At 43.9% G+C, this 248,036-nt stretch overlaps 2 long non-coding RNA genes across 2 annotated transcripts; both read right to left on the bottom strand.

The window, feature by feature from the left end:
* Positions 1-6,210: 6,210 nt before the first annotated feature.
* LOC137218069 (uncharacterized) lies at positions 6,211-183,276 on the bottom strand. The gene is made up of 7 exons (XR_010940432.1): positions 183,209-183,276; positions 146,332-146,417; positions 92,632-92,709; positions 53,135-53,216; positions 30,477-30,562; positions 9,407-9,488; positions 6,211-6,332 (listed from the first exon to the last, which is right to left on the bottom strand). It is a non-coding gene; the product is annotated as an uncharacterized lncRNA (long non-coding RNA).
* On the bottom strand, positions 132,152-138,531 carry LOC137218071 (uncharacterized). The gene is made up of 3 exons (XR_010940433.1): positions 138,439-138,531; positions 133,704-133,781; positions 132,152-132,207 (listed from the first exon to the last, which is right to left on the bottom strand). It is a non-coding gene; the product is annotated as an uncharacterized lncRNA (long non-coding RNA).
* Positions 183,277-248,036: the final 64,760 nt, after the last annotated feature.

Genomic DNA, 248,036 nt, shown 5'->3' with positions numbered 1-248,036 from the left:
ACGATGATTCTAACTGAAATAAGTCACACAGAAAAAGAAACATCATAAGATATCACTAATACACGGAATGTAAACTTGGCTACACAGGAACTGAATTCCAAAACAGAACAGGGTCTCAAATTTAGAAAACCAACTTATGCTTGCTTAAGGGGAAAGGTGAGTTGGGGTGCTGCATAAAACCAGAGATTGAAATGAGCACAGATAAAGTTCCTTAAGCCAAATATGGAATAGACAAGAGCTACTCCTTGCTCAACAAAATGGACTCAACACCCCATATTAAACACCTAAGAATGTACCTGACTAGTAAGTATCTTAAAACCTATGGATTGCTATGTCTCCGAAAGAGAATCAAGCATGTGTACAGGGGCATAAAGGCAGCAGTGATAGGATTGGAGAGGTTTGGTGAGCAAACGAAGACCCTTTGAAGTCATATTGCATGGTACCCATTCCACGTGTTTCAACTACCCAGGTTTAATGTATTCTTCCTTCAGCTAAAACATGCATGTGGAACCTAGGGTATGATCAACCATGTGATCGGGAGACGTGTTCAAATATGTCTCAGTTTTCGTACCCTGGTACTCGGGTGCAACATTCCAGACGCTTTACTAACACTCTCCCGACTGGGAGAGTCAGTCCCTTTAACCTCCTGTTTGGCCGAGTTTGCAATTTCTGCGGAAGATGAACAGGAATAGCGAGAACCAATGAGAGATTAGCTGGAGGTGTCTGGACGGGCAAATTTAACTCTCATTTCCCACCAGGAAGAGGAATTAACCAAAGGCTCAGCGTGCCGTGCCGGAACCAGATTAGGGCCTGAAGCCATCCTGCGGTGTTGCGGCCAGGTCACAAGAAAGTGAGTTGAAGAAAGGAGCTCAGGGGCACTGTAATTCACAAACCTGCAGAGTTATAAATGACAGCTATCATCCAAAAATATACTGAAGTAAGGCTGCCAAGAGGACTTGAAAGCGGGGCAGAATTGCAGGAAACCGATTTCAGGAGGTAGACTGGAATTGCATTGAAAGCATAGGAAAAGAGGCAGAACGTCCACAATGATGCACTTGGCCAAAAAGGGCGTATGCGTTTTTTCCTGAATATATTCAGGAAAAAACGCATACGCCCTTTTTGGCCAACCAAGCAAGCTTGCAAAGGAAATCTGCACTACAATGTAGTCTCACTTCCCCCCGGTCAAAAGGGCCATCTGAAAAAAGTGTAAAATCCAGAAAGGCAGGACAGGCCATGGAGAACTGGGAGCCTTGTTATGCTGATGGGCGGGATGTAAATTGCCAACAGACACTCGGGAGATGTGTTTGGTGTTTCCTGAAGCATCTAAAAAACAAAGCAACAGAGCCTAGGGCACTTCCACTTATGGTCCTATAGCTTAGGGAAATTAAAATCAAAAAGACACAGCCACCCCAAAGTTTGGGACGCCTCTGTTTACAAGAACCTCGTTTACCGTACAAGTTCAATATCACAGAAAGTGAAAAATGGATAAAGAACTTGTGGTATTGCTTACAAAAGAATATCACTCAGCAATGAAATCTATGTCATCAGGCCCGTAGCAGCACAATGAGTGGATTCAGGTATGATGATTCTAACTGAAATAAGTCACACAGAAAAAGAAACATCATAAGATATCAGTAATACACGGAATGTAAACTTGGCTACACAGGAACTGAATTACAGAACAGAAAAGGGTCTCAAATTTAGAAAACCAACTTATGCTTGCTTAAGGGGAAAGGTGAGTTGGGGTGCTGCATAAAACCAGAGATTGAAATGAGCACAGATAAAGTTCCTTAAGCCAAATATGGAATAGACAAGAGCTACTCCTTGCTCAACGAAATGGACTCAACACCCCATATTAAACGCCTAAGAATGTACCTGACTAGTAAGTATCTTAAAACCTATGGATTGCTATGTCTCCGAAAGCGAATCAAGCATGTGTACAGGGGCATAAACGCAGCAGTGATAGGATTGGAGAGGTTCGGTGAGCAAATGAAGACCCTTTGAAGTCATATTGCATGGTACCCATTCCACGGGTTACAACTACCCAGGTTTAAGGTATTCTTCCTTCAGCTAAAACATGCATGTGGAACCTAGAGTATGATCAACCATGTGATCGGGAGACGTGTTCAAATATGTCTCAGTTTTCATACCCTGGTTCTTGGGTGCAACATTCCAGACGCTTTACTAACACTCTCCCCACTTGGAGAGTCAGCGCCTTTAACCTCCTGTTTGGACCAGTTTGCAATTTCTGCGGAAGATGAACAGGAATAGGGAGAACCAATGAGAGAATAGCTGGAGGTGTCTGGACGGGCAAATTTAACTCTCATTTCCCACCAGGAAGAGGAATTAACCAAAGGCTCAGCGTGCCGTGCCGGAACGAGATTAGGGCCTGAAGCCATCCTGCGGTGTTGCGGCCAGCTCAAAAGAAAGCGAGTTGAAGAAAGGAGCTCAGGGGCACTGTAATTCACAAACCTGCAGAGTTATAAATGACAGCGATCGTCCAAAAATATACTGAAGTAAGGCTGCCAAGAGGACTTGAAAGCGGGGCAGAATTGCAGGAAACCGATTTCAGGAGGTAGACTGGAATTGCATTGAAAGCATAGGAAAAGAGGCAGAACGTCCACAATGATGCACTTGGCCAAAAAGGGCGTATGCGTTTTTTCCTGAATATATTAAGGAAAAAACGCATACGCACTTTTTGGCCAACCAAGCAAGCTTGCAAAGGAAATCTGCACTACAATGAAGTCTCACTTCCCCCCGGTCAAAAGGGCCATCTGAAAAAAGTGTAAAATCCAGAAAGGCAGGACAGGCCATGGAGAACTGGGAGCCTTGTTATGCTGATGGGCGGGATGTAAATTGCCAAGAGACACTCGGGAGAAGTGTATGGTGTTTCCTGAAACATCTAAAAAACAAAGCAACAGAGCCTAGGGCACTTCCACTTATGGTCCTATAGCTTAGGGAAATTAAAATCAAAAAGACACAGCCACCCCAAAGTTTGGGACGCCTCTGTTTACAAGAACCTCGTTTACCGTACAAGTTCAGTATCACAGAAAGTGAAAAATGGATAAAGAACTTGTGGTACTTACGTACAATGCAGTATCACTCAGCAATGAAATCTATGTCATCAGGCCCGTAGCAGCATAATAAGTGGATTCAGGTTCGATGATTCTAACTGAAATAAGTCACACAGAAAAAGGAACATCATAAGATATCACTAATACACGGAATGTAAACTTGGCTACACAGGAACTGAATTCCAAAACAGAACAGGGTCTCAAATTTAGAAAACCAACTTATGCTTGCTTAAGAGGAAAGGTGAGTCGGGGTGCTGCATAAAACCAGAGATTGAAATGAGCACAGATAAAGTTCCTTAAGCCAAATATGGAATAGACAAGAGCTACTCCTTGCTCAACGAAATGGACTCAACACCCCATATTAAACGCCTAAGAATGTACCTGACTAGTAAGTATCTTAAAACCTATGGATTTCTATGTCTCCAAAAGAGAATCAATCGTATGTACAGGGGCATAAACGCAGCAGTGATAGGATTGGAGAGGTTCGGTGAGCAAATGAAGACCCTTTGAAGTCATATTGCATGGTACCCATTCCACGGGTCTCAACTCTCCAGATTTAAGGTATTCTTCCTTGAGCTAAATCATGCATGTAGAACCCAGAGTATGATCAACTGTGTGAAAGGGAGACGTGTTCAAATATGTCTCAGTTTTCCTCCCCTGGTACTCGGGTGCAACATTCCAGACGCTTTACTAACACTCTCCCCACTTGGAGAGTCAGCGCCTTTAACCTCCTGTTTGGCCCAGTTTGCAATTTCTGCGGAAGATGAACAGGAATAGGGAGAACCAATGAGAGACTAGCTGGAGGTGTCTGGACGGGCAAATTTAACTCTCATTTCCCACCAGGAAGAGGAACTAACCAAAGGCTCAGCGTGCCGTGCCGGAACCAGATTAGGGACTGAAGCCATCCTGCGGTGTTGCGTCCAGGTCACAAGAAAGCGAGTTGAAGAAAGTAGCTAAGGGGCACTGTAATTCACAAACCTGCAGAGTTATAAATGACAGCGATCGTCCAAAAATATACTGAAGTAAAGCTGCCAAGAGGACTTGAAAGCGGGGCAGAATTGCAGGAAACCGATTTCAGGAGGTAGACTGGAATTGCATTGAAAGCATAGGAAAAGAGGCAGAACGTCCACAATGATGCACTTGGCCAAAAAGGGCGTATGCGTTTTTTCCTGAATATATTCAGGAAAAAACGCATACGCCCTTTTTGGCCAACCAAGCAAGCTTGCAAAGGAAATCTGCACTACAATGAAGTCTCACTTCCCCCCGGTCAAAAGGGCCATCTGAAAAAAGTGTAAAATCCAGAAAGGCAGGACAGGCCATGGAGAACTGGGAGCCTTGTTATGCTGATGGGCGGGATGTAAATTGCCAACAGACACTCGGGAGATGTGTTTGGTGTTTCCTGAAGCATCTAAAAAACAAAGCAACAGAGCCTAGGGCACTTCCACTTATGGTCCTATAGCTTAGGGAAATTAAAATCAAAAAGACACAGTCACCTCAAAGGTTAGGACGGCTCTGTTTACATGAACCTCATTTACGGTACAAGTTCAATATCGCAGAAAGTGAAAAATGGATAAGGAAGTTGTGGTACTTATGTTTAATGCAATATCACTCAGCAATGAAATCTATGTCATCAGGCCCGTAGGAGCATAATGAGTGGATTCAGGTATGATGATTCTAACTGAAATAAGTCACACAGAAAAAGAAACATCATAAGATATCACTAATACACGGAATGTAAACTTGGCTACACAGGAACTGAATTACAAAACAGAAGAGGGTCTCAAATTTAGAAAACCAACTTATGCTTGCTTAAGGGGAAAGGTGAGTTGGGGTGCTGCATAAAACCAGAGATTGAAATTAGCACAGATAAAGTTCCTTAAGCCAAATATGGAATAGAAAAGAGCTACTCCTTGCTTAATGAAATGGACTCAACACCCCATATTAAACGCCTAAGAATGTACCTGACTAGTAAGTATCTTAACACATATGGATTCCTATCTCTCTGAAAGAGAATCAAGCGTGTGTACAGGGATATAATCGCAGCAGTGATAACATTGGAGAGGTTCGCTGAGCAAATGAAGACGCTTTGAAGTCGTATTGCAGGGTACCCATTCCACGGGTCTCAACTCACCAGGTTTAAGGTATTCTTCCTACAGCTAAAACATGCATGTGGAACTCACAGTATGATCAACCATGTGATCGGGAGACGTGTTCAAATATGTCTCAGTTTTCTTCCCCTGGTACTCGGGTGCAACATTCCAGACGCTTTACTAACACTCTCCCGACTTGGAGAGTCAGTGCCTTTAACCTCCTGTTTGGCCCAGTTTGCCATTTCTGCGGAAGATGAACAGGAATTGGGAGAACCAATTAGAGACTAGCTGGAGGTGTCTGGACGGGCAAATTTAACTCTCATTTCCCACCAGGAAGAGGAATTAACCAAAGGCTCAGCGTGCCGTGCCGGAACCAGATTAGGGCCTGAAGCCATCCTGCGGTGTTTTGGCCAGCTCACAAGAAAGCGAGTTGAAGAAAGGAGCTCAGGGGAACTGTAATTCACAAACCTGCAGAGTTATAAATGACAGCTATTGTCCAAAAATATACTGAAGTAAGGCTGCCAAGAGGACTTGAAAGCGGGGCAGAATTGCAGGAAACCGATTTCAGGAGGTAGACTGGAATTGCATTGAAAGCATAGGAAAAGAGGCAGAACGTAGACAATGATGCACTTGGCCAAAACGGGCGTATGCATTTTTTCCTGAATATATTCAGGAAAAAACGCATACGCCCTTTTTGGACAACTAAGTAAGCTTGCAAAGGAAATCTGCACTACAATGAAGTCTCACTTCCCCCCGGTCAAAAGGGCCATCTGAAAAAAGTGTAAAATCCAGAAAGGCAGGACAGGCCATGGAGAACTGGGTGCCTTGTTATGCTGATGGGTAGGATGAAAATTGCCAACAGCCACTTGGGAGAAGTGTATGGTGTTTCCTGAAACATCTAAAAAACAAAGCAACAGAGCCTAGGGCACTTCCACTTATGGTCCTATAGCTTAGGGAAATTAAAATAAAAAAGACACAGCCACCCCAAAATTTGGGACAGCTCTGTTTACAAGAATCTCGTTTACGGTACAAGTTCAATATCGCAGAAAGTGAAAAATGGATAAAGAAGTTGTGGTACTTACGTACAATGCAATATCACTCAGCAATGAAATCTATGTCATCAGGCCCGTAGCAGCATAATGAGTGGATTCAGGTATGATGATTCTAACTGAAATAAGTCACACAGAAAAAGAAACATCATAAGATATCACTAATACACGGAATGTATACTTGGCTACACAGGAACTGAATTACAAAACAGAACAGGGTCTCAAATTTAGAAAACCAACTTATGCTTGCTTAAGGGGAAAGGTGACTTGGGGTGCTGCATAAAACCAGAGATCGAAATGAGCACAGATAAAGTTCCTTAAGCCAAATATGGAATAGACAAGAGCTACTCCTTGCTCAACGAAATGGACTCAACACCCCATATTAAACGCCTACGAATGTACCTGACTAGTAAGTATCTTAAAACCTATGGATTGCTGTGTCTCCAAAAGAGAATCAAGCGTATGTACAGGGGCATAAACGCAGCAGTGATAGGATTGGAGAGGTTCGGTGAGCAAATGAAGACCCTTTGAAGTCAAAGTGCATAGTACCCATTCCACAGGTCTCAACTCTCCAGGTTTAAGGTATTCTTCCTTCAGCTAAAACATGCATGTGGAACCCAGAGTATGATCAACCGTGTGATCGGGAGAAGTGTTCAAATATGTCACAGTTTTTGTCGCCTGGTACTCGGGTGCAACATTCCAGACGCTTTACTAACACTCTCCCAACTTGGAGAGTCAGTGCCTTTAACCTCCTGTTTGGTCCAGTTTGCAAATTCTGCGGAAGATGAACAGGAATAGGGAGAACCAATGAGAGACTAGCTGGAGGTGTCTGGACGGGCAAATTTAACTCTCATTTCCCACCAGGAAGAGGAATTAACCAAAGGCTCAGCGTGCCGTGCCGGAACCAGATTAGGGCCTGAAGCAATCCTGCGGTGTTGCGTCCAGCTCACAAAAAAGCGAGTTGAAGGAAGGAGCTCAGGGGCACTGTAATTCACAAACCTGCAGAGTTATAAATGAAAGCTATCGTCCAAAAATATACTGAAGTAAGGCTGCCAAGAGGACTTGAAAGCGGGGCAGAATTGCAGGAAACCGATTTCAGGAGGTAGACTGGAATTGCATTTAAAGCATAGGAAAAGAGGCAGAACGTCCACAATGATGCACTTGGCCAAAAAGGGCGTATGCGTTTTTTCCTGAGTATATTCAGGAAAAAACGCATACGCACTTTTTCGCCAACCAAGCAAGCTTGCAAAGGAAATCTGCACTACAATGAAGTCTCACTTCCCCCCGGTCAAAAGGGTCATCTGAAAAAAGTGTAAAATCCAGAAAGGCAGGACAGGCCAGGGAGAACTGGGAGCCTTGTTATGCTGATGGGCGGGATGTAAACTGCCAACAGTCACTAGGGAGAAGTGTATGGTGTTTCCTGAAACATCTAAAAAACAAAGCAACAGAGCCTAGGGCACTTCCACTTATGGTCCTATAGCTTAGGGAAATTAAAATCGAAAAGACACAGCCACCCCAATGTTTGGGACAGCTCTGTTTACAAGAATCTCATTTACGGTACAAGTTCAATATCGCAGAAAGTGATAAATGGATAAAGAAGTTGTGGTACATACGTACAATGCAATATCACTCAGCAATGAAATCTATGTAATCAGGCCCATAGCTTCATAATGAGTGGATTCAGGTATGATGATTCTAACTGAAATAAGTCACACAGAAAAAGAAACATCATAGGATATCACTAATACACGGAATGTAAACTCGGTTACACAGGAACTGAATTACAAAACAGAACAGGGTCTCAAATTTAGAAAACCAACTTATGCTTGCTTAAGGGGAAAGGTGAGTTGGGGTGCTACATAAATCCAGAGATTGAAATGACCACAGATAAAGTTCCTTAAGCCAAATATGGAATAGACAAGAGCTACTCCTTGCTCAACGTAATGGACTCAACACCCCATATTAAACGCCTAAGAATGTACCTGACTAGTAAGTATCTTAAAACCTATGGATGGCTATCTCTCTGAAAGAGAATCAGGCATGTGTACCGGGGCATAAACGCAGCAGTGGTAACATTGGAGAGGTTCGGTGAGCAAATGAAGACCCTTTGAAGTCATATTGCATGGTACCCATTCCACGGGTCTCAACTCTCCAGGTTTAAGGTATTCTTCCTTCAGCTAAAACATGCATGTGGAACCTAGAGTATGATGAACCGTGTGATTGGGAGACGTGTTCAAATATGTCTCAGTTTTCGTCCCCTGGTACTCGGGAGCAACATTCCAGACGCTTTACTAACCCTCTCCCGACTTGGAGAGTCAGTGCCTTTAACCTACTGTTTGGCCCAGTTTGCAATTTCTGTGGAAGATGAACAGGAATAGGGAGAACAAATGAGGGACTATCTGGAGGTGTCTGGATGGGCAATTTAACTCTCATTTCCCACCAGGAACAGGAATTAACCAAAGGCTCAGCATGCCGTGATGGAACCAGATTAGAGCCTGAAGCAATCCTGCGGTGTTGCGGCCAGCTCACAAGAAAGCGAGTTGAAGAAAGGAGCTCAGGGGATCTGTAATTCACAAACCTGCAGAGTTATAAATGACAGCTATCGTCCAAAAATATACTGAAGTAAGGCTGCCAAGAGGACTTGAAAGCGGGGCAGAATTGCAGGAAACCGATTTCAGGAGGTAGACTGGAATTGCATTTAAAGTTAGGAAAATAGGCAGAACGTCCACAATGATGCACTTGGCCAAAAAGTGCGTATGTGTTTTTTCCTGAATATATTCAGGAAAAAACGAATACGCCCTTTTTGTCCAACCAAGCAAGCTTGCAAAGAAACCTGCACAACAATGAAGTCTCACTTCCCCCCGGTCAAAAGGGCCATCTGAAAAAAGTGTAAAATCCAGAAAGGCAGGACAGGCCATGGAGAACTGGGAGCCTTGTTATGCTGATGGGTGGATGTAAATTGCCAACAGCCACTTGGGAGAAGTGTGTGGTGTTTCCTGAAACATCTAAAAAACAAAGCAACAGAGCCTAGGGCACTTCCACTTATGGTCCTATAGCTTAGGGAAATTAAAATCAAAAAGACACAGCCACCCCAAAGTTTGGGATGGCTCTGTTTACAAGAACCTCGTTTACGGTACAAGTTCAATATTGCAGAAAGTGAAAAATGGATAAAGAAGCTGTGGTACTTACGTACAATGCAATATCACTCAGCAATGAAATCTATGTCATCAGGCCCATAGCAGCATAATGAGTGGATTCAGGTATGATGATTCTAACTGAAATAAGTCACACAGAAAATGAAACAGCATGAGATATCACTAATACACGGAATGTAAACTTGGCTACACAGAAACTGAATTACAAAATAGAACAGGGACTCAAATTTAGAAAACCATCTTATGCTTGCTTAAGGGGAAAGGTGAGTTGGGGTGCTGCATAAAAGCAGAGTTTGAAATTAGCACAGATACTGTTCCATAAGCCAAATATGGAATAGACAAGACCTACCCCTTGCTCAACGTAATGGATTCAGCAATGAGGTATCACCTCACACCTGGTAGAATAGGCATCATAGAAAATCTACAAACAAAAAATGCTGGAAAGGGTGTGGAGAAAAGGAACCCTCTTCCACTATTGTTGGGAATATAAATTGATACAGTCATTATGGAGAACAATATGGAATTTCTTAAGAAACTAACAATAGAATTCCCATATGATACAGCAATCCCAGTACTGGACATATACCCAGACAAATCCATAAATCAAAAAGAGACATTCACCGCAATGTTCATTGCATCACTATTTACAATATCGAGGTAATGGAAGCAACCTAAATGCCCACAGACAGACGAATGCATAAAGCCGTGGTACATATATAAAATGGAATATTACTAAGCCATGAAAAGGAATGAAATTGGGTCATTTGTAGAGACGTCGATGGATCCAGAGACTGTCATACAGAGTGAAGTAAGTCAGAAAGAGAAAAACAAATCTTGTATATTCATGCATATATGTGGAACCTAGAAAAACTGTACAGATTAACCATTTTGCAAGGCATAAATAGAGCAACAGATGTAGACAACAAACGTATGGACAACAAGGGGGGAAAGCTGTTGGGGGGGTGGTGGTGGGAGGAGTTGAGAGACTGGGATTGGCATGTATACATTTATATGTATAAAATAGATAACCAATAAGAACCTGCTGTATAAAAATATAAAATAAAATTCAAAATTAAAAAGAAATAAAATTTAAAAAATAAAACAGAAAAAACAATTATTCCCTGCACATACATGTATTTATATGAATAATTTATTTCCATGCTTATATCTGTAAATACAAAAAAGAGGAATAAAATCTACCTTGAACCAAAAACGAAAAAGAGAAAAAAAACACAGAACCCACCAGTTACACAGAGGAAAACCGTATCAGGGCACTTGCTCCAGTTGTAAACAATTCTGAAGTTGGTCAGTGGTGGGGAATCGTCTCCCATTCAGCCAGCAGCCCCCACGCAACAAGCGTCCTCATTGCAAAGCTGGGGCACCGTGCCAGGGCATCTGTGAGTAAACGTGAGCTGAGCCCCAGGCCAGTTGCTGCTGAACTATTCCCACCCGTCCCAGGTAAAACACCTGAATATATACAAGGACTTGAAAGCCTAGAGGAAGGGCCATGGAGCCACACGAGTGACAGCATGCCGGCCGACTTGGTGCCTGCAGGCCAGCCAGGATGGTCCTGGCCCTGGGTGCTCTTCTGGAAGATTTCCATTTCCCTGCCTGAGATACCCGTCCTGTCCCTGCCCCCACTGCTTTTTTCCTTCCTCACCTCTGCCCAGGGAGAAATTCCAGCAGCAGGTATGGGTGACACATCCTCTTCTTTAGCAGGTGGCAGCCTGGCAACTGCTGCAGAAAGTCCAGCAGAGCCCCACTCACACTGGGCCACCCACAAAGCCGTGGCCTCTCCCTCCCTCCCACCAGCCCAGCCCCGAGACTGCTGACAGGGCAGAGAAAATGGCGTCAGGCACGGCTGCAGGGGCTCTTGCTGCCTGGAGTGGTATTTATATTGATCTCAACCCAGGCACACCTGGGGAGGGCTGGCCGGCACGGTAAGTCTGCCCAGGTCAGCCAATCATCACCCCTCAGGGGCTCACAGTTGCAGAAAATGGAACTTGCTGAAGCGGCTAGGTCCAAGGAACAGGTGTGGGCTCCCGAGAGTCAGGATAGACAAGGGGCTGCAGCTTTGGCTTGTTTTCTAATCATTTTATCTGGCCCATGAGTGGGAGACAACTTCAAGAGAACCCTCTCCTAATGAGAGGAACCCAGGAGTCAGGGAGAGGAGGGGTGGGTGGTGGTTGGAGACAGAGGCCTGGTGCCCCGGGTGCAGTGGAAGTCTCTGGAAGACCAGGTGGAGGGAGGCCGCACGGAGTGATGCCCAGGGTCACAGACCTGTCACAGCTGCTGTTTGTTAGTTCAAGTCCTGCTCTGAGGTGCTCTGTGTCAGCTCTGAGCGACAGGTGAGCTGGGGGTGCTCTGCAATGAGGGCTATGTGCACGGTTCCTGTGTGCCCAGCCCTGCCACAGTATCTGCAAGGGTAGCTCTGTATCCTGGGAGGGGCCTGACCACGAGAGCCCCGTGGGCTGGGGTGGGGGTGGGGTACCTGCCCAGGTGAGCTCCATATTCTGGGATTGGTCTGACCACGAGAGTCCCATGGGCTGCTGGGGACCTGGTAAAGGATGTCAGGACAGTCAGTGAAGCCACCGAGGATATACCTCCAGTTGCTCCTAATTCCTACACCCTGCTGGTCATTCTACCAACCACCAGGACATGGTATTCTGTATTAGTCTTCAATGATGCCTTCTTTTGTATTCCATTAGTCCCAGAGTCACAAGAAATTTTGGCTTGTGAGTGGCAGGACTCAACATACAACTAAAACAATACTTCCGGGCCGTTCGGCCCCAAGGGTGCAAAAATTCCCACACCATCTTTGGGGAAAGCTTAGCTAAAGACCTAAAAGTTCTACCTCTGGAAAAGGAAACCCTCCTTCAATATGCAGGCGACATTCTGATCGCTAGCCCTACTAAGGAGGCCTCTGAACTACCAAGCCAATAAAGGATAGAAGTTGTCCAAGAAAAAGCTCAAATATCACAGACTGCAGTGACCTGCCTGGGCTTCATTCTCACAGAAGGTCGGAGAAGCCCATCCCAGGAAAGGGAAGAAACCATTTTCAGCCTTACCCCTTTCTAAAACTAGAAGACAGCTTAGGGGTTCCTGGGGAGGCCAGGGTTTGCTGCTTCTGGATCCCTAACTACAGTCTACTAGCTGGGCCTCTATATGAAACACTGAAAGGAAAAGATGATGATCCTTTTGAATAGAATCCAGAAGTGGCCTTTCAAGAATGGAAAGAGCAGTCAATTCAGACCCTTGCCCTGGAACTCCCTAATTTAGCTAAACCCTTTGACCTTTACATTCCCGGTGAAAGGTGAATCGCCATTGGAGAATTAGTGCAAAAACTGGGACCACTTGAAATGGAACAATGCAAGAATGCCATCCAGGTAGGATAAACTACGGTCACTAAGGGGCTTGGCCCACTGCCACATCTGGCCAAGATACTGGCGGTATCTAAAAACCTGGAAATCAGCAGCCCAAAAGGCCACCTCCCTCCTAAGGGAAAAGGACCCCACGTGGTGATCCTAACCACCAACCATGCCCTGAAGTTGCAGGGTTCGCTCCGTGGGCACACCGACCTCGAGTGAGGAGGCCCTCCAACTCCAACATCCAGAGAGATAACCGGGGGCAACAGGGCACCATGACGACTCGTGTGAACATCACTTGACCTGGAGTTTCTCTCATAAAACAACAAGAGTGTGTCCCAAAAGAGTAGACTACTGCTTGCAGGACTTACTGCACCCAGAGGGGAGCTAATAATCTTGGCGGGGGAACAGTATACCACACTGTCACCATAGAAAAGCCTACAGACACCGTGATGATGGTGGCCAATAAGACCGGCTGGACTCCTGTTTACTTCAAAAGGCTGTTGACTCAGTGGCCATCATGGTCCTTGATCACCACTGACCCTGGACTGTCTGGGAGTTGAGCGGGCAGGGCTCTGACACCTGGTGCTGTTTGTACGTTAATTCAGGGGCCTAATTGAAGAAAGCGCAGACTACTGGTCAGAGCATCTAGGCTGGCAGAAACGGTCAGCCTAAGGTGGCCAAACAAATGTGGGGCGGGGTGAAACCGGCCCCCACAGCGTCTCTGCACATCTCTTTCCTGGACCCTTAAAGGTCATTAGAATCTATAACACTTCCAATGCTGGTGCTCAGGTGGACGAGCAGGGAGGCAGGGGTCCTGGGGACAATCAACGTCACCGGGAGGCTGCTGGGGAGAAGCTCTGACCCTCGCCCCAGGGTATGAGGGCTCCCAACTCAGCACTCAGCAGTTACAGAAGAAGGGTCTGCACCCTCAGCACTCCAAGAATGAGGAACGGGACAAAAAGCAGAGGAGGGGTTTGTCCCCAGCAAAGCCCATTAAAAATCCCTGGGAGATAAAAATAGAATCTGGGCAATAAAGTCAAGTCTAACCTTTTTTATCCTTTGTGCTTTGTCTAATTTCACGTGCTCCTAGGGTCCCGCATGCAGAGGTTCCACACCCGGCACTTCAGACCAGATTTCCTAGTGCAGAATGGCTGGGTCGACACCTCAGCTCCTGGGGCCCAGTGCAGACTCCACGATATAGAGCCTGAGCTACAGCCAACCCGGCCCTCGAGAGCTCCGCCCCCTCCCTCCCTCCCACTGACTCTGACAGGATCTCTACACAGCAGCCCAGCCCACAGCCCACGGGGTAGTGCATGCTCTCACCTCTCCATTCTCTGATCAAAATATAAAGTTTCCTTTGCTTGTGAACCAAACTCAGTCTCGATCTGTTGGCCCCAATGACACTGGGAAGGGGGACACATTTTGGGGTCCACTCTGGAGGATCAGTAACAGAAATTGAGACTATTGTAACCTCAATGAACAGATGTGTGAGCCAAACTGTAGTTAACATAGAACAGTGTATAAGGCTCGGGTAAAATAAGATGTTTTTAACACTTCCATTTGATATTTCCATCACTTTTTATAAGCAAGTTCAGTGAAAAGGTTTGTCTTATTTGTCAGGTCAATATTAGAGAAACGAAGTGATTTCTTTCCAAGGATGTACATCTAATAATCTTGGTTAAACCTTCAATCCTGTTTTAAATGCTTTTCCATTGAAAATGATACCTCTCTTTCAGCTCCCCCATTTCTGAGAAGTATAAAATCTTATAATTTATTATTACCAAAGGGGAAAGGTGGGAGGAGGGATAAATTAACAGTTTGGAATTAACACATACACACTGCTATGTATAAAATAGATCATCAACAAGGAACTACTGTATAGCACAGGGAACTACACTCAACATTTTGCAATAACCTATAAGGGGAAATACTCTGAAAAAGAATAGATATTTTTATTGACATCATCTATCAATGACAGTTAAAGTGTAGCCTAAGGGAAGCTGGTGGTGAGTGCTTCTGACCCTGAAGACTTCAATTATCTAAAGTTTGGACTCTGCCTACTTCCCAAGGCCCTTAATGAACATATGTGTAGCCGTAGCTTAAAAACTTCCCCAGTTTGGGTTTCGGGGAGACACTGATTTTGAAAAAGCCCTGGTGTTCTCCTTACATGAATGGGACTCTTCCTACTGCTAAAACATGTCTGTCACACCCAGAGGATGGTATACCGTCTGATCGGGAAGAGTTTGGAAAAGGCATCTCATCTCCTCATCTCCTGGTGCTCGGGTTCACCCCTCCAGCATCTTTACTAACAGTCTCCCCACTTGGAGATGTCAGCACTGTCAACATCCTGTTGCGTACAGTTTGGAATTTGTCCAGAGGATGAAGCGGAAGGATGAGGAACAATGAGAGACAAGTCCTAGGTGTTCAGACAGGCACATGTCATTCTAATTTCCAATCAGGAAGACGAATTGACCAAAGGCTAGGGTTGCCCATGGAAACAGTATAGGGCTTGAGGAAATCCCGCTGCTTTGTGGCCAGTTCCCATAAACACAAGTTGAACAATGGAACTCAGGGGCAGTAAAATTCACAAAACTGCAGAGTTGAAAATATCCATCACTGAAAAATGTCTTGAGGAAAGTCAAAGAAAAGGACTTGTAAGCAAGGGAGAATGGCAGGAAAGGGATTTGAGGAGGTAGAAAGGACTCGCCATTAAGCACAAGAAAAGGAGCTGAACATTGCAGTTGGCCAAAAAGGGTGTATGCGTTTTTTTCTGTATATATTCAAGAAAAGGGCATACACTTTTTTAGCCAACCAAACAGGTGGGCACTGGAAGTCAATACTACAAAAGATATCACTTCGCATCAGTCAGAAGAGCCATCCTCATAAAGCGTAAACAACAGAAATGCAGGACAGGGCAACGAGAAGAGGGAGCCCTGTGAGACTTATAGTGGAAATGTATATTGCCAACGGCCATTCTGGAGAAGTGTATTGTGTTTACTAAAGCATCTAAAAAATGAGCTACAGAGCATAGGGCACTTGCACTCATGGGCGTATATCTTGGGAAAAACAAAAATCGAGAGGACACAGGCACCCCAATGTTTACCCCCTCTCTGTTTAAAAGATCCTCGACTAGGATATAACTTAAATGTCTCTGGAGGGAAAAAATGGATAGAGATGTGGTACTTAGGTAGAGTGGAATATTATTCAGCCTGGAAATCAATGAAATATGGCCAGTTGTAACAACTCCCGAGGAGTTACGTATGATCATTCTAAGTGACAGAATTCAAAAAGAAAAAGACACATATCATAAGCTATCACTTAAAGGTGGAATCCAAAATGGCTACACATGAAATAAATTACAAAACAAAAACATAGTCAAATATGTAGAAAACACGCATAAGGCTGCTAAACGGGAAAGGTGGGGAGGGGTGAGGCATCATCCAGGAGGTTGAAATTAGCAAAGATACCATTCCAAATACCAAACTGATAATCAACAAGGCCTACACGGTAGCTAAAAGAACTGCACTCAGCACACTCAAGTCACCGGAAAAGAATATATACGACTGGTAAGAATCTGAAAAAGAATTTATTGATGTCTCTCTGTACGTGAATCAAGTGGATGTACAGCAGCAAGAAACAGAGCTTTGAAAATCAGCTGTAACCAATATAGTAATAAATTGAAAAAAATAAACGACAGAGAGACAGAGAAAACCTCTTACAAGTTTTCCTCAGGGACGGTGATGCAACATGGATTGAACACATCTAGACCCACAGCAGGATGAGACATAAGGCTGGAAACTGTTTGCGCTAAGAGAAATGTGAGGTTGGGTGAGGAAATGCACACCCTTTAAAGTAATACTACCTGGTACCCATTCAATGGGTCCCAAATCTGCAGGTTCAAGGGATCTTCCTACAGCTAAAACATGCATGGAAAACCCAGAGGACTGTACACCATGTGATCGGGAGATGTGTCTAAAATGCACCTCATTTATCCTCTCCTGGTGCTCCTGTTCACCATTCCAGCCACGCTACTTAGAATCTCCCCACTTGGAGAATCAGCACATTTAAACTTCTGTTTCACACATTTTGCAAATTGTGAGGAGGATGAACGGGAAGAGGGGGAACCAATGAGAGAATAGTTGTAGGGGTTTGGACGGGCACATATCACTCTAATTTCCCATTAAGAATAAGAATTAAAGAAAGGCTCAGCCTGCCTCGCCGGAGCCAAAATAGGGCCTGAAGCAATCCTGCGGGTTTGAGGCCAGCTCACAAAAGAGCAACTTAAAAAATGGAGCTCAGGGTCACTGCAATTCACAAACCTGCAGAGTTATAAATGAAAACTAACATCCAAAAATATGTTGAGGTAAGGCAAAGAAGAGGATCTGAATGCAAGACAGAATTGCAAGAAACAGATTTCAAGAGATAGATTGGACTCGTCTTTAACGCACATGAAAAGCGGCAGAATTTCGACAATGATGCAGTTGGCCCAAAAGGGCGTATGCGTTTTTTCCTGATTATATCCAGGAAAAAAACGCATACGCACTTTATGGGCAACGAAGCAAGCAAGCAATGCAAATGTGCACAACAAAGAAGTCTCATTTCCCACCAGTCAAAAGGGCCATCCTAAAAAATTGTAAAAACCAGAAATGCAGGACAGGCCATGGAGAACAGGGAGCCTTTATACGCTGATGGGCAGTGTGTGAACTGCCGAGAGCCACTCTGGAGAAGTGTATGGTGGTTCCTAAATCATCTAAAAAACAGAGCTACAGAGCATAGGACACTTCCAATCATGGGAGTATATCTAGGGAAGTCTAAAATCAACAAGACACAAGCACACCACAGTTTAGGGCTACTCTGTTTACAAGAACCTCAACTTCAGTACACCTTAAATATCCCAGGAAAGAGAACAATGGATAAAGAAGATGTGGTACTTATGTACAATGGAATATCTCTTCACCATGAAATCAATGTAATAAGGCTAGTAGAAGGATAAAGAGTGGATTTAGGTCCGATAATACTACTTGAAATAAGTCAAACAGAAAAAGAAACATATCATAAGATATCACTTATAGAGGGAGGGTAAATATGGCTGCACAAGAAATGAATTACAGAACAGAACAGTGTCTCACATTTAGAAAACACACTTATGTCAGCTTAAGGGGAAAGGAGAGGTGGGGTGATGCATAAAACCAGAGTTTGAAATTAGCACAGATACCGTTCAATAAACCAAATAGGTATTAGACAAGATCTACACCTTGCTCAATGAACTGGCCTCAACACACCCTATACACCGCAGAGAAATATATCTGAGTAATAAGAATCTTAAAACCCATGTATTGATGTATCTCCATAAGGGAATCAAGTGTGTGCAGAGCGGCACAAACACAGCAGTGAAAATGAGCTAAACCCCATTATAGAAATAAATTTTAAAAACAAAACGCTGAAACAATGAAAGAGAGAAAAATTCTTACAAAATTCGCTCAGGGGCTGTGATGCAACCTGGATTGACCACATATAAACCCACAGCTGGATAAGACATAAGGCTGGACACTTGGGGCTGAGAGGATTGGTGAGCTTTGGTGAGCAACTGCCGAAAGTTTAATGCAATACTTCATGCTACTCATTCCAAGGGTCCCAACACTCCAGGTTGAAGGGAATCTTCCTACAGCTAAACCATGCTTGGGAAACCCAGCGACTGGTATACCATATGATCGGGAAAGGTTTCTAAAACGCACCTCATTTTTCCTCTCCTGGGGCTCCGGATCGACATTCCAGCCACTTTACTAACAACATCCCCACATGGAGAGTCAATGCCTTTAAGTTCTGGTATTGCACAGTCTGCAGTTAGTGCGGAGGATGAATGGGAATAGGGGGAACCAGTGAGAAACTAGCTGTAGCGGTTTCAATGGGCACATGTCACTCTAATGTCACATCAGTAAGAAGAATTAACCAAAGGCACAGCAAGGTGCCCCAGAAGAAAAATAGGGCTTCAAGGAATCCTGTGGTTATGGGGCAAGACCACAAAAATAAGAGCTGAAAAATGGAGCTAAGGGCCACTGCAATTCAAAAACCTGCAGAGTTATAAAGGCCAACTATTTTCAAAAAATATATTGAGGTAAGGCTATGAAGAGGCATTGAAAGCAAGGCAGAATTGCAGGAAACCGATTTCAGTAGGTAGACTGGAATTGCATTGAAAACATATGAAGAGAGTCAGAACCTCGACAATGATGCACTTGGCCAAAAAGGGCGTATGCGTTTTTTCCTGAATATATTCAGGAAAAAACGCATACGCCCTTTTTGGCCAACCAAGTAAGCTTGCAAAGGAAATCTGCACTACAATGAACTCTCACTTCCACCGGGTCAAAAGGGCCATCTGAAAAAAGTGTAAAATCCATAAAGGCACCACAGGCCATGGAGAACTGGGAGCCTTCTTATGCTGATGGGCGGGATGTAAATTGCCAACAGCCACTCGGGAGAAGTGTATGGTGTTTCCTGAAACATCTAAAAAACAAAGCAACAGAGCCTAGGGCACTTCCACTTATGGTCCTATAGCTTAGGGAAATTAAAATCAAAAAGACACAGCCACCCCAAAGTTTGGGACGGCTCTGTTTACAAGAACCTCGTTTACCGTACAAGTTCAATATCGCAGAAAGTGAAAAATGGATAAAGAACTTGTGGTACTTACGTACAATGCAATAACACTCAGCAATGAAATCTATGTCATCAGGTCCGTAGCACCATAATGAGTAGATTCAGGTATGATGATTCGAACTGAAATAAGTCACACAGAAAAGAAACATCATAAGGTATCACTAAAACACAGAATGTGAACTTGGCTACACATGAACTGAATTACAAAACAGAACAGGGTCTCAAGTTTAGAAAACCAACTTATGCTTGCTTAAGGGGGAAGGTGAGTTGGGGTGCTGCATAAAACTAGAGTTTGAAATGAGCACAGATAAATTTCCTTAAGCCAAATATGGAATAGACAAGAGCTACTCCTTGCTCAACGAAATGGACTCAACACCCCATATTAAACGCCTAAGAATATACCTGACTAGTAAGAATCTTAAAACGTATGGATGGCTATGTCTGAAAGAGAATCAAGCGTGTGTACAGGGGCATAAACACAGCTGTGACAGGATTGGAGAGGTTCAGTGAGCAAATGAAGACCCTTTGAAGTCATATTGCATGGTACCCATTCCACGGGTCTCAACTCTCCAGGTTTAAGGTATTCTTCCTTCAGCTAAAATATGCATGTGGAACCCAGAGTATGATCAACCGTGTGATCGGGAGTCGTGTTCAAATATGTCTCAGTTTTCGTACCCTGGTACTCGGGTGCAACATTCCAGACGCTTTACTAACACTCTCCCGACTTGGAGAGTCAGTCCCTTTAAACTCCTGTTTGGCCCAGTTTACAATTTCTGCGGAAGATGTACAGGAATAGTGAAAACCAATGAGAGACTAGCTGGAGGTGTCTGGACGGGCAAATTTAACTCTCATTTCCCACCAGGAAGCGGAATTAACCAAAGGGTCAGCGTGCCGTGCCGGAACCAGATTAGGGCCTGAAGCCATCCTGCGGTGTTGCGGCCAGGTCACAAGAAAGCGAGTTGAAGAAAGGAACTCAGGGGCACTGTAATTCACAAACTTGCAGAGTTATAAATGACAGCTATCGTCCAAAAATATACTGAAGTAAGGCTACCAAGAGGAGTTGAAAGCGGGGCAGAATTGCAGAAAACCGATTTCAGGAGGTAGACTGGAATTGCATTGAAAGCATAGGAAAAGAGGCAGAGCGTCCACAATGATGCACCTGGACAAAAAGGGCGTATGCGTTTTTTCCTGAATATATTCAGGAAAAAACGCATACGCCCTTTTTGGCCAACCAAGCAAGCTTGCAAAGGAAATCTGCACTACAATGAAGTCTCACTTCCCCCCGGTCAAAAGGGCCATCTGAAAAAAGTGTAAAATCCAGAAAGGCAGGACAGGCCATGGAGAACTTGGAGCCTTGTTATGCTGATGGGAGGGATGTAAATTGCCAACAGACACTCGGGAGAAGTGTATGGTGTTTCCTGAAACATCTAAAAAACAAAGCAACAGAGCCTAGGGCACTTCCACTTATGGTCCTATAGCTTAGGGAAATTAAAATCAAAAAGACACAGCCACCCAAAAGTTTGGGACGCCTCTGTTTACAAGAACCTCGTTTACCATACAAGTTCAGTATCACAGAAAGTGAAAAATGGATAAAGAACTTGTGGTACTTATATACAATTCAGTATCCCTCAGCAATGAAATCTATGTCATCAGGCCCGTAGCAGCATAATGAGTGGATTCAGGTACGATGATTCTAACTGAAATAAGTCACACAGAAAAAGAAACATCATAAGATATCAGTAATACACGGAATGTAAACTTGGCTACACAGGAACTGAATTCCAAAACAGAAGAGGGTCTCAAATTTAGAAAACCAACTTATGCTTGCTTAAGGGGAAAGGTGAGTTGGGGTGCTGCATAAAACCAGAGATTGAAATGAGCACAGATAAAGTTCCTTAAGCCAAATATGGAATAGACAAGAGCTACTCCTTGCTCAACGAAATGGACTCAACACCCCATATTAAACGTCTAAGAATGTACCTGACTAGTAAGTATCTTAAAACCTATGGATTGCTATGTCTCCAAAAGAGAATCAAGCGTGTGTACAGGGGCATAAACTCAGCAGTGATAGGATTGGAGAGGTTCGGTGAGCAAATGAAGACCCTTTGAAGTCATATTGCATGGTACCCATTCCACGTGTTTCAACTACCCAGGTTTAAGGTATTCTTCCTTCAGCTAAAACATGCATGTGGAACCCAGAGTATGATCAACCGTGTGAACGGGAGACGTGTTCAAATATGTCTCAGTTTTCCTCCCCTGGTACTCGGGTGCAACATTCCAGACACTTTACTAACACTCTCCCCACCAGGAGAGTCAGCGCCTTTAACCTCCTGTTTGGCCCAGTTTGCAATTTCTGTGGAAGATGTACAGGAATAGCGAGAACCAATGAGAGACTAGCTGGAGGTGTCTGGACGGGCAAATTTAACTCTCATTTCCCACCAGGAAGAGGAGATAACCAAAGGCTCAGCGTGCCGTGCCGGAACCAGATTAGGGCCTGAAGCCATCCTGCGGTGTTGCGGCCAGCTCACAAGAAAGCGAGTTGAAGAAAGGAGCTCAGGGGCACTGTAATTCACAAACCTGCAGAGTTATAAATGACAGCTATCGTCCAAAAATAAACTGAAGTAAGGCTGCCAAGAGGACTTGAAAGCGGGGCAGAATTGCAGGAAACCGATTTCAGGAGGTAGACTGGAATTGCATTGAAAGCATAGGAAAAGAGGCAGAACGTCCACAATGATGCACTTGGCCAAAAAGGGCGTATGCGTTTTTTCCTGAATATATTCAGGAAAAAACGCATACGCCCTTTTTGGCCAACCAAGCAAGCTTGCAAAGGAAATCTGCACTACAATGAAGTCTCACTTCCCCCCAGTCAAAAGGGCCATCTGAAAAAAGTGTAAAATCCAGAAAGGCAGGACAGGCCATGGAGAACTGGGACCCTTGTTATGCTGATGGGTGGGATGTAAATTGCCAACAGACACTCGGGAGAAGTGTATGGTGTTTCCTGAAACATCTAAAAAACAAAGCAACAGAGCCTAGGGCACTTCCACTTATGGTCCTATAGCTTAGGGAAATTAAAATCAAAAAGACACAGCCACCCCAAAGTTTGGGACGCCTCTGTTTACAAGAACCTCGTTTACCGTACAAGTTCAGTATCACAGAAAGTGAAAAATGGATAAAGAACTTGTGGTACTTACGTACAATGCAGTATCACTCAGCAATGAAATCTATGTCATCAGGCCCGTAGCAGCATAATGAGTGGATTCAGGTTCGATGATTCTAACTGAAATAAGTCACACAGAAAAAGAAACATCATAAGATATCACTAATACACGGAATGTAAACTTGGCTACACAGGAACTGAATTCCAAAACAGAACAGGGTCTCAAATTTAGAAAACCAACTTATGCTTGCTTAAGAGGAAAGGTGAGTCGGGGTGCTGCATAAAACAAGAGATTGAAATGAGCACAGATAAAGTTCCTTAAGCCAAATATGGAATAGACAAGAGCTACTCCTTGCTCAATGAAATGGACTCAACACCCCATATTAAACGCCTAATAATGTACCTGACTAGTAAGTATCTTAAAACCTATGGATTGCTATGTCTCCAAAAGAGAATCAATCGTATGTACAGGGGCATAAACGCAGCAGTGATAGGATTGGAGAGGTTCGGTGAGCAAATGAAGACCCTTTGAAGTCATATTGCATGGTACCCATTCCACGGGTTTCAACTACCCAGGTTTAAGGTATTCTTCCTTCAGCTAAAACATGCATGTGGAACCTAGAGTATGATCAACCATGTGATCGGGAGATGTGTTCAAATATGTCTCAGTTTTCCTCCCCTGGTACTCGGGTGCAACATTCCAGACGCTTTACTAACACTCACCCGAATTGGAGAGTCAGTCCCTTTAACCTCCTGTTTGGCCCAGTTTGCAATTTCTGCGGAAGATTAACAGGAATAGCGAGAACCAATGAGAGACTAGCTGGAGGTGTCTGGACAGGCAAATTTAACTCTCATTTCCCACCAGGAAGAGGAATTAACCAAACGCTCAGCGTGCCGTGCCGGAACCAGATTAGGGCCTGAAGCCATCCTGCGGTGTTGCGGCCAAGTCACAACAAAGCGAGTTCAAGAAAGGAGCTCAGGGGCACTGTAATGCACAAACCTGCAGAGTTATAAATGACAGCTATCGTCCAAAAATATACTGAAGTAAGGCTGCCAAGAGGACTTGAAAGCGGGGCAGAATTGCAGGAAACCGATTTCAGGAGGTAGACTGGAATTGCATTGAAAGCATAGGAAAAGAGGCAGAGCGTCCACAATGATGCACTTGGACAAAAAGGGCGTATGCGTTTTTTCCTGAATATATTCAGGAAAAAACGCATACGCCCTTTTTGGGCAACCAAGCAAACTTGCAAAGGAAATCTGCACTACAATGAAGTCTCACTTCCCCCCGGTCAAAAGGGCCATCTGAACAAAGTGTAAAATCCAGAAAGACAGGACAGGCCATGGAGAACTGGGAGCCTTGTTATGCTGATGGGCGGGATGTAAATTGCCAAGAGACACTCGGGAGAAGTGTATGGTGTTTCCTGAAATATCTAAAAAACAAAGCAACAGAACCTAGGGCACTTCCACTTATGGTCCTATAGCTTAGGGAAATTAAAATCAAAAAGACACAGCCACCCCAAAGTTTGGGACGCCTCTGTTTACAAGAACCTCGTTTACCGTACAACTTCAGTATCACAGAAAGTGAAAAATGGATAAAGAACTTGTGGAACTTACGTACAATGCAGTATCACTCAGCAATGAAATCTATGTCACCAGGCCCGTAGCAGCATAATGAGTGGATTCAGGTACGATGATTCTAACTGAAATAAGTCACACAGAAAAAGAAACATCATAAGATATCACTAATACACGGAATATAAACTTGGCTACACAGGAACTGAATTCCAAAACAGAACAGGGTCTCAAATTTAGAAAACCAACTTATGCTTGCTTAAGGGGAAAGGTGAGTTGGGGTGCTGCATAAAACCAGAGATTGAAATGAGCACAGATAAAGTTCCTTAAGCCAAATATGGAATAGACAAGAGCTACTCCTTGCTCAACGAAATGGACTCAACACCGCATATTAAACGCCTAAGAATGTACCTGACTAGTAAGTATCTTAAAACCTATGGATTGCTATGTCTCCGAAAGAGAATCAAGCATGTGTACAGGGGCATAAACGCAGCAGTGATAGGATTGGAGAGGTTCGGTGAGCAAACGAAGACCCTTTGAAGTCATATTGCATGGTACCCATTCCACGGGTTTCAACTACCCAGGTTTAAGGTATTCTTCCTTCAGCTAAAACATGCATGTGGAACCTAGAGTATGATCAACCATGTGATCGGGAGACGTGTTCAAATATGTCTCAGTTTTCGTACCCTGGTACTCGGGTGCAACATTCCAGACGCTTTACTAACACTCTCCCCACTTGGAGAGTCAGTACCTTTAACCTCCTGTTTGACCCAGTTTGCAATTTCTGCGGAAGATGAACAGGAATAGGGAGAACCAATGAGAGACTAGCTGGAGGTGTCTGGACGGGCAAATTTAACTCTCATTTCCCACCAGGAAGAGGAATTAACCGAAGGCTCAGCGTGCCGTGCCGGAACCAGATTAGGGCCTGAAGCCATCCTGTGGTGTTGCGGCCAGCTCAAAAGAAAGCGAGTTGAAGAAAGGAGCTCAGGGGCACTGTAATTCACAAACCTGCAGAGTTATAAATGACAGCTATCGTCCAAAAATATACTGAAGTAAGGCTGCCAAGAGGACTTGAAAGCGGGGCAGAATTGCAGGAAACCTATTTCAGGAGGTAGACTGGAATTGCATTGAAAGCATAGGAAAAGAGGCAGAACGTCCACAATGATGCACTTGGCCAAAAAGGGCGTATGCGTTTTTTCCTGAATATATTCAGGAAAAAACGCATACGCCCTTTTTGGAAAACCAAGCAAGCTTGCAAACGAAATCTGCACTACAATGAGGTCTCACTTCCCCCCGGTCAAAAGGGCCATCTGAAAAAAGTGTAAAATCCAGAAAGGCAGGACAGGCCATGGAGAACTGGGAGCCTTGTTATGCTGATGGGCGGGATGTAAATTGCCAACAGACATTCGGGAGAAGTGTATGGTGTTTCCTGAAACATCTAAAAAACAAAGCAACAGAGCCTAGGGCACTTCCACTTATGGTCCTATAGCTTAGGGAAATTAAAATCAAAAAGACACAGCCACCCCAAAGTTTGGGACGCCTCTGTTTACAAGAACCTCGTTTACCGTACAAGTTCAATATCACAGAAAGTGAAAAATGGATAAAGAACTTGTGGTACTTACATACAATGCAGTATCACTCAGCAATGAAATCTATGTCATCAGGCCCGTAGCAGCATAATGAGTGGATTCAGGTACGATGATTCTAACTGAAATAAGTCACACAGAAAAAGAAACATCATAAGATATCACTAATACACGGAATGTAAACTTGGCTACACAGGAACTGAATTACAGAACAGAACAGGGTCTCAAATTTAGAAAACCAACTTATGCTTGCTTAAGGGGAAAGGTGAGTTGGGGTGCTGCATAAAACCAGAGATTGAAATGAGCACAGATAAAGTTCCTTAAGCCAAATATGGAATAGACAACAGCTACTCCTTGCTCAATGAAATGGACTCAACACCCCATATTAAACGCCTAAGAATGTACCTGACTAGTAAGTATCTTAAAACCTATGTATTGCTATGTCTCCAAAAGAGAATCAAGCGTGTGTACAGGGGCATAAAAGTAGCAGGGATAGGATTGGAGAAGTTCAGTGAGCAAATGAAGACCCTTTGAAGTTATATTGCATGGTACCCATTCCACGGGTTTCAACTACCCAGGTTTAAGGTATTCTTCCTTCAGCTAAAATATGCATGTGGAACCAAGAGTATGATCAACCGTGTGAACGGGAGACGTGTTCAAATATGTCTCAGTTTTCCTCCCCTGGTACTCGGGTGCCACATTCCAGACGCTTTACTAACACTCTCCCCAATTGGAGAGTCAGCGCCTTTAACCTCCTGTTTGGCCCAGTTTGCAATTTCTGCGGAAGATTAACAGGAATATCGAGAACCAATGAGAGACTAGCTGGAGGTGTCTGGACGCACAAATTTAACTCTGATTTCCCACCAGGAAGAGGAAATAACCAAAGGCTCAGCGTGCCGTGCCGGAACCAGATTAGGGCCTGAAGCCATCCTGCGGTGTTGCGGCCAGGTCACAAGAAAGCGAGTTGAAGAAAGGAGCTCAGGGGCACTGTAATTCACAAACCTGCAGAGTTATAAATGACAGCTATCGTCCAAAAATATACTGAAGTAAGGCAGCCAAGAGGACTTGAATGCGGGGCAGAATTGCAGGAAACCGATTTCAGGAGGTAGACTGGAATTGCATTGAAAGCATAGGAAAAGAGGCAGAACGTCCACAATGACGCACTTGGCCAAAAAGTGCGTATGCGTTTTTTCCTGAATATATTCAGGAAAAAACGCATACGCCCTTTTTGGACAACCAAGCAAGCTTGCAAAGGAAATCTGCACTACAATGAAGTCTCACTTCCCCCCGGTCAAATGGGCCATCTGAAAAAAGTGTAAAATCCAGAAAGGCAGGACAGGCCATGGAGAACTGGGAGCCTTGTTATGCTGATGGGCGGGATGTAAATTGCCAACAGACACTGGGGAGAAGTGTATGGTGTTTCCTGAAACATCTAAAAAACAAAGCAACAGAGCCTAGGGCACTTCCACTTATGGTCCTATAGCTTAGGGAAATTAAAATCAAAAAGACACAGCCACCCCAAAGTTTGGGACGCCTCTGTTTACAAGAACCTCGTTTACCGTACAAGTTCAGTATCACAGAAAGTGAAAAATGGATAAAGAACTTGTGGTACTTACGTACAATGCAGTATCACTCAGCAATGAAATCTATGTCATCAGGCCCGTAGCAGCATAATGAGTGGATTCAGGTACGATGATTCTAACTGAAATAAGTCACACAGAAAAAGAAACATCATAAGATATCACTAATACACGGAATTTAAACTTGGCTACACAGGAACTGAATTCCAAAACAGAACAGGGCCTCAAATTTAGAAAACCAACTTATGCTTGCTTAAGGGGAAAGGTGAGTTGGGGTGCTGCATAAAACCAGAGATTGAAATGAGCACAGATAAAGTTCCTTAAGCCAAATATGGAATAGACAAGAGCTACTCCTTGCTCAACGAAATGGACTCAACACCCCATATTAAACGCCTAAGAATGTATCTGACTAGTAAGTATCTTAAAACCTATGGATTGCTATGTCTCCAAAAGAGAATCAAGCGTGTGTACAGGGGCATAAAAGTAGCAGTGATAGGATTGGAGAAGTTCAGTGAGCAAATGAAGACCCTTTGAAGTCATATTGCATGGTACCCATTACACGGGTCTCAACTCTCCAGGTTTAAGGTATTCTTCCTTCAGCTAAAATATGCATGTGGAACCCAGAGTATGATCAACCGTGTGAACGGGAGACGTGTTCAAATATGTCTCAGTTTTCCTCCCCTGGTACTCGGGTGCAACATTCCAGACGCTTTACTAACACTCTCCCCAATTGGAGAGTCAGCGCCTTTAACCTCCTGTTTGGCCCAGTTTGCAATTTCTGCGGAAGATTAACAGGAATAGCGAGAACCAATGAGAGACTAGCTGGAGGTGTCTGGACGCACAAATTTAACTCTGATTTCCCACCAGAAAGAGGAAATAACCAAAGGCTCAGTGTGCCGTGCCGGAACCAGATTAGGGCCTGAAGCCATCCTGCGGTGTTGCGGCCAGCTCACAAGAAAGCGAGTTGAAGAAAGGAGCTCAGGGGCACTGTAATTCACAAACCTGCAGAGTTATAAATGACAGCTATCGTCCAAAAATATACTGAAGTAAGGCTGCCAAGAGGACTTGAAAGCGGGGCAGAATTGCAGGAAACCGATTTCAGGAGGTAGACTGGAATTGCATTGAAAGCATAGGAAAAGAGGCAGATCGTCCACAATGATGCACTTGGACAAAAAGTGTGTATGCGTTGTTTCCTGAATATATTCAGGAAAAAACGCATACACCCTTTTTGGCCAACCAAGCAAATTTGCAAAGGAAATCTGCAATACAATGAAGTCTCACTTCCCCCAGGTCAAAAGGGCCATCTGAAAAAAGTGTAAAATCCAGAAAGGCAGGAGAGGCCATGGAGAACTGGGAGCCTTGTTATGCTGATGGGCGGGATGTAAATTACCAACAGACACTCGGGAGAAGTGTATGGTGTTTCCTGAAACATCTAAAAAACAAAGCAACAGAGCCTAGGGCACTTCCACTTATGGTCCTATAGATTAGGGAAATTAAAATCAAAAAGACACAGCCACCCCAAAGTTTCGGACGCCTCTGTTTACAAGAACCTCGTTTACCGTACAAGTTCAACATCGCAGAAAGTGAAAAATGGATAAAGAAGTTGTGGTATTTACTTACAAAGCAATATCACTCAGCAATGAAATCTATGTCATCAGGCCCTTAGCAGCACAATGAGTGGATTCAGGTACGATGATTCTAACTGAAATAAGTCACACAGAAAAACAAACATCATAAGATATCAGTAATACACGGAATGTAAACTTGGCTACACAGGAACTGATTTACAGAACAGAACAGGGTCTCAAATTTAGAAAACCAACTTATGCTTGCTTAAGGGGAAAGGTGAGTTGGGGTGCTGCATAAAACCAGAGATTGAAATGAACACAGATAAAGTTCCTTAAGCCAAATATGGAATAGACAAGAGCTACTCCTTGCTCAACGAAATGGACTCAACACCGCATATTAAACGCCTAAGAATGTACCTGACTAGTAAGTATCTTAAAACCTATGGATTGCTATGTCTCCAAAAGAGAATCAAGCATGTGTACAGGGGCATAAACGCAGCAGTGATAGGATTAGAGAGGTTCGGTGAGCAAATGAAAACCCATTGAAGGCATATTGCATGATACCCATTCCACGGTTTTCAACTATCCAGGTTTAAGGTATTCTTCCGTCAGCTAAAACATGCATGTGGAACCCAGAGTATGATCAACCATGTGAACGGGAGACATGTTCAAGTGTCTCAGTTTTCCTCCCCTGGTACTCGGGTGCAACATTCCAGACGCTTTACTAACACTCTTCCCACTTGGAGAGTCAGCGCCTTTAACTTCCTGTTTGGCCCAGTTTGCAATTTCTGCGGAAGATGAACAGGAATAGGGAGAACCAATGAGAGACTAGCTGGAGGTGTCTGGACGGGCAAATTTAACTCTCATTTCCCACCAGGAAGAGGAAATAACCAAATGCTCAGCGTGCCGTGCTGGAACCAGATTAGGGCCTGAAGCCATCCTGCGGTGCTGCGGCCAGCTCAAAAGAAAGCGAGTTGAAGAAAGGAGCTCAGGGGCACTGTAATTCACAAACCTGCAGAGTTATAAATGACAGCTATCGTCCAAAAATATACTGAAGTAAGGCTGCCAAGAGGACTTGAAAGTGGGGCAGAATTGCAGGAAACCGATTTCAGGAGGTAGACTGGAATTGCATTGAAAGCATAGGAAAAGAGGCAGAACGTCCACAATGATGCACTTGGCCAAAAAGGGCGTATGCGTTTTTTCCTGAATATATTCAGGAAAAAACGCATACGCCCTTTTTGGCCAACCAAGCAAGCTTGCAAAGGAAATCTGCACTACAATGAAGTGTCACTTCCCCCCGGTCAAAAGGGCCATCTGAAAAAAGTGTAAAATCCAGAAAGGCAGGACAGGCCATGGAGAACTGGGAGCCTTGTTATGCTGATGGGTAGGATGTAAATTGCCAACAGCCACTTGGGAGAAGTGTGTGGTGTTTCCTGAAACATCTAAAAAACAAAGCAACAGAGCCTAGGGCACTTCCACTTATGGTCCTGTAGCTTAGGGAAATTAAAATCAAAAAGACACAGCCACCCCAAAGTTTGGGACGCCTCTGTTTACAAGAACCTCGTTTACCGTACAAGTTCAATATTGCAGAAAGTGAAAAATGGATAAAGAAGTTGTGGTACTTACGTACAATGCAATATCACTCAGCAATGAAATCTATGTCATCAGGCCCATAGCAGCATAATGAGTGGATTCAGGTATGATGATTCTAACTGAAATAAGTCACACAGAAAATGAAACATCATGAGATATCACTAATACACGGAATGTAAACTTGGCTACACAGAAACTGAATTACATAATAGAACAGGGACTCAAATTTAGAAAACCATCTTATGCTTGCTTAAGGGGAAAGGTGAGTTGGGGTGCTGCATAAAAGCAGAGTTTGAAATTAGCACAGATACTGTTCCATAAGCCAAATATGGAATAGACAAGACCTACCCCTTGCTGAACGTAATGGATTCAGCAATGAGGTATCACCTCACACCTGGTAGAATAGGCATCATAGAAAATCTACAAACAAAAAATGCTGGAAAGGGTGTAGAGAAAAGGAACCCTCTTCCACTATTGTTGGGAATATAAATTGATACAGTCATTATGGAGAACAATATGGAATTTCTTAAGAAACTAACAATAGAATTCCCATATGATACAGCAATCCCAGTACTGGACATATACCCAGACAAATCCATAAATCAAAAAGAGACATTCACCGCAATGTTCATTGCATCACTATTTACAATATCGAGGTAATGGAAGCAACCTAAATGCCCACAGACAGACGAATGCATAAAGCCGTGGTACATATATAAAATGGAATATTACTAAGCCATGAAAAGGAATGAAATTGGGTCATTTGTAGAGACGTCGATGGATCCAGAGACTGTCATACAGAGTGAAGTAAGTCAGAAAGAGAAAAACAAATCTTGTATATTCATGCATATATGTGGAACCTAGAAAAACTGTACAGATTAACCATTTTGCAAGGCATAAATAGAGCAACAGATGTAGACAACAAACGTATGGACAACAAGGGGGGAAAGCTGTTGGGGGGGTGGTGGTGGGAGGAGTTGAGAGACTGGGATTGGCATGTATACATTTATATGTATAAAATAGATAACCAATAAGAACCTGCTGTATAAAAATATAAAATAAAATTCAAAATTAAAAAGAAATAAAATTTAAAAAATAAAACAGAAAAAACAATTATTCCCTGCACATACATGTATTTATATGAATAATTTATTTCCATGCTTATATCTGTAAATACAAAAAAGAGGAATAAAATCTACCTTGAACCAAAAACGAAAAAGAGAAAAAAAACACAGAACCCACCAGTTACACAGAAGAAAACCGTATCAGGGCACTTGCTCCAGTTGTAAACAATTCTGAAGTTGGTCAGTGGTGGGGAATCGTCTCCCATTCAGCCAGCAGCCCCCACGCAACAAGCGTCCTCATTGCAAAGCTGGGGCACCGTGCCAGGGCATCTGTGAGTAAACGTGAGCTGAGCCCCAGGCCAGTTGCTGCTGAACTATTCCCACCTGTCCCAGGTAAAACACCTGAATATATACAAGGACTTGAAAGCCTAGAGGAAGGGCCATGGAGCCACACGAGTGACAGCATGCCGGCCGACTTGGTGCCTGCAGGCCAGCCAGGATGGTCCTGGCCCTGGGTGCTCTTCTGGAAGATTTCCATTTCCCTGCCTGAGATACCCGTCCTGTCCCTGCCCCCACTGCTTTTTTCCTTCCTCACCTCTGCCCAGGGAGAAATTCCAGCAGCAGGTATGGGTGACACATCCTCTTCTTTAGCAGGTGGCAGCCTGGCAACTGCTGCAGAAAGTCCAGCAGAGCCCCACTCACACTGGGCCACCCACAAAGCCGTGGCCTCTCCCTCCCTCCCACCAGCCCAGCCCCGAGACTGCTGACAGGGCAGAGAAAATGGCGTCAGGCACGGCTGCAGGGGCTCTTGCTGCCTGGAGTGGTATTTATATTGATCTCAACCCAGGCACACCTGGGGAGGGCTGGCCGGCACGGTAAGTCTGCCCAGGTCAGCCAATCATCACCCCTCAGGGGCTCACAGTTGCAGAAAATGGAACTTGCTGAAGCGGCTAGGTCCAAGGAACAGGTGTGGGCTCCCGAGAGTCAGGATAGACAAGGGGCTGCAGCTTTGGCTTGTTTTCTAATCATTTTATCTGGCCCATGAGTGGGAGACAACTTCAAGAGAACCCTCTCCTAATGAGAGGAACCCAGGAGTCAGGGAGAGGAGGGGTGGGTGGTGGTTGGAGACAGAGGCCTGGTGCCCCGGGTGCAGTGGAAGTCTCTGGAAGACCAGGTGGAGGGAGGCCGCACGGAGTGATGCCCAGGGTCACAGACCTGTCACAGCTGCTGTTTGTTAGTTCAAGTCCTGCTCTGAGGTGCTCTGTGTCAGCTCTGAGCGACAGGTGAGCTGGGGGTGCTCTGCAATGAGGGCTATGTGCACGGTTCCTGTGTGCCCAGCCCTGCCACAGTATCTGCAAGGGTAGCTCTGTATCCTGGGAGGGGCCTGACCACGAGAGCCCCGTGGGCTGGGGTGGGGGTGGGGTACCTGCCCAGGTGAGCTCCATATTCTGGGATTGGTCTGACCACGAGAGTCCCATGGGCTGCTGGGGACCTGGTAAAGGATGTCAGGACAGTCAGTGAAGCCACCGAGGATATACCTCCAGTTGCTCCTAATTCCTACACCCTGCTGGTCATTCTACCAACCACCAGGACATGGTATTCTGTATTAGTCTTCAATGATGCCTTCTTTTGTATTCCATTAGTCCCAGAGTCACAAGAAATTTTGGCTTGTGAGTGGCAGGACTCAACATACAACTAAAACAATACTTCCGGGCCGTTCGGCCCCAAGGGTGCAAAAATTCCCACACCATCTTTGGGGAAAGCTTAGCTAAAGACCTAAAAGTTCTACCTCTGGAAAAGGAAACCCTCCTTCAATATGCAGGCGACATTCTGATCGCTAGCCCTACTAAGGAGGCCTCTGAACTACCAAGCCAATAAAGGATAGAAGTTGTCCAAGAAAAAGCTCAAATATCACAGACTGCAGTGACCTGCCTGGGCTTCATTCTCACAGAAGGTCGGAGAAGCCCATCCCAGGAAAGGGAAGAAACCATTTTCAGCCTTACCCCTTTCTAAAACTAGAAGACAGCTTAGGGGTTCCTGGGGAGGCCAGGGTTTGCTGCTTCTGGATCCCTAACTACAGTCTACTAGCTGGGCCTCTATATGAAACACTGAAAGGAAAAGATGATGATCCTTTTGAATAGAATCCAGAAGTGGCCTTTCAAGAATGGAAAGAGCAGTCAATTCAGACCCTTGCCCTGGAACTCCCTAATTTAGCTAAACCCTTTGACCTTTACATTCCCGGTGAAAGGTGAATCGCCATTGGAGAATTAGTGCAAAAACTGGGACCACTTGAAATGGAACAATGCAAGAATGCCATCCAGGTAGGATAAACTACGGTCACTAAGGGGCTTGGCCCACTGCCACATCTGGCCAAGATACTGGCGGTATCTAAAAACCTGGAAATCAGCAGCCCAAAAGGCCACCTCCCTCCTAAGGGAAAAGGACCCCACGTGGTGATCCTAACCACCAACCATGCCCTGAAGTTGCAGGGTTCGCTCCGTGGGCACACCGACCTCGAGTGAGGAGGCCCTCCAACTCCAACATCCAGAGAGATAACCGGGGGCAACAGGGCACCATGACGACTCGTGTGAACATCACTTGACCTGGAGTTTCTCTCATAAAACAACAAGAGTGTGTCCCAAAAGAGTAGACTACTGCTTGCAGGACTTACTGCACCCAGAGGGGAGCTAATAATCTTGGCGGGGGAACAGTATACCACACTGTCACCATAGAAAAGCCTACAGACACCATGATGATGGTGGCCAATAAGACCGGCTGGACTCCTGTTTACTTCAAAAGGCTGTTGACTCAGTGGCCATCATGGTCCTTGATCACCACTGACCCTGGATTGTCTGGGAGTTGAGCGGGCAGGGCTCTGACACCTGGTGCTGTTTGTACGTTAATTCAGGGGCCTAATTGAAGAAAGCGCAGACTACTGGTCAGAACATCTAGGCTGGCAGAAACGGTCAGCCTAAGGTGGCCAAACAAATGTGGGGCGGGGTGAAACCGGCCCCCACAGCGTCTCTGCACATCTCTTTCCTGGACCCTTAAAGGTCATTAGAATCTATAACACTTCCAATGCTGGTGCTCAGGTGGACGAACAGGGAGGCAGGGGTCCTGGGGACAATCAACGTCACCGGGAGGCTGCTGGGGAGAAGCTCTGACCCTCGCCCCAGGGTATGAGGGCTCCCAACTCAGCACTCAGCAGTTACAGAAGAAGGGTCTGCACCCTCAGCACTCCAAGAATGAGGAACGGGACAAAAAGCAGAGGAGGGGTTTGTCCCCAGCAAAGCCCATTAAAAATCCCTGGGAGATAAAAATAGAATCTGGGCAATAAAGTCAAGTCTAACCTTTTTTATCCTTTGTGCTTTGTCTAATTTCACGTGCTCCTAGGGTCCCGCATGCAGAGGTTCCACACCCGGCACTTCAGACCAGATTTCCTAGTGCAGAATGGCTGGGTCGACACCTCAGCTCCTGGGGCCCAGTGCAGACTCCACGATATAGAGCCTGAGCTACAGCCAACCCGGCCCTCGAGAGCTCCGCCCCCTCCTTCCCTCCCACTGACTCTGACAGGTCTCTACACAGCAGCCCAGCCCACAGCCCACGGGGTAGTGCATGCTCTCACCTCTCCATTCTCTGATCAAAATATAAAGTTTCCTTTGCTTGTGAACCAAACTCAGTCTCGATCTGTTGGCCCCAATGACACTGGGCAGGGGGACACTTGTTGGGGTCCACTCTGGAGGATCAGTAACAGAAATTGAGACTATTGTAACCTCAATGAACAGATGTGTGAGCCAAACTGTAGTTAACATAGAACAGTGTATAAGGCTCGGGTAAAATAAGATGTTTTTAACACTTCCATTTGATATTTCCATTACTTTTTATAAGCAAGTTCAGTGAAAAGGTTTGTCTTATTTGTCAGGTCAATATTAGAGAAACGAAGTGATTTCTTTCCAAGGATGTACATCTAATAATCTTGGTTAAACCTTCAATCTTGTTTTAAATGCTTTTCCATTGAAAATGATACCTCTCTTTCAGCTCCCCCATTTCTGAGAAGTATAAAATCTTATAATTTATTATTACCAAAGGGGAAAGGTGGGAGGAGGGATAAATTAACAGTTTGGAATTAACACATACACACTGCTATGTATAAAATAGATCATCAACAAGGAACTACTGTATAGCACAGGGAACTACACTCAACATTTTGCAATAACCTATAAGGGGAAATAATCTGAAAAAGAATAGATATTTTTATTGACATCATCTATCAATGACAGTTAAAGTGTAGCCTAAGGGAAGCTGGTGGTGAGTGCTTCTGACCCTGAAGACTTCAATTATCTAAAGTTTGGACTCTGCCTACTTCCCAAGGCCCTTAATGAACATATGTGTAGCCGTAGCTTAAAAACTTCCCCAGTTTGGGTTTCGGGGAGACACTGATTTTGAAAAAGCCCTGGTGTTCTCCTTACATGAATGGGACTCTTCCTACTGCTAAAACATGTCTGTCACACCCAGAGGATGGTATACCGTCTGATCGGGAAGAGTTTGGAAAAGGCATCTCATCTCCTCATCTCCTGGTGCTCGGGTTCACCCCTCCAGCGTCTTTACTAACAGTCTCCCCACTTGGAGATGTCAGCACTGTCAACATCCTGTTGCGTACAGTTTGGAATTTGTCCAGAGGATGAAGCGGAAGGATGAGGAACAATGAGAGACAAGTCCTAGGTGTTCAGACAGGCACATGTCACTCTAATTTCCAATCAGGAAGACGAATTGACCAAAGGCTAGGGTTGCCCATGGAAACAGTATAGGGCTTGAGGAAATCCCGCTGCTTTGTGGCCAGTTCCCATAAACACAAGTTGAACAATGGAACTCAGGGGCAGTAAAATTCACAAAACTGCAGAGTTGAAAATATCCATCACTGAAAAATGTCTTGAGGAAAGTCAAAGAAAAGGACTTGTAAGCAAGGGAGAATGGCAGGAAAGGGATTTGAGGAGGTAGAAAGGACTCGCCATTAAGCACAAGAAAAGGAGCTGAACATTGCAGTTGGCCAAAAAGGGTGTATGCGTTTTTTTCTGTATATATTCAAGAAAAGGGCATACACTTTTTTAGCCAACCAAACAGGTGGGCACTGGAAGTCAATACTACAAAAGATATCACTTCACATCAGTCAGAAGAGCCATCCTCATAAAGCGTAAAAAACAGAAATGCAGGACAGGGCAACGAGAAGAGGGAGCCCTGTGAGACTTATAGTGGAAATGTATATTGCCAACGGCCATTCTGGAGAAGTGTATTGTGTTTACTAAAGCATCTAAAAAATGAGCTACAGAGCATAGGGCACTTGCACTCATGGGCGTATATCTTGGGAAAAACAAAAATCGAGAGGACACAGGCACCCCAATGTTTACCCCCTCTCTGTTTAAAAGATCCTCGACTAGGATATAACTTAAATGTCTCTGGAGGGAAAAAATGGATAGAGATGTGGTACTTAGGTAGAGTGGAATATTATTCAGCCTGGAAATCAATGAAATATGGCCAGTTGTAACAACTCCCGAGGAGTTACGTATGATCATTCTAAGTGACAGAATTCAAAAAGAAAAAGACACATATCATAAGCTATCACTTAAAGGTGGAATCCAAAATGGCTACACATGAAATAAATTACAAAACAAAAACATAGTCAAATATGTAGAAAACACGCATAAGGCTGCTAAACGGGAAAGGTGGGGAGGGGTGAGGCATCATCCAGGAGGTTGAAATTAGCAAAGATACCATTCCAAATACCAAACTGATAATCAACAAGGCCTACACGGTAGCTAAAAGAACTGCACTCAGCACACTCAAGTCACCGGAAAAGAATATATACGACTGGTAAGAATCTGAAAAAGAATTTATTGATGTCTCTCTGTACGTGAATCAAGTGGATGTACAGCAGCAAGAAACAGAGCTTTGAAAATCAGCTGTAACCAATATAGTAATAAATTGAAAAAAATAAACGACAGAGAGACAGAGAAAACCTCTTACAAGTTTTCCTCAGGGACGGTGATGCAACATGGATTGAACACATCTAGACCCACAGCAGGATGAGACATAAGGCTGGAAACTGTTTGCGCTAAGAGAAATGTGAGGTTGGGTGAGGAAATGCACACCCTTTAAAGTAATACTACCTGTTACCCATTCAATGGGTCCCAAATCTGCAGGTTCAAGGGATCTTCCTACAGCTAAAACATGCATGGAAAACCCAGAGGACTGTACACCATGTGATCGGGAGATGTGTCTAAAATGCACCTCATTTATCCTCTCCTGGTGCTCCTGTTCACCATTCCAGCCACGCTACTTAGAATCTCCCCACTTGGAGAATCAGCACATTTAAACTTCTGTTTCACACATTTTGCAAATTGTGAGGAGGATGAACGGGAAGAGGGGGAACCAATGAGAGAATAGTTGTAGGGGTTTGGACGGGCACATATCACTCTAATTTCCCATTAAGAATAAGAATTAAAGAAAGGCTCAGCCTGCCTCGCCGGAGCCAAAATAGGGCCTGAAGCAATCCTGCGGGTTTGAGGCCAGCTCACAAAAGAGCAACTTAAAAAATGGAGCTCAGGGTCACTGCAATTCACAAACCTGCAGAGTTATAAATGAAAACTAACGTCCAAAAATATGTTGAGGTAAGGCAAAGAAGAGGATCTGAATGCAAGACAGAATTGCAAGAAACAGATTTCAAGAGATAGATTGGACTCGTCTTTAACGCACATGAAAAGCGGCAGAATTTCGACAATGATGCAGTTGGCCCAAAAGGGCGTATGCGTTTTTTCCTGATTATATCCAGGAAAAAAACGCATACGCACTTTATGGGCAACGAAGCAAGCAAGCAATGCAAATGTGCACAACAAAGAAGTCTCATTTCCCACCAGTCAAAAGGGCCATCCTAAAAAATTGTAAAAACCAGAAATGCAGGACAGGCCATGGAGAACAGGGAGCCTTTATACGCTGATGGGCAGTGTGTGAACTGCCGAGAGCCACTCTGGAGAAGTGTATGGTGGTTCCTAAATCATCTAAAAAACAGAGCTACAGAGCATAGGACACTTCCAATCATGGGAGTATATCTAGGGAAGTCTAAAATCAACAAGACACAAGCACACCACAGTTTAGGGCTACTCTGTTTACAAGAACCTCAACTTCAGTACACCTTAAATATCCCAGGAAAGAGAACAATGGATAAAGAAGATGTGGTACTTATGTACAATGGAATATCTCTTCACCATGAAATCAATGTAATAAGGCTAGTAGAAGGATAAAGAGTGGATTTAGGTCCGATAATACTACTTGAAATAAGTCAAACAGAAAAAGAAACATATCATAAGATATCACTTATAGAGGGAGGGTAAATATGGCTGCACAAGAAATGAATTACAGAACAGAACAGTGTCTCACATTTAGAAAACACACTTATGTCAGCTTAAGGGGAAAGGAGAGGTGGGGTGATGCATAAAACCAGAGTTTGAAATTAGCACAGATACCGTTCAATAAACCAAATAGGTATTAGACAAGATCTACACCTTGTTCAATGAACTGGCCTCAACACACCCTATACACTGCAGAGAAATATATCTGAGTAATAAGAATCTTAAAACCCATGTATTGATATATCTCCATAAGGGAATCAAGTGTGTGCAGAGCGGCACAAACACAGCAGTGAAAATGAGCTAAACCCCATTATAGAAATAAATTTTAAAAACAAAACGCTGAAACAATGAAAGAGAGAAAAATTCTTACAAAATTCGCTCAGGGGCTGTGATGCAACCTGGATTGACCACATATAAACCCACAGCTGGATAAGACATAAGGCTGGACACTTGGGGCTGAGAGGATTGGTGAGCTTTGGTGAGCAACTGCCGAAAGTTTAATGCAATACTTCATGCTACTCATTCCAAGGGTCCCAACACTCCAGGTTGAAGGGAATCTTCCTACAGCTAAACCATGCTTGGGAAACCCAGCGACTGGTATACCATATGATCGGGAAAGGTTTCTAAAACGCACCTCATTTTTCCTCTCCTGGGGCTCCGGATCGACATTCCAGCCACTTTACTAACAACATCCCCACATGGAGAGTCAATGCCTTTAAGTTCTGGTATTGCACAGTCTGCAGTTAGTGCGGAGGATGAATGGGAATAGGGGGAACCAGTGAGAAACTAGCTGTAGCGGTTTCAATGGGCACATGTCACTCTAATGTCACATCAGTAAGAAGAATTAACCAAAGGCACAGCAAGGTGCCCCAGAAGAAAAATAGGGCTTCAAGGAATCCTGTGGTTATGGGGCAAGACCACAAAAATAAGAGCTGAAAAATGGAGCTAAGGGCCACTGCAATTCAAAAACCTGCAGAGTTATAAAGGCCAACTATTTTCAAAAAATATATTGAGGTAAGGCTATGAAGAGGCATTGAAAGCAAGGCAGAATTGCAGGAAACCGATTTCAGTAGGTAGACTGGAATTGCATTGAAAACATATGAAGAGAGTCAGAACCTCGACAATGATGCACTTGGCCAAAAAGGGCGTATGCGTTTTTTCCTGAATATATTCAGGAAAAAACGCATACGCCCTTTTTGGCCAACCAAGTAAGCTTGCAAAGGAAATCTGCACTACAATGAACTCTCACTTCCACCGGGTCAAAAGGGCCATCTGAAAAAAGTGTAAAATCCATAAAGGCACCACAGGCCATGGAGAACTGGGAGCCTTCTTATGCTGATGGGCGGGATGTAAATTGCCAACAGCCACTCGGGAGAAGTGTATGGTGTTTCCTGAAACATCTAAAATACAAAGCAACAGAGCCTAGGGCACTTCCACTTATGGTCCTATAGCTTAGGGAAATTAAAATCAAAAAGACACAGCCACCCCAAAGTTTGGGATGCCTCTGTTTACAAGAACCTCGTTTACCGTACAAGTTCAATAGCGCAGAAAGTGAAAAATGGATAAAGAAGTTGTGGTACTTACGTACAATGCAATAACACTCAGCAATGAAATCTATGTCATCAGGCCCGTAGCACCATAATGAGTAGATTCAGGTATGATGATTCGAACTGAAATAAGTCACACAGAAAAGAAACATCATAAGGTATCACTAATACACAGAATGTGAACTTGGCTACACATGAACTGAATTACAAAACAGAACAGGGTCTCAAGTTTAGAAAACCAACTTATGCTTGCTTAAGGGGGAAGGTGAGTTGGGGTGCTGCATAAAACTAGAGTTTGAAATGAGCACAGATAAATTTCCTTAAGCCAAATATGGAATAGACAAGAGCTACTCCTTGCTCAACGAAATGGACTCAACACCCCATATTAAACGCCTAAGAATATACCTGACTAGTAAGAATCTTAAAACGTATGGATGGCTATGTCTGAAAGAGAATCAAGCGTGTGTACAGGGGCATAAACACAGCTGTGACAGGATTGGAGAGGTTCAGTGAGCAAATGAAGACTCTTTGAAGTCATATTGCATGGTACCCATTCCACGGGTCTCAACTCTCCAGGTTTAAGGTATTCTTCCTTCAGCTAAAATATGCATGTGGAACCCAGAGAATGATCAACCGTGTGATCGGGAGACGTGTTCAAATATGTCTCAGTTTTCGTCCCCTGGTACTCGGGTGCAACATTCCAGATGCTTTACTAACACTCTCCCGACTTGGAGAGTCAGTGCCTTTAAACTCCTGTTTGGCCCAGTTTGCAATTTCTGCGGAAGATGAATAGGAATAGGGAGAACCAATGACAGACTAGCTGGAGGTGTCTGGACGGGCAAATTTAACTGTCATTTCCCACCAGGAAGAGGAATTAACCAAAGGCTCAGCGTGCCATGCCGGAAACAGATTAGGGCCTGAAGCAATCCTGCGGTGTTGCGGCCAGCTCACAAGAAAGCGAGTTGAAGAAAAAAGCTCAGGGGCACTGTAATTCACAAACCTGCAGAGTTATAAATGACAGCTATCGTCCAAAAATATACTGAAGTAAGGCTGCCAAGAGGACTTGAAAGCGCGGCAGAATTGCAGGAAACCGATTTCAGGAGGTAGACTGGAATTGCATTGAAAGCATAGGAAAAGAGGCAGAACGTCCTCAATGATGCACTTGGCCAAAAAGGGCGTATGCGTTTTTTCCTGAATATATTCAGGAAAAAACGCATACGCCTTTTTTGGCCAACCAAGCAAGCTTGCAAAGGAAATCTGCACTACAATGAAGTCTCACTTCCCCCCGGTCAAAAGGGCCATCTGAAAAAAGTGTAAAATCCAGAAAGGCAGGACAGGCCATGGAGAACTGGGAGCCTTGTTATGCTGATGGGCGGGATGTAAATTGCCAACAGACACTGGGGAGAAGTGTATGGTGTTTCCTGAAACATCTAAAAAACAAAGCAACAGAGCCTAGGGCACTTCCACTTATGGTCCTATAGCTTAGGGAAATTAAAATCAAAAAGACACAGCCACCCCAAAGTTTGGGACGCCTCTGTTTACAAGAACCTCGTTTACCGTACAAGTTCAGTATCACAGAAAGTGAAAAATGGATAAAGAACTTGTGGTACTTATGTACAATGCAGTATCACTCAGCAATGAAATCTATGTCATCAGGCCCGTAGAAGCATAATGAGTGGATTCAGGTACGATGATTCTAACTGAAATAAGTCACACAGAAAAAGAAACATCATAAGATATCACTAATACAGGGAATTTAAACTTGGCTACACAGGAACTGAATTCCAAAACAGAACAGGGTCTCAAATTTAGAAAACCAACTTATGTTTGCTTAAGAGAAAAGGTGAGTTGGGGTGCTGCATAAAACCAGAGATTGAAATGAGCACAGATAACGTTCCTTAAGCCAAATATGCAATAGACAAGAGCTACTCCTTGCTCAACGAAATGGACTCAACACCCCATATTAAACGCCTAATAATGTACCTGACTAGTAAGTATCTTAAAACCTATGGATTGCTATGTCTCCAAAAGAGAATCAAGCGTGTGTACAGAGGCATAAACGCAGCAGTGATAGGATTGGAGAGGTTCGGTGAGCAAATGAAGACCCTTTGAAGTCATATTGCATGGTACCCATTCCACGGGTTTCAACTACCCAGGTTTAAGGTATTCTTCCTTCAGCTAAAACATGCATGTGGAACCCAGAGTATGATCAACCGTGTGAACGGGAGACGTGTTCAAATATGTCTCAGTTTTCGTACCCTGGTACACGGGTGCAACATTCCAGACGCTTTACTAACACTGTCCTAACTTGGAGAGTCAGTCCCTTTAACCTCCTGTTTGGCCCAGTTTGCAATTTCTGCGGAAGATGAACAGGAATAGGGAGAACCAATGAGAGACTAGCTGGAGGTGTCTGGACGGGCAAATTTCACTCTCATTTCCCACCAGGAAGAGGAAATAACCAAAGGCTCAGTGTGCCGTGCCGGAACCAGATTAGGGCCTGAAGCCATCCTGCGGTGTTGCGGACAGCTCACAAGAAAGCGAGTTGAAGAAAGGAGCTCAGGGGCACTGTAATTCACAAACCTGCAGAGTTATAAATGACAGCTATCGTCCAAAAATATACTGAAGTAAGGCTGCCAAGAGGACTTGAAAGCGGGGCAGAATTGCAGGAAACCGATTTCAGGAGGTAGACTGGAATTGCATTGAAAGCATAGGAAAAGAGGTAGAACGTCCAAAATGATGCACTTGGCCAAAAAGGGCGTATGCGTTTTTTCCTGAATATATTCGGGAAAAAACGCATACGCCCTTTTTGGTCAACCAAGCAAGCTTGCAAAGGAAATCTGCACTACAATGAAGTCTCACTTCCCCCCGGTCAAAAGGGCCATCTGAAAAAAGTGTAAAATCCAGAAAGGCAGGACAGGCCATGGAGAACTGGTAGCCTTGTTATGCTGATGGGCGGGATGTAAATTGCCAACAGACACTCGGGAGAAGTGTTTGGTGTTTCCTGAAACATCTAAAAAACACAGCAACAGAGCCTAGGGCACTTCCACTTATGGTCCTATAGCTTAGGGAAATTAAAATCAAAAAGACACAGCCACCCCAAAGTTTGGGACGGCTCTGTTTACAAGAACCTCGTTTATAGTACAAGTTCAACATCGCAGAAAGTGAAAAATGGATAAAGAAGTTGTGGTATTTACTTACAAAGCAATATCACTCAGCAATGAAATCTATGTCATCAGGCCCTTAGCAGCACAATGAGTGGATTCAGGTATGATGATTCTAACTGAAATAAGTCACACAGAAAAAGAAACATCATAAGATATCAGTAATACACGGAATGTAAACTTGGCTACACAGGAACTGAATTACAGAACAGAACAGGGTCTCAAATTTAGAAAACCAACTTATGCTTGCTTAACGGGAAACGTGAGTTGGGGTGCTGCATAAAACCAGAGATTGAAATGAGCACAGATAAAGTTCCTTAAGCCAAATATGGAATAGACAAGAGCTACTCCTTGCTCAACGAAATGGACTCAACACCCCATATTAAACGCCTAAGAATGTACCTGACTAGTAAGTATCTTAAAACCTATGGATTGCTATGTCTCGGAAAGCGAATCAAGCATGTGTACAGGGGCATAAATGCAGCAGTGATAGGATTGGAGAGGTTCGGTGAGCAAACGAAGACCCTTTGAAGTCATATTGCATGGTACCCATTCCACGGGTTTCAACTACCCAGGTTTAAGGTATTCTTCCTTCAGCTAAAACATGCATGTGGAACCTAGAGTATGATCAACCATGTGATCGGGAGACGTGTTCAAATATGTCTCAGTTTTCGTACCCTGGTACTCGGGTGCAACATTCCAGACGCTTTACTAACACTCTCCCCACTTGGAGAGTCAGTCCCTTTAACCTCCTGTTTGGCCCAGTTTGTAATTTCTGCGGAAGATGAACAAGAATAGCGAGAACCAATGAGAGACTAGCTGGAGGTGTCTGGACGGGCAAATTTAACTCTCATTTCCCACCAGGAAGAGGAATTAACCAAAGGCTCAGCGTACCGTGCCGGAACCAGATTAGGGCCTGAAGCCATCCTGCGGTGTTGTGGCCAGCTCACAAGAAAGCGAGTTGAAGAAAGGAGCTCAGGGGCACTGTAATTCACAAACCTGCAGAGTTATAAATGACAGCTATCGTCCAATAATATACCGAAGTAAGGCTGCCAAGAGGACTTGAAAGCGGGGCAGAATTGCAGGAAACCGATTTCAGGAGGTAGACTGGAATTGCATTGAAAGCATAGGAAAAGAGGCAGAACGTCCACAATGATGCACTTGGCCAAAAAGGGCGTATGCGTTTTTTCCTGAATATATTCAGGAAAAAACGCATACGCCCTTTTTGGCCAACCAAGCAAGCTTGCAAAGGAAATCTGCACTACAATGAAGTCTCACTTCCCCCCGGTCAAAAGGGCCATCTGAAAAAAGTGTAAAATCCAGAAAGGCAGGACAGGCCATGGAGAACAGGGAGCCTTGTTATGCTGATGGGCGGGATGTAAATTGCCAACAGACACTGGGGAGAAGTGTATGGTGTTTCCTGAAACATCTAAAAAACAAAGCAACAGAGCCTAGGGCACTTCCACTTATGGTCCTATAGCTTAGGGAAATTAAAATCAAAAAGACACAGCCACCCCAAAGTTTGGGACGCCTCTGTTTACAAGAACCTCGATTACCGTACAAGTTCAACATCACAGAAAGTGAAAAATGGATAAAGAACTTGTGGAACTTACGTACAATGCAGTATCACTCAGCAATGAAATCTATGTCACCAGGCCCGTAGCAGCATAATGAGTGGATTCAGGTACGATGATTCTAACTGAAATAAGTCACACAGAAAAAGAAACATCATAAGATATCACTAATACACGGAATGTAAACTTGGCTACACAGGAACTGAATTCCAAAACAGAACAGGGTCTCAAATTTAGAAAACCAACTTATGCTTGCTTAAGGGGAAAGGTGAGTTGGGGTGCTGCATAAAACCAGAGATTGAAATGAGCACAGATAAAGTTCCTTAAGCCAAATATGGAATAGACAAGAGCTACTCCTTGCTCAACAAAATGGACTCAACACCCCATATTAAACACCTAAGAATGTACCTGACTAGTAAGTATCTTAAAACCTATGGATTGCTATGTCTCCGAAAGAGAATCAAGCATGTGTACAGGGGCATAAAGGCAGCAGTGATAGGATTGGAGAGGTTTGGTGAGCAAACGAAGACCCTTTGAAGTCATATTGCATGGTACCCATTCCACGTGTTTCAACTACCCAGGTTTAATGTATTCTTCCTTCAGCTAAAACATGCATGTGGAACCTAGGGTATGATCAACCATGTGATCGGGAGACGTGTTCAAATATGTCTCAGTTTTCGTACCCTGGTACTCGGGTGCAACATTCCAGACGCTTTACTAACACTCTCCCGACTGGGAGAGTCAGTCCCTTTAACCTCTTGTTTGGCCGAGTTTGCAATTTCTGCGGAAGATGAACAGGAATAGCGAGAACCAATGAGAGATTAGCTGGAGGTGTCTGGACGGGCAAATTTAACTCTCATTTCCCACCAGGAAGAGGAATTAACCAAAGGCTCAGCGTGCCGTGCCGGAACCAGATTAGGGCCTGAAGCCATCCTGCGGTGTTGCGGCCAGGTCACAAGAAAGTGAGTTGAAGAAAGGAGCTCAGGGGCACTGTAATTCACAAACCTGCAGAGTTATAAATGACAGCTATCATCCAAAAATATACTGAAGTAAGGCTGCCAAGAGGACTTGAAAGCGGGGCAGAATTGCAGGAAACCGATTTCAGGAGGTAGACTGGAATTGCATTGAAAGCATAGGAAAAGAGGCAGAACGTCCACAATGATGCACTTGGCCAAAAAGGGCGTATGCGTTTTTTCCTGAATATATTCAGGAAAAAACGCATACGCCCTTTTTGGCCAACCAAGCAAGCTTGCAAAGGAAATCTGCACTACAATGAAGTCTCACTTCCCCCCGGTCAAAAGGGCCATCTGAAAAAAGTGTAAAATCCAGAAAGGCAGGACAGGCCATGGAGAACAGGGAGCCTTGTTATGCTGATGGGCGGGATGTAAATTGCCAACAGACACTCGGGAGAAGTGTATGGTGTTTCCTGAAACATCTAAAAAACAAAGCAACAGAGCCTAGGGCACTTCCACTTATGGTCCTATAGCTTAGGGAAATTAAAATCAAAAAGACACAGCCACCCCAAAGTTTGGGACGCCTCTGTTTACAAGAACCTCGATTACCATACAAGTTCAACATCACAGAAAGTGAAAAATGGATAAAGAACTTGTGGAACTTACGTACAATGCAGTATCACTCAGCAATGAAATCTATGTCACCAGGCCCGTAGCAGCATAATGAGTGGATTCAGGTACGATGATTCTAACTGAAATAAGTCACACAGAAAAAGAAACATCATAAGATATCACTAATACACGGAATGTAAACTTGGCTACACAGGAACTGAATTCCAAAACAGAACAGGGTCTCAAATTTAGAAAACCAACTTATGCTTGCTTAAGGGGAAAGGTGAGTTGGGGTGCTGCATAAAACCAGAGATTGAAATGAGCACAGATAAAGTTCCTTAAGCCAAATATGGAATAGACAAGAGCTACTCCTTGCTCAACAAAATGGACTCAACACCCCATATTAAACACCTAAGAATGTACCTGACTAGTAAGTATCTTAAAACCTATGGATTGCTATGTCTCCGAAAGAGAATCAAGCATGTGTACAGGGGCATAAAGGCAGCAGTGATAGGATTGGAGAGGTTTGGTGAGCAAACGAAGACCCTTTGAAGTCATATTGCATGGTACCCATTCCACGTGTTTCAACTACCCAGGTTTAATGTATTCTTCCTTCAGCTAAAACATGCATGTGGAACCTAGGGTATGATCAACCATGTGATCGGGAGACGTGTTCAAATATGTCTCAGTTTTCGTACCCTGGTACTCGGGTGCAACATTCCAGACGCTTTACTAACACTCTCCCGACTGGGAGAGTCAGTCCCTTTAACCTCCTGTTTGGCCGAGTTTGCAATTTCTGCGGAAGATGAACAGGAATAGCGAGAACCAATGAGAGATTAGCTGGAGGTGTCTGGACGGGCAAATTTAACTCTCATTTCCCACCAGGAAGAGGAATTAACCAAAGGCTCAGCGTGCCGTGCCGGAACCAGATTAGGGCCTGAAGCCATCCTGCGGTGTTGCGGCCAGGTCACAAGAAAGTGAGTTGAAGAAAGGAGCTCAGGGGCACTGTAATTCACAAACCTGCAGAGTTATAAATGACAGCTATCATCCAAAAATATACTGAAGTAAGGCTGCCAAGAGGACTTGAAAGCGGGGCAGAATTGCAGGAAACCGATTTCAGGAGGTAGACTGGAATTGCATTGAAAGCATAGGAAAAGAGGCAGAACGTCCACAATGATGCACTTGGCCAAAAAGGGCGTATGCGTTTTTTCCTGAATATATTCAGGAAAAAACGCATACGCCCTTTTTGGCCAACCAAGCAAGCTTGCAAAGGAAATCTACACTACAATGTAGTCTCACTTCCCCCCGGTCAAAAGGGCCATCTGAAAAAAGTGTAAAATCCAGAAAGGCAGGACAGGCCATGGAGAACTGGGAGCCTTGTTATGCTGATGGGCGGGATGTAAATTGCCAACAGACACTCGGGAGATGTGTTTGGTGTTTCCTGAAGCATCTAAAAAACAAAGCAACAGAGCCTAGGGCACTTCCACTTATGGTCCTATAGCTTAGGGAAATTAAAATCAAAAAGACACAGCCACCCCAAAGTTTGGGACGCCTCTGTTTACAAGAACCTCGTTTACCGTACAAGTTCAATATCACAGAAAGTGAAAAATGGATAAAGAACTTGTGGTATTGCTTACAAAAGAATATCACTCAGCAATGAAATCTATGTCATCAGGCCCGTAGCAGCACAATGAGTGGATTCAGGTATGATGATTCTAACTGAAATAAGTCACACAGAAAAAGAAACATCATAAGATATCAGTAATACACGGAATGTAAACTTGGCTACACAGGAACTGAATTACAGAACAGAAAAGGGTCTCAAATTTAGAAAACCAACTTATGCTTGCTTAAGGGGAAAGGTGAGTTGGGGTGCTGCATAAAACCAGAGATTGAAATGAGCACAGATAAAGTTCCTTAAGCCAAATATGGAATAGACAAGAGCTACTCCTTGCTCAACGAAATGGACTCAACACCCCATATTAAACGCCTAAGAATGTACCTGACTAGTAAGTATCTTAAAACCTATGGATTGCTATGTCTCCGAAAGCGAATCAAGCATGTGTACAGGGGCATAAACGCAGCAGTGATAGGATTGGAGAGGTTCGGTGAGCAAATGAAGACCCTTTGAAGTCATATTGCATGGTACCCATTCCACGGGTTTCAACTACCCAGGTTTAAGGTATTCTTCCTTCAGCTAAAACATGCATGTGGAACCTAGAGTATGATCAACCATGTGATCGGGAGACGTGTTCAAATATGTCTCAGTTTTCATACCCTGGTTCTTGGGTGCAACATTCCATACGCTTTACTAACACTCTCCCCACTTGGAGAGTCAGCGCCTTTAACCTCCTGTTTGGACCAGTTTGCAATTTCTGCGGAAGATGAACAGGAATAGGGAGAACCAATGAGAGAATAGCTGGAGGTGTCTGGACGGGCAAATTTAACTCTCATTTCCCACCAGGAAGAGGAATTAACCAAAGGCTCAGCGTGCCGTGCCGGAACGAGATTAGGGCCTGAAGCCATCCTGCGGTGTTGCGGCCAGCTCAAAAGAAAGCGAGTTGAAGAAAGGAGCTCAGGGGCACTGTAATTCACAAACCTGCAGAGTTATAAATGACAGCGATCGTCCAAAAATATACTGAAGTAAGGCTGCCAAGAGGACTTGAAAGCGGGGCAGAATTGCAGGAAACCGATTTCAGCAGGTAGACTGGAATTGCATTGAAAGCATAGGAAAAGAGGCAGAACGTCCACAATGATGCACTTGGCCAAAAAGGGCGTATGCGTTTTTTCCTGAATATATTCAGGAAAAAACGCATACGCACTTTTTGGCCAACCAAGCAAGCTTGCAAAGGAAATCTGCACTACAATGAAGTCTCACTTCCCCCCGGTCAAAAGGGCCATCTGAAAAAAGTGTAAAATCCAGAAAGGCAGGACAGGCCATGGAGAACTGGGAGCCTTGTTATGCTGATGGGCGGGATGTAAATTGCCAAGAGACACTCGGGAGAAGTGTATGGTGTTTCCTGAAACATCTAAAAAACAAAGCAACAGAGCCTAGGGCACTTCCACTTATGGTCCTATAGCTTAGGGAAATTAAAATCAAAAAGACACAGCCACCCCAAAGTTTGGGACGCCTCTGTTTACAAGAACCTCGTTTACCGTACAAGTTCAGTATCACAGAAAGTGAAAAATGGATAAAGAACTTGTGGTACTTACGTACAATGCAGTATCACTCAGCAATGAAATCTATGTCATCAGGCCCGTAGCAGCATAATAAGTGGATTCAGGTTCGATGATTCTAACTGAAATAAGTCACACAGAAAAAGGAACATCATAAGATATCACTAATACACGGAATGTAAACTTGGCTACACAGGAACTGAATTCCAAAACAGAACAGGGTCTCAAATTTAGAAAACCAACTTATGCTTGCTTAAGAGGAAAGGTGAGTCGGGGTGCTGCATAAAACCAGAGATTGAAATGAGCACAGATAAAGTTCCTTAAGCCAAATATGGAATAGACAAGAGCTACTCCTTGCTCAACGAAATGGACTCAACACCCCATATTAAACGCCTAAGAATGTACCTGACTAGTAAGTATCTTAAAACCTATGGATTTCTATGTCTCCAAAAGAGAATCAATCGTATGTACAGGGGCATAAACGCAGCAGTGATAGGATTGGAGAGGTTCGGTGAGCAAATGAAGACCCTTTGAAGTCATATTGCATGGTACCCATTCCACGGGTTTCAACTCTCCAGATTTAAGGTATTCTTCCTTGAGCTAAATCATGCATGTAGAACCCAGAGTATGATCAACTGTGTGAAAGGGAGACGTGTTCAAATATGTCTCAGTTTTCCTCCCCTGGTACTCGGGTGCAACATTCCAGACGCTTTACTAACACTCTCCCCACTTGGAGAGTCAGCGCCTTTAACCTCCTGTTTGGCCCAGTTTGCAATTTCTGCGGAAGATGAACAGGAATAGGGAGAACCAATGAGAGACTAGCTGGAGGTGTCTGGACGGGCAAATTTAACTCTCATTTCCCACCAGGAAGAGGAACTAACCAAAGGCTCAGCGTGCCGTGCCGGAACCAGATTAGGGACTGAAGCCATCCTGCGGTGTTGCGTCCAGGTCACAAGAAAGCGAGTTGAAGAAAGTAGCTAAGGGGCACTGTAATTCACAAACCTGCAGAGTTATAAATGACAGCGATCGTCCAAAAATATACTGAAGTAAAGCTGCCAAGAGGACTTGAAAGCGGGGCAGAATTGCAGGAAACCGATTTCAGGAGGTAGACTGGAATTGCATTGAAAGCATAGGAAAAGAGGCAGAACGTCCACAATGATGCACTTGGCCAAAAAGGGCGTATGCGTTTTTTCCTGAATATATTCAGGAAAAAACGCATACGCCCTTTTTGGCCAACCAAGCAAGCTTGCAAAGGAAATCTGCACTACAATGAAGTCTCACTTCCCCCCGGTCAAAAGGGCCATCTGAAAAAAGTGTAAAATCCAGAAAGGCAGGACAGGCCATGGAGAACTGGGAGCCTTGTTATGCTGATGGGCGGGATGTAAATTGCCAACAGACACTCGGGAGATGTGTTTGGTGTTTCCTGAAGCATCTAAAAAACAAAGCAACAGAGCCTAGGGCACTTCCACTTATGGTCCTATAGCTTAGGGAAATTAAAATCAAAAAGACACAGTCACCTCAAAGGTTAGGACGGCTCTGTTTACATGAACCTCATTTACGGTACAAGTTCAATATCGCAGAAAGTGAAAAATGGATAAGGAAGTTGTGGTACTTATGTTTAATGCAATATCACTCAGCAATGAAATCTATGTCATCAGGCCCGTAGGAGCATAATGAGTGGATTCAGGTATGATGATTCTAACTGAAATAAGTCACACAGAAAAAGAAACATCATAAGATATCACTAATACACGGAATGTAAACTTGGCTACACAGGAACTGAATTACAAAACAGAAGAGGGTCTCAAATTTAGAAAACCAACTTATGCTTGCTTAAGGGGAAAGGTGAGTTGGGGTGCTGCATAAAACCAGAGATTGAAATTAGCACAGATAAAGTTCCTTAAGCCAAATATGGAATAGAAAAGAGCTACTCCTTGCTCAATGAAATGGACTCAACACCCCATATTAAACGCCTAAGAATGTACCTGACTAGTAAGTATCTTAACACATATGGATTCCTATCTCTCTGAAAGAGAATCAAGCGTGTGTACAGGGATATAATCGCAGCAGTGATAACATTGGAGAGGTTCGCTGAGCAAATGAAGACGCTTTGAAGTCGTATTGCAGGGTACCCATTCCACGGGTCTCAACTCACCAGGTTTAAGGTATTCTTCCTACAGCTAAAACATGCATGTGGAACTCACAGTATGATCAACCATGTGATCGGGAGACGTGTTCAAATATGTCTCAGTTTTCTTCCCCTGGTACTCGGGTGCAACATTCCAGACGCTTTACTAACACTCTCCCGACTTGGAGAGTCAGTGCCTTTAACCTCCTGTTTGGCCCAGTTTGCCATTTCTGCGGAAGATGAACAGGAATTGGGAGAACCAATTAGAGACTAGCTGGAGGTGTCTGGACGGGCAAATTTAACTCTCATTTCCCACCAGGAAGAGGAATTAACCAAAGGCTCAGCGTGCCGTGCCGGAACCAGATTAGGGCCTGAAGCCATCCTGCGGTGTTTTGGCCAGCTCACAAGAAAGCGAGTTGAAGAAAGGAGCTCAGGGGAACTGTAATTCACAAACCTGCAGAGTTATAAATGACAGCTATTGTCCAAAAATATACTGAAGTAAGGCTGCCAAGAGGACTTGAAAGCGGGGCAGAATTGCAGGAAACCGATTTCAGGAGGTAGACTGGAATTGCATTGAAAGCATAGGAAAAGAGGCAGAACGTAGACAATGATGCACTTGGCCAAAACGGGCGTATGCATTTTTTCCTGAATATATTCAGGAAAAAACGCATACGCCCTTTTTGGACAACTAAGTAAGCTTGCAAAGGAAATCTGCACTACAATGAAGTCTCACTTCCCCCCGGTCAAAAGGGCCATCTGAAAAAAGTGTAAAATCCAGAAAGGCAGGACAGGCCATGGAGAACTGGGTGCCTTGTTATGCTGATGGGTAGGATGAAAATTGCCAACAGCCACTTGGGAGAAGTGTATGGTGTTTCCTGAAACATCTAAAAAACAAAGCAACAGAGCCTAGGGCACTTCCACTTATGGTCCTATAGCTTAGGGAAATTAAAATAAAAAAGACACAGCCACCCCAAAATTTGGGACAGCTCTGTTTACAAGAATCTCGTTTACGGTACAAGTTCAATATCGCAGAAAGTGAAAAATGGATAAAGAAGTTGTGGTACTTACGTACAATGCAATATCACTCAGCAATGAAATCTATGTCATCAGGCCCGTAGCAGCATAATGAGTGGATTCAGGTATGATGATTCTAACTGAAATAAGTCACACAGAAAAAGAAACATCATAAGATATCACTAATACACGGAATGTATACTTGGCTACACAGGAACTGAATTACAAAACAGAACAGGGTCTCAAATTTAGAAAACCAACTTATGCTTGCTTAAGGGGAAAGGTGACTTGGGGTGCTGCATAAAACCAGAGATCGAAATGAGCACAGATAAAGTTCCTTAAGCCAAATATGGAATAGACAAGAGCTACTCCTTGCTCAACGAAATGGACTCAACACCCCATATTAAACGCCTACGAATGTACCTGACTAGTAAGTATCTTAAAACCTATGGATTGCTGTGTCTCCAAAAGAGAATCAAGCGTATGTACAGGGGCATAAACGCAGCAGTGATAGGATTGGAGAGGTTCGGTGAGCAAATGAAGACCCTTTGAAGTCAAAGTGCATAGTACCCATTCCACAGGTCTCAACTCTCCAGGTTTAAGGTATTCTTCCTTCAGCTAAAACATGCATGTGGAACCCAGAGTATGATCAACCATGTGAACGGGAGACGTGTTCAAATATGTCTCAGTTTTCTTCCCCTGGTACTCGGGTGCAACATTCCAGACGCTTTACTAACACTCTCCCCACTTGGAGAGTCAGTCCCTTTAACCTCCTGTTTGGCCCACTTTGCAATTTCTGCGGAAGATGAACAGGAATAGCGAGAACCAATGAGAGACTAGCTGGAGGTGTCTGGACGGGCAAATTTAACTCTCATTTCCCACCAGGAAGAGGAAATAACCAAAGGCTCAGCGTGCCGTGCCGGAACCAGATTAGGGCCTGAAGCCATCCTGCGGTGTTGCGGCCAGCTCACAAGAAAGCGAGTTGAAGAAAGAAGCTCAGGGGCACTGTAATTCACAAACCTGCAGAGTTATAAATGACAGCTATCGTCCAAAAATATACTGAAGTAAGGCTGCCAAGAGGACTTGAAAGCGGGGCAGAATTGCAGGAAACCGATTTCAGGAGTTAAACTGGAATTGCATTGAAAGCATAGGAAAAGAGGCAGAACGTCCACAATGATGCACTTGGCCGAAAAGGGCGTATGCGTTTTTTCCTGAATATATTCAGGAAAAAACGTATACGCCCTTTTTGGCCAACCAAGCAAGCTTGCAAAGGAAATCTGCACTACAATGAAGTCTCACTTCCCCCCGGTCAAAAGGGCCATCTGAAAAAAGTGTAAAATCCAGAAAGGCAGGACAGGCCATGGAGAACTGGGAGCCTTGTTATGCTGATGGGCGGGATGTAAATTGCCAACAGACACTTGGGAGAAGTGTATGGTGTTTCCTGAAACATCTAAAAAACAAAGCAACAGAGCCTAGGGCACTTCCACTTATGGTCCTATAGCTTTGGGAAATTAAAATCAAAAAGACACAGCCACCCCAAAGTTTGGGACGCCTCTGTTTACAAGAACCTCATTTACCATACAAGTTCAGTATCACAGAAAGTGAAAAATGGATAAAGAACTTGTGGTACTTATATACAATGCAGTATCCCTCAGCAATGAAATCTATGTCATCAGGCCCGTAGAAGTATAATGAGTGGATTCAGGTACGATGATTCTAAGTGACATAAGTCACACAGAAAAAGAAACATCATAAGATATCAGTAATACACAGAATGTAAACTTGGTTACACAGGAACTGAATTCCAAAACAGAAGAGGGTCTCAAATTTAGAAAACCAACTTATGCTTGCTTAAGGGGAAAGGTGAGTTGGGGTGCTGCATAAAACCACAGATTGAAATGAGCACAGATAAAGTTCCTTAAGCCAAATATGGAATAGACAAGAGCTACTCCTTGCTCAACGAAATGGACTCAACACCCCATATTAAACGCCTCAGAATGTACCTGACTAGTAAGTATCTTAAAACCTATGGATTGCTATGTCTCCAAAAGAGAATCAAGCGTGTGTACAGGGGCATAAACTCAGCAGTGATAGGATTGGAGAGGTTCGGTGAGCAAATGAAGACCCTTTGAAGTCATATTGCATGGTACCCATTCCACGTGTTTCAACTACCCAGGTTTAAGGTATTCTTCCTTCAGCTAAAACATGCATGTGGAACCCAGAGTATGATCAACCATGTGAACGGGAGACGTGTTCAAATATGTCTCAGTTTTCGTACCCTGGTACTCGGGTGCAACATTCCAGACGCTTTACTAACACTCTCCCGACTTGGAGAGTCAGTCCCTTTAAACTCCTGTATGGCCCAGTTTACAATTTCTGCGGAAGATGTACAGGAATAGCGAAAACCAATGAGAGACTAGCTGGAGGTGTCTGGACGGGCAAATTTAACTCTCATTTCCCACCAGGAAGCGGAATTAACCAAAGGGTCAGCGTGCCGTGCCGGAACCAGATTAGGGCCTGAAGCCATCCTGCGGTGTTGCGGCCAGGTCACAAGAAAGCGAGTTGAAGAAAGGAACTCAGGGGCACTGTAATTCACAAACTTGCAGAGTTATAAATGACAGCTATCGTCCAAAAATATACTGAAGTAAGGCTACCAAGAGGAGTTGAAAGCGGGGCAGAATTGCAGAAAACCGATTTCAGGAGGTAGACTGGAATTGCATTGAAAGCATAGGAAAAGAGGCAGAGCGTCCACAATGATGCACCTGGACAAAAAGGGCGTATGCGTTTTTTCCTGAATATATTCAGGAAAAAACGCATACGCCCTTTTTGGCCAACCAAGCAAGCTTGCAAAGGAAATCTGCACTACAATGAAGTCTCACTTCCCCCCGGTCAAAAGGGCCATCTGAAAAAAGTGTAAAATCCAGAAAGGCAGGACAGGCCATGGAGAACTTGGAGCCTTGTTATGCTGATGGGAGGGATGTAAATTGCCAACAGACACTCGGGAGAAGTGTATGGTGTTTCCTGAAACATCTAAAAAACAAAGCAACAGAGCCTAGGGCACTTCCACTTATGGTCCTATAGCTTAGGGAAATTAAAATCAAAAAGACACAGCCACCCCAAAGTTTGGGACGCCTCTGTTTACAAGAACCTCGTTTACCATACAAGTTCAGTATCACAGAAAGTGAAAAATGGATAAAGAACTTGTGGTACTTATATACAATTCAGTATCCCTCAGCAATGAAATCTATGTCATCAGGCCCGTAGCAGCATAATGAGTGGATTCAGGTACGATGATTCTAACTGAAATAAGTCACACAGAAAAAGAAACATCATAAGATATCAGTAATACACGGAATGTAAACTTGGCTACACAGGAACTGAATTCCAAAACAGAAGAGGGTCTCAAATTTAGAAAACCAACTTATGCTTGCTTAAGGGGAAAGGTGAGTTGGGGTGCTGCATAAAACCACAGATTGAAATGAGCACAGATAAAGTTCCTTAAGCCAAATATGGAATAGACAAGAGCTACTCCTTGCTCAACGAAATGGACTCAACACCCCATATTAAACGCCTAAGAATGTACCTGACTAGTAAGTATCTTAAAACCTATGGATTGCTATGTCTCCGAAAGAGAATCAAGCGTGTGTACAGGGGCATAAACGCAGCAGTGATAGGATTGGAGAGGTTCGGTGAGCAAATGAAGCCCCTTTGAAGTCATATTGCATGGTACCCATTCCACGGGTTTCAACTACCCAGGTTTAAGGTATTCTTCCTTCAGCTAAAACATGCATGTGGAACCTAGAGTATGATCAACCATGTGATCGGGAGACGTGTTCAAATATGTCTCAGTTTTCGTACCCTGGTACTCGGGTGCAACATTCCAGACGCTTTACTAACACTCTCCCGACTTGCAGAGTCAGTCCCTTTAACCTCCTGTTTGGCCCAGTTTGCAATTTCTGCGGAAGATGAACAGGAATAGCGAGAACCAATGAGAGATTAGCTGGAGGTGTCTGGACGGGCAAATTTAACTCTCATTTCCCACCAGGAAGAGGAATTAACCAAAGGCTCAGCATGCCGTCCCGGAACCAGATTAGGGCCTGAAGCCATGCTGCGGTGTCGCGGCCAGCTCACAAGAAAGCGAGTTGAAGAAAGGAGCTCAGGGGCACTGTAATTCACAAACCTGCAGAGTTATAAATGACAGCTATCGTCCAAAAATACACTGAAGTAAGGCTTCCAGGAGGACTTGAAAGTGGGGCAGAATTGCAGGAAACCAATTTCAGGAGGTAGACTGGAATTGCATTGAAAGCATAGGAAAAGAGGCAGAACGTCCACAATGATGCACTTGGCCAAAAAGGGCGTATGCGTTTTTTCCTGAATATATTCAGGAAAAAACGCATATGCCCTTTTTGGCCAACCAAGCAAGCTTGCAAAGGAAATCTGCACTACAATGAAGTCTCACTTCCCCCTGGTCAAAAGGGCCATCTGAAAAAAGTGTAAATTCCAGAAAGGCAGGACAGGCCATGGAGAACTGGGAGCCTTGTTATGCTGATGGGCGGGATGTAAATTGCCAACAGACACTCGGGAGAAGTGTATGGTGTTTCCTGAAACATCTAAAAAACAAAGCAACAAAGCCTAGGGCACTTCCACTTATGGTCCTATAGCTTAGGGAAATTAAAATCAAAAAGACACAGCCACCCCAAAATTTGGGACGCCTCTGTTTACAAGAACCTCGTTTACCGTACAAGTTCAGTATCACAGAAAGTGAAAAATGGATAAAGAACTTGTGGTACTTACGTACAATGCAGTATCACTCAGCAATGAAATCTATGTCATCAGGCCCATAGCAGCATAATGAGTGGATTCAGGTACGATGATTCTAACTGAAATAAGTCACACAGAAAAAGAAACATCATAAGATATCACTAATACATGCAATGTAAACTTGGCTACACAGGAACTGAATTACAGAACAGAACAGGGTCTCAAATTTAGAAAACCAACTTATGCTTGCTTAAGGGGAAAGGTGAGTTGGGGTGCTGCATAAAACCAGAGATTGAAATGAGCACAGATAAAGTTCCTTAAGCCAAATATGGAATAGACAAGAGCTACTCCTTGCTCAACGAAATGGACTCAACACCCCATATTAAACGCCTAAGAATGTACCTGACTAGTAAGTATCTTAAAACCTATGGATTGCTACGTCTCCAAAAGAGAATCAAGCGTGTGTACAGGGGCATAAACGCAGCAGTGATAGGATTGGAGAGGTTCGGTGAGCAAATGAAGACCCTTTGAAGTCATATTGCATGGTACCCATTCCACGGGTCTCAACTCTCCAGGTTTAAGGTATTCTTCCTTCAGCAAAAACATGCATGTGGAACCCAGAGTATGATCAACCGTGTGAACGGGAGACGTGTTCAAATATGTCTCAGTTTTCCTCCCCTGGTACTCGGGTGCAATATTCCAGACGCTTTACTAACACTCTCCCCACTTGGAGAGTCAGCACCTTTAAACTCCTGTTTGGCCCAGTTTGCAATTTCTGCGGAAGATGAACAGGAATAGCGAGAAACAATGAGAGACTAGCTGGATGTGTCTGGACGGGCAAATTTAACTCTCATTTCTCACCAGGAAGAGGAAATAACCAAAGGCTCAGCGTGCTGTGCCGGAACCAGATTAGGGCCTGAAGCCATCCTGCGGTGTTGCGGCCAGCTCACAAGAAAGCGAGTTGAAGAAAGGAGCTCAGGGCCACTGTAATTCACAAACCTGCAGAGATATAAATGACAGCTATCGTCCAAAAATATACTGAAGTAAGGCTGCCAAGAGGACTTGAAAGCGGGGCAGAATTGCAGGAAACCGATTTCAGGAGGTAGACTGGAATTGCATTGAAAGCATAGGAAAAGAGGCAGAACGTCCACAATGATGCACTTGGCCAAAAAGGGCGTATGCGTTTTTTCCTGAATATATTCAGGAAAAAACGCATACGCCCTTTTTGGCCAACCAAGCAAGCTTGCAAAGGAAATCTGCACTACAATGAAGTCTCACTTCCCCCCGGTCAAAAGGGCCATCTGAAAAAAGTGTAAAATCCAGAAAGTCAGGACAGGCCATGGAGAACTGGGAGCCTTGTTATGCTTATGGGCGGGATGTAAATTGCCAAAAGACACTCGGGAGAAGTGTATGGTGTTTCCTGAAATATCTAAAAAACAAAGCAACAGAGCCTAGGGCACTTCCACTTATGGTCCTATAACTTAGGGAAATTAAAATAAAAAAGACAGAGCACCCCAAAGTTTGGGACGCCTCTGTTTACAAGAACCTCGTTTACCGTACAAGTTCAATATCACAGAAAGTGAAAAATGGATAAAGAACTTGTGGTACTTACGTACAATGCAGTATCACTCAGCAATGAAATCTATGTCATCAGGCCCGTAGCAGCATAATGAGTGGATTCAGGTACGATGATTCTACCTGAAATAAGTCACACAGAAAAAGAAACATCATAAGATATCACTAATACACGGAATGTAAACTTGGCTACACAGGAACTGAATTCCAAAACAGAATAGGGTCTCAAATTTAGAAAACCAACTTATGCTTGCTTAAGGGGAAAGGTGAGTTGGGGTGCTGCATAAAACCAGAGATTGAAATGAGCACAGATAAAGTTCCTTAAGCCAAATATGGAATAGACAAGAGCTACTCCTTGCTCAACGAAATGGACTCAACACCCCATATTAAACGCCTAAGAATGTACCTGACTAGTAAGTATCTTAAAACCTATGGATTGCTATGTCTCCGAAAGCGAATCAAGCATGTGTACAGGGGCATAAACGCAGCAGTGATAGGATTGGAGAGGTTCGGTGAGCAAATGAAGACCCTTTGAAGTCATATTGCATGGTACCCATTCCACGGGTTTCAACTACCCAGGTTTAAGGTATTCTTCCTTCAGCTAAAACATGCATGTGGAACCTAGAGTATGATCAACCGTGTGATCGGGAGACGTGTTCAAATATGTCTCAGTTTAAGTACCCTGGTACTCGGGTGCAACATTCCAGATGCTTTACTAACACTCTCCCGACTTGGAGAGTCAGTCCCTTTAACCTCCTGTTTGGCCCAGTTTGCAATTTCTGCGGAAGATGAACAGGAATAGCGAGAACCAATGAGAGACTAGCTGGAGGTGTCTGGACGGGCAAATTTAACTCTCATTTCCCACCAGGAAGAGGAATTAACCAAAGGCTCAGCGTGCCGTGCCGGAACCAGATTAGGGCCTGAAGCCATCCTGTGGTGTTGCGGCCTGGTCACAAGAAAGCGAGTTGAAGAAAGGAGCTCAGGAGCACTGTAATTCACAAACCTGCAGAGTTATAAATGACAGCTATCGTCCAAAAATATACTGAAGTAAGGCTGCCAAGAGGACTTGAAAGCAGGGCAGAATTGCAGGAAACCGATTTCAGGAGGTAGACTGGAATTGCATTGAAAGCATAGGAAAAGAGGCAGAACGTCCACAATGATGCACTTGGCCAAAAAGGGCGTATGCGTTTTTTCCTGAATATATTCAGGAAAAAACGCATACGCCCTTTTTGGCCAACCAAGCAAGCTTGCAAAGGAAATCTACACTACAATGAAGTCTCACTTCCCCCCGGTCCAAAGGGCCATCTGAAAAAAGTGTAAAATCCAGAAAGGCAGGACAGGCCATGGAGAACTGGGAGCCTTGTTATGCTGATGGGAGGGATGTAAATTGCCAACAGACACTCGGGAGAAGTGTATGGTGCTTCCTGAAACATCTAAAAAACAAAGCAACAGAGCCTAGGGCACTTCCACTTATGGTCCTATAGCTTAGGGAAATTAAAATCAAAAAGACACAGCCACCCCAAAGTTTGGGACTGCTCTGTTTACAAGAACCTCGTTTACAGTACAAGTTCAACATCACAGAAAGTGAAAAATGGATAAAGAAGTTGTGGTATTTACTTATAAAGCAATATCACTCAGCAATGAAATCTATGTCATCAGGCCCTTAGCAGCACAATGAGTGGATTCAGGTATGATGATTCTAACTGAAATAAGTCACACAGAAAAAGAAACATCATAAGATATCAGTAATACACGGAATGTAAACTTGGCTACACAGGAACTGAATTACAGAACAGAACAGGGTCTCAAATTTAGAAAACCAACTTATGCTTGCTTAAGGGGAAAGGTGAGTTGGGGTGCTGCATAAAACCAGAGATTAAAATGAGCACAGATAAAGTTCCTTAAGCCAAATATGGAATAGACAAGAGCTACTCCTTGCTCAACGAAATGGACTCAACACCCCATATTAAACGCCTAAGAATGTACCTGACTAGTAAGTATCTTAAAACCTATGGATTGCTATGTCTCCGAAAGCGAATCAAGCATGTGTACAGGGGCATAAACGCAGCAGTGATAGGATTGGAGAGGTTCGGTGAGCAAATGAAGACCCTTTGAAGTCATATTGCATGGTACCCATTCCACGGGTCTCAACTCTCCAGGTTTAAGGTATTCTTCCTTCAGCTAAAACATGCATGTGGAACCCAGAGTATGATCAACCGTGTGAACGGGAGACGTGTTCAAATATGTCTCAGTTTTCCTCCCCTGGTACTCGGGTGCAACATTCCAGACGCTTTACTAACACTCTCCCCACTTGGAGAGTCAGCGCCTTTAACCTCCTGTTTGGCCCAGTTTGCAATTTCTGCGGAAGATGAACAGGAATAGGGAGAACCAATGAGAGACTAGCTGGAGGTGTCTGGACGGGCAAATTTAACTCTCATTTCCCACCAGGAAGAGGAAATAACCAAAGGCTCAGCGTGCCGTGCCGGAACCAGATTAGGGCCTGAAGCCATCCTGTGGTGTTGCGGCCAGCTCACAAGAAAGCGAGTTGAAGAAAGGAGCTCAGGGGCACTGTAATTCACAAACCTGCAGAGTTATAAATGACAGCTATCGTCCAAAAATATACTGAAGTATGGCTGCCAAGAGGACTTGAAAACGGGGCAGAATTGCAGGAAACCGATTTCAGGAGGTAGACTGGAATTGCATTGAAAGCATAGGAAAAGAGGCAGAGCGTCCACAATGATGCACCTGGCCAAAAAGTGCGTATGCGTTTTTTCCTGAATATATTCAGGAAAAAACGCATACGCACTTTTTGGCCAACCAAGCAAGCTTGTAAAGGAAATCTGCACTACAATGAAGTCTCACTTCCCCCCGATCAAAAGGGCCATCTGAAAAAAGTGTAAAATCCAGAAAGGCAGGACAGGCCATGGAGAACTGGGAGCCTTGTTATGCTGATGGGAGGGATGTAAATTGCCAACAGACACTCGGGAGAAGTGTATGGTGTTTCCTGAAACATCTAAAAAACAAAGCAACAGAGCCTAGGGCACTTCCACATATGGTCCTATAGCTTAGGGAAATTAAAATCAAAAAGACACAGCCACCCCAAAGTATGGTACGGCTCTGTTTACAAGAACCTCGTTTACTGTACAAGTTCAACATCGCAGAAAGTGAAAAATGGATAAAGAAGTTGTGGTATTTACTTACAAAGCAATATCACTCAGCAATGAAATCTATGTCATCAGGCCCTTAGCAGCACAATGAGTGGATTCAGGTATGATGATTCTAACTGAAATAAGTCACACAGAAAAAGAAACATCATAAGATATCAGTAATACACGGAATGTAAACTTGGCTACACAGGAACTGAATTACAGAACAGAACAGGGTCTCAAATTTAGAAAACCAACTTATGCTTGCTTAAGGGGAAAGGTGAGTTGGGGTGCTGCATAAAACCAGAGATTGAAATGAGCACAGATAAAGTTCCTTAAGCCAAATATGGAATAGACAAGAGCTACTCCTTGCTCAACGAAATGGACTCAACACCGCATATTAAACGCCTAAGAATGTACCTGACTAGTAAGTATCTTAAAACCTATGGATTGCTATGTCTCCAAAAGAGAATCAAGCATGTGTACAGGGGCATAAACGCAGCAGTGATAGGATTGGAGAGGTTCGGTGAGCAAATGAAGACCCTTTGAAGTCATATTGCATGGTACCCATTCCACGGGTCTCAACTCTCCAGGTTTAAGGTATTCTTCCTTCAGCTAAAACATGCATGTGGAACCCAGAGTATGATCAACCGTGTGAACGGGAGACGTGTTCAACTATGTCTCAGTTTTCTTCCCCTGGTACTCGGGTGCAATATTCCAGACGCTTTACTAACACTCTCCCCACTTGGAGAGTCAGTGCCTTTAACCTCCTGTTTGGCCCAGTTTGCAATTTCTGCGGAAGATGAACAGGAATAGGGAGAACCAATGAGAGACTAGCTGGAGGTGTCTGGACGGGCAAATTTAACTGTCATTTCCCACCAGGAAGAGGAAATAACCAAAGGCTCAGCGTGCCGTGCCGGAACCAGATTAGGGCCTGAAGCCATCCTGCGGTGTTGCGGCCAGCTCACAAGAAAGCGAGTTGAAGAAAGGAGCTCAGGGGCACTGTAATGCATAAACCTGCAGAGTTATAAATGACAGCTATCGTCCAAAAATATACTGAAGTAAGGCTGCCAAGAGGACTTGAAAGCGGAGCAGAATTGCAGGAAACCGATTTCAGGAGGTAGACTGGAATTGCATTGAAAGCATAGGAAAAGAGGCAGAACGTCCACAATGATGCACTTGGCCAAAAAGGGCGTATGCGTTTTTTCCTGAATATATTCAGGTAAAAACGCATACACACTTTTTGGCCAACCAAGCAAGCTTGCAAAGGAAATCTGCACTACAATGAAGTCTCACTTCCCCCCGGTCAAAAGGGCCATCTGAAAAAAGTGTAAAATCCAGAAAGGCAGGACAGGCCATGGAGAACTGGGAGCCTTGTTATGCTGATGGGCGGGATGTAAATTGCCAACAGACACTCGGGAGAAATGTATGGTGTTTCCTGAAACATCTAAAAAACAAAGCAACAGAGCCTAGGGCACTTCCACTTATGGTCCTATAGCTTAGGGAAATTAAAATCAAAAAGACACAGCCACCCCAATGTTTGGAACGGCTCTGTTTACAAGAACCGCGTTTACCGTACAAGTTCAACATCACAGAAAGTGAAAAATGGATAAAGAACTTGTGGTACTTACGTACAATGCAGTATCACTCAGCAATGAAATCTATGTCATCAGGCCCGTAGCAGCATAATGAGTGGATTCAGGTACGATGATTCTAACTGAAATAAGTCACACAGAAAAAGAAACATCATAAGGTATCACTAATACACGGAATGTAAACTTGGCTACAGAGGAACTGAATTCCAAAACAGAACAGGGTCTCAAATTTAGAAAACCAACTTATGCTTGCTTAAGGGGAAAGGTGAGTTGGGGTGCTGCATAAAACCAGAGATTGAAATGAGCACAGATAAAGTTCCTTAAGCCAAATATGGAATAGACAAGAGCTACTCCTTGCTCAACGAAATGGACTCAACACCCCATATTAAACGCCTAAGAATGTACCTGACTAGTAAGTATCTTAAAACCTATGGATTGCTATGTCTCCAAAAGAGAATCAAGCATGCGTACAGGGGCATAAACGCAGCAGTGATAGGATTGGAGAGGTTCGGTGAGCAAATGAAGACCCTTTGAAGTCATATTGCATGGTACCCATTCCACGGGTCTCAACTCTCCAGGTTTAAGGTATTCTTCCTTCAGCAAAAACATGCATGTGGAACCCAGAGTATGATCAACCGTGTGAACGGGAGACGTGTTCAAATATGTCTCAGTTTTCCTTCCCTGGTACTCGGGTGCAACATTCCAGACGCTTTACTAACACTCTCCCCACTTGGAGAGTCAGCGTCTTTAACCTCCTGTTTGGCCCAGTTTGCAATTTCTGCGGAAGATGAACAGGAATAGGGAGAACCAATGAGAGACTAGCTGGATGTGTCTGGACGGGCAAATTTAACTCTCATTTCCCACCAGGAAGAGGAAATAACCAAAGGCTCAGCGTGCCGTGCCGGAACCAGATTAGGGCCTGAAGCCATCCTGCGGTGTTGCGGCCAGGTCACAAGAAAGCGAGTTGAAGAAAGGAGCTCAGGGGCACTGTAATTCACAAACCTGCAGAGATATAAATGACAGCTATCGTCCAAAAATATACTGAAGTAAGGCTGCCAAGAGGACTTGAAAGCGGGGCAGAATTGCAGGAAACCGATTTCAGGAGGTAGACTGGAATTGCATTGAAAGCATAGGAAAAGAGGCAGAACGTCCACAATGATGCACTTGGCCAAAAAGGGCGTATGCGTTTTTTCCTGAATATATTCAGGAAAAAACGCATACGCCCTTTTTGGCCAACCAAGCAAGCTTGCAAAGGAAATCTGCACTACAATGAAGTCTCACTTCCCCCCGGTCAAAAGGGCCATCTGAAAAAAGTGTAAAATGCAGAAAGGCAGGACAGGCCATGGAGAACTGGGAGCCTTGTTATGCTGATGGGAGGGATGTAAATTGCCAACAGACACTCGGGAGAAGTGTATGGTGTTTCCTGAAACATCTAAAAAACAAAGCAACAGAGCCTAGGGCACTTCCACTTATGGTCCTATAGCTTAGGGAAATTAAAATCAAAAAGACACAGCCACCCCAAAGTTTGGGACGCCTCTGTTTACAAGAACCTCGTTTACCGTACAAGTTCAATATCACAGAAAGTGAAAAATGGATAAAGAACTTGTGGTACTTACGTACAATGCAGTATCACTCAGCAATGAAATCTATGTCATCAGGCCCGTAGCAGCATAATGAGTGGATTCAGGTACGATGATTCTAACTGAAATAAGTCACACAGAAAAAGAAACATCATAAGGTATCACTAATACACGGAATGTAAACTTGGCTACAGAGGAACTGAATTCCAAAACAGAACAGGGTCTCAAATTTAGAAAACCAACTTATGCTTGCTTAAGGGGAAAGGTGAGTTGGGGTGCTGCATAAAACCAGAGATTGAAATGAGCACAGATAAAGTTCCTTAAGCCAAATATGGAATAGACAAGAGCTACTCCTTGCTCAACGAAATGGACTCAACTCCCCATATTAAACGCCTAAGAATGTACCTGACTAGTAAGTATCTTAAAACCTATGGATTGCTATGTCTCTGAAAGAGAATCAAGCGTGTGTACAGGGGCATAAACGCAGCAGTGATAGGATTGGAGCGGTTCGGTGAGCAAATGAAGACCCTTTGAAGTCATATTGCATGGTACCCATTCCACGGGTCTCAACTCTCCAGGTTTAAGGTATTCTTCCTTCAGCAAAAACAGGCATGTGGAACCCAGAGTATGATCAACCGTGTGAACGGGAGACGTGTTCAAATATGTCTCAGTTTTCCTTCCCTGGTACTCGGGTGCAACATTCCAGACGCTTTACTAACACTCTCCCCACTTGGAGAGTCAGCGCCTTTAACCTCCTGTTTGGCCCAGTTTGCAATTTCTGCGGAAGATGAACAGGAATAGGGAGAACCAATGAGAGACTAGCTGGATGTGTCTGGACGGGCAAATTTAACTCTCATTTCCCACCAGGAAGAGGAAATAACCAAAGGCTCAGCGTGCCGTGCCGGAACCAGATTAGGGCCTGAAGCCATCCTGCGGTGTTACGGCCAGGTCACAAGAAAGCGAGTTGAAGAAAGGAGCTCAGGGGCACTGTAATTCACAAACCTGCAGAGATATAAATGACAGCTATCGTCCAAAAATATACTGAAGTAAGGCTGCCAAGAGGACTTGAAAGCGGGGCAGAATTGCAGGAAACCGATTTCAGGAGGTAGACTGGAATTGCATTGAAAGCATAGGAAAAGAGGCAGAACGTCCACAATGATGCACTTGGCCAAAAAGGGCGTATGCGTTTTTTCCTGAATATATTCAGGAAAAAACGCATACGCCCTTTTTGGCCAACCAAGCAAGCTTGCAAAGGAAATCTGCACTACAATGAAGACTCACTTCCCCCCGGTCAAAAGGGCCATCTGAAAAAAGTGTAAAATCCAGAAAGGCAGGACAGGCCATGGAGAACTGGGAGCCTTGTTATGCTGATTGGCGGGATGTAAATTGCCAACAGACACTTGGGAGAAGTGTATGGTGTTTCCTGAAACATCTAAAAAACAAAGCAACAGAGCCTAGGGCACTTCCACTTATGGTCCTATAGCTTAGGGAAATTAAAATCAAAAAGACACAGCCACCCCAAAGTTTGGGACACCTCTGTTTACAAGAACCTCGTTTACCGTACAAGTTCAGTATCACAGAAAGTGAAAAATGGATAAAGAACTTGTGGTACTTATGTACAATGCAGTATCACTCAGCAATGAAATCTATGTCATCAGGCCCATAGCAGCATAATGAGTGGATTCAGGTACGATGGTTCTAACTGAAATAAGTCACACAGAAAAAGAAACATCATAAGATATCACTAATACATGGAATGTAAACTTGGCTACACAGGAACTGAATTCCAAAACAGAACAGGGTCTCAAATTTAGAAAACCAACTTATGCTTGCTTAATGGGAAAGGTGAGTTGGGGTGCTGCATAAAACCAGAGATTGAAATGAGCACAGATAAAGTTCCTTAAGCCAAATATGGAATAGACAAGAGCTACTCCTTGCTCAACGAAATGGACTCAACACCCCATATTAAACGCCTAAGAATGTACCTGACTAGTAAGTATCTTAAAACCTATGGATTGCTATGTCTCCAAAAGAGAATCAAGCGTGTGTACAGGGGCATAAACGCAGCAGTGATAGGATTGGAGAGGTTCGGTGAGCAAATGAAGACCCTTTGAAGTCATATTGCATGGTACCCATTCCACGGGTCTCAACTCTCCAGGTTTAAGGTATTCTTCCTTCAGCTAAAACATGCATGTGGAACCCAGAGTATGATCAACCGTGTGAACGGGAGACGTGTTCAAATATGTCTCAGTTTTCCTCCCCTGGTACTCGGGTGCAACATTCCAGACGCTTTACTAACACTCTCCCCACTTGGAGAGTCAGCGCCTTTAACCTCCTGTTTGGCCCAGTTTGCAATTTCTGCGGAAGATGAACAGGAATAGGGAGAACCAATGAGAGACTAGCTGGAGGTGTCTGGACGGGCAAATTTAACTCTCATTTCCCACCAGGAAGAGGAAATAACCAAAGGCTCAGCGTGCCGTGCCGGAACCAGATTAGGGCCTGAAGCCATCCTGCAGTGTTGCGGCCAGCTCAAAAGAAAGCAAGTTGAAGAAAGGCGCTCAGGGGCACTGTAATTCACAAACCTGCAGAGTTATAAATGACAGCTATCGTCCAAAAATATACTGAAGTAAGGCTGCCAAGAGGACTTGAAAGCGGGGCAGAATTGCAGGAAACCGATTTCAGGAGGTAGACTGGAATTGCATTGAAAGCATAGGAAAAGAGGCAGAACGTCCACAATGATGCACTTGGCCAAAAAGGGCGTATGCGTTTTTTCCTGAATATATTCAGGAAAAAACGCATACGCCCTTTTTGGCCAACCAAGCAAGCTTGCAAAGGAAATCTGCACTACAATGAAGTCTCACTTCCCCCCGGTCAAAAGGGCCATCTGAAAAAAGTGTAAAATCCAGAAAGTCAGGACAGGCCATGGAGAACTGGGAGCCTTGTTATGCTGATGGGCGGGATGTAAATTGCCAACAGACACTCGGGAGAAGTGTATGGTGTTTCCTGAAATATCTAAAAAACAAAGCAACAGAGCCTAGGGCACTTCCACTTATGGTCCTATAGCTTAGGGAAATTAAAATCAAAAAGACACAGCCACCCCAAAGTTTGGGACGCCTCTGTTTACAAGAACCTCGTTTACCGTACAAGTTCAATATCACAGAAAGTGAAAAATGGATAAAGAACTTGTGGTACTTACGTACAATGCAGTATCACTCAGCAATGAAATCTATGTCATCAGGCCCGTAGCAGCATAATGAGTGGATTCAGGTACGATGATTCTACCTGAAATAAGTCACACAGAAAAAGAAACATCATAAGATATCACTAATACACGGAATGTAAACTTGGCTACACAGGAACTGAATTCCAAAACAGAACAGGGTCTCAAATTTAGAAAACCAACTTATGCTTGCTTAAGGGGAAAGGTGAGTTGGGGTGCTGCATAAAACCAGAGATTGAAATGAGCACAGATAAAGTTCCTTAAGCCAAATATGGAATAGACAAGAGCTACTCCTTGCTCAATGAAATGGACTCAACACCCCATATTAAACGCCTAAGAATGTACCTGACTAGTAAGTATCTTAAAACCTATGGATTGCTATGTCTCCGAAAGCGAATCAAGCATGTGTACAGGGGCATAAACGCAGCAGTGATAGGATTGGAGAGGTTCGGTGAGCAAATGAAGACCCTTTGAAGTCATATTGCATGGTACCCATTCCACGGGTTTCAACTACCCAGGTTTAAGGTATTCTTCCTTCAGCTAAAACATGCATGTGGAACCTAGAGTATGATCAACCATGTGATCGGGAGACGTGTTCAAATATGTCTCAGTTTTCGTACCCTGGTACTCGGGTGCAACATTCCAGACGGTTTACTAACACTCTCCCCACTTGGAGAGTCAGCGCCTTTAACCTCCTGTTTGGCCCAGTTTGCAATTTCTGCGGAAGATGAACAGGAATAGGGAGAACCAATGAGAGACTAGCTGGAGGTGTCTGGACGGGCAAATTTAACTCTCATTTCCCACCAGGAAGAGGAAATAACCAAAGGCTCAGCGTGCCGTGCCGGAACCAGATTAGGGCCTGAAGCCATCCTGCAGTGTTGCGGCCAGCTCTAAAGAAAGCGAGTTGAAGAAAGGCGCTCAGGGGCACTGTAATGCACAAACCTGCAGAGTTATAAATGACAGCTATCGTCCAAAAATATACTGAAGTAAGGCTGCCAAGAGGACTTGAAAGCGGGGCAGAATTGCAGGAAACCGATTTCAGGAGGTAGACTGGAATTGCATTGAAAGCATAGGAAAAGAGGCAGAACGTCCACAATGATGCACTTGGCCAAAAAGGGCGTATGTGTTTTTTCCTGAATATATTCAGGAAAAAACGCATACGCCCTTTTTGGCCAACCAAGCAAGCTTGCAAAGGAAATCTGCACTACAATGAAGTCTCACTTCCCCCCGGTCAAAAGGGCCATCTGAAAAAAGTGTAAAATCCAGAAAGGCAGGACAGGCCATGGAGAACTGGGAGCCTTGTTATGCTTATGGGCGGGATGTAAATTGCCAACAGACACTCGGGAGAAGTGTATGGTGTTTCCTGAAATATCTAAAAAACAAAGCAACAGAGCCTAGGGCACTTCCACTTATGGTCCTATAGCTTAGGGAAATTAAAATCAAAAAGACACAGCCACCCCAAAGTTTGGGACGCCTCTGTTTACAAGAACCTCGTTTACCGTACAAGTTCAATATCACAGAAAGTGAAAAATGGATAAAGAACTTGTGGTACTTACGTACAAAGCAATATCACTCAGCAATGAAATCTATGTCATCAGGCCCGTAGCAGCATAATGAGTGGATTCAGGTACGATGATTCTACCTGAAATAAGTCACACAGAAAAAGAAACATCATAAGATATCACTAATACACGGAATGTAAACTTGGCTACACAGGAACTGAATTCCAAAACAGAACAGGGTCTCAAATTTAGAAAACCAACTTATGCTTGCTTAAGGGGAAAGGTGAGTTGGGGTGCTGCATAAAACCAGAGATTGAAATGAGCACAGATAAAGTTCCTTAAGCCAAATATGGAATAGACAAGAGCTACTCCTTGCTCAACGAAATGGACTCAACACCCCATATTAAACGCCTAAGAATGTACCTGACTAGTAAGTATCTTAAAACCTATGGATTGCTATGTCTCCGAAAGAGAATCAAGCATGGGTACAGGGGCATAAACGCAGCAGTGATAGGATTGGAGAGGTTCGGTGAGCAAATGAAGACCCTTTGAAGTCATATTGCATGGTACCCATTCCACGGGTTTCAACTACCCAGGTTTAAGGTATTCTTCCTTCAGCTAAAACATGCATGTGGAACCTAGAGTATGATCAACCATGTGATCGGGAGACGTGTTCAAATATGTCTCAGTTTTCGTACCCTGGTACTCGGGTGCAACATTCCAGATGCTTTACTAACACTCTCCCCACTTGGAGAGTCAGCGCCTTTAACCTCCTGTTTGGCCCAGTTTGCAATTTCTGCGGAAGATGAACAGGAATAGGGAGAACCAATGAGAGACTAGCTGGAGGTGTCTGAACGGGCAAATTTAACTCTCATTTCCCACCAGGAAGAGGAAATAACCAAAGGCTCAGCGTGCCGTGCCGGAACCAGATTAGGGCCTGAAGCCATCCTGCGGTGTTGCGGCCAGCTCACAAGAAAGCGAGTTGAAGAAAGGAGCTCAGGGGCACTGTAATTCACAAACCTGCAGAGTTATAAATGACAGCTATCGTCCAAAAATATACTGAAGTAAGGCTGCCAAGAGGACTTGAAAGCGGGGCAGAATTGCAGGAAACCGATTTCAGGAGGTAGACTGGAATTGCATTGAAAGCATAGGAAAAGAGGCGGAACGTCCACAATGATGCACTTGGCCAAAAAGGGCGTATGCGTTTTTTCCTGAATATATTCAGGAAAAAACGCATACGCCCCTTTTGGCCAACCAAGCAAGCTTGCAAAGGAAATCTGCACTACAATGAAGTCTCACTTCCCCCCGGTCAAAAGGGCCATCTGAAAAAAGTGTAAAATCCAGAAAGGCAGGACAGGCCATGGAGAACTGGGAGCCTTGTTATGCTGATGGGCGGGATGTAAATTGCCAACAGACACTCGGGAGAAGTGTATGGTGTTTCCTGAAACATCTAAAAAACACAGCAACAGAGCCTAGGGCACTTCCACTTATGGTCCTATAGCTTAGGAAAATTAAAATCAAAAAGACACAGCCACCCCAAAGTTTGGAACGGCTCTGTTTACAAGAACCTCGTTTACAGTACAAGTTCAACATCGCAGAAAGTGAAAAATGGATAAAGAAGTTGTGGTATTTACTTACAAAGCAATATCACTCAGCAATGAAATCTATGTCATCAGGCCCTTAGCAGCACAATGAGTGGATTCAGGTATGATGATTCTAACTGAAATAAGTCACACAGAAAAAGAAACATCATAAGATATCAGTAATACACGGAATGTAAACTTGGCTACACAGGAACTGAATTACAGAACAGAACAGGGTCTCAAATTTAGAAAACCAACTTATGCTTGCTTAAGGGGAAAGGTGAGTTGGGGTGCTGCATAAAACCGGAGATTGAAATGAGCACAGATAAAGTTCCTTAAGCCAAATATGGAATAGACAAGAGCTACTCCTTGCTCAATGAAATGGACTCAACACCACATATTAAACGCCTAAGAATGTACCTGACTAGTAAGTATCTTAAAACCTATGGATTGCTATGTCTCCGAAAGAGAATCAAGCATGTGTACAGGGGCATAAACGCAGCAGTGATAGGATTGGAGAGGTTCGGTGAGCAAATGAAGACCCTTTGAAGTCATATTTTATGGTACCCATTCCACGGGTTTCAACTACCCAGGTTTAAGGTATTCTTCCTTCAGCTAAAACATGCATGTGGAACCTAGAGTATGATCAACCATGTGATTGGGAGACGTGTTCAAATATGTCTCAGTTTTCGTACCTTGGTACTCGGGTGCAACATTCCAGACGCTTTACTAACACTCTCCCCACTTGGAGAGTCAGTGCCTTTAACATCCTGTTTGGCCCAGTTTGCAATTACTGTGGAAGATGAACAGGAATAGGGAGAACCAATGAGAGACTAGCTGGACGTGTCTGAACGGGCAAATTTAACTCTCATTTCCCACCAGGAAGAGGAATTAACCAAAGGCTCAGCGTGCCGTGCCGGAACCCGATTAGGGCCTGAAGCCATCCTGCGGTGTTGCGGCCAGCTCACAAGAAAGCGAGTTGAAGAAAGGAGCTCAGGGGCACTGTAATTCACAAACCTGCAGAGTTATAAATGACAGCTATCGTCCAAAAATATACTGAAGTAAGGCTGCCAAGAGGACTTGAAAGCGGGGCAGAATTGCAGGAAACCGATTTCAGGAGGTAGAGTGGAATTGCATTGAAAGCATAGGAAAAGAGGCAGAACGTCCACAATGATGCACTTGGCCAAAAAGGGCGTATGCGTTTTTTCCTGAATATATTCAGGAAAAATCGCATACGCCCTTTTTGGCCAACCAAGCAAGCTTGCAAAGGAAATCTGCACTACAATGAAGTCTCACTTCCCCCCGGTCAAAAGGGCCATCTGAAAAAAGTGTAAAATCCAGAAAGGCAGGACAGGCCATGGAGAACTGGGAGCCTTGTTATGCTGATGGGCGGGATGTAAATTGCCAACAGACACTAGGGAGAAGTGTATGGTGTTTCCTGAAACATCTGAAAAACAAAGCAACACAGCCTAGGGCACTTCCACTTATGGTCCTATAGCTTAGGGAAATTAAAATCAAAAAGACACAGCACCCCAAAGTTTGGGACGCCTCTGTTTACAAGAACCTCGTTTACCGTACAAGTTCAGTATCACAGAAATTGAAAAATGGATAAAGAACTTGTGGTACTTACGTACAATGCAGTATCACTCAGCAATGAAATCTATGTCATCAGGCCCATAGCAGCATAATGAGTGGATTCAGGTACGATGATTCTAACTGAAATAAGTCACACAGAAAAAGAAACATCATAAGATATCACTAATACATGCAATGTAAACTTGGCTACACAGGAACTGAATTCCAAAACAGAACAGGGTCTCAAATTTAGAAAACCAACTTATGCTTGCTTAAGGGGAAAGGTGAGTTGGGGTGCTGCATAAAACCAGAGATTGAAATGAGCACAGATAAAGTTCCTTAAGCCAAATATGGAATAGACAAGAGCTACTCCTTGCTCAACGAAATGGACTCAACACCCCATATTAAACGCCTAAGAATGTACCTGACTAGTAAGTATCTTAAAACCTATGGATTACTACGTCTCCAAAAGAGAATCAAGCTTGTGTACAGGGGCATAAACGCAGCAGTGATAGGATTGGAGAGGTTCGGTGAGCAAATGAAGACCCTTTGAAGTCATATTGCATGGTACCCATTCCACGGGTCTCAACTCTCCAGGTTTAAGGTATTCTTCCTTCAGCTAAAACATGCATGTGGAACCCAGAGTATGATCAACCGTGTGAACGGGAGACGTGTTCAACTATGTCTCAGTTTTCTTCCCCTGGTACTCAGGTGCAACATTCCAGACGCTTTACTAACACTCTCCCCACTTGGAGAGCCAGTGCCTTTAACCTCCTGTTTGGCCCAGTTTGCAATTTCTGCGGAAGATGAACAGGAATAGGGAGAACCAATGAGAGACTAGCTGGAGGTGTCTGGACGGGCAAATTTAACTCTCATTTCCCACCAGGAAGTGGAAATAACCAAAGGCTCAGCGTGCCGTGCCGGAACCAGATTAGGGCCTGAAGCCATCCTGCGGTGTTGCGGCCAGCTCACAAGAAAGCGAGTTGAAGAAAGGAGCTCAGGGGCACTGTAATTCACAAACCTGCAGAGTTATAAATGACAGCTATCGTCCAAAAATATACTGAAGTGAGGCTGCCAAGAGGACTTGAAAGCGGGGCAGAATTGCAGGAAACCGATTTCAGGAGGTAGAGTGGAATTGCATTGAAAGCATAGGAAAAGAGGCAGAACGTCCACAATGATGCACTTGGCCAAAAAGGGCGTATGCGTTTTTTCCTGAATATATTCAGGCAAAAACGCATACGCCCTTTTTGGCCAACCAAGCAAGCTTGCAAAGGAAATCTGCACTACAATGAAGTCTCACTTCCCCCCGGTCAAAAGGGCCATCTGAAAAAAGTGTAAACTCCAGAAAGGCAGGACAGGCCATGGAGAACTGGGAGCCTTGTTATGCTGATGGGCGGGATGTAAATTGCAAACAGACACTCGGGAGAAATGTATGGTGTTTCCTGAAACATCTAAAAAACAAAGCAACAGAGCCTAGGGCACTTCCACTTATGGTCCTATAGCTTAGGGAAATTAAAATGAAAAAGACACAGCCACCCCAATGTTTGGAACGGCTCTGTTTACAAGAACCGCGTTTACCGTACAAGTTCAACATCGCAGAAAGTGAAAAATGGATAAAGAAGTTGTGGTATTTACTTACAAAGCAATATCACTCAGCAATGAAATCTATGTCATCAGGCACTTAGCAGCACAATGAGTGGATTCAGGTATGATGATTCTAACTGAAATAAGTCACACAGAAAAAGAAACGTCATAAGATATCAGTAATACACGGAATGTAAACTTGGCTACACAGGAACTGAATTACAGAACAGAACAGGGTCTCAAATTTAGAAAACGAACTTATGCTTGCTTAAGGGGAAAGGTGAGTTGGGGTACTGCATAAAACCAGAGATTGAAATGAGCACAGATAAAGTTCCTTAAGCCAAATATGGAATAGACAAGAGCTAGTCCTTGCTCAACGAAATGGACTCAACACCGCATATTAAATGCCTAAGAATGTACCTGACTAGTAAGTATCTTAAAACCTATGGATTGCTATGTCTCTGAAAGAGAATCAAGCGTGTGTACAGGGGCATAAACGCAGCAGTGATAGGATTGGAGAGGTTCGGTGAGCAAATGAAGACCCTTTGAAGTCATATTGCATAGTACCCATTCCACGGGTTTCAACTACCCAGGTTTAAGGTATTCTTCCTTCAGCTAAAACATGCATGTGGAACCTAGAGTATGATCAACCATGTGATCGGGAGACGTGTTCAAATATGTCTCAGTTTTCGTACCCTGTTATTCGGGTGCAACATTCCAGACGCTTTACTAACACTCTCCCGACTTGGAGAGTCAGTGCCCTTAACCTCCTGTTTGGCCCAGTTGGCAATTTCTGCGCAAGATGAACAGGAATAGCGAGAACCAATGAGAGACTAGCTAGAGGTGTCTGGACGGGCAAATTTAACTCTCATTTCCCACCAGGAAGAGGAATTAACCAAAGGCTCAGCGTGCCGTGCCGGAACCAGATTAGGGCCTGAAGCCATCCTGCGGTGTTGCGGCCAGCTCACAAGAAAGCGAGTTGAAGAAAGGAGCTCAGGGGCACTGTAATTCACAAACCTGCAGAGTTATAAATGACAGCTCTCGTCCAAAAATATACTGAAGTAAGGCTGCCAAGAGGACTTGAAAGCGGGGCAGAATTGCAGGAAACCGATTTCAGGAGGTAGACTGGAATTGCATTGAAAGCATAGGAAAAGAGGCAGAACGTCCACAATGATGCACCTGGCCAAAAAGGGCGTATGCGTTTTTTCCTGAATATATTCAGGAAAAAACGCATACGCCCTTTTTGGCCAACCAAGCAAGCTTGCAAAGGAAATCTGCACTACAATGAAGTCTCACTTCCCCCCGGTCAAAAGGGCCATCTGAAAAAAGTGTAAAATCCAGAAAGGCAGGACAGGCCATGGAGAACTGGGAGCCTTGTTATGCTGATGGGCGGGATGTAAATTGCCAACAGACACTCGGGAGAAGTGTATGGTGTTTCCTGAAACATCTAAAAAACACAGCAACAGAGCCTAGGGCACTTCCACTTATGGTCCTATAGCTTAGGGAAATTAAAATCAAAAAGACACAGCCACCCCAAAGTTTGGGACGCCTCTGTTTACAAGAACCTCGTTTACCGTACAAGTTCAACATCACAGAAAGTGAAAAATGGATAAAGAACTTGTGGTACTTACGTACAATGCAGTATCACTCAGCAATGAAATCTATGTCATCAGGCCCGTAGCAGCATAATGAGTGGATTCAGGTACGATGATTCTAACTGAAATAAGTCACACAGAAAAAGAAACATCATAAGGTATCACTAATACACGGAATGTAAACTTGGCTACAGAGGAACTGAATTCCAAAACAGAACAGGGTCTCAAATTTAGAAAACCAACTTATGCTTGCTTAAGGGGAAAGGTGAGTTGGGGTGCTGCATAAAACCAGAGATTGAAATGAGCACAGATAAAGTTCCTTAAGCCAAATATGGAATAGACAAGAGCTACTCCTTGCTCAACGAAATGGACTCAACACCCCATATTAAACGCCTAAGAATGTACCTGACTAGTAAGTATCTTAAAACCTATGGATTGCTATGTCTCCAAAAGAGAATCAAGCATGCGTACAGGGGCATAAACGCAGCAGTGATAGGATTGGAGAGGTTCGGTGAGCAAATGAAGACCCTTTGAAGTCATATTGCATGGTACCCATTCCACGGGTCTCAACTCTCCAGGTTTAAGGTATTCTTCCTTCAGCAAAAACATGCATGTGGAACCCAGAGTATGATCAACCGTGTGAACGGGAGACGTGTTCAAATATGTCTCAGTTTTCCTTCCCTGGTACTCGGGTGCAACATTCCAGACGCTTTACTAACACTCTCCCCACTTGGAGAGTCAGCGTCTTTAACCTCCTGTTTGGCCCAGTTTGCAATTTCTGCGGAAGATGAACAGGAATAGGGAGAACCAATGAGAGACTAGCTGGATGTGTCTGGACGGGCAAATTTAACTCTCATTTCCCACCAGGAAGAGGAAATAACCAAAGGCTCAGCGTGCCGTGCCGGAACCAGATTAGGGCCTGAAGCCATCCTGCGGTGTTGCGGCCAGGTCACAAGAAAGCGAGTTGAAGAAAGGAGCTCAGGGGCACTGTAATTCACAAACCTGCAGAGATATAAATGACAGCTATCGTCCAAAAATATACTGAAGTAAGGCTGCCAAGAGGACTTGAAAGCGGGGCAGAATTGCAGGAAACCGATTTCAGGAGGTAGACTGGAATTGCATTGAAAGCATAGGAAAAGAGGCAGAACGTCCACAATGATGCACTTGGCCAAAAAGGGCGTATGCGTTTTTTCCTGAATATATTCAGGAAAAAACGCATACGCCCTTTTTGGCCAACCAAGCAAGCTTGCAAAGGAAATCTGCACTACAATGAAGTCTCACTTCCCCCCGGTCAAAAGGGCCATCTGAAAAAAGTGTAAAATGCAGAAAGGCAGGACAGGCCATGGAGAACTGGGAGCCTTGTTATGCTGATGGGAGGGATGTAAATTGCCAACAGACACTCGGGAGAAGTGTATGGTGTTTCCTGAAACATCTAAAAAACAAAGCAACAGAGCCTAGGGCACTTCCACTTATGGTCCTATAGCTTAGGGAAATTAAAATCAAAAAGACACAGCCACCCCAAAGTTTGGGACGCCTCTGTTTACAAGAACCTCGTTTACCGTACAAGTTCAATATCACAGAAAGTGAAAAATGGATAAAGAACTTGTGGTACTTACGTACAATGCAGTATCACTCAGCAATGAAATCTATGTCATCAGGCCCGTAGCAGCATAATGAGTGGATTCAGGTACGATGATTCTAACTGAAATAAGTCACACAGAAAAAGAAACATCATAAGGTATCACTAATACACGGAATGTAAACTTGGCTACAGAGGAACTGAATTCCAAAACAGAACAGGGTCTCAAATTTAGAAAACCAACTTATGCTTGCTTAAGGGGAAAGGTGAGTTGGGGTGCTGCATAAAACCAGAGATTGAAATGAGCACAGATAAAGTTCCTTAAGCCAAATATGGAATAGACAAGAGCTACTCCTTGCTCAACGAAATGGACTCAACTCCCCATATTAAACGCCTAAGAATGTACCTGACTAGTAAGTATCTTAAAACCTATGGATTGCTATGTCTCTGAAAGAGAATCAAGCGTGTGTACAGGGGCATAAACGCAGCAGTGATAGGATTGGAGCGGTTCGGTGAGCAAATGAAGACCCTTTGAAGTCATATTGCATGGTACCCATTCCACGGGTCTCAACTCTCCAGGTTTAAGGTATTCTTCCTTCAGCAAAAACAGGCATGTGGAACCCAGAGTATGATCAACCGTGTGAACGGGAGACGTGTTCAAATATGTCTCAGTTTTCCTTCCCTGGTACTCGGGTGCAACATTCCAGACGCTTTACTAACACTCTCCCCACTTGGAGAGTCAGCGCCTTTAACCTCCTGTTTGGCCCAGTTTGCAATTTCTGCGGAAGATGAACAGGAATAGGGAGAACCAATGAGAGACTAGCTGGATGTGTCTGGACGGGCAAATTTAACTCTCATTTCCCACCAGGAAGAGGAAATAACCAAAGGCTCAGCGTGCCGTGCCGGAACCAGATTAGGGCCTGAAGCCATCCTGCGGTGTTACGGCCAGGTCACAAGAAAGCGAGTTGAAGAAAGGAGCTCAGGGGCACTGTAATTCACAAACCTGCAGAGATATAAATGACAGCTATCGTCCAAAAATATACTGAAGTAAGGCTGCCAAGAGGACTTGAAAGCGGGGCAGAATTGCAGGAAACCGATTTCAGGAGGTAGACTGGAATTGCATTGAAAGCATAGGAAAAGAGGCAGAACGTCCACAATGATGCACTTGGCCAAAAAGGGCGTATGCGTTTTTTCCTGAATATATTCAGGAAAAAACGCATACGCCCTTTTTGGCCAACCAAGCAAGCTTGCAAAGGAAATCTGCACTACAATGAAGACTCACTTCCCCCCGGTCAAAAGGGCCATCTGAAAAAAGTGTAAAATCCAGAAAGGCAGGACAGGCCATGGAGAACTGGGAGCCTTGTTATGCTGATTGGCGGGATGTAAATTGCCAACAGACACTTGGGAGAAGTGTATGGTGTTTCCTGAAACATCTAAAAAACAAAGCAACAGAGCCTAGGGCACTTCCACTTATGGTCCTATAGCTTAGGGAAATTAAAATCAAAAAGACACAGCCACCCCAAAGTTTGGGACACCTCTGTTTACAAGAACCTCGTTTACCGTACAAGTTCAGTATCACAGAAAGTGAAAAATGGATAAAGAACTTGTGGTACTTATGTACAATGCAGTATCACTCAGCAATGAAATCTATGTCATCAGGCCCATAGCAGCATAATGAGTGGATTCAGGTACGATGGTTCTAACTGAAATAAGTCACACAGAAAAAGAAACATCATAAGATATCACTAATACATGGAATGTAAACTTGGCTACACAGGAACTGAATTCCAAAACAGAACAGGGTCTCAAATTTAGAAAACCAACTTATGCTTGCTTAATGGGAAAGGTGAGTTGGGGTGCTGCATAAAACCAGAGATTGAAATGAGCACAGATAAAGTTCCTTAAGCCAAATATGGAATAGACAAGAGCTACTCCTTGCTCAACGAAATGGACTCAACACCCCATATTAAACGCCTAAGAATGTACCTGACTAGTAAGTATCTTAAAACCTATGGATTGCTATGTCTCCAAAAGAGAATCAAGCGTGTGTACAGGGGCATAAACGCAGCAGTGATAGGATTGGAGAGGTTCGGTGAGCAAATGAAGACCCTTTGAAGTCATATTGCATGGTACCCATTCCACGGGTCTCAACTCTCCAGGTTTAAGGTATTCTTCCTTCAGCTAAAACATGCATGTGGAACCCAGAGTATGATCAACCGTGTGAACGGGAGACGTGTTCAAATATGTCTCAGTTTTCCTCCCCTGGTACTCGGGTGCAACATTCCAGACGCTTTACTAACACTCTCCCCACTTGGAGAGTCAGCGCCTTTAACCTCCTGTTTGGCCCAGTTTGCAATTTCTGCGGAAGATGAACAGGAATAGGGAGAACCAATGAGAGACTAGCTGGAGGTGTCTGGACGGGCAAATTTAACTCTCATTTCCCACCAGGAAGAGGAAATAACCAAAGGCTCAGCGTGCCGTGCCGGAACCAGATTAGGGCCTGAAGCCATCCTGCAGTGTTGCGGCCAGCTCAAAAGAAAGCAAGTTGAAGAAAGGCGCTCAGGGGCACTGTAATTCACAAACCTGCAGAGTTATAAATGACAGCTATCGTCCAAAAATATACTGAAGTAAGGCTGCCAAGAGGACTTGAAAGCGGGGCAGAATTGCAGGAAACCGATTTCAGGAGGTAGACTGGAATTGCATTGAAAGCATAGGAAAAGAGGCAGAACGTCCACAATGATGCACTTGGCCAAAAAGGGCGTATGCGTTTTTTCCTGAATATATTCAGGAAAAAACGCATACGCCCTTTTTGGCCAACCAAGCAAGCTTGCAAAGGAAATCTGCACTACAATGAAGTCTCACTTCCCCCCGGTCAAAAGGGCCATCTGAAAAAAGTGTAAAATCCAGAAAGTCAGGACAGGCCATGGAGAACTGGGAGCCTTGTTATGCTGATGGGCGGGATGTAAATTGCCAACAGACACTCGGGAGAAGTGTATGGTGTTTCCTGAAATATCTAAAAAACAAAGCAACAGAGCCTAGGGCACTTCCACTTATGGTCCTATAGCTTAGGGAAATTAAAATCAAAAAGACACAGCCACCCCAAAGTTTGGGACGCCTCTGTTTACAAGAACCTCGTTTACCGTACAAGTTCAATATCACAGAAAGTGAAAAATGGATAAAGAACTTGTGGTACTTACGTACAATGCAGTATCACTCAGCAATGAAATCTATGTCATCAGGCCCGTAGCAGCATAATGAGTGGATTCAGGTACGATGATTCTACCTGAAATAAGTCACACAGAAAAAGAAACATCATAAGATATCACTAATACACGGAATGTAAACTTGGCTACACAGGAACTGAATTCCAAAACAGAACAGGGTCTCAAATTTAGAAAACCAACTTATGCTTGCTTAAGGGGAAAGGTGAGTTGGGGTGCTGCATAAAACCAGAGATTGAAATGAGCACAGATAAAGTTCCTTAAGCCAAATATGGAATAGACAAGAGCTACTCCTTGCTCAATGAAATGGACTCAACACCCCATATTAAACGCCTAAGAATGTACCTGACTAGTAAGTATCTTAAAACCTATGGATTGCTATGTCTCCGAAAGCGAATCAAGCATGTGTACAGGGGCATAAACGCAGCAGTGATAGGATTGGAGAGGTTCGGTGAGCAAATGAAGACCCTTTGAAGTCATATTGCATGGTACCCATTCCACGGGTTTCAACTACCCAGGTTTAAGGTATTCTTCCTTCAGCTAAAACATGCATGTGGAACCTAGAGTATGATCAACCATGTGATCGGGAGACGTGTTCAAATATGTCTCAGTTTTCGTACCCTGGTACTCGGGTGCAACATTCCAGACGGTTTACTAACACTCTCCCCACTTGGAGAGTCAGCGCCTTTAACCTCCTGTTTGGCCCAGTTTGCAATTTCTGCGGAAGATGAACAGGAATAGGGAGAACCAATGAGAGACTAGCTGGAGGTGTCTGGACGGGCAAATTTAACTCTCATTTCCCACCAGGAAGAGGAAATAACCAAAGGCTCAGCGTGCCGTGCCGGAACCAGATTAGGGCCTGAAGCCATCCTGCAGTGTTGCGGCCAGCTCTAAAGAAAGCGAGTTGAAGAAAGGCGCTCAGGGGCACTGTAATGCACAAACCTGCAGAGTTATAAATGACAGCTATCGTCCAAAAATATACTGAAGTAAGGCTGCCAAGAGGACTTGAAAGCGGGGCAGAATTGCAGGAAACCGATTTCAGGAGGTAGACTGGAATTGCATTGAAAGCATAGGAAAAGAGGCAGAACGTCCACAATGATGCACTTGGCCAAAAAGGGCGTATGTGTTTTTTCCTGAATATATTCAGGAAAAAACGCATACGCCCTTTTTGGCCAACCAAGCAAGCTTGCAAAGGAAATCTGCACTACAATGAAGTCTCACTTCCCCCCGGTCAAAAGGGCCATCTGAAAAAAGTGTAAAATCCAGAAAGGCAGGACAGGCCATGGAGAACTGGGAGCCTTGTTATGCTTATGGGCGGGATGTAAATTGCCAACAGACACTCGGGAGAAGTGTATGGTGTTTCCTGAAATATCTAAAAAACAAAGCAACAGAGCCTAGGGCACTTCCACTTATGGTCCTATAGCTTAGGGAAATTAAAATCAAAAAGACACAGCCACCCCAAAGTTTGGGACGCCTCTGTTTACAAGAACCTCGTTTACCGTACAAGTTCAATATCACAGAAAGTGAAAAATGGATAAAGAACTTGTGGTACTTACGTACAAAGCAATATCACTCAGCAATGAAATCTATGTCATCAGGCCCGTAGCAGCATAATGAGTGGATTCAGGTACGATGATTCTACCTGAAATAAGTCACACAGAAAAAGAAACATCATAAGATATCACTAATACACGGAATGTAAACTTGGCTACACAGGAACTGAATTCCAAAACAGAACAGGGTCTCAAATTTAGAAAACCAACTTATGCTTGCTTAAGGGGAAAGGTGAGTTGGGGTGCTGCATAAAACCAGAGATTGAAATGAGCACAGATAAAGTTCCTTAAGCCAAATATGGAATAGACAAGAGCTACTCCTTGCTCAACGAAATGGACTCAACACCCCATATTAAACGCCTAAGAATGTACCTGACTAGTAAGTATCTTAAAACCTATGGATTGCTATGTCTCCGAAAGAGAATCAAGCATGGGTACAGGGGCATAAACGCAGCAGTGATAGGATTGGAGAGGTTCGGTGAGCAAATGAAGACCCTTTGAAGTCATATTGCATGGTACCCATTCCACGGGTTTCAACTACCCAGGTTTAAGGTATTCTTCCTTCAGCTAAAACATGCATGTGGAACCTAGAGTATGATCAACCATGTGATCGGGAGACGTGTTCAAATATGTCTCAGTTTTCGTACCCTGGTACTCGGGTGCAACATTCCAGATGCTTTACTAACACTCTCCCCACTTGGAGAGTCAGCGCCTTTAACCTCCTGTTTGGCCCAGTTTGCAATTTCTGCGGAAGATGAACAGGAATAGGGAGAACCAATGAGAGACTAGCTGGAGGTGTCTGAACGGGCAAATTTAACTCTCATTTCCCACCAGGAAGAGGAAATAACCAAAGGCTCAGCGTGCCGTGCCGGAACCAGATTAGGGCCTGAAGCCATCCTGCGGTGTTGCGGCCAGCTCACAAGAAAGCGAGTTGAAGAAAGGAGCTCAGGGGCACTGTAATTCACAAACCTGCAGAGTTATAAATGACAGCTATCGTCCAAAAATATACTGAAGTAAGGCTGCCAAGAGGACTTGAAAGCGGGGCAGAATTGCAGGAAACCGATTTCAGGAGGTAGACTGGAATTGCATTGAAAGCATAGGAAAAGAGGCGGAACGTCCACAATGATGCACTTGGCCAAAAAGGGCGTATGCGTTTTTTCCTGAATATATTCAGGAAAAAACGCATACGCCCCTTTTGGCCAACCAAGCAAGCTTGCAAAGGAAATCTGCACTACAATGAAGTCTCACTTCCCCCCGGTCAAAAGGGCCATCTGAAAAAAGTGTAAAATCCAGAAAGGCAGGACAGGCCATGGAGAACTGGGAGCCTTGTTATGCTGATGGGCGGGATGTAAATTGCCAACAGACACTCGGGAGAAGTGTATGGTGTTTCCTGAAACATCTAAAAAACACAGCAACAGAGCCTAGGGCACTTCCACTTATGGTCCTATAGCTTAGGAAAATTAAAATCAAAAAGACACAGCCACCCCAAAGTTTGGAACGGCTCTGTTTACAAGAACCTCGTTTACAGTACAAGTTCAACATCGCAGAAAGTGAAAAATGGATAAAGAAGTTGTGGTATTTACTTACAAAGCAATATCACTCAGCAATGAAATCTATGTCATCAGGCCCTTAGCAGCACAATGAGTGGATTCAGGTATGATGATTCTAACTGAAATAAGTCACACAGAAAAAGAAACATCATAAGATATCAGTAATACACGGAATGTAAACTTGGCTACACAGGAACTGAATTACAGAACAGAACAGGGTCTCAAATTTAGAAAACCAACTTATGCTTGCTTAAGGGGAAAGGTGAGTTGGGGTGCTGCATAAAACCGGAGATTGAAATGAGCACAGATAAAGTTCCTTAAGCCAAATATGGAATAGACAAGAGCTACTCCTTGCTCAATGAAATGGACTCAACACCACATATTAAACGCCTAAGAATGTACCTGACTAGTAAGTATCTTAAAACCTATGGATTGCTATGTCTCCGAAAGAGAATCAAGCATGTGTACAGGGGCATAAACGCAGCAGTGATAGGATTGGAGAGGTTCGGTGAGCAAATGAAGACCCTTTGAAGTCATATTTTATGGTACCCATTCCACGGGTTTCAACTACCCAGGTTTAAGGTATTCTTCCTTCAGCTAAAACATGCATGTGGAACCTAGAGTATGATCAACCATGTGATTGGGAGACGTGTTCAAATATGTCTCAGTTTTCGTACCTTGGTACTCGGGTGCAACATTCCAGACGCTTTACTAACACTCTCCCCACTTGGAGAGTCAGTGCCTTTAACATCCTGTTTGGCCCAGTTTGCAATTACTGTGGAAGATGAACAGGAATAGGGAGAACCAATGAGAGACTAGCTGGACGTGTCTGAACGGGCAAATTTAACTCTCATTTCCCACCAGGAAGAGGAATTAACCAAAGGCTCAGCGTGCCGTGCCGGAACCCGATTAGGGCCTGAAGCCATCCTGCGGTGTTGCGGCCAGCTCACAAGAAAGCGAGTTGAAGAAAGGAGCTCAGGGGCACTGTAATTCACAAACCTGCAGAGTTATAAATGACAGCTATCGTCCAAAAATATACTGAAGTAAGGCTGCCAAGAGGACTTGAAAGCGGGGCAGAATTGCAGGAAACCGATTTCAGGAGGTAGAGTGGAATTGCATTGAAAGCATAGGAAAAGAGGCAGAACGTCCACAATGATGCACTTGGCCAAAAAGGGCGTATGCGTTTTTTCCTGAATATATTCAGGAAAAATCGCATACGCCCTTTTTGGCCAACCAAGCAAGCTTGCAAAGGAAATCTGCACTACAATGAAGTCTCACTTCCCCCCGGTCAAAAGGGCCATCTGAAAAAAGTGTAAAATCCAGAAAGGCAGGACAGGCCATGGAGAACTGGAAGCCTTGTTATGCTGATGGGCGGGATGTAAATTGCCAACAGACACTAGGGAGAAGTGTATGGTGTTTCCTGAAACATCTGAAAAACAAAGCAACACAGCCTAGGGCACTTCCACTTATGGTCCTATAGCTTAGGGAAATTAAAATCAAAAAGACACAGCACCCCAAAGTTTGGGACGCCTCTGTTTACAAGAACCTCGTTTACCGTACAAGTTCAGTATCACAGAAATTGAAAAATGGATAAAGAACTTGTGGTACTTACGTACAATGCAGTATCACTCAGCAATGAAATCTATGTCATCAGGCCCATAGCAGCATAATGAGTGGATTCAGGTACGATGATTCTAACTGAAATAAGTCACACAGAAAAAGAAACATCATAAGATATCACTAATACATGCAATGTAAACTTGGCTACACAGGAACTGAATTCCAAAACAGAACAGGGTCTCAAATTTAGAAAACCAACTTATGCTTGCTTAAGGGGAAAGGTGAGTTGGGGTGCTGCATAAAACCAGAGATTGAAATGAGCACAGATAAAGTTCCTTAAGCCAAATATGGAATAGACAAGAGCTACTCCTTGCTCAACGAAATGGACTCAACACCCCATATTAAACGCCTAAGAATGTACCTGACTAGTAAGTATCTTAAAACCTATGGATTACTACGTCTCCAAAAGAGAATCAAGCTTGTGTACAGGGGCATAAACGCAGCAGTGATAGGATTGGAGAGGTTCGGTGAGCAAATGAAGACCCTTTGAAGTCATATTGCATGGTACCCATTCCACGGGTCTCAACTCTCCAGGTTTAAGGTATTCTTCCTTCAGCTAAAACATGCATGTGGAACCCAGAGTATGATCAACCGTGTGAACGGGAGACGTGTTCAACTATGTCTCAGTTTTCTTCCCCTGGTACTCAGGTGCAACATTCCAGACGCTTTACTAACACTCTCCCCACTTGGAGAGCCAGTGCCTTTAACCTCCTGTTTGGCCCAGTTTGCAATTTCTGCGGAAGATGAACAGGAATAGGGAGAACCAATGAGAGACTAGCTGGAGGTGTCTGGACGGGCAAATTTAACTCTCATTTCCCACCAGGAAGTGGAAATAACCAAAGGCTCAGCGTGCCGTGCCGGAACCAGATTAGGGCCTGAAGCCATCCTGCGGTGTTGCGGCCAGCTCACAAGAAAGCGAGTTGAAGAAAGGAGCTCAGGGGCACTGTAATTCACAAACCTGCAGAGTTATAAATGACAGCTATCGTCCAAAAATATACTGAAGTGAGGCTGCCAAGAGGACTTGAAAGCGGGGCAGAATTGCAGGAAACCGATTTCAGGAGGTAGAGTGGAATTGCATTGAAAGCATAGGAAAAGAGGCAGAACGTCCACAATGATGCACTTGGCCAAAAAGGGCGTATGCGTTTTTTCCTGAATATATTCAGGCAAAAACGCATACGCCCTTTTTGGCCAACCAAGCAAGCTTGCAAAGGAAATCTGCACTACAATGAAGTCTCACTTCCCCCCGGTCAAAAGGGCCATCTGAAAAAAGTGTAAACTCCAGAAAGGCAGGACAGGCCATGGAGAACTGGGAGCCTTGTTATGCTGATGGGCGGGATGTAAATTGCAAACAGACACTCGGGAGAAATGTATGGTGTTTCCTGAAACATCTAAAAAACAAAGCAACAGAGCCTAGGGCACTTCCACTTATGGTCCTATAGCTTAGGGAAATTAAAATGAAAAAGACACAGCCACCCCAATGTTTGGAACGGCTCTGTTTACAAGAACCGCGTTTACCGTACAAGTTCAACATCGCAGAAAGTGAAAAATGGATAAAGAAGTTGTGGTATTTACTTACAAAGCAATATCACTCAGCAATGAAATCTATGTCATCAGGCACTTAGCAGCACAATGAGTGGATTCAGGTATGATGATTCTAACTGAAATAAGTCACACAGAAAAAGAAACGTCATAAGATATCAGTAATACACGGAATGTAAACTTGGCTACACAGGAACTGAATTACAGAACAGAACAGGGTCTCAAATTTAGAAAACGAACTTATGCTTGCTTAAGGGGAAAGGTGAGTTGGGGTACTGCATAAAACCAGAGATTGAAATGAGCACAGATAAAGTTCCTTAAGCCAAATATGGAATAGACAAGAGCTAGTCCTTGCTCAACGAAATGGACTCAACACCGCATATTAAATGCCTAAGAATGTACCTGACTAGTAAGTATCTTAAAACCTATGGATTGCTATGTCTCTGAAAGAGAATCAAGCGTGTGTACAGGGGCATAAACGCAGCAGTGATAGGATTGGAGAGGTTCGGTGAGCAAATGAAGACCCTTTGAAGTCATATTGCATAGTACCCATTCCACGGGTTTCAACTACCCAGGTTTAAGGTATTCTTCCTTCAGCTAAAACATGCATGTGGAACCTAGAGTATGATCAACCATGTGATCGGGAGACGTGTTCAAATATGTCTCAGTTTTCGTACCCTGTTATTCGGGTGCAACATTCCAGACGCTTTACTAACACTCTCCCGACTTGGAGAGTCAGTGCCCTTAACCTCCTGTTTGGCCCAGTTGGCAATTTCTGCGCAAGATGAACAGGAATAGCGAGAACCAATGAGAGACTAGCTAGAGGTGTCTGGACGGGCAAATTTAACTCTCATTTCCCACCAGGAAGAGGAATTAACCAAAGGCTCAGCGTGCCGTGCCGGAACCAGATTAGGGCCTGAAGCCATCCTGCGGTGTTGCGGCCAGCTCACAAGAAAGCGAGTTGAAGAAAGGAGCTCAGGGGCACTGTAATTCACAAACCTGCAGAGTTATAAATGACAGCTCTCGTCCAAAAATATACTGAAGTAAGGCTGCCAAGAGGACTTGAAAGCGGGGCAGAATTGCAGGAAACCGATTTCAGGAGGTAGACTGGAATTGCATTGAAAGCATAGGAAAAGAGGCAGAACGTCCACAATGATGCACCTGGCCAAAAAGGGCGTATGCGTTTTTTCCTGAATATATTCAGGAAAAAACGCATACGCCCTTTTTGGCCAACCAAGCAAGCTTGCAAAGGAAATCTGCACTACAATGAAGTCTCACTTCCCCCCGGTCAAAAGGGCCATCTGAAAAAAGTGTAAAATCCAGAAAGGCAGGACAGGCCATGGAGAACTGGGAGCCTTGTTATGCTGATGGGCGGGATGTAAATTGCCAACAGACACTCGGGAGAAGTGTATGGTGTTTCCTGAAACATCTAAAAAACACAGCAACAGAGCCTAGGGCACTTCCACTTATGGTCCTATAGCTTAGGGAAATTAAAATCAAAAAGACACAGCCACCCCAAAGTTTGGGACGCCTCTGTTTACAAGAACCTCGTTTACCGTACAAGTTCAACATCACAGAAAGTGAAAAATGGATAAAGAACTTGTGGTACTTACGTACAATGCAGTATCACTCAGCAATGAAATCTATGTCATCAGGCCCGTAGCAGCATAATGAGTGGATTCAGGTACGATGATTCTAACTGAAATAAGTCACACAGAAAAAGAAACATCATAAGATATCACTAGTACACGGAATGTAAACTTGGCTACACAGGAACTGAATTCCAAAACAGAACAGGGTCTCAAATTTAGAAAACCAACTTATGCTTGCTTAAGGGGAAAGGTGAGTTGGGGTGCTGCATAAAACCAGAGATTGAAATGAGCACAGATAAAGTTCCTTAAGCCAAATATGGAATAGACAAGAGCTACTCCTTGCTCAACGAAATGGACTCAACACCGCATATTAAACGCCTAAGAATGTACCTGACTAGTAAGTATCTTAAAACCTATGGATTGCTATGTCTCCAATAGAGAATCAAGCATGCGTACAGGGGCATAAACGCAGCAGTGATAGGATTGGAGAGGTTCGGTGAGCAAATGAAGACCCTTTGAAGTCATATTGCATGGTACCCATTCCACGGGTCTCAACTCTCCAGGTTTAAGGTATTCTTCCTTCAGCTAAATCATGCATGTGGAACCCAGAGTATGATCAACCGTGTGAACGGGAGATGTGTTCAAATATGTCTCAGGTTTCCTCCCCTGGTACTCGGGTGCAACATTCCAGAAGCTTTACTAACACTCTCCCCACTTGGAGAGTCAGCGCCTTTAACCTCCTGTTTGGCCCAGTTTGCAATTTCTGCGGAAGATGAACAGGAATAGGGAGAACCAATGAGAGACTAGCTGGAGGTGTCTGGACGGGCAAATTTAATTCTCATTTCCCACCAGGAAGAGGAAATAACCAAAGGCTCAGCGTGCCGTGCCAGAACCAGATTAGGGCCTGAAGCCATCCTGCGGTGTTGCGGCCAGCTCACAAGAAAGCCAGTTGAAGAAAGTAGCTCATGGGCACTGTAATGCACAAACCTGCAGAGTTATAAATGACAGCTATCGTCCAAAAATATACTGAAGTAAGGCTGCCAAGAGGACTTGAAAGCGGGGCAGAATTGCAGGAAACCGATTTCAGGAGGTAGACTGGAATTGCATTGAAAGCATAGGAAAAGAGGCAGAACGTCCACAATGATGCACTTGGCCAAAAAGGGCGTATGCGTTTTTTCCTGAATATATTCAGGAAAAAACGCATACGCCCTTTTTGGCCAACCAAGCAAGCTTGCAAAGGAAATCTGCACTACAATGAAGTCTCACTTCCCCCCGGTCAAAAGGGCCATCTGAAAAAAGTGTAAAATCCAGAAAGGCAGGACAGGCCATGGAGAACTGGGAGCCTTGTTATGCTGATGGGCGGGATGTAAATTGCCAACAGACACTCGGGAGAAGTGTATGGTGTTTCCTGAAACATCTAAGAAACAAAGCAACAGAGCCTAGGGCACTTCCACTTATGGTCCTATAGCTTAGGGAAATTAAAATCAAAAAGACACAGCCACCCCAAAGTTTGGGACGCCTCTGTTTACAAGAACCTCGTTTACCGTTCAAGTTCAATATCACAGAAACTGAAAAATGGATAAAGAACTTGTGGTACTTACGTACAATGCAGTATCACTCAGCAATGAAATCTATGTCATCAGGCCCGTAGCAGCATAATAAGTGGATTCAGGTACGATGATTCTAACTGAAATAAGTCACACAGAAAAAGAAACATCATAAGATATCACTAATACACGGAATGTAAACTTGGCTACACAGGAACTGAATTCCAAAACAGAACAGGGTCTCAAATTTAGAAAAGCAACATATGCTTGCTTAAGGGGAAAGGTGAGTTGGGGTGCTGCATAAAACCAGAGATTGAAATGAGCACAGATAAAGTTCCTTAAGCCAAATATGGAATAGACAAGAGCTACTCCTTGCTCAACGAAATGGACTCAACACCCCATATTAAACGCCTAAGAATGTACCTGACTAGTAAGTATCTTAAAACCTATGGATTGCTATGTCTCCAAAAGAGAATCAAGCGTGTGTACAGGGGCATAAACGCAGCAGTGATAGGATTGGAGAGGTTCGGTGAGCAAATGAAGACCCTTTGAAGTCATATTGCATGGTACCCATTCCACGGGTTTCAACTACCCAGGTTTAAGGTATTCTTCCTTCAGCTAAAACATGCATGGGGAACACAGAGTATGATCAACCATGTGAACGGGAGACGTGTTCAAATATGTCTCAGTTTTCATACCCTGGTACTCGGGTGCAACATTCCAGACGCTTTACTAACACTCTCCCGACTTGGAGAGTCAGTCCCTTTAACCTCCTGTTTGGCCCAGTTTGCAATTTCTGCGGAAGATGAACAGGAATAGGGAGAACCAATGAGAGACTAGCTGGAGGTGTCTGGACGGGCAAATTTAACTCTCATTTCCCACCAGGAAGAGGAATTAACCAAAGGCTCAGCGTGCCGTGCTGGAACCAGATTAGGGCCTGAAGCCATCCTGCGGTGTTGTGGCCAGCTCACAAGAAAGCAAGTTGAAGAAAGGAGCTCAGGGGCACTGTAATTCACAAACCTGCAGAGTTATAAATGACAGCTATCGTCCAAAAATATACTGAAGTAAGGCTGCCAAGAGGACTTGAAAGCGGGGCAGAATTGCAGGAAACCGATTTCAGGAGGTAGACTGGAATTGCATTGAAAGCATAGGAAAAGAGGCAGAACGTCCACAATGATGCACTTGGCCAAAAAGGGCGTATGCGTTTTTTCCTGAATATATTCAGGAAAAAACGCATACGCCCTTTTTGGCCAACCAAGCAAGCTTGCAAAGGAAATCTGCACTACAATGAAGTCTCACTTCCCCCCAGTCAAAAGGGCCATCTGAAAAAAGTGTAAAATCCAGAAAGGCAGGACAGGCCATGGAGAACTGGGAGCCTTGTTATGCTGATGGGCGGGATGTAAATTGCCAACAGACACTCCGGAGGAGTGTATGGTGTTTCCTGAAACATCTAAGAAACAAAGCAACAGAGCCTAGGGCATTTCCACTTATGGTCCTATAGCTTAGGGAAATTAAAATCAAAAAGACACAGCCACCCCAAAGTTTGGGATGCCTCTGTTTACAAGAACCTCGTTTACCGTACAAGTTCAGTATCACAGAAAGTGAAAAATGGATAAAGAACTTGTGGTACTTACGTACAATGCAGTATCACTCAGCAATGAAATCTATGTCATCAGGCCCGTAGCAGCATAATGAGTGGATTCAGGTATGATGATTCTAAATGAAATAAGTCACACAGAAAAAGAAACATCATAAGGTATCAGTAATACACGGAATGTAAACTTGGCTACACAGGAACTGAATTACAGAACAGAACAGGGTCTCAAATTTAGAAAACCAACTTATGCTTGCTTAAGGGGAAAGGTGAGTTGGGGTGCTGCATAAAACCAGAGATTGAAATGAGCACAGATAAAGTTCCTTAAGCCAAATATGGAATAGACAAGAGCTACTCCTTGCTCAACGAAATGGACTCAACACCGCATATTAAACACCTAAGAATGTACCTGACTAGTAAGTATCTTAAAACCTATGGATTGCTATGTCGCCAAAAGAGAATCAAGCATGTGTACAGGGGCATAAACGCAGCAGTGATAGGATTGGAGAGGTTCGGTGAGCAAATGAAGACCCTTTGAAGTCATATTGCATGGTACCCATTTCACGGGTTTCAACTACCCAGGTTTAAGGTATTCTTCCTTCAGCTAAAACATGCATGTGGAACCTAGAGTATGATCAACCATGTGATCGGGAGACGTGTTCAAATATGTCTCAGTTTTCGTACCCTGGTTCTCGGGTGCAACATTCCAGACACTTTACTAACACTCTCCCGACTTGGACAGTCAGTCCCTTTAACCTCCTGTTTGGCCCAGTTTGCAAATTCTGCGGAAGATGAACAGGAATAGCGAGAACCAATGAGAGACTAGCTGGAGGTGTCTGGACGGGAAAATTTAACTCTCATTTCCCACCAGGAAGAGGAAATAACCAAAGGCTCAGCGTGCCGTGCCGGAACCAGATTAGGGCCTGAAGCCATCCTGCGGTGTTGCGGCCAGCTCACAAGAAAGCGAGTTGAAGAAAGGAGCTCAGGGGCACTGTAATGCACAAACCTGCAGAGTTATAAATGACAGCTATCGTCCAAAAATATACTGAAGTAAGGCTGCCAAGAGGACTTGAAAGTGGGGCAGAATTGCAGGAAACCGATTTCAGGAGGTAAACTGGAATTGCATTGAAAGCATAGGAAAAGAGGCAGAGCGTCCACAATGATGCACTTGGCCAAAAAGTGCATATGCATTTTTTCTTGAATATATTCAGGAAAAAACGCATACGCTCTTTTTGGCCAACCAAGCAAGCTTGCAAAGCAAATCTGCACTACAATGAAGTCTCACTTCCCCCCGGTCAAAAGGGCCATCTGAAAAAAGTGTAAAATCCAGAAAGGCAGGACAGGCCATAGAGAACTGGGAGCCTTGTTTTGCTGAAGGGCGGGATGTAAATTGCCAACAGACACTCGGGAGAAGTGTATGGTGTTTCCTGAAACATCTAAAAAACAAAGCAACAGAGCCTAGGGCACTTCCACTTATGGTCCTATAGCTTAGGGAAATTAAAATCAAAAAGACACAGCCACCCCAAAGTTTGGGACGCCTCTGTTTACAAGAACCTCATTTACTGTACAAGTTCAGTATCACAGAAAGTGAAAAATGGATAAAGAACTTGTGGTACTTACGTACAATGCAGTATCACTCAGCAATGAAATCTATGTCATCAGGCCCGTAGCAGCATAATGAGTGGATTCAGGTACGATGATTCTAACTGAAATAAGTCACACAGAAAAAGAAACATCATAAGATATCACTAATACACGGAATGTAAACTTGGCTACACAGGAACTGAATTACAGAACAGAACAAGGTCTCTAATTTAGAAAACCAAATTATGCTTGCTTAAAGGGAAAGGTGAGTTGGGGTGCTGCATAAAAACAGAGATTGAAATGAGCACAGATAAAGTTCCTTAAGCCAAATATGGAATAGACAAGAGCTACTCCTTGCTCAACGAAATGGACTCAACACCGCATATTAAACACCTAAGAATGTACCTGACTAGAACGTATCTTAAAACCTATGGATTGCTATGTCTCCAAAAGAGAATCAAGCATGTGTACAGGGGCATAAACGCAGCAGTGATAGGATTGGAGAGGTTCGGTGAGCAAATGAAGACCCTTTGAAGTCATATTGCATGGTACCCATTCCACGGGTCTCAACTCTCCAGGTTTAAGGTATTCTTCCTTCAGCTGAAACATGCATGTGTAACCTAGAGTATGATCAACCATGTGATCGGGAGACGTGTTCAAATATGTCTCAGTTTTCGTACCCTGGTACTCGGGTGCAACATTCCAGACGCTTTACTAACACTCTCCCGACTTGGAGAGTCAGTCCCTTTAACCTCCTGTTTGGCCCAGTTTGCAAATTCTGCGGAAGATGAACAGGAATAGCGAGAACCAATGAGAGACTAGCTGGAGGTGTCTGGACGGGAAAATTTAACTCTCATTTCCCACCAGGAAGAGGAAATAACCAAAGGCTCAGCGTGCCATGCCAGAACCAGATTAGGGCCTGAAGCCATCCTGCGGTGTTGCGGCCAGCTCACAAGAAAGCCAGTTGAAGAAAGTAGCTCAGGGGCACTGTAATGCACAAAGCTGCAGAGTTATAAATGACAGCTATCGTCCAAAAATATACTGAAGTAAGGCTGCCAAGAGGACTTGAAAGCGGGGCAGAATTGCAGGAAACCGATTTCAGGAGGTAGACTGGAATTGCATTGAAAGCATAGGAAAAGAGGCAGAACGTCCACAATGATGCACTTGGCCAAAAAGGGCGTATGCGTTTTTTCCTGAATATATTCAGGAAAAAACGCATACGCCCTCTTTGGCCAACCAAGCAAGCTTGCAAAGGAAATCTGCACTACAATGAAGTCTCACTTCCCCCCGGTCAAAAGGGCCATCTGAAAAAAGTGTAAAATCCAGAAAGGCAGAACAGGCCATGGAGAACTGGGAGCCTTGTTATGCTGATGGGCGGGATGTAAATTGCCAACAGACACTCGGGAGAAGTGTATGGTGTTTCCTGAAACATCTAAGAAACAAAGCAACAGAGCCTAGGGCACTTCCACTTATGGTCCTATAGCTTAGGGAAATTAAAATCAAAAAGACACAGCCACCCCAAAGTTTGGGACGCCTCTGTTTACAAGAACCTCATTTACCGTTCAAGTTCAATATCACAGAAACTGAAAAATGGATAAAGAACTTGTGGTACTTACGTACAATGCAGTATCACTCAGCAATGAAATCTATGTCATCAGGCCCGTAGCAGCATAATGAGTGGATTCAGGTACGATGATTCTAACTGAAATAAGTCACACAGAAAAAGAAACATCATAAGATATCACTAATACACGGAATGTAAACTTTGCTACACAGGAACTGAATTCCAAAACAGAACAGGGTCTCAAATTTAGAAAAGCAACATATGCTTGCTTAAGGGGAAAGGTGAGTTGGGGTGCTGCATAAAACCAGAGATTGAAATGAGCACAGATAAAGTTCCTTAAGCCAAATATGGAATAGACAAGAGCTACTCCTTGCTCAACGAAATGGACTCAACACCCCATATTAAACGCCTAAGAATGTACCTGACTAGTAAGTATCTTAAAACCTATGGATTGCTATGTCTCCAAAAGAGAATCAAGCATGTGTACAGGGGCATAAACGCAGCAGTGATAGGATTGGAGAGGTTCGGTGAGCAAATGAAGACCCTTTGAAGTCATATTGCATGGTACCCATTCCACGGGTTTCAACTACCCAGGTTTAAGGTATTCTTCCTTCAGCTAAAACATGCATGGGGAACACAGAGTATGATCAACCATGTGAACGGGAGACGTGTTCAAATATGTCTCAGTTTTCATACCCTGGTACTCGGGTGCAACATTCCAGACGCTTTACTAACACTCTCCCGACTTGGAGAGTCAGTCCCTTTAACCTCCTGTTTGGCCCAGTTTGCAATTTCTGCGGAAGATGAACAGGAATAGGGAGAACCAATGAGAGACTAGCTGGAGGTGTCTGGACGGGGAAATTTAACTCTCATTTCCCACCAGGAAGAGGAATTAACCAAAGGCTCAGCGTGCCGTGCCGGAACCAGATTAGGGCCTGAAGCCATCCTGCGGTGTTGTGGCCAGCTCACAAGAAAGCAAGTTGAAGAAAGGAGCTCAGGGGCACTGTAATTCACAAACCTGCAGAGTTATAAATGACAGCTATCGTCCAAAAATATACTGAAGTAAGGCTGCCAAGAGGACTTGAAAGCGGGGCAGAATTGCAGGAAACCGATTTCAGGAGGTAGACTGGAATTGCATTGAAAGCATAGGAAAAGAGGCAGAACGTCCACAATGATGCACTTGGCCAAAAAGGGCGTATGCGTTTTTTCCTGAATATATTCAGGAAAAAACGCATACGCCCTTTTTGGCCAACCAAGCAAGCTTGCAAAGGAAATCTGCACTACAATGAAGTCTCACTTCCCCCCAGTCAAAAGGGCCATCTGAAAAAAGTGTAAAATCCAGAAAGGCAGGACAGGCCATGGAGAACTGGGAGCCTTGTTATGCTGATGGGCGGGATGTAAATTGCCAACAGACACTCCGGAGGAGTGTATGGTGTTTCCTGAAACATCTAAGAAACAAAGCAACAGAGCCTAGGGCACTTCCACTTATGGTCCTATAGCTTAGGGAAATTAAAATCAAAAAGACACAGCCACCCCAAAGTTTGGGACGCCTCTGTTTACAAGAACCTCGTTTACCGTACAAGTTCAATATCACAGAAAGTGAAAAATGGATAAAGAACTTGTGGTACTTACGTACAATGCAGTATCACTCAGCAATGAAATCTATGTCATCAGGCCCGTAGCAGCATAATGAGTGGATTCAGGTATGATGATTCTAACTGAAATAAGTCACACAGAAAAGAAACATCATAAGATATCACTAATAAACGGAATGCAAACTTGGCTACACAGGAACTGAATTACAGAACAGAACAGGGTCTCAAATTTAGAAAACCAACTTATGCTTGCTTAAGGGGAAAGGTGAGTTGGGGTGCTGCATAAAACCAGAGATTGAAATGAGCACAGATAAAGTTCCTTAAGCCAAATATGGAATAGACAAGAGCTACTACTTGCTCAACAAAATGGACTCAACACCGCATATTAAACGCCTAAGAATGTACCTGACTAGTAATATCTTAAAACCTATGGATTGCTATGTCTCCGGAAGAGAATCAAGCATGTGTACAGGGGCATAAACGCAGCAGTGATAGGATTGGAGAGGTTCGGTGAGCAAATGAAGACCCTTTGAAGTCATATTGCATGGTACCCATTCCAAGGGTTTCAACTACCCAGGTTTAAGGTATTCTTCCTTCAGCTAAAACATGCATGTGGAACCCAGAGTATGATCAACCATGTGATCGGGAGACGTGTTCAAATATGTCTCAGTTTTCGTACCCTGGTACTCGGGTGCAACATTCCAGACGCATTACTAACACTCTCCCGACTTGGAGAGTCAGTCCCTTTAACCTCCTGTTGGGCCCAGTTTGCAATTTCTGCGGAAGATGAACAGGAATAGGGAGAACCAATGAGAGACTAGCTGGAGGTGTCTGGACGGGCAAATTTAACTCTCATTTCCCACCAGGAAGAGGAATTAACCAAAGGCTCAGAGTGCCGTGCCGGAACCAGATTAGGGCCTGAAGCAATCCTGCGGTGTTGCGGCCAGCTCACAAAAAAGCGAGTTAAAGGAAGGAGCTCAGGGGCACTGTAATTCACAAACCTGCAGAGTTATAAATGAAAGCTATCGTCCAAAAATATACTGAAGTAAGGCTGCCAAGAGGACTTGAAAGCGGGGCAGAATTGCAGGAAACCGATTTCAGGAGGTAGACTGGAATTGCATTTAAAGCATAGGAAAAGAGGCAGAACGTCCACAATGATGCACTTGGCCAAAAAGTGCGTATGCGTTTTTTCCTGAATATATTCAGGAAAAAACGCATACGCCCTTTTTCGCCAACCAAGCAAGCTTGCAAAGGAAATCTGCACTACAATGAAGTCTCACTTCCCCCCGGTCAAAAGGGCCATCAGAAAAAAGTGTAAAATCCAGAAAGGCAGGACAGGCCAGGGAGAACTGGGAGCCTTGTTATGCTGATGGGCGGGATGTAAATTGCCAACAGTCACTAGGGAGAAGTGTATGGTGTTTCCTGAAACATCTAAAAAACAAAGCAACAGAGCCTAGGGCACTTCCACTTATGGTCCTATAGCTTAGGGAAATTAAAATCGAAAAGACACAGCCACCCCAATGTTTGGGACAGCTCTGTTTACAAGAATCTCATTTTACGGTACAAGTTCAATATCGCAGAAAGTGAAAAATGGATAAAGAAGTTGTGGTACATACGTACAATGCAATATCACTCAGCAATGAAATCTATGTAATCAGGCCCGTAGCTTCATAATGAGTGGATTCAGGTATGATGATTCTAACTGAAATAAGTCACACAGAAAAATAAACATCATAAGATATCACTAATACACCGAATGTAAACTCGGTTACACAGGAACTGAATTACAAAACAGAACAGGGTCTCAAATTTAGAAAACCAACTTATGCTTGCTTAAGGGGAAAGGTGAGTTGGGGTGCTACATAAATCCAGAGATTGAAATGAGCACAGATAAAGTTCCTTAAGCCAAATATGGAATAGACAAGAGCTACTCCTTGCTCAACGTAATGGACTCAACACCCCATATTAAACGCCTAAGAATGTACCTGACTAGTAAGTATCTTAAAACCTATGGATTGCTATGTCTCCAAAAGAGAATCAAGCGTGTGTACAGGGGCATAAACGCAGCAGTGATAGGATTGGAGAGGTTCGGTGAGCAAATGAAGACCCTTTGAAGTCATATTGCATGGTACCCATTCCACGGGTCTCAACTCTCCAGGTTTAAGGTATTCTTCCTTCAGCTAAAACATGCATGAGGAACCCAGAGTAGGATCAACCGTGTGAACGGGAGACGTGTTCAAATATGTCTCAGTTTTCCTCCCCTGGTACTCGGGTGCAACATTCCGGACGCTTTACTAACACTCTCCCCACTTGGAGAGTCAGCGCCTTTAACCTCCTGTTTGGCCCAGTTTGCCATTTCTGCGGAAGACGAACAGGAATAGGGAGAACCAATGAGACACTAGCTGGAGGTGTCTGGACGGGCAAATTTAACTCTCATTTCCCACCAGGAAGAGGAATTAACCAAAGGCTCAGCGTGCCGTGCCGGAACCAGATTAGGGCCTGAAGCCATCCTGTGGTGTTGCGGCCAGCTCACAAGAAAGCGAGTTGAAGAAAGGAGCTCAGGGGCACTGTAATTCACAAACCTGCAGAGTTATAAATGACAGCTATCGTCCAAAAATATACTGAAGTATGGCTGCCAAGAGGACTTGAAAACGGGGCAGAATTGCAGGAAACCGATTTCAGGAGGTAGACTGGAATTGCATTGAAAGCATAGGAAAAGAGGCAGAGCGTCCACAATGATGCACCTGGCCAAAAAGTGCGTATGCGTTTTTTCCTGAATATATTCAGGAAAAAACGCATACGCACTTTTTGGCCAACCAAGCAAGCTTGTAAAGGAAATCTGCACTACAATGAAGTCTCACTTCCCCCCGATCAAAAGGGCCATCTGAAAAAAGTGTAAAATCCAGAAAGGCAGGACAGGCCATGGAGAACTGGGAGCCTTGTTATGCTGATGGGAGGGATGTAAATTGCCAACAGACACTCGGGAGAAGTGTATGGTGTTTCCTGAAACATCTAAAAAACAAAGCAACAGAGCCTAGGGCACTTCCACATATGGTCCTATAGCTTAGGGAAATTAAAATCAAAAAGACACAGCCACCCCAAAGTATGGTACGGCTCTGTTTACAAGAACCTCGTTTACTGTACAAGTTCAACATCGCAGAAAGTGAAAAATGGATAAAGAAGTTGTGGTATTTACTTACAAAGCAATATCACTCAGCAATGAAATCTATGTCATCAGGCCCTTAGCAGCACAATGAGTGGATTCAGGTATGATGATTCTAACTGAAATAAGTCACACAGAAAAAGAAACATCATAAGATATCAGTAATACACGGAATGTAAACTTGGCTACACAGGAACTGAATTACAGAACAGAACAGGGTCTCAAATTTAGAAAACCAACTTATGCTTGCTTAAGGGTAAAGGTGAGTTGGGGTGCTGCATAAAACCAGAGATTGAAATGAGCACAGATAAAGTTCCTTAAGCCAAATATGGAATAGACAAGAGCTACTCCTTGCTCAACGAAATGGACTCAACACCGCATATTAAACGCCTAAGAATGTACCTGACTAGTAAGTATCTTAAAACCTATGGATTGCTATGTCTCCAAAAGAGAATCAAGCATGTGTACAGGGGCATAAACGCAGCAGTGATAGGATTGGAGAGGTTCGGTGAGCAAATGAAGACCCTTTGAAGTCATATTGCATGGTACCCATTCCACGGGTCTCAACTCTCCAGGTTTAAGGTATTCTTCCTTCAGCTAAAACATGCATGTGGAACCCAGAGTATGATCAACCGTGTGAACGGGAGACGTGTTCAACTATGTCTCAGTTTTCTTCCCCTGGTACTCGGGTGCAATATTCCAGACGCTTTACTAACTCTCTCCCCACTTGGAGAGTCAGTGCCTTTAACCTCCTGTTTGGCCCAGTTTGCAATTTCTGCGGAAGATGAACAGGAATAGGGAGAACCAATGAGAGACTAGCTGGAGGTGTCTGGACGGGCAAATTTAACTGTCATTTCCCACCAGGAAGAGGAAATAACCAAAGGCTCAGCGTGCCGTTCCGGAACCAGATTAGGGCCTGAAGCCATCCTGCGGTGTTGCGGCCAGCTCACAAGAAAGCGAGTTGAAGAAAGGAGCTCAGGGGCACTGTAATGCATAAACCTGCAGAGTTATAAATGACAGCTATCGTCCAAAAATATACTGAAGTAAGGCTGCCAAGAGGACTTGAAAGCGGCGCAGAATTGCAGGAAACCGATTTCAGGAGGTAGACTGGAATTGCATTGAAAGCATAGGAAAAGAGGCAGAACGTCCACAATGATGCACTTGGCCAAAAAGGGCGTATGCGTTTTTTCCTGAATATATTCAGGTAAAAACGCATACACCCTTTTTGGCCAACCAAGCGAGCTTGCAAAGGAAATCTGCACTACAATGAAGTCTCACTTCCCCCCGGTCAAAAGGGCCATCTGAAAAAAGTGTAAAATCCAGAAAGGCAGGACAGGCCATGGAGAACTGGGAGCCTTGTTATGCTGATGGGCGGGATGTAAATTGCCAACAGACACTCGGGAGAAGTGTATGGTGTTTCCTGAAACATCTAAAAAACAAAGCAACAGAGCCTAGGGCACTTCCACTTATGGTCCTATAGCTTAGGGAAATTAAAATCAAAAAGACACAGCCACCCCAAAGTTTGGGACGCCTCTGTTTACAAGAACCTCGTTTACCGTACAAGTTCAATATCACAGAAAGTGAAAAATGGATAAAGAACTTGTGGTACTTACGTACAATGCAGTATCACTCAGCAATGAAATCTATGTCATCAGGCCCGTAGCAGCATAATGAGTGGATTCAGGTACGATGATTCTAACTGAAATAAGTCACACAGAAAAAGAAACATCATAAGGTATCACTAATACACGGAATGTAAACTTGGCTACACAGGAACTGAATTACAGAACAGAACAGGGTCTCAAATTTAGAAAACCAACTTATGCTTGCTTAAGGGGAAAGGTGAGTTGGGGTGCTGCATAAAACCAGAGATTGAAATGAGCACAGATAAAGTTCCTTAAGCCAAATATGGAATAGACAAGAGCTACTCCTTGCTCAACGAAATGGACTCAACTCCCCATATTAAACGCCTAAGAATGTACCTGACTAGTAAGTATCTTAAAACCTATGGATTGCTATGTCTCCGAAAGAGAATCAAGCGTGTGTACAGGGGCATAAACGCAGCAGTGATAGGATTGGAGCGGTTCGGTGAGCAAATGAAGACCCTTTGAAGTCATATTGCATGGTACCCATTCCACGGGTCTCAACTCTCCAGGTTTAAGGTATTCTTCCTTCAGCTAAAACATGCATGTGGAACCTAGAGTATGATCAACCATGTGATCGGGAGACGTGTTCAAATATGTCTCAGTTTTCGTACCCTGGTTCTCGGGTGCAACATTCCAGACACTTTACTAACACTCTCCCGACTTGGACAGTCAGTCCCTTTAACCTCCTGTTTGGCCCAGTTTGCAAATTCTGCGGAAGATGAACAGGAATAGCGAGAACCAATGAGAGACTAGCTGGAGGTGTCTGGACGGGAAAATTTAACTCTCATTTCCCACCAGGAAGAGGAAATAACCAAAGGCTCAGCGTGCCGTGCCGGAACCAGATTAGGGCCTGAAGCCATCCTGCGGTGTTGCGGCCAGCTCACAAGAAAGCGAGTTGAAGAAAGGAGCTCAGGGGCACTGTAATGCACAAACCTGCAGAGTTATAAATGACAGCTATCGTCCAAAAATATACTGAAGTAAGGCTGCCAAGAGGACTTGAAAGTGGGGCAGAATTGCAGGAAACCGATTTCAGGAGGTAAACTGGAATTGCATTGAAAGCATAGGAAAAGAGGCAGAGCGTCCACAATGATGCACTTGGCCAAAAAGTGCATATGCATTTTTTCTTGAATATATTCAGGAAAAAACGCATACGCTCTTTTTGGCCAACCAAGCAAGCTTGCAAAGCAAATCTGCACTACAATGAAGTCTCACTTCCCCCCGGTCAAAAGGGCCATCTGAAAAAAGTGTAAAATCCAGAAAGGCAGGACAGGCCATAGAGAACTGGGAGCCTTGTTTTGCTGAAGGGCGGGATGTAAATTGCCAACAGACACTCGGGAGAAGTGTATGGTGTTTCCTGAAACATCTAAAAAACAAAGCAACAGAGCCTAGGGCACTTCCACTTATGGTCCTATAGCTTAGGGAAATTAAAATCAAAAAGACACAGCCACCCCAAAGTTTGGGACGCCTCTGTTTACAAGAACCTCATTTACTGTACAAGTTCAGTATCACAGAAAGTGAAAAATGGATAAAGAACTTGTGGTACTTACGTACAATGCAGTATCACTCAGCAATGAAATCTATGTCATCAGGCCCGTAGCAGCCTAATGAGTGGATTCAGGTACGATGATTCTAACTGAAATAAGTCACACAGAAAAAGAAACATCATAAGATATCACTAATACACGGAATGTAAACTTGGCTACACAGGAACTGAATTACAGAACAGAACAAGGTCTCTAATTTAGAAAACCAAATTATGCTTGCTTAAAGGGAAAGGTGAGTTGGGGTGCTGCATAAAAACAGAGATTGAAATGAGCACAGATAAAGTTCCTTAAGCCAAATATGGAATAGACAAGAGCTACTCCTTGCTCAACGAAATGGACTCAACACCGCATATTAAACACCTAAGAATGTACCTGACTAGAACGTATCTTAAAACCTATGGATTGCTATGTCTCCAAAAGAGAATCAAGCATGTGTACAGGGGCATAAACGCAGCAGTGATAGGATTGGAGAGGTTCGGTGAGCAAATGAAGACCCTTTGAAGTCATATTGCATGGTACCCATTCCACGGGTCTCAACTCTCCAGGTTTAAGGTATTCTTCCTTCAGCTAAAACATGCATGTGGAACCTAGAGTATGATCAACCATGTGATCGGGAGACGTGTTCAAATATGTCTCAGTTTTCGTACCCTGGTACTCGGGTGCAACATTCCAGACGCTTTACTAACACTCTCCCGACTTGGAGAGTCAGTCCCTTTAACCTCCTGTTTGGCCCAGTTTGCAATTTCTGCGGAAGATGAACAGGAATAGCGAGAACCAATGAGAGACTAGCTGGAGGTGTCTGGACGGGCAAATTAACTCTCATTTCCCACCAGGAAGAGGAAATAACCAAAGGCTCAGCGTGCCATGCCAGAACCAGATTAGGGCCTGAAGCCATCCTGCGGTGTTGCGGCCAGCTCACAAGAAAGCCAGTTGAAGAAAGTAGCTCAGGGGCACTGTAATGCACAAAGCTGCAGAGTTATAAATGACAGCTATCGTCCAAAAATATACTGAAGTAAGGCTGCCAAGAGGACTTGAAAGCGGGGCAGAATTGCAGGAAACCGATTTCAGGAGGTAGACTGGAATTGCATTGAAAGCATAGGAAAAGAGGCAGAACGTCCACAATGATGCACTTGGCCAAAAAGGGCGTATGCGTTTTTTCCTGAATATATTCAGGAAAAAACGCATACGCCCTCTTTGGCCAACCAAGCAAGCTTGCAAAGGAAATCTGCACTACAATGAAGTCTCACTTCCCCCCGGTCAAAAGGGCCATCTGAAAAAAGTGTAAAATCCAGAAAGGCAGAACAGGCCATGGAGAACTGGGAGCCTTGTTATGCTGATGGGCGGGATGTAAATTGCCAACAGACACTCGGGAGAAGTGTATGGTGTTTCCTGAAACATCTAAGAAACAAAGCAACAGAGCCTAGGGCACTTCCACTTATGGTCCTATAGCTTAGGGAAATTAAAATCAAAAAGACACAGCCACCCCAAAGTTTGGGACGCCTCTGTTTACAAGAACCTCATTTACCGTTCAAGTTCAATATCACAGAAACTGAAAAATGGATAAAGAACTTGTGGTACTTACGTACAATGCAGTATCACTCAGCAATGAAATCTATGTCATCAGGCCCGTAGCAGCATAATGAGTGGATTCAGGTACGATGATTCTAACTGAAATAAGTCACACAGAAAAAGAAACATCATAAGATATCACTAATACACGGAATGTAAACTTTGCTACACAGGAACTGAATTCCAAAACAGAACAGGGTCTCAAATTTAGAAAAGCAACATATGCTTGCTTAAGGGGAAAGGTGAGTTGGGGTGCTGCATAAAACCAGAGATTGAAATGAGCACAGATAAAGTTCCTTAAGCCAAATATGGAATAGACAAGAGCTACTCCTTGCTCAACGAAATGGACTCAACACCCCATATTAAACGCCTAAGAATGTACCTGACTAGTAAGTATCTTAAAACCTATGGATTGCTATGTCTCCAAAAGAGAATCAAGCATGTGTACAGGGGCATAAACGCAGCAGTGATAGGATTGGAGAGGTTCGGTGAGCAAATGAAGACCCTTTGAAGTCATATTGCATGGTACCCATTCCACGGGTTTCAACTACCCAGGTTTAAGGTATTCTTCCTTCAGCTAAAACATGCATGGGGAACACAGAGTATGATCAACCATGTGAACGGGAGACGTGTTCAAATATGTCTCAGTTTTCATACCCTGGTACTCGGGTGCAACATTCCAGACGCTTTACTAACACTCTCCCGACTTGGAGAGTCAGTCCCTTTAACCTCCTGTTTGGCCCAGTTTGCAATTTCTGCGGAAGATGAACAGGAATAGGGAGAACCAATGAGAGACTAGCTGGAGGTGTCTGGACGGGGAAATTTAACTCTCATTTCCCACCAGGAAGAGGAATTAACCAAAGGCTCAGCGTGCCGTGCTGGAACCAGATTAGGGCCTGAAGCCATCCTGCGGTGTTGTGGCCAGCTCACAAGAAAGCAAGTTGAAGAAAGGAGCTCAGGGGCACTGTAATTCACAAACCTGCAGAGTTATAAATGACAGCTATCGTCCAAAAATATACTGAAGTAAGGCTGCCAAGAGGACTTGAAAGCGGGGCAGAATTGCAGGAAACCGATTTCAGGAGGTAGACTGGAATTGCATTGAAAGCATAGGAAAAGAGGCAGAACGTCCACAATGATGCACTTGGCCAAAAAGGGCGTATGCGTTTTTTCCTGAATATATTCAGGAAAAAACGCATACGCCCTTTTTGGCCAACCAAGCAAGCTTGCAAAGGAAATCTGCACTACAATGAAGTCTCACTTCCCCCCAGTCAAAAGGGCCATCTGAAAAAAGTGTAAAATCCAGAAAGGCAGGACAGGCCATGGAGAACTGGGAGCCTTGTTATGCTGATGGGCGGGATGTAAATTGCCAACAGACACTCCGGAGGAGTGTATGGTGTTTCCTGAAACATCTAAGAAACAAAGCAACAGAGCCTAGGGCACTTCCACTTATGGTCCTATAGCTTAGGGAAATTAAAATCAAAAAGACACAGCCACCCCAAAGTTTGGGACGCCTCTGTTTACAAGAACCTCGTTTACCGTACAAGTTCAATATCACAGAAAGTGAAAAATGGATAAAGAACTTGTGGTACTTACGTACAATGCAGTATCACTCAGCAATGAAATCTATGTCATCAGGCCCGTAGCAGCATAATGAGTGGATTCAGGTATGATGATTCTAACTGAAATAAGTCACACAGAAAAGAAACATCATAAGATATCACTAATAAACGGAATGCAAACTTGGCTACACAGGAACTGAATTACAGAACAGAACAGGGTCTCAAATTTAGAAAACCAACTTATGCTTGCTTAAGGGGAAAGGTGAGTTGGGGTGCTGCATAAAACCAGAGATTGAAATGAGCACAGATAAAGTTCCTTAAGCCAAATATGGAATAGACAAGAGCTACTACTTGCTCAACAAAATGGACTCAACACCGCATATTAAACGCCTAAGAATGTACCTGACTAGTAATATCTTAAAACCTATGGATTGCTATGTCTCCGGAAGAGAATCAAGCATGTGTACAGGGGCATAAACGCAGCAGTGATAGGATTGGAGAGGTTCGGTGAGCAAATGAAGACCCTTTGAAGTCATATTGCATGGTACCCATTCCAAGGGTTTCAACTACCCAGGTTTAAGGTATTCTTCCTTCAGCTAAAACATGCATGTGGAACCCAGAGTATGATCAACCATGTGATCGGGAGACGTGTTCAAATATGTCTCAGTTTTCGTACCCTGGTACTCGGGTGCAACATTCCAGACGCATTACTAACACTCTCCCGACTTGGAGAGTCAGTCCCTTTAACCTCCTGTTGGGCCCAGTTTGCAATTTCTGCGGAAGATGAACAGGAATAGGGAGAACCAATGAGAGACTAGCTGGAGGTGTCTGGACGGGCAAATTTAACTCTCATTTCCCACCAGGAAGAGGAATTAACCAAAGGCTCAGAGTGCCGTGCCGGAACCAGATTAGGGCCTGAAGCAATCCTGCGGTGTTGCGGCCAGCTCACAAAAAAGCGAGTTAAAGGAAGGAGCTCAGGGGCACTGTAATTCACAAACCTGCAGAGTTATAAATGAAAGCTATCGTCCAAAAATATACTGAAGTAAGGCTGCCAAGAGGACTTGAAAGCGGGGCAGAATTGCAGGAAACCGATTTCAGGAGGTAGACTGGAATTGCATTTAAAGCATAGGAAAAGAGGCAGAACGTCCACAATGATGCACTTGGCCAAAAAGTGCGTATGCGTTTTTTCCTGAATATATTCAGGAAAAAACGCATACGCCCTTTTTCGCCAACCAAGCAAGCTTGCAAAGGAAATCTGCACTACAATGAAGTCTCACTTCCCCCCGGTCAAAAGGGCCATCAGAAAAAAGTGTAAAATCCAGAAAGGCAGGACAGGCCAGGGAGAACTGGGAGCCTTGTTATGCTGATGGGCGGGATGTAAATTGCCAACAGTCACTAGGGAGAAGTGTATGGTGTTTCCTGAAACATCTAAAAAACAAAGCAACAGAGCCTAGGGCACTTCCACTTATGGTCCTATAGCTTAGGGAAATTAAAATCGAAAAGACACAGCCACCCCAATGTTTGGGACAGCTCTGTTTACAAGAATCTCATTTACGGTACAAGTTCAATATCGCAGAAAGTGAAAAATGGATAAAGAAGTTGTGGTACATACGTACAATGCAATATCACTCAGCAATGAAATCTATGTAATCAGGCCCGTAGCTTCATAATGAGTGGATTCAGGTATGATGATTCTAACTGAAATAAGTCACACAGAAAAATAAACATCATAAGATATCACTAATACACCGAATGTAAACTCGGTTACACAGGAACTGAATTACAAAACAGAACAGGGTCTCAAATTTAGAAAAACAACTTATGCTTGCTTAAGGGGAAAGGTGAGTTGGGGTGCTACATAAATCCAGAGATTGAAATGAGCACAGATAAAGTTCCTTAAGCCAAATATGGAATAGACAAGAGCTACTCCTTGCTCAACGTAATGGACTCAACACCCCATATTAAACGCCTAAGAATGTACCTGACTAGTAAGTATCTTAAAACCTATGGATTGCTATGTCTCCAAAAGAGAATCAAGCGTGTGTACAGGGGCATAAACGCAGCAGTGATAGGATTGGAGAGGTTCGGTGAGCAAATGAAGACCCTTTGAAGTCATATTGCATGGTACCCATTCCACGGGTCTCAACTCTCCAGGTTTAAGGTATTCTTCCTTCAGCTAAAACATGCATGAGGAACCCAGAGTAGGATCAACCGTGTGAACGGGAGACGTGTTCAAATATGTCTCAGTTTTCCTCCCCTGGTACTCGGGTGCAACATTCCGGACGCTTTACTAACACTCTCCCCACTTGGAGAGTCAGCGCCTTTAACCTCCTGTTTGGCCCAGTTTGCCATTTCTGCGGAAGACGAACAGGAATAGGGAGAACCAATGAGACACTAGCTGGAGGTGTCTGGACGGGCAAATTTAACTCTCATTTCCCACCAGGAAGAGGAATTAACCAAAGGCTCAGCGTGCCGTGCCGGAACCAGATTAGGGCCTGAAGCCATCCTGTGGTGTTGCGGCCAGCTCACAAGAAAGCGAGTTGAAGAAAGGAGCTCAGGGGCACTGTAATTCACAAACCTGCAGAGTTATAAATGACAGCTATCGTCCAAAAATATACTGAAGTATGGCTGCCAAGAGGACTTGAAAACGGGGCAGAATTGCAGGAAACCGATTTCAGGAGGTAGACTGGAATTGCATTGAAAGCATAGGAAAAGAGGCAGAGCGTCCACAATGATGCACCTGGCCAAAAAGTGCGTATGCGTTTTTTCCTGAATATATTCAGGAAAAAACGCATACGCACTTTTTGGCCAACCAAGCAAGCTTGTAAAGGAAATCTGCACTACAATGAAGTCTCACTTCCCCCCGATCAAAAGGGCCATCTGAAAAAAGTGTAAAATCCAGAAAGGCAGGACAGGCCATGGAGAACTGGGAGCCTTGTTATGCTGATGGGAGGGATGTAAATTGCCAACAGACACTCGGGAGAAGTGTATGGTGTTTCCTGAAACATCTAAAAAACAAAGCAACAGAGCCTAGGGCACTTCCACATATGGTCCTATAGCTTAGGGAAATTAAAATCAAAAAGACACAGCCACCCCAAAGTATGGTACGGCTCTGTTTACAAGAACCTCGTTTACTGTACAAGTTCAACATCGCAGAAAGTGAAAAATGGATAAAGAAGTTGTGGTATTTACTTACAAAGCAATATCACTCAGCAATGAAATCTATGTCATCAGGCCCTTAGCAGCACAATGAGTGGATTCAGGTATGATGATTCTAACTGAAATAAGTCACACAGAAAAAGAAACATCATAAGATATCAGTAATACACGGAATGTAAACTTGGCTACACAGGAACTGAATTACAGAACAGAACAGGGTCTCAAATTTAGAAAACCAACTTATGCTTGCTTAAGGGTAAAGGTGAGTTGGGGTGCTGCATAAAACCAGAGATTGAAATGAGCACAGATAAAGTTCCTTAAGCCAAATATGGAATAGACAAGAGCTACTCCTTGCTCAACGAAATGGACTCAACACCGCATATTAAACGCCTAAGAATGTACCTGACTAGTAAGTATCTTAAAACCTATGGATTGCTATGTCTCCAAAAGAGAATCAAGCATGTGTACAGGGGCATAAACGCAGCAGTGATAGGATTGGAGAGGTTCGGTGAGCAAATGAAGACCCTTTGAAGTCATATTGCATGGTACCCATTCCACGGGTCTCAACTCTCCAGGTTTAAGGTATTCTTCCTTCAGCTAAAACATGCATGTGGAACCCAGAGTATGATCAACCGTGTGAACGGGAGACGTGTTCAACTATGTCTCAGTTTTCTTCCCCTGGTACTCGGGTGCAATATTCCAGACGCTTTACTAACTCTCTCCCCACTTGGAGAGTCAGTGCCTTTAACCTCCTGTTTGGCCCAGTTTGCAATTTCTGCGGAAGATGAACAGGAATAGGGAGAACCAATGAGAGACTAGCTGGAGGTGTCTGGACGGGCAAATTTAACTGTCATTTCCCACCAGGAAGAGGAAATAACCAAAGGCTCAGCGTGCCGTGCCGGAACCAGATTAGGGCCTGAAGCCATCCTGCGGTGTTGCGGCCAGCTCACAAGAAAGCGAGTTGAAGAAAGGAGCTCAGGGGCACTGTAATGCATAAACCTGCAGAGTTATAAATGACAGCTATCGTCCAAAAATATACTGAAGTAAGGCTGCCAAGAGGACTTGAAAGCGGCGCAGAATTGCAGGAAACCGATTTCAGGAGGTAGACTGGAATTGCATTGAAAGCATAGGAAAAGAGGCAGAACGTCCACAATGATGCACTTGGCCAAAAAGGGCGTATGCGTTTTTTCCTGAATATATTCAGGTAAAAACGCATACACCCTTTTTGGCCAACCAAGCGAGCTTGCAAAGGAAATCTGCACTACAATGAAGTCTCACTTCCCCCCGGTCAAAAGGGCCATCTGAAAAAAGTGTAAAATCCAGAAAGGCAGGACAGGCCATGGAGAACTGGGAGCCTTGTTATGCTGATGGGCGGGATGTAAATTGCCAACAGACACTCGGGAGAAGTGTATGGTGTTTCCTGAAACATCTAAAAAACAAAGCAACAGAGCCTAGGGCACTTCCACTTATGGTCCTATAGCTTAGGGAAATTAAAATCAAAAAGACACAGCCACCCCAAAGTTTGGGACGCCTCTGTTTACAAGAACCTCGTTTACCGTACAAGTTCAATATCACAGAAAGTGAAAAATGGATAAAGAACTTGTGGTACTTACGTACAATGCAGTATCACTCAGCAATGAAATCTATGTCATCAGGCCCGTAGCAGCATAATGAGTGGATTCAGGTACGATGATTCTAACTGAAATAAGTCACACAGAAAAAGAAACATCATAAGGTATCACTAATACACGGAATGTAAACTTGGCTACAGAGGAACTGAATTCCAAAACAGAACAGGGTCTCAAATTTAGAAAACCAACTTATGCTTGCTTAAGGGGAAAGGTGAGTTGGGGTGCTGCATAAAACCAGAGATTGAAATGAGCACAGATAAAGTTCCTTAAGCCAAATATGGAATAGACAAGAGCTACTCCTTGCTCAACGAAATGGACTCAACTCCCCATATTAAACGCCTAAGAATGTACCTGACTAGTAAGTATCTTAAAACCTATGGATTGCTATGTCTCCGAAAGAGAATCAAGCGTGTGTACAGGGGCATAAACGCAGCAGTGATAGGATTGGAGCGGTTCGGTGAGCAAATGAAGACCCTTTGAAGTCATATTGCATGGTACCCATTCCACGGGTCTCAACTCTCCAGGTTTAAGGTATTCTTCCTTCAGCAAAAACATGCATGTGGAACCCAGAGTATGATCAACCGTGTGAACGGGAGACGTGTTCAAATATGTCTCAGTTTTCCTTCCCTGGTACTCGGGTGCAACATTCCAGACGCTTTACTAACACTCTCCCCACTTGGAGAGTCAGCGCCTTTAACCTCCTGTTTGGCCCAGTTTGCAATTTCTGCGGAAGATGAACAGGAATAGGGAGAACCAATGAGAGACTAGCTGGATGTGTCTGGACGGGCAAATTTAACTCTCATTTCCCACCAGGAAGAGGAAATAACCAAAGGCTCAGCGTGCCGTGCCGGAACCAGATTAGGGCCTGAAGCCATCCTGCGGTGTTACGGCCAGGTCACAAGAAAGCGAGTTGAAGAAAGGAGCTCAGGGGCACTGTAATTCACAAACCTGCAGAGATATAAATGACAGCTATCGTCCAAAAATATACTGAAGTAAGGCTGCCAAGAGGACTTGAAAGCGGGGCAGAATTGCAGGAAACCGATTTCAGGAGGTAGACTGGAATTGCATTGAAAGCATAGGAAAAGAGGCAGAACGTCCACAATGATGCACTTGGCCAAAAAGGGCGTATGCGTTTTTTCCTGAATATATTCAGGAAAAAACGCATACGCCCTTTTTGGGCAACCAAGCAAGCTTGCAAAGGAAATCTGCACTACAATGAAGACTCACTTCCCCCCGGTCAAAAGGGCCATCTGAAAAAAGTGTAAAATCCAGAAAGGCAGGACAGGCCATGGAGAACTGGGAGCCTTGTTATGCTGATTGGCGGGATGTAAATTGCCAACAGACACTTGGGAGAAGTGTATGGTGTTTCCTGAAACATCTAAAAAACAAAGCAACAGAGCCTAGGGCACTTCCACTTATGGTCCTATAGCTTAGGGAAATTAAAATCAAAAAGACACAGCCACCCCAAAGTTTGGGACACCTCTGTTTACAAGAACCTCGTTTACCGTACAAGTTCAGTATCACAGAAAGTGAAAAATGGATAAAGAACTTGTGGTACTTATGTACAATGCAGTATCACTCAGCAATGAAATCTATGTCATCAGGCCCATAGCAGCATAATGAGTGGATTCAGGTACGATGGTTCTAACTGAAATAAGTCACACAGAAAAAGAAACATCATAAGATATCACTAATACATGGAATGTAAACTTGGCTACACAGGAACTGAATTCCAAAACAGAACAGGGTCTCAAATTTAGAAAACCAACTTATGCTTGCTTAATGGGAAAGGTGAGTTGGGGTGCTGCATAAAACCAGAGATTGAAATGAGCACAGATAAAGTTCCTTAAGCCAAATATGGAATAGACAAGAGCTACTCCTTGCTCAACGAAATGGACTCAACACCCCATATTAAACGCCTAAGAATGTACCTGACTAGTAAGTATCTTAAAACCTATGGATTGCTATGTCTCCAAAAGAGAATCAAGCGTGTGTACAGGGGCATAAACGCAGCAGTGATAGGATTGGAGAGGTTCGGTGAGCAAATGAAGACCCTTTGAAGTCATATTGCATGGTACCCATTCCACGGGTTTCAACTACCCAGGTTTAAGGTATTCTTCCTTCAGCTACAACATGCATGTGGAACCTAGAGTATGATAAACCGTGTGAACGGGAGACGTGTTCAAATATGTCTCAGTTTTCGTACCCTGGTACTCGGGTGCAACATTCCAGACGCTTTACTAACACTCTCCCGACTTGGAGAGTCAGCGCCTTTAACCTCCTGTTTGGCCCAGTTTGCAATTTCTGCGGAAGATGAACAGGAATAGCGAGAACCAATGAGAGACTAGCTGGAGGTGTCTGGACGGGCAAATTTAACTCTCATTTCCCACCAGGAAGAGGAAATAACCAAAGGCTCAGCATGCCGTGCCGGAACCAGATTAGGGCCTGAAGCCATGCTGCGGTGTTGCGGCCAGGTCACAAGAAAGCGAGTTGAAGAAAGGCGCTCAGGGGCACTGTAATTCACAAACCTGCAGAGTTATAAATGACAGCTATCGTCCAAAAATATACTGAAGTAAGGCTGCCAAGAGGACTTGAAAGCGGGGCAGAATTGCAGGAAACCGATTTCAGGAGGTAGACTGGAATTGCATTGAAAGCATAGGAAAAGAGACAGAACGTCCACAATGATGGACTTGGCCAAAAAGGGCGTATGCGGTTTTTCCTGAATATATTCAGGAAAAAACGCATACGCCCTTTTTGGCCAACCAAGCAAGCTTGCAAAGGAAATCTGCACTACAATGAAGTCTCACTTCCCCCCGGTCAAAAGGGCCATCTGAAAAAAGTGTAAAATCCAGAAAGGCAGGACAGGCCATGGAGAACTGGGAGCCTTGTTATGCTGATTGGCGGGATGTAAATTGCCAACAGACACTCGGGAGAAGTGTATGGTGTTTCCTGAAACATCTAAAAAACAAAGCAACAGAGCCTAGGGCACTTCCACTTATGGTCCTATAGCTTAGGGAAATTAAAATCAAAAAGACACAGCCACCCCAAAGTTTGGGACGCCTCTGTTTACAAGAACCTCGTTTACCGTACAAGTTCAACATCACAGAAAGTGAAAAATGGATAAAGAAGTTGTGGTATTTACTTACAAACAATATCACTCAGCAATGAAATCTATGTCATCAGGCCCTTAGCAGCACAATGAGTGGATTCAGGTATGATGATTCTAACTGAAATAAGTCACACAGAAAAAGAAACATCATAAGATATCAGTAATACACGGAATGTAAACTTGGCTACACAGGAACTGAATTACAGAACAGAACAGGGTCTCAAATTTAGAAAACCAACTTATGCTTGCTTAAGGGGAAAGGTGAGTTGGGGTGCTGCATAAAACCAGAGATTGAAATGAGCACAGATAAAGTTCCTTAAGCCAAATATGGAATAGACAAGAGCTACTCCTTGCTCAACGAAATGGACTCAACACCCCATATTAAACGCCTAAGAATGTACCTGACTAGTAAGTATCTTAAAACCTATGGATTGCTATGTCTCGAAAAGAGAATCAAGCATGTGTACAGGGGCATAAACGCAGCAGTGATAGGATTGGAGAGGTTCGGTGAGCAAATGAAGACCCTTTGAAGTCATATTGCATGGTACCCATTCCACGGGTCTCAACTCTCCAGGTTTAAGGTATTCTTCCTTCAGCTAAAACATGCATGTGGAACCCAGAGTATGATCAACCGTGTGAACGGGAGACGTGTTCAAATATGTCTCAGTTTTCCTCCCCTGGTACTCGGGTGCAACATTCCAGACGCTTTACTAACACTCTCCCCACTTGGAGAGTCAGCGCCTTTAACCTCCTGTTTGGCCCAGTTTGCAATTTCTGCGGAAGATGAACAGGAATAGCGAGAACCAATGAGAGACTAGCTGGAGGTGTCTGGACGGGCAAATTTAACTCTCATTTCCCACCAGGAAGAGGAAATAACCAAAGGCTCAGCGTGCCGTGCCGGAACCAGATTAGGGCCTGAAGCCATCCTGCAGTGTTGCGGCCAGCTCAAAAGAAAGCGAGTTGAAGAAAGGCGCTCAGGGGCACTGTAATTCACAAACCTGCAGAGTTATAAATGACAGCTATCGTCCAAAAATATACTGAAGTAAGGCTGCCAAGAGGACTTGAAAGCGGGGCAGAATTGCAGGAAACCGATTTCAGGAGGTAGACTGGAATTGCATTGAAAGCATAGGAAAAGAGGCAGAACGTCCACAATGATGCACTTGGCCAAAAAGGGCGTATGCGTTTTTTCCTGAATATATTCAGGAAAAAACGCATACGCCCTTTTTGGCCAACCAAGCAAGCTTGCAAAGGAAATCTGCACTACAATGAAGTCTCACTTCCCCCCGGTCAAAAGGGCCATCTGAAAAAAGTGTAAAATCCAGAAAGTCAGGACAGGCCATGGAGAACTGGGAGCCTTGTTATGCTGATGGGTGGGATGTAAATTGCCAACAGACACTCGGGAGAAGTGTATGGTGTTTCCTGAAATATCTAAAAAACAAAGCAACAGAGCCTAGGGCACTTCCACTTATGGTCCTATAGCTTAGGGAAATTAAAATCAAAAAGACACAGCCACCCCAAAGTTTGGGACGCCTCTGTTTACAAGAACCTCGTTTACCGTACAAGTTCAATATCACAGAAAGTGAAAAATGGATAAAGAACTTGTGGTACTTACGTACAATGCAGTATCACTCAGCAATGAAATCTATGTCATCAGGCCCGTAGCAGCATAATGAGTGGATTCAGGTACGATGATTCTACCTGAAATAAGTCACACAGAAAAAGAAACATCATAAGATATCACTAATACACGGAATGTAAACTTGGCTACACAGGAACTGAATTCCAAAACAGAACAGGGTCTCAAATTTAGAAAACCAACTTATGCTTGCTTAAGGGGAAAGGTGAGTTGGGGTGCTGCATAAAACCAGAGATTGAAATGAGCACAGATAAAGTTCCTTAAGCCAAATATGGAATAGACAAGAGCTACTCCTTGCTCAACGAAATGGACTCAACACCCCATATTAAACGCCTAAGAATGTACCTGACTAGTAAGTATCTTAAAACCTATGGATTGCTATGTCTCCGAAAGCGAATCAAGCATGTGTACAGGGGCATAAACGCAGCAGTGATAGGATTGGAGAGGTTCGGTGAGCAAATGAAAACCCTTTGAAGTCATATTGCATGGTACCCATTCCACGGGTTTCAACTACCCAGGTTTAAGGTATTCTTCCTTCAGCTAAAACATGCATGTGGAACCTAGAGTATGATCAACCGTGTGATCGGGAGACGTGTTCAAATATGTCTCAGTTTAAGTACCCTGGTACTCGGGTGCAACATTCCAGATGCTTTACTAACACTCTCCCGACTTGGAGAGTCAGTCCCTTTAACCTCCTGTTTGGCCCAGTTTGCAATTTCTGCGGAAGATGAACAGGAATAGCGAGAACCAATGAGAGACTAGCTGGAGGTGTCTGGACGGGCAAATTTAACTCTCATTTCCCACCAGGAAGAGGAATTAACCAAAGGCTCAGCGTGCCGTGCCGGAACCAGATTAGGGCCTGAAGCCATCCTGTGGTGTTGCGGCCTGGTCACAAGAAAGCGAGTTGAAGAAAGGAGCTCAGGAGCACTGTAATTCACAAACCTGCAGAGTTATAAATGACAGCTATCGTCCAAAAATATACTGAAGTAAGGCTGCCAAGAGGACTTGAAAGCAGGGCAGAATTGCAAGAAACCGATTTCAGGAGGTAGACTGGAATTGCATTGAAAGCATAGGAAAAGAGGCAGAACGTCCACAATGATGCACTTGGCGAAAAAGGGCGTATGCGTTTTTTCCTGAATATATTCAGGAAAAAACGCATACGCCCTTTTTGGCCAACCAAGGAAGCTTGCAAAGGAAATCTGCACTACAATGAAGTGTCACTTCCCCCCGGTCCAAAGGGCCATCTGAAAAAAGTGTAAAATCCAGAAAGTCAGGACAGGCCATGGAGAAATGGGAGCCTTGTTATGCTGATGGGCGGGATGTAAATTGCCAACAGACACTCGGGAGAAGTGTATGGTGTTTCCTGAAATATCTAAAAAACAAAGCAACAGAGCCTAGGGCACTTCCACTTATGGTCCTATAGCTTAGGGAAATTAAAATCAAAAAGACACAGCCACCCCAAAGTTTGGGACGCCTCTGTTTACAAGAACCTCGTTTACCGTACAAGTTCAATATCACAGAAAGTGAAAAATGGATAAAGAACTTGTGGTACTTACGTACAATGCAGTATCACTCAGCAATGAAATCTATGTCATCAGGCCCGTAGCAGCATAATGAGTGGATTCAGGTACGATGATTCTAACTGAAATAAGTCACACAGAAAAAGAAACATCATAAGATATCAGTAATACACGGAATGTAAACTTGTCTACACAGGAACTGAATTACAGAACAGAACAGGGTCTCAAATTTAGAAAACCAACTTATGCTTGCTTAAGGGGAAAGGTGACTTGGGGTGCTGCATAAAACCAGAGATTGAAATGAGCACAGATAAAGTTCCTTAAGCCAAATATGGAATAGACAAGAGCTACTCCTTGCTCAACAAAATGGACTCAACACCCCATATTAAACGCCTAAGAATGTACCTGACTAGTAAGTATCTTAAAACCTATGGATTGCTATGTCTCCAAAAGAGAATCAAGCGTGTGTACAGGGGCATAAACGCAGCAGTGATAGGATTGGAGAGGTTCGGTGAGCAAATGAAGACCCTTTGAAGTCATATTGCATGGTACCCATTCCACGGGTCTCAACTCTCCAGGTTTAAGGTATTCTTCCTTCAGCTAAAACATGCATGTGGAACCCAGAGTATGATCAACCGTGTGAACGGGAGACGTGTTCAAATATGTCTCAGTTTTCCTCCCCTGGTACTCGGGTGCAACATTCCAGACGCTTTACTAACACTCTCCCCACTTGGAGAGTCAGCGCCTTTAACCTCCTGTTTGGCCCAGTTTGCAATTTCTGCGGAAGATGAACAGGAATAGGGAGAACCAATGAGAGACTAGCTGGAGGTGTCTGGACGGGCAAATTTAACTCTCATTTCCCACCAGGAAGAGGAAATAACCAAAGGCTCAGCGTGCCGTGCCGGAACCAGATTAGGGCCTGAAGCCATCCTGCAGTGTTGCGGCCAGCTCAAAAGAAAGCGAGTTGAAGAAAGGCGCTCAGGGGCACTGTAATTCACAAACCTGCAGAGTTATAAATGACAGCTATCGTCCAAAAATATACTGAAGTAAGGCTGCCAAGAGGACTTGAAAGCGGGGCAGAATTGCAGGAAACAGATTTCAGGAGGTAGACTGGAATTGCATTGAAAGCATAGGAAAAGAGGCAGAACGTCCACAATGATGCACTTGGCCAAAAAGGGCGTATGCGTTTTTTCCTGAATATATTCAGGAAAAAACGCATACGCCCTTTTTGGCCAACCAAGCAAGCTTGCAAAGGAAATCTGCACTACAATGAAGTCTCACTTCCCCCCGGTCAAAAGGGCCATCTGAAAAAAGTGTAAAATCCAGAAAGTCAGGACAGGCCATGGAGAACTGGGAGCCTTGTTATGCTTATGGGCGGGATGTAAATTGCCAACAGACACTCGGGAGAAGTGTATGGTGTTTCCTGAAATATCTAAAAAACAAAGCAACAGAGCCTAGGGCACTTCCACTTATGGTCCTATAGCTTAGGGAAATTAAAATCAAAAAGACACAGCCACCCCAAAGTTTGGGACGCCTCTGTTTACAAGAACCTCGTTTACCGTACAAGTTCAATATCACAGAAACTGAAAAATGGATAAAGAACTTGTGGTACTTACGTACAATGCAGTATCACTCAGCAATGAAATCTATGTCATCAGGCCCGTAGCAGCATAATGAGTGGATTCAGGTACGATGATTCTACCTGAAATAAGTCACACAGAAAAAGAAACATCATAAGATATCACTAATACACGGAATGTAAACTTGGCTACACAGGAACTGAATTCCAAAACAGAACAGGGTCTCAAATTTAGAAAACCAACTTATGCTTGCTTAAGGGGAAAGGTGCGTTGGGGTGCTGCATAAAACCAGAGATTGAAATGAGCACAGATAAAGTTCCTTAAGCCAAATATGGAATAGACAAGAGCTACTCCTTGCTCAACGAAATGGACTCAACACCCCATATTAAACGCCTAAGAATGTACCTGACTAGTAAGTATCTTAAAACCTATGGATTGCTATGTCTCCGAAAGCGAATCAAGCATGTGTACAGGGGCATAAACGCAGCAGTGATAGGATTGGAGAGGTTCGGTGAGCAAATGAAGACCCTTTGAAGTCATATTGCATGGTACCCATTCCACGGGTTTCAACTACCCAGGTTTAAGGTATTCTTCCTTCAGCTAAAACATGCATGTGTAACCTAGAGTATGATCAACCATGTGATCGGGAGACGTGTTCAAATATGTCTCAGTTTTCGTACCCTGGTACTCGGGTGCAACATTCCAGACGGTTTACTAACACTCTCCCCACTTGGAGAGTCAGCGCCTTTAACCTCCTGTTTGGCCCAGTTTGCAATTTCTGCGGAAGATGAACAGGAATAGGGAGAACCAATGAGAGACTAGCTGGAGGTGTCTGGACGGGCAAATTTAACTCTCATTTCCCACCAGGAAGAGGAAATAACCAAAGGCTCAGCGTGCCGTGCCGGAACCAGATTAGGGCCTGAAGCCATCCTGCAGTGTTGCGGCCAGCTCTAAAGAAAGCGAGTTGAAGAAAGGCGCTCAGGGGCACTGAAATTCACAAACCTGCAGAGTTATAAATGACAGCTATCGTCCAAAAATATACTGAAGTAAGGCTGCCAAGAGGACTTGAAAGCGGGGCAGAATTGCAGGAAACCGATTTCAGGAGGTAGACTGGAATTGCATTGAAAGCATAGGAAAAGAGGCAGAACGTCCACAATGATGCACTTGGCCAAAAAGGGCGTATGCGTTTTTTCCTGAATATATTCAGGAAAAAACGCATACGCCCTTTTTGGCCAACCAAGCAAGCTTGCAAAGGAAATCTGCACTACAATGAAGTCTCACTTCCCCCCGGTCAAAAGGGCCATCTGAAAAAAGTGTAAAATCCAGAAAGGCAGGACAGGCCATGGAGAACTGGGAGCCTTGTTATGCTTATGGGCGGGATGTAAATTGCCAACAGACACTCGGGAGAAGTGTATGGTGTTTCCTGAAATATCTAAAAAACAAAGCAACAGAGCCTAGGGCACTTCCACTTATGGTCCTATAGCTTAGGGAAATTAAAATCAAAAAGACACAGCCACCCCAAAGTTTGGGACGCCTCTGTTTACAAGAACCTCATTTACCGTACAAGTTCAATATCACAGAAAGTGAAAAATGGATAAAGAACTTGTGGTACTTACGTACAATGCAGTATCACTCAGCAATGAAATCTATGTCATCAGGCCCGTAGCAGCATAATGAGTGGATTCAGGTACGATGATTCTACCTGAAATAAGTCACACAGAAAAAGAAACATCATAAGATATCACTAATACACGGAATGTAAACTTGGCTACACAGGAACTGAATTCCAAAACAGAACAGGGTCTCAAATTTAGAAAACCAACTTATGCTTGCTTAAGGGGAAAGGTGAGTTGGGGTGCTGCATAAAACCAGAGATTGAAATGAGCACAGATAAAGTTCCTTAAGCCAAATATGGAATAGACAAGAGCTACTCCTTGCTCAACGAAATGGACTCAACACCCCATATTAAACGCCTAAGAATGTACCTGACTAGTAAGTATCTTAAAACCTATGGATTCCTATGTCTCCGAAAGCGAATCAAGCATGCGTACAGGGGCATAAACGCAGCAGTGATAGGATTGGAGAGGTTCGGTGAGCAAATGAAGACCCTTTGAAGTCATATTGCATGGTACCCATTCCACGGGTTTCAACTACCCAGGTTTAAGGTATTCTTCCTTCAGCTAAAACATGCATGTGGAACCTAGAGTATGATCAACCATGTGATCGGGAGACGTGTTCAAATATGTCTCAGTTTTCGTACCCTGGTACTCGGGTGCAACATTCCAGACGGTTTACTAACACTCTCCCCACTTGGAGAGTCAGCGCCTTTAACCTCCTGTTTGGCCCAGTTTGCAATTTCTGCGGAAGATGAACAGGAATAGCGAGAACCAATGAGAGACTAGCTGGAGGTGTCTGGACGGGCAAATTTAACTCTCATTTCCCACCAGGAAGAGGAATTAACCAAAGGCTCAGCGTGCCGTGCCGGAACCAGATTAGGGCCTGAAGCCATCCTGTGGTGTTGCGGCCTGGTCACAAGAAAGCGAGTTGAAGAAAGGAGCTCAGGAGCACTGTAATTCACAAACCTGCAGAGTTATAAATGACAGCTATCGTCCAAAAATATACTGAAGTAAGGCTACCAAGAGGACTTGAAAGCAGGGCAGAATTGCAAGAAACCGATTTCAGGAGGTAGACTGGAATTGCATTGAAAGCATAGGAAAAGAGGCAGAACGTCCACAATGATGCACTTGGCCAAAAAGGGCGTATGCGTTTTTTCCTGAATATATTCAGGAAAAAACGCATACGCCCTTTTTGGCCAACCAAGGAAGCTTGCAAAGGAAATCTGCACTACAATGAAGTGTCACTTCCCCCCGGTCCAAAGGGCCATCTGAAAAAAGTGTAAAATCCAGAAAGGCAGGACAGGCCATGGAGAACTGGGAGCCTTGTTATGCTGATGGGAGGGATGTAAATTGCCAACAGACACTCGGGAGAAGTGTATGGTGCTTCCTGAAACATCTAAAAAACAAAGCAACAGAGCCTAGGGCACTTCCACTTATGGTCCTATAGCTTAGGGAAATTAAAATCAAAAAGACACAGCCACCCCAAAGTTTGGGACTGCTCTGTTTACAAGAACCTCGTTTACAGTACAAGTTCAACATCACAGAAAGTGAAAAATGGATAAAGAAGTTGTGGTATTTACTTACAAAGCAATATCACTCAGCAATGAAATCTATGTCATCAGGCCCTTAGCAGCACAATGAGTGGATTCAGGTACGATGATTCTAACTGAAATAAGTCACACAGAAAAAGAAACATCATAAGATATCAGTAATACACGGAATGTAAACTTGGCTACACAGGAACTGAATTACAGAACAGAACAGGGTCTCAAATTTAGAAAACCAACTTATGCTTGCTTAAGGGTAAAGGTGAGTTGGGGTGCTGCATAAAACCAGAGATTGAAATGAGCACAGATAAAGTTCCTTAAGCCAAATATGGAATAGACAAGAGCTACTCCTTGCTCAACGAAATGGACTCAACACCGCATATTAAACGCCTAAGAATGTACCTGACTAGTAAGTATCTTAAAACCTATGGATTGCTATGTCTCCAAAAGAGAATCAAGCGTGTGTACAGTGGCATAAACGCAGCAGTGATAGGATTGGAGAGGTTCGGTGAGCAAATGAAGACCCTTTGAAGTCATATTGCATGGTACCCATTCCACGGGTCTCAACTCTCCAGGTTTAAGGTATTCTTCCTTCAGCTAAAACATGCATGTGGAACCCAGAGTATGATCAACCGTGGGAACGGGAGACGTGTTCAAATATGTCTCAGTTTTCCTCCCCTGGTACTCGGGTGCAACATTCCAGACGCTTTACTAACACTCTCCCCACTTGGAGAGTCAGCGCCTTTAACCTCCTGTTTGGCCCAGTTTGCAATTTCTGCGGAAGATGAACAGGAATAGGGAGAACCAATGAGAGACTAGCTGGACGTGTCTGAACGGACAAATTTAACTCTCATTTCCCACCAGGAAGAGGAATTAACCAAAGGCTCAGCATGCCGTGCCGGAACCAGATTAGGGCCTGAAGCCATCCTGCGGTGTTGCGGCCAGCTCACAAGAAAGTGAGTTGAAGAAAGGAGCTCAGGGGCACTGTAATTCACAAACCTGCAGAGTTATAAATGACAGCTATCGTCCAAAAATATACTGAAGTAAGGCTGCCAAGAGGACTTGAAAGCGGGGCAGAATTGCAGGAAACCGATTTCAGGAGGTAGACTGGAATTGCATTGAAAGCATAGGAAAAGAGGCAGAACGTCCACAATGATGCACTTGGCCAAAAAGGGCGTATGCGTTTTTTCCTGAATATATTCAGGAAAAAACGCATACGCCCTTTTTGGCCAACCAAGCAAGCTTGCAAAGGAAATCTGCACTACAATGAAGTCTCACTTCCCCCCGGTCAAAAGGGCCATCTGATAAAAGTGTAAAATCCAGAAAGGCAGGACAGGCCATGGAGAACTGGGAGCCTTGTTATGCTGATGGGCGGGATGTAAATTGCCAACAGACACTCGGGAGAAGTGTATGGTGTTTCCTGAAACATCTAAAAAACACAGCAACACAGCCTAGGGCACTTCCACTTATGGTCCTATAGCTTAGGAAAATTAAAATCAAAAAGACACAGCCACCCCAAAGTTTGGGACGCCTCTGTTTACAAGAACCTCGTTTACCGTACAAGTTCAACATCACAGAAAGTGAAAAATGGATAAAGAACTTGTGGTACTTACGTACAATGCAGTATCACTCAGCAATGAAATCTATGTCATCAGGCCCTTAGCAGCACAATGAGTGGATTCAGGTATGATGATTCTAACTGAAATAAGTCACACAGAAAAAGAAACATCATAAGATATCAGTAATACACGGAATGTAAACTTGGCTACACAGGAACTGAATTACAGAACAGAACAGGGTCTCAAATTTAGAAAACCAACTTATGCTTGCTTAAGGGGAAAGGTGAGTTGGGGTGCTGCATAAAACCGGAGATTGAAATGAGCACAGATAAAGTTCCTTAAGCCAAATATGGAATAGACAAGAGCTACTCCTTGCTCAATGAAATGGACTCAACACCACATATTAAACGCCTAAGAATGTACCTGACTAGTAAGTATCTTAAAACCTATGGATTGCTATGTCTCCGAAAGAGAATCAAGCATGTGTACAGGGGCATAAACGCAGCAGTGATAGGATTGGAGAGGTTCGGTGAGCAAATGAAGACCCTTTGAAGTCATATTTTATGGTACCCATTCCACGGGTTTCAACTACCCAGGTTTAAGGTATTCTTCCTTCAGCTAAAACATGCATGTGGAACCTAGAGTATGATCAACCATGTGATTGGGAGACGTGTTCAAATATGTCTCAGTTTTCGTACCCTGGTACTCGGGTGCAACATTCCAGATGCTTTACTAACACTCTCCCCACTTGGAGAGTCAGTGCCTTTAACATCCTGTTTGGCCCAGTTTGCAATTACTGCGGAAAATGAACAGGAATAGGGAGAACCAATGAGAGACTAGCTGGACGTGTCTGAACGGGCAAATTTAACTCTCATTTCCCACCAGGAAGAGGAATTAACCAAAGGCTCAGCGTGCCGTGCCGGAACCCGATTAGGGCCTGAAGCCATCCTGCGGTGTTGCGGCCAGCTCACAAGAAAGCGAGTTGAAGAAAGGAGCTCAGGGGCACTGTAATTCACAAACCTGCAGAGTTATAAATGACAGCTATCGTCCAAAAATATACTGAAGTAAGGCTGCCAAGAGGACTTGAAAGCGGGGCAGAATTGCAGGAAACCGATTTCAGAAGGTAGACTGGAATTGCATTGAAAGCATAGGAAAAGAGGCAGAACGTCCACAATGATGCACTTGGCCAAAAAGGGCGTATGCGTTTTTTCCTGAATATATTCAGGAAAAATCGCATACGCCCTTTTTGGCCAACCAAGCAAGCTTGCAAAGGAAATCTGCACTACAATGAAGTCTCACTTCCCCCCGGTCAAAAGGGCCATCTGAAAAAAGTGTAAAATCCAGAAAGGCAGGACAGGCCATGGAGAACTGGAAGCCTTGTTATTCTGATGGGCGGGATGTAAATTGCCAACAGACACTAGGGAGAAGTGTATGGTGTTTCCTGAAACATCTGAAAAACAAAGCAACACAGCCTAGGGCACTTCCACTTATGGTCCTATAGCTTAGGGAAATTAAAATCAAAAAGACACAGCACCCCAAAGTTTGGGACGCCTCTGTTTACAAGAACCTCGTTTACCGTACAAGTTCAGTATCACAGAAATTGAAAAATGGATAAAGAACTTGTGGTACTTACGTACAATGCAGTATCACTCAGCAATGAAATCTATGTCATCAGGCCCATAGCAGCATAATGAGTGGATTCAGGTACGATGATTCTAACTGAAATAAGTCACACAGAAAAAGAAACATCATAAGATATCACTAATACATGCAATGTAAACTTGGCTACACAGGAACTGAATTCCAAAACAGAACAGGGTCTCAAATTTAGAAAACCAACTTATGCTTGCTTAAGGGGAAAGGTGAGTTGGGGTGCTGCATAAAACCAGAGATTGAAATGAGCACAGATAAAGTTCCTTAAGCCAAATATGGAATAGACAAGAGCTACTCCTTGCTCAACGAAATGGACTCAACACCCCATATTAAACGCCTAAGAATGTACCTGACTAGTAAGTATCTTAAAACCTATGGATTGCTACGTCTCCAAAAGAGAATCAAGCTTGTGTACAGGGGCATAAACGCAGCAGTGATAGGATTGGAGAGGTTCGGTGAGCAAATGAAGACCCTTTGAAGTCATATTGCATGGTACCCATTCCACGGGTCTCAACTCTCCAGGTTTAAGGTATTCTTCCTTCAGCTAAAACATGCATGTGGAACCCAGAGTATGTTCAACCGTGTGAACGGGAGACGTGTTCAACTATGTCTCAGTTTTCTTCCCCTGGTACTCAGGTGCAACATTCCAGAAGCTTTACTAACACTCTCCCCACTTGGAGAGCCAGTGCCTTTAACCTCCTGTTTGGCCCAGTTTGCAATTTCTGCGGAAGATGAACAGGAATAGGGAGAACCAATGAGAGACTAGCTGGAGGTGTCTGGACGGGCAAATTTAACTCTCATTTCCCACCAGGAAGAGGAAATAACCAAAGGCTCAGCGTGCCGTGCCGGAACCAGATTAGGGCCTGAAGCCATCCTGCGGTGTTGCGGCCAGCTCACAAGAAAGCGAGTTGAAGAAAGGAGCTCAGGGGCACTGTAATTCACAAACCTGCAGAGTTATAAATGACAGCTATCGTCCAAAAATATACTGAAGTGAGGCTGCCAAGAGGACTTGAAAGCGGGGCAGAATTGCAGGAAACCGATTTCAGGAGGTAGAGTGGAATTGCATTGAAAGCATAGGAAAAGAGGCAGAACGTCCACAATGATGCACTTGGCCAAAAAGGGCGTATGCGTTTTTTCCTGAATATATTCAGGAAAAAACGCATACGCCCTTTTTGGCCAACCAAGCAAGCTTGCAAAGGAAATCTGCACTACAATGAAGTCTCACTTCCCCCCGGTCAAAAGGGCCATCTGAAAAAAGTGTAAACTCCAGAAAGGCAGGACAGGCCATGGAGAACTGGGAGCCTTGTTATGCTGATGGGCGGGATGTAAATTGCAAACAGACACTCGGGAGAAATGTATGGTGTTTCCTGAAACATCTAAAAAAAAAAGCAACAGAGCCTAGGGCACTTCCACTTATGGTCCTATAGCTTAGGGAAATTAAAATCAAAAAGACACAGCCACCCCAATGTTTGGAACGGCTCTGTTTACAAGAACCGCGTTTACCGTACAAGTTCAACATCGCAGAAAGTGAAAAATGGATAAAGAAGTTGTGGTATTTACTTACAAAGCAATATCACTCAGCAATGAAATCTATGTCATCAGGCACTTAGCAGCACAATGAGTGGATTCAGGTATGATGATTCTAACTGAAATAAGTCACACAGAAAAAGAAACATCATAAGATATCAGTAATACACGGAATGTAAACTTGGCTACACAGGAACTGAATTACAGAACAGAACAGGGTCTCAAATTTAGAAAACGAACTTATGCTTGCTTAAGGGGAAAGGTGAGTTGGGGTACTGCATAAAACCAGAGATTGAAATGAGCACAGATAAAGTTCCTTAAGCCAAATATGGAATAGACAAGAGCTACTCCTTGCTCAACGAAATGGACTCAACACCCCATATTAAATGCCTAAGAATGTACCTGACTAGTAAGTATCTTAAAACCTATGGATTGCTATGTCTCTGAAAGAGAATCAAGCGTGTGTACAGGGGCATAAACGCAGCAGTGATAGGATTGGAGAGGTTCGGTGAGCAAATGAAGACCCTTTGAAGTCATATTGCATAGTACCCATTCCACGGGTTTCAACTACCCAGGTTTAAGGTATTCTTCCTTCAGCTAAAACATGCATGTGGAACCTAGAGTATGATCAACCATGTGATCGGGATACGTGTTCAAATATGTCTCAGTTTTCGTACCCTGTTACTCGGGTGCAACATTCCAGACGCTTTACTAACACTCTCCCGACTTGGAGAGTCAGTGCCCTTAACCTCCTGTTTGGCCCAGTTGGCAATTTCTGCGCAAGATGAACAGGAATAGCGAGAACCAATGAGAGACTAGCTAGAGGTGTCTGGACGGGCAAATTTAACTCTCATTTCCCACCAGGAAGAGGAATTAACCAAAGGCTCAGCGTGCCGTGCCGGAACCAGATTAGGGCCTGAAGCCATCCTGCGGTGTTGCGGCCAGCTCACAAGAAAGCGAGTTGAAGAAAGGAGCTCAGGGGCACTGTAATTCACAAACCTGCAGAGTTATAAATGACAGCTCTCGTCCAAAAATATACTGAAGTAAGGCTGCCAAGAGGACTTGAAAGCGGGGCAGAATTGCAGGAAACCGATTTCAGGAGGTAGACTGGAATTGCATTGAAAGCATAGGAAAACAGGCAGAACGTCCACAATGATGCACCTGGCCAAAAAGGGCGTATGCGTTTTTTCCTGAATATATTCAGGAAAAAACGCATACGCCCTTTTTGGCCAACCAAGCAAGCTTGCAAAGGAAATCTGCACTACAATGAAGTCTCACTTCCCCCCGGTCAAAAGGGCCATCTGAAAAAAGTGTAAAATCCAGAAAGGCAGGACAGGCCATGGAGAACTGGGAGCCTTGTTATGCTGATGGGCGGGATGTAAATTGCCAACAGACACTCGGGAGAAGTGTATGGTGTTTCCTGAAACATCTAAAAAACACAGCAACAGAGCCTAGGGCACTTCCACTTATGGTCCTATAGCTTAGGGAAATTAAAATCAAAAAGACACAGCCACCCCAAAGTTTGGGACGCCTCTGTTTACAAGAACCTCGTTTACCGTACAAGTTCAACATCACAGAAAGTGAAAAATGGATAAAGAACTTGTGGTACTTACGTACAATGCAGTATCACTCAGCAATGAAATCTATGTCATCAGGCCCGTAGCAGCATAATGAGTGGATTCAGGTACGATGATTCTAACTGAAATAAGTCACACAGAAAAAGAAACATCATAAGATATCACTAATACACGGAATGTAAACTTGGCTACACAGGAACTGAATTCCAAAACAGAACAGGGTCTCAAATTTAGAAAACCAACTTATGCTTGCTTAAGGGGAAAGGTGAGTTGGGGTGCTGCATAAAACCAGAGATTGAAATGAGCACAGATAAAGTTCCTTAAGCCAAATATGGAATAGACAAGAGCTACTCCTTGCTCAACGAAATGGACTCAACACCCCATATTAAACGCCTAAGAATGTACCTGACTAGTAAGTATCTTAAAACCTATGGATTGCTATGTCTCCAATAGAGAATCAAGCATGCGTACAGGGGCATAAACGCAGCAGTGATAGGATTGGAGAGGTTCGGTGAGCAAATGAAGACCCTTTGAAGTCATATTGCATGGTACCCATTCCACGGGTCTCAACTATCCAGGTTTAAGGTATTCTTCCTTCAGCTAAATCATGCATGTGGAACCCAGAGTATGATCAACTGTGTGAATGGGAGACGTGTTCAAATATGTCTCAGGTTTCCTCCCCTGGTACTCGGGTGCAACATTCCAGAAGCTTTACTAACACTCTCCCCACTTGGAGAGTCAGCGCCTTTAACCTCCTGTTTGGCCCAGTTTGCAATTTCTGCGGAAGATGAACAGGAATAGGGAGAACCAATGAGAGACTAGCTGGAGGTGTCTGGACGGGCAAATTTAATTCTCATTTCCCACCAGGAAGAGTAAATAACCAAAGGCTCAGCGTGCCGTGCCAGAACCAGATTAGGGCCTGAAGCCATCCTGCGGTGTTGCGGACAGCTCACAAGAAAGCCAGTTGAAGAAAGTAGCTCATGGGCACTGTAATGCACAAACCTGCAGAGTTATAAATGACAGCTATCGTCCAAAAATATACTGAAGTAAGGCTGCCAAGAGGACTTGAAAGCGGGGCAGAATTGCAGGAAACCGATTTCAGGAGGTAGACTGGAATTGCATTGAAAGCATAGGAAAAGAGGCAGAACGTCCACAATGATGCACTTGGCCAAAAAGGGCGTATGCGTTTTTTCCTGAATATATTCAGGAAAAAACGCATACGCCCTTTTTGGCCAACCAAGCAAGCTTGCAAAGGAAATCTGCACTACAATGAAGTCTCACTTCCCCCCGGTCAAAAGGGCCATCTGAAAAAAGTGTAAAATCCAGAAAGTCAGGACAGGCCATGGAGAACTGGGAGCCTTGTTATGCTGATGGGCGGGATGTAAATTGCCAACAGACACTCGGGAGAAGTGTATGGTGTTTCCTGAAACATCTAAGAAACAAAGCAACAGAGCCTAGGGCACTTCCACTTATGGTCCTATAGCTTAGGGAAATTAAAATCAAAAAGACACAGCCACCCCAAAGTTTGGGACGCCTCTGTTTACAAGAACCTCGTTTACCGTTCAAGTTCAATATCACAGAAACTGAAAAATGGATAAAGAACTTGTGGTACTTACGTACAATGCAGTATCACTCAGCAATGAAATCTATGTCATCAGGCCCGTAGCAGCATAATGAGTGGATTCAGGTACGATGATTCTAACTGAAATAAGTCACACAGAAAAAGAAACATCATAAGATATCACTAATACACGGAATGTAAACTTGGCTACACAGGAACTGAATTCCAAAACAGAACAGGGTCTCAAATTTAGAAAAGCAACATATGCTTGCTTAAGGGGAAAGGTGAGTTGGGGTGCTGCATAAAACCAGAGATTGAAATGAGCACAGATAAAGTTCCTTAAGCCAAATATGGAATAGACAAGAGCTACTCCTTGCTCAACGAAATGGACTCAACACCCCATATTAAACGCCTAAGAATGTACCTGACTAGTAAGTATCTTAAAACCTATGGATTGCTATGTCTCCAAAAGAGAATCAAGCGTGTGTACAGGGGCATAAACGCAGCAGTGATAGGATTGGAGAGGTTCGGTGAGCAAATGAAGACCCTTTGAAGTCATATTGCATGGTACCCATTCCACGGGTTTCAACTACCCAGGTTTAAGGTATTCTTCCTTCAGCTAAAACATGCATGGGGAACACAGAGTATGATCAACCATGTGAACGGGAGACGTGTTCAAATATGTCTCAGTTTTCATACCCTGGTACTCGGGTGCAACATTCCAGACGCTTTACTAACACTCTCCCGACTTGGAGAGTCAGTCCCTTTAACCTCCTGTTTGGCCCAGTTTGCAATTTCTGCGGAAGATGAACAGGAATAGGGAGAACCAATGAGAGACTAGCTGGAGGTGTCTGGACGGGGAAATTTAACTCTCATTTCCCACCAGGAAGAGGAATTAACCAAAGGCTCAGCGTGCCGTGCTGGAACCAGATTAGGGCCTGAAGCCATCCTGCGGTGTTGTGGCCAGCTCACAAGAAAGCAAGTTGAAGAAAGGAGCTCAGGGGCACTGTAATTCACAAACCTGCAGAGTTATAAATGACAGCTATCGTCCAAAAATATACTGAAGTAAGGCTGCCAAGAGGACTTGAAAGCGGGGCAGAATTGCAGGAAACCGATTTCAGGAGGTAGACTGGAATTGCATTGAAAGCATAGGAAAAGAGGCAGAACGTCCACAATGATGCACTTGGCCAAAAAGGGCGTATGCGTTTTTTCCTGAATATATTCAGGAAAAAACGCATACGCCCTTTTTGGCCAACCAAGCAAGCTTGCAAAGGAAATCTGCACTACAATGAAGTCTCACTTCCCCCCAGTCAAAAGGGCCATCTGAAAAAAGTGTAAAATCCAGAAAGGCAGGACAGGCCATGGAGAACTGGGAGCCTTGTTATGCTGATGGGCGGGATGTAAATTGCCAACAGACACTCCGGAGGAGTGTATGGTGTTTCCTGAAACATCTAAGAAACAAAGCAACAGAGCCTAGGGCATTTCCACTTATGGTCCTATAGCTTAGGGAAATTAAAATCAAAAAGACACAGCCACCCCAAAGTTTGGGATGCCTCTGTTTACAAGAACCTCGTTTACCGTACAAGTTCAGTATCACAGAAAGTGAAAAATGGATAAAGAACTTGTGGTACTTACGTACAATGCAGTATCACTCAGCAATGAAATCTATGTCATCAGGCCCGTAGCAGCATAATGAGTGGATTCAGGTATGATGATTCTAACTGAAATAAGTCACACAGAAAAAGAAACATCATAAGATATCACTAATAAACGGAATGTAAACTTGGCTACACAGGAACTGAATTACAGAACAGAACAGGGTCTCAAATTTAGAAAACCAACTTATGCTTGCTTAAGGGGAAAGGTGAGTTGGGGTGCTGCATAAAACCAGAGATTGAAATGAGCACAGATAAAGTTCCTTAAGCCAAATATGGAATAGACAAGAGCTACTACTTGCTCAACAAAATGGACTCAACACCGCATATTAAACGCCTAAGAATGTACCTGACTAGTAATATCTTAAAACCTATGGATTGCTATGTCTCCGGAAGAGAATCAAGCATGTGTACAGGGGCATAAACGCAGCAGTGATAGGATTGGAGAGGTTCGGTGAGCAAATGAAGACCCTTTGAAGTCATATTGCATGGTACCCATTACACGGGTCTCACTGTCCAGGTTGAAGGTATTCTTCCTTCAGCTAAAACATGCATGTGGATCCTAGAGTATGCTCAACCATGTGATCGGGAGACGTGTTCAAATATGTCTGAGTTTTCGTACGCTGGTACTCGGGTGCAACATTCCAGACGTTTTACTAACACTCTCCCGACTTGGAGAGTCAGTGCCTTTAACCTCCTGTTTGGCCCAGTTTGCAATTTCTGCGGAAGATGAACAGGAATAGCGAGAACCAATGAGAGACTAGCTGGAGGTGTCTGGACGGGCGAATTTAACTCTCATTTCCCACCAGGAAGAGGAATTAACCAAAGGCTCAGCGTGCCGTGCCGGAACCAGATTAGGGCCTGAAGCCATCCTGCGGTGTTGCGGCCAGGTCACAAGAAAGCGAGTTGAAGAAAGGAGCTCAGGGGCACTGTAATTCACAAACCTGCAGAGTTATAAATGACAGCTATCGTCCAAAAATATACTGAAGTAAGGCTGCCAAGAGGACTTGAAAGCGGGGCAGAATTGCAGGAAACCGATTTCAGAAGGTAGACTGGAATTGCATTGAAAGCATAGGAAAAGAGGCAGAACGTCCACAATGATGCACTTGGCCAAAAAGGGCGTATGTGTTTTTTCCTGAATATATTCAGGAAAAAACGAATACGCCCTTTTTGGCCAACCAAGCAAGCTTGCAAAGGAAATCTGCACTACAATGAAGTCTCACTTCCCCCCGGTCAAAAGGGCCATCTGAAAAAAGTGTAAAATCCAGAAAGGCAGGACAGGCCATGGAGAACTGGGAGCCTTGTTATGCTGATGGGCGGGATGTAAATTGCCAACAGACACTCGGGAGAAGTGTACGGTGTTTCCTGAAACATCTAAAAAACAAAGCAACAGAGCCTAGGGCACTTCCACTTATGGTCCTATAGCTTAGGGAAATTAAAATCAAAAAGACACAGCCACCCCAAAGTTTGGGATGGCTCTGTTTACAAGAACCTCGTTTACAGTACAAGTTCAACATCGCAGAAAGTGAAAAATGGATAAAGAAGTTGTGGTATTTACTTACAAAGCAATATCACTCAGCAATGAAATCTATGTCATCAGGCCCTTAGCAGCACAATGAGTGGATTCAGGTATGATGATTCTAAATCAAATAAGTCACACAGAAAAAGAAACATCATAAGGTATCAGTAATACACGGAATGTAAACTTGGCTACACAGGAACTGAATTACAGAACAGAACAGGGTCTCAAATTTAGAAAACCAACTTATGCTTGCTTAAGGGGAAAGGTGAGTTGGGGTGCTGCATAAAACCAGAGATTGAAATGAGCACAGATAAAGTTCCTTAAGCCAAATATGGAATAGACAAGAGCTACTCCTTGCTCAACGAAATGGACTCAACACCGCATATTAAACACCTAAGAATGTACCTGACTAGTAAGTATCTTAAAACCTATGGATTGCTATGTCGCCAAAAGAGAATCAAGCATGTGTACAGGGGCATAAACGCAGCAGTGATAGGATTGGAGAGGTTCGGTGAGCAAATGAAGACCCTTTGAAGTCATATTGCATGGTACCCATTTCACGGGTTTCAACTACCCAGGTTTAAGGTATTCTTCCTTCAGCTAAAACATGCATGTGGAACCTAGAGTATGATCAACCATGTGATCGGGAGACGTGTTCAAATATGTCTCAGTTTTCGTACACTGGTTCTCGGGTGCAACATTCCAGACACTTTACTAACACTCTCCCGACTTGGACAGTCAGTCCCTTTAACCTCCTGTTTGGCCCAGTTTGCAAATTCTGCGGAAGATGAACAGGAATAGCGAGAACCAATGAGAGACTAGCTGGAGGTGTCTGGACGGGAAAATTTAACTCTCATTTCCCACCAGGAAGAGGAAATAACCAAAGGCTCAGCGTGCCGTGCCAGAACCAGATTAGGGCCTGAAGCCATCCTGCGGTGTTGCGGCCAGCTCACAAGAAAGCGAGTTGAAGAAAGGAGCTCAGGGGCACTGTAATGCACAAACCTGCAGAGTTATAAATGACAGCTATCGTCCAAAAATATACTGAAGTAAGGCTGCCAAGAGGACTTGAAAGTGGGGCAGAATTGCAGGAAACCGATTTCAGGAGGTAAACTGGAATTGCATTGAAAGCATAGGAAAAGAGGCAGAGCGTCCACAATGATGCACTTGGCCAAAAAGTGCATATGCATTTTTTCTTGAATATATTCAGGAAAAAACGCATACGCTCTTTTTGGCCAACCAAGCAAGCTTGCAAAGCAAATCTGCACTACAATGAAGTCTCACTTCCCCCCGGTCAAAAGGGCCATCTGAAAAAAGTGTAAAATCCAGAAAGGCAGGACAGGCCATAGAGAACTGGGAGCCTTGTTTTGCTGAAGGGCGGGATGTAAATTGCCAACAGACACTCGGGAGAAGTGTATGGTGTTTCCTGAAACATCTAAAAAACAAAGCAACAGAGCCTAGGGCACTTCCACTTATGGTCCTATAGCTTAGGGAAATTAAAATCAAAAAGACACAGCCACCCCAAAGTTTGGGACGCCTCTGTTTACAAGAACCTCATTTACTGTACAAGTTCAGTATCACAGAAAGTGAAAAATGGATAAAGAACTTGTGGTACTTACGTACAATGCAGTATCACTCAGCAATGAAATCTATGTCATCAGGCCCGTAGCAGCATAATGAGTGGATTCAGGTACGATGATTCTAACTGAAATAAGTCACACAGAAAAAGAAACATCATAAGATATCACTAATACACGGAATGTAAACTTGGCTACACAGGAACTGAATTACAGAACAGAACAAGGTCTCTAATTTAGAAAACCAAATTATGCTTGCTTAAAGGGAAAGGTGAGTTGGGGTGCTGCATAAAAACAGAGATTGAAATGAGCACAGATAAAGTTCCTTAAGCCAAATATGGAATAGACAAGAGCTACTCCTTGCTCAACGAAATGGACTCAACACCGCATATTAAACACCTAAGAATGTACCTGACTAGAAGGTATCTTAAAAACTATGGATTGCTATGTCTCCAAAAGAGAATCAAGGATGTGTACAGGGGCATAAACGCAGCAGTGATAGGATTGGAGAGGTTCGGTGAGCAAATGAAGACCCTTTGAAGTCATATTGCATGGTACCCATTCCACGGGTCTCAACTCTCCAGGTTTAAGGTATTCTTCCTTCAGCTAAAACATGCATGTGGAACCTAGAGTATGATCAACCATGTGATCGGGAGACGTGTTCAAATATGTCTCAGTTTTCGTACCCTGGTACTCGGGTGCAACATTCCAGACGCTTTACTAACACTCTCCCGACTTGGAGAGTCAGTCCCTTTAACCTCCTGTTTGGCCCAGTTTGCAATTTCTGCGGAAGATGAACAGGAATAGCGAGAACCAATGAGAGACTAGCTGGAGGTGTCTGGACGGGCAAATTAACTCTCATTTCCCACCAGGAAGAGGAAATAACCAAAGGCTCAGCGTGCCATGCCAGAACCAGATTAGGGCCTGAAGCCATCCTGCGGTGTTGCGGCCAGCTCACAAGAAAGCCAGTTGAAGAAAGTAGCTCAGGGGCACTGTAATGCACAAACCTGCAGAGTTATAAATGACAGCTATCGTCCAAAAATATACTGAAGTAAGGCTGCCAAGAGGACTTGAAAGTGGGGCAGAATTGCAGGAAACCGATTTCAGGAGGTAGACTGGAATTGCATTGAAAGCATAGGAAAAGAGGCAGAACGTCCACAATGATGCACTTGGCCAAAAAGGGCGTATGCGTTTTTTCCTGAATATATTCAGGAAAAAACGCATACGCCCTCTTTGGCCAACCAAGCAAGCTTGCAAAGGAAATCTGCACTACAATGAAGTCTCACTTCCCCCCGGTCAAAAGGGCCATCTGAAAAAAGTGTAAAATCCAGAAAGGCAGAACAGGCCATGGAGAACTGGGAGCCTTGTTATGCTGATGGGCGGGATGTAAATTGCCAACAGACACTCGGGAGAAGTGTATGGTGTTTCCTGAAACATCTAAGAAACAAAGCAACAGAGCCTAGGGCACTTCCACTTATGGTCCTATAGCTTAGGGAAATTAAAATCAAAAAGACACAGCCACCCCAAAGTTTGGGACGCCTCTGTTTACAAGAACCTCATTTACCGTTCAAGTTCAATATCACAGAAACTGAAAAATGGATAAAGAACTTGTGGTACTTACGTACAATGCAGTATCACTCAGCAATGAAATCTATGTCATCAGGCCCGTAGCAGCATAATGAGTGGATTCAGGTACGATGATTCTAACTGAAATAAGTCACACAGAAAAAGAAACATCATAAGATATCACTAATACACGGAATGTAAACTTGGCTACACAGGAACTGAATTCCAAAACAGAACAGGGTCTCAAATTTAGAAAAGCAACATATGCTTGCTTAAGGGGAAAGGTGAGTTGGGGTGCTGCATAAAACCAGAGATTGAAATGAGCACAGATAAAGTTCCTTAAGCCAAATATGGAATAGACAAGAGCTACTCCTTGCTCAAAGAAATGGACTCAACACCCCATATTAAACGCCTAAGAATGTACCTGACTAGTAAGTATCTTAAAACCTATGGATTGCTATGTCTCCGAAAGAGAATCAAGCGTGTGTACAGGGGCATAAACGCAGCAGTGATAGGATTGGAGAGGTTCGGTGAGCAAATGAAGACCCTTTGAAGTCATATTGCATGGTACCCATTCCACGGGTTTCAACTACCCAGGTTTAAGGTATTCTTCCTTCAGCTAAAACATGCATGGGGAACACAGAGTATGATCAACCATGTGAACGGGAGACGTGTTCAAATATGTCTCAGTTTTCATACCCTGGTACTCGGGTGCAACATTCCAGACGCTTTACTAACACTCTCCCGACTTGGAGAGTCAGTCCCTTTAACCTCCTGTTTGGCCCAGTTTGCAATTTCTGCGGAAGATGAACAGGAATAGGGAGAACCAATGAGAGACTAGCTGGAGGTGTCTGGACGGGGAAATTTAACTCTCATTTCCCACCAGGAAGAGGAATTAACCAAAGGCTCAGCGTGCCGTGCTGGAACCAGATTAGGGCCTGAAGCCATCCTGCGGTGTTGTGGCCAGCTCACAAGAAAGCAAGTTGAAGAAAGGAGCTCAGGGGCACTGTAATTCACAAACCTGCAGAGTTATAAATGACAGCGATCGTCCAAAAATATACTGAAGTAAGGCTGCCAAGAGGACTTGAAAGCGGGGCAGAATTGCAGGAAACCGATTTCAGGAGGTAGACTGGAATTGCATTGAAAGCATAGGAAAAGAGGCAGAACGTCCACAATGATGCACTTGGCCAAAAAGGGCGTATGCGTTTTTTCCTGAATATATTCAGGAAAAAACGCATACGCCCTTTTTGGCCAACCAAGCAAGCTTGCAAAGGAAATCTGCACTACAATGAAGTCTCACTTCCCCCCAGTCAAAAGGGCCATCTGAAAAAAGTGTAAAATCCAGAAAGGCAGGACAGGCCATGGAGAACTGGGAGCCTTGTTATGCTGATGGGCGGGATGTAAATTGCCAACAGACACTCCGGAGGAGTGTATGGTGTTTCCTGAAACATCTAAGAAACAAAGCAACAGAGCCTAGGGCACTTCCACTTATGGTCCTATAGCTTAGGGAAATTAAAATCAAAAAGACACAGCCACCCCAAAGTTTGGGACGCCTCTGTTTACAAGAACCTCGTTTACCATACAAGTTCAATATCACAGAAAGTGAAAAATGGATAAAGAACTTGTGGTACTTACGTACAATGCAGTATCACTCAGCAATGAAATCTATGTCATCAGGCCCGTAGCAGCATAATGAGTGGATTCAGGTATGATGATTCTAACTGAAATAAGTCACACAGAAAAAGAAACATCATAAGATATCACTAATAAACGGAATGCAAACTTGGTTACACAGGAACTGAATTACAGAACAGAACAGGGTCTCAAATTTAGAAAACCAACTTATGCTTGCTTAAGGGGAAAGGTGAGTTGGGGTGCTGCATAAAACCAGAGATTGAAATGAGCACAGATAAAGTTCCTTAAGCCAAATATGGAATAGACAAGAGCTACTACTTGCTCAACAAAATGGACTCAACACCGCATATTAAACGCCTAAGAATGTACCTGACTAGTAATATCTTAAAACCTATGGATTGCTATGTCTCCGGAAGAGAATCAAGCATGTGTACAGGGGCATAAACGCAGCAGTGATAGGATTGGAGAGGTTCGGTGAGCAAATGAAGACCCTTTGAAGTCATATTGCATGGTACCCATTCCAAGGGTTTCAACTACCCAGGTTTAAGGTATTCTTCCTTCAGCTAAAACATGCATGTGGAACCCAGAGTATGATCAACCATGTGATCGGGAGACGTGTTCAAATATGTCTCAGTTTTCGTACCCTGGTACTCGGGTGCAACATTCCAGACGCTTTACTAACACTCTCCCGACTTGGAGAGTCAGTCCCTTTAACCTCCTGTTTGGCCCAGTTTGCAATTTCTGCGGAAGATGAACAGGAATAGGGAGAACCAATGAGAGACTAGCTGGAGGTGTCTGGACGGGCAAATTTAACTCTCATTTCCCACCAGGAAGAGGAATTAACCAAAGGCTCAGCGTGCCATGCCGGAACCAGATTAGGGCCTGAAGCCATCCTGCGGTGTTGCGGCCAGGTCACAAGAAAGCGAGTTGAAGAAAGGAGCTCAGGGGCACTGTAATGCACAAACATGCAGAGTTATAAATGACAGCTATCGTCCAAAAATATACTGAAGTAAGGCTGCCAAGAGGACTTGAAAGCGGGGCAGAATTGCAGGAAACCGATTTCAGGAGGTAGACTGGAATTGCATTGAAAGCATAGGAAAAGAGGCAGAGCGTCCACAATGATGAACTTGGCCAAAAAGGGCGTATGCATTTTTTCCTGAATATATTCAGGAAAAAACGCATACGCCCTTTTTGGCCAACCAAGCAAGCTTGCAAAGGAAATCTGCACTACAATGAAGTCTCACTTCCCCCCGGTCAAAAGGGCCATCTGAAAAAAGTGTAAAATCCAGAAAGGCAGGACAGGCCATGGAGAACTGGGAGCCTTGTTATGCTGATGGGCGGGATGTAAATTGCCAACAGACACTCGGGAGAAGTGTATGGTGTTTCCTGAAACATCTAAAAAACAAAGCAACAGAGCCTAGGGCACTTCCACTTATGGTCCTATAGCTTAGGGAAATTAAAATCAAAAAGACACAGCCACCCCAAAGTTTGGAACGCCTCTGTTTACAAGAACCTCGTTTACAGTACAAGTTCAACATCGCAGAAAGTGAAAAATGGATAAAGAAGTGGTGGTATTTACTTACAAAGCAATATCACTCAGCAATGAAATCTATGTCATCAGGCCCTTAGCAGCACAATGAGTGGATTCAGGTACGATGATTCTAACTGAAATAAGTCACACAGAAAAAGAAACATCATAAGATATCAGTAATACACGGAATGTAAACTTGGCTACACAGGAACTGAATTACAGAACAGAACAGGGTCTCAAATTTAGAAAACCAACTTATGCTTGCTTAAGGGGAAAGGTGAGTTGGGGTGCTGCATAAAACCAGAGATTGAAATGAGCACAGATAAAGTTCCTTAAGCCAAATATGGAATAGACAAGAGCTACTCATTGCTCAACGAAATGGACTCAACACCCCATATTAAACGCCTAAGAATGTACCTGACTAGTAAGTATCTTAAAACCTATGGATTGCTATGTCTCCAAAAGAGAATCAAGCGTGTGTACAGGGGCATAAACGCAGCAGTGATAGGATTGGAGAGGTTCGGTGAGCAAATGAAGACCCTTTGAAGTCATATTGCATGGTACCCATTCCACGGGTCTCAACTCTCCAGGTTTAAGGTATTCTTCCTTCAGCTAAAACATGCATGTGGAACCCAGGGTATGATCAACCATGTGAACGGGAGACGTGTTCAAATATGTCTCAGTTTTCCTCCCCTGGTACTCGGGTGCAACATTCCAGACGCTTTTCTAACACTCTCCCCACTTGGAGAGTCAGCGCCTTTAACCTCCTGTTTGGCCAAGTTTGCAATTTCTGCGGAAGATGAACAGGAATAGGGAGAACCAATGAGAGACTAGCTGGAGGTGTCTGGACGGGCAAATTTAACTCTCATTTCCCACCAGGAAGAGGAAATAACCAAATGCTCAGCGTGCCGTGCCGGAAACAGATTAGGGCCTGAAGCCATCCTGCGGTGCTGCGGCCAGCTCAAAAGAAAGCGAGTTGAAGAAAGGAGCTCAGGGGCACTGTAATTCACAAACCTGCAGAGTTATAAATGACAGCTATCGTCCAAAAATATACTGAAGTAAGGCTGCCAAGAGGACTTGAAAGCGGGGCAGAATTGCAGGAAACCGATTTCAGGAGGTAGACTGGAATTGCATTGAAAGCATAGGAAAAGAGGCAGAACGTCCACAATGATGCACTTGGCCAAAAAGGGCGTATGCGTTTTTTCCTGAATATATTCAGGAAAAAACGCATACGCCCTTTTTGGCCAACCAAGCAAGCTTGCAAAGGAAATCTGCACTACAATGAAGTCTCACTTCCCCCCGGTCAAAAGGGCCATCTGAAAAAAGTGTAAAATCCAGAAAGGCAGGACAGGCCATGGAGAACTGGGAGCCTTGTTATGCTGATGGGCGGGATGTAAATTGCCAACAGACACTCGGGAGAAGTGTATGGTGTTTCCTGAAACATCAAAAAAAACAAAGCAACAGAGCCTAGGGCACTTCCACTTATGGTCCTATAGCTTAGGGAAATTAAAATCAAAAAGACACAGTAACCTCAAAGGTTAGGACGGCTCTGTTTACATGAACCTCGTTTACGGTACAAGTTCAATATCGCAGAAAGTGAAAAATGGATAAGGAAGTTGTGGTACTTACGTTTAATGCAATATCACTCAGCAATGAAATCTATGTCATCAGGCCCGTAGGAGCATAATGAGTGGATTCAGGTATGATGATTCTAACTGAAATAAGTCACACAGAAAAAGAAACATCATAAGATATCACTAATACATGGAATGTAAACTTGGCTACACAGGAACTGAATTACAAAACAGAAGAGGGTCTCAAATTTAGAAAACCAACTTATGCTTGCTTAAGGGGAAAGGTGAGTTGGGGTGCTGCATAAAACCAGAGATTGAAATTAGCACAGATAAAGTTCCTTAAGCCAAATATGGAATAGAAAAGAGCTACTCCTTGCTCAATGAAATGGACTCAACACCCCATATTAAACGCCTAAGAATGTACCTGACTAGTAAGTATCTTAACACATATGGATTCCTATCTCTCTGCAAGAGAATCAAGCGTGCGTACAGGGGCATAAACGCAGCAGTGATAGGATTGGAGAGATTCGGTGAGCAAATGAAGACCCTTTGAAGTCATATTGCATGGTACCCATTCCACGGGTCTCAACTCTCCAAGTTTAAGTTATTCTTCCTTCAGCTAAATCATGCATGTGGAACCCAGAGTATGATCAACCGTGTGAACGGGAGACGTGTTCAAATATGTCTCAGTTTTCGTACCCTGGTACTCGGGTGCAACATTCCAGACGCTTTACTAACACTCTCCCGACTTGGAGAGTCAGTCCCTTTAACCTCCTGTTTGGCCCAGTTTGTAATTCCTGCGGAAGATGAACAGGAATAGCGAGAACCAATGAGAGACTAGCTGGAGGTGTCTGGACGGGAAAATTTAACTCTCATTTCCCACCAGGAAGAGGAATTAACCAAAGGCTCAGCGTGCCGTGCCGGAACCAGATTAGGGCCTGAAGCCATCCTGAGGTGTTGCGGCCAGCTCACAAGAAAGCGAGTTGAAGAAAGGAGCTCAGGGGCACTGTAATTCACAAACCTGCAGAGTTATAAATGACAGCTATTGTCCAAAAATATACTGAAGTAAGGCTGCCAAGAGGACTTGAAAGCGGGGCAGAATTGCAGGAAACCGATTTCAGGAGGTAGACTGGAATTGCATTGAAAGCATAGGAAAAGAGGCAGAACGTAGACAATGATGCACTTGGCCAAAATGGGCATATGCATTTTTTCCTGAATATATTCAGGAAAAAACGCATACGCCCTTTTTGGACAACCAAGCTTGCAAAGGAAATCTGCACTACAATGAAGTCTCACTTCCCCCCGCTCAAAAGGGCCATCTGAAAAAAGTGTAAAATCCAGAAAGGCAGGACAGGCCATGGAGAACTGGGCGCCTTGTTATGCTGATGGGTAGGATGTAAATTGCCAACAGCCACTTGGGAGAAGTGTATGGTGTTTCCTGAAACATCTAAAAAACAAAGCAACAGAGCCTAGGGCACTTCCACTTATGGTCCTATAGCTTAGGGAAATTAAAATAAAAAAGACACAGCCACCCCAAAATCGGGACGGCTCTGTTTACAAGAATCTCGTTTACGGTACAAGTTCAATATCGCAGAAAGTGAAAAATGGATAAAGAAGTTGTGGTACTTACGTACAATGCAATATCACTCAGCAATGAAATCTATGTCATCAGGACCGTAGCAGCATAATGAGTGGATTCAGGTATGATGATTCTAACTGAAATAAGTCACACAGAAAAAGAAACATCATAAGATATCACTAATACACGGAAATGTATACTTGGCTACACAGGAACTGAATTACAAAACAGAACAGGGTCTCAAATTTAGAAAACCAACTTATGCTTGCTTAAGGGGAAAGGTGACTTGGGGTGCTGCATAAAACCAGAGATCGAAATGAGCACAGATAAAGTTCCTTAAGCCAAATATGGAATAGACAAGAGCTACTCCTTGCTCAACGAAATGGACTCAACACCCCATATTAAACGCCTACGAATGTACCTGACTAGTAAGTATCTTAAAACCTATGGATTGCTGTGTCTCCAAAAGAGAATCAAGCGTATGTACAGGGGCATAAACGCAGCAGTGATAGGATTGGAGAGGTTCGGTGAGCAAATGAAGACCCTTTGAAGTCAAATTGCATAGTACCCATTCCACAGGTCTCAACTCTCCAGGTTTAAGGTATTCTTCCTTCAGCTAAAACATGCATGTGGAACCCAGAGTATGATCAACCGTGTGATCGGGAGAAGTGTTCAAATATGTCACAGTTTTTGTCGCCTGGTACTCGGGTGCAACATTCCAGACCCTTTACTAACACTCTCCCCACTTGGAGAGTCAGCGCCTTTAACCTCCTGTTTGGCCCAGTTTGCAATTTCTGCGGAAGATGAACAGGAATAGGGAGAACCAATGAGAGACTAGCTGGAGGTGTCTGAACGGGCAAATTTAACTCTCATTTCCCACCAGGAAGAGGAATTAACCAAAGGCTCAGAGTGCCGTGCCGGAACCAGATTAGGGCCTGAAGCAATCCTGCGGTGTTGCGGCCAGCTCACAAAAAAGCGAGTTAAAGGAAGGAGCTCAGGGGCACTGTAATTCACAAACCTGCAGAGTTATAAATGAAAGCTATCGTCCAAAAATATACTGAAGTAAGGCTGCCAAGAGGACTTGAAAGCGGGGCAGAATTGCAGGAAACCGATTTCAGGAGGTAGACTGGAATTGCATTGAAAGCATAGGAAAAGAGGCAGAACGTCCACAATGATGCACTTGGCCAAAAAGGGCGTATGCGTTTTTTCCTGAATATATTCAGGAAAAAACGCATACGCCCTTTTTGGCCAACCAAGCAAGCTTGCAAAGGAAATCTGCACTACAATGAAGTCTCACTTCCCCCCGGTCAAAAGGGCCATCTGAAAAAAGTGTAAAATCCAGAAAGGCAGGACAGGCCATGGAGAACTGGGAGCCTTGTTATGCTGATGGGCGGGATGTAAATTGCCAACAGTCACTAGGGAGAAGTGTATGGTGTTTCCTGAAACATCTAAAAAACAAAGCAACAGAGCCTAGGGCACTTCCACTTATGGTCCTATAGCTTAGGGAAATTAAAATCGAAAAGACACAGCCACCCCAATGTTTGGGACAGCTCTGTTTACAAGAATCTCATTTACGGTACAAGTTCAATATCGCAGAAAGTGAAAAATGGATAAAGAAGTTGTGGTACATACGTACAATGCAATATCACTCAGCAATGAAATCTATGTAATCAGGCCCGTAGCTTCATAATGAGTGGATTCAGGTATGATGATTCTAACTGAAATAAGTCACACAGAAAAATAAACATCATAAGATATCACTAATACACGGAATGTAAACTCGGTTACACAGGAACTGAATTACAAAACAGAACAGGGTCTCAAATTTAGAAAACCAACTTATGCTTGCTTAAGGGGAAAGGTGAGTTGGGGTGCTACATAAATCCAGAGATTGAAATGAGCACAGATAAAGTTCCTTAAGCCAAATATGGAATAGACAAGAGCTACTCCTTGCTCAACGTAATGGACTCAACACCCCATATTAAACGCCTAAGAATGTACCTGACTAGTAAGTATCTTAAAACCTATGGATGGCTATCTCTCTGAAAGAGAATCAGGCATGTGTACCGGGGCATAAACGCAGCAGTGGTAACATTGGAGAGGTTCGGTGAGCAAATTAAGACCCTTTGAAGTCATATTGCATGGTACCCATTCCACGGGTCTCAACTCTCCAGGTTTAAGGTATTCTTCCTTCAGCTAAAACATGCATGTGGAACCTAGAGTATGATGAACCGTGTGATTGGGAGACGTGTTCAAATACGTCTCAGTTTTCGTCCCCTGGTACTCGGGAGCAACATTCCAGACGCTTTACTAACCCTCTCCCGACTTGGAGAGTCAGTGCCTTTAACCTACTGTTTGGCCCAGTTTGCAATTTCTGTGGAAGATGAACAGGAATAGGGAGAAGAAATGAGGGACTATCTGGAGGTGTCTTGATGGGCAATTTAACTCTCATTTCCCACCAGGAACAGGAATTAACCAAAGGCTCAGCATGCCGTGATGGAACCAGATTAGGGCCTGAAGCAATCCTGCGGTGTTGCGGCCAGCTCACAAGAAAGCGAGTTGAAGAAAGGAGCTCAGGGGATCTGTAATTCACAAACCTGCAGAGTTATAAATGACAGCTATCGTCCAAAAATATACTGAAGTAAGGCTGCCAAGAGGACTTGAAAGCGGGGCAGAATTGCAGGAAACCGATTTCAGGAGGTAGACTGGAATTGCATTTAAAGTTAGGAAAATAGGCAGAACGTCCACAATGATGCACTTGGCCAAAAAGTGCGTATGTGTTTTTTCCTGAATATATTCAGGAAAAAACGAATACGCCCTTTTTGTCCAACCAAGCAAGCTTGCAAAGAAACCTGCACTACAATGAAGTCTCACTTCCCCCCGGTCAAAAGGGCCATCTGAAAAAAGTGTAAAATCCAGAAAGGCAGGACAGGCCATGGAGAACTGAGAGCCTTGTTATGCTGATGGGTAGGATGTAAATTGCCAACAGCCACTTGGGAGAAGTGTATGGTGTTTCCTGAAACATCTAAAAAACAAAGCAACAGAGCCTATGGCACTTCCACTTATGGTCCTATAGCTTAGGGAAATTAAAATCAAAAAGACACAGCCACCCCAAAGTTTGGGACGGCTCTGTTTACAAGAACCTCGTTTACGGTACAAGTTCAATATTGCAGAAAGTGAAAAATGGATAAAGAAGTTGTGGTACTTACGTACAATGCAATATCACTCAGCAATGAAATCTATGTCATCAGGCCCATAGCAGCATAATGAGTGGATTCAGGTATGATGATTCTAACTGAAATAAGTCACACAGAAAATGAAACAGCATGAGATATCACTAATACACGGAATGTAAACTTGGCTACACAGAAACTGAATTACAAAATAGAACAGGGACTCAAATTTAGAAAACCATCTTATGCTTGCTTAAGGGGAAAGGTGAGTTGGGGTGCTGCATAAAAGCAGAGTTTGAAATTAGCACAGATACTGTTCCATAAGCCAAATATGGAATAGACAAGACCTACCCCTTGCTCAACGTAATGGATTCAGCAATGAGGTATCACCTCACACCTGGTAGAATAGGCATCATAGAAAATCTACAAACAAAAAATGCTGGAAAGGGTGTGGAGAAAAGGAACCCTCTTCCACTATTGTTGGGAATATAAATTGATACAGTCATTATGGAGAACAATATGGAATTTCTTAAGAAACTAACAATAGAATTCCCATATGATACAGCAATCCCAGTACTGGACATATACCCAGACAAATCCATAAATCAAAAAGAGACATTCACCGCAATGTTCATTGCATCACTATTTACAATATCGAGGTAATGGAAGCAACCTAAATGCCCACAGACAGACGAATGCATAAAGCCGTGGTACATATATAAAATGGAATATTACTAAGCCATGAAAAGGAATGAAATTGGGTCATTTGTAGAGACGTCGATGGATCCAGAGACTGTCATACAGAGTGAAGTAAGTCAGAAAGAGAAAAACAAATCTTGTATATTCATGCATATATGTGGAACCTAGAAAAACTGTACAGATTAACCATTTTGCAAGGCATAAATAGAGCAACAGATGTAGACAACAAACGTATGGACAACAAGGGGGGAAAGCTGTTGGGGGGGTGGTGGTGGGAGGAGTTGAGAGACTGGGATTGGCATGTATACATTTATATGTATAAAATAGATAACCAATAAGAACCTGCTGTATAAAAATATAAAATAAAATTCAAAATTAAAAAGAAATAAAATTTAAAAAATAAAACAGAAAAAACAATTATTCCCTGCACATACATGTATTTATATGAATAATTTATTTCCATGCTTATATCTGTAAATACAAAAAAGAGGAATAAAATCTACCTTGAACCAAAAACGAAAAAGAGAAAAAAAACACAGAACCCACCAGTTACACAGAAGAAAACCGTATCAGGGCACTTGCTCCAGTTGTAAACAATTCTGAAGTTGGTCAGTGGTGGGGAATCGTCTCCCATTCAGCCAGCAGCCCCCACGCAACAAGCGTCCTCATTGCAAAGCTGGGGCACCGTGCCAGGGCATCTGTGAGTAAACGTGAGCTGAGCCCCAGGCCAGTTGCTGCTGAACTATTCCCACCCGTCCCAGGTAAAACACCTGAATATATACAAGGACTTGAAAGCCTAGAGGAAGGGCCATGGAGCCACACGAGTGACAGCATGCCGGCCGACTTGGTGCCTGCAGGCCAGCCAGGATGGTCCTGGCCCTGGGTGCTCTTCTGGAAGATTTCCATTTCCCTGCCTGAGATACCCGTCCTGTCCCTGCCCCCACTGCTTTTTTCCTTCCTCACCTCTGCCCAGGGAGAAATTCCAGCAGCAGGTATGGGTGACACATCCTCTTCTTTAGCAGGTGGCAGCCTGGCAACTGCTGCAGAAAGTCCAGCAGAGCCCCACTCACACTGGGCCACCCACAAAGCCGTGGCCTCTCCCTCCCTCCCACCAGCCCAGCCCCGAGACTGCTGACAGGGCAGAGAAAATGGCGTCAGGCACGGCTGCAGGGGCTCTTGCTGCCTGGAGTGGTATTTATATTGATCTCAACCCAGGCACACCTGGGGAGGGCTGGCCGGCACGGTAAGTCTGCCCAGGTCAGCCAATCATCACCCCTCAGGGGCTCACAGTTGCAGAAAATGGAACTTGCTGAAGCGGCTAGGTCCAAGGAACAGGTGTGGGCTCCCGAGAGTCAGGATAGACAAGGGGCTGCAGCTTTGGCTTGTTTTCTAATCATTTTATCTGGCCCATGAGTGGGAGACAACTTCAAGAGAACCCTCTCCTAATGAGAGGAACCCAGGAGTCAGGGAGAGGAGGGGTGGGTGGTGGTTGGAGACAGAGGCCTGGTGCCCCGGGTGCAGTGGAAGTCTCTGGAAGACCAGGTGGAGGGAGGCCGCACGGAGTGATGCCCAGGGTCACAGACCTGTCACAGCTGCTGTTTGTTAGTTCAAGTCCTGCTCTGAGGTGCTCTGTGTCAGCTCTGAGCGACAGGTGAGCTGGGGGTGCTCTGCAATGAGGGCTATGTGCACGGTTCCTGTGTGCCCAGCCCTGCCACAGTATCTGCAAGGGTAGCTCTGTATCCTGGGAGGGGCCTGACCACGAGAGCCCCGTGGGCTGGGGTGGGGGTGGGGTACCTGCCCAGGTGAGCTCCATATTCTGGGATTGGTCTGACCACGAGAGTCCCATGGGCTGCTGGGGACCTGGTAAAGGATGTCAGGACAGTCAGTGAAGCCACCGAGGATATACCTCCAGTTGCTCCTAATTCCTACACCCTGCTGGTCATTCTACCAACCACCAGGACATGGTATTCTGTATTAGTCTTCAATGATGCCTTCTTTTGTATTCCATTAGTCCCAGAGTCACAAGAAATTTTGGCTTGTGAGTGGCAGGACTCAACATACAACTAAAACAATACTTCCGGGCCGTTCGGCCCCAAGGGTGCAAAAATTCCCACACCATCTTTGGGGAAAGCTTAGCTAAAGACCTAAAAGTTCTACCTCTGGAAAAGGAAACCCTCCTTCAATATGCAGGCGACATTCTGATCGCTAGCCCTACTAAGGAGGCCTCTGAACTACCAAGCCAATAAAGGATAGAAGTTGTCCAAGAAAAAGCTCAAATATCACAGACTGCAGTGACCTGCCTGGGCTTCGTTCTCACAGAAGGTCGGAGAAGCCCATCCCAGGAAAGGGAAGAAACCATTTTCAGCCTTACCCCTTTCTAAAACTAGAAGACAGCTTAGGGGTTCCTGGGGAGGCCAGGGTTTGCTGCTTCTGGATCCCTAACTACAGTCTACTAGCTGGGCCTCTATATGAAACACTGAAAGGAAAAGATGATGATCCTTTTGAATAGAATCCAGAAGTGGCCTTTCAAGAATGGAAAGAGCAGTCAATTCAGACCCTTGCCCTGGAACTCCCTAATTTAGCTAAACCCTTTGACCTTTACATTCCCGGTGAAAGGTGAATCGCCATTGGAGAATTAGTGCAAAAACTGGGACCACTTGAAATGGAACAATGCAAGAATGCCATCCAGGTAGGATAAACTACGGTCACTAAGGGGCTTGGCCCACTGCCACATCTGGCCAAGATACTGGCAGTATCTAAAAACCTGGAAATCAGCAGCCCCAAAGGCCACCTCCCTCCTAAGGGAAAAGGACCCCACGTGGTGATCCTAACCACCAACCATGCCCTGAAGTTGCAGGGTTCGCTCCGTGGGCACACCGACCTCGAGTGAGGAGGCCCTCCAACTCCAACATCCAGAGAGATAACCGGGGGCAACAGGGCACCATGACGACTCGTGTGAACATCACTTGACCTGGAGTTTCTCTCATAAAACAACAAGAGTGTGTCCCAAAAGAGTAGACTACTGCTTGCAGGACTTACTGCACCCAGAGGGGAGCTAATAATCTTGGCGGGGGAACAGTATACCACACTGTCACCATAGAAAAGCCTACAGACACCGTGATGATGGTGGCCAATAAGACCGGCTGGACTCCTGTTTACTTCAAAAGGCTGTTGACTCAGTGGCCATCATGGTCCTTGATCACCACTGACCCTGGACTGTCTGGGAGTTGAGCGGGCAGGGCTCTGACACCTGGTGCTGTTTGTACGTTAATTCAGGGGCCTAATTGAAGAAAGCGCAGACTACTGGTCAGAGCATCTAGGCTGGCAGAAACGGTCAGCCTAAGGTGGCCAAACAAATGTGGGGCGGGGTGAAACCGGCCCCCACAGCGTCTCTGCACATCTCTTTCCTGGACCCTTAAAGGTCATTAGAATCTATAACACTTCCAATGCTGGTGCTCAGGTGGACGAGCAGGGAGGCAGGGGTCCTGGGGACAATCAACGTCACCGGGAGGCTGCTGGGGAGAAGCTCTGACCCTCGCCCCAGGGTATGAGGGCTCCCAACTCAGCACTCAGCAGTTACAGAAGAAGGGTCTGCACCCTCAGCACTCCAAGAATGAGGAACGGGACAAAAAGCAGAGGAGGGGTTTGTCCCCAGCAAAGCCCATTAAAAATCCCTGGGAGATAAAAATAGAATCTGGGCAATAAAGTCAAGTCTAACCTTTTTTATCCTTTGTGCTTTGTCTAATTTCACGTGCTCCTAGGGTCCCGCATGCAGAGGTTCCACACCCGGCACTTCAGACCAGATTTCCTAGTGCAGAATGGCTGGGTCGACACCTCAGCTCCTGGGGCCCAGTGCAGACTCCACGATATAGAGCCTGAGCTACAGCCAACCCGGCCCTCGAGAGCTCCGCCCCCTCCCTCCCTCCCACTGACTCTGACAGGATCTCTACACAGCAGCCCAGCCCACAGCCCACGGGGTAGTGCATGCTCTCACCTCTCCATTCTCTGATCAAAATATAAAGTTTCCTTTGCTTGTGAACCAAACTCAGTCTCGATCTGTTGGCCCCAATGACACTGGGCAGGGGGACACTTGTTGGGGTCCACTCTGGAGGATCAGTAACAGAAATTGAGACTATTGTAACCTCAATGAACAGATGTGTGAGCCAAACTGTAGTTAACATAGAACAGTGTATAAGGCTCGGGTAAAATAAGATGTTTTTAACACTTCCATTTGATATTTCCATCACTTTTTATAAGCAAGTTCAGTGAAAAGGTTTGTCTTATTTGTCAGGTCAATATTAGAGAAACGAAGTGATTTCTTTCCAAGGATGTACATCTAATAATCTTGGTTAAACCTTCAATCCTGTTTTAAATGCTTTTCCATTGAAAATGATACCTCTCTTTCAGCTCCCCCATTTCTGAGAAGTATAAAATCTTATAATTTATTATTACCAAAGGGGAAAGGTGGGAGGAGGGATAAATTAACAGTTTGGAATTAACACATACACACTGCTATGTATAAAATAGATCATCAACAAGGAACTACTGTATAGCACAGGGAACTACACTCAACATTTTGCAATAACCTATAAGGGGAAATAATCTGAAAAAGAATAGATATTTTTATTGACATCATCTATCAATGACAGTTAAAGTGTAGCCTAAGGGAAGCTGGTGGTGAGTGCTTCTGACCCTGAAGACTTCAATTATCTAAAGTTTGGACTCTGCCTACTTCCCAAGGCCCTTAATGAACATATGTGTAGCCGTAGCTTAAAAACTTCCCCAGTTTGGGTTTCGGGGAGACACTGATTTTGAAAAAGCCCTGGTGTTCTCCTTACATGAATGGGACTCTTCCTACTGCTAAAACATGTCTGTCACACCCAGAGGATGGTATACCGTCTGATCGGGAAGAGTTTGGAAAAGGCATCTCATCTCCTCATCTCCTGGTGCTCGGGTTCACCCCTCCAGCGTCTTTACTAACAGTCTCCCCACTTGGAGATGTCAGCACTGTCAACATCCTGTTGCGTACAGTTTGGAATTTGTCCAGAGGATGAAGCGGAAGGATGAGGAACAATGAGAGACAAGTCCTAGGTGTTCAGACAGGCACATGTCACTCTAATTTCCAATCAGGAAGACGAATTGACCAAAGGCTAGGGTTGCCCATGGAAACAGTATAGGGCTTGAGGAAATCCCGCTGCTTTGTGGCCAGTTCCCATAAACACAAGTTGAACAATGGAACTCAGGGGCAGTAAAATTCACAAAACTGCAGAGTTGAAAATATCCATCACTGAAAAATGTCTTGAGGAAAGTCAAAGAAAAGGACTTGTAAGCAAGGGAGAATGGCAGGAAAGGGATTTGAGGAGGTAGAAAGGACTCGCCATTAAGCACAAGAAAAGGAGCTGAACATTGCAGTTGGCCAAAAAGGGTGTATGCGTTTTTTTCTGTATATATTCAAGAAAAGGGCATACACTTTTTTAGCCAACCAAACAGGTGGGCACTGGAAGTCAATACTACAAAAGATATCACTTCGCATCAGTCAGAAGAGCCATCCTCATAAAGCGTAAACAACAGAAATGCAGGACAGGGCAACGAGAAGAGGGAGCCCTGTGAGACTTATAGTGGAAATGTATATTGCCAACGGCCATTCTGGAGAAGTGTATTGTGTTTACTAAAGCATCTAAAAAATGAGCTACAGAGCATAGGGCACTTGCACTCATGGGCGTATATCTTGGGAAAAACAAAAATCGAGAGGACACAGGCACCCCAATGTTTACCCCCTCTCTGTTTAAAAGATCCTCGACTAGGATATAACTTAAATGTCTCTGGAGGGAAAAAATGGATAGAGATGTGGTACTTAGGTAGAGTGGAATATTATTCAGCCTGGAAATCAATGAAATATGGCCAGTTGTAACAACTCCCGAGGAGTTACGTATGATCATTCTAAGTGACAGAATTCAAAAAGAAAAAGACACATATCATAAGCTATCACTTAAAGGTGGAATCCAAAATGGCTACACATGAAATAAATTACAAAACAAAAACATAGTCAAATATGTAGAAAACACGCATAAGGCTGCTAAACGGGAAAGGTGGGGAGGGGTGAGGCATCATCCAGGAGGTTGAAATTAGCAAAGATACCATTCCAAATACCAAACTGATAATCAACAAGGCCTACACGGTAGCTAAAAGAACTGCACTCAGCACACTCAAGTCACCGGAAAAGAATATATACGACTGGTAAGAATCTGAAAAAGAATTTATTGATGTCTCTCTGTACGTGAATCAAGTGGATGTACAGCAGCAAGAAACAGAGCTTTGAAAATCAGCTGTAACCAATATAGTAATAAATTGAAAAAAATAAACGACAGAGAGACAGAGAAAACCTCTTACAACTTTTCCTCAGGGACGGTGATGCAACATGGATTGAACACATCTAGACCCACAGCAGGATGAGACATAAGGCTGGAAACTGTTTGCGCTAAGAGAAATGTGAGGTTGGGTGAGGAAATGCACACCCTTTAAAGTAATACTACCTGGTACCCATTCAATGGGTCCCAAATCTGCAGGTTCAAGGGATCTTCCTACAGCTAAAACATGCATGGAAAACCCAGAGGACTGTACACCATGTGATCGGGAGATGTGTCTAAAATGCACCTCATTTATCCTCTCCTGGTGCTCCTGTTCACCATTCCAGCCACGCTACTTAGAATCTCCCCACTTGGAGAATCAGCACATTTAAACTTCTGTTTCACACATTTTGCAAATTGTGAGGAGGATGAACGGGAAGAGGGGGAACCAATGAGAGAATAGTTGTAGGGGTTTGGACGGGCACATATCACTCTAATTTCCCATTAAGAATAAGAATTAAAGAAAGGCTCAGCCTGCCTCGCCGGGGCCAAAATAGGGCCTGAAGCAATCCTGCGGGTTTGAGGCCAGCTCACAAAAGAGCAACTTAAAAAATGGAGCTCAGGGTCACTGCAATTCACAAACCTGCAGAGTTATAAATGAAAACTAACGTCCAAAAATATGTTGAGGTAAGGCAAAGAAGAGGATCTGAATGCAAGACAGAATTGCAAGAAACAGATTTCAAGAGATAGATTGGACTCGTCTTTAACGCACATGAAAAGCGGCAGAATTTCGACAATGATGCAGTTGGCCCAAAAGGGCGTATGCGTTTTTTCCTGATTATATCCAGGAAAAAAACGCATACGCACTTTATGGGCAACGAAGCAAGCAAGCAATGCAAATGTGCACAACAAAGAAGTCTCATTTCCCACCAGTCAAAAGGGCCATCCTAAAAAATTGTAAAAACCAGAAATGCAGGACAGGCCATGGAGAACAGGGAGCCTTTATACGCTGATGGGCAGTGTGTGAACTGCCGAGAGCCACTCTGGAGAAGTGTATGGTGGTTCCTAAATCATCTAAAAAACAGAGCTACAGAGCATAGGACACTTCCAATCATGGGAGTATATCTAGGGAAGTCTAAAATCAACAAGACACAAGCACACCACAGTTTAGGGCTACTCTGTTTACAAGAACCTCAACTTCAGTACACCTTAAATATCCCAGGAAAGAGAACAATGGATAAAGAAGATGTGGTACTTATGTACAATGGAATATCTCTTCACCATGAAATCAATGTAATAAGGCTAGTAGAAGGATAAAGAGTGGATTTAGGTCCGATAATACTACTTGAAATAAGTCAAACAGAAAAAGAAACATATCATAAGATATCACTTATAGAGGGAGGGTAAATATGGCTGCACAAGAAATGAATTACAGAACAGAACAGTGTCTCACATTTAGAAAACACACTTATGTCAGCTTAAGGGGAAAGGAGAGGTGGGGTGATGCATAAAACCAGAGTTTGAAATTAGCACAGATACCGTTCAATAAACCAAATAGGTATTAGACAAGATCTACACCTTGCTCAATGAACTGGCCTCAACACACCCTATACACCGCAGAGAAATATATCTGAGTAATAAGAATCTTAAAACCCATGTATTGATATATCTCCATAAGGGAATCAAGTGTGTGCAGAGCGGCACAAACACAGCAGTGAAAATGAGCTAAACCCCATTATAGAAATAAATTTTAAAAACAAAACGCTGAAACAATGAAAGAGAGAAAAATTCTTACAAAATTCGCTCAGGGGCTGTGATGCAACCTGGATTGACCACATATAAACCCACAGCTGGATAAGACATAAGGCTGGACACTTGGGGCTGAGAGGATTGGTGAGCTTTGGTGAGCAACTGCCGAAAGTTTAATGCAATACTTCATGCTACTCATTCCAAGGGTCCCAACACTCCAGGTTGAAGGGAATCTTCCTACAGCTAAACCATGCTTGGGAAACCCAGCGACTGGTATACCATATGATCGGGAAAGGTTTCTAAAACGCACCTCATTTTTCCTCTCCTGGGGCTCCGGATCGACATTCCAGCCACTTTACTAACAACATCCCCACATGGAGAGTCAATGCCTTTAAGTTCTGGTATTGCACAGTCTGCAGTTAGTGCGGAGGATGAATGGGAATAGGGGGAACCACTGAGAAACTAGCTGTAGCGGTTTCAATGGGCACATGTCACTCTAATGTCACATCAGTAAGAAGAATTAACCAAAGGCACAGCAAGGTGCCCCAGAAGAAAAATAGGGCTTCAAGGAATCCTGTGGTTATGGGGCAAGACCACAAAAATAAGAGCTGAAAAATGGAGCTAAGGGCCACTGCAATTCAAAAACCTGCAGAGTTATAAAGGCCAACTATTTTCAAAAAATATATTGAGGTAAGGCTATGAAGAGGCATTGAAAGCAAGGCAGAATTGCAGGAAACCGATTTCAGTAGGTAGACTGGAATTGCATTGAAAACATATGAAGAGAGTCAGAACCTCGACAATGATGCACTTGGCCAAAAAGGGCGTATGCGTTTTTTCCTGAATATATTCAGGAAAAAACGCATACGCCCTTTTTGGCCAACCAAGTAAGCTTGCAAAGGAAATCTGCACTACAATGAACTCTCACTTCCACCGGGTCAAAAGGGCCATCTGAAAAAAGTGTAAAATCCAGAAAGGCAGGACAGGCCATGGAGAACTGGGAGCCTTGTTATGCTGATGGGCGGGATGTAAATTGCCAACAGCCACTCGGGAGAAGTGTATGGTGTTTCCTGAAACATCTAAAAAACAAAGCAACAGAGCCTAGGGCACTTCCACTTATGGTCCTATAGCTTAGGGAAATTAAAATCAAAAAGACACAGCCACCCCAAAGTTTGGGACGGCTCTGTTTACAAGAACCTCGTTTACCGTACAAGTTCAATATCGCAGAAAGTGAAAAATGGATAAAGAAGTTGTGGTACTTACGTACAATGCAATAACACTCAGCAATGAAATCTCTGTCACCAGGCCCGTAGCAGCATAATGAGTGGATTCAGGTACGATGATTCTAACTGAAATAAGTCACACAGAAAAATAAACATCATAAGATATCACTAATACACGGAATGTAAACTTGGCTACACAGGAACTGAATTCCAAAACAGAACAGTGTCTCAAATTTAGAAAACCAACTTATGCTTGCTTAACGGGAAAGGTGAGTTGGGGTGCTGCATAAAACCAGAGATTGAAATGAGCACAGATAAAGTTCCTTAAGCCAAATATGGAATAGACAAGAGCTACTCCTTGCTCAACGAAATGGACTCAACACCCCATATGAAACGCCTAAGTATGTACCTGACTAGTAAGTATCTTAAAACCTATGGATTGCTATGTCTCCGAAAGAGAATCAAGCGTGTGTACAGGGGCATAAACGCAGCAGTGATAGGATTGGAGAGGTTCGGTGAGCAAATGAAGACCCTTTGAAGTCATATTGCATGGTACCCATTCCACGGGTTTCAACTACCCAGGTTTAATGTATTCTTCCTTCAGCTAAAACATGCATGTGGAACCTAGAGTATGATCAACCATGTGATCGGGAGACGTGTTCAAATATGTCTCAGTTTTCGTACCCTGGTACTCGGGTGCAACATTCCAGACGCTTTACTAACACTCTCCCCACTTGGACAGTCAGTCCCTTTAACCTCCTGTTTGGCCCAGTTTGCAATTTCTGCGGAAGATGAACAGGAATAGCGAGAACCAATGAGAGATTAGCTGGAGGTGTCTGGACGGGCAAATTTAACTCTCATTTCCCACCAGGAAGAGGAATTAACCAAAGGCTCAGCGTGCCGTGCCGGAACTAGATTAGGGCCTGAAGCCATGCTGCGGTGTTGCGGCCAGCTCACAAGAAACCGAGTTGAAGAAATGAGCTCAGGGGCAATGTAATTCACAAACCTGCAGAGTTATAAATGACAGCTATCGTCCAAAAATACACTGAAGTAAGGCTGCCAAGAGGACTTGAAAGCGGGGCAGAATTGCAGGAAACCGATTTCAGGAGGTAGACTGGAATTGCATTGAAAGCATAGGAAAAGAGGCAGAACGTCCACAATGATGCACTTGGCCAAAAAGGGCGTATGCGTTTTTTCCTGAATATATTCAGGAAAAAACGCATACGCCCTTTTTGGCCAACCAAGCAAGCTTGCAAAGGAAATCTGCAATACAATGAAGTCTCACTTCCCCCCGGTCAAAAGGGCCATCTGAAAAAAGTGTAAAATCCAGAAAGGCAGGACAGGCCATGGAGAACTGGGAGCCTTGTTATGCTGATGGGCGGGATGTAAATTGCCAACAGACACTCGGGAAAAGTGTTTGGTGTTTCCTGAAACATCTAAAAAACACAGCAACAGAGCCTAGGGCACTTCCACTTATGGTCCTATAGCTTAGGGAAATTAAAATCAAAAAGACACAGCCACCCCAATGTTTGGGACGGCTCTGTTTACAAGAACCTCGTTTACAGTACAAGTTCAACATCGCAGAAAGTGAAAAATGGATAAAGAAGTTGTGGTATTTACTTACAAAGCAATATTACTCAGCAATGAAATCTATGTCATCAGGCCCTTAGCAGCACAATGAGTGGATTCAGGTATGATGATTCTAACTGAAATAAGTCACACAGAAAAAGAAACATCATAAGATATCACTAATACACGGAATTTAACTTGGCTACACAGGAACTGAATTACAGAACAGAACAGGGTCTCAAATTTAGAAAACCAACTTATGCTTGCTTAACGGGAAAGGTGAGTTGGGGTGCTGCATAAAACCAGAGATTGAAATGAGCACAGATAAAGTTCCTTAAGCCAAATATGGAATAGACAAGAGCTACTCCTTGCTCAACGAAATGGACTCAACACCGCATATTAAACGCCTAAGAATGTACCTGACTAGTAAGTATCTTAAAACCTATGGATTGCTATGTCTCCGAAAGAGAATCAAGCATGTGTACAGGGGCATAAACGCAGCAGTGATAGGATTGGAGAGGTTCGGTGAGCAAATGAAGACCCTTTGAAGTCATATTGCATGGTACCCATTCCACGGGTTTCAACTACCCAGGTTTAATGTATTCTTCCTTCAGCTAAAACATGCATGTGGAACCTAGGGTATGATCAACCATGTGATCGGGAGACGTGTTCAAATATGTCTCAGTTTTCGTACCCTGGTACTCGGGTGCAACATTCCAGACGCTTTACTAACACTCTCCCGAATTGGAGAGTCAGTCCCTTTAACCTCCTGTTTGGCCCAGTTTGCAATTTCCGCGGAAGATGAACAGGAATAGCGAGAACCAATGAGAGATTAGCTGGAGGTGTCTGGACGGGCAAATTTAACTCTCATTTCCCACCAGGAAGAGGAATTAACCAAAGGCTCAGCGTGCCGTGCCGGAACCAGATTAGGGCCTGAAGCCATGCTGCGGTGTTGCGGCCAGCTCACAAGAAACCGAGTTGAAGAAAGGAGCTCAGGGGCAATGTAATTCACAAACCTGCAGAGTTATAAATGACAGCTATCGTCCAAAAATACACTGAAGTAAGGCTGCCAAGAGGACTTGAAAGCGGGGCAGAATTGCAGGAAACCGATTTCAGGAGGTAGACTGGAATTGCATTGAAAGCATAGGAAAAGAGGCAGAACGTCCACAATGATGCACTTGGCCAAAAAGGGCGTATGCGTTTTTTCCTGAATATATTCAGGAAAAAACGCATACGCCCTTTTTGGCCAACCAAGCAAGCTTGCAAAGGAAATCTGCACTACAATGAAGTCTCACTTCCCCCCGGTCAAAAGGGCCATCTGAAAAAAGTGTAAAATCCAGAAAGGCAGGACAGGCCATGGAGAACTGGGAGCCTTGTTATGCTGATGGGCGGGATGTAAATTGCCAACAGACACTCGGGAGAAGTGTTTGGTGTTTCCTGAAACATCTAAAAAACACAGCAACAGAGCCTAGGGCACTTCCACTTATGGTCCTATAGCTTAGGGAAATTAAAATCAAAAAGACACAGCCACCCCAATGTTTGGGACGGCTCTGTTTACAAGAACCTCGTTTACAGTACAAGTTCAACATCGCAGAAAGTGAAAAATGGATAAAGAAGTTGTGGTATTTACTTACAAAGCAATATTACTCAGCAATGAAATCTATGTCATCAGGCCCTTAGCAGCACAATGAGTGGATTCAGGTATGATGATTCTAACTGAAATAAGTCACACAGAAAAAGAAACATCATAAGATATCACTAATACACGGAATTTAACTTGGCTACACAGGAACTGAATTACAGAACAGAACAGGGTCTCAAATTTAGAAAACCAACTTATGCTTGCTTAACGGGAAAGGTGAGTTGGGGTGCTGCATAAAACCAGAGATTGAAATGAGCACAGATAAAGTTCCTTAAGCCAAATATGGAATAGACAAGAGCTACTCCTTGCTCAACGAAATGGACTCAACACCGCATATTAAACGCCTAAGAATGTACCTGACTAGTAAGTATCTTAAAACCTATGGATTGCTATGTCTCCGAAAGAGAATCAAGCATGTGTACAGGGGCATAAACGCAGCAGTGATAGGATTGGAGAGGTTCGGTGAGCAAATGAAGACCCTTTGAAGTCATATTGCATGGTACCCATTCCACGGGTTTCAACTACCCAGGTTTAATGTATTCTTCCTTCAGCTAAAACATGCATGTGGAACCTAGGGTATGATCAACCATGTGATCGGGAGACGTGTTCAAATATGTCTCAGTTTTCGTACCCTGGTACTCGGGTGCAACATTCCAGACGCTTTACTAACACTCTCCCGAATTGGAGAGTCAGTCCCTTTAACCTCCTGTTTGGCCCAGTTTGCAATTTCCGCGGAAGATGAACAGGAATAGCGAGAACCAATGAGAGATTAGCTGGAGGTGTCTGGACGGGCAAATTTAACTCTCATTTCCCACCAGGAAGAGGAATTAACCAAAGGCTCAGCGTGCCGTGCCGGAACCAGATTAGGGCCTGAAGCCATGCTGCGGTGTTGCGGCCAGCTCACAAGAAACCGAGTTGAAGAAAGGAGCTCAGGGGCAATGTAATTCACAAACCTGCAGAGTTATAAATGACAGCTATCGTCCAAAAATACACTGAAGTAAGGCTGCCAAGAGGACTTGAAAGCGGGGCAGAATTGCAGGAAACCGATTTCAGGAGGTAGACTGGAATTGCATTGAAAGCATAGGAAAAGAGGCAGAACGTCCACAATGATGCACTTGGCCAAAAAGGGCGTATGCGTTTTTTCCTGAATATATTCAGGAAAAAACGCATACGCCCTTTTTGGCCAACCAAGCAAGCTTGCAAAGGAAATCTGCACTACAATGAAGTCTCACTTCCCCCCGGTCAAAAGGGCCATCTGAAAAAAGTGTAAAATCCAGAAAGGCAGGACAGGCCATGGAGAACTGGGAGCCTTGTTATGCTGATGGGCGGGATGTAAATTGCCAACAGACACTCGGGAGAAGTGTTTGGTGTTTCCTGAAACATCTAAAAAACACAGCAACAGAGCCTAGGGCACTTCCACTTATGGTCCTATAGCTTAGGGAAATTAAAATCAAAAAGACACAGCCACCCCAATGTTTGGGACGGCTCTGTTTACAAGAACCTCGTTTACAGTACAAGTTCAACATCGCAGAAAGTGAAAAATGGATAAAGAAGTTGTGGTATTTACTTACAAAGCAATATTACTCAGCAATGAAATCTATGTCATCAGGCCCTTAGCAGCACAATGAGTGGATTCAGGTATGATGATTCTAACTGAAATAAGTCACACAGAAAAAGAAACATCATAAGATATCACTAATACACGGAATTTAACTTGGCTACACAGGAACTGAATTACAGAACAGAACAGGGTCTCAAATTTAGAAAACCAACTTATGCTTGCTTAACGGGAAAGGTGAGTTGGGGTGCTGCATAAAACCAGAGATTGAAATGAGCACAGATAAAGTTCCTTAAGCCAAATATGGAATAGACAAGAGCTACTCCTTGCTCAACGAAATGGACTCAACACCGCATATTAAACGCCTAAGAATGTACCTGACTAGTAAGTATCTTAAAACCTATGGATTGCTATGTCTCCGAAAGAGAATCAAGCATGTGTACAGGGGCATAAACGCAGCAGTGATAGGATTGGAGAGGTTCGGTGAGCAAATGAAGACCCTTTGAAGTCATATTGCATGGTACCCATTCCACGGGTTTCAACTACCCAGGTTTAATGTATTCTTCCTTCAGCTAAAACATGCATGTGGAACCTAGGGTATGATCAACCATGTGATCGGGAGACGTGTTCAAATATGTCTCAGTTTTCGTACCCTGGTACTCGGGTGCAACATTCCAGACGCTTTACTAACACTCTCCCGAATTGGAGAGTCAGTCCCTTTAACCTCCTGTTTGGCCCAGTTTGCAATTTCCGCGGAAGATGAACAGGAATAGCGAGAACCAATGAGAGATTAGCTGGAGGTGTCTGGACGGGCAAATTTAACTCTCATTTCCCACCAGGAAGAGGAATTAACCAAAGGCTCAGCGTGCCGTGCCGGAACCAGATTAGGGCCTGAAGCCATGCTGCGGTGTTGCGGCCAGCTCACAAGAAACCGAGTTGAAGAAAGGAGCTCAGGGGCAATGTAATTCACAAACCTGCAGAGTTATAAATGACAGCTATCGTCCAAAAATACACTGAAGTAAGGCTGCCAAGAGGACTTGAAAGCGGGGCAGAATTGCAGGAAACCGATTTCAGGAGGTAGACTGGAATTGCATTGAAAGCATAGGAAAAGAGGCAGAACGTCCACAATGATGCACTTGGCCAAAAAGGGCGTATGCGTTTTTTCCTGAATATATTCAGGAAAAAACGCATACGCCCTTTTTGGCCAACCAAGCAAGCTTGCAAAGGAAATCTGCACTACAATGAAGTCTCACTTCCCCCCGGTCAAAAGGGCCATCTGAAAAAAGTGTAAAATCCAGAAAGGCAGGACAGGCCATGGAGAACTGGGAGCCTTGTTATGCTGATGGGCGGGATGTAAATTGCCAACAGACACTCGGGAGAAGTGTATGGTGTTTCCTGAAACATCTAAAAAACAAAGCAACAGAGCCTAGGGCACTTCCACTTATGGTCCTATAGCTTAGGGAAATTAAAATCAAAAAGACACAGCCACCCCAAAGTTTGGAACGCCTCTGTTTACAAGAACCTCGTTTACAGTACAAGTTCAACATCGCAGAAAGTGAAAAATGGATAAAGAAGTGGTGGTATTTACTTACAAAGCAATATCACTCAGCAATGAAATCTATGTCATCAGGCCCTTAGCAGCACAATGAGTGGATTCAGGTACGATGATTCTAACTGAAATAAGTCACACAGAAAAAGAAACATCATAAGATATCAGTAATACACGGAATGTAAACTTGGCTACACAGGAACTGAATTACAGAACAGAACAGGGTCTCAAATTTAGAAAACCAACTTATGCTTGCTTAAGGGGAAAGGTGAGTTGGGGTGCTGCATAAAACCAGAGATTGAAATGAGCACAGATAAAGTTCCTTAAGCCAAATATGGAATAGACAAGAGCTACTCCTTGCTCAACGAAATGGACTCAACACCGCATATTAAACGCCTAAGAATGTACCTGACTAGTAAGTATCTTAAAACCTATGGATTGCTATGTCTCCGAAAGAGAATCAAGCATGTGTACAGGGGCATAAACGCAGCAGTGATAGGATTGGAGAGGTTCGGTGAGCAAATGAAGACCCTTTGAAGTCATATTGCATGGTACCCATTCCACGGGTTTCAACTACCCATGTTTAAGGTATTCTTCCTTCAGCTAAAACATGCATGTGGAACCTAGAGTATGATCAACCATGTGATCGGGAGACGTGTTCAAATATGTCTCAGTTTTCGTACCCTGGTACTCGGGTGCAACATTCCAGACGCTTTACTAACACTCTCCCGACTTGGAGAGTCAGTCCCTTTAACCTCCTGTTTGGCCCAGTTTGCAATTTCTGCGGAAGATGAACAGGAATAGCGAGAACCAATGAGAGATTAGCTGGAGGTGTCTGGACGGGCAAATTTAACTCTCATTTCCCACCAGGAAGAGGAATTAACCAAAGGCTCAGCGTGCCGTGCCGGAACCAGATTAGGGCCTGAAGCCATGCTGCGGTGTTGCGGCCAGCTCACAAGAAAGCGAGTTGAAGAAAGGAGCTCAGGGGCAATGTAATTCACAAACCTGCAGAGTTATAAATGACAGCTATCGTCCAAAAATACACTGAAGTAAGGCTGCCAAGAGGACTTGAAAGCGGGGCAGAATTGCAGGAAACCGATTTCAGGAGGTAGACGGGAATTGCATTGAAAGCATAGGAAAAGAGGCAGAAAGTCCACAATGATGCACTTGGCCAAAAAGGGCGTATGCGTTTTTTCCTGAATATATTCAGGAAAAAACGCATACGCCATTTTTGGCCAACCAAGCAAGCTTGCAAAGGAAATCTGCACTACAATGAAGTCTCACTTCCCCCCGGTCAAAAGGGCCATCTGAAAAAAGTGTAAAATCCAGAAAGGCAGGACAGGCAATGGAGAACTGGGAGCCTTGTTATGCTGATGGGCGGGATGTAAATTGCCAACAGACACTCGGGAGAAGTGTTTGGTGTTTCCTGAAACATCTAACAAACACAGCAACAGAGCCTAGGGCACTTCCACTTATGGTCCTATAGCTTAGGGAAATTAAAATCAAAAAGACACAGCCACCCCAAAGTTTGGGACGCCTCTGTTTACAAGAACCTCGTTTACAGTACAAGTTCAACATCGCAGAAAGTGAAAAATGGATAAAGAAGTTGTGGTATTACTTACAAAGGAATATCACTCAGCAATGAAATCTATGTCATCAGGCCCTTAGCAGCACAATGAGTGGATTCAGGTATGATGATTCTAACTGAAATAAGTCACACAGAAAAAGAAACATCATAAGATATCAGTAATACACGGAATGTAAACTTGGCTACACAGGAACTGAATTACAGAATAGAACAGGGTCTCAAATTTAGAAAACCAACTTATGCTTGCTTAAGGGGAAAGGTGAGTTGGGGTGCTGCATAAAACCAGAGATTGAAATGAGCACAGATAAAGTTCCTTAAGCCAAATATGGAATAGACAAGAGCTACTCCTTGCTCAACGAAATGGACTCAACACCGCATATTAAACGCCTAAGAATGTACCTGACTAGTAAGTATCTTAAAACCTATGGATTGCTATGTCTCCGAAAGAGAATCAAGCATGTGTACAGGGGCATAAACGCAGCAGTGATAGGATTGGAGAGGTTCGGTGAGCAAATGAACACCCTTTGAAGTCATATTGCATGGTACCCATTCCACGGGTTTCAACTACCCAGGTTTAATGTATTCTTCCTTCAGCTAAAACATGCATGTGGAACCTAGAGTATGATCAACCATGTGATCGGGAGACGTGTTCAAATATGTCTCAGTTTTCGTACCCTGGTACTCGGGTGCAACATTCCAGACGCTTTATTAACACTCTCCCGACTTGGAGAGTCAGTCCCTTTAACCTCCTGTTTGGCCCAGTTTGCAATTTCTGCGGAAGATGAACAGGAATAGCGAGAACCAATGAGAGACTAGCTGGAGGTGTCTGGCCGGGTAAATTTAACTCTCATTTCCCACCAGGAAGAGGAATTAACCAAAGGCTCAGCGTGCCGTGCCGGAACCAGATTAGGGCCTGAAGCCATGCTGCAGTGTTGCGGCCAGGTCACAAGAAAGCGAGTTGAAGAAAGGAGCTCAGGGGCACTGTAATTCACAAACCTGCAGAGTTATAAATGACAGCTATCGTCCAAAAATATACTGAAGTAAGGCTGCCAAGAGGACTTGAAAGCGGGGCAGAATTGCAGGAAACCGATTTCAGGAGGTAGACTGGAATTGCATTGAAAGCATAGGAAAAGAGGCAGAACGTCCACAATGATGCACTTGGCCAAAAAGGGCGTATGCGTTTTTTCCTGAATATATTCAGGAAAAAACGCATACGCCCTTTTTGGCCAACCAAGCAAACTTGCAAAGGAAATCTGCACTACAATGAAGTCTCACTTCCCCCCGGTCAAAAGGGCCATCTGAAAAAAGTGTAAAATCCAGAAAGGCAGGACAGGCCATGGAGAACTGGGAGCCTTGTTATGCTGATGGGCGGGATGTACATTGCCAACAGACACTCGGGAGAAGTGTATGGTGTTTCCTGAAACATCTAAAAAACAAAGCAACAGAGCCTAGGGCACTTCCACTTATGGTCCTATAGCTTAGGGAAATTAAAATCAGAAAGACACAGCCACCCCAAAGTTTGGGACGCCTCTGTTTACAAGAACCTCGTTTACCATACAAGTTCAGTATCACAGAAAGTGAAAAATGGATAAAGAACTTGTGGTACTTATGTACAATGCAGTATCACTCAGCAATGAAGTCTATGTCATCAGGCCCGTAGCAGCATAATGAGTGGATTCAGGTACGATGATTCTAACTGAAATAAGTCACACAGAAAAAGAAACATCATAAGATATCACTAATACACGGAATGTAAACTTGGCTACACAGTAACTGAATTCCAAAACAAAACAGGGTCTCAAATTTAGAAAACCAACTTATGCTTGCTTAAGGGGAAAGGTGAGTTGGGGTGCTGCATAAAACCAGAGATTGAAATGAGCACAGATAAAGTTCCTTAAGCCAAATATGGAATAGACAAGAGCTACTCCTTGCTCAACGAAATGGAATCAACACCCCATATTAAACCCCTAATAATGTACCTAACTAGTAAGTATCTTAAAACCTATGGATTGCTATGTCTCCAAAAGAGAATCAAGCGTGTGTACAGGGGCATAAACGAAGCAGTGATAGGATTGGAGAGGTTCGGTGAGCAAATGAAGACCCTTTGAAGTCATATTGCATGGTACCCATTCCACGGGTCTCAACTCTCCAGGTTTAAGGTATTCGTCCTTCAGCTAAAGCATGCATGTGGAACCCAGAGTATGATCAACCATGTGAACGGGAGACGTGTTCAAATATGTCTCAGTTTTCGTACCCTGGTACTCGGGTGCAACATTCCAGACGCTTTACTAACACTCTCCCCACCAGGAGAGTCAGCGCCTTTAACCTCCTGTTTGGCCCAGTTTGCAATTTCTGCGGAAGATGAACAGGAATAGGGAGAACCAATGAGAGACTAGCGGGAGGTGTCTGGACGGGCAAATTTAACTCTCATTTCCCACCAGGAAGAGGAAATAACCAAAGGCTCAACGTGCCGTGCCGGAACCAGATTAGGGCCTGAAGCCATCCTGCGGTGTTGCGGCCAGCTCACAAGAAAGCGAGTTGAAGAAAGGAGCTCAGGGGCACTGTAATTCACAAACCTGCAGAGTTATAAATGACAGCTATTGTCCAAAAATATACTGAAGTAAGGCTGCCAAGAGGACTTGAAAGCGGGGCAGAATTGCAGGAAACCGATTTCAGGAGGTAAACTGGAATTGCATTGAAAGCATAGGAAAAGAGGCAGAACGTCCACAATGATGCACTTGGCCGAAAAGGGCGTATGCGTTTTTTCCTGAATATATTCAGGAAAAAACGTATACGCCCTTTTTGGCCAACCAAGCAAGCTTGCAAAGGAAATCTGCACTACAATGAAGTCTCACTTCCCCCCAGTCAAAAGGGTCATCTGAAAAAAGTGTAAAATCAAGAAAGGCAGGACAGGCCATGGACAACTGGGAGCCTTGTTATGCTGATGGGCGGGATGTAAATTGCCAACAGAAACTTAGGAGAAGTGTATGGTGTTTCCTGAAACATCTAAAAAACAAAGCAACAGAGCCTAGGGCACTTCCACTTATGGTCCTATAGCTTAGGGAAATTAAAATCAAAAAGACACAGCCACCCCAAAATTTGGGACGCCTCTGTTTACAAGAACCTCGTTTACCGTACAAGTTCAGTATCACAGAAAGTGAAAAATGGATAAAGAAGTTGTGGTACTTATGTACAATGCAGTATCACTCAGCAATGAAATCTATGTCATCAGGCCCGTAGCAGCATAATGAGTGGATTCAGGTACGATGATTCTAACTGAAATAAGTCACACAGAAAAAGAAACATCATAAGATATCAGTAATACACGGAATGTAAACTTGGCTACACAGGAACTGAATTACAGAACAGAACAGGGTCTCAAATTTAGAAAACCAACTTATGCTTGCTTAAGGGGAAAGGTGAGTTGGGGTGCTGCATAAAACCAGAGATTGAAATGAGCACAGATAAAGTTCCTTAAGCCAAATATGGAATAGACAAGAGCTACTCCTTGCTCAACGAAATGGACTCAACACCGCATATTAAACGCCTAAGAATGTACCTGACTAGTAAGTATCTTAAAACCTATGGATTGCTATGTCTCCGAAAGAGAATCAAGCATGTGTACAGGGGCATAAACGCAGCAGTGATAGGATTGGAGAGGTTCGGTGAGCAAATGAAGACCCTTTGAAGTCATATTGCATGGTACCCATTCCACGGGTTTCAACTACCCAGGTTTAAGGTATTCTTCCTTCAGCTAAAACATGCATGTGGAACCTAGAGTATGATCAACCATGTGATTGGGAGACGTGTTCAAATATGTCTCAGTTTTCGTACCCTGGTACTCGGGTGCAACATTCCAGACGCTTTACTAACACTCTCCCGACTTGGAGAGTCAGTCCCTTTAACCTCCTGTTTGGCCCAGTTTGCAATTTCTGCGGAAGATGAACAGGAATAGCGAGAACCAATGAGAGACTAGCTGGAGGTGTCTGGACGGGTAAATTTAACTCTCATTTCCCACCAGGAAGAGGAATTAACCAAAGGCTCAGCGTGCCGTGCCGGAACCAGATTAGGGCCTGAAGCCATCCTGCGGTGTTGCGGCCAGCTCACAAGAAAGCGAGTTGAAGAAAGGAGCTCAGGGGCACTGTAATTCACAAACCTGCAGAGTTATAAATGACAGCTATCGTCCAAAAATATACTGAAGTAAGGCTGCCAAGAGGACTTGAAAGCGGGGCAGAATTGCAGGAAACCGATTTCAGGAGGTAGACTGGAATTGCATTGAAAGCATAGGAAAAGAGGCAGAACGTCCACAATGATGCACTTGGCCAAAAAGGGCGTATGCGTTTTTTACTGAATATATTCAGGAAAAAACGCATACGCACTTTTTGGCCAACCAAGCAAACTTGGAAAGGAAATCTGCACTACAATATAGTCTCACTTCCCCCCGGTCAAAAGGGCCATCTGAAAAAAGTGTAAAATCCAGAAAGGCAGGACAGGCCATGGAAAACTGGGAGCCTTGTTATGCTGATGGGCGGGATGTAAATTGCCAACAGACACTTGGGAGAAGTGTATGGTGTTTCCTGAAACATCTAAAAAACAAAGCAACAGAGCCTAGGGCACTTCCACTTATGGTCCTATAGCTTAGGGAAATTAAAATCAAAAAGACACAGCCACCCCAAAGTTTGGGACGCCTCTGTTTACAAGAACCTCGTTTACCGTACAAGTTCAATATCACAGAAAGTGAAAAATGGATAAAGAACTTGTGGTACTTACGTACAATGGAGTATCACTCAGCAATGAAATCTATGTCATCAGGCCCATAGCAGCATAATGAGTGGATTCAGGTACGATGATTCTAACTGAAATAAGTCACACAGAAAAAGAAACATCATAAGATATCACTAATACACGGAATGTAAACTTGGCTACACAGGAACTGAATTCCAAAACAGAACAGGGTCTCAAATTTAGAAAACCAACTTATGCTTGCTTAAGAGGAAAGGTGAGTCGGGGTGCTGCATAAAACCAGAGATTGAAATGAGCATAGATAAAGTTCCTTAAGCCAAATATGGAATAGACAAGAGCTACTCCTTGCTCAACGAAATGGACTCAACACCCCATATTAAACGCCTAAGAATGTACCTGACTTGTAAGTATCTTAAAACCTATGGATTGCTATGTCTCCAAAAGAGAATCAATCGTATGTACAGGGGCATAAACGCAGCAGTGATAGGATTGGAGAGGTTCGGTGAGCAAATGAAGACCCTTTGAAGTCATATTGCATGGTACCCATTCCACGGGTCTCAACTCTCCAGATTTAAGGTATTCTTCCTTGAGCTAAATCATGCATGTAGAACCCAGAGTATGATCAACTGTGTGAAAGGGAGACGTGTTCAAATATGTCTCAGTTTTCCTCCCCTGGTACTCGGGTGCAACATTCCAGACGCTTTACTAACACTCTCCCCACTTGGAGAGTCAGCGCCTTTAACCTCCTGTTTGGCCCAGTTTGCAATTTCTGCGGAAGATGAACAGGAATAGGGAGAACCAATGAGAGACTAGCTGGAGGTGTCTGGACGGGCAAATTTAACTCTCATTTCCCACCAGGAAGAGGAAATAACCAAAGGCTCAGCGTGCCGTGCCGGAACCAGATTAGGGACTGAAGCCATCTTGCGGTGTTGCGTCCAGGTCACAAGAAAGCGAGTTGAAGAAAGTAGCTCAGGGGCACTGTAATTCACAAACCTGCAGAGTTATAAATGACAGCGATCGTCCAAAAATATACTGAAGTAAGGCTGCCAAGAGGACTTGAAAGCGGGGCAGAATTGCAGGAAACCGATTTCACGAGGTAGACTGGAATTGCATTGAAAGCATAGGAAAAGAGGCAGAACGTCCACAATGATGCACTTGGCCAAAAAGGGCGTATGCGTTTTTTCCTGAATATATTCAGGAAAAAACGCATACGCCCTTTTTGGCCAACCAAGCAAGCTTGCAAAGGAAATCTGCACTACAATGAAGTCTCACTTCCTTCCGGTCAAAAGGGCCATCTGAAAAAAGTGTAAAATCCAGAAAGGCAGGACAGGCCATGGAGAACTGGGAGCCTTGTTATGCTGATGGGCGGGATGTAAATTGCCAACAGACACTCGGGAGAAGTGTATGGTGTTTCCTGAAACATCTAAAAAACAAAGCAACAGAGCCTAGGGCACTTCCACTTATGGTCCTATAGCTTAGGGAAATTAAAATCAAAAAGACACAGCCACCCCAAAGTTTGGGACGCCTCTGTTTACAAGAACCTCGTTTACCGTACAAGTTCAGTATCACAGAAAGTGAAAAATGGATAAAGAAGTTGTGGTATTTACTTACAAAGCAATATCACTCAGCAATGAAATCTATGTCATCAGGTCCTTAGCAGCACAATGAGTGGATTCAGGTACGATGATTCTAACTGAAATAAGTCACACAGAAAAAGAAACATCATAAGATATCAGTAATACACGGAATGTAAACTTGGCTACACAGGAACTGAATTACAGAACAGAACAGGGTCTCAAATTTAGAAAACCAACTTATGCTTGCTTAAGGGGAAAGGTGAGTTGGGGTGCTGCATAAAACCAGAGATTGAAATGAGCACAGATAAAGTTCCTTAAGCCAAATATGGAATAGTCAAGAGCTACTCCTTGCTCAACGAAATGGACTCAACACCCCATATTAAACGCCTAAGAATGTACCTGAGTAGTAAGTATCTTAAAACCTATGGATTGCTATGTCTCCGAAAGCGAATCAAGCATGTGTACAGGGGCATAAACGCAGCAGTGATAGGATTGGAGAGGTTCGGTGAGCAAATGAAGACCCTTTGAAGTCATATTGCATGGTACCCATTCCACGGGTTTCAACTACCCAGGTTTAAGGTATTCTTCCTTCAGCTAAAACATGCATGTGGAACCTAGAGTATGATCAACCATGTGATCGGGAGACGTGTTCAAATATGTCTCAGTTTTCGTACCCTGGTACTCGGGTGCAACATTCCAGACGCTTTACTAACACTCTCCCCACTTGGAGAGTCAGCGCCTTTAACCTCTTGTTTGGACCAGTTTGCAATTTCTGCGGAAGATGAACAGGAATAGGGAGAACCAATGAGAGACTAGCTGGAGGTGTCTGGACGGGCAAATTTAACTCTCATTTCCCACCAGGAAGAGGAATTAACCAAAGGCTCAGCGTGCCGTGCCGGAACCAGATTAGGGCCTGAAGCCATCCTGCGGTGTTGCGGCCAGGTCACAAGAAAGCGATTTGAAGAAAGTAGCTCAGGGGCACTGTAATGCACAAACCGGCAGAGTTATAAATGACAGCTATCGTCCAAAAATATACTGAAGTTAGGCTGCCAAGAGGACTTGAAAGCGGGACAGAATTGCAGGAAACCGATTTCAGGAGGTAGACTGGAATTGCATTGAAAGCATAGGAAAAGAGGCAGAACGTCCACAATGATGCACTTGGCCAAAAAGGGCGTATGCATTTTGTCTTGAATATATTCAGGAAAAAACGCATACGCACTTGTTGGCCAACCAACCAAACTTGCAAAGGAAATCTGCACTACAATGAAGTCTCACTTCCCCCCGGTCAAAAGGGCCATCTGAAAAAAGTGTAAAATCCAGAAAGGCAGGAAAGGTCATGGAGAACTGGGAGCCTTGTTATGCTGATGGGCGGGATGTAAATTGCCAAGAGACACTCGGGAGAAGTGTATGGTGTTTCCTGAAACATCTAAAAAACAAAGCAACAGAGCCTAGGGCACTTCCACTTATGGTCCTATAGCTTAGGGAAATTAAAATCAAAAAGACACAGCCACCCCAAAGTTTGGGACGCCTCTGTTTACAAGAACCTCGTTTACCGTACAAGTTCAGTATCACAGAAAGTGAAAAATGGATAAAGAACTTGTGGTACTTACGTACAATGCAGTATCACTCAGCAATGAAATCTATGTCATCAGGCCCGTAGCAGCATAATAAGTGGATTCAGGTTCGATGATTCTAACTGAAATAAGTCACACAGAAAAAGAAACATCATAAGATATCACTAATACACGGAATGTAAACTTGGCTACACAGGAACTGAATTCCAAAACAGAACAGGGTCTCAAATTTAGAAAACCAACTTATGCTTGCTTAAGAGGAAAGGTGAGTCGGGGTGCTGCATAAAACCAGAGATTGAAATGAGCACAGATAAAGTTCCTTAAGCCAAATATGGAATAGACAAGAGCTACTCCTTGCTCAACGAAATGGACTCAACACCCCATATTAAACGCCTAAGAATGTACCTGACTAGTAAGTATCTTAAAACCTATGGATTGCTATGTCTCCAAAAGAGAATCAATCGTATGTACAGGGGCATAAACGCAGCAGTGATAGGATTGGAGAGGTTCGGTGAGCAAATGAAGACCCTTTGAAGTCATATTGCATGGTACCCATTCCACGGGTCTCAACTCTCCAGATTTAAGGTATTCTTCCTTGAGCTAAATCATGCATGTAGAACCCAGAGTATGATCAACTGTGTGAAAGGGAGACGTGTTCAAATATGTCTCAGTTTTCCTCCCCTGGTACTCGGGTGCAACATTCCAGACGCTTTACTAACACTCTCCCCACTTGGAGAGTCAGCGCCTTTAACCTCCTGTTTGGCCCAGTTTGCAATTTCTGCGGAAGATGAACAGGAATAGGGAGAACCAATGAGAGACTAGCTGGAGGTGTCTGGACGGGCAAATTTAACTCTCATTTCCCACCAGGAAGAGGAAATAACCAAAGGCTCAGCGTGCCGTGCCGGAACCAGATTAGGGACTGAAGCCATCTTGCGGTGTTGCGTCCAGGTCACAAGAAAGCGAGTTGAAGAAAGTAGCTCAGGGGCACTGTAATTCACAAACCTGCAGAGTTATAAATGACAGCGATCGTCCAAAAATATACTGAAGTAAGGCTGCCAAGAGGACTTGAAAGCGGGGCAGAATTGCAGGAAACCGATTTCACGAGGTAGACTGGAATTGCATTGAAAGCATAGGAAAAGAGGCAGAACGTCCACAATGATGCACTTGGCCAAAAAGGGCGTATGCGTTTTTTCCTGAATATATTCAGGAAAAAACGCATACGCCCTTTTTGGCCAACCAAGCAAGCTTGCAAAGGAAATCTGCACTACAATGAAGTCTCACTTCCTTCCGGTCAAAAGGGCCATCTGAAAAAAGTGTAAAATCCAGAAAGGCAGGACAGGCCATGGAGAACTGGGAGCCTTGTTATGCTGATGGGCGGGATGTAAATTGCCAACAGACACTCGGGAGAAGTGTATGGTGTTTCCTGAAACATCTAAAAAACAAAGCAACAGAGCCTAGGGCACTTCCACTTATGGTCCTATAGCTTAGGGAAATTAAAATCAAAAAGACACAGCCACCCCAAAGTTTGGGACGCCTCTGTTTACAAGAACCTCGTTTACCGTACAAGTTCAGTATCACAGAAAGTGAAAAATGGATAAAGAAGTTGTGGTATTTACTTACAAAGCAATATCACTCAGCAATGAAATCTATGTCATCAGGTCCTTAGCAGCACAATGAGTGGATTCAGGTACGATGATTCTAACTGAAATAAGTCACACAGAAAAAGAAACATCATAAGATATCAGTAATACACGGAATGTAAACTTGGCTACACAGGAACTGAATTACAGAACAGAACAGGGTCTCAAATTTAGAAAACCAACTTATGCTTGCTTAAGGGGAAAGGTGAGTTGTGGTGCTGCATAAAACCAGAGATTGAAATGAGCACAGATAAAGTTCCTTAAGCCAAATATGGAATAGTCAAGAGCTACTCCTTGCTCAACGAAATGGACTCAACACCCCATATTAAACGCCTAAGAATGTACCTGAGTAGTAAGTATCTTAAAACCTATGGATTGCTATGTCTCCGAAAGCGAATCAAGCATGTGTACAGGGGCATAAACGCAGCAGTGATAGGATTGGAGAGGTTCGGTGAGCAAATGAAGACCCTTTGAAGTCATATTGCATGGTACCCATTCCACGGGTTTCAACTACCCAGGTTTAAGGTATTCTTCCTTCAGCTAAAACATGCATGTGGAACCTAGAGTATGATCAACCATGTGATCGGGAGACGTGTTCAAATATGTCTCAGTTTTCGTACCCTGGTACTCGGGTGCAACATTCCAGACGCTTTACTAACACTCTCCCCACTTGGAGAGTCAGCGCCTTTAACCTCTTGTTTGGACCAGTTTGCAATTTCTGCGGAAGATGAACAGGAATAGGGAGAACCAATGAGAGACTAGCTGGAGGTGTCTGGACGGGCAAATTTAACTCTCATTTCCCACCAGGAAGAGGAATTAACCAAAGGCTCAGCGTGCCGTGCCGGAACCAGATTAGGGCCTGAAGCCATCCTGCGGTGTTGCGGCCAGGTCACAAGAAAGCGAGTTGAAGAAAGGAGCTCAGGGGCACTGTAATGCACAAACCGGCAGAGTTATAAATGACAGCTATCGTCCAAAAATATACTGAAGTTAGGCTGCCAAGAGGACTTGAAAGCGGGACAGAATTGCAGGAAACCGATTTCAGGAGGTAGACTGGAATTGCATTGAAAGCATAGGAAAAGAGGCAGAACGTCCACAATGATGCACTTGGCCAAAAAGGGCGTATGCATTTTTTCTTGAATATATTCAGGAAAAAACGCATACGCACTTGTTGGCCAACCAAGCAAACTTGCAAAGGAAATCTGCACTACAATGAAGTCTCACTTCCCCCCGGTCAAAAGGGCCATCTGAAAAAAGTGTAAAATCCAGAAAGGCAGGAAAGGTCATGGAGAACTGGGAGCCTTGTTATGCTGATGGGCGGGATGTAAATTGCCAAGAGACACTCGGGAGAAGTGTATGGTGTTTCTTGAAACATCTAAAAAACAAAGCAACAGAGCCTAGGGCACTTCCACTTATGGTCCTATAGCTTAGGGAAATTAAAATCAAAAAGACACAGCCACCCCAAAGTTTGGGACGCCTCTGTTTACAAGAACCTCGTTTACCGTACAAGTTCAGTATCACAGAAAGTGAAAAATGGATAAAGAACTTGTGGTACTTACGTACAATGCAGTATCACTCAGCAATGAAATCTATGTCATCAGGCCCTTAGCAGCATAATAAGTGGATTCAGGTTCGATGATTCTAACTGAAATAAGTCACACAGAAAAAGAAACATCATAAGATATCACTAATACACGGAATGTAAACTTGGCTACACAGGAACTGAATTCCAAAACAGAACAGGGTCTCAAATTTAGAAAACCAACTTATGCTTGCTTAAGAGGAAAGGTGAGTCGGGGTGCTGCATAAAACCAGAGATTGAAATGAGCACAGATAAAGTTCCTTAAGCCAAATATGGAATAGACAAGAGCTACTCCTTGCTCAACGAAATGGACTCAACACCGCATATTAAACGCCTAAGAATGTACCTGACTAGTAAGTATCTTAAAACCTATGGATTGCTATGTGTCCGAAAGAGAATCAAGCATGTGTACAGGGGCATAAACGCAGCAGTGATAGGATTGGAGAGGTTCGGTGAGCAAATGAAGACCCTTTGAAGTCATATTTTATGGTACCCATTCCACGGGTTTCAACTACCCAGGTTTAAGGTATTCTTCCTTCAGCTAAAACATGCATGTGGAACCCAGAGTATGATCAACCATGTGATCGGGAGACGTGTTCAAATATGTCTCAGTTTTCGTACCCTGGTACTCGGGTGCAACATTCCAGACGCTTTACTAACACTCTCCCGACTTGGAGAGTCAGTCCCTTTAACCTCCTGTTTGGCCCAGTTTGTAATTTCTGCGGAAGATGAACAAGAATAGCGAGAACCAATGACAGACTAGCTGGAGGTGTCTGGACGGGCAAATTTAACTCTCATTTCCCACCAGGAAGAGGAATTAACCAAAGGCTCAGCGTGCCGTGCCGGAACCAGATTAGGGCCTGAAGCCATCCTGCGGTGTTGCGGCCAGCTCACAAGAAAGCGAGTTGAAGAAAGGAGCTCAGGGGCAATGTAATTCACAAACCTGCAGAGTTATAAATGACAGCTATCGTCCAAAAATACACGGAAGTAAGGCTGCCAAGAGGACTTGAAAGCGGGGCAGAATTGCAGGAAACCGATTTCAGGAGGTAGACTGGAATTGCATTGAAAGCATAGGAAAAGAGGCAGAACGTCCACAATGATGCACTTGGCCAAAAAGGGCGTATGCGTTTTTTCCTGAATATATTCAGGAAAAAACGCATACGCCCTTTTTGGCCAACCAAGCAAGCTTGCAAAGGAAATCTGCACTACAATGAAGTCTCACTTCCCCCCGGTCAAAAGGGCCATCTGAAAAAAGTGTAAAATCCAGAAAGGCAGGACAGGCCATGGAGAACTGGGAGCCTTGTTATGCTGATGGGCGGGATGTAAATTGCCAACAGACACTCGGGAGAAGTGTTTGGTGTTTCCTGAAACATCTAACAAACACAGCAACAGAGCCTAGGGCACTTCCACTTATGGTCCTATAGCTTAGGGAAATTAAAATCAAAAAGACACAGCCACCCCAAAGTTTGAGACGCCTCTGTTTACAAGAACCTCGTTTACAGTACAAGTTCAACATTGCAGAAAGTGAAAAATGGATAAAGAAGTTGTGGTATTACTTACAAAAGAATATCACTCAGCAATGAAATCTATGTCATCAGGCCCTTAGCAGCACAATGAGTGGATTCAGGTATGATGATTCTAACTGAAATAAGTCACACAGAAAAAGAAACATCATAAGATATCAGTAATACACGGAATGTAAACTTGGCTACACAGGAACGGAATTACAGAACAGAACAGGGTCTCAAATTTAGAAAACCAACTTATGCTTGCTTAAGGGGAAAGGTGAGTTGGGGTGCTGCATAAAACCAGAGATTGAAATGAGCACAGATAAAGTTCCTTAAGCCAAATATGGAATAGACAAGAGCTACTCCTTGCTCAACGAAATGGACTCAACACCGCATATTAAACGCCTAAGAATGTACCTGACTAGTAAGTATCTTAAAACCTATGGATTGCTATGTCTCCAAAAGAGAATCAATCGTATGTACAGGGGCATAAACGCAGCAGTGATAGGATTGGAGAGGTTCGGTGAGCAAATGAAGACCCTTTGAAGTCATATTGCATGGTACCCATTCCACGGGTCTCAACTCTCCAGATTTAAGGTATTCTTCCTTGAGCTAAATCATGCATGTAGAACCCAGAGTATGATCAACTGTGTGAAAGGGAGACGTGTTCAAATATGTCTCAGTTTTCCTCCCCTGGTACTCGGGTGCAACATTCCAGACGCTTTACTAACACTCTCCCCACTTGGAGAGTCAGCGCCTTTAACCTCCTGTTTGGCCCAGTTTGCAATTTCTGCGGAAGATGAACAGGAATAGGGAGAACCAATGAGAGACTAGCTGGAGGTGTCTGGACGGGCAAATTTAACTCTCATTTCCCACCAGGAAGAGGAAATAACCAAAGGCTCAGCGTGCCGTGCCGGAACCAGATTAGGGACTGAAGCCATCTTGCGGTGTTGCGTCCAGGTCACAAGAAAGCGAGTTGAAGAAAGTAGCTCAGGGGCACTGTAATTCACAAACCTGCAGAGTTATAAATGACAGCGATCGTCCAAAAATATACTGAAGTAAGGCTGCCAAGAGGACTTGAAAGCGGGGCAGAATTGCAGGAAACCGATTTCACGAGGTAGACTGGAATTGCATTGAAAGCATAGGAAAAGAGGCAGAACGTCCACAATGATGCACTTGGCCAAAAAGGGCGTATGCGTTTTTTCCTGAATATATTCAGGAAAAAACGCATACGCCCTTTTTGGCCAACCAAGCAAGCTTGCAAAGGAAATCTGCACTACAATGAAGTCTCACTTCCTTCCGGTCAAAAGGGCCATCTGAAAAAAGTGTAAAATCCAGAAAGGCAGGACAGGCCATGGAGAACTGGGAGCCTTGTTATGCTGATGGGCGGGATGTAAATTGCCAACAGACACTCGGGAGAAGTGTATGGTGTTTCCTGAAACATCTAAAAAACAAAGCAACAGAGCCTAGGGCACTTCCACTTATGGTCCTATAGCTTAGGGAAATTAAAATCAAAAAGACACAGCCACCCCAAAGTTTGGGACGCCTCTGTTTACAAGAACCTCGTTTACCGTACAAGTTCAGTATCACAGAAAGTGAAAAATGGATAAAGAAGTTGTGGTATTTACTTACAAAGCAATATCACTCAGCAATGAAATCTATGTCATCAGGTCCTTAGCAGCACAATGAGTGGATTCAGGTACGATGATTCTAACTGAAATAAGTCACACAGAAAAAGAAACATCATAAGATATCAGTAATACACGGAATGTAAACTTGGCTACACAGGAACTGAATTACAGAACAGAACAGGGTCTCAAATTTAGAAAACCAACTTATGCTTGCTTAAGGGGAAAGGTGAGTTGTGGTGCTGCATAAAACCAGAGATTGAAATGAGCACAGATAAAGTTCCTTAAGCCAAATATGGAATAGTCAAGAGCTACTCCTTGCTCAACGAAATGGACTCAACACCCCATATTAAACGCCTAAGAATGTACCTGAGTAGTAAGTATCTTAAAACCTATGGATTGCTATGTCTCCGAAAGCGAATCAAGCATGTGTACAGGGGCATAAACGCAGCAGTGATAGGATTGGAGAGGTTCGGTGAGCAAATGAAGACCCTTTGAAGTCATATTGCATGGTACCCATTCCACGGGTTTCAACTACCCAGGTTTAAGGTATTCTTCCTTCAGCTAAAACATGCATGTGGAACCTAGAGTATGATCAACCATGTGATCGGGAGACGTGTTCAAATATGTCTCAGTTTTCGTACCCTGGTACTCGGGTGCAACATTCCAGACGCTTTACTAACACTCTCCCCACTTGGAGAGTCAGCGCCTTTAACCTCTTGTTTGGACCAGTTTGCAATTTCTGCGGAAGATGAACAGGAATAGGGAGAACCAATGAGAGACTAGCTGGAGGTGTCTGGACGGGCAAATTTAACTCTCATTTCCCACCAGGAAGAGGAATTAACCAAAGGCTCAGCGTGCCGTGCCGGAACCAGATTAGGGCCTGAAGCCATCCTGCGGTGTTGCGGCCAGGTCACAAGAAAGCGAGTTGAAGAAAGGAGCTCAGGGGCACTGTAATGCACAAACCGGCAGAGTTATAAATGACAGCTATCGTCCAAAAATATACTGAAGTTAGGCTGCCAAGAGGACTTGAAAGCGGGACAGAATTGCAGGAAACCGATTTCAGGAGGTAGACTGGAATTGCATTGAAAGCATAGGAAAAGAGGCAGAACGTCCACAATGATGCACTTGGCCAAAAAGGGCGTATGCATTTTTTCTTGAATATATTCAGGAAAAAACGCATACGCACTTGTTGGCCAACCAAGCAAACTTGCAAAGGAAATCTGCACTACAATGAAGTCTCACTTCCCCCCGGTCAAAAGGGCCATCTGAAAAAAGTGTAAAATCCAGAAAGGCAGGAAAGGTCATGGAGAACTGGGAGCCTTGTTATGCTGATGGGCGGGATGTAAATTGCCAAGAGACACTCGGGAGAAGTGTATGGTGTTTCTTGAAACATCTAAAAAACAAAGCAACAGAGCCTAGGGCACTTCCACTTATGGTCCTATAGCTTAGGGAAATTAAAATCAAAAAGACACAGCCACCCCAAAGTTTGGGACGCCTCTGTTTACAAGAACCTCGTTTACCGTACAAGTTCAGTATCACAGAAAGTGAAAAATGGATAAAGAACTTGTGGTACTTACGTACAATGCAGTATCACTCAGCAATGAAATCTATGTCATCAGGCCCTTAGCAGCATAATAAGTGGATTCAGGTTCGATGATTCTAACTGAAATAAGTCACACAGAAAAAGAAACATCATAAGATATCACTAATACACGGAATGTAAACTTGGCTACACAGGAACTGAATTCCAAAACAGAACAGGGTCTCAAATTTAGAAAACCAACTTATGCTTGCTTAAGAGGAAAGGTGAGTCGGGGTGCTGCATAAAACCAGAGATTGAAATGAGCACAGATAAAGTTCCTTAAGCCAAATATGGAATAGACAAGAGCTACTCCTTGCTCAACGAAATGGACTCAACACCGCATATTAAACGCCTAAGAATGTACCTGACTAGTAAGTATCTTAAAACCTATGGATTGCTATGTGTCCGAAAGAGAATCAAGCATGTGTACAGGGGCATAAACGCAGCAGTGATAGGATTGGAGAGGTTCGGTGAGCAAATGAAGACCCTTTGAAGTCATATTTTATGGTACCCATTCCACGGGTTTCAACTACCCAGGTTTAAGGTATTCTTCCTTCAGCTAAAACATGCATGTGGAACCCAGAGTATGATCAACCATGTGATCGGGAGACGTGTTCAAATATGTCTCAGTTTTCGTACCCTGGTACTCGGGTGCAACATTCCAGACGCTTTACTAACACTCTCCCGACTTGGAGAGTCAGTCCCTTTAACCTCCTGTTTGGCCCAGTTTGTAATTTCTGCGGAAGATGAACAAGAATAGCGAGAACCAATGACAGACTAGCTGGAGGTGTCTGGACGGGCAAATTTAACTCTCATTTCCCACCAGGAAGAGGAATTAACCAAAGGCTCAGCGTGCCGTGCCGGAACCAGATTAGGGCCTGAAGCCATCCTGCGGTGTTGCGGCCAGCTCACAAGAAAGCGAGTTGAAGAAAGGAGCTCAGGGGCAATGTAATTCACAAACCTGCAGAGTTATAAATGACAGCTATCGTCCAAAAATACACGGAAGTAAGGCTGCCAAGAGGACTTGAAAGCGGGGCAGAATTGCAGGAAACCGATTTCAGGAGGTAGACTGGAATTGCATTGAAAGCATAGGAAAAGAGGCAGAACGTCCACAATGATGCACTTGGCCAAAAAGGGCGTATGCGTTTTTTCCTGAATATATTCAGGAAAAAACGCATACGCCCTTTTTGGCCAACCAAGCAAGCTTGCAAAGGAAATCTGCACTACAATGAAGTCTCACTTCCCCCCGGTCAAAAGGGCCATCTGAAAAAAGTGTAAAATCCAGAAAGGCAGGACAGGCCATGGAGAACTGGGAGCCTTGTTATGCTGATGGGCGGGATGTAAATTGCCAACAGACACTCGGGAGAAGTGTTTGGTGTTTCCTGAAACATCTAACAAACACAGCAACAGAGCCTAGGGCACTTCCACTTATGGTCCTATAGCTTAGGGAAATTAAAATCAAAAAGACACAGCCACCCCAAAGTTTGAGACGCCTCTGTTTACAAGAACCTCGTTTACAGTACAAGTTCAACATTGCAGAAAGTGAAAAATGGATAAAGAAGTTGTGGTATTACTTACAAAAGAATATCACTCAGCAATGAAATCTATGTCATCAGGCCCTTAGCAGCACAATGAGTGGATTCAGGTATGATGATTCTAACTGAAATAAGTCACACAGAAAAAGAAACATCATAAGATATCAGTAATACACGGAATGTAAACTTGGCTACACAGGAACGGAATTACAGAACAGAACAGGGTCTCAAATTTAGAAAACCAACTTATGCTTGCTTAAGGGGAAAGGTGAGTTGGGGTGCTGCATAAAACCAGAGATTGAAATGAGCACAGATAAAGTTCCTTAAGCCAAATATGGAATAGACAAGAGCTACTCCTTGCTCAACGAAATGGACTCAACACCGCATATTAAACGCCTAAGAATGTACCTGACTAGTAAGTATCTTAAAACCTATGGATTGCTATGTCTCCGAAAGAGAATCAAGCATGTGTACAGGGGCATAAACGCAGCAGTGATAGGATTGGAGAGGTTTGGTGAGCAAATGAAGACCCTTTGAAGTCATATTTTATGGTACCCATTCCACGGGTTTCAACTACCCAGGTTTAAGGTATTCTTCCTTCAGCTAAAACATGCATGTGGAACCTAAAGTATGATCAACCATGTGATTGGGAGATGTGTTCAAATATGTCTCAGTTTTCGTACCCTGGTACTCGGGTGCAACATTCCAGACGCTTTACTAACACTCTCCCGACTTGGAGAGTCAGTGCCTTTAACCTCCTGTTTGGCCCAGTTTGCAATTACTGCGGAAGATGAACAGGAATAGGGAGAACCAATGAGAGACTAGCTGGACGTGTCTGAACGGGCAAATTTAACTCTCATTTCCCACCAGGAAGAGGAATTAACCAAAGGCTCAGCGTGCCGTGCCGGAACGAGATTAGGGCCTGAAGCCATGCTGCGGTGTTGCGTCCAGCTCACAAGAAAGCGAGTTGAAGAAAGGAGCTCAGGGGCACTGTAATGCACAAACCTGCAGAGTTATAAATGACAGCTATTGTCCAAAAATATACTGAAGTAAGGCTGCCAAGAGGACTTGAAAGCGGGGCAGAATTGCAGGAAACCGATTTCAGGAGGTAGACTGGAATTGCATTGAAAGCATAGGAAAAGAGGCAGAGCGTCCACAATGATGCACTTGGAGAAAAAGGGCGTATGCGTTTTTTCCTGAATATATTCAGGAAAAAACGCATACGCCCTTTTTGGCCAACCAAGCAAGCTTGCAAAGGAAATCTGCAATACAATGAGGTCTCACTTCCCCCCGGTCAAAAGGGCCATCTGAACAAAGTGTAAAATCCAGAAAGACAGGACAGGCCATGGAGAACTGGGAGCCTTGTTATGCTGATGGGCGGGATGTAAATTGCCAACAGACACTCGGAAGAAGTGTATGGTGTTTCCTGAAACATCTAAAAAACAAAGCAACAGAGCCTAGGGCACTTCCACTTATGGTCCTATAGCTTAGGGAAATTAAAATCAAAAAGACACAGCCACCCCAAAGTTTGGGACGCCTCTGTTTACAAGAACCTCGTTTACCGTACAAGTTCAGTATCACAGAAAGTGAAAAATGGATAAAGAACTTGTGGTACTTACATACAATGCAGTATCACTCAGCAATGAAATCTATGTCACCAGGCCCGTAGCAGCATACTGAGTGGATTCAGGTACGATGATTCTAACTGAAATAAGTCACACAGAAAAAGAAACATCATAAGATATCACTAATACACGGAATGTAAACTTGGCTACACAGGAACTGAATTCCAAAAGAGAACAGGGTCTCAAATTTAGAAAACCAACTTATGCTTGCTTAAGGGGAAAGGTGAGTTGGGGGGCTGCATAAAACCAGAGATTGAAATGAGCACAGATAAAGTTCCTTAAGCCAAATATGGAATAGACAAGAGCTACTCCTTGCTCAACAAAATGGACTCAACACCCCATATTAAACGCCTAAGAATGTACCTGACTAGTAAGTATCTTAAAACCTATGGATTGCTATGTCTCCGTAAGAGAATCAAGCGTGTGTACAGGGGCATAAACGCAGCAGTGATAGGATTGGAGAGGTTCGGTGAGCAAATGAAGACCCTTTGAAGTCATATTGCATGGTACCCATTCCACGGGTTTCAACTACCCAGGTTTAAGGTATTCTTCCTTCAGCTAAAACATGCATGTGGAACCTAGAGTATGATCAACCATGTGATCGGGAGACGTGTTCAAATATGTCTCAGTTTTCGTACCCTGGTACTCGGGTGCAACATTCCAGACGCTTTACTAACACTCTCCTGACTTGGAGAGTCAGTCCCTTTAACCTCCTGTTTGGCCCAGTTTGCAATTTCTGCGGACGATGAACAGGAATAGCGAGAACCAATGAGAGACTAGCTGGAGGTGTCTGGACGGGCAAATTTAACTCTCATTTCCCACCAGGAAGAGGAATTAACCAAAGGCTAAGCATGCCGTGCCGGAACCAGATTAGGGCCTGAAGCCATCCTGCGGTGTTGCGGCCAGCTCACAAGAAAGCGAGTTGAAGAAAGGAGCTCAGGGGCACTGTAATGCACAAACCTGCAGAGTTATAAATCACAGCTATCGTCCAAAAATATACTGAAGTAAGGCTGCCAAGAGGACTTGAAAGCGGGACAGAATTGCAGGAAACCGATTTCAGGAGGTAGACTGGAATTGCATTGAATGCATAGGAAAAGAGGCAGAACGTCCACAATGATGCACTTGGCCAAAAAGGGCGTATGCATTTTTTCTTGAATATATTCAGGAAAAAACACATACGCACTTGTTGGCCAACCAAGCAAACTTGCAAAGGAAATCTGCACTACAATGAAGTCTCACTTCCCCCCGGTCAAAAGGGCCATCTGAAAAAAGTGTAAAATTCAGAAAGGCAGGAAAGGTCATGGAGAACTGGGAGCCTTGTTATGCTGATGGGCGGGATGTAAATTGCCAAGAGACACTCGGGAGAAGTGTATGGTGTTTCCTGAGACATCTAAAAAACAAAGCAACAGAGCCTAGGGCACTTCCACTTATGGTCCTATAGCTTAGGGAAATTAAAATCAAAAAGACACAGCCACCCCAAAGTTTGGGACGCCTCTGTTTACAAGAACCTCGTTTACCGTACAAGTTCAGTATCACAGAAAGTGAAAAATGGATAAAGAACTTGTGGTACTTACGTACAATGCAGTATCACTCAGCAATGAAATCTATGTCATCAGGCCCGTAGCAGCATAATAAGTGGATTCAGGTTCGATGATTCTAACTGAAATAAGTCACACAGAAAAAGAAACATCATAAGATATCACTAATACACGGAATGTAAACTTGGCTACACAGGAACTGAATTCCAAAACAGAACAGGGTCTCAAATTTAGAAAACCAACTTATGCTTGCTTAAGAGGAAAGGTGAGTCGGGGTGCTGCATAAAACCAGAGATTGAAATGAGCACAGATAAAGTTCCTTAAGCCAAATATGGAATAGACAAGAGCTACTCCTTGCTCAACGAAATGGACTCAACACCCCATATTAAACGCCTAAGAATGTACCTGACTAGTAAGTATCTTAAAACCTATGGATTGCTATGTCTCCAAAAGAGAATCAATCGTATGTACAGGGGCATAAACGCAGCAGTGATAGGATTGGAGAGGTTCGGTGAGCAAATGAAGACCCTTTGAAGTCATATTGCATGGTACCCATTCCACGGGTCTCAACTCTCCAGATTTAAGGTATTCTTCCTTGAGCTAAATCATGCATGTAGAACCCAGAGTATGATCAACTGTGTGAAAGGGAGACGTGTTCAAATATGTCTCAGTTTTCCTCCCCTGGTACTCGGGTGCAACATTCCAGACGCTTTACTAACACTCTCCCCACTTGGAGAGTCAGCGCCTTTAACCTCCTGTTTGGCCCAGTTTGCAATTTCTGCGGAAGATGAACAGGAATAGGGAGAACCAATGAGAGACTAGCTGGAGGTGTCTGGACGGGCAAATTTAACTCTCATTTCCCACCAGGAAGAGGAAATAACCAAAGGCTCAGCGTGCCGTGCCGGAACCAGATTAGGGACTGAAGCCATCTTGCGGTGTTGCGTCCAGGTCACAAGAAAGCGAGTTGAAGAAAGTAGCTCAGGGGCACTGTAATTCACAAACCTGCAGAGTTATAAATGACAGCGATCGTCCAAAAATATACTGAAGTAAGGCTGCCAAGAGGACTTGAAAGCGGGGCAGAATTGCAGGAAACCGATTTCACGAGGTAGACTGGAATTGCATTGAAAGCATAGGAAAAGAGGCAGAACGTCCACAATGATGCACTTGGCCAAAAAGGGCGTATGCGTTTTTTCCTGAATATATTCAGGAAAAAACGCATACGCCCTTTTTGGCCAACCAAGCAAGCTTGCAAAGGAAATCTGCACTACAATGAAGTCTCACTTCCTTCCGGTCAAAAGGGCCATCTGAAAAAAGTGTAAAATCCAGAAAGGCAGGACAGGCCATGGAGAACTGGGAGCCTTGTTATGCTGATGGGCGGGATGTAAATTGCCAACAGACACTCGGGAGAAGTGTATGGTGTTTCCTGAAACATCTAAAAAACAAAGCAACAGAGCCTAGGGCACTTCCACTTATGGTCCTATAGCTTAGGGAAATTAAAATCAAAAAGACACAGCCACCCCAAAGTTTGGGACGCCTCTGTTTACAAGAACCTCGTTTACCGTACAAGTTCAACATCGCAGAAAGTGAAAAATGGATAAAGAAGTTGTGGTATTTACTTACAAAGCAATATCACTCAGCAATGAAATCTATGTCATCAGGTCCTTAGCAGCACAATGAGTGGATTCAGGTACGATGATTCTAACTGAAATAAGTCACACAGAAAAAGAAACATCATAAGATATCAGTAATACACGGAATGTAAACTTGGCTACACAGGAACTGAATTACAGAACAGAACAGGGTCTCAAATTTAGAAAACCAACTTATGCTTGCTTAAGGGGAAAGGTGAGTTGGGGTGCTGCATAAAACCAGAGATTGAAATGAGCACAGATAAAGTTCCTTAAGCCAAATATGGAATAGTCAAGAGCTACTCCTTGCTCAACGAAATGGACTCAACACCCCATATTAAACGCCTAAGAATGTACCTGACTAGTAAGTATCTTAAAACCTATGGATTGCTATGTCTCCGAAAGCGAATCAAGCATGTGTACAGGGGCATAAACGCAGCAGTGATAGGATTGGAGAGGTTCGGTGAGCAAATGAAGACCCTTTGAAGTCATATTGCATGGTACCCATTCCACGGGTTTCAACTACCCAGGTTTAAGGTATTCTTCCTTCAGCTAAAACATGCATGTGGAACCTAGAGTATGATCAACCATGTGATCGGGAGACGTGTTCAAATATGTCTCAGTTTTCGTACCCTGGTACTCGGGTGCAACATTCCAGATGCTTTACTAACACTCTCCCCACTTGGAGAGTCAGCGCCTTTAACCTCTTGTTTGGACCAGTTTGCAATTTCTGCGGAAGATGAACAGGAATAGGGAGAACCAATGAGAGACTAGCTGGAGGTGTCTGGACGGGCAAATTTAACTCTCATTTCCCACCAGGAAGAGGAATTAACCAAAGGCTCAGCGTGCCGTGCCGGAACCAGATTAGGGCCTGAAGCCATCCTGCGGTGTTGCGGCCAGGTCACAAGAAAGCGATTTGAAGAAAGTAGCTCAGGGGCACTGTAATGCACAAACCGGCAGAGTTATAAATGACAGCTATCGTCCAAAAATATACTGAAGTTAGGCTGCCAAGAGGACTTGAAAGCGGGACAGAATTGCAGGAAACCGATTTCAGGAGGTAGACTGGAATTGCATTGAAAGCATAGGAAAAGAGGCAGAACGTCCACAATGATGCACTTGGCCAAAAAGGGCGTATGCATTTTTTCTTGAATATATTCAGGAAAAAACGCATACGCACTTGTTGGCCAACCAAGCAAACTTGCAAAGGAAATCTGCACTACAATGAAGTCTCACTTCCCCCCGGTCAAAAGGGCCATCTGAAAAAAGTGTAAAATCCAGAAAGGCAGGAAAGGTCATGGAGAACTGGGAGCCTTGTTATGCTGATGGGCGGGATGTAAATTGCCAACAGACACTCGGGAGAAGTGTATGGTGTTTCCTGAAACATCTAAAAAACAAAGCAACAGAGCCTAGGGCACTTCCACTTATGGTCCTATAGCTTAGGGAAATTAAAATCAAAAAGACACAGCCACCCCAAAGTTTGGGATGGCTCTGTTTACAAGAACATCGTTTACAGTACAAGTTCAACATCGCAGAAAGCGAAAAATGGATAAAGAAGCTGTGGTATTTACTAACAAAGCAATATCACTCAGCAATGAAATCTATATCATCAGGCCCTTAGCAGCACAATGAGTGGATTCAGGTATGATGATTCTAACTGAAATAAGTCACACAGAAAAAGAAACATCATAAGATATTAGTAATACATGGAATGTAAACTTGGCTACACAGGAACTGAATTACAGAACAGAACAGGGTCTCAAATTTAGAAAACCAACTTATGCTTGCTTAAGGGGAAAGGTGAGTTGGGGTGCTGCATAAAACTAGAGATTGAAATGAGCACAGATAAAGTTCCTTAAGCCAAATATGGAATAGACAAGAGCTACTCCTTGCTCAACGAAATGGACTCAACACCCCATATTAAACGCCTAAGAATGTACCTGACTAGTAAGTAACTTAAAACCTAGGGATTGCTATGTCTCCAAAAGAGAATCAAGCGTGTGTACAGGGGCATAAACGCAGCAGTGATAGGATTGGAGAGGTTCGGTGAGCAAATGAAGACCCTTTGAAGTCATATTGCATGGTACCCATTCCACGGGTTTCAACTACCCAGGTTTAATGTATTCTTCCTTCAGCTAAAATATGCATGTGGAACCTAGAGTATGATCAACCATGTGATCGGGAGACGTGTTCAAATATGTCTCAGTTTTCCTCCCCTGGTACTCGGGTGCAACATTCCAGACACTTTACTAACACTCTCCCGACTTGGAGAGTCAGTGCCTTTAACCTCCTGTTTGGCCCAGTTTGCAATTTCTGCGGAAGATGAACAGGAATAGCGAGAACCAATGAGAGACTAGCTGGAGGTGTCTGGAGGGGCAAATTTAACTCTCATTTCCCACCAGGAAGAGGAATTAACCAAAGGCTCAGCGTGCCGTGCCGGAACGAGATTAGGGCCTGAAGCCATGCTGCGGTGTTGCGGCCAGCTCACAAGAAAGCGAGTTGAAGAAAGGAGCTCAGGGGCACTGTAATGCACAAACCTGCAGAGTTATAAATGACAGCTATTGTCCAAAAATATACTGAAGTAAGGCTGCCAAGAGGACTTGAAAGCGGGGCAGAATTGCAGGAAACCGATTTCAGGAGGTAGACTGGAATTGCATTGAAAGCATAGGAAAAGAGGCAGAGCGTCCACAATGATGCACTTGGAGAAAAAGGGCGTATGCGTTTTTTCCTGAATATATTCAGGAAAAAACGCATACGCCCTTTTTGGCCAACCAAGCAAGCTTGCAAAGGAAATCTGCAATACAATGAGGTCTCACTTCCCCCCGGTCAAAAGGGCCATCTGAACAAAGTGTAAAATCCAGAAAGACAGGACAGGCCATGGAGAACTGGGAGCCTTGTTATGCTGATGGGCGGGATGTAAATTGCCAACAGACACTCGGAAGAAGTGTATGGTGTTTCCTGAAACATCTAAAAAACAAAGCAACAGAGCCTAGGGCACTTCCACTTATGGTCCTATAGCTTAGGGAAATTAAAATCAAAAAGACACAGCCACCCCAAAGTTTGGGACGCCTCTGTTTACAAGAACCTCGTTTACCGTACAAGTTCAGTATCACAGAAAGTGAAAAATGGATAAAGAACTTGTGGTACTTACATACAATGCAGTATCACTCAGCAATGAAATCTATGTCATCAGGCCTGTAGCAGCATAATGAGTGGATTCAGGTACGATGATTCTAACTGAAATAAGTCACACAGAAAAAGAAACATCATAAGATATCACTAATACACGGAATGTAAACTTGGCTACACAGGAACTGAATTCCAAAACAGAACAGGGTCTCAAATTTAGAAAACCAACTTATGCTTGCTTAAGAGGAAAGGTGAGTTGGGGTGCTGCATAAAACCAGAGATTGAAATGAGCACAGATAAAGTTCCTTAAGCCAAATATGGAATAGACAAGAGCTACTCCTTGCTCAACGAAATGGACTCAACACCCCATATTAAACGCCTAAGAATGTACCTGACTAGTAAGTATCTTAAAACCTATGGATTGCTATGTCTCCAAAAGAGAATCAATCGTATGTACAGGGGCATAAACGCAGCAGTGATAGGATTGGAGAGGTTCGGTGAGCAAATGAAGACCCTTTGAAGTCATATTACATGGTACCCATTCCACGGGTCTCAACTCTCCAGATTTAAGGTATTCTTCCTTGAGCTAAATCATGCATGTAGAACCCAGAGTATGATCAACTGTGTGAATGGGAGACGTGTTCAAATATGTCTCAGTTTTCCTCCCCTGGTACTCGGGTGCAACATTCCAGACGCTTTACTAACACTCTCCCCACTTGGAGAGTCAGCGCCTTTAACCTCCTGTTTGGCCCAGTTTGCAATTTCTGCGGAAGATGAACAGGAATAGGGAGAACCAATGAGAGACTAGCTGGATGTGTCTGAACGGGCAAATTTAACTCTCATTTCCCACCAGGAAGAGGAAATACCAAAGGCTCAGCGTGCCATGCCGGAACCAGATTAGGGACTGAAGCCATCCTGCGGTGTTGCGTCCAGGTCACAAGAAAGCGAGTTGAAGAAAGTAGCTAAGGGGCACTGTAATTCACAAACCTGCAGAGTTATAAATGACAGCGATCATCCAAAAATATACTGAAGTATGGCTGCCAAGAGGACTTGAAAGCGGGGCAGAATTGCAGGAAACCAATTTCAGGAGGTAGACTGGAATTGCATTGAAAGCATAGGAAAAGAGGCAGAACGTCCACAATGATGCACTTGGCCAAAAAGTGCGTATGCGTTTTTTCCTGAATATATTCAGGAAAAAACGCATACGCCCTTTTTGGCCAACCAAGCAAGCTTGCAAAGGAAATCTTCACTACAATGAAGTCTCACTTCCTTCCGGTCAAAAGGGCCATCTGAAAAAAGTGTAAAATCCAGAAAGGCAGGACAGGCCATGGAGAACTGGGAGCCTTGTTATGCTGATGGGCGGGATGTAAATTGCCAACAGACACTCGGGAGAAGTGTATGGTGTTTCCTGAAACATCTAAAAAACAAAGCAACAGAGCCTAGGGCACTTCCACTTATGGTCCTATAGCTTAGGGAAATTAAAATCAAAAAGACACAGCCACCCCAAAGTTTGGAACGGCTCTGTTTACAAGAACCTCGTTTACAGTACAAGTTCAACATCGCAGAAAGTGAAAAATGGATAAAGAAGTTGTGGTATTTACTTACAAAGCAATATCACTCAGCAATGAAATCTATGTCATCAGGCCCTTAGCAGCACAATGAGTGGATTCAGGTATGATGATTCTAACTGAAATAAGTCACACAGAAAAAGAAACATCATAAGATATCAGTAATACATGGAATGTAAACTTGGCTACACAGGAACTGAATTACAGAACAGAACAGGGTCTCAAATTTAGAAAACCAACTTATGCTTGCTTAAGGGGAAAGGTGAGTTGGGGTGCTGCATAAAACCAGAGATTGAAATGAGCACAGATAAAGTTCCTTAAGCCAAATATGGAATAGACAAGAGCTACTCCTTGTTCAACGAAATGGACTCAACACCGCATATTAAACGCCTAAGAATGTACCTGACTAGTAAGTATCTTAAAACCTATGGATTGCTATGTCTCCGAAAGAGAATCAAGCATGTGTACAGGGGCATAAACGCAGCAGTGATAGGATTGGAGAGGTTCGGTGAGCAAATGAAGCCCCTTTGAAGTCATATTGCATGGTACCCATTCCACGGGTCTCAACTCTCCAGGTTTAAGGTATTCTTCCTTCAGCTAAAACATGCATGTGGAACCCAGAGTATGATCAACCGTGTGAACGGGAGACGTGTTCAAATATGTCTCAGTTTTCGTACCCTGGTACTCGGGTGCAACATTCCAGACGCTTTACTAACACTCTCCCGACTTGGAGAGTCAGTCCCTTTAACCTCCTGTTTGGCCCAGTTTGTAATTTCTGCGGAAGATGAACAGGAATAGCGAGAACCAATGAGAGACTAGCTGGAGGTGTCTGGACGGGAAAATTTAACTCTCATTTCCCACCAGGAAGAGGAATTAACCAAAGGCTCAGCGTGCCGTGCCGGAACCAGATTAGGGCCTGAAGCCATCCTGCGGTGTTGCAGCCAGGTCACAAGAAAGCGAGTTGAAGAAAGGAGCTCAGGGGCACTGTAATTCACAAACCTGCAGAGTTATAAATGACAGCTATCGTCCAAAAATATACTGAAGTAAGGCTGCCAAGAGGACTTGAAAGCGGGGCAGAATTGCAGGAAACCGATTTCAGGAGGTAGACTGGAATTGCATTGAAAGCATAGGAAAAGAGGCAGAACGTCCTCAATGATGCACTTGGCCAAAAAGGGCGTATGCGTTTTTTCCTGAATATATTCAGGAAAAAACGCATACGCCCTTTTTGGCCAACCAAGCAAACTTGCAAAGGAAATCTGCACTACAATGAAGTCTCACTTCCCCCCGGTCAAAAGGGCCATCTGAAAAAAGTGTAAAATCCAGAAAGGCAGGACAGGCCATGGAGAACTGGGAGCCTTGTTATGCTGATGGGCGGGATGTAAATTGCCAACAGACACTCGGGAGAAGTGTATGGTGTTTCCTGAAACATCTAAAAAACAAAGCAACAGAGCCTAGGGCACTTCCACTTATGGTCCTATAGCTTAGGGAAATTAAAATCAAAAAGACACAGCCACCCCAAAGTTTGGGACGCCTCTGTTTACAAGAACCTCGTTTACCGTACAAGTTCAGTATCACAGAAAGTGAAAAATGGATAAAGAACTTGTGGTATTTACTTACAAAGCAATATCACTCAGCAATGAAATCTATGTCGTCAGGCCCTTAGCAGCACAATGAGTGGATTCAGGTATGATGATTCTAACTGAAATAAGTCACACAGAAAAAGAAACATCATAAGATATCAGTAATACACGGAATGTAAACTTGGCTACACAGGAACTGAATTACAGAACAGAACAGGGTCTCAAATTTAGAAAACCAACTTATGCTTGCTTAAGGGGAAAGGTGAGTTGGGGTGCTGCATAAAACCAGAGATTGCAATGAGCACAGATAAAGTTCCTTAAGCCAAATATGGAATAGACAAGAGCTACTACTTGCTCAACAAAATGGACTCAACACCGCATATTAAACGCCTAAGAATGTACCTGACTAGTAAGTATCTTAAAACCTATGGATTGCTATGTCTCCGAAAGACAATCAAGCGTGTGTACAGGGGCATAAACGCAGCAGTGATAGGATTGGAGAGGTTCGGTGAGCATATGAAGACCCTTTGAAGTCATATTGCATGGTACCCATTCCACGGGTTTCAACTACCCAGGTTTAAGGTATTCTTCCTTCAGCTAAAACATGCATGTGGAACCTAGAGTGTGGTCAACCATGTGATCGGGAGACGTGTTCAAATATGTCTCAGTTTTCGTACCCTGGTACTCGGGTGCAACATTCCAGACGCTTTACTAACACTCTCCCGACTTGGAGAGTCAGTCCCTTTAACCTCCTGTTTGGCCCAGTTTGTAATTTCTGCGGAAGATGAACAGGAATAGCGAGAACCAATGAGAGACTAGCTGGAGGTGTCTGGACGGGAAAATTTAACTCTCATTTCCCACCAGGAAGAGGAATTAACCAAAGGCTCAGCGTGCCGTGCCGGAACCAGATTAGGGCCTGAAGCCATCCTGCGGTGTTGCAGCCAGGTCACAAGAAAGCGAGTTGAAGAAAGGAGCTCAGGGGCACTGTAATTCACAAACCTGCAGAGTTATAAATGACAGCTATCGTCCAAAAATATACTGAAGTAAGGCTGCCAAGAGGACTTGAAAGCGGGGCAGAATTGCAGGAAACCGATTTCAGGAGGTAGACTGGAATTGCATTGAAAGCATAGGAAAAGAGGCAGAACGTCCTCAATGATGCACTTGGCCAAAAAGGGCGTATGCGTTTTTTCCTGAATATATTCAGGAAAAAACGCAAACGCACTTTTTGGCCAACCAAGCAAACTTGCAAAGGAAATCTGCACTACAATGAAGTCTCACTTCCCCCCGGTCAAAAGGGCCATCTGAAAAAAGTGTAAAATCCAGAAAGGCAGGACAGGCCATGGAGAACTGGGAGCCTTGTTATGCTGATGGGCGGGATGTAAATTGCCAACAGACACTCGGGAGAAGTGTATGGTGTTTCCTGAAACATCTAAAAAACAAAGCAACAGAGCCTAGGGCACTTCCACTTATGGTCCTATAGCTTAGGGAAATTAAAATCAAAAAGACACAGCCACCCCAAAGTTTGGGACGGCTCTGTTTACAAGAACCTCGTTTACAGTACAAGTTCAACATCGCAGAAAGTGAAAAATGGATAAAGAAGTTGTGGTATTACTTACAAAGGAATATCACTCAGCAATGAAATCTATGTCATCAGGCCCTTAGCAACACAATGAGTGGATTCAGGTATGATGATTCTAACTGAAATAAGTCACACAGAAAAAGAAACATCATAAGATATCAGTAATACACGGAATGTAAACTTGACTACACAGGAACTGAATTACAGAACAGAACAGGGTCTCAAATTTAGAAAACCAACTTATGCTTGCTTAAGGGGAAAGGTGAGTTGGGGTGCTGCATAAAACCAGAGATTGAAATGAGCACAGATAAAGTTCCTTAAGCCAAATATGGAATAGACAAGAGCTACTCCTTGCTCAACGAAATGGACTCAACACCGCATATTAAACGCCTAAGAATGTACCTGACTAGTAAGTATCTTAAAACCTATGGATTGCTATGTGTCCGAAAGAGAATCAAGCATGTGTACAGGGGCATAAACGCAGCAGTGATAGGATTGGAGAGGTTCGGTGAGCAAATGAAGACCCTTTGAAGTCATATTTTATGGTACCCATTCCACGGGTTTCAACTACCCAGGTTTAAGGTATTCTTCCTTCAGCTAAAACATGCATGTGGAACCTAAAGTATGATCAACCATGTGATCGGGAGACGTGTTCAAATATGTCTCAGTTTTCGTACCCTGGTACTCGGGTGCAACATTCCAGACGCTTTACTAACACTCTCCCGACTTGGAGAGTCAGTGCCTTTAACCTCCTGTTTGGCCCAGTTTGCAATTTCTGTGGAAGATGAACAGGAATAGGGAGAACCAATGACAGACTAGCTGGATGTGTCTGGACGGGCAAATTTAACTCTCATGTCCCACCAGGAAGAGGAAATAACCAAAGGCTCAGCGTGCCTTGCCGGAACCAGATTAGGGCCTGAAGTCATCCTGCGGTGTTGCGGCCAGCTCACAAGAAAGCGAGTTGAAGAAAGGAGCTCAGGGGCACTGTAATTCACAAACCTGCAGAGTTATAAATGACAGCTATCGTCCAAAAATATACTGAAGTAAGGCTGGCAAGAGGACTTGAAAGCGGGGCAGAATTGCAGGAAACCGATTTCAGGAGGTAGACTGGAATTGCATTGAAAGCATAGGAAAAGAGGTAGAACGTCCACAATGATGCACTTGGCCAAAAAGGGCGTATGCGTTTTTTCCTGAATATATTCGGGAAAAAACGCATACGCCCTTTTTGGCCAACCAACCAAGCTTGCAAAGGAAATCTGCACTACAATGAAGTCTCACTTCCCCCCGGTCAAAAGGGCCATCTGAAAAAAGTGTAAAATCCAGAAAGGCAGGACAGGCCATGGAGAACTGGGAGCCTTGTTATGCTGATGGGCGGGATGTAAATTGCCAACAGACACTCGGGAGAAGTGTTTGGTGTTTCCTGAAACATCTAAAAAACACAGCAACAGAGCCTAGGGCACTTCCACTTATGGTCTTATAGCTTAGGGAAATTAAAATCAAAAAGACACAGCCACCCCAAAGTTTGGGACGCCTCTGTTTACAAGAACCTCGTTTACCTTACAAGTTCAACATCACAGAAAGTGAAAAATGGATAAAGAACTTGTGGAACTTACGTACAATGCAGTATCACTCAGCAATGAAATCTCTGTCACCAGGCCCGTAGCAGCATAATGAGTGGATTCAGGTACGATGATTCTAACTGAAATAAGTCACACAGAAAAAGAAACATCATAAGATATCACTAATACACGGAATGTAAACTTGGCTACACAGGAACTGAATTCCAAAACAGAACAGGGTCTCAAATTTAGAAAACCAACTTATGCTTGCTTAAGGGGAAAGGTGAGTTGGGGTGCTGCATAAAACCAGAGATTGAAATGAGCACAGATAAAGTTCCTTAAGCCAAATATGGAATAGACAAGAGCTACTCCTTGCTCAACAAAATGGACTCAACACCCCATATTAAACGCCTAAGAATGTACCTGACTAGTAAGTATCTTAAAACCTATGGATTGCTATGTCTCCGAAAGAGAATCAAGCATGTGTACAGGGGCATAAACGCAGCAGTGATAGGATTGGAGAGGTTCGGTGAGCAAATGAAGACCCTTTGAAGTCATATTGCATGGTACCCATTCCACGTGTTTCAACTACCCAGGTTTAATGTATTCTTCCTTCAGCTAAAACATGCATGTGGAACCTAGAGTATGATCAACCATGTGATCGGGAGACGTGTTCAAATATGTCTCAGTTTTCATACCCTGGTACTCGGGTGCAACATTCCAGACGCTTTACTAACACTCTCCCGACTTGGAGAGTCAGTCCCTTTAACCTCCTGTTTGGCCCAGTTTGCAATTTCTGCGGAAGATGAACAGGAATAGCGAGAACCAATGAGAGATTAGCTGGAGGTGTCTGGACGGGCAAATTTAACTCTCATTTCCCACCAGGAAGAGGAATTAACCAAAGGCTCAGCGTGCCGTGCCGGAACCAGATTAGGGCCTGAAGCCATGCTGCGGTGTTGCGGCCAGCTCACAAGAAAGCGAGTTGAAGAAAGGAGCTCAGGGGCAATGTAATTCACAAACCTGCAGAGTTATAAATGACAGCTATCGTCCAAAAATATACTGAAGTAAGGCTGCCAAGAGGACTTGAAAGCGGGGCAGAATTGCAGGAAACCGATTTCAGGAGGTAGACTGGAATTGCATTGAAAGCATAGGAAAAGAGGCAGAACGTCCACAATGATGCACTTGGCCAAAAAGGGCGTATGCGTTTTTTCCTGAATATATTCAGGAAAAAACGCATACGCCCTTTTTGGAGAACCAAGCAAGCTTGTAAAGGAAATCTGCACTACAATGAAGTCTCACTTCCCCCCGGTCAAAAGGGCCATCTGAAAAAAGTGTAAAATCCAGAAAGGCAGGACAGGCCATGGAGAACTGGGAGCCTTGTTATGCTGATGGGCGGGATGTAAATTGCCAACAGACACTCCGGAGAAGTGTTTGGTGTTTCCTGAAACATCTAAAAAACACAGCAACAGAGCCTAGGGCACTTCCACTTATGCTCCTATAGCTTAGGGAAATTAAAATCAAAAAGACACAGCCACCCCAAAGTTTGGGACGGCTCTGTTTACAAGAACCTCGTTTACAGTACAAGTTCAACATCGCAGAAAGTGAAAAATGGATAAAGAAGTTGTGGTATTACTTACAAAGGAATATCACTCAGCAATGAAATCTATGTCATCAGGCCCTTAGCAACACAATGAGTGGATTCAGGTATGATGATTCTAACTGAAATAAGTCACACAGAAAAAGAAACATCATAAGATATCAGTAATACACGGAATGTAAACTTGACTACACAGGAACTGAATTACAGAACAGAACAGGGTCTCAAATTTAGAAAACCAACTTATGCTTGCTTAAGGGGAAAGGTGAGTTGGGGTGCTGCATAAAACCAGAGATTGAAATGAGCACAGATAAAGTTCCTTAAGCCAAATATGGAATAGACAAGAGCTACTCCTTGCTCAACGAAATGGACTCAACACCGCATATTAAACGCCTAAGAATGTACCTGACTAGTAAGTATCTTAAAACCTATGGATTGCTATGTGTCCGAAAGAGAATCAAGCATGTGTACAGGGGCATAAACGCAGCAGTGATAGGATTGGAGAGGTTCGGTGAGCAAATGAAGACCCTTTGAAGTCATATTTTATGGTACCCATTCCACGGGTTTCAACTACCCAGGTTTAAGGTATTCTTCCTTCAGCTAAAACATGCATGTGGAACCTAGAGTATGATCAACCATGTGATCGGGAGACGTGTTCAAATATGTCTCAGTTTTCGTACCCTGGTACTCGGGTGCAACATTCCAGACGCTTTACTAACACTCTCCCCACTTGGAGAGTCAGTCCCTTTAACCTCCTGTTTGGCCCAGTTTGTAATTTCTGCGGAAGATGAACAAGAATAGCGAGAACCAATGACAGACTAGCTGGAGGTGTCTGGACGGGCAAATTTAACTCTCATTTCCCACCAGGAAGAGGAATTAACCAAAGGCTCAGCGTGCCGTGCCGGAACCAGATTAGGGCCTGAAGCCATCCTGCGGTGTTGCGGCCAGCTCACAAGAAAGCGAGTTGAAGAAAGGAGCTCAGGGGCAATGTAATTCACAAACCTGCAGAGTTATAAATGACAGCTATCGTCCAAAAATACACGGAAGTAAGGCTGCCAAGAGGACTTGAAAGCGGGGCAGAATTGCAGGAAACCGATTTCAGGAGGTAGACTGGAATTGCATTGAAAGCATAGGAAAAGAGGCAGAACGTCCACAATGATGCACTTGGCCAAAAAGGGCGTATGCGTTTTTTCCTGAATATATTCAGGAAAAAACGCATACGCCCTTTTTGGCCAACCAAGCAAGCTTGCAAAGGAAATCTGCACTACAATGAAGTCTCACTTCCCCCCGGTCAAAAGGGCCATCTGAAAAAAGTGTAAAATCCAGAAAGGCAGGACAGGCCATGGAGAACTGGGAGCCTTGTTATGCTGATGGGCGGGATGTAAATTGCCAACAGACACTCGGGAGAAGTGTTTGGTGTTTCCTGAAACATCTAACAAACACAGCAACAGAGCCTAGGGCACTTCCACTTATGGTCCTATAGCTTAGGGAAATTAAAATCAAAAAGACACAGCCACCCCAAAGTTTGAGACGCCTCTGTTTACAAGAACCTCGTTTACAGTACAAGTTCAACATTGCAGAAAGTGAAAAATGGATAAAGAAGTTGTGGTATTACTTACAAAAGAATATCACTCAGCAATGAAATCTATGTCATCAGGCCCTTAGCAGCACAATGAGTGGATTCAGGTATGATGATTCTAACTGAAATAAGTCACACAGAAAAAGAAACATCATAAGATATCAGTAATACACGGAATGTAAACTTGGCTACACAGGAACGGAATTACAGAACAGAACAGGGTCTCAAATTTAGAAAACCAACTTATGCTTGCTTAAGGGGAAAGGTGAGTTGGGGTGCTGCATAAAACCAGAGATTGCAATGAGCACAGATAAAGTTCCTTAAGCCAAATATGGAATAGACAAGAGCTACTCCTTGCTCAACGAAATGGACTCAACACCGCATATTAAACGCCTAAGAATGTACCTGACTAGTAAGTATCTTAAAACCTATGGATTGCTATGTCTCCGAAAGAGAATCAAGCATGTGTACAGGGGCATAAACGCAGCAGTGATAGGATTGGAGAGGTTTGGTGAGCAAATGAAGACCCTTTGAAGTCATATTTTATGGTACCCATTCCACGGGTTTCAACTACCCAGGTTTAAGGTATTCTTCCTTCAGCTAAAACATGCATGTGGAACCTAAAGTATGATCAACCATGTGATTGGGAGATGTGTTCAAATATGTCTCAGTTTTCGTACCCTGGTACTCGGGTGCAACATTCCAGACGCTTTACTAACACTCTCCCGACTTGGAGAGTCAGTGCCTTTAACCTCCTGTTTGGCCCAGTTTGCAATTACTGCGGAAGATGAACAGGAATAGGGAGAACCAATGAGAGACTAGCTGGACGTGTCTGAACGGGCAAATTTAACTCTCATTTCCCACCAGGAAGAGGAATTAACCAAAGGCTCAGCGTGCCGTGCCGGAACCAGATTAGGGCCTGAAGCCATCCTGCGGTGTTGCGGCCAGCTCACAAGAAAGCGAGTTGAAGAAAGGAGCTCAGGGGCACTGTAATTCACAAACCTGCAGAGTTATAAATGACAGCGATCGTCCAAAAATATACTGAAGTAAGGCTGCCAAGAGGACTTGAAAGCGGGGCAGAATTGCAGGAAACCGATTTCAGGAGGTAGACTGGAATTGCATTGAAAGCATAGGAAAAGAGGCAGAACGTCCTCAATGATGCACTTGGCCAAAAAGGGCGTATGCGTTTTTTCCTGAATATATTCAGGAAAAAACGCATACGCCCTTTTTGGCCAACCAAGCAAGCTTGCAAAGGAAATCTGCACTACAATGAAGTCTCACTTCCCCCCGGTCAAAAGGGCCATCTGAAAAAAGTGTAAAATCCAGAAAGGCAGGACAGGCCATGGAGAACTGGGAGCCTTGTTATGCTGATGGGCGGGATGTAAATTGCCAACAGACACTCGGGAGAAGTGTATGGTGTTTCCTGAAACATCTAAAAAACACAGCAACAGAGCCTAGGGCACTTCCACTTATGGTCCTATAGCTTAGGGAAATTAAAATCAAAAAGACACAGCCACCCCAAAGTTTGGAACGGCTCTGTTTACAAGAACCTCGTTTACAGTACAAGTTCAACATCACAGAAAGTGAAAAATGGATAAAGAAGTGGAACTTACGTACAATGCAGTATCACTAAGCAATGAAATCTATGTCACCAGGCCCGTAGCAGCATACTGAGTGGATTCAGGTACGATGATTCTAACTGAAATAAGTCACACAGAAAAAGAAACATCATAAGATATCACTAATACACGGAATGTAAACTTGGCTACACAGGAACTGAATTCCAAAAGAGAACAGGGTCTCAAATTTAGAAAACCAACTTATGCTTGCTTAAGGGGAAAGGTGAGTTGGGGGGCTGCATAAAACCAGAGATTGAAATGAGCACAGATAAAGTTCCTTAAGCCAAATATGGAATAGACAAGAGCTACTCCTTGCTCAACAAAATGGACTCAACACCCCATATTAAACGCCTAAGAATGTACCTGACTAGTAAGTATCTTAAAACCTATGGATTGCTATGTCTCCGAAAGAGAATCAAGCGTGTGTACAGGGGCATAAACGCAGCAGTGATAGGATTGGAGAGGTTCGGTGAGCAAATGAAGACCCTTTGAAGTCATATTGCATGGTACCCATTCCACGGGTTTCAACTACCCAGGTTTAAGGTATTCTTCCTTCAGCTAAAACATGCATGTGGAACCTAGAGTATGATCAACCATGTGATCGGGAGACGTGTTCAAATATGTCTCAGTTTTCGTACCCTGGTACTCGGGTGCAACATTCCAGACGCTTTACTAACACTCTCCTGACTTGGAGAGTCAGTCCCTTTAACCTCCTGTTTGGCCCAGTTTGCAATTTCTGCGGACGATGAACAGGAATAGCGAGAACCAATGAGAGACTAGCTGGAGGTGTCTGGACGGGCAAATTTAACTCTCATTTCCCACCAGGAAGAGGAATTAACCAAAGGCTAAGCATGCCGTGCCGGAACCAGATTAGGGCCTGAAGCCATGCTGCGGTGTTGCGGCCAGCTCACAAGAAAGCGAGTTGAAGAAAGGAGCTCACGGGCACTGTAATGCACAAACCTGCAGAGTTATAAATCACAGCTATCGTCCAAAAATATACTGAAGTAAGGCTGCCAAGAGGACTTGAAAGCGGGACAGAATTGCAGGAAACCGATTTCAGGAGGTAGACTGGAATTGCATTGAAAGCATAGGAAAAGAGGCAGAACGTCCACAATGATGCACTTGGCCAAAAAGGGCGTATGCATTTTTTCTTGAATATATTCAGGAAAAAACACATACGCACTTGTTGGCCAACCAAGCAAACTTGCAAAGGAAATCTGCACTACAATGAAGTCTCACTTCCCCCCGGTCAAAAGGGCCATCTGAAAAAAGTGTAAAATTCAGAAAGGCAGGAAAGGTCATGGAGAACTGGGAGCCTTGTTATGCTGATGGGCGGGATGTAAATTGCCAAGAGACACTCGGGAGAAGTGTATGGTGTTTCCTGAGACATCTAAAAAACAAAGCAACAGAGCCTAGGGCACTTCCACTTATGGTCCTATAGCTTAGGGAAATTAAAATCAAAAAGACACAGCCACCCCAAAGTTTGGGACGCCTCTGTTTACAAGAACCTCGTTTACCGTACAAGTTCAGTATCACAGAAAGTGAAAAATGGATAAAGAACTTGTGGTACTTACGTACAATGCAGTATCACTCAGCAATGAAATCTATGTCATCAGGCCCGTAGCAGCATAATAAGTGGATTCAGGTTCGATGATTCTAACTGAAATAAGTCACACAGAAAAAGAAACATCATAAGATATCACTAATACACGGAATGTAAACTTGGCTACACAGGAACTGAATTCCAAAACAGAACAGGGTCTCAAATTTAGAAAACCAACTTATGCTTGCTTAAGAGGAAAGGTGAGTCGGGGTGCTGCATAAAACCAGAGATTGAAATGAGCACAGATAAAGTTCCTTAAGCCAAATATGGAATAGACAAGAGCTACTCCTTGCTCAACGAAATGGACTCAACACCCCATATTAAACGCCTAAGAATGTACCTGACTTGTAAGTATCTTAAAACCTATGGATTGCTATGTCTCCAAAAGAGAATCAATCGTATGTACAGGGGCATAAACGCAGCAGTGATAGGATTGGAGAGGTTCGGTGAGCAAATGAAGACCCTTTGAAGTCATATTGCATGGTACCCATTCCACGGGTCTCAACTCTCCAGATTTAAGGTATTCTTCCTTGAGCTAAATCATGCATGTAGAACCCAGAGTATGATCAACTGTGTGAAAGGGAGACGTGTTCAAATATGTCTCAGTTTTCCTCCCCTGGTACTCGGGTGCAACATTCCAGACGCTTTACTAACACTCTCCCCACTTGGAGAGTCAGCGCCTTTAACCTCCTGTTTGGCCCAGTTTGCAATTTCTGCGGAAGATGAACAGGAATAGGGAGAACCAATGAGAGACTAGCTGGAGGTGTCTGGACGGGCAAATTTAACTCTCATTTCCCACCAGGAAGAGGAAATAACCAAAGGCTCAGCGTGCCGTGCCGGAACCAGATTAGGGACTGAAGCCATCTTGCGGTGTTGCGTCCAGGTCACAAGAAAGCGAGTTGAAGAAAGTAGCTCAGGGGCACTGTAATTCACAAACCTGCAGAGTTATAAATGACAGCGATCGTCCAAAAATATACTGAAGTAAGGCTGCCAAGAGGACTTGAAAGCGGGGCAGAATTGCAGGAAACCGATTTCACGAGGTAGACTGGAATTGCATTGAAAGCATAGGAAAAGAGGCAGAACGTCCACAATGATGCACTTGGCCAAAAAGGGCGTATGCGTTTTTTCCTGAATATATTCAGGAAAAAACGCATACGCCCTTTTTGGCCAACCAAGCAAGCTTGCAAAGGAAATCTGCACTACAATGAAGTCTCACTTCCTTCCGGTCAAAAGGGCCATCTGAAAAAAGTGTAAAATCCAGAAAGGCAGGACAGGCCATGGAGAACTGGGAGCCTTGTTATGCTGATGGGCGGGATGTAAATTGCCAACAGACACTCGGGAGAAGTGTATGGTGTTTCCTGAAACATCTAAAAAACAAAGCAACAGAGCCTAGGGCACTTCCACTTATGGTCCTATAGCTTAGGGAAATTAAAATCAAAAAGACACAGCCACCCCAAAGTTTGGGACGCCTCTGTTTACAAGAACCTCGTTTACCGTACAAGTTCAGTATCACAGAAAGTGAAAAATGGATAAAGAAGTTGTGGTATTTACTTACAAAGCAATATCACTCAGCAATGAAATCTATGTCATCAGGTCCTTAGCAGCACAATGAGTGGATTCAGGTACGATGATTCTAACTGAAATAAGTCACACAGAAAAAGAAACATCATAAGATATCAGTAATACACGGAATGTAAACTTGGCTACACAGGAACTGAATTACAGAACAGAACAGGGTCTCAAATTTAGAAAACCAACTTATGCTTGCTTAAGGGGAAAGGTGAGTTGGGGTGCTGCATAAAACCAGAGATTGAAATGAGCACAGATAAAGTTCCTTAAGCCAAATATGGAATAGTCAAGAGCTACTCCTTGCTCAACGAAATGGACTCAACACCCCATATTAAACGCCTAAGAATGTACCTGAGTAGTAAGTATCTTAAAACCTATGGATTGCTATGTCTCCGAAAGCGAATCAAGCATGTGTACAGGGGCATAAACGCAGCAGTGATAGGATTGGAGAGGTTCGGTGAGCAAATGAAGACCCTTTGAAGTCATATTGCATGGTACCCATTCCACGGGTTTCAACTACCCAGGTTTAAGGTATTCTTCCTTCAGCTAAAACATGCATGTGGAACCCAGAGTATGATCAACCATGTGATCGGGAGACGTGTTCAAATATGTCTCAGTTTTCGTACCCTGGTACTCGGGTGCAACATTCCAGACGCTTTACTAACACTCTCCCCACTTGGAGAGTCAGCGCCTTTAACCTCTTGTTTGGACCAGTTTGCAATTTCTGCGGAAGATGAACAGGAATAGGGAGAACCAATGAGAGACTAGCTGGAGGTGTCTGGACGGGCAAATTTAACTCTCATTTCCCACCAGGAAGAGGAATTAACCAAAGGCTCAGCGTGCCGTGCCGGAACGAGATTAGGGCCTGAAGCCATGCTGCGGTGTTGCGTCCAGCTCACAAGAAAGCGAGTTGAAGAAAGGAGCTCAGGGGCACTGTAATGCACAAACCTGCAGAGTTATAAATGACAGCTATTGTCCAAAAATATACTGAAGTAAGGCTGCCAAGAGGACTTGAAAGCGGGGCAGAATTGCAGGAAACCGATTTCAGGAGGTAGACTGGAATTGCATTGAAAGCATAGGAAAAGAGGCAGAGCGTCCACAATGATGCACTTGGAGAAAAAGGGCGTATGCGTTTTTTCCTGAATATATTCAGGAAAAAACGCATACGCCCTTTTTGGCCAACCAAGCAAGCTTGCAAAGGAAATCTGCAATACAATGAGGTCTCACTTCCCCCCGGTCAAAAGGGCCATCTGAACAAAGTGTAAAATCCAGAAAGACAGGACAGGCCATGGAGAACTGGGAGCCTTGTTATGCTGATGGGCGGGATGTAAATTGCCAACAGACACTCGGGAGAAGTGTATGGTGTTTCCTGAAACATCTAAAAAACAAAGCAACAGAGCCTAGGGCACTTCCACTTATGGTCCTATAGCTTAGGGAAATTAAAATCAAAAAGACACAGCCACCCCAAAGTTTGGGACGCCTCTGTTTACAAGAACATCGTTTACCGTACAAGTTCAGTATCACAGAAAGTGAAAAATGGATAAAGAAATTGTGGTACTTACATACAATGCAGTATCACTCAGCAATGAAATCTATGTCACCAGGCCCGTAGCAGCATACTGAGTGGATTCAGGTACGATGATTCTAACTGAAATAAGTCACACAGAAAAAGAAACATCATAAGATATCACTAATACACGGAATGTAAACTTGGCTACACAGGAACTGAATTCCAAAAGAGAACAGGGTCTCAAATTTAGAAAACCAACTTATGCTTGCTTAAGGGGAAAGGTGAGTTGGGGTGCTGCATAAAACCAGAGATTGAAATGAGCACAGATAAAGTTCCTTAAGCCAAATATGGAATAGACAAGAGCTACTCCTTGCTCAACAAAATGGACTCAACACCCCATATTAAACGCCTAAGAATGTACCTGACTAGTAAGTATCTTAAAACCTATGGATTGCTATGTCTCCGAAAGAGAATCAAGCGTGTGTACAGGGGCATAAACGCAGCAGTGATAGGATTGGAGAGGTTCGGTGAGCAAATGAAGACCCTTTGAAGTCATATTGCATGGTACCCATTCCACGGGTTTCAACTACCCAGGTTTAAGGTATTCTTCCTTCAGCTAAAACATGCATGTGGAACCTAGAGTATGATCAACCATGTGATCGGGAGACGTGTTCAAATATGTCTCAGTTTTCGTACCCTGGTACTCGGGTGCAACATTCCAGACGCTTTACTAACACTCTCCTGACTTGGAGAGTCAGTCCCTTTAACCTCCTGTTTGGCCCAGTTTGCAATTTCTGCGGACGATGAACAGGAATAGCGAGAACCAATGAGAGACTAGCTGGAGGTGTCTGGATGGGCAAATTTAACTCTCATTTCCCACCAGGAAGAGGAATTAACCAAAGGCTAAGCATGCCGTGCCGGAACCAGATTAGGGCCTGAAGCCATCCTGCGGTGTTGCGGCCAGCTCACAAGAAAGCGAGTTGAAGAAAGGAGCTCAGGGGCACTGTAATGCACAAACCTGCAGAGTTATAAATCACAGCTATCGTCCAAAAATATACTGAAGTAAGGCTGCCAAGAGGACATGAAAGCGGGACAGAATTGCAGGAAACCGATTTCAGGAGGTAGACTGGAATTGCATTGAAAGCATAGGAAAAGAGGCAGAACGTCCACAATGATGCACTTGGCCAAAAAGGGCGTATGCATTTTTTCTTGAATATATTCAGGAAAAAACACATACGCACTTGTTGGCCAACCAAGCAAACTTGCAAAGGAAATCTGCACTACAATGAAGTCTCACTTCCCCCCGGTCAAAAGGGCCATCTGAAAAAAGTGTAAAATTCAGAAAGGCAGGAAAGGTCATGGAGAACTGGGAGCCTTGTTATGCTGATGGGCGGGATGTAAATTGCCAAGAGACACTCAGGAGAAGTGTATGGTGTTTCCTGAGACATCTAAAAAACAAAGCAACAGAGCCTAGGGCACTTCCACTTATGGTCCTATAGCTTAGGGAAATTAAAATCAAAAAGACACAGCCACCCCAAAGTTTGGGACGCCTCTGTTTACAAGAACCTCGTTTACCGTACAAGTTCAGTATCACAGAAAGTGAAAAATGGATAAAGAACTTGTGGTACTTACGTACAATGCAGTATCACTCAGCAATGAAATCTATGTCATCAGGCCCGTAGCAGCATAATAAGTGGATTCAGGTTCGATGATTCTAACTGAAATAAGTCACACAGAAAAAGAAACATCATAAGATATCACTAATACACGGAATGTAAACTTGGCTACACAGGAACTGAATTCCAAAACAGAACAGGGTCTCAAATTTAGAAAACCAACTTATGCTTGCTTAAGAGGAAAGGTGAGTCGGGGTGCTGCATAAAACCAGAGATTGAAATGAGCACAGATAAAGTTCCTTAAGCCAAATATGGAATAGACAAGAGCTACTCCTTGCTCAACGAAATGGACTCAACACCCCATATTAAACGCCTAAGAATGTACCTGACTAGTAAGTATCTTAAAACCTATGGATTGCTATGTCTCCAAAAGAGAATCAATCGTATGTACAGGGGCATAAACGCAGCAGTGATAGGATTGGAGAGGTTCGGTGAGCAAATGAAGACCCTTTGAAGTCATATTGCATGGTACCCATTCCACGGGTCTCAACTCTCCAGATTTAAGGTATTCTTCCTTGAGCTAAATCATGCATGTAGAACCCAGAGTATGATCAACTGTGTGAAAGGGAGACGTGTTCAAATATGTCTCAGTTTTCCTCCCCTGGTACTCGTGTGCAACATTCCAGACGCTTTACTAACACTCTCCCCACTTGGAGAGTCAGCGCCTTTAACCTCCTGTTTGGCCCAGTTTGCAATTTCTGCGGAAGATGAACAGGAATAGGGAGAACCAATGAGAGACTAGCTGGAGGTGTCTGGACGGGCAAATTTAACTCTCATTTCCCACCAGGAAGAGGAAATAACCAAAGGCTCAGCGTGCCGTGCCGGAACCAGATTAGGGACTGAAGCCATCTTGCGGTGTTGCGTCCAGGTCACAAGAAAGCGAGTTGAAGAAAGTAGCTCAGGGGCACTGTAATTCACAAACCTGCAGAGTTATAAATGACAGCGATCGTCCAAAAATATACTGAAGTAAGGCTGCCAAGAGGACTTGAAAGCGGGGCAGAATTGCAGGAAACCGATTTCACGAGGTAGACTGGAATTGCATTGAAAGCATAGGAAAAGAGGCAGAACGTCCACAATGATGCACTTGGCCAAAAAGGGCGTATGCGTTTTTTCCTGAATATATTCAGGAAAAAACGCATACGCCCTTTTTGGCCAACCAAGCAAGCTTGCAAAGGAAATCTGCACTACAATGAAGTCTCACTTCCTTCCGGTCAAAAGGGCCATCTGAAAAAAGTGTAAAATCCAGAAAGGCAGGACAGGCCATGGAGAACTGGGAGCCTTGTTATGCTGATGGGCGGGATGTAAATTGCCAACAGACACTCGGGAGAAGTGTATGGTGTTTCCTGAAACATCTAAAAAACAAAGCAACAGAGCCTAGGGCACTTCCACTTATGGTCCTATAGCTTAGGGAAATTAAAATCAAAAAGACACAGCCACCCCAAAGTTTGGGACGCCTCTGTTTACAAGAACCTCGTTTACCGTACAAGTTCAGTATCACAGAAAGTGAAAAATGGATAAAGAAGTTGTGGTATTTACTTACAAAGCAATATCACTCAGCAATGAAATCTATGTCATCAGGTCCTTAGCAGCACAATGAGTGGATTCAGGTACGATGATTCTAACTGAAATAAGTCACACAGAAAAAGAAACATCATAAGATATCAGTAATACACGGAATGTAAACTTGGCTACACAGGAACTGAATTACAGAACAGAACAGGGTCTCAAATTTAGAAAACCAACTTATGCTTGCTTAAGGGGAAAGGTGAGTTGGGGTGCTGCATAAAACCAGAGATTGAAATGAGCACAGATAAAGTTCCTTAAGCCAAATATGGAATAGTCAAGAGCTACTCCTTGCTCAATGAAATGGACTCAACACCCCATATTAAACGCCTAAGAATGTACCTGACTAGTAAGTATCTTAAAACCTATGGATTGCTATGTCTCCGAAAGCGAATCAAGCATGTGTACAGGGGCATAAACGCAGCAGTGATAGGATTGGAGAGGTTCGGTGAGCAAATGAAGACCCTTTGAAGTCATATTGCATGGTACCCATTCCACGGGTTTCAACTACCCAGGTTTAAGGTATTCTTCCTTCAGCTAAAACATGCATGTGGAACCTAGAGTATGATCAACCATGTGATCGGGAGACGTGTTCAAATATGTCTCAGTTTTCGTACCCTGGTACTCGGGTGCAACATTCCAGATGCTTTACTAACACTCTCCCCACTTGGAGAGTCAGCGCCTTTAACCTCTTGTTTGGACCAGTTTGCAATTTCTGCGGAAGATGAACAGGAATAGGGAGAACCAATGAGAGACTAGCTGGAGGTGTCTGGACGGGGAAATTTAACTCTCATTTCCCACCAGGAAGAGGAATTAACCAAAGGCTCAGCGTGCCGTGCCGGAACCAGATTAGGGCCTGAAGCCATCCTGCGGTGTTGCGGCCAGGTCACAAGAAAGCGATTTGAAGAAAGTAGCTCAGGGGCACTGTAATGCACAAACCGGCAGAGTTATAAATGACAGCTATCGTCCAAAAATATACTGAAGTTAGGCTGCCAAGAGGACTTGAAAGCGGGACAGAATTGCAGGAAACCGATTTCAGGAGGTAGACTGGAATTGCATTGAAAGCATAGGAAAAGAGGCAGAACGTCCACAATGATGCACTTGGCCAAAAAGGGCGTATGCATTTTTTCTTGAATATATTCAGGAAAAAACGCATACGCACTTGTTGGCCAACCAAGCAAACTTGCAAAGGAAATCTGCACTACAATGAAGTCTCACTTCCCCCCGGTCAAAAGGGCCATCTGAAAAAAGTGTAAAATCCAGAAAGGCAGGAAAGGTCATGGAGAACTGGGAGCCTTGTTATGCTGATGGGCGGGATGTAAATTGCCAAGAGACACTCGGGAGAAGTGTATGGTGTTTCCTGAAACATCTAAAAAACAAAGCAACAGAGCCTAGGGCACTTCCACTTATGGTCCTATAGCTTAGGGAAATTAAAATCAAAAAGACACAGCCACCCCAAAGTTTGGGACGCCTCTGTTTACAAGAACCTCGTTTACCGTACAAGTTCAGTATCACAGAAAGTGAAAAATGGATAAAGAACTTGTGGTACTTACGTACAATGCAGTATCACTCAGCAATGAAATCTATGTCATCAGGCCCGTAGCAGCATAATAAGTGGATTCAGGTTCGATGATTCTAACTGAAATAAGTCACACAGAAAAAGAAACATCATAAGATATCACTAATACACGGAATGTAAACTTGGCTACACAGGAACTGAATTCCAAAACAGAACAGGGTCTCAAATTTAGAAAACCAACTTATGCTTGCTTAAGAGGAAAGGTGAGTCGGGGTGCTGCATAAAACCAGAGATTGAAATGAGCACAGATAAAGTTCCTTAAGCCAAATATGGAATAGACAAGAGCTACTCCTTGCTCAACGAAATGGACTCAACACCGCATATTAAACGCCTAAGAATGTACCTGACTAGTAAGTATCTTAAAACCTATGGATTGCTATGTCTCCGAAAGAGAATCAATCGTATGTACAGGGGCATAAACGCAGCAGTGATAGGATTGGAGAGGTTCGGTGAGCAAATGAAGACCCTTTGAAGTCATATTGCATGGTACCCATTCCACGGGTCTCAACTCTCCAGATTTAAGGTATTCTTCCTTGAGCTAAATCATGCATGTAGAACCCAGAGTATGATCAACTGTGTGAAAGGGAGACGTGTTCAAATATGTCTCAGTTTTCCTCCCCTGGTACTCGGGTGCAACATTCCAGACGCTTTACTAACACTCTCCCCACTTGGAGAGTCAGTGCCTTTAACCTCCTGTTTGGCCCAGTTTGCAATTTCTGCGGAAGATGAACAGGAATAGGGAGAACCAATGAGAGACTAGCTGGAGGTGTCTGGACGGGCAAATTTAACTCTCATTTTCCACCAGGAAGAGGAAATAACCAAAGGCTCAGCGTGCCGTGCCGGAACCAGATTAGGGACTGAAGCCATCCTGCGGTGTTGCGTCCAGGTCACAAGAAAGCGAGTTGAAGAAAGTAGCTAAGGGGCACTGTAATTCACAAACCTGCAGAGTTATAAATGACAGCGATCGTCCAAAAATATACTGAAGTAAGGCTGCCAAGAGGACTTGAAAGCGGGGCAGAATTGCAGGAAACCGATTTCAGGAGGTAGACTGGAATTGCATTGAAAGCATAGGAAAAGAGGCAGAACGTCCACAATGATGCACTTGGCCAAAAAGGGCGTATGCGTTTTTTCCTGAATATATTCAGGAAAAAACGCATACGCCCTTTTTGGCCAACCAAGCAAGCTTGCAAAGGAAATCTGCACTACAATGAAGTCTCACTTCCTTCCGGTCAAAAGGGCCATCAGGAGAAAGTGTAAAATCCAGAAAGGCAGGACAGGCCATGGAGAACTGGGAGCCTTGTTATGCTGATGGGCGGGATGTAAATTGCCAACAGACACTCGGGAGAAGTGTATGGTGTTTCCTGAAACATCTAAAAAACAAAGCAACAGAGCCTAGGGCACTTCCACTTATGGTCCTATAGCTTAGGGAAATTAAAATCAAAAAGACACAGCCACCCCAAAGTTTGGGATGGCTCTGTTTACAAGAACATCGTTTACAGTACAAGTTCAACATCGCAGAAAGCGAAAAATGGATAAAGAAGCTGTGGTATTTACTTACAAAGCAATATCACTCAGCAATGAAATCTATGTCATCAGGCCCTTAGCAGCACAATGAGTGGATTCAGGTATGATGATTCTAACTGAAATAAGTCACACAGAAAAAGAAACATCATAAGATATTAGTAATACATGGAATGTAAACTTGGCTACACAGGAACTGAATTACAGAACAGAACAGGGTCTCAAATTTAGAAAACCAACTTATGCTTGCTTAAGGGGAAAGGTGAGTTGGGGTGCTGCATAAAACTAGAGATTGAAATGAGCACAGATAAAGTTCCTTAAGCCAAATATGGAATAGACAAGAGCTACTCCTTGCTCAACGAAATGGACTCAACACCCCATATTAAACGCCTAAGAATGTACCTGACTAGTAAGTAACTTAAAACCTAGGGATTGCTATGTCTCCAAAAGAGAATCAAGCGTGTGTACAGGGGCATAAACGCAGCAGTGATAGGATTGGAGAGGTTCGGTGAGCAAATGAAGACCCTTTGAAGTCATATTGCATGGTACCCATTCCACGGGTTTCAACTACCCAGGTTTAATGTATTCTTCCTTCAGCTAAAATATGCATGTGGAACCTAGAGTATGATCAACCATGTGATCGGGAGACGTGTTCAAATATGTCTCAGTTTTCCTCCCCTGGTACTCGGGTGCAACATTCCAGACACTTTACTAACACTCTCCCGACTTGGAGAGTCAGTGCCTTTAACCTCCTGTTTGGCCCAGTTTGCAATTTCTGCGGAAGATGAACAGGAATAGCGAGAACCAATGAGAGACTAGCTGGAGGTGTCTGGAGGGGCAAATTTAACTCTCATTTCCCACCAGGAAGAGGAAATAACCAAAGGCTCAGCGTGCCGTGCCAGAACCAGATTAGGGCCTGAAGCCATCCTGCGGTGTTGCGGCCAGCTCACAAGAAAGCGAGTTGAAGAAAGGAGCTCAGGGGCACTGTAATGCACAAACCTGCAGAGTTATAAATGACAGCTATTGTCCAAAAATATACTGAAGTAAGGCTGCCAAGAGGACTTGAAAGCGGGGCAGAATTGCAGGAAACCGATTTCAGGAGGTAGACTGGAATTGCATTGAAAGCATAGGAAAAGAGGCAGAGCGTCCACAATGATGCACTTGGAGAAAAAGGGCGTATGCGTTTTTTCCTGAATATATTCAGGAAAAAACGCATACGCCCTTTTTGGCCAACCAAGCAAGCTTGCAAAGGAAATCTGCACTACAATGAAGTCTCACTTCCCCCCGGTCAAAAGGGCCATCTGAACAAAGTGTAAAATCCAGAAAGACAGGACAGGCCATGGAGAACTGGGAGCCTTGTTATGCTGATGGGCGGGATGTAAATTGCCAACAGACACTCGGAAGAAGTGTATGGTGTTTCCTGAAACATCTAAAAAACAAAGCAACAGAGCCTAGGGCACTTCCACTTATGGTCCTGTAGCTTAGGGAAATTAAAATCAAAAAGACACAGCCACCCCAAAGTTTGGGACGCCTCTGTTTACAAGAACCTCATTTACAGTACAAGTTCAGTATCACAGAAAGTGAAAAATGGATAAAGAACTTGTGGTACTTACATACAATGCAGTATCACTCAGCAATGAAATCTATGTCATCAGGCCCGTAGCAGCATAATGAGTGGATTCAGGTACGATGATTCTAACTGAAATAAGTCACACAGAAAAAGAAACATCATAAGATATCACTAATACACGGAATGTAAACTTGGCTACACAGGAACTGAATTCCAAAACAGAACAGGGTCTCAAATTTAGAAAACCAACTTATGCTTGCTTAAGAGGAAAGGTGAGTTGGGGTGCTGCATAAAACCAGAGATTGAAATGAGCACAGATAAAGTTCCTTAAGCCAAATATGGAATAGACAAGAGCTACTCCTTGCTCAACGAAATGGACTCAACACCCCATATTAAACGCCTAAGAATGTACCTGACTAGTAAGTATCTTAAAACCTATGGATTGCTATGTCTCCAAAAGAGAATCAATCGTATGTACAGGGGCATAAACGCAGCAGTGATAGGATTGGAGAGGTTCGGTGAGCAAATGAAGACCCTTTGAAGTCATATTACATGGTACCCATTCCACGGGTCTCAACTCTCCAGATTTAAGGTATTCTTCCTTGAGCTAAATCATGCATGTAGAACCCAGAGTATGATCAACTGTGTGAACGGGAGACGTGTTCAAATATGTCTCAGTTTTCCTCCCCTGGTACTCGGGTGCAACATTCCAGACGCTTTACTAACACTCTCCCCACTTGGAGAGTCAGCGCCTTTAACCTCCTGTTTGGCCCAGTTTGCAATTTCTGCGGAAGATGAACAGGAATAGGGAGAACCAATGAGAGACTAGCTGGATGTGTCTGAACGGGCAAATTTAACTCTCATTTCCCACCAGGAAGAGGAAATACCAAAGGCTCAGCGTGCCATGCCGGAACCAGATTAGGGACTGAAGCCATCCTGCGGTGTTGCGTCCAGGTCACAAGAAAGCGAGTTGAAGAAAGTAGCTAAGGGGCACTGTAATTCACAAACCTGCAGAGTTATAAATGACAGCGATCATCCAAAAATATACTGAAGTATGGCTGCCAAGAGGACTTGAAAGCGGGGCAGAATTGCAGGAAACCAATTTCAGGAGGTAGACTGGAATTGCATTGAAAGCATAGGAAAAGAGGCAGAACGTCCACAATGATGCACTTGGCCAAAAAGTGCGTATGCGTTTTTTCCTGAATATATTCAGGAAAAAACGCATACGCCCTTTTTGGCCAACCAAGCAAGCTTGCAAAGGAAATCTTCACTACAATGAAGTCTCACTTCCTTCCGGTCAAAAGGGCCATCTGAAAAAAGTGTAAAATCCAGAAAGGCAGGACAGGCCATGGAGAACTGGGAGCCTTGTTATGCTGATGGGCGGGATGTAAATTGCCAACAGACACTCGGGAGAAGTGTATGGTGTTTCCTGAAACATCTAAAAAACAAAGCAACAGAGCCTAGGGCACTTCCACTTATGGTCCTATAGCTTAGGGAAATTAAAATCAAAAAGACACAGCCACCCCAAAGTTTGGAACGGCTCTGTTTACAAGAACCTCGTTTACAGTACAAGTTCAACATCGCAGAAAGTGAAAAATGGATAAAGAAGTTGTGGTATTTACTTACAAAGCAATATCACTCAGCAATGAAATCTATGTCATCAGGCCCTTAGCAGCACAATGAGTGGATTCAGGTATGATGATTCTAACTGAAATAAGTCACACAGAAAAAGAAACATCATAAGATATCAGTAATACATGGAATGTAAACTTGGCTACACAGGAACTGAATTACAGAACAGAACAGGGTCTCAAATTTAGAAAACCAACTTATGCTTGCTTAAGGGGAAAGGTGAGTTGGGGTGCTGCATAAAACCAGAGATTGAAATGAGCACAGATAAAGTTCCTTAAGCCAAATATGGAATAGACAAGAGCTACTCCTTGTTCAACGAAATGGACTCAACACCGCATATTAAACGCCTAAGAATGTACCTGACTAGTAAGTATCTTAAAACCTATGGATTGCTATGTCTCCGAAAGAGAATCAAGCATGTGTACAGGGGCATAAACGCAGCAGTGATAGGATTGGAGAGGTTCGGTGAGCAAATGAAGCCCCTTTGAAGTCATATTGCATGGTACCCATTCCACGGGTCTCAACTCTCCAGGTTTAAGGTATTCTTCCTTCAGCTAAAACATGCATGTGGAACCCAGAGTATGATCAACCGTGTGAACGGGAGACGTGTTCAAATATGTCTCAGTTTTCCTCCCCTGGTACTCGGGTGCAACATTCCAGACGCTTTACTAACACTCTCCCCACTTGGAGAGTCAGCGCCTTTAACCTCCTGTTTGGCCCAGTTTGCAATTTCTGCGGAAGATGAACAGGAATAGGGAGAACCAATGAGAGACTAGCTGGAGGTGTCTGGACGGGCAAATTTAACTCTCATTTCCCACCAGGAAGAGGAAATAACCAAAGGCTCAGCGTGCCATGCCGGAACCAGATTAGGGCCTGAAGCCATCTTGCGGTGTTGCAGCCAGCTCACAAGAAAGCGAGTTGAAGAAAGGAGCTCAGGGGCACTGTAATTCACAAACCTGCAGAGTTATAAATGACAGCTATCGTCCAAAAATATACTGAAGTAAGGCTGCCAAGAGGACTTGAAAGCGGGGCAGAATTGCAGGAAACCGATTTCAGGAGGTAGACTGGAATTGCATTGAAAGCATAGGAAAAGAGGCAGAACGTCCACAATGATGCACTTGGCCAAAAAGGGCGTATGCGTTTTTTCCTGAATATATTCAGGAAAAAACGCATACGCCCTTTTTGGCCAACCAAGCAAGCTTGCAAAGGAAATCTGCACTACAATGAAGTCTCACTTCCCCCCAGTCAAAAGGGCCATCTGAAAAAAGTGTAAAATCCAGAAAGGCAGGACAGGCCATGGAGAACTGGGAGCCTTGTTATGCTGATGGGCGGGATGTAAATTGCCAAGAGACACTTGGGAGGAGTGTATGGTGTATCCTGAAACATCTAAAAAACAAAGCAACAGAGCCTAGGGCACTTCCACTTATGGTCCTATAGCTTAGGGAAATTAAAATCAAAAAGACACAGCAACCCCAAAGTTTGAGACGCCTCTGTTTACAAGAACCTCGTTTACCGTACAAGTTCAGTATCACAGAAAGTGAAAAATGGATAAAGAACTTGTGGTACTTACGTACAATGCAGTATCACTCAGCAATGAAATCTATGTCATCAGGCCCGTAGCAGCATAATGAGTGGATTCAGGTACGATGATTCTAACTGAAATAAGTCACACAGAAAAAGAAACATCATAAGATATCACTAATACACGGAATGTAAACTTGGCTACACAGGAACTGAATTCCAAAACAGAACAGGGTCTCAAATTTAGAAAACCAACTTATGCATGCTTAAGGGGAAATGTGAGTTGGGGTGCTGCATAAAACCAGAGATTGAAATGAGCACAGATAAAGTTCCTTAAGCCAAATATGGAATAGACAAGAGCTACACCTTGCTCAACGAAATGGACTCAACACCCCATATTAAACGCCTAAGAATGTACCTGACTAGTAAGTATCTTAAAACCTATGGATTGCTATGTCGCCAAAAGAGAATCAAGCATGCGTACAGGGGCATAAACGCAGCAGTGATAGGATTGGAGAGGTTCGGTGAGCAAATGAAGACCCTTTGAAGTCATATTGCATGGTACCCATTCCACGGGTCTCAACTCTCCAGTTTTAAGGTATTCTTCCTTCAGCTAAAACATGCATGTGGAACCCAGAGTATGATCAACCGTGTGAACGGGAGACGTGTTCAAATATGTCTCAGTTTTCGTACCCTGGTACTCGGGTGCAACATTCCAGACGCTTTACTAACACTCTCCCCACTTGGAGAGTCAGTCCCTTTAACCTCCTGTTTGGCCCAGTTTGCAATTTCTGCGGAAGATGAACAGGAATAGTGAGAACCAATGAGAGACTAGCTGGAGGTGTCTGGACGGGCAAATTTAACTCTCATTTCCCACCAGGAAGAGGAAATAAGCAAAGGCTCAGCGTGCCATGCCGGAACAAGATTAGGGACTGAAGCCATCCTGCGGTGTTGAGGCCAGCTCACAAGAAAGCGAGTTGAAGAAAGGAGCTCAGGGGCACTGTAATGCACAAACCTGCAGATTTATAAATGACAGCTATCGTCCAAAAATATACTGAAGTAAGGCTGCCAAGAGGACTTGAAAGCGGGGCAGAATTGCAGGAAACCGATTTCAGGAGGTAGACTGGAATTGCATTGAAAGCATAGGAAAAGAGGCAGAACGTCCACAATGATGCACTTGGCCAAAAAGGGCGTATGCGTTTTTTCCTGAATATATTCAGGAAAAAACGTATACGCCCTTTTTGGCCAACCAAGCAAGCTTGCAAAGGAAATCTGCACTACAATGAAGTCTCACTTCCCCCCAGTCAAAAGGGCCATCTGAAAAAAGTGTAAAATCCAGAAAGGCAGGACAGGCCATGGAGAACTGGGAGCCTTGTTATGCTGATGGGCGGGATGTAAATTGCCAACAGACACTCGGGAGAAGTGTATGGTGTTTCCTGAAACATCTAAAAAACAAAGCAACAGAGCCTAGGGCACTTCCATTTATGGTCCTATAGCTTAGGGAAATTAAAATCAAAAAGACACAGCCACCCCAAAGTTTGGGACGCCTCTGTTTACAAGAACCTCGTTTACCGTACAAGTTCAACATCACAGAATGTGAAAAATGGATAAAGAACTTGTGGTACTTACGTACAATGCAGTATCACTCAGCAATGAAATCTATGTCATCAGGCCCGTAGCAGCATAATGAGTGGATTCAGGTATGATGATTCTAACTGAAATAAGTCACACAGAAAAAGAAACATCATAAGATATCACTAATACACGGAATGTAAACTTGGCTACACAGGAACTGAATTCCAAAACAGAACAGGGTCTCAAATTTAGAAAACCAACTTATGCTTGCTTAAGGGGAAAGGAGAGTTGGGGTGCTGCATAAAACCAGAGATTGAAATGAGCACAGATAAAGTTCCTTAAGCCAAATATGGAATAGACAAGAGCTACTCCTTGCTCAACAAAATGGACTCAACACCCCATATTAAACGCCTAAAAATGTACCTGACTAGTAAGTATCTTAAAACCTATGGATTGCTAAGTCTCCAAAAGAGAATCAAGCGTGTGTACAGGGGCATAAACGCAGCAGTGATAGGATTGGAGAGGTTCAGTGAGCAAATGAAGACCCTTTGAAATCATATTGCATGGTACCCATTCCACGGGTCTCAACTCTCCAGGTTTAAGGTATTCTTCCTTCAGCTAAAACATGCATGTGGAACCCAGAGTATGATCAACCGTGTGAACGGGAGACGTGTTCAAATATGTCTCAGTTTTCCTCCCCTGGTACTCGGGTGCAACATTCCAGACGCTTTACTAACACTCTCCCCACTTGGAGAGTCAGCGCCTTTAACCTCCTGTTTGGCCCAGTTTGCAATTTCTGCGGAAGATGAACAGGAATAGGGAGAACCAATGAGAGACTAGCTGGAGGTGTCTGAACGGGCAAATTTAACTCTCATTTCCCACCAGGAAGAGGAAATAACCAAAGGCTCAGCGTGCCGTGCCAGAACCAGATTAGGGCCTGAAGCCATCCTGCGGTGTTGCGGCCAGCTCACAAGAAAGCGAGTTGAAGAAAGGAGCTCAGGGGCACTGTAATTCACAAACCTGCAGAGTTATAAATGACAGCTATCGTCCAAAAATATACTGAAGTAAGGCTGCCAAGAGGACTTGAAAGCGGGGCAGAATTGCAGGAAACCGATTTCAGGAGGTAGACTGGAATTGCATTGAAAGCATAGGAAAAGAGGCAGAACGTCCACAATGATGCACTTGGCCAAAAAGGGCGTATGCGTTTTTTCCTGAATATATTCAGGAAAAAACGCATACGCCCTTTTTGGCCAACCAAGCAAGCTTGCAAAGGAAATCTGCACTACAATGAAGTCTCACTTCCCCCCGGTCAAAAGGGCCATCTGAAAAAAGTGTAAAATCCAGAAAGGCAGCACAGGCCATGGAGAACTGGAAGCCTTGTTATGCTGATGGGCGGGATGTAAATTGCCAACAGACACTCGGGAGAAGTGTATGGTGTTTCCTGAAACATCTAAAAAACAAAGCAACAGAGCCTAGGGCACTTCCACTTATGGTCCTATAGCTTAGGGAAATTAAAATCAAAAAGACACAGCCACCCCAAAGGTTGGAACGGCTCTGTTTACAAGAACCTCGTTTACAGTACAAGTTCAACATCGCAGAAAGTGAAAAATGGATAAAGAGGTTGTGGTATTTACTTACAAAGCAATATCACTCAGCAATGAAATCTATGTCATCAGGCCCTTAGCAGCACAATGAGTGGATTCAGGTATGATGATTCTAACTGAAATAAGTCACACAGAAAAAGAAACATCATAAGATATCAGTAATACACGGAATGTAAACTTGGCTACACAGGAACTGAATTACAGAACAGAACAGGGTCTCAAATTTAGAAAACCAACTTATGCTTGCTTAAGGGGAAAGGTGAGTTGGGGTGCTGCATAAAACCAGAGATTGAAATGAGCACAGATAAAGTTCCTTAAGCCAAATATGGAATAGACAAGAGCTACTCCTTGCTCAACGAAATGGACTCAACACCCCATATTAAACGCCTAAGAATGTACCTGACTAGTAAGCATCTTAAAACCTATGGATTGCTATGTCTCCGAAAGAGAATCAAGCATGTGTACAGGGGCATAAACGCAGCAGTGATAGGATTGGAGAGATTCGGTGAGCAAATGAAGACCCTTTGAAGTCATATTTTATGGTACCCATTCCACGGGTTTCAACTACCCAGGTTTAAGGTATTCTTCCTTCAGCTAAAACATGCATGTGGAACCTAGAGTATGATCAACCATGTGATTGGGAGACGTGTTCAAATCTGTCTCAGTTTTCGTACCCTGGTACTCGGGTGCAACATTCCAGACGCTTTACTAACACTCTCCCGACTTGGAGAGTCAGTGCCTTTAACCTCCTGTTTGGCCCAGTTTGCAATTTCTGCGGAAGATGAACAGGAATAGGGAGAACCAATGAGAGACTAGCTGGACGTGTCTGAACGGGCAAATTTAACTCTCATTTCCCACCAGGAAGAGGAATTAACCAAAGGCTCAGTGTGCCGTGCCGGAACCAGATTAGGGCCTGAAGCCATCCTGCGGTGTTGCGGCCAGCTCACAAGAAAGCGAGTTGAAGAAAGGAGCTCAGGGGCACTGTAATTCACAAACCTGCAGAGTTATAAATGACAGCTATCGTCCAAAAATATACTGAAGTAAGGCTGCCAAGAGGACTTGAAAGCGGGGCAGAATTGCAGGAAACCGATTTCAGGAGGTAGACTGGAATTGCATTGAAAGCATAGGAAAAGAGGCAGAACGTCCACAATGATGCACTTGGCCAAAAAGGGCGTATGCGTTTTTTCCTGAATATATTCAGGAAAAAACGCATACGCGCTTTTTGGCCAACCAAGCAAGCTTGCAAAGGAAATCTGCACTACAATGAAGTCTCACTTCCCCCTGGTCAAAAGGGCCATCTGAAAAAAGTGTAAAATCCAGAAAGGCAGGACAGGCCATGGAGAACTGGGAGCCTTGTTATGCTGATGGGCGGGATGTAAATTGCCAACAGACACTCGGGAGAAGTGTTTGGTGTTTCCTGAAACATCTAACAAACACAGCAACAGAGCCTAGGGCACTTCCACTTATGGTCCTATAGCTTAGAGAAATTAAAATCAAAAAGACACAGCCACCCCAAAGTTTGGGACGCCTCTGTTTACAAGAACCTCATTTACAGTACAAGTTCAACATCGCAGAAAGTGAAAAATGGATAAAGAAGTTGTGGTATTACTTACAAAGGAATATCACTCAGCAATGAAATCTATGTCATCAGGCCCTTAGCAACACAATGAGTGGATTCAGGTATGATGATTCTAACTGAAATAAGTCACACAGAAAAAGAAACATCATAAGATATCAGTAATACACGGAATGTAAACTTGACTACACAGGAACTGAATTACAGAACAGAACAGGGTCCCAAATTTAGAAAACCAACTTATGCTTGCTTAAGGGGAAAGGTGAGTTGGGGTGCTGCATAAAACCAGAGATTGAAATGAGCACAGATAAAGTTCCTTAAGCCAAATATGGAATAGACAAGAGCTACTCCTTGCTCAACGAAATGGACTCAACACCGCATATTAAACGCCTAAGAATGTACCTGACTAGTAAGTATCTTAAAACCTATGGATTGCTATGTCTCCGAAAGCGAATCAAGCATGTGTACAGGGGCATAAATGCAGCAGTGATAGGATTGGAGAGGTTCGGTGAGCAAATGAAGACCCTTTGAAGTCATATTTTATGGTACCCATTCCACGGGTTTCAACTACCCAGGTTTAAGGTATTCTTCCTTCAGCTAAAACATGCATGTGGAACCTAAAGTATGATCAACCATGTGATTGGGAGACGTGTTCAAATATGTCTCAGTTTTCGTACCCTGGTACTCGGGTGCAACATTCCAGAAGCTTTACTAACACTCTCCCGACTTGGAGAGTCAGTGCCTTTAACCTCCTGTTTGGCCCAGTTTGCAATTACTGCGGAAGATGAACAGGAATAGGGAGAACCAATGAGAGACTAGCTGGACGTGTCTGAACGGGCAAATTTAACTCTCATTTCCCACCAGGAAGAGGAATTAACCAAAGGCTCAGCGTGCCGTGCCGGAACCAGATTACGGCCTGAAGCCATCCTGCGGTGTTGCGGCCAGCTCACAAGAAAGCGAGTTGAAGAAAGGAGCTCAGGGGCACTGTAATTCACAAACCTGCAGAGTTATAAATTACAGCTATCGTCCAAAAATATACTGAAGTAAGGCTGCCAAGAGGACTTGAAAGCGGGGCAGAATTGCAGGAAACCGATTTCAGGAGGTAGACTGGAATTGCATTGAAAGCATAGGAAAAGAGGCAGAACGTCCACAATGATGCACTTGGCCAAAAAGGGCGTATGCGTTTTTTCCTGAATATATTCAGGAAAAAACGCATACGCCCTTTTTGGCCAACCAAGCAAGCTTGCAAAGGAAATCTGCACTACAATGAAGTCTCACTTCCCCCCGGTCAAAAGGGCCATCTGAAAAAAGTGTAAAATCCAGAAAGGCAGCACAGGCCATGGAGAACTGGAAGCCTTGTTATGCTGATGGGCGGGATGTAAATTGCCAACAGACACTCGGGAGAAGTGTATGGTGTTTCCTGAAACATCTAAAAAACAAAGCAACAGAGCTTAGGGCACTTCCACTTATGGTCCTATAGCTTAGGGAAATTAAAATCAAAAAGACACAGCCACCCCAAAGGTTGGAACGGCTCTGTTTACAAGAACCTCGTTTACAGTACAAGTTCAACATCGCAGAAAGTGAAAAATGGATAAAGAGGTTGTGGTATTTACTTACAAAGCAATATCACTCAGCAATGAAATCTATGTCATCAGGCCCTTAGCAGCACAATGAGTGGATTCAGGTATGATGATTCTAACTGAAATAAGTCACACAGAAAAAGAAACATCATAAGATATCAGTAATACACGGAATGTAAACTTGGCTACACAGGAACTGAATTACAGAACAGAACAGGGTCTCAAATTTAGAAAACCAACTTATGCTTGCTTAAGGGGAAAGGTGAGTTGGGGTGCTGCATAAAACCAGAGATTGAAATGAGCACAGATAAAGTTCCTTAAGCCAAATATGGAATAGACAAGAGCTACTCCTTGCTCAACGAAATGGACTCAACACCCCATATTAAACGCCTAAGAATGTACCTGACTAGTAAGCATCTTAAAACCTATGGATTGCTATGTCTCCGAAAGAGAATCAAGCATGTGTACAGGGGCATAAACGCAGCAGTGATAGGATTGGAGAGATTCGGTGAGCAAATGAAGACCCTTTGAAGTCATATTTTATGGTACCCATTCCACGGGTTTCAACTACCCAGGTTTAAGGTATTCTTCCTTCAGCTAAAACATGCATGTGGAACCTAGAGTATGATCAACCATGTGATTGGGAGACGTGTTCAAATCTGTCTCAGTTTTCGTACCCTGGTACTCGGGTGCAACATTCCAGACGCTTTACTAACACTCTCCCGACTTGGAGAGTCAGTGCCTTTAACCTCCTGTTTGGCCCAGTTTGCAATTTCTGCGGAAGATGAACAGGAATAGGGAGAACCAATGAGAGACTAGCTGGACGTGTCTGAACGGGCAAATTTAACTCTCATTTCCCACCAGGAAGAGGAATTAACCAAAGGCTCAGTGTGCCGTGCCGGAACCAGATTAGGGCCTGAAGCCATCCTGCGGTGTTGCGGCCAGCTCACAAGAAAGCGAGTTGAAGAAAGGAGCTCAGGGGCACTGTAATTCACAAACCTGCAGAGTTATAAATGACAGCTATCGTCCAAAAATATACTGAAGTAAGGCTGCCAAGAGGACTTGAAAGCGGGGCAGAATTGCAGGAAACCGATTTCAGGAGGTAGACTGGAATTGCATTGAAAGCATAGGAAAAGAGGCAGAACGTCCACAATGATGCACTTGGCCAAAAAGGGCGTATGCGTTTTTTCCTGAATATATTCAGGAAAAAACGCATACGCGCTTTTTGGCCAACCAAGCAAGCTTGCAAAGGAAATCTGCACTACAATGAAGTCTCACTTCCCCCCGGTCAAAAGGGCCATCTGAAAAAAGTGTAAAATCCAGAAAGGCAGGACAGGCCATGGAGAACTGGGAGCCTTGTTATGCTGATGGGCGGGATGTAAATTGCCAACAGACACTCGGGAGAAGTGTTTGGTGTTTCCTGAAACATCTAACAAACACAGCAACAGAGCCTAGGGCACTTCCACTTATGGTCCTATAGCTTAGAGAAATTAAAATCAAAAAGACACAGCCACCCCAAAGTTTGGGACGCCTCTGTTTACAAGAACCTCATTTACAGTACAAGTTCAACATCGCAGAAAGTGAAAAATGGATAAAGAAGTTGTGGTATTACTTACAAAGGAATATCACTCAGCAATGAAATCTATGTCATCAGGCCCTTAGCAACACAATGAGTGGATTCAGGTATGATGATTCTAACTGAAATAAGTCACACAGAAAAAGAAACATCATAAGATATCAGTAATACACGGAATGTAAACTTGACTACACAGGAACTGAATTACAGAACAGAACAGGGTCCCAAATTTAGAAAACCAACTTATGCTTGCTTAAGGGGAAAGGTGAGTTGGGGTGCTGCATAAAACCAGAGATTGAAATGAGCACAGATAAAGTTCCTTAAGCCAAATATGGAATAGACAAGAGCTACTCCTTGCTCAACGAAATGGACTCAACACCGCATATTAAACGCCTAAGAATGTACCTGACTAGTAAGTATCTTAAAACCTATGGATTGCTATGTCTCCGAAAGAGAATCAAGCATGTGTACAGGGGCATAAATGCAGCAGTGATAGGATTGGAGAGGTTCGGTGAGCAAATGAAGACCCTTTGAAGTCATATTTTATGGTACCCATTCCACGGGTTTCAACTACCCAGGTTTAAGGTATTCTTCCTTCAGCTAAAACATGCATGTGGAACCTAAAGTATGATCAACCATGTGATTGGGAGACGTGTTCAAATATGTCTCAGTTTTCGTACCCTGGTACTCGGGTGCAACATTCCAGAAGCTTTACTAACACTCTCCCGACTTGGAGAGTCAGTGCCTTTAACCTCCTGTTTGGCCCAGTTTGCAATTACTGCGGAAGATGAACAGGAATAGGGAGAACCAATGAGAGACTAGCTGGACGTGTCTGAACGGGCAAATTTAACTCTCATTTCCCACCAGGAAGAGGAATTAACCAAAGGCTCAGCGTGCCGTGCCGGAACCAGATTACGGCCTGAAGCCATCCTGCGGTGTTGCGGCCAGCTCACAAGAAAGCGAGTTGAAGAAAGGAGCTCAGGGGCACTGTAATTCACAAACCTGCAGAGTTATAAATTACAGCTATCGTCCAAAAATATACTGAAATAAGGCTGCCAAGAGGACTTGAAAGCGGGGCAGAATTGCAGGAAACCAATTTCAGGAGGTAGACTGGAATTGCATTGAAAGCATAGGAAAAGAGGCAGAACGTCCACAATGATGCACTTGGCCAAAAAGGGCGTATGCGTTTTTTCCTGAATATATTCAGGAAAAAACGCATACGCCCTTTTTGGCCAACCAAGCAAGCTTGCAAAGGAAATCTGCACTACAATGAAGTCTCACTTCCCCCCGGTCAAAAGGGCCATCTGAAAAAAGTGTAAAATCCAGAAAGGCAGGACAGGCAATGGAGAACTGGGAGCCTTGTTATGCTGATGGGCGGGATGTAAATTGCCAACAGACACTCGGGAGAAGTGTATGGTGTTTCCTGAAACATCTAAAAAACACAGCAACAGAGCCTAGGGCACTTCCACTTATGGTCCTATAGCTTAGGGAAATTAAAATCAAAAAGACACAGCCACCCCAAAGTTTGGGACGCCTCTGTTTACAAGAACCTCGTTTACCGTACAAGTTCAACATCACAGAAAGTGAAAAATGGATAAAGAACTTGTGAACTTACGTACAATGCAGTATCACTCAGCAATGAAATCTATGTCACCAGGCCCGTAGCAGCATAATGAGTGGATTCAGGTACGATGATTCTACCTGAAATAAGTCACACAGAAAAAGAAACATCATAAGATATCACTAATACACGGAATGTAAACTTGGCTACACAGGAACTGAATTCCAAAACTGAACAGGGTCCCAAATTTAGAAAACCAACTTATGCTTGCTTAAGGGGAAAGGTGAGTTGGGGTGCTGCATAAAACCAGAGATTGAAATGAGCACAGATAAAGTTCCTTAAGCCAAATATGGAATAGACAAGAGCTACTCCTTGCTCAACGAAATGGACTCAACACCCCATATTAAACGCCTAAGAATGTAGCTGACTAGTAAGTATCTTAAAACCTATGGATTGCTATGTCTCCGAAAGAGAATCAAGCATGTGTACAGGGGCATAAACGCAGCAGTGATAGGATTGGAGAGGTTCGGTGAGCAAATGAAGACCCTTTGAAGTCATATTGCATGGTACCCATTCCACGGGTTTCAACTACCCAGGTTTAAGGTATTCTTCCTTCAGCTAAAACATGCATGTGGAACCTAGAGTATGATCAACCATGTGATCGGGAGACGTGTTCAAATATGTCTCAGTTTTCGTACCCTGGTACTCGGGTGCAACATTCCAGACGCTTTACTAACACTCTCCCGACTTGGAGAGTCAGTCCCTTTAACCTCCTGTTTGGCCCAGTTTGCAATTTCTGCGGAAGATGAACAGGAATAGCGAGAACCAATGAGAGATTAGCTGGAGGTGTCTGGACGGGCAAATTTAACTCTCATTTCCCACCAGGAAGAGGAATTAACCAAAGGCTCAGCGTGCCGTGCCGGAACCAGATTAGGGCCTGAAGCCATCCTGCGGTGTTGCGGCCAGCTCACAAGAAAGCGAGTTGAAGAAAGGAGCTCAGGGGCACTGTAATTCACAAACCTGCAGAGTTATAAATTACAGCTATCGTCCAAAAATATACTGAAGTAAGGCTGCCAAGAGGACTTGAAAGCGGGGCAGAATTGCAGGAAACCGATTTCAGGAGGTAGACTGGAATTGCATTGAAAGCATAGGAAAAGAGGCAGAACGTCCACAATGATGCACTTGGCCAAAACGGGCGTATGCGTTTTTTCCTGAATATATTCAGGAAAAAACGCATACGCCCTTTTTGGCCAACCAAGCAAGCTTGCAAAGGAAATCTGCACTACAATGAAGTCTCACTTCCCCCCGGTCAAAAGGGCCATCTGAAAAAAGTGTAAAATCCAGAAAGGCAGGACAGGCCATGGAGAACTGGGAGCCTTGTTATGCTGATGGGCGGGATGTAAATTGCCAACAGACACTCGGGAGAAGTGTTTGGTGTTTCCTGAAACATCTAACAAACACAGCAACAGAGCCTAGGGCACTTCCACTTATGGTCCTATAGCTTAGAGAAATTAAAATCAAAAAGACACAGCCACCCCAAAGTTTGGGACGCCTATGTTTACAAGAACCTCATTTACAGTACAAGTTCAACATCGCAGAAAGTGAAAAATGGATAAAGAAGTTGTGGTATTACTTACAAAGGAATATCACTCAGCAATGAAATCTATGTCATCAGGCCCTTAGCAACACAATGAGTGGATTCAGGTATGATGATTCTAACTGAAATAAGTCACACAGAAAAAGAAACATCATAAGATATCAGTAATACACGGAATGTAAACTTGACTACACAGGAACTGAATTACAGAACAGAACAGGGTCCCAAATTTAGAAAACCAACTTATGCTTGCTTAAGGGGAAAGGTGAGTTGGGGTGCTGCATAAAACCAGAGATTGAAATGAGCACAGATAAAGTTCCTTAAGCCAAATATGGAATAGACAAGAGCTACTCCTTGCTCAACGAAATGGACTCAACACCGCATATTAAACGCCTAAGAATGTACCTGACTAGTAAGTATCTTAAAACCTATGGATTGCTATGTCTCCGAAAGAGAATCAAGCATGTGTACAGGGGCATAAACGCAGCAGTGATAGGATTGGAGAGGTTCGGTGAGCAAATGAAGACCCTTTGAAGTCATATTTTATGGTACCCATTCCACGGGTTTCAACTACCCAGGTTTAAGGTATTCTTCCTTCAGCTAAAACATGCATGTGGAACCTAAAGTATGATCAACCATGTGATTGGGAGACGTGTTCAAATATGTCTCAGTTTTCGTACCCTGGTACTCGGGTGCAACATTCCAGAAGCTTTACTAACACTCTCCCGACTTGGAGAGTCAGTGCCTTTAACCTCCTGTTTGGCCCAGTTTGCAATTACTGCGGAAGATGAACAGGAATAGGGAGAACCAATGAGAGACTAGCTGGACGTGTCTGAACGGGCAAATTTAACTCTCATTTCCCACCAGGAAGAGGAATTAACCAAAGGCTCAGCGTGCCGTGCCGGAACCAGATTACGGCCTGAAGCCATCCTGCGGTGTTGCGGCCAGCTCACAAGAAAGCAAGTTGAAGAAAGGAGCTCAGGGGCACTGTAATTCACAAACCTGCAGAGTTATAAATTACAGCTATCGTCCAAAAATATACTGAAGTAAGGCTGCCAAGAGGACTTGAAAGCGGGGCAGAATTGCAGGAAACCAATTTCAGGAGGTAGACTGGAATTGCATTGAAAGCATAGGAAAAGAGGCAGAACGTCCACAATGATGCACTTGGCCAAAAAGGGCGTATGCGTTTTTTCCTGAATATATTCAGGAAAAAACGCATACGCCCTTTTTGGCCAACCAAGCAAGCTTGCAAAGGAAATCTGCACTACAATGAAGTGTCACTTCCCCCCGGTCAAAAGGGCCATCTGAAAAAAGTGTAAAATCCAGAAAGGCAGGACAGGCAATGGAGAACTGGGAGCCTTGTTATGCTGATGGGCGGGATGTAAATTGCCAACAGACACTCGGGAGAAGTGTATGGTGTTTCCTGAAACATCTAAAAAACACAGCAACAGAGCCTAGGGCACTTCCACTTATGGTCCTATAGCTTAGGGAAATTAAAATCAAAAAGACACAGCCACCCCAAAGTTTGGGACGCCTCTGTTTACAAGAACCTCGTTTACCGTACAAGTTCAACATCACAGAAAGTGAAAAATGGATAAAGAACTTGTGGAACTTACGTACAATGCAGTATCACTCAGCAATGAAATCTATGTCACCAGGCCCGTAGCAGCATAATGAGTGGATTCAGGTACGATGATTCTAACTGAAATAAGTCACACAGAAAAAGAAACATCATAAGATATCACTAATACACGGAATGTAAACTTGGCTACACAGGAACTGAATTCCAAAACAGAACAGGGTCTCAAATTTAGAAAACCAACTTATGCTTGCTTAAGGGGAAAGGTGAGTTGGGGTGCTGCATAAAACCAGAGATTGAAATGAGCACAGATAAAGTTCCTTAAGCCAAATATGGAATAGACAAGAGCTACTCCTTGCTCAACGAAATGGACTCAACACCGCATATTAAACGCCTAAGAATGTACCTGACTAGTAAGTATCTTAAAACCTATGGATTGCTATGTCTCCGAAAGAGAATCAAGCATGTGTACAGGGGCATAAACGCAGCAGTGATAGGATTGGAGAGGTTCGGTGAGCAAATGAAGACCCTTTGAAGTCATATTGCATGGTACCCATTCCACGGGTTTCAACTACCCAGGTTTAAGGTATTCTTCCTTCAGCTAAAACATGCATGTGGAACCTAGAGTATGATCAACCATGTGATCGGGAGACGTGTTCAAATATGTCTCAGTTTTCGTACCCTGGTACTCGGGTGCAACATTCCAGACGCTTTACTAACACTCTCCCGACTTGGAGAGTCAGTCCCTTTAACCTCCTGTTTGGCCCAGCTTGTAATTTCTGCGGAAGATGAACAAGAATAGCGAGAACCAATGAGAGACTAGCTGGAGGTGTCTGGACGGGCAAATTTAACTCTCATTTCCCACCAGGAAGAGGAATTAACCAAAGGCTCAGCGTGCCGTGCCGGAACCAGATTAGGGCCTGAAGCCATCCTGCGGTGTTGCGGCCAGCTCACAAGAAAGCGAGTTGAAGAAAGGAGCTCAGGGGCACTGTAATTCACAAACCTGCAGAGTTATAAATGACAGCTATCGTCCAAAAATATACCGAAGTAAGGCTGCCAAGAGGACTTGAAAGCGGGGCAGAATTGCAGGAAACCGATTTCAGGAGGTAGACTGGAATTGCATTGAAAGCATAGGAAAAGAGGCAGAACGTCCACAATGATGCACTTGGCCAAAAAGGGCGTATGCGTTTTTTCCTGAATATATTCGGGAAAAAACGCATACGCCCTTTTTGGCCAACCAAGCAAGCTTGCAAAGGAAATCTGCACTACAATGAAGTCTCACTTCCCCCCGGTCAAAAGGGCCATCTGAAAAAAGTGTAAAATCCAGAAAGGCAGGACAGGCCATGGAGAACTGGGAGCCTTGTTATGCTGATGGGCGGGATGTAAATTGCCAACAGACACTCGGGAGAAGTGTTTGGTGTTTCCTGAAACATCTAACAAACACAGCAACAGAGCCTAGGGCACTTCCACTTATGGTCCTATAGCTTAGAGAAATTAAAATCAAAAAGACACAGCCACCCCAAAGTTTGGGACGCCTATGTTTACAAGAACCTCATTTACAGTACAAGTTCAACATCGCAGAAAGTGAAAAATGGATAAAGAAGTTGTGGTATTACTTACAAAGGAATATCACTCAGCAATGAAATCTATGTCATCAGGCCCTTAGCAACACAATGAGTGGATTCAGGTATGATGATTCTAACTGAAATAAGTCACACAGAAAAAGAAACATCATAAGATATCAGTAATACACGGAATGTAAACTTGACTACACAGGAACTGAATTACAGAACAGAACAGGGTCCCAAATTTAGAAAACCAACTTATGCTTGCTTAAGGGGAAAGGTGAGTTGGGGTGCTGCATAAAACCAGAGATTGAAATGAGCACAGATAAAGTTCCTTAAGCCAAATATGGAATAGACAAGAGCTACTCCTTGCTCAACGAAATGGACTCAACACCGCATATTAAACGCCTAAGAATGTACCTGACTAGTAAGTATCTTAAAACCTATGGATTGCTATGTCTCCGAAAGAGAATCAAGCATGTGTACAGGGGCATAAACGCAGCAGTGATAGGATTGGAGAGGTTCGGTGAGCAAATGAAGACCCTTTGAAGTCATATTTTATGGTACCCATTCCACGGGTTTCAACTACCCAGGTTTAAGGTATTCTTCCTTCAGCTAAAACATGCATGTGGAACCTAAAGTATGATCAACCATGTGATTGGGAGACGTGTTCAAATATGTCTCAGTTTTCGTACCCTGGTACTCGGGTGCAACATTCCAGAAGCTTTACTAACACTCTCCCGACTTGGAGAGTCAGTGCCTTTAACCTCCTGTTTGGCCCAGTTTGCAATTACTGCGGAAGATGAACAGGAATAGGGAGAACCAATGAGAGACTAGCTGGACGTGTCTGAACGGGCAAATTTAACTCTCATTTCCCACCAGGAAGAGGAATTAACCAAAGGCTCAGCGTGCCGTGCCGGAACCAGATTACGGCCTGAAGCCATCCTGCGGTGTTGCGGCCAGCTCACAAGAAAGCAAGTTGAAGAAAGGAGCTCAGGGGCACTGTAATTCACAAACCTGCAGAGTTATAAATTACAGCTATCGTCCAAAAATATACTGAAGTAAGGCTGCCAAGAGGACTTGAAAGCGGGGCAGAATTGCAGGAAACCGATTTCAGGAGGTAGACTGGAATTGCATTGAAAGCATAGGAAAAGAGGCAGAACGTCCACAATGATGCACTTGGCCAAAAAGGGCGTATGCGTTTTTTCCTGAATATATTCAGGAAAAAACGCATACGCCCTTTTTGGCCAACCAAGCAAGCTTGCAAAGGAAATCTGCACTACAATGAAGTGTCACTTCCCCCCGGTCAAAAGGGCCATCTGAAAAAAGTGTAAAATCCAGAAAGGCAGGACAGGCAATGGAGAACTGGGAGCCTTGTTATGCTGATGGGCGGGATGTAAATTGCCAACAGACACTCGGGAGAAGTGTATGGTGTTTCCTGAAACATCTAAAAAACACAGCAACAGAGCCTAGGGCACTTCCACTTATGGTCCTATAGCTTAGGGAAATTAAAATCAAAAAGACACAGCCACCCCAAAGTTTGGGACGCCTCTGTTTACAAGAACCTCGTTTACCGTACAAGTTCAACATCACAGAAAGTGAAAAATGGATAAAGAACTTGTGGAACTTACGTACAATGCAGTATCACTCAGCAATGAAATCTATGTCACCAGGCCCGTAGCAGCATAATGAGTGGATTCAGGTACGATGATTCTAACTGAAATAAGTCACACAGAAAAAGAAACATCATAAGATATCACTAATACACGGAATGTAAACTTGGCTACACAGGAACTGAATTCCAAAACAGAACAGGGTCTCAAATTTAGAAAACCAACTTATGCTTGCTTAAGGGGAAAGGTGAGTTGGGGTGCTGCATAAAACCAGAGATTGAAATGAGCACAGATAAAGTTCCTTAAGCCAAATATGGAATAGACAAGAGCTACTCCTTGCTCAACGAAATGGACTCAACACCGCATATTAAACGCCTAAGAATGTACCTGACTAGTAAGTATCTTAAAACCTATGGATTGCTATGTCTCCGAAAGAGAATCAAGCATGTGTACAGGGGCATAAACGCAGCAGTGATAGGATTGGAGAGGTTCGGTGAGCAAATGAAGACCCTTTGAAGTCATATTGCATGGTACCCATTCCACGGGTTTCAACTACCCAGGTTTAAGGTATTCTTCCTTCAGCTAAAACATGCATGTGGAACCTAGAGTATGATCAACCATGTGATCGGGAGACGTGTTCAAATATGTCTCAGTTTTCGTACCCTGGTACTCGGGTGCAACATTCCAGACGCTTTACTAACACTCTCCCGACTTGGAGAGTCAGTCCCTTTAACCTCCTGTTTGGCCCAGCTTGTAATTTCTGCGGAAGATGAACAAGAATAGCGAGAACCAATGAGAGACTAGCTGGAGGTGTCTGGACGGGCAAATTTAACTCTCATTTCCCACCAGGAAGAGGAATTAACCAAAGGCTCAGCGTGCCGTGCCGGAACCAGATTAGGGCCTGAAGCCATCCTGCGGTGTTGCGGCCAGCTCACAAGAAAGCGAGTTGAAGAAAGGAGCTCAGGGGCACTGTAATTCACAAACCTGCAGAGTTATAAATGACAGCTATCGTCCAAAAATATACTGAAGTAAGGCTGCCAAGAGGACTTGAAAGCGGGGCAGAATTGCAGGAAACCGATTTCAGGAGGTAGACTGGAATTGCATTGAAAGCATAGGAAAAGAGGCAGAACGTCCACAATGATGCACTTGGCCAAAACGGGCGTATGCGTTTTTTCCTGAATATATTCAGGAAAAAACGCATACGCCCTTTTTGGCCAACCAAGCAAGCTTGCAAAGGAAATCTGCACTACAATGAAGTCTCACTTCCCCCCGGTCAAAAGGGCCATCTGAAAAAAGTGTAAAATCCAGAAAGGCAGGACAGGCCATGGAGAACTGGGAGCCTTGTTATGCTGATGGGCGGGATGTAAATTGCCAACAGACACTCGGGAGAAGTGTTTGGTGTTTCCTGAAACATCTAACAAACACAGCAACAGAGCCTAGGGCACTTCCACTTATGGTCCTATAGCTTAGAGAAATTAAAATCAAAAAGACACAGCCACCACAAAGTTTGGGACGCCTCTGTTTACAAGAACCTCATTTACAGTACAAGTTCAACATCGCAGAAAGTGAAAAATGGATAAAGAAGTTGTGGTATTACTTACAAAGGAATATCACTCAGCAATGAAATCTATGTCATCAGGCCCTTAGCAACACAATGAGTGGATTCAGGTACGATGATTCTAACTGAAATAAGTCACACAGAAAAAGAAACATCATAAGATATCAGTAATACACAGAATGTAAACTTGACTACACAGGAACTGAATTACAGAACAGAACAGGGTCTCAAATTTAGAAAACCAACTTATGCTTGCTTAAGGGGAAAGGTGAGTTGGGGTGCTGCATAAAACCAGAGATTGAAATGAGCACAGATAAAGTTCCTTAAGCCAAATATGGAATAGACAAGAGCTACTCCTTGCTCAACGAAATGGACTCAACACCGCATATTAAACGCCTAAGAATGTACCTGACTAGTAAGTATCTTAAAACCTATGGATTGCTATGTCTCCGAAAGAGAATCAAGCATGTGTACAGGGGCATAAACGCAGCAGTGATAGGATTGGAGAGGTTCGGTGAGCAAATGAAGACCCTTTGAAGTCATATTTTATGATACCCATTCCACGGGTTTCAACTACCCAGGTTTAAGGTATTCTTCCTTCAGCTAAAACATGCATGTGGAACCTAAAGTATGATCAACCATGTGATTGGGAGACGTGTTCAAATATGTCTCAGTTTTCGTACCCTGGTACTCGGGTGCAACATTCCAGAAGCTTTACTAACACTCTCCCGACTTGGAGAGTCAGTGCCTTTAACCTCCTGTTTGGCCCAGTTTGCAATTACTGCGGAAGATGAACAGGAATAGGGAGAACCAATGAGAGACTAGCTGGACGTGTCTGAACGGGCAAATTTAACTCTCATTTCCCACCAGGAAGAGGAATTAACCAAAGGCTCAGCGTGCCGTGCCGGAACCAGATTACGGCCTGAAGCCATCCTGCGGTGTTGCGGCCAGCTCACAAGAAAGCGAGTTGAAGAAAGGAGCTCAGGGGCACTGTAATTCACAAACCTGCAGAGTTATAAATTACAGCTATCGTCCAAAAATATACTGAAGTAAGGCTGCCAAGAGGACTTGAAAGCGGGGCAGAATTGCAGGAAACCAATTTCAGGAGGTAGACTGGAATTGCATTGAAAGCATAGGAAAAGAGGCAGAACGTCCACAATGATGCACTTGGCCAAAAAGGGCGTATGCGTTTTTTCCTGAATATATTCAGGAAAAAACGCATACGCCCTTTTTGGCCAACCAAGCAAGCTTGCAAAGGAAATCTGCACTACAATGAAGTGTCACTTCCCCCCGGTCAAAAGGGCCATCTGAAAAAAGTGTAAAATCCAGAAAGGCAGGACAGGCAATGGAGAACTGGGAGCCTTGTTATGCTGATGGGCGGGATGTAAATTGCCAACAGACACTCGGGAGAAGTGTATGGTGTTTCCTGAAACATCTAAAAAACACAGCAACAGAGCCTAGGGCACTTCCACTTATGGTCCTATAGCTTAGGGAAATTAAAATCAAAAAGACACAGCCACCCCAAAGTTTGGGACGCCTCTGTTTACAAGAACCTCGTTTACCGTACAAGTTCAACATCACAGAAAGTGAAAAATGGATAAAGAACTTGTGGAACTTACGTACAATGCAGTATCACTCAGCAATGAAATCTATGTCACCAGGCCCGTAGCAGCATAATGAGTGGATTCAGGTACGATGATTCTAACTGAAATAAGTCACACAGAAAAAGAAACATCATAAGATATCACTAATACACGGAATGTAAACTTGGCTACACAGGAACTGAATTCCAAAACAGAACAGGGTCTCAAATTTAGAAAACCAACTTATGCTTGCTTAAGGGGAAAGGTGAGTTGGGGTGCTGCATAAAACCAGAGATTGAAATGAGCACAGATAAAGTTCCTTAAGCCAAATATGGAATAGACAAGAGCTACTCCTTGCTCAACGAAATGGACTCAACACCGCATATTAAACGCCTAAGAATGTACCTGACTAGTAAGTATCTTAAAACCTATGGATTGCTATGTCTCCGAAAGAGAATCAAGCATGTGTACAGGGGCATAAACGCAGCAGTGATAGGATTGGAGAGGTTCGGTGAGCAAATGAAGACCCTTTGAAGTCATATTGCATGGTACCCATTCCACGGGTTTCAACTACCCAGGTTTAATGTATTCTTCCTTCAGCTAAAACATGCATGTGGAACCTAGAGTATGATCAACCATGTGATCGGGAGACGTGTTCAAATATGTCTCAGTTTTCGTACCCTGGTACTCGGGTGCAACATTCCAGACGCTTTACTAACACTCTCCCGACTTGGAGAGTCAGTCCCTTTAACCTCCTGTTTGGCCCAGTTTGCAATTTCTGCGGAAGATGAACAGGAATAGCGAGAACCAATGAGAGATTAGCTGGAGGTGTCTGGACGGGCAAATTTAACTCTCATTTCCCACCAGGAAGAGGAATTAACCAAAGGCTCAGCGTGCCGTGCCGGAACCAGATTAGGGCCTGAAGCCATCCTGCGGTGTTGCGGCCAGCTCACAAGAAAGCGAGTTGAAGAAAGGAGCTCAGGGGCACTGTAATTCACAAACCTGCAGAGTTATAAATGACAGCTATCGTCCAAAAATATACTGAAGTAAGGCTGCCAAGAGGACTTGAAAGCGGGGCAGAATTGCAGGAAACCGATTTCAGGAGGTAGACTGGAATTGCATTGAAAGCATAGGAAAAGAGGCAGAACGTCCACAATGATGCACTTGGCCAAAAAGGGCGTATGCGTTTTTTCCTGAATATATTCAGGAAAAAACGCATACGCCCTTTTTGGCCAACCAAGCAAGCTTGCAAAGGAAATCTGCACTACAATGAAGTCTCACTTCCCCCCGGTCAAAAGGGCCATCTGAAAAAAGTGTAAAATCCAGAAAGGCAGGACAGGCCATGGAGAACTGGGAGCCTTGTTATGCTGATGGGCGGGATGTAAATTGCCAACAGACACTCGGGAGAAGTGTTTGGTGTTTCCTGAAACATCTAACAAACACAGCAACAGAGCCTAGGGCACTTCCACTTATGGTCCTATAGCTTAGAGAAATTAAAATCAAAAAGACACAGCCACCCCAAAGTTTGGGACGCCTCTGTTTACAAGAACCTCATTTACAGTACAAGTTCAACATCGCAGAAAGTGAAAAATGGATAAAGAAGTTGTGGTATTACTTACAAAGGAATATCACTCAGCAATGAAATCTATGTCATCAGGCCCTTAGCAACACAATGAGTGGATTCAGGTATGATGATTCTAACTGAAATAAGTCACACAGAAAAAGAAACATCATAAGATATCAGTAATACACGGAATGTAAACTTGACTACACAGGAACTGAATTACAGAACAGAACAGGGTCTCAAATTTAGAAAACCAACTTATGCTTGCTTAAGGGGAAAGGTGAGTTGGGGTGCTGCATAAAACCAGAGATTGAAATGAGCACAGATAAAGTTCCTTAAGCCAAATATGGAATAGACAAGAGCTACTCCTTGCTCAACGAAATGGACTCAACACCGCATATTAAACGCCTAAGAATGTACCTGACTAGTAAGTATCTTAAAACCTATGGATTGCTATGACTCCGAAAGAGAATCAAGCATGTGTACAGGGGCATAAACGCAGCAGTGATAGGATTGGAGAGGTTCGGTGAGCAAATGAAGACCCTTTGAAGTCATATTTTATGGTACCCATTCCACGGGTTTCAACTACCCAGGTTTAAGGTATTCTTCCTTCAGCTAAAACATGCATGTGGAACCTAAAGTATGATCAACCATGTGATTGGGAGACGTGTTCAAATATGTCTCAGTTTTCGTACCCTGGTACTCGGGTGCAACATTCCAGAAGCTTTACTAACACTCTCCCGACTTGGAGAGTCAGTGCCTTTAACCTCCTGTTTGGCCCAGTTTGCAATTACTGCGGAAGATGAACAGGAATAGGGAGAACCAATGAGAGACTAGCTGGACGTGTCTGAACGGGCAAATTTAACTCTCATTTCCCACCAGGAAGAGGAATTAACCAAAGGCTCAGCGTGCCGTGCCGGAACCAGATTACGGCCTGAAGCCATCCTGCGGTGTTGCGGCCAGCTCACAAGAAAGCGAGTTGAAGAAAGGAGCTCAGGGGCACTGTAATTCACAAACCTGCAGAGTTATAAATTACAGCTATCGTCCAAAAATATACTGAAGTAAGGCTGCCAAGAGGACTTGAAAGCGGGGCAGAATTGCAGGAAACCAATTTCAGGAGGTAGACTGGAATTGCATTGAAAGCATAGGAAAAGAGGCAGAACGTCCACAATGATGCACTTGGCCAAAAAGGGCGTATGCGTTTTTTCCTGAATATATTCAGGAAAAAACGCATACGCCCTTTTTGGCCAACCAAGCAAGCTTGCAAAGGAAATCTGCACTACAATGAAGTGTCACTTCCCCCCGGTCAAAAGGGCCATCTGAAAAAAGTGTAAAATCCAGAAAGGCAGGACAGGCAATGGAGAACTGGGAGCCTTGTTATGCTGATGGGCGGGATGTAAATTGCCAACAGACACTCGGGAGAAGTGTATGGTGTTTCCTGAAACATCTAAAAAACACATCAACAGAGCCTAGGGCACTTCCACTTATGGTCCTATAGCTTAGGGAAATTAAAATCAAAAAGACACAGCCACCCCAAAGTTTGGGACGCCTCTGTTTACAAGAACCTCGTTTACCGTACAAGTTCAACATCACAGAAAGTGAAAAATGGATAAAGAACTTGTGGAACTTACGTACAATGCAGTATCACTCAGCAATGAAATCTATGTCACCAGGCCCGTAGCAGCATAATGAGTGGATTCAGGTACGATGATTCTAACTGAAATAAGTCACACAGAAAAAGAAACATCATAAGATATCACTAATACACGGAATGTAAACTTGGCTACACAGGAACTGAATTCCAAAACAGAACAGGGTCTCAAATTTAGAAAACCAACTTATGCTTGCTTAAGGGGAAAGGTGAGTTGGGGTGCTGCATAAAACCAGAGATTGAAATGAGCACAGATAAAGTTCCTTAAGCCAAATATGGAATAGACAAGAGCTACTCCTTGCTCAACGAAATGGACTCAACACCGCATATTAAACGCCTAAGAATGTACCTGACTAGTAAGTATCTTAAAACCTATGGATTGCTATGTCTCCGAAAGAGAATCAAGCATGTGTACAGGGGCATAAACGCAGCAGTGATAGGATTGGAGAGGTTCGGTGAGCAAATGAAGACCCTTTGAAGTCATATTGCATGGTACCCATTCCACGGGTTTCAACTACCCAGGTTTAAGGTATTCTTCCTTCAGCTAAAACATGCATGTGGAACCTAGAGTATGATCAACCATGTGATCGGGAGACGTGTTCAAATATGTCTCAGTTTTCGTACCCTGGTACTCGGGTGCAACATTCCAGACGCTTTACTAACACTCTCCCGACTTGGAGAGTCAGTCCCTTTAACCTCCTGTTTGGCCCAGCTTGTAATTTCTGCGGAAGATGAACAAAAATAGCGAGAACCAATGAGAGATTAGCTGGAGGTGTCTGGACGGGCAAATTTAACTCTCATTTCCCACCAGGAAGAGGAATTAACCAAAGGCTCAGCGTGCCGTGCCGGAACCAGATTAGGGCCTGAAGCCATCCTGCGGTGTTGCGGCCAGCTCACAAGAAAGCGAGTTGAAGAAAGGAGCTCAGGGGCACTGTAATTCACAAACCTGCAGAGTTATAAATGACAGCTATCGTCCAAAAATATACTGAAGTAAGGCTGCCAAGAGGACTTGAAAGCGGGGCAGAATTGCAGGAAACCGATTTCAGGAGGTAGACTGGAATTGCATTGAAAGCATAGGAAAAGAGGCAGAACGTCCACAATGATGCACTTGGCCAAAAAGGGCGTATGCGTTTTTTCCTGAATATATTCAGGAAAAAACGCATACACACTTTTTGGCCAACCAAGCAAGCTTGCAAAGGAAATCTGCACTACAATGAAGTCTCACTTCCCCCCGGTCAAAAGGGCCATCTGAAAAAAGTGTAAAATCCAGAAAGGCAGGACAGGCCATGGAGAACTGGGAGCCTTGTTATGCTGATGGGCGGGATGTAAATTGCCAACAGACACTCGGGAGAAGTGTTTGGTGTTTCCTGAAACATCTAACAAACACAGCAACAGAGCCTAGGGCACTTCCACTTATGGTCCTTTAGCTTAGAGAAATTAAAATCAAAAAGACACAGCCACCCCAAAGTTTGGGACGCCTCTGTTTACAAGAACCTCATTTACAGTACAAGTTCAACATCGCAGAAAGTGAAAAATGGATAAAGAAGTTGTGGTATTACTTACAAAGGAATATCACTCAGCAATGAAATCTATGTCATCAGGCCCTTAGCAACACAATGAGTGGATTCAGGTATGATGATTCTAACTGAAATAAGTCACACAGAAAAAGAAACATCATAAGATATCAGTAATACACGGAATGTAAACTTGACTACACAGGAACTGAATTACAGAACAGAACAGGGTCTCAAATTTAGAAAACCAACTTATGCTTGCTTAAGGGGAAAGGTGAGTTGGGGTGCTGCATAAAACCAGAGATTGAAATGAGCACAGATAAAGTTCCTTAAGCCAAATATGGAATAGACAAGAGCTACTCCTTGCTCAACGAAATGGACTCAACACCGCATATTAAACGCCTAAGAATGTACCTGACTAGTAAGTATCTTAAAACCTATGGATTGCTATGTCTCCGAAAGAGAATCAAGCATGTGTACAGGGGCATAAACGCAGCAGTGATAGGATTGGAGAGGTTCGGTGAGCAAATGAAGACCCTTTGAAGTCATATTTTATGGTACCCATTCCACGGGTTTCAACTACCCAGGTTTAAGGTATTCTTCCTTCAGCTAAAACATGCATGTGGAACCTAAAGTATGATCAACCATGTGATTGGGAGACGTGTTCAAATATGTCTCAGTTTTCGTACCCTGGTACTCGGGTGCAACATTCCAGAAGCTTTACTAACACTCTCCCGACTTGGAGAGTCAGTGCCTTTAACCTCCTGTTTGGCCCAGCTTGTAATTTCTGCGGAAGATGAACAAGAATAGCGAGAACCAATGAGAGACTAGCTGGAGGTGTCTGGACGGGCAAATTTAACTCTCATTTCACACCAGGAAGAGGAATTAACCAAAGGCTCAGCGTGCCGTGCCGGAACCAGATTAGGGCCTGAAGCCATCCTGCGGTGTTGCGGCCAGCTCACAAGAAAGCGAGTTGAAGAAAGGAGCTCAGGGGCACTGTAATTCACAAACCTGCAGAGTTATAAATGACAGCTATCGTCCAAAAATATACCGAAGTAAGGCTGCCAAGAGGACTTGAAAGCGGGGCAGAATTGCAGGAAACCGATTTCAGGAGGTAGACTGGAATTGCATTGAAAGCATAGGAAAAGAGGCAGAACGTCCACAATGATGCACTTTGCCAAAAAGGGCGTATGCGTTTTTTCCTGAATATATTCGGGAAAAAACGCATACGCCCTTTTTGGCCAACCAAGCAAGCTTGCAAAGGAAATCTGCACTACAATGAAGTCTCACTTCCCCCCGGTCAAAAGGGCCATCTGAAAAAAGTGTAAAATCCAGAAAGGCAGGACAGGCCATGGAGAACTGGGAGCCTTGTTATGCTGATGGGCGGGATGTAAATTGCCAACAGACACTCGGGAGAAGTGTATGGTGTTTTCTGAAACATCTAAAAAACAAAGCAACAGAGCCTAGGGCACTTCCACTTATGGTCCTATAGTTTAGGGAAATTAAAATCAAAAAGACACAGCCACCCCAAAGTTTGGGACGCCTCTGTTTACAAGAACCTCGTTTACCGTACAAGTTCAACATCACAGAAAGTGAAAAATGGATAAAGAACTTGTGGAACTTACGTACAATGCAGTATCACTCAGCAATGAAATCTATGTCACCAGGCCCGTAGCAGCATAATGAGTGGATTCAGGTACGATGATTCTAACTGAAATAAGTCACACAGAAAAAGAAACATCATAAGATATCACTAATACACGGAATGTAAACTTGGCTACACAGGAACTGAATTCCAAAACAGAACAGGGTCTCAAATTTAGAAAACCAACTTATGCTTGCTTAAGGGGAAAGGTGAGTTGGGGTGCTGCATAAAACCAGAGATTGAAATGAGCACAGATAAAGTTCCTTAAGCCAAATATGGAATAGACAAGAGCTACTCCTTGCTCAACGAAATGGACTCAACACCGCATATTAAACGCCTAAGAATGTACCTGACTAGTAAGTATCTTAAAACCTATGGATTGCTATGTCTCCGAAAGAGAATCAAGCATGTGTACAGGGGCATAAACGCAGCAGTGATAGGATTGGAGAGGTTCGGTGAGCAAATGAAGACCCTTTGAAGTCATATTTTATGGTACCCATTCCACGGGTTTCAACTACCCAGGTTTAAGGTATTCTTCCTTCAGCTAAAACATGCATGTGGAACCTAAAGTATGATCAACCATGTGATTGGGAGACGTGTTCAAATATGTCTCAGTTTTCGTACCCTGGTACTCGGGTGCAACATTCCAGAAGCTTTACTAACACTCTCCCGACTTGGAGAGTCAGTGCCTTTAACCTCCTGTTTGGCCCAGTTTGCAATTACTGCGGAAGATGAACAGGAATAGGGAGAACCAATGAGAGACTAGCTGGACGTGTCTGAATGGGCAAATTTAACTCTCATTTCCCACCAGGAAGAGGAATTAACCAAAGGCTCAGCGTGCCGTGCCGGAACCAGATTACGGCCTGAAGCCATCCTGCGGTGTTGCGGCCAGCTCACAAGAAAGCGAGTTGAAGAAAGGAGCTCAGGGGCACTGTAATTCACAAACCTGCAGAGTTATAAATTACAGCTATCGTCCAAAAATATACTGAAGTAAGGCTGCCAAGAGGACTTGAAAGCGGGGCAGAATTGCAGGAAACCAATTTCAGGAGGTAGACTGGAATTGCATTGAAAGCATAGGAAAAGAGGCAGAACGTCCACAATGATGCACTTGGCCAAAAAGGGCGTATGCGTTTTTTCCTGAATATATTCAGGAAAAAACGCATACGCCCTTTTTGGCCAACCAAGCAAGCTTGCAAAGGAAATCTGCACTACAATGAAGTCTCACTTCCCCCCCGTCAAAAGGGCCATCTGAAAAAAGTGTAAAATCCAGAAAGGCAGGACAGGCAATGGAGAACTGGGAGCCTTGTTATGCTGATGGGCGGGATGTAAATTGCCAACAGACACTCGGGAGAAGTGTATGGTGTTTCCTGAAACATCTAAAAAACACAGCAACAGAGCCTAGGGCACTTCCACTTATGGTCCTATAGCTTAGGGAAATTAAAATCAAAAAGACACAGCCACCCCAAAGTTTGGGACGCCTCTGTTTACAAGAACCTCGTTTACCGTACAAGTTCAACATCACAGAAAGTGAAAAATGGATAAAGAACTTGTGGAACTTACGTACAATGCAGTATCACTCAGCAATGAAATCTATGTCACCAGGCCCGTAGCAGCATAATGAGTGGATTCAGGTACGATGATTCTAACTGAAATAAGTCACACAGAAAAAGAAACATCATAAGATATCACTAATACACGGAATGTAAACTTGGCTACACAGGAACTGAATTCCAAAACAGAACAGGGTCTCAAATTTAGAAAACCAACTTATGCTTGCTTAAGGGGAAAGGTGAGTTGGGGTGCTGCATAAAACCAGAGATTGAAATGAGCACAGATAAAGTTCCTTAAGCCAAATATGGAATAGACAAGAGCTACTCCTTGCTCAACGAAATGGACTCAACACCGCATATTAAACGCCTAAGAATGTACCTGACTAGTAAGTATCTTAAAACCTATGGATTGCTATGTCTCCGAAAGAGAATCAAGCATGTGTACAGGGGCATAAACGCAGCAGTGATAGGATTGGAGAGGTTCGGTGAGCAAATGAAGACCCTTTGAAGTCATATTTTATGGTACCCATTCCACGGGTTTCAACTACCCAGGTTTAAGGTATTCTTCCTTCAGCTAAAACATGCATGTGGAACCTAGAGTATGATCAACCATGTGATTGGGAGACGTGTTCAAATATGTCTCAGTTTTCGTACCCTGGTACTCGGGTGCAACATTCCAGAAGCTTTACTAACACTCTCCCGACTTGGAGAGTCAGTCCCTTTAACCTCCTGTTTGGCCCAGCTTGTAATTTCTGCGGAAGATGAACAAGAATAGCGAGAACCAATGAGAGACTAGCTGGAGGTGTCTGGACGGGCAAATTTAACTCTCATTTCCCACCAGGAAGAGGAATTAACCAAAGGCTCAGCGTGCCATGCCGGAACCAGATTAGGGCCTGAAGCCATCCTGCGGTGTTGCGGCCAGCTCACAAGAAAGCGAGTTGAAGAAAGGAGCTCAGGGGCACTGTAATTCACAAACCTGCAGAGTTATAAATGACAGCTATCGTCCAAAAATATACCGAAGTAAGGCTGCCAAGAGGACTTGAAAGCGGGGCAGAATTGCAGGAAACCGATTTCAGGAGGTAGACTGGAATTGCATTGAAAGCATAGGAAAAGAGGCAGAACGTCCACAATGATGCACTTGGCCAAAAAGGGCATATGCGTTTTTTCCTGAATATATTCGGGAAAAAACGCATACGCCCTTTTTGGCCAACCAAGCAAGCTTGCAAAGGAAATCTGCACTACAATGAAGTGTCACTTCCCCCCGGTCAAAAGGGCCATCTGAAAAAAGTGTAAAATCCAGAAAGGCAGGAAATGTCATGGAGAACTGGGAGCCTTGTTATGCTGATGGGCGGGATGTAAATTGCCAAGAGACACTCGGGAGAAGTGTATGGTGTTTCCTGAAACATCTAAAAAACAAAGCAACAGAGCCTAGGGCACTTCCACTTATGGTCCTATAGCTTAGGGAAATTAAAATCAAAAAGACACAGCCACCCCAAAGTTTGGGACGCCTCTGTTTACAAGAACCTCGTTTACCGTACAAGTTCAGTATCACAGAAAGTGAAAAATGGATAAAGAACTTGTGGTACTTACGTACAATGCAGTATCACTCAGCAATGAAATCTATGTCATCAGGCCCGTAGCAGAATAATAAGTGGATTCAGGTTCGATGATTCTAACTGAAATAAGTCACACAGAAAAAGAAACATCATAAGATATCACTAATACACGGAATGTAAACTTGGCTACACAGGAACTGAATTCCAAAACAGAACAGGGTCTCAAATTTAGAAAACCAACTTATGCTTGCTTAAGAGGAAAGGTGAGTCGGGGTGCTGCATAAAACCAGAGATTGAAATGAGCACAGATAAAGTTCCTTAAGCCAAATATGGAATAGACAAGAGCTACTCCTTGCTGAACGAAATGGACTCAACACCACATATTAAACGCCTAAGAATGTACCTGACTAGTAAGTATCTTAAAACCTATGGATTGCTATGTCTCCAAAAGAGAATCAATCGTATGTACAGGGGCATAAACGCAGCAGTGTAGGATTGGAGAGGTTCGGTGAGCAAATGAAGACACTTTGAAGTCATATTGCATGGTACCCATTCCACGGGTCTCAACTCTCCAGATTTAAGGTATTCTTCCTTGAGCTAAATCATGCATGTAGAACCCAGAGTATGATCAACTGTGTGAACGGGAGACGTGTTCAAATATGTCTCAGTTTTCCTCCCCTGGTACTCGGGTGCAACATTCCAGACGCTTTACTAACACTCTCCCCACTTGGAGAGTCAGCGCCTTTAACCTCCTGTTTGGCCCAGTTTGCAATTTCTGCGGAAGATGAACAGGAATAGGGAGAACCAATGAGAGACTAGCTGGAGGTGTCTGGACGGGCAAATTTAACTCTCATTTCCCACCAGGAAGAGGAAATAACCAAAGGCTCAGCGTGCCGTGCCGGAACCAGATTAGGGACTGAAGCCATCCTGCGGTGTTGCGTCCAGGTCACAAGAAAGCGAGTTGAAGAAAGTAGCTAAGGGGCACTGTAATTCACAAACCTGCAGAGTTATAAATGACAGCGATCGTCCAAAAATATACTGAAGTATGGCTGCCAAGAGGACTTGAAAGCGGGGCAGAATTGCAGGAAACCGATTTCAGGAGGTAGACTGGAATTGCATTGAAAGCATAGGAAAAGAGGCAGAACGTCCACAATGATGCACTTGGCCAAAAAGTGCGTATGCGTTTTTTCCTGAATATATTCAGGAAAAAACGCATACGCCCTTTTTGGCCAACCAAGCAAACTTGCAAAGGAAATCTGCACTACAATGAAGTCTCACTTCCTTCCGGTCAAAAGGTCCATCTGAAAAAAGTGTAAAATCCAGAAAGGCAGGACAGGCCATGGAGAACTGGGAGCCTTGTTATGCTGATGGGCGGGATGTAAATTGCCAACAGACACTCGGGGGAAGTGTATGGTGTTTCCTGAAACATCTAAAAAACAAAGCAACAGAGCCTAGGGCACTTCCACTTATGGTCCTATAGCTTAGGGAAATTAAAATCAAAAAGACACAGCCACCCCAAAGTTTGGGATGGCTCTGTTTACAAGAACATCGTTTACAGTACAAGTTCAACATCGCAGAAAGCGAAAAATGGATAAAGAAGCTGTGGTATTTACTTACAAAGCAATATCACTCAGCAATGAAATCTATGTCATCAGGCCCTTAGCAGCACAATGAGTGGATTCAGGTATGATGATTCTAACTGAAATAAGTCACACAGAAAAAGAAACATCATAAGATATCAGTAATACATGGAATGTAAACTTGGCTACACAGGAACTGAATTACAGAACAGAACAGGATCTCAAATTTAGAAAACCAACTTATGCTTGCTTAAGGGGAAAGGTGAGTTGGGGTGCTGCATAAAACTAGAGATTGAAATGAGCACAGATAACATTCCTTAAGCCAAATATGGAATAGACAAGAGCTACTCCTTGCTCAACGAAATGGACTCAACACCCCATATTAAACGCCTAAGAATGTACCTGACTAGTAAGTATCTTAAAACCTAGGGATTGCTATGTCTCCAAAAGAGAATCAAGCGTGTGTACAGGGGCATAAACGCAGCAGTGATAGGATTGGAGAGGTTCGGTGAGCAAATGAAGACCCTTTGAAGTCATATTGCATGGTACCCATTCCACGGGTTTCAACTACCCAGGTTTAAGGTATTCTTCCTTCAGCTAAAACATGCATGTGGAACCTAGAGTATGATCAACCATGTGATCGGGAGACGTGTTCAAATATGTCTCAGTTTTTGTACCCTGGTACTCGGGTGCAACATTCCAGACGCTTTACTAACACTCTCCCGACTTGGAGAGTCAGTCCCTTTAAAATCCTGTTTGGCCCAGTTTGCTATTTCTGCGGAAGATGAACAGGAATAGCGAGAACCAATGAGAGACTAGCTGGAGGTGTCTGGACGGGCAAATTTAACTCTCATTTCCCACCAGGAAGAGGAATTAACCAAAGGCTCAGCGTGCCGTGCCGGAACCAGATTAGGGCCTGAAGCCATGCTGCGGTGTTGCGGCCAGCTCACAAGAAAGCGAGTTGAAGAAAGTAGCTCAGGGGCACTGTAATGCACAAACCTGCAGAGTTATAAATGACAGCTATCGTCCAAAAATATACTGAAGTAAGGCTGCCAAGAGGACTTGAAAGCGGGACAGAATTGCAGGAAACCGATTTCAGGAGGTAGACTGGAATTGCATTGAAAGCATAGGAAAAGAGGCAGAACGTCCACAATGATGCACTTGGCCAAAAAGGGCGTATGCATTTTTTCTTGAATATATTCAGGAAAAAACGCATACGCACTTGTTGGCCAACCAAGCAAACTTGCAAAGGAAATCTGCACTACAATGAAGTCTCACTTCCCCCCTGTCAAAAGGGCCATCTGAAAAAAGTGTAAAATCCAGAAAGGCAGGAAAGGTCATGGAGAACTGGGAGCCTTGTTATGCTGATGGGCGGGATGTAAATTGCCAAGAGACACTCGGGAGAAGTGTATGGTGTTTCCTGAAACATCTAAAAAGCAAAGCAACAGAGCCTAGGGCACTTCCACTTATGGTCCTATAGCTTAGGGAAATTAAAATCAAAAAGAAACAGCCACCCCAAAGTTTGGGACGCCTCTGTTTACAAGAACCTCGTTTACCGTACAAGTTCAGTATCACAGAAAGTGAAAAATGGATAAAGAACTTGTGGTACTTACGTACAATGCAGTATCACTCAGCAATGAAATCTATGTCATCAGGCTCGTAGCAGCACAATGAGTGGATTC

The sequence above is a fragment of the Pseudorca crassidens genome, unplaced genomic scaffold (genome assembly GCF_039906515.1).
Source record: "Pseudorca crassidens isolate mPseCra1 unplaced genomic scaffold, mPseCra1.hap1 Scaffold_146, whole genome shotgun sequence".
Classification (NCBI taxonomy): Eukaryota; Metazoa; Chordata; class Mammalia; order Artiodactyla; family Delphinidae; genus Pseudorca; species Pseudorca crassidens.
Note: the sequence above shows the minus strand (reverse complement) of the source record. Positions and strands in the feature narration are given on the sequence as shown.